Source organism: Lissotriton helveticus, chromosome 4_1, assembly GCF_964261635.1.
Source record: "Lissotriton helveticus chromosome 4_1, aLisHel1.1, whole genome shotgun sequence".
Taxonomy (NCBI): domain Eukaryota; kingdom Metazoa; phylum Chordata; class Amphibia; order Caudata; family Salamandridae; genus Lissotriton; species Lissotriton helveticus.
This window is the reverse complement of record NC_136063.1, coordinates 83180988-83469345: the sequence shown is the minus strand read 5'-3', so window position 1 is coordinate 83469345 and position 288358 is coordinate 83180988. Positions and strand designations below refer to the sequence as shown.

General features: G+C 47.5%; 1 pseudogene; it reads right to left on the bottom strand.

The window, feature by feature from the left end:
* Positions 1–112992: 112992 nt before the first annotated feature.
* On the bottom strand, positions 112993–249377 carry LOC144828372 (uncharacterized; annotated as a pseudogene).
* Between the last annotated feature and the right edge of the window lie 38981 nt (positions 249378–288358).

The following is a 288358-nucleotide window of genomic DNA, read 5'->3' as shown; positions in this document are numbered from 1 at the left end:
GGATGAAGTCACACCTTTTACCCAGGGTTATGGGGCTCAGCGCAGGGTAATAATATTTCAGCTTTTCACCCCTAGCTGGATGTGCTGAAGCAAAACACTTCACATGCCCAATAAAGTCTATTTCACCCCTCCACGGTATCAGGAAAGGCCGGCAAGGCCTTGGGCCTACTTCCAGCCCCTAGGCACCTGTTCTTGTGATACTTGTGACATTTGGAGGTGTTCAGCTTCAAGGGGATAAAGCCACACCTTCTACCCAGGGTTATGGAGCTCAGCGCAGGGTAAGATTTCAGCTTTTCTCCCCTAGCTGGATGTGTTTAAGCAAAACACCTCACATGCCCAGTACAGTGTATTTCACCCATTCCCAGTATCAGGAAAGGCCTGCAAGGCCTTGTGCCTACTTCCAGCCTCCAGGCACCAATGTTACTGATACCTGTGACATGTGGTGGTGTTAAGCTTCAAGGGGAAGAAGTCACACCTTCTACCCAGGGTTATGGAGCTCAGTGCAGGGTAAGAATTCAGGTTATCCCCCTGGCTGGAGGTGTTAAATCAAAACACTTCACATGCCCAATAAAGTCTATTTCACCCCTTCACAGTATCAGGAAAGGCCTGCAAGGCCTTGGGCCTACTTCCAGCCTCCAGGCACCAATGTTACTGATACCTGTGACATTTGGTGGTGTTAAGCTTCAAGGGGAAGAAGTCACATCTTCTACCCAGGGTTATGGAGCTCTGTGCAGGGTAAGAATTCAGGTTATCCCCCTGGCTGGAGGTGTTTCAGCAAAACACCTCACATGCCCAGTACAGTGTATTTCACCCTTTCCCAGTATCAGGAAAGGCCTGCAAGGCCTTGTTCCTACTTCCAGCCTCCAGGCACCAATGTTAATGATACCTGTGACATTTGGTGGTGTTAAGCTTAAAGGGGAAGAAGTCACACCTTTTACCCAGGGTTATGGAGCTCAGCGCAGGGTAAGATTTCAGGTTATACCCCTGGCTGGAGGTGTTAAAGCAAAACACTCCACATGCCCAATAAAGTCTATTTCACCCCTTCACAGTATCAGGAAAGGCCTGCAAGGCCTAGGGCCTACATCCATTCTCCAGGCACCAATTGTACTGATACCTGTGACATTTGGTGTTGTTCAACTTCAAGGGGATGAAGTCACACCTTCTACCCAGGGTTATGGAGCTCAGCGCAGGGTAAGATTTCAGCTTTTCACCCCTAGCTGGATGTGTTGAAGCAAAACACTTCTCATGCACAATAAAGTCTATTTCACCCCTCCACGGTATCAGGAAAGGCCGGCAAGGCCTTGGGCCTACTTCCAGCCCCTAGGCACCTGTTCTTGTGATACTTGTGACATTTGGAGGTGTTCAGCTTCAAGGGGATAAAGCCACACCTTCTACCCAGGGTTATGGAGCTCAGCGCAGGGTAAGATTTCAGCTTTTCTCCCCTAGCTGGATGTGTTGAAGCAAAACACTGCTCATGCCCAATAAAGTCTATTTCACCCCTCCACAGTATCAGGAAAGGCCTGCAAGGCCTTGGGCCTACTTCCAGCCCCCAGGCACCAATGTTACTGACACCTGTGACATTTGGTGGTGTTAAGCTTCAAGGGGATGAAGTCACACCTTTTACCCAGGGTTATGGGGTTCAGGGCAGGGTAATATTTCAGCTTTTCACCCCTAGCTGGGTGTGCTGAAGCAAAACACTTCACATGCCCAATAAAGTCTATTTCACCCCTCCACAGTATCAGGAAAGGCCGGCAAGGCCTTGGGCCTACTTCCAGCCCCTAGGCACCTGTTCTTGTGATACTTGTGACATTTGGAGGTGTTCAGCTTCAAGGGGATGAAGTCACACCTTCTACCCAGGGTTATGGAGCTCAGCGCAGGGCAAGATTTCAGCTTTTCACCCCTAGCTGGATGTGTTGAAGCAAAACACTTCTCATGCCCAATAAAGTCTATTTCACCCCTCCACAGTATCAGGAAAGGCATGCAAGGCCTTGGGCCTACTTCCAGCCCCCAGGCACCAATGTTACTGACACCTGTGACATTTGGTGGTGTTAAGCTTCAAGGGGATGAAGTCACACCTTTTACCCAGGGTTATGGGGCTCAGCGCAGGGTAATAATATTTCAGCTTTTCACCCCTAGCTGGATGTGCTGAAGCAAAACACTTCACATGCCCAATAAAGTCTATTTCACCCCTCCACGGTATCAGGAAAGGCCGGCAAGGCCTTGGGCCTACTTCCAGCCCCTAGGCACCTGTTCTTGTGATACTTGTGACATTTGGAGGTGTTCAGCTTCAAGGGGATAAAGCCACACCTTTTACCCAGGGTTATGGGGCTCAGCGCAGGGTAATATTTCAGGTTATCCCCCTGGCTGGAGGTGTTAAAGCAAAACACCACACATGCCAAGTAAAGTCTATTTCACCCCTTCACAGTATCAGGAAAGGCCTGCAAGGCCTTGGGCCTACATCCATTCTCCAGGCACCAATTGTACTGATACCTGTGACATTTGGTGTTGTACAACTTCAAGGGGATGAAGTCACACCTTCTACCCAGGGTTATGGAGCTCAGCGCAGGGTAAGATTTCAGCTTTTCACCCCTAGCTGGATGTGTTGAAGCAAAACACTTCACATGCCCAATAAAGTCTATTTCACCCCTCCACAGTATCAGGAAAGGCCTGCAAGGCCTTGTGCCTACTTCCAGCCTCCAGGCACCAATGTTACTGATACCTGTGACATTTGGTGGTGTTAAGCTTCAAGGGGAAGAAGTCACACCTTCTACCCAGGGTTATGGCGCTCAGCGCAGGGTAAGAATTCAGGTTATCCCCCTGGCTGGAGGTGTTAAAGAAAAACACCTCACATGCCCAATAAAGTCTATTTCACTCCTCCACAGTATCAGGAAAGGTCTGCAAGTCCTTGGGCCTACTTCCAGCCCCTAGGCACCTGTTATTGTGATACTTGTGACATTTGGAGGTGTTCAGCTTCAAGGGGATAAAGCCACACCTTCTACCCAGGGTTATGGAGCTCAGCGCAGGGTAAGATTTCAGCTTTTCACCCCTAGCTGGATGTGTTAAAGCAAAACACTTTACATGGCCAATGAAGTCTATTTCACCCCTCCACAGTATCAGGAAAGGCCTGCAAGGCCTTGGGCCTACATCCATTCTCCAGGCACCAATTGTACTGATACCTGTGACATTTGGTGGTGTTAAGCTTCAAGGGGAAGAAGTCACACCTTTTACCCAGGGTTATGGAGCTCAGCGCAGGGTAAGATTTCAGGTTATCCCCCTGGCTTGAGGTGTTAAAGCAAAACACTACACATGCCAAGTAAAGTCTATTTCACCCCTTCACAGTATCAGGAAAGGCCTGCAAGGCCTTGGGCTTACTTCCAGCCCCTAGGCACCTGTTCTTGTGATACTTCTGACATTTGGAGGTGTTCAGCTTCAAGGGGATGAAGTCACACCTTCTACCCAGGGTTATGGAGCTCAGCGCAGGGTAAGATTTCAGCTTTTCACCCCTAGCTGGATGTGTTGAAGCAAAACACTTCACATGGCCAATAAAGTCTATTTCACCCCTCCACAGTATCAGGAAAGGCCTGCAAGGTCTTGGGCCTACTTCCAGCCTCCAGGCACCAATGTTACTGACACCTGTGACATTTGGTGGTGTTAAGCTTCAAGGGGATGAAGTCACACCTTTTACCCAGGGTTATGGAGTTCAGCGCAGGGTAAGATTTCAGGTTATCCCCCTGGCTTGAGGTGTTAAAGCAAAACACTACACATGCCAAGGAAAGCCTATTTTACCCCTTCACAGTATCAGGAAAGGCCTGCAAGGCCTTGGGCCTACATCCATTATCCAGGCACCAATTGTACTGATACCTGTGACATTTGGTGTTGTACAACTTCAAGGGGATGAAGTCACACCTTCTACCCAGGGTTATGGAGCTCAGCGCAGGGTAAGATTTCAGCTTTTCACCCCTAGCTGGATGTGCTGAAGCAAAACACTTCACATGCCCAATAAAGTCTATTTCACCCCTCCACAGTATCAGGAAAGGCCTGCAAGGCCTTGTGCCTACTTCCAGCCCCCAGGCACCAATGTTACTGATACCTGTGACTTTTGGTGGTGTTAAGCTTCAAGGGGAAGAAGTCACACCTTCTACCCAGGGTTATGGAGCTCAGCGCAGGGTAAGAATTCAGGTTATCCCCTTGGCTGGAGGTGTTAAAGCAAAACACCTCACATGTCCAATAAAGTCTATTTCACCCCTCCACAGTATCAGGAAAGGCCTGCACGTCCTTGGGCCTACTTCCAGCCCCTAGGCACCTGTTCTTGTGATACTTGTGACATTTGGAGGTGTTCAGCTTCAAGGGGATAAAGCCACACCTTCTACCCAGGGTTATGGAGCTCAGCGCAGGGTAAGATTTCAGCTTTTCACCCCTAGCTGGATGTGTTAAAGCAAAACACTTCACATGGCCAATAAAGTCTATTTCACCCCTCCACAGTATCAGAAAAGGCCTGCAAGGCCTTGGGCCTACATCCATTCTCCAGGCACCAATTGTACTGATACCTGTGACATTTGGTGTTGTTCAACTTCAAGGGGATGAAGTCACACCTTCTACCCAGGGTTATGGAGCTAAGCGCAGGGTAAGATTTCAGCTTTTCTCCCCTAGCTGGATGTGTTGAAGCAAAACACTGCTCATGCCCAATAAAGTCTATTTCACCCCTCCACAGTATCAGGAAAGGCCTGCAAGGCCTTGGGCCTACTTCCAGCCCCCAGGCACCAATGTTACTGACACCTGTGACATTTGGTGGTGTTAAGCTTCAAGGGGAAGAAGTCACACCTTTTACCCAGGGTTATGGAGCTCAGCGCAGGGTAAGATTTCAGGTTATCCCCCTGGCTGGAGGTGTTAAAGCAAAACACTACACATGCCAAGTAAAGTCTATTTCACCCCTTCACAGTATCAGGAAAGGCCTGCAAGGCCTTGGGCCTACATCCATTCTCCAGGCACCAATTGTACTGATACCTGTGACATTTGGTGTTGTTCAACTTCAAGGGGATGAAGTCACACCTTCTACCCAGGGTTATGGAGCTCAGCTCAGGGTAAGATTTCAGGTTATCCCCTGGCTGGAGGTGTTAAAGCAAAACACTTCACATACCCAATAAAGTCTATTTCACCCCTACACAGTATCAGGAAAGGCCTTGTGCCTACTTCCAGCCTCCAGGCACCAATGTTACTGATACCTGTGACATTTGGTGGTGTTAAGCTTCAAGGGGAAGAAGTCACACCTTTTACCCAGGGTTATGGAGCTCAGCGCAGGGTAAGATTTCAGGTTATCCCCCTGGCTGGAGGTGTTAAAGCAAAACACTCCACATGCCCAATAAAGTCTATTTCACCCCTTCACAGTATCAGGAAAGGCCTGCAAGGCCTTGTGCCTGTTTCCAGCCTCCAGGCACCTGTTTTTGTGATACTTGAGACCTTTGGAGGTGTTCAGCTTCAAGGGGATGAAGTTGCACCTTCTACCCAGGGTTATGGAGCTCCGCGCAGGGTAAGATTTCAGTTTATCCCCCTGGCTGGCGGTGTTAAAGCCAAACACTTCACATGCCCATTAAAGTCTATTTCACCCCTCCACAGTATCAGGAAAGGTCTGCAAGTCCTTGGGCCTACTTCCAGCCCCTAGGCACCTGTTCTTGTGATACTTGTGACATTTGGAGGTGTTCAGCTTCAAGGGGATAAAGCCACACCTTCTACCCAGGGTTATGGAGCTCAGCGCAGGGTAAGATTTCAGCTTTTCACCCCTAGCTGGATGTGTTAAAGCAAAACACTTTACATGGCCAATGAAGTCTATTTCACCCCTCCACAGTATCAGGAAAGGCCTGCAAGGCCTTGGGCCTACATCCATTCTCCAGGCACCAATTGTACTGATACCTGTGACATTTGGTGGTGTTAAGCTTCAAGGGGAAGAAGTCACACCTTTTACCCAGGGTTATGGAGCTCAGCGCAGGGTAAGATTTCAGGTTATCCCCCTGGCTTGAGGTGTTAAAGCAAAACACTACACATGCCAAGTAAAGTCTATTTCACCCCTTCACAGTATCAGGAAAGGCCTGCAAGGCCTTGGGCTTACTTCCAGCCCCTAGGCACCTGTTCTTGTGATACTTGTGACATTTGGAGGTGTTCAGCTTCAAGGGGATGAAGTCACACCTTCTACCCAGGGTTATGGAGCTCAGCGCAGGGTAAGATTTCAGCTTTTCACCCCTAGCTGGATGTGTTGAAGCAAAACACTTCACATGGCCAATAAAGTCTATTTCACCCCTCCACAGTATCAGGAAAGGCCTGCAGGTCTTGGGCCTACTTCCAGCCTCCAGGCACCAATGTTACTGACACCTGTGACATTTGGTGGTGTTAAGCTTCAAGGGGATGAAGTCACACCTTTTACCCAGGGTTATGGAGCTCAGCGCAGGGTAAGATTTCAGGTTATCCCCCTCGCTTGAGGTGTTAAAGCAAAACACTACACATGCCAAGAAAAGCCTATTTTACCCCTTCACAGTATCAGGAAAGGCCTGCAAGGCCTTGGGCCTACATCCATTATCCAGGCACCAATTGTACTGATACCTGTGACATTTGGTGTTGTACAACTTCAAGGGGATGAAGTCACACCTTCTACCCAGGGTTATGGAGCTCAGCGCAGGGTAAGATTTCAGCTTTTCACCCCTAGCTGGATGTGCTGAAGCAAAACACTTCACATGCCCAATAAAGTCTATTTCACCCCTCCACAGTATCAGGAAAGGCCTGCAAGGCCTTGTGCCTACTTCCAGCCCCCAGGCACCAATGTTACTGATACCTGTGACTTTTGGTGGTGTTAAGCTTCAAGGGAAGAAGTCACACCTTCTACCCAGGGTTATGGAGCTCAGCGCAGGGTAAGAATTCAGGTTATCCCCTTGGCTTGAGGTGTTAAAGCAAAACACCTCACATGTCCAATAAAGTCTATTTCACCCCTCCACAGTATCAGGAAAGGCCTGCACGTCCTTGGGCCTACTTCCAGCCCCCAGGCACCAATGTTACTGACACCTGTGACATTTGGTGGTGTTAAGCTTCAAGGGGAAGAAGTCACACCTTCTACCCAGGATTATGGAGCTCAGTGCAGGGTAAGAATTCAGGGTATACCCCTGGCTGGAGGTGTTAAAGCAAAACACTTCACATGCCTAATAAATTGTATGTCACCCCTTCTCAGTATCAGGAAAGGCCTGCAAGGCCTTGGGCCTACTTCCAGCCTCCAGGCAACAATTTTACTGATACCTGTGACATTTGGAGGTGTTAAGCTTCAAGGGGAAGAAGTCACACCTTCTACCCAGGGTTATGGAGCTCAGTGCAGGGTAATAATTCAGGTTATCCCCCTGGCTGGAGGTGTTAAAGCAACACACTTCACATGCCCAATAAAGTCTATTTCACCCCTTCACAGTATCAGGAAAGGCCTGCAAGGCCTTGTGCCTGTTTCCAGCCTCCAGGCACCTGTTTTTGTGATACTTGAGACCTTTGGAGGTGTTCAGCTTCAAGGGGATGAAGTCACACCTTTTACCCAGGGTTATGGAGCTCAGCGCAGGGTAAGATTTCAGGTTATCCCCCTGGCTTGAGGTGTTAAAGCAAAACACTACACATGCCAAGTAAAGTCTATTTCACCCCTTCACAGTATCAGGAAAGGCCTGCAAGGCCTTGGGCCTACATCCATTTTCCAGGCACCAATTGTACTGATACCTGTGACATTTGGTGTTGTTCAACTTCAAGGGGATGAAGTCACACCTTCTACCCAGGGTTATGGAGCTCAGCGCAGGGTAAGATTTCAGCTTTTCACCCCTAGCTGGATGTGTTGAAGCAAAACACTTCTCATACCCAATAAAGTCTATTTCACCCCTCCACAGTATCAGGAAAGGCCTGCAAGGCCTTGGGCCTACTTCCAGCCCCCAGGCACTAATGTTACTGACACCTGTGACATTTGGTGGTGTTAAGCTTCAAGGGGATGAAGTCACACCTTTTACCCAGGGTTATGGGGCTCAGCGCAGGGTAATATTTCAGCTTTTCACCCCAAGCTGGATGTGCTGAAGCAAAACACTTCACATGCCCAATAAAGTCTATTTCACCCCTCCACGGTATCAGGAAAGGCCGGCAAGGCCTTGGGCCTACTTCCAGCCCCTAGGCACCTGTTCTTGTGATACTTGTGATATTTGGAGGTGTTCAGCTTCAAGGGGATAAAGCCACACCTTCTACCCAGGGTTATGGAGCTCAGTGCAGGGTAAGATTTCAGCTTTTCTCCCCTAGCTGGATGTGTTGAAGCAAAACACTGCTCATGCCCAATAAAGTCTATTTCACCCCTCCACAGTATCAGGAAAGGCCTGCAAGGCCTTGGGCCTACTTCCAGCCCCCAGGCACCAATGTTACTGACACCTGTGACATTTGGTGGTGTTAAGCTTCAAGGGGATAAAGTCACACCTTTTACCCAGGGTTATGGGGTTCAGGGCAGGGTAATATTTCAGCTTTTCACCCCTAGCTGGGTGTGCTGAAGCAAAACACTTCACATGCCCAATAAAGTCTACTTCACCCCTCCACGGTATCAGGAAAGGCCGGCAAGGCCTTGGGCCTACTTCCAGCCCCTAGGCACCTGTTCTTGTGATACTTGTGACATTTGGAGGTGTTCAGCTTCAAGGGGATAAAGCCACACCTTCTACCCAGGGTTATGGAGCTCAGCGCAGGGTAAGATTTCAGCTTTTCTCCCCTAGCTGGATGTGTTGAAGCAAAACACTGCTCATGCCCAATAAAGTCTATTTCACCCCTCCACAGTATCAGGAAAGGCCTGCAAGGCCTTGGGCCTACTTCCAGCCCCCAGGCACCAATGTTACTGACACCTGTGACATTTGGTGGTGTTAAGCTTCAAGGGGATGAAGTCACACCTTTTACCCAGGGTTATGGGGTTTAGGGCAGGGTGATATTTCAGCTTTTCACCCCTAGCTGGGTGTGCTGAAGCAAAACACTTCACATGCCCAATAAAGTCTATTTCACCCCTCCACAGTATCAGGAAAGGCCGGCAAGGCCTTGGGCCTACTTCCAGCCCCTAGGCACCTGTTCTTGTGATACTTGTGACATTTGGAGGTGTTCAGCTTCAAGGGGATGAAGTCACACCTTCTACCCAGGGTTATGGAGCTCAGCGCAGGGTAAGATTTCAGCTTTTCACCCCTAGCTGGATGTGTTGAAGCAAAACACTTCACATGCCCAATAAAGTCTATTTCACCCCTCCACAGTATCAGGAAAGGCCTGCAAGGCCTTGTGCCTACTTCCAGCCTCCAGGCACCAATGTTACTGATACCTGTGACATTTGGTGGTGTTAAGCTTCAAGGGGAAGAAGTCACACCTTCTACCCAGGGTTATGGAGCTCAGCGCAGGGTAAGAATTCAGGTTATCCCCTTGGCTGGAGGTGTTACAGCAAAACACCTCACATGCCCAATAAAGTCTATTTCACCCCTCCACAGTATCAGGAAAGGCCTGCAAGTCCTTGGGCCTACTTCCAGCCCCTAGGCACCTGTTCTTGTGATACTTATGACATTTGGAGGTGTTCAGCTTCAAGGGGATAAAGCCACACCTTCTACCCAGGGTTATGGAGCTCAGCGCAGGGTAAGATTTCAGCTTTTCACCCCTAGCTGGATGTGTTAAAGCAAAACACTTCACATGGCCAATAAAGTCTATTTCACCCCTCCACAGTATCAGGAAAGGCCTGCAAGGCCTTGGGCCTACATCCATTCTCCAGGCACCAATTGTACTGATACCTGTGACATTTGGTGTTGTACAACTTCAAGGGGATGAAGTCACACCTTCTACCCAGGGTTATGGAGCTCAGCGCAGGGTAAGATTTCAGCTTTTCACCCCTAGCTGGATGTGTTGAAGCAAAACACTTCACATGCTCAATAAAGTCTATTTCACCCCTCCACAGTATCAGGAAAGGCCTGCAAGGCCTTGTGCCTACTTCCAGCCCCCAGGCACCAATGTTACTGATACCTGTGACATTTGGTGGTGTTAAGCTTCAAGGGGAAGAAGTCACACCTTCTACCCAGGGTTATGGAGCTCAGCGCAGGGTAAGAATTCAGGTTATCCCCTTGGCTGGAGGTGTTAAAGCAAAACACCTCACATGTCCAATCAAGTCTATTTCACCCCTCCACAGTATCAGGAAAGGCCTGCACGTCCTTGGGCCTACTTCCAGCCCCTAGGCACCTGTTCTTGTGATACTTGTGACATTTGGAGGTGTTCAGCTTCAAGGGGATAAAGCCACACCTTCTACCCAGGGTTATGGAGCTCAGCGCAGGGTAAGATTTCAGCTTTTCACCCCTAGCTGGATGTGTTGAGGCAAAACACTTCTCATGCCCAATAAAGTCTATTTCACCCCTCCACGGTATCAGGAAAGGCCTGCAAGGCCTTGGGCCTACTTCCAGCCCCCAGGCACCAATGTTACTGACACCTGTGACATTTGGTGGTGTTAAGCTTCAAGGGGAAGAAGTCACACCTTCTACCCAGGGTTATGGAGCTCAGTGCAGGGTAAGAATTCAGGGTATACCCTTGGCTGGAGGTGTTAAAGCAAAACACTTCACATGCCCAATAAATTGTATTTCACCCCTTCACAGTATCAGGAAAGGCCTGCAAGGCCTTGGGCCTACTTCCAGCCTCCAGGCAACAATTTTACTGATACCTGTGACATTTAGAGTTGTTAAGCTTCAAGGGGAAGAAGTCACACCTTCTACCCAGGGTTATGGAGCTCAGTGCAGGGTAATAATTCAGGTTATCCCCATGGCTGGAGGTGTTAAAGCAAAACACTTCACATGCCCAATAAAGTCTATTTCACCCCTTCACAGTATCAGGAAAGGCCTGCAAGGCCTTGGGCCTACTTCCAGCCTCCAGGCACCAATTATACTGATACCTCTGACATTTGGAGGTGTTAAGCTTCAAGGGTAAGAAGTCACACCTTCTACCCAGGGTTATGGAGCTCAGCGCAGGGTAAGATTTCAAGTTTCAACCCAGGCTGGAGGTGTTGAAGCAAAACACCTCACATGCCCAATAAATTGTATTTCACCCATTCACAGTATCAGGAAAGGCCTGCAAGGCCTTGTGCCTGTTTCCAGCCTCCAGGCACCTGTTTTTGTGATACTTGAGACCTTTGGAGGTGTTCAGCTTCAAGGGGATGAAGTTGCACCTTCTACCCAGGGTTATGGAGCTCCGCGCAGGGTAAGATTTCAGTTTATCCCCCTGGCTGGCGGTGTTAAAGCCAAACACTTCACATGCCCATTAAAGTCTATTTCACCCCTTCACAGTATCAGGAAAGGCCAGCAAGGCCTTGGGCCTACTTCCAGCCTCCAGGCACCAATTATACTGATAACTGTGACATTTGGAGGTGTTAAGCTTCAAGGGGAAGAAGTCACACCTTCTACCCAGGGTTATGGAGCTCAGCGCAGGGTAAGATTTCAGCTTTTCACCCCTAGCTGGATGTGTTAAAGCAAAACACTTCACATGGCCAATAAAGTCTATTTCACCCCTCCACAGTATCAGGAAAGACCTGCAAGGCCTTGGGCCTACTTCCTGCCTCCAGGCACCAATTTTACTGATACCCATGACATTTGGTGGTGTTAAGCTTCAAGGGTATGAAGTCACACCTTTTACCCAGGGTTATGGAGCTCAGCACAGGGTAAGATTTCAGGTTATCCCCCTGGCTTGAGGTGTTAAAGCAAAACACTACACATGCCAAGTAAAGTCTATTTCACCCCTTCACAGTATCAGGAAAGGCCTGCAAGGCCTTGGGCCTACATCCATTTTCCAGGCACCAATTGTACTGATACCTGTGACATTTGGTGTTGTTCAACTTCAAGGGGATGAAGTCACACCTTCTACCCAGGGTTATGGAGCTCAGCGCAGGGTAAGATTTCAGCTTTTCACCCCTAGCTGGATGTGTTGAAGCAAAACACTTCACATGCCCAATAAAGTCTATTTCACCCCTCCACAGTATCAGGAAAGGCCTGCAAGGCCTTGTGCCTACTTCCAGCCTCCAGGCACCAATGTTACTGATACCTGTGACATTTGGTGGTGTTAAGCTTCAAGGGGAAGAAGTCACACCTTCTACCCAGGGTTATGGAGCTCAGCGCAGGGTAAGAATTCAGGTTATCCCCTTGGCTGGAGGTGTTACAGCAAAACACCTCACATGCCCAATAAAGTCTATTTCACCCCTCCACAGTATCAGGAAAGGCCTGCAAGTCCTTGGGCCTACTTCCAGCCCCTAGGCACCTGTTCTTGTGATACTTATGACATTTGGAGGTGTTCAGCTTCAAGGGGATAAAGCCACACCTTCTACCCAGGGTTATGGAGCTCAGCGCAGGGTAAGATTTCAGCTTTTCACCCCTAGCTGGATGTGTTAAAGCAAAACACTTCACATGGCCAATAAAGTCTATTTCACCCCTCCACAGTATCAGGAAAGGCCTGCAAGGCCTTGGGCCTACATCCATTCTCCAGGCACCAATTGTACTGATACCTGTGACATTTGGTGTTGTACAACTTCAAGGGGATGAAGTCACACCTTCTACCCAGGGTTATGGAGCTCAGCGCAGGGTAAGATTTCAGCTTTTCACCCCTAGCTGGATGTGTTGAAGCAAAACACTTCACATGCTCAATAAAGTCTATTTCACCCCTCCACAGTATCAGGAAAGGCCTGCAAGGCCTTGTGCCTACTTCCAGCCCCCAGGCACCAATGTTACTGATACCTGTGACATTTGGTGGTGTTAAGCTTCAAGGGGAAGAAGTCACACCTTCTACCCAGGGTTATGGAGCTCAGCGCAGGGTAAGAATTCAGGTTATCCCCTTGGCTGGAGGTGTTAAAGCAAAACACCTCACATGTCCAATCAAGTCTATTTCACCCCTCCACAGTATCAGGAAAGGCCTGCACGTCCTTGGGCCTACTTCCAGCCCCTAGGCACCTGTTCTTGTGATACTTGTGACATTTGGAGGTGTTCAGCTTCAAGGGGATAAAGCCACACCTTCTACCCAGGGTTATGGAGCTCAGCGCAGGGTAAGATTTCAGCTTTTCACCCCTAGCTGGATGTGTTGAGGCAAAACACTTCTCATGCCCAATAAAGTCTATTTCACCCCTCCACGGTATCAGGAAAGGCCTGCAAGGCCTTGGGCCTACTTCCAGCCCCCAGGCACCAATGTTACTGACACCTGTGACATTTGGTGGTGTTAAGCTTCAAGGGGAAGAAGTCACACCTTCTACCCAGGGTTATGGAGCTCAGTGCAGGGTAAGAATTCAGGGTATACCCTTGGCTGGAGGTGTTAAAGCAAAACACTTCACATGCCCAATAAATTGTATTTCACCCCTTCACAGTATCAGGAAAGGCCTGCAAGGCCTTGGGCCTACTTCCAGCCTCCAGGCAACAATTTTACTGATACCTGTGACATTTAGAGTTGTTAAGCTTCAAGGGGAAGAAGTCACACCTTCTACCCAGGGTTATGGAGCTCAGTGCAGGGTAATAATTCAGGTTATCCCCATGGCTGGAGGTGTTAAAGCAAAACACTTCACATGCCCAATAAAGTCTATTTCACCCCTTCACAGTATCAGGAAAGGCCTGCAAGGCCTTGGGCCTACTTCCAGCCTCCAGGCACCAATTATACTGATACCTCTGACATTTGGAGGTGTTAAGCTTCAAGGGTAAGAAGTCACACCTTCTACCCAGGGTTATGGAGCTCAGCGCAGGGTAAGATTTCAAGTTTCAACCCAGGCTGGAGGTGTTGAAGCAAAACACCTCACATGCCCAATAAATTGTATTTCACCCATTCACAGTATCAGGAAAGGCCAGCAAGGCCTTGGGCCTACTTCCAGCCTCCAGGCACCAATTATACTGATAACTGTGACATTTGGAGGTGTTAAGCTTCAAGGGGATGAACTCACACCTTCTACCCAGGGTTATGGAGCTCAGCACAGGGTAAGATTTCAGGTTCCCCCCCTTGGCTGGAGGTTTTAAAGCAAAACACTTCACATGCCCAGTAAAGTGTATTTCACACATTCACAGTATCAGGAAAGGCTTGTAATGCCTTGGGCCTACTTCCAGCCCCCAGGCACCAATGTTACTGACACCTGTGACATTTGGTGGTGTTAAGCTTCAAGGGGATGAAGTCACACCTTTTACCCAGGGTTATGGGGCTCAGCACAGGGTAATATTTCAGCTTTTCACCCCTAGCTGGGTGTGCTGAAGCAAAACACTTCACATGCCCAATAAAGTCTATTTCACCCCTCCACAGTATCAGGAAAGGCCGGCAAGGCCTTGGGCCTACTTCCAGCCCCTAGGCACCAGTTCTTGTGATACTTGTGACATTTGGAGGTGTTCAGCTTCAAGGGGATAAAGCCACACCTTCTACCAAGGGTTATGGAGCTCAGCGCAGGGTAAGATTTCAGCTTTTCACCCCTAGCTGGATGTGTAGAAGCAAAACACTTCTCATGCCCAATAAAGTCTATTTCACCCCTCCACAGTATCAGGAAAGGCCTGCAAGGCCTTGGGCCTACTTCCAGCCCCCAGGCACCAATGTTACTGACACCTGTGACATTTGGTGGTGTTAAGCTTCAAGGGGATGAAGTCACACCTTTTACCCAGGGTTATGGGGCTCAGCACAGGGTAATATTTCAGCTTTTCACCCCTAGCTGGGTGTGCTGAAGCAAAACACTTCACATGCCCAATAAAGTCTATTTCACCCCTCCACAGTATCAGGAAAGGCCGGCAAGGCCTTGGGCCTACTTCCAGCCCCTAGGCACCTGTTCTTGTGATACTTGTGACATTTGGTGGTGTTAAGCTTCAACGGGAAGAAGTCACACCTTCTACCCAGGGTTATGGAGCTCAGCGCAGGGTAAGAATTCAGGTTATCCCCCTGGCTGGAGGTGTTAAAGCAAAACACCTCACATGCCCAATAAAGTCTATTTCACCCCTCCACAGTATCAGGAAAGGTCTGCAAGTCCTTGGGCCTACTTCCAGCCCCTAGGCACCTGTTCTTGTGATACTTGTGACATTTGGAGGTGTTCAGCTTCAAGGGGATAAAGCCACACCTTCTACCCAGGGTTATGGAGCTCAGCGCAGGGTAAGATTTCAGCTTTTCACCCCTAGCTGGATGTGTTAAAGCAAAACACTTCACATGGCCAATAAAGTCTATTTCACCCCTCCACAGTATCAGGAAAGGCCTGCAAGGCCTTGGGCCTACATCCATTCTCCAGGCACCAATTGTACTGATACCTGTGACATTTGGTGGTGTTAAGCTTCAAGGGGAAGAAGTCACACCTTTTACCCAGGGTTATGGAGCTCAGCGCAGGGTAAGATTTCAGGTTATCCCCCTGGCTTGAGGTGTTAAAGCAAAACACTACACATGCCAAGTAAAGTCTATTTCACCCCTTCACAGTATCAGGAAAGGCCTGCAAGGCCTTGGGCTTACTTCCAGCCCCTAGGCACCTGTTCTTGTGATACTTGTGACATTTGGAGGTGTTCAGCTTCAAGGGGATAAAGCCACACCTTCTACCCAGGGTTATGGAGCTCAGCGCAGGGTAAGATTTCAGCTTTTCACCCCTAGCTGGATGTGTTAAAGCAAAACACTTTACATGGCCAATAAAGTCTATTTCACCCCTCCACAGTATCAGGAAAGGCCTGCAAGGCCTTGGGCCTACATCCATTCTCCAGGCACCAATTGTACTGATACCTGTGACATTTGGTGGTGTTAAGCTTCAAGGGGAAGAAGTCACACCTTTTACCCAGGGTTATGGAGCTCAGTGCAGGGTAAGATTTCAGGTTATCCCCTGGCTTGAGGTGTTAAAGCAAAACACCTCACATGCCCAGTACAGTGTTTTTCACCCTTTCCCAGTATCAGGAAAGGCCTGCAAGGCCTTGTGCCTACTTCTAGCCTCCAGGCACCAATGTTACTGATACCTGTGACATTTGGTGGTGTTAAGCTTCAAGGGTATGAAGTCACACTTTCTACCCAGGGTTATGGAGCTCAGCACAGGGTAAGATTTTAGGTTATCCCCCTGGCTGGAGGTGTTTAAGCAAAAAACCTCCCATGCCCAGTACAGTGTATTTCACCCTTTCCCGGTATCAGGAAAGGCCTGCAAGGCCTTGGGCCTACTTCCAGCCTCCAGGCACCAGTTATACTGATACCTGTGACATTTGGAGGTGTTAAGCTTCAAGGGGATGAAGTCACACTTTCTACCCAGGGTTATGGAGCTCAGCGCAGGGTAAGATTTTAGGTTATCCCCCTGGCTGGAGGTGTTAAAGCAAAACACTTCACATGCCCAATAAATTGTATTTCACCCATTCACAGTATCAGGAAAGACCTGCAAGGCCTTGTGCCTGTTTTCTGCCTCCAGGCACCTGTTTTTGTGATACTTGAGACATTTGGAGGTGTTCAGCTTCAAGGGGATGAAGTTGCACCTTCTACCCAGGGTTATGGAGCTCCACGCAGGGTAAGATTTCAGGTTATCCCCCTGGCTGGAGGTGTTAAAGCAAAACTCGTCACATGCCCAATAAAGTGTATTTCACTCCTTCACAGTATCAGGAAAGGCCTGCAAGGCCTTGTGCCTGTTTCAATGCTCCAGGCACCAGTTTCACTGACACTTGTGACATTTGTAGGTGTTCAACTTCAAGGGGATGAAGTCGGATCTTCTACCCAGGGTTATGGAGCTCAGCGCAGGGTAAGATTTCAGCTTTTCACCCCTAGCTGGATGTGTTGAGGCAAAACACTTCTCATGCCCAATAAAGTCTATTTCACCCCTCCACGGTATCAGGAAAGGCCTGCAAGGCCTTGGGCCTACTTCCAGCCCACAGGCACCAATTTTACTGATACCCGTGACAATTGGTGGTGTTAAGCTTCAAGGGGAAGAAGTCACACCTTTTACCCAGGGTTATGGAGCTCAGCGCAGGGTAAGATTTCAGCTTTTCACCCCTAGCTTGATGTGTTAAAGCAAAACACTTCACCTGGCCAATAAAGTCTATTACACCCCTCCACAGTATCAGGAAAGGCCTGCAAGGCCTTGGGCCTACTTCCAGCCCCTAGGCACCTGTTCTTATGATATTTGTGACATTTGGAGGTGTTCAGCTTCAAGGGGATAAAGCCACGCCTTCTACTCAGGGTTATGGAGCTCAGCGTAGGGTAAGAATTCAGGTTATCCCCCTGGCTGGAGGTGTTTAAGCAAAACACTTCACATGCCCAATAAATTGTATTTCACCCTTTCCCAGTATCAGGAAAGGCCTGCAAGGCCTTGTGCCTACTTCCAGCCTCCAGGCACCAATGTTACTCATACCTGTGACATTTGGTGGTGTTAAGCTTCAAGGGGATGAAGTCACACCTTTTACCCAGGGTTATGGAGCTCAGCGCAGGGTAAGATTCCAGGTTATCCCCCTGGCTTGAGGTGTTAAAGCAAAACACTTCACATGCCCATTAAAGTCTATTTCACCCCTTCACAGTATCAGGAAAGGCCTGCAAGGCCTTGGGCCTACTTCCAGCCTCCAGGCACCAATTTTACTGATACCTGTGACATTTGGAGGTGCTAAGCGTCAAGGGGATGAAGTCAAACCTTCTACCCAGGGTTATGGAGCTCAGTGCAGGGTAAGAATTCGGGTTATCCCCCTGGCTGGAGGTGTTAAAGCAAAACACTTCACATGCCCAATACAGTCTATTTCACCCCTTCACAGTATCAGGAAAGGCCTGCAAGGCCTTGGGCCTACTTCCAGCCCCCAGGCACCAATGTTACTGACACCTGTGACATTTGGAGGTGCTAAGAGTCAAGGGGATGAAGTCACACCTTCTACCCAGGGTTATGGAGCTCAGTGCAGGGTAAGAATTCGAGTTATCCCCCTGGCAGCAGGTGTTAAAGCAAAACACTTCACATGCCCAATACAGTCTATTTCACCCCTTCACAGTATCAGGAAAGGCCTGCAAGGCCTTGGGCCTACTTCCAGCCCACCAGGCACCAATGTTACTGACACCTGTGACATTTGGTGGTGTTAAGCTTAAAGGGGAAGAAGTCACACCTTCTACCCAGGGTTATGGAACTCAGTGCAGGGTAACATTTCAGGTTATCCCCCTGGCTGGAGGCGTTAAAGCAAAACACACCACATGCCCAATAAAGTCTATTTCACCCCTTTCATAGTATCAGGAAAGGCCTGCAAGGCCTAGTGCCAGTTTCCAGCCTCCAGGCACCTGATTTTGTGATACTTGAGACATTTGGAGGTGTTCAGCTTCAAGGGGATGAAGTTGCACCTTCTACCCAGGGTTATGGAGCTCCGTGCAGGGTAAGATTTCAGTTTATCCCCATGGCTGGAGGTGTTAAAGCCAAACACTTTACATGCCCATTAAAGTCTATTTCACCCCTCCACAGTATCAGGGAAGGCCTGCAAGGCCTTGGGCCCACTTCCAGCCTCCAGGCACCAATTACACTGATACCTGTGACATTTGGAGGTGTTAAGCTTCAAGGGGAAGAAGTCACACTTTCTACCCAGGGTTATGGAGCTCAGCGCAGGGTACGATTTCAAGTTTCAACCCTGGCTGGAGGTGTTAAAGCAAAACACCTCACATGCCCAATAAATTGTATTTCACCCCTTCACAGTATCAGAAAAGGCCTGCAAGGCCTTGGGCCTACTTCCAGCCCCCAGGCACCAATGTTACTGACACCTGTGACATTTGCTGGTGTTAAGCTGCAAGGGGATGAAGTCACACCTTTTACCCAGGGTTATGGAGCTCAGCGCAGGGTAAGATTCCAGGTTATCCCCCTGGCTGGAGGTGTTAAAGCAAAACACTTCACATGCCCAATAAAGTCTATTTCACCCCTTGACAGTATCAGGAAAGTCCTTGGGCCTACTTCCAGCCCCCAGGCACCTGTTTTTGTGATACTTGTGACATTTGGAGGTGTTTAGCTTCAAGGGGATAAAGTCACACCTTCTACCCAGGGTTATGGAGCTCAGTGCAGGGTAAGATTTCAGGTTATCCCCCTGGCTGGAGGTGGTAAAGCAAAACACTTCACATGCCCAATAAAGTCTATTTCACCCCTCCACAGTATCAGGGAAGGCCTGCAAGGCCTTGTGCCTACTTCCAGCCTCCAGGCACCAATGTTACTGATACCCGTGACATTTGGTGGTGTTCAGCTTCAAGGGGAAGAAGTCACATCTTCTACCCAGGGTTATGGAACTCAGCGCAGGGTAAGAATTCAGGTTATCCCCCTGGCTGGAGGTGTTAAAGCAAAACACTTCACATGCCCAATAAAGTCTATTTCACCCCTTCACTGTATCAGGAAAGGCCTTGTGCCTACTTCCAGCCTCCAGGCACCAATGCTACTGATACCTGTGACATTTGGTGGTGTTAAGCTTCAAGGGGAAGAAGTCACATCTTCTACCAAGGGTTATGGAGCTCAGCGGAGGGTAAGAATTCAGGTTATCCACCTGGCTGGAGGTGTTTAAGCAAAACATCTCACATGCCCAGTACAGTGTATTTCACCCTTTCCCAGTATCAGGAAAGGCCTGCAAGGCCTTGTGCCTACTTCCAGCCTCCAAGTACCAATGTTACTGATACCTTTGACATTTGGTGGTGTTAAGCTTCGAGGGGATGAAGTCACACCTTTTACCCAGGGTTATGGAGCTCAGCGCAGGGTAAGATTTCAGGTTATCCCCCTGGCTTGAGGTGTTAAAGCAAAACACTTCTCATGCCCAATAAAGTCTATTTCACCCCTCCACAGTATCAGGAAAGGCCTGCAATGCCTTGGGCCTACTTCCAGCCCCCAGGCACCAATTTTATTGATACCTGTGACATTTGGTGGTGTTAAGCTGCAAGGGGAAGAAGTCACACCTTTTACCCAGGGTTATGGAGCTCAGTGCAGGGTAAGAATTCAGGTTATCCCCTTGGCTGGAGGTGTTAAAGCAAAACACCTCCCATGCCCAATAAAGTGTATTTCACTCCTTCACAGTATCAGGAAAGGCCTGCAAGGCCTTGGGCCTACTTCCAGCCTTCAGGCTCCAATTTGACTGATACCTGTGACATTTGGTGGTGTTAAGCTTCCTTCACACCTTCTACCCAGGGTTATGGAGCTCAGCGCAGGGTAAGATTTCAGGTTATCGATCTGGCTGGAGGTGTTAAAACAAAACACTCCACATGCCCAATAAAGTCTATTTCACCCCTTCCCATTATCAGGAAAGGCCTGCAAGGCCTTGTGCCTACTTCCAGCCTCCAGGCACCAATGTTACTGATACCTGTGACATGTGGTGGTGTTAAGCTTCAAGGGGATGAAGTCACACCTTTTACCCAGGGTTATGGAGCTCAGCGCAGGGTAAAATTTCAGGTTATCCCCCTGGCTGGAGGTGTTTAAGCAAAACACCTCACATGCCCAGTACAGTGTATTTCACCCTTTCGACGTATCAGGAAAGGCCTGCAAGGCCTTGTGCCTACTTCCAGCCTCCAGGTACCAATGTTACTGATACCTGTGACATTTGGTGGTGTTAAGCTTCAAGGGGAAGAAGTCACACCTTCTACCCAGGGTTATGGAGCTCACTGCTGGGTAAGAATTCAGGTTATCCCCCTGGCTGGAGGTGTTAAAGCAAAACACTTCACATGCCCAATAAAGTCTATTTCACCCCTTCACAGTATCAGGAAAGGCCTTGTGCCTACTTCCAGCCTCCAGGCACCGATGTTACTGATACCTGTGACATTTGGTGGTGTTAAGCTTCAAGGGGAAGAAGTCGCATCTTCTACCAAGGGTTATGGAGCTCAGCGGAGTGTAAGAATTCAGGTTATCCACCTGGCCGGAGGTGTTTAAGCAAAACACCTCACATGCCTAGTACAGTGTATTTCACCCTTTCCCAGTATCAGGAAAGGCCTGCAAGGCCTTGTGCCTACTTCCAGCCTCCAGGCACCAATGGTACTGATACCTGTGACATTTGGTGGTGTTAAGCTTCAAGGGGAAGAAGTCACACCTTCTACCCAGGGTTATGGAGCTCAGCGCAGGGTAAGATTTCAGGTTATCGCCCTGGCTTGAGGTGTTAAAGCAAAACACTTCACATGCCCAATACAGTCTATTTCACCCCTTCACAGTATCAGGAAAGGCCTTGTGCCTACTTCCAGCTTCCAGGCACCAATTTTACTGATACCTGTGACATTTGGTGGTGTTAAGCTTCCTTCACACCTTCTACCCGGGTTATGGAGCTCAGTGCAGGGTAAGAATTCAGGTTATCCCCCTGGCTGGAGGTGTTAAAGCAAAACACCTCACATGCCCAATAAATTGTATTTCACCCCTTCACAGTATCAGGAAAGGCCTGCAAGGCCTTGGGCCTACTTCCAGCCCCAAGTCACCAATGTTACCGACACCTGTGACATTTGGTGGTGTTAAGCTTCAAGGGGATGAAGTCACACCTTTTACCCAGGGTTATGGAGCTCAGCGCAGGGTAAGATTTCAGGTTATCCCCCTGGCTTGAGGTGTTAAAGCAAAACACTTCACATGCCCAATAAAGTCTATTTCACCCCTTCACAGTATCAGGAAAGGCCTGCAAGGCCTTGGGCCTACTTCCAGCCTCCAGGCACCAATTTTACTGATACCTGTGACATTTGGTGGTTTTAAACTTCAAGGGGATGAAGTCACACTTTCTATCCAGGGTTATGGAGCTCAGCGCAGGGTAAGATTTTAGGTTATCACACTGGCTGGAGGTGTTTATGCAAAACACCTCACATGCCCAGTACAGTGTATTTCACCCATTCACAGTATCAGGAAAGGCCTGCAAAGCCATGTGCCCGATTCCAGCCTCCAGGCACCTGTTTTTGTGATACTTGAGACATTTGGAGGTATTCAGCTTCAAGGGGATGAAGTTGCACCTTCTACCCAGGGTTATGGAGCTCCGCGCTGGGTAAGATTTCAGTTTATCCCCCTAGCTTGAGGTGTTAAAGCCAGACACTTCACATGCCCATTAAAGTCTATTTCACCCATTCACAGTATCAGGAAAAGGCCTGCAAGGCCTTGGGCCTACTTCCAGCCCCCAGGCACCAATGTTACTGATACCTGTGACATTTGGAGGTGTTAAGCTTCAAGGGGATGAAGTCACACCTTCTACCCAGGGTTATGGAGTTCAGTGCAGGGTAAGAATTCAGGTTATCCCCCTGGTTGGCGGTGTTAAAGGAAAACATTTCACATGCCCAATAAAAGGTATTTCACCAATGCACAGTATCAGGAAAGGCCTGCAAGGCCTTGGGCCTACTTCCAGCCTCCAGGCTCCAGTTTTAGTGATACCTGTGACATTTGGTGCTGTTAAGCTTCAACGGGATGAAGTCACACCTTCTACCCAGGGTTATGAAGCTCAGCGCAGGGTAAGATTTCAGGCTTCATCCCTGACTAGGGGTGTTAAAGCAAAACACTTCACATGCCCAGTAAAGTGTATTTCACCCATGCACAGTATCAGGAAAGGCCTGCAAGCCCTTGGGCCTACTTCAAGCCTCCAGACACCAATTTTACTGATACCTGTGACGTTTGGTGGTGTTAAGCTTCAAGGGGATGAAGTTACACCTTCTACCCAGGGTTATGGAGCTCAGTGCAGGGTAAGAATTCAGGTTATCCCCCTGGCTGGAGGTGTTAAAGCAAAACACGTCACATGCCCAATAAATTGTATTTCACCCCTTCACAGTATCAGGAAAGGACTGCAAGGCCTTGTGCCTGTTTCCAGCCTCCGGGCACCTGTTTTTGTGATACTTGAGACATTTGGAGGTGTTCAGCTTCAAGGGGAAGAAGTCACACCTTCTACCCAGGGTTATGGAGCTCAGTGCAGGGTAAGAATTCAGGTTATCCCCCTGGCTGGAGGTGTTAAATCAAAACAATTCACATGCCCATTAAAGTATATTTCACCCCTTCACAGTATCAGGAAAGGCATGCAAGGCCTTGTGCCTACTTCCAGCCCCCAGGCACCAATGTTACTGATACCTGTGACATGTGGTGGTGTTAAGCTTCAAGGGGAAGAAGTCACATCTTCTACCCAGGGTTATGGAGCTCAGTGCAGGGTAAGAATTCAGGTTATCCCCCTGGCTGGAGGTGTTAAAGCAAAACACTTCACATGCCCAATAAATTGTATTTCACCCCTTCACAGTATCAGGAAAGGCCTGCAAGGCCTTGGGCCTACTTCCAGCCCCCAGGCACCAATGTTACTGATACCTGTGACATTTGGAGGTGTTAAGCTTCAAGGGGATGAAGTCACACCTTCTACCCAGGGTTATGGAGCTCAGTGCAGGGTAAGAATTCAGGTTATCCCCCTGGCTGGAGGTGTTGAAGCAAAACACTTCACATGCCCAATAAATTGTATTTCACCCCTTCACAGTATCAGGAAAAGGCCTGCAAGGCCTTGGGCCTACTTCCAGCCTCGAGGCACCAATTAGACTGATACCTGTGACATTTGGTGGTGTTAAGCTTCAAGGGAAAGAAGTCACACCTTCTACCCAGGGTTTTGGAGCTCAGTGCAGGGTAAGATTTCAGGTTATCGCCCTGGCTTGAGGTGTTAAAGCAAAACACCTCACATGCCCAATACAGTCTATTTCACCCCTTCACAGTATCAGGAAAGGCCTGCAAGGCCTTGGGCCTACTTCCAGCCTCCAGGCACCAATGTTACAGATACCTGTGACATGTGGTGGTGTTAATCTTCAAGGGAAAGAAGTCACACCTTTTACCCAGGGTTATGGAGCTCAGCGCAGGGTAAGATTTCAGGTTATCTCCTTGGCTTGAGGTGTTAAAGCAAAACACTTCACATGCCCAATAAAGTCTACTTCACCCATTTCACAGTATCAGGAAAGGCCTGCAAGGCCTTGTGCCGGTTTCCAGCCTCCAGGCACCTGTTTTTGTGATACTTGAGACATTTGGAGGTATTCAGCTTCAAGGGGATGAAGTAGCACCTTCTACCCAGGGTTATGGAGCTCCGCGCAGGGTAAGATTTCAGTTTATCCCCCTGGCTGGAGGTGTTAAAGCCAAACACTTCACATGCCCATTAAAGTCTATTTCACCCCTTCACAGTATCAGGAAAGGCCTGCAAGGCCTTGGGCCTACTTCCAGCCTCCAGGCACCAATTATACTGATACTTGTGACATTTGGTGGTGTTAAGCTTCAAGGGGAAGAAGTCACACCTTCTTCCCAGGGTTATGGAGCTCAGTGCAGGGTAAGAATTCAGGTTATCCCCCTGGCTGGAGGTGTTAAAGCAAAACACTTCACATTCCCATTAAAGTCTATTTCACCCCTTCACAGAATCAGTAAAAGGCCTGCAAGGCCTTGGGCCTACTTCCAGCCTCCAGGCACCAATTACACTGATACCTGTGACATTTGGAGGTGTTAAGCTTCAAGGGGATGAACTCACACCTTCTACCCAGGGTTATGGAGCTCAGCACAGGGTAAGATTTCAGGTTCCCCCCCTTGGATGGAGGTTTTAAAGCAAAACACTTCACATACCCAGTAAAGGGTATTTCACACATTCACAGTATCAGGAAAGGCCGGTAATGCCTTGGGCCTACTTCCAGCCTCCAGGAACCAATTATACTGATACCTGTGACATTTGGAGGTGTTAAGCTTCATGGGGAAGAAGTCACACCTTCTACCCAGGGTTATGGAGCTCAGCCCAGGGTAAGATATAAAGTTTCAACCCTGGCTGGAGGTGTGAAAGCAAAACACCTCACATGCCCAAGAAATTGTATTTCACCCATTCACAGTATCAGGAAAGGCCTGCAAGGCCTTGGGCCTACTTCCAGCCTCCAGGCACCAATTATACTGATACCTGTGACATTTGGTGGTGTTAAGCTTCAAGGGGAAGAAGTCACACCTTCTTCCCAGGGTTATGGAGCTCAGTGCAGGGTAAGAATTCAGGTTATCCCCCTGGCTGGAGGTGTTAAAGCAAAACACTTCACATGCCCAATAAAGTCTACTTCACCCCTTTCACAGTATCAGGAAAGGCCTGCAAGGCCTTTTTGCCTGTTTCCAGCCTCCAGGCACCTGTTTTTGTGATACTTGAGACATTTGGAGGTGTTCAGCTTCAAGGGGATGAAGTCACACCTTCTACCCAGGGTTATGGAGCTCAGTGCAGGGTAAGAATTCAGGTTATCCCCCTGGCTGGAGGTGTTGAAGCAAAACACTTCACATGCCCAATAAATTGTATTTCACCCCTTCACAGTATCAGGAAAAGGCCTGCAAGGCCTTGGGCCTACTTCCAGCCTCGAGGCACCAATTAGACTGATACCTGTGACATTTGGTGGTGTTAAGCTTCAAGGGAAAGAAGTCACACCTTCTACCCAGGGTTTTGGAGCTCAGTGCAGGGTAAGATTTCAGGTTATCGCCCTGGCTTGAGGTGTTAAAGCAAAACACTTCACATGCCCAATAAAGTCAAATTCACCCCTTCACAGTATCAGGAAAGGCCAGCAAGGCCTTGGGCCTACTTCCAGCCTCCAGGCACCAATTGTACAGATACCTGTGACATTTGGAGGTGTTAAGCTTCAAGGGGAAGAAGTCACACCTTCTACCCAGGGTTATGGAGCTCAGCGCAGGGTAAGATTTCAAGTTTCACCCCTGGCTGGAGGTGTTAAAGCAAAACACCTCACATGCCCAATAAATTGTATTTCACCCATTCACAGTATCAGGAAAGGCCTGCAAGGCCTTGTGCCTGTTTCCAGCCTCCAGGCACCTGTTTTTGTGATACTTGAGACATTTGGAGGTGTTCAGCTTCAAGGGGATGAAGTTGCACCTTCTACCCAGGGTTATGGAGCTCCGCGCAGGGTAAGATTTCAGTTTATCTCCCTGGCTGGAGGTGTTAAAGACAAACACTTCACATGCCCATTAAAGTCTATTTCACCCCTTCACAGTATCAGTAAAAGGGCTGCAAGCCCTTGGGCCTACTTCCAGCCTCCAGGCACCAATTACACTGATACCTGTGACATTGGAGGTGTTAAGCTTCAAGGGGAAGAAGTCACACCTTCTACCCAGGGTTATGGAGCTCAGCGCAGGGTAAGATTTCAAGTTTCACCCCTGGCTGGAGGTGTTAAAGCAAAACACCTCACATGCCCAATACAGTCTATTTCACCCCTTCACAGTATCAGGAAAGGCCTGCAAGGCCTTGTGCCTACTTCCAGCCTCCAGGCACCAATGTTACAGATACCTGTGACATGTGGTGGTGTTAATCTTCAAGGGGAAGAAGTCACACCTTTTACCCAGGGTTATGGAGCTCAGCGCAGGGTAAGATTTCAGGTTATCTCCTTGGCTTGAGGTGTTAAAGCAAAACACTTCACATGCCCAATAAAGTCTACTTCACCCATTTCACAGTATCAGGAAAGGCCTGCAAGGCCTTGTGCCGGTTTCCAGCCTCCAGGCACCTCTTTTTGTGATACTTGAGACATTTGGAGGTATTCAGCTTCAAGGGGATGAAGTAGCACCTTCTACCCAGGGTTATGGAGCTCCGCGCAGGGTAAGATTTCAGTTTATCCCCCTGGCTGGAGGTGTTAAAGCCAAACACTTCACATGCCCATTAAAGTCTATTTCACCCCTTCACAGTATCAGGAAAGGCCTGCAAGGCCTTGGGCCTACTTCCAGCCTCCAGGCACCAATTATACTGATACTTGTGACATTTGGTGGTGTTAAGCTTCAAGGGGAAGAAGTCACACCTTCTTCCCAGGGTTATGGAGCTCAGTGCAGGGTAAGAATTCAGGTTATCCCCCTGGCTGGAGGTGTTAAAGCAAAACACTTCACATTCCCATTAAAGTCTATTTCACCCCTTCACAGAATCAGTAAAAGGCCTGCAAGGCCTTGGGCCTACTTCCAGCCTCCAGGCACCAATTACACTGATACCTGTGACATTTGGAGGTGTTAAGCTTCAAGGGGATGAACTCACACCTTCTACCCAGGGTTATGGAGCTCAGCACAGGGTAAGATTTCAGGTTCCCCCCTTGGATGGAGGTTTTAAAGCAAAACACTTCACATACCCAGTAAAGGGTATTTCACACATTCACAGTATCAGGAAAGGCCGGTAATGCCTTGGGCCTACTTCCAGCCTCCAGGAACCAATTATACTGATACCTGTGACATTTGGAGGTGTTAAGCTTCATGGGGAAGAAGTCACACCTTCTACCCAGGGTTATGGAGCTCAGCCCAGGGTAAGATATAAAGTTTCAACCCTGGCTGGAGGTGTGAAAGCAAAACACCTCACATGCCCAAGAAATTGTATTTCACCCATTCACAGTATCAGGAAAGGCCTGCAAGGCCTTGGGCCTACTTCCAGCCTCCAGGCACCAATTATACTGATACCTGTGACATTTGGTGGTGTTAAGCTTCAAGGGGAAGAAGTCACACCTTCTTCCCAGGGTTATGGAGCTCAGTGCAGGGTAAGAATTCAGGTTATCCCCCTGGCTGGAGGTGTTAAAGCAAAACACTTCACATGCCCAATAAAGTCTACTTCACCCCTTTCACAGTATCAGGAAAGGCCTGCAAGGCCTTTTTGCCTGTTTCCAGCCTCCAGGCACCTGTTTTTGTGATACTTGAGACATTTGGAGGTGTTCAGCTTCAAGGGGATGAAGTCACACCTTCTACCCAGGGTTATGGAGCTCAGTGCAGGGTAAGAATTCAGGTTATCCCCCTGGCTGGAGGTGTTGAAGCAAAACACTTCACATGCCCAATAAATTGTATTTCACCCCTTCACAGTATCAGGAAAAGGCCTGCAAGGCCTTGGGCCTACTTTTAGCCTCGAGGCACCAATTAGACTGATACCTGTGACATTTGGTGATGTTAAGCTTCAAGGGGAAGAAGTCACACCTTCTACCCAGGGTTTTGGAGCTCAGTGCAGGGTAAGAATTCAGGTTATCCCCCTGGCTGGAGGTGTTAAAGCAAAACACTTCACATGCCCAATAAAGTGTATTTCACCCCTTCACAGTATCAGGAAAGGCCTGCAAGGCCTTGGGCCTCCTTCCAGCCTCCAGCCACCAATTTTACTGATACCTCTGACATTTGGTGGTGTTAAACTTCAAGCGGATGAAGTCACACATTCTACCCAGGGTTATGGAGCTCAGTGCAGGGTAAGAATTCAGGTTATCCCCCTGGCTGGAGGTGTTAAAGCAAAACACTTCACATGCCCATTAAAGTCTATTTCACCCCTTCACAGTATCAGGAAAGGTCTGTAATGCCTTGGGCCTACTTCCAGCCTCTAGGAACCAATTATACTGATACCTGTGACATTTGGAGGTGTTAAGCTTCAAGGGGAAGAAGTCACAACTTCTACCCAGGGTTATGGAGCTCAGCGCAGGGTAAGATTTCAAGTTTCAACCCTGGCTGGAGGTGTAAAAGCAAAACACCTCACATGCCCAATAAATTGTATTTCACCCATTCACAGAATCAGGAAAGGCCTGCAAGGCCGTGTGCCTGTTTCCAGCCTCCAGGCACCTGTTTTTGTGATCCTTGAGACATTAGGAGGTGTTCAGCTTCAAGGGGAAGAAGTCACACCTTCTACCCAGGGTTATGGAGCTCAGTGCAGGGTAAGAATTCAGGTTATCCCCCTGGCTGGAGGTGTTAAATCAAAACACTTCACATGCCCATTAAAGTCTATTTCACCCCTTCACATTATCAGGAAAGGCCTGCAAGACCTTGTGCCTACTTCCAGCCCCCAGGCACCAATGTTACTGATACCTGTGACATGTGGTGGTGTTAAGCTTCAAGGGGAAGAAGTCACATCTTCTACCCAGGGTTATGGAGCTCAATGCAGGGTAAGAATTCAGGTTATCCCCCTGGCTGGAGGTGTTGAAGCAAAACACTTCACATGCCCAATAAATTGTATTTCACCCCTTCACAGTATCAGGAAAGGCCTGCAAGGCCTTGGGCCTACATCCAGCCCCCAGGCACCAATGTTACTGATACCTGTGACATTTGGTGGTGTTAAGCTTCAAGGGGAAGAAGTCACACCTTCTACGCAGGGTTTTGGAGATCAGTGCAGGGTAAGAATTCAGGTTATCCCCCTGGCTGGAGGTGTTAATGCAAAACACTTCACATGCCCAATATAGTGTATTTCACCCCTTCACAGTATCAGGAAAGGCCTGCAAGGCCTTGGGCCTACTTCCAGCCTCCAGGCACCAATTGTACTGATACCTGTGACATTTGGTGGTGTTAAACTTCAAGCGGATGAAGTCACACATTCTACCCAGGGTTATGCAGCTCAGTGCAGGGTAAGAATTCAGGTTATCCCCCTGGCTGGAGGTGTTAAAGCAAAACACTTCACATGCCCATTAAAGTCTATTTCACCCCTTCACAGTATCAGGAAAGGTCTGCAAGGCCTTGGGCCTACTTCCAGCCTCCAGGCACCAATGTTAATGATACCTGTGACATTTGGTGGTGTTAAGCTTCAAGGGGAAGAAGTCACACCTTCTACCCAGGGTTATGGAGCTCAGCGCAGGGTAAGATTTCAGGTTATCCCCCTGGCTGGAGGTGTTAAAGCAAAACACTCCACATGCCCAAGAAAGTCTATTTCTCCCCTTCACAGTATCAGGAAAGGCCTGCAAGGCCTTGGGCCTATTTCCAACCTCCAGGCACCAATTCTACTGATACCTGTGACATTTGGTGGTGTTAAACTTCAAGCGGATGAAGTCACACTTTCTACCCAGGGTTATGGAGCTCAGCGCAGGGTAAGATTTTAGGTTATCCCACTGGCTGGAGGTGTTTAACCCCTTCGACGCTCATGACGAGCTGGGCTCGTCATGAGGTAGCCTCCTCGCACGCTCATGACGAGCCCAGCTCGTCATGTAAAGTGCAAATCCGCAAAACCCAGCGTACGGGCGGAAATCATGCCGCACGCATGCGGTTAAGCAAAACACCTCACATGCTCAGTACAGTGTATTTCACCCATTCCCAGTATCAGGAAAGGCCTGCAAGGCCTTGTGCCTACTTCCAGCCTCCAGGCACCAATGTTACTGATACCTGTGACATGTGGTGGTGTTAAGCTTCAAGGGGAAGAAGTCACACCTTCTACCCAGGGTTATGGAGCTCAGCACAGGGTAAGAATTCAGGTTATCCCCCTGGCTGGAGGTGTTAAATCAAAACACTTCACATGCCCACTAAAGTCTATTTCACCCCTTCACAGTATCAGGAAATGTGGAAAATTAGTACGGTTTGGTAAACATTATCTGCGCCATCTTGCCTTTTCCCCTGATGCCACACTTTTGTCGTGCGCGCCCGCCATTTTAGGTGCCTCGATCAGGACCATCCCTTTTGCATGCCACTGGCCCCCGACATAGCCCTTCGCCCTCACCAAGCCTGCACGCTGACCAACCCCCCCCCTCGCTCGCACATGCTTTGAGTCATAAACTCCTCTTCAGTGCAGCTCTGCCTCAAAGCCCCATCCTGTTCCCAGCACGACCCCTCCTTTCATTCTTTTTATAATCCCCGGCCCTTTGATGCAAAAACCCCCTTTTCCTGTGCCCGTTTGTCTTCCTTGCTCCCAGGCCAACACCTAGCTCTGCCGATACTATTCCTCGCCCCTCTCCGTACAGTAGGAAGCTTCCCTCACCAAAGGACCCCCGAGTTGATCAAAGCCCCCACCCCTCGGGATCCAATCGAACCTCCCACATTCCACGAATCGGCGGAATATCCAGCTGCGCGATAACCATCACCTGTTGTGACCGGGGTGGGGACTTCTACTGTAAATGTGTGTGGGAACGGGCCCGAGGGGGAGATCCCGGGGATGTCTTTCCGTACATCAAAGTATTGACGAGAACGTGTTACATGCAATAAAGTGACAAACTTGTGTATAAGAGGCCAGGCCTCAGAGATGCGGTTAGAGCACCTCAGAACGATACCTGCTGTCTGTTTTGCTGTGTTTTCCTCCGGAGAGAATAAACCTTGTTTCCTGCTTTCCAGTCTCCAGCGCCTGCCTCTTCATTGATTAATAATTTGTGGGTTACAGAGGCGATACCGCCGGGCAAATATCGATTGTCCCCGACCCATTAGGTTTTACAATTGGCGTCCCAAGCGTGGGGCCCATCAGCGACTCGTGGATCCAGTGGGAGAGGTCCCGACGACAGAGTGAACGACTGCAACGATCGGGAGAGCTCTTGCCCAATAGACCCTCGTCTGGCAGCCGATCATCCGAACTTCACTAGTTCCGAACAGACCTCTCTCGAGTGATCTACGGTCCTGACTGGGAACCATTAGGAGTGCCGTGAGAAATACGAGAAAAAGAGGACGAACGGGCGCTGGATTCGGAAGACAAGAAACTGTCCATGCGGTCCGGGTAAGGTCGTGTAAACACGACGAGTTGCGAAATAATTGCTTGATTGTTTATGAAATACTAGTATTACTCTTTATTTGACTTATTCGGAGATTCACTGTCTGCACACGGAGAAACAGTAGGCTCTTTCCCTTTTGCAAACAGTGAAGGATAGGTAACGCAGCCGTCGTGCCTATTTTTCTCCCCCACTGAATCCTATTATTTATTAACGGTTTTCGGGAGATTCCCTCTCCCACACTGATTAACTGGGTTCTTTGACCCCGAACTACTGTTCACGGATTGTCTTCTGGAGATTCTCTGTCTGCAAACAGGAAATAACAGATTCCTCTTTACGGATAGTGAAAGGGTAGAGGACGCAGACTTTTGCGCCCTACTTACTCTCCCCACTGATTTTATTTTATTTTATTTATTATTGATTGTTCCTTGTTATTGATTATTCCTTGTTATTGGTTCATGAGGTATTCACTGCCTGCAAACAACGTAGAATAGAAATATTCTGTCTAGTCTTTGCGCACAGTGATAAGATGGGCAGTGCTGACTTTTTGTCCCTCGTTGCGAGCCGTCATGTCTGTCTTCTCCCCACTGATTGATAATTGGTTCAGCCCGGACCGTTTATTAGAGGTGGATCATCTAGCTCCGCTGGAAGGCACCTCTAATAAGGACATGTTCATAAACTATGGATTAGTTACCATAGCCTATAATAAATTGTGGCACAGGTATACCAAAGAAAGTCAAGACAAACAGTGGCCACTGGTAGGATCCTTTGACCTTGATAAAATAGAAACGTTAGAAATAGCTCTTCGCAATAATAAGACAACGCCTATTATGCTCGACAGTCTCGGTATGTGGCGCAAAGAGGCAATGCAACGACAGAAAAAAGACGAGGACAGAGCAGGTAGAGAAATATATCGGCAGGACAACCCCTGGGCACCACGACCCGAAAGTTATCCCCCGACACTACGCGCAGGACGGCCAGACTTAGGGCAAGACCAATGCGCTTTTTGTAGATGTGTCGGACACTGGAAAGCACAATGCCCGACTCTGCTGAGCAAGAGTGGGAATAGAGGGCCGACAGGAATGACAGGCCGACAGAAAGGGAAAAGGCGCGAGACAAAGAAGAATCAGACTCACATGGACAGACCAGATAGAACCACCACGTTTGATTATGCCCGATGGCACAGATTTCGCCAGAACAATTTCAGCGACATGTTCGAGTTTTCCTAGGTCGGACAATGTAAAGACGGGAACCCAGCCTAGCTCTAAATTAACAGACGGAAAAAGATAATTATGGCCAATAACTGTTTTTATGTTTGTCTTTGGATCTTGTGTGTCATACTTTTACTGTCTCCCCGTCTGAGTTTGTGTGTACGTAATGTATGAATCTGCGTCATCCCTCTGCACGTGCTTCCGTGTTACATAAACTCTGTTAACAGAAATTTTAGCTTGAAACAACCTGGAAAGAAAGGAATGGGAAACGAAATCAGTGAGCCACTGATGAACACGAACTTTTATTTAACATAACAAACAAGAAACAATAACGCTAGAAACAAGAACGGTAAACTGTAGAAAATGAAAGTCAACAGAACACTCGCCCCCCCCCCCCCATTCTGGAACCTTCCAAAGTAGGGCAGGGTTACGGCTACGCCCAACCGGCGGCAACCCATATAAGGCGGGCCCCGCTGCCAACACTCGGTCAGGAAATCTTAACATATGGGGGAGCCGGAGGAGAGGCAGGGGCCAGCGGAGTCCGGCCGCAGCGGCCCTGGGTAGCTGCAGGTAGTCCCGCCACATGCCTCCTCGGCCCAGCCACAGCGGCCCTGGATAGCTGCAGGCAGTCCCGCCACATGTCCCCCACCCCCCGGTCCGACCACCCATGGCCAGGGACCGGGGCCAACTGAGTCCGGCTGCAGCCGATAACCTAAGGAAGCCCGGTCCAGAGAAGAACGAGACACCTCTTTCTTTTCCCCTCCGTGACAGCCGCAGCAGCTCTGGACGGCGGGATGTCCTGTTCGTACCTCCATGGAATTTAGTCCAAGTTGGGCTGGGAGGGAGAGGCGACGCGGACGAGCCTCTCCCACCTCCATAGATAGGAGGTCTCCCAGCCCCCGGCTCAACGCCGAACTCCCCCAGCCAGGAGGTGGTGCCAATACCTGCGTAGCACCGAACATACCATGGTGGCACCCCAGTACTTGCGCAGCACCGAACGTGCAACGGTGCCCATATTTTCGGAGCACCGAATATGCAATGACTGCACCGATACTTGCGCAGCACCGAATGTGCGCCGCAGGTGGCCATACCTCCGTAGCACTGGGCATGGGCCTTGTGGAGCACAGGGTGTGGAGAGACCATCGTGCATGCCCATTAAAGAGAGCGGCCTGGAGTGCACCGGGAGAAGGAGACGGCGCGAACGAGTCTCCCTCGCCCCCCAGGTGGGGGCATCACAGCTGCACCCCAGCCGGACGTCCCGCTTCCACAACACAAAGTTCCATTCCCTATTTTTTCCTCAGAAAGGTCTCTTCCACTCTTGCAGACTCGACGAGAGGGGACTGCTGCAGGGCCTCAAAATGGCGTCTGGGTCCGCTAGAGAGCGGGCCTCGGCCGCTAGAGTAACTTTGACCAGCAATGTAACTCGGGCGCTTGCCCGCCGGGGCGCGAGCCCCCACCTCCGACAACATCTCCACAGCCTTGAAGAGTCTGAAAAGGTACCCGGCGGAGCCCTCGGCCCCTGCAGGCTTCCGGTAAGGGACAACTGCCTTGATCGCCAGCGAAATAAACATGACATTGCCACTCCTTCTGTTAGCATGAATTCTAGAACTGCCGAAAAGGACACTGGTCCAACCACCGGTTGTAGGAAACTTTTTCCTGATGCTACTTCCGGACTGACCCGGCCCCGCCCAAAATGGCGCCGGTATCAATAGGAACTTACGAACACCTCGTGGTGTTTCTTTTTGCTAAATAAAAAAAACTTGATGTCCTGAGACATATATATGATCCTTTGTACACTTGACGAGAAAGAAGGAGAGTTCACTCGACGAACATGTAAAAGGATCCCGTTAAAAATGTTGATTACAAATGTACGATGTATTATATTTTTTTATATAGCTGATGTATAACCTCGCTTATGACGCAAGCACACGGTATGCATATAGGAAATCTGATTGCAACTAGTCTGACTATGCTTCTAAATTATGAAATAAATGCCCCCGATTCCCCCAGTCAATTGATAAACGTTTTAATTTCCTACAAATGAATTGATAAAACTTTCTAATGTTTTTATTGCTGCAAAACAACACCCCCACTGTACGCACTTTAGCCATTGCCGTGTCCTGCCAAATACGATTGCACCCTCATAAATCCACGTACTGAAATGATTTTGCAAAATAAAGGTTTTCGAAATTATGAACGGGTACTGCATGCTTTATTTAAAAATATGGGATCGGCGGGAGAGTTCTTTTCTGTGCACCCTACTCTGCTCTCTCTTTAAGGTTATTAGAAGATGGTTGCCCAGCCCCGGAGGAAGGATCGGATCTACGACACGACACGATACTCTGCCTTCAAGGTACGCGACTGACTCATGAACTCTCGCGTGGAGAAAGACCTCGACTTCTGAGGATGGGTAAAACGAAACGGTATAAATGATGGAATGTAAAAGAAGGGTAAAATAACATGATGTAAATGTTATAAAGTACGACACTCAAAGGTATTAGGGAACAGAGCTGACCAAAGAACCTTAGAACGTCACAGCGTTGAAGGAGATCTAAGGACCCCGATAGTGAGATACATCTACTAACTAGATACCTTGCACTAGGTACCTCTGGTTTCCTTTTTTCCACGTTTCCCTGCACACGACCTATAAGGACGCACTGCCCCCCCCCCCCCCGACTCCAGAAACCATACCCCAGGGATTCTACCCCAAGGAGGAAAGACGAGTATGAGGTAAGTAAAGGACTCTTGAATACATGTATTTGATATGCGCGAATGTTGTCCCCCTCCCTTCCCCTCTTTTCCCTCCCTCTACAGGTTACATCAGGGGCCGCAACCGAGGTTTGGCAAGGATCTGAAGCCTCGCCCCGTCCGATACACGAAGCGGACCAACGCTGCAAGGTGGCGCCTAAGCACGCCCACAAACTACTCACGTAGCTAACGAGCCCATAAATTTAGTATGATCTGATGAAAAATGATCACCCTTAACCCATGCTGACCCTTTTTTTCCTTTTCTCAAAGCATGTCCCCTCTACCCTGTCTAATGCTCGTCCGCCTCAAACTGCATGCTTTCACGATTCTAACGCAGACCCGTAAATGCCCTTCGCTGTGTAATGCACTAAATAGCCTTTCTTAAATACACTGCCACTCTCCATGTCGCACGTGTACTATTTAGCCTGCTGTTGCTCTCTCTCTCTCTCTCTCTCTCTCTCTCTCTCTCTCTCTCTCTCTCTCTCTCTCTCTCTCTCTCTCTCTCTCTCTCTCTCTCTCTCTCTCTCTCTCTCTCTCTCTCTCTCTCTCTCTCTCTCTCTCTCTCTCTCTCTCTCTCTCTCTCTCTCTCTCTCTCTCTCTCTCTCTCTCTCTCTCTCTCTCTCTCTCTCTCTCTTTCACACTCCCACTCTTCCGAGCGATTAGCTCCGAAATTGGCGGACTGCCACCCCTAGCGCACCACCCAATTGGCTCCAAATACCGCCAGTATTTGCACAAAACTTGTCTGTAATAAAATCACCATGAGACCGTGTCACTACCTCTCCTTTCTGCTAAATTGACGAAACCGAGAATTGACCATAAGGGAAAGGACAGGTAAGATGACTGAGGTTCCCTAATCTGACCCATAATAAGGGAACTACATGTCAGCGGCTCCCCTGATGGAATAGAGTGCCCCAGATAACGCGACCTTCCCCGTTCCGAATTGTCGCAATCCCCAAACCGTAAAGGTAATCGAAACCCTCCCATCTTCCCAGGACGCACCCAGTATTGCGTTCAGTTGCCCCCGATAAGAGTTTTTTTACTATCCTTCACCCCCCGATCGTAAGAGATGGATCGACTTGCGACTAACGCAGGCCAGCTGTGGGTCCGAGAAATGATTTTTTGATAGGCAAATTTCAGAGTTTGGAATTCGAGAAATGTCACTGAACACTCACCAACTGAACTGTGGCCTTCTGCCGATAATGCCCTTATAACCCAAAGTAAGACGATGCCCCCCCCCACCACCGTTTTCTATGTCCCTAGTCATTTTCCCATGAGACCCCTGTCTTTTCTAATTTAGTAATCAGGCCGTGAGAGGCTGCATAGGAACCAGAATGATGTTTTACAAAGTTAAAGATTAGACCGAAGCGAAGAAAACCATTACAATGAACCTTGTCGAAAGCGAAAATGTTTAGTTAAAAGGCAGGATGCATTGATAAAATGAAAGATGTTTAGCCTATGTTCGTCCCTCAGCGAGATACCTGTTAGTACCATATTGATAGCTCACAACACCCTTTTGTAAATTTAAATCCCTAGAGAACGGTATAGCTTTGTCAGGCTTGTATTACGAAGGTGGGTCTCCATCAGATGAACTGTCGTGACTGTAATAAATAGTTGTGAAGGAAAGTCATAGTAAATCCAGCAGGCCCATCATTGATCATTTATATGTCAGTTGTGAACCCTAATATAACGGACGTTTCTATTCTCATTCACCTGGAGCTGGGAGAGAAATAGACTTGTGTGATTACCTTCCTCTGCCAATTCTCTAAAGACTGTCTTTTCAAACTCCTTCAAGGGTACGGCTGTCGGAGGAAAGAAGGACCGGATGTGGGAGCACGTGGCCTGACTACAGACTATGGAACGTTTGCGACATGGGCCGAGGCGAGACCACGACAGAAAGGAGCTGCAGGACGAGGCACTATTTTCGACAAAGTGAGAGGAAAGAGCTAACCTGATGCCCCTGCTCAATGTTCAAATGTGTGCCGAAAAGTCCCCGCTCTCTGAACTCAGTCATGAGCCCGCCTACCCGGAATTCTCCGCCCCCTGGTCTGTTCCCGATCTGGCCTTCGCTCCATCCCCCTTTTTCTCCGACCTACCCTATGGACTATTTGTACCCTCATCTTCCATCTGAACTTTCTTGACTATCGACTCCGAAAGGCACAGGGCGAAAAAGACCTTTTCAACCAGAAACGCGAGGAGAAGGCCGTGCCCTGCAACACGGGACCTAGAATAGAGCTGGACCCTTAGCTCCACCGCCGGTGCTCCACAGCGCCAACAAAGGACGACAAACAGTACTGAGAACCCATTAACTTCGAACATTTACACCCTCAATCATCGTTTCTGCTACGTCTCATTTTTCTCCCAGCCACCATTGTATTGATTATGCTCCAACCAAATATGTACGGAGCCTGTATATGATAACCTGTATGCCATGTACTCACTGCTCGTTACAGAATCATTTTTTGTATTACCTTACTATGACTTTCCTGCTAACAAGTTTATCAAAGTTTATCAATAGGCCCGCCTCCTAAAACTAGAGATCTTAAATGAAATGTTTACGACTCCTTCATCTGGGCCCCTACTGCTTTCCTTATGCCCACCATAATAGACCTGAATAGAAAATGAACCAGCAAGATGTCTTGAATATGTTAAAGGGAGGACTGTGGAAAATTAGTACGGTTTGGTAAACATTATCTGCGCCATCTTGCCTTTTCCCCTGATGCCACACTTTTGTCGTGCGCGCCCGCCATTTTAGGTGCCTCGATCAGGACCATCCCTTTTGCATGCCACTGGCCCCCGACATAGCCCTTCGCCCTCACCAAGCCTGCACGCTGACCAACCCCCCCCCCCTCGCTCGCACATGCTTTGAGTCATAAACTCCTCTTCAGCGCAGCTCTGCCTCAAAGCCCCATCCTGTTCCCAGCACGACCCCTCCCTTCATTCTTTTTATAATCCCCGGCCCTTTGATGCAAAAACCCCCTTTTCCTGTGCCCGTTTGTCTTCCTTGCTCCCAGGCCAACACCTAGCTCTGCCGATACTATTCCTCGCCCCTCTCCGTACAGTAGGAAGCTTCCCTCACCAAAGGACCCCCGAGTTGATCAAAGCCCCCACCCCTCGGGATCCAATCGAACCTCCCACATTCCACGAATCGGCGGAATATCCAGCTGCGCGATAACCATCACCTGTTGTGACCGGGGTGGGGACTTCTACTGTAAATGTGTGTGGGAACGGGCCCGAGGGGGAGATCCCGGGGATGTCTTTCCGTACATCAAAGTATTGACGAGAACGTGTTACATGCAATAAAGTGACAAACTTGTGTATAAGAGGCCAGGCCTCAGAGATGCGGTTAGAGCACCTCAGAACGATACCTGCTGTCTGTTTTGCTGTGTTCTCCTCCGGAGAGAATAAACCTTGTTTCCTGCTTTCCAGTCTCCAGCGCCTGCCTCTTCATTGATTAATAATTCGTGGGTTACAGAGGCGATACCGCCGGGCAAATATCGATTGTCCCCGACCCATTAGGTTTTACAGAAAGGCCTGCAAGGCCTTGTGCCTACTTCCAGCCTCCAGGCACCAATGTTACTGATACCTGTGACATTTGGTGGTGTTAAGCTTCAAGGGGAAGAAGTCACACCTTCTACCCAGGGTTATCGAGCTCAGCGCAGGGTAAGATTTCAGGTTATAGCCCTGGCTTGAGGTGTTAAAGCAAAACACTTCACATGCCCAATAAAGTATATTTCACCCCTTCACAGTATCAGGAAAGGCCTGCAAGGCCTTGGGCCTACTTCCAGCCTCCAGGCACCAATTTTACTGATACCTGTGACATTTGGTGGTGTTAAGCTTCAAGGGGATGAAGTCACATCTTCTACCCAGGGTTATGGAGCTCAGCACAGGGTAAGATTTTAGGTTATCCCGCTGGCTGGAGGTGTTTAAGCAAAACACCTCACATGCCCAGTACAGTGTATTTCACCCTTTCCCAGTATCAGGAAAGGCCTGCAAGGCCTTGTGCCTCGTTCCAGCCTCCAGGCACCAATGTTACTGATACCTGTGACATTTGGTGGTGTTAAGCTACAAGGGGAAGAAGTCACATCTTTTACCCAGCGTTATGGAGCTCAGCGCAGGGTAAGAATTCAGGTTATCCCCCTGGCTGGAGGTGTTAAAGCAAAACACCTCACATGCCCAGTACAGTGTATTTCACCCTTTCCCAGTATCAGGAAAGGACTGCAAGGCCTTGTGCCTACTTCCAGCCTCCAGGCACCAATGTTACTGATACCTGTGACATTTGGTGGTGTTAAGCTTCAAGGGGAAGAAGTCACACCTTCTACCCAGGGTTATGGAGCTCAGCGCAGGGTAAGATTTCAGGTTATCGCCCTGGCTTGAGGTGTTAAAGCAAAACACTTCACATGCCCAATACAGTCTATTTCACCCCTTTCACAGTATCAGGAAAGGCCTGCAAGGCCTTGGGTCTTCTTCCAGCCTCCAGGCACCAATTGTACTGATACCTGTGACATTTGGTGGTGTTAAGCTTCAAGGGGATGAAGTCACACCTTCTACCCAGGGTTATGGAGCTCAGTGCAGGGTAAGATTTTAGGTTATCCCCCTGGCTGGAGGTGTTTAAGCAAAACACTTCACATGCCCAATAAAGTATATTTCACCCCTTCACAGTATCAGGAAAGGCCTGCAAGGCCTTGTGCCTACTTCCAGTCTCCAGGCACCAATTTTACTGATAGCTGTGACATTTGGTGGTGTTAAGCTTCAAGGGGAAGAAGTCACACCTTCTACCCAGGGTAATGGAGCTCAGCGCAGGGTAAGATTTCAGGTTATCCCCCTGGCTGGAGGTGTTAAAACAAAACACTCCACATGCCCAATAAAGTCTATTTCACCCCTTCCCAGTATCAGGAAAGGCCTGCAAGGCCTTGTACCTACTTCCAGCCTCCAGGCACCAATGTTACTGACACCTGTGACATGTGGTGGTGTTAAGCTTCAAGGGGATGAAGTCACACCTTTTACCCAGGGTTATGGAGCTCAGCGCAGGGTAAAATTTCAGGTTATCCCCCTGGCTTGAGGTGTTAAAGCAAAACACTTCACATGTCCAATAAAGTCTATTTCACCCCTTCACAGTATCAGGAAAGGCCTGCAAGGCCTTGGGCCTACTTCCAGCCCCCAGGCACCAATGTTACCGACACCTATGACATTTGGTGGTGTTAAGCTTAAAGGGGAAGAAGTCACACCTTCTACCCAGGGTTATGGAGCTCAACGCAGGGTAAGATTTCAGGTTATCCCCCTGGATGGAGGTGTTAAAGCAAAACACTCCACATGCCCAATAAAGTCTATTTCACCCCTTCACAGTATCAGGAAAGGCCTGCAAGGCCTTGGGCCTACTTCCAGCCTCCAGGCACCAATTTTACTGATACCTGTGACATTTGGTGGTGTTAAGCTTCAAGGGGATGAAGTCACACATTTTACCCTGGGTATTGGAGCTCAGCGCAGGGTAAGAATTCAGGTTATCCCCCTGGTTGGCGGTGTTAAAGGAAAACATTTCACATGCCCAATAAAAGGTATTTCACCAATGCACAGTATCAGGAAAGGCCTGCAAGGCCTTGGGCCTACTTCCAGCCTCCAGTTTTAGTGATACCTGTGACATTGGGTGCTGTTAAGCGTCAACGGGATGAAGTCACACCTTCTACCCAGGGTTATGAAGCTCAGCGCAGGGTAAGATTTCAGGCTTCATCCCTGACTGGGGGTGTTAAAGCAAAACACTTCACATGCCCAGTAAAGTGTATTTCACCCATGCACAGTATCAGGAAAGGCCTGCAAGCCCTTGGGCCTACTGCCAGCCTCCAGGCACCAATGTTACTGACACCTGTGACATTTGGTGGTGTTAAGCTTCAAGGGGAAGAAGTCACACCTTCTACCCAGGGTTATAGAGCTCAGTGCAGGGTAAGAATTCAGGTTATTCCCCTGGCTGGAGGTGTTAAGTCAAAACACTTCACATGCCCATTAAAGTCTATTTCACCCCTTCACAGTATCAGGAAAGGCCTGCAAGGCCTTGTGCCTACTTCCAGCCCCCAGGCACCAATGTTACTGATACCTGTGACATGTGGTGGTGTTAAGCTTCAAGGGGAAGAAGTCACATCTTCTACCCAGGGTTATGGAGCTCAGTGCAGGGTAAGAATTCAGGTTATCCCCCTGGCTGGAGGTGTTAAAGCAAAACACTTCACATGCCCAATAAATTGTATTTCACCCCTTCACAGTATCAGGAAAGGCCTGCAAGGCCTTGGGCCTACTTCCAGCCCCGAGGCACCAATTAGACTGATACCTGTGACATTTGGTGGTGTTAAGCTTCAAGGGGAAGAAGTCACACCTTCTACCCAGGGTTTTGGAGCTCAGTGCAGGGTAAGAATTCAGGTTATCCCCCTGGCTGGAGGTGTTAAAGCAAAACACTTCACATGCCCACTAAAGTCTATTTCACCCCTTCACAGTATCAGGAAAGGCCTGCAAGGCCTTGGGCCTACTTCCAGCCTCCAGGCACCAATGTTACTGATACCTGTGACATGTGGTGGTGTTAAGCTTCAAGGGGAAGAAGTCACACCTTCTACCCAGGGTTATGGAGCTCAGCGCAGGGTAAGATTTCAAGTTTCACCCCTGGCTGGAGATGTTAAAGCAAAACACCTCACATGCCCAATAAATTGTATTTCACCCATTCACAGTATCAGGAAAGGCCTGCAAGGCCTTGGGCCTACTTCCAGCCTCCAGGCACCAATTATACTGATACCTGTGACATTTGGTGGTGTTAAGCTTCAAGGGGAAGAAGTCACACCTTCTACGCAGGGTTATGGAGCTCCGCGCAGGGTAAGATTTCAGTTTATCTCCCTGGCTGGAGGTGTTAAAGACAAACACTTCACATGCCCATTAAAGTCTATTTCACCCCTTCACAGTATCAGTAAAAGGCCTACAAGGCCTTGGGCCTACTTCCAGCCTCCAGGCACCAATTACACTGATACCTGTGACATTTGGAGGTGTTAAGCTTCAAGGGGATGAACTCACACCTTCTACGCAGGGTTATGGAGCTCAGCACAGGGTAAGATTTCAGGTTCCCCCCCTTGGCTGGAGGTTTTAAAGCAAAACACTTCACATGCCCAGTAAAGTGTATTTCACACATTCACAGTATCAGGAAAGGACGGTAATGCCTTGGGCCTACTTCCAGCATCCAGGAACCAATTATACTGATACCTGTGACATTTGGAGGTGTTAAGCTTCAAGGGGAAGAAGTCACACCTTCTACCCAGGGTTATGGAGCTCAGCCCAGGGTAAGATTTCAAGTTTCAACCCTGGCTGGAGGTGTGAAAGCAAAACACTTCACATGCCCAATAAAGTCTATTTCACCCCTTCACAGTATCAGGAAAGGCCTGCAAGGCCTTGGGCCTACTGCCAGCCTCCAGGCACCAATGTTACTGACACCTGTGACATTTGGTGGTGTTAAGCTTCATGGGGAAGAAGTCACATCTTCTACCCAGGGTTATGGAGCTCAGTGCAGGGTAAGAATTCAGGTTATCCCCCTGGCTGGAGGTGTTAAATAAAAACACTTCACATGCCCATTAAAGTCTATTTCACCCCTTCACAGTATCAGGAAAGGCCTGCAAGGCCTTGTGCCTGTTTCCAGCCTCCGGGCACCTGTTCTTATGATACTTGAGACATTTGGAGATGTTCAGCTTCAAGGGGAAGAAGTCACACCTTCTACCCAGGGTTATGGAGCTCAGTGCAGGGTAAGAATTCAGGTTATCCCCCTGGCTGGAGGTGTTAAATCAAAACACTTCACATGCCCATTAAAGTCTATTTCACCCCTTCACAGTATCAGGAAAGGCCTGCAAGGCCTTGTGCCTACTTTCAGCCCCCAGGCACCAATGTTACTGACACCTGTGACATGTGGTGGTGTTAAGCTTCAAGGGGAAGAAGTCACATCTTCTACCCAGGGTTATGGAGCTCAGTGCAGGGTAAGAATTCAGGTTATCCCCCTGGCTGGAGGTGTTAAAGCAAAAAACTTCACATGCCCAATAAATTGTATTTCACCCCTTCACAGTATCAGGAAAGGCCTGCAAGGCCTTGTGCCTGTTTCCAGCCTCCGGGCACCTGTTTTTGTGATACTTAAGACATTTGGAGGTGTTCAGCTTCAAGGGGAAGAAGTCACACCTTCTACCCAGGGTTATGGAGCTCAGTGCAGGGTAAGAATTCAGGTTATCCCCCTGGCTGGAGGTGTTAAAGCAAAACACTTCACATGCCCAATAAATTGTATTTCACCCCTTCACAGTATCAGGAAAGGCCTGCAAGGCCTTGGGTCTACTTCCAGTCCCCAGGCACCAATGTTACTGATACCTGTGACATTTGGAGGTGTTAAGCTTCAAGGGGATGAAGTCACACCTTCTTCCCAGGGTTATGGAGCTCAGCACAGGGTAAGATTTTAGGTTATCCCGCTGGCTGGAGGTGTTTAAGCAAAACACCTCACATGCCCAGTACAGTGTATTTCACCCTTTCCCAGTATCAGGAAAGGCCTGCAAGGCCTTGTGCCTCGTTCCAGCCTCCAGGCACCAATGTTACTGATACCTGTGACATTTGGTGGTGTTAAGCTACAAGGGGAAGAAGTCACATCTTCTACCCAGCGTTATGGAGCTCAGCGCAGGGTAAGATTTCAGGTTATCGCACTGGCTTGAGTTGTTAAAGCAAAACACTTCACATGCCCAATAAAGTCTATTTCACCCCTTTCACAGTATCAGGAAAGGCCTGCAAGGCCTTGGGTCTTCTTCCAGCCTCCAGGCACCAATTTTACTGATACCTGTGACATTTGGTGGTGTTAAACTTCAAGGGGATGAAGTCACACCTTCTACCCAGGGTTATGGAGCTCAGTGCAGGGTAAGATTTTAGGTTATCCCCCTGGCTGGAGGTGTTTAAGCAAAACACTTCACATGCCCAATAAAGTATATTTCCCCCTTCACAGTATCAGGAAAGGCCTGCAAGGCCTTGTGCCTACTTCCAGCCTCCAGACACCAATTTTACTGATACCTGTGACATTTGGTGGTGTTAAGCTTCAAGGGGAAGAAGTCACACCTTCTACCCAGGGTAATGGAGCTCAGCGCAGGGTAAGATTTCAGGTTATCCCCCTGGCTGGAGGTGTTAAAACAAAACACTCCACATGCCCAATAAAGTCTAGTTCACCCCTTCCCAGTATCAGGAAATGCCTGCAAGGCCTTGTGCCTACTTCCAGCCTCCAGGCACCAATGTTACTGATACCTGTGACATGTGGTGGTGTTAAGCTTCAAGGGGATGAAGTCACACCTTTTACCCAGGGTTATGGAGCTCAGCGCAGGGTAAAATTTCAGGTAATCCCCCTGGCTTGAGGTGTTAAAGCAAAACACTTCACATGTCCAATAAAGTCTATTTCACCCCTTCACAGTATCAGGAAAGGCCTGCAAGGCCATGGGCCTACTTCCAGCCTCCAGGCACCAATTTTACTGATACCTGTGACATTTGGTGGTGTTAAGCTTCAAGGGGATGAAGTCACACATTTTACCCTGGGTGTTGGAGCTCAGCGCAGGGTAAGAATTCAGGTTATCCCCCTGGTTGGCGGTGTTAAAGGAAAACATTTCACATGCCCAATAAAAGGTATTTCACCAATGCACAGTATCAGGAAAGGCCTGCAAGGCCTTGGGCCTACTTCCAGCCTCCAGTTTTAGTGATACCTGTGACATTTGGTGCTGTTAAGCGTCAACGGGATGAAGTCACACCTTCTACCCAGGGTTATGAAGCTCAGCGCAGGGTGAGATTTCAGGCTTCATCCCTGACTGGGGGTGTTAAAGCAAAACACTTCACATGCCCAGTAAAGTGTGTTTCACCCATGCACAGTATCAGGAAAGGCCTGCAAGCCCTTGGGCCTACTGCCAGCCTCCAGGCACCAATGTTACTGACACCTGTGACATTTGGTGGTGTTAAGCTTCAAGGGGAAGAAGTCACACCTTCTACCCAGGGTTATGGAGCTCAGTGCAGGGTCAGAATTCAGGTTATCCCCCTGGCTGGAGGTGTTAAGTCAAAACACTTCACATGCCCATTAAAGTCTATTGCACCCCTTCACAGTATCAGGAAAGGCCTGCAAGGCCTTGGGCCTACTTCCAGCCTCCAGGCACCAATGTTACTGATACCTGTGACATGTGGTGGTGTTAAGCTTCAAGGGGATGAAGTCACACCTTTTACCCAGGGTTATGGAGCTCTGCGCAGGGTAAGATTTCAGATTATCGCCCTGGCTTGAGGTGTTAAAGCAAAACACTTCACATGCCCAATAAAGTAAATTTCACCCCTTCACAGTATCAGGAAAGGCCAGCGAGGCCTTGGGCCTACTTCCAGCCTCCAGGCACCAAATTTACTGATACCTGTGACATTTGGAGGTGTTAAGCTTCAAGGGGAAGAAGTCACACCTTCTACCCAGGGTTATGGAGCTCGGCGCAGGGTAAGATTTCAAGTTTCACCCCTGGCTGGAGGTGTTAAAACAAAACACCTCACACGCCCAATAAATTGTATTTCACCCATTCACAGTATCAGGAAAGGCCTGCAAGGCCTTGGGCCTACTTCCAGCCTCCAGGCACCAATTATACTGATACCTCTGACATTTGGTGGTGTTAAGCTTCAAGGGGAAGAAGTCACACCTTCTACCCAGGGTTATGGAGCTCAGCGCAGGGTAAGATTTCAAGTTTCAACCCTGGCTGGAGGTGTTAAAGCAAAACACCTCACATGCCCAATAAATTGTATGTCACCCATTCACAGTATCAGGAAAGGCCTGCAAGGCCTTGTGCCTGTTTCCAGCCTCCAGGCACCTGTTTTTGTGATACTTGAGACATTTGGAGGTGTTCAGCTTCAAGGGGATGAAGTTGCACCTTCTACCCAGGGTTATGGAGCTCCGCGCAGGGTAAGATTTCAGTTTATCTCCCTGGCTGGAGGTGTTAAAGACAAACACTTCACATGCCCATTAAAGTCTATTTCACCCCTTCACAGTATCAGTAAAAGGCCTTGGGCCTACTTCCAGCCTCCAGGCACCAATTACACTGATACCTGTGACATTTGGAGGTGTTAAGCTTCAAGGGGAAGAAGTCACACCTTCTACCCAGGGTTATGGAGCTCAGCGCAGGGTAAGAATTCAGGTTATCCCCCTGGCTGGAGGTGTTAAAGCAAAACACTTCACATGCCCAATAAATTGTATTTCACCCCTTCACAGTATCAGGAAAGGCCTGCAAGGCCTTGGGCCTACTTCCAGCCCCCAGGCACCAATGTTACTGATACCTGTGACATGTGGTGGTGTTAAGCTTCAAGGGGAAGAAGTCACATCTTCTACCCAGGGTTATGGAGCTCAGTGCAGGGTAAGAATTCAGGTTATCCCCCTGGCTGGAGGTGTTAAATCAAAACACTTCACATGCCCATTAAAGTCAATTTCACCCCTTCACAGTATCAGGAAAGGCCTGCAAGGCCTTGGGCCTACTTCCAGCCTCGAGGCACCAATTAGACTGATACCTGTGACATTTGGTGGTGTTAAGCTTCAAGGGGAAGAAGTCACACCTTCTACCCAGGGTTTTGGAGCTCAGTGCAGGGTAAGAATTCAGGTTATCCCCCTGGCTGGAGGTGTTAAATCAAAACACTTCACATGCCCATTAAAGTCTATTTCACCCCTTCACAGTATCAGGAAAGGCCTGCAAGGCCTTGGGCCTACTTCCAGCCTCCAGGCACCAATGTTACTGATACCTGTGACATGTGGTGGTGTTAAGCTTCAAGGGGATGAAGTCACACCTTCTACCCAGGGTTATGGAGCTCAGCGCAGGGTAAGATTTCAAGTTTCAACCCTGGCTGGAGGTGTTAAAGCAAAACACCTCACATGCCCAATAAATTGTATGTCACCCATTCACAGTATCAGGAAAGGCCTGCAAGGCCTTGTGCCTGTTTCCAGCCTCCAGGCACCTGTTTTTGTGATACTTGAGACATTTGGAGGTGTTCAGCTTCAAGGGGATGAAGTTGCACCTTCTACCCAGGGTTATGGAGCTCCGCGCAGGGTAAGATTTCAGTTTATCTCCCTGGCTGGAGGTGTTAAAGACAAACACTTCACATGCCCATTAAAGTCTATTTCACCCCTTCACAGTATCAGTAAAAGGCCTGCAAGGCCTTGGGCCTACTTCCAGCCTCCAGGCACCAATTACACTGATACCTGTGACATTTGGAGGTGTTAAGCTTCAAGGGGAAGAAGTCACACCTTCTACCCAGGGTTATGGAGCTCAGCGCAGGGTAAGATTTCAAGTTTCACCCCTGGCTGGAGGTGTTAAAGCAAAACACCTCACATGCCCAATAAATTGTATTTCACCCATTCACAGTATCAGGAAAGGCCTGCAAGGCCTTGGGCCTACTTCCAGTCTCCAGGCACCAATTTTACTAATACCTGTGACATTTGGAGGTGTTAAGCTTCAAGGGGATGAACTCACACCTTCTACCCAGGGTTATGGAGCTCAGCACAGGGTAAGATTTCAGGTTCCCCCCCTTGGCTGGAGGTTTTAAAGCAAAACACTTCACATGCCCAGTAAAGTGTATTTCACACATTCACAGTATCAGGAAAGGCCGGTAATGCCTTGGGCCTACTTCCAGCCTCCAGGAACCAATTATACTGATACCTGTGACATTTGGAGGTGTTAAGCTTCAAGGGGAAGAAGTCACACCTTCTACCCAGGGTTATGGAGCTCAGCCCAGGGTAAGATTTCAAGTTTCAACACTGGCTGGAGGTGTGAAAGCAAAACACTTCACATGCCCAATAAAGTCTATTTCACCCCTTCACAGTATCAGGAAAGGCCTGCAAGGCCTTGGGCCTACTGCCAGCCTCCAGGCACCAATGTTACTGACACCTGTGACATTTGGTGGTGTTAAGCTTCAAGGGGAAGAAGTCACATCTTCTACCCAGGGTTATGGAGCTCAGTGCAGGGTAAGAATTCAGGTTATCCCCCTGGCTGGAGGTGTTAAATCAAAACACTTCACATGCCCATTAAAGTCTATTTCACCCCTTCACAGTATCAGGAAAGGCCTGCAAGGCCTTGTGCCTGTTTCCAGCCTCCGGGCACCTGTTTTTGTGATACTTGAGACATTTGGAGGTGTTCAGCTTCAAGGGGAAGAAGTCACACCTTCTACCCAGGGTTATGGAGCTCAGTGCAGGGTAAGAATTCAGGATATACCCCTGGCTGGAGGTGTTAAATCAAAACACTTCACATGCCCATTAAAGTCTATTTCACCCCTTCACAGTATCAGGAAAGGCCTGCAAGGCCTTGTGCCTACTTCCAGCCCCCAGGCACCAATGTTACTGATACCTGTGACATGTGGTGGTGTTAAGCTTCAAGGGGAAGAAGTCACATCTTCTACCCAGGGTTATGGAGCTCAGTGCAGAGTAAGAATTCAGGTTATCCCCCTGGCTGGAGGTGTTAAAGCAAAACACTTCACATGCCCAATAAATTGTATTTCACCCCTTCACAGTATCAGGAAAGGCCTGCAAGGCCTTGTGCCTGTTTCCAGCCTCCAGGCACCTGTTTTTGTGATACTTGAGACATTTGGAGGTGTTCAGCTTCAAGGGGATGAAGTTGCACCTTCTACCCAGGGTTATGGAGCTCCGCGCAGGGTAAGATTTCAGTTTATCTCCCTGGCTGGAGGTGTTAAAGACAAACACTTCACATGCCCATTAAAGTCTATTTCACCCCTTCACAGTATCAGTAAAAGGCCTTGGGCCTACTTCCAGCCTCCAGGCACCAATTACACTGATACCTGTGACATTTGGAGGTGTTAAGCTTCAAGGGGAAGAAGTCACACCTTCTACCCAGGGTTATGGAGCTCAGCGCAGGGTAAGAATTCAGGTTATCCCCCTGGCTGGAGGTGTTAAAGCAAAACACTTCACATGCCCAATAAATTGTATTTCACCCCTTCACAGTATCAGGAAAGGCCTGCAAGGCCTTGGGCCTACTTCCAGCCCCCAGGCACCAATGTTACTGATACCTGTGACATGTGGTGGTGTTAAGCTTCAAGGGGAAGAAGTCACATCTTCTACCCAGGGTTATGGAGCTCAGTGCAGGGTAAGAATTCAGGTTATCCCCCTGGCTGGAGGTGTTAAATCAAAACACTTCACATGCCCATTAAAGTCAATTTCACCCCTTCACAGTATCAGGAAAGGCCTGCAAGGCCTTGGGCCTACTTCCAGCCTCGAGGCACCAATTAGACTGATACCTGTGACATTTGGTGGTGTTAAGCTTCAAGGGGAAGAAGTCACACCTTCTACCCAGGGTTTTGGAGCTCAGTGCAGGGTAAGAATTCAGGTTATCCCCCTGGCTGGAGGTGTTAAATCAAAACACTTCACATGCCCATTAAAGTCTATTTCACCCCTTCACAGTATCAGGAAAGGCCTGCAAGGCCTTGGGCCTACTTCCAGCCTCCAGGCACCAATGTTACTGATACCTGTGACATGTGGTGGTGTTAAGCTTCAAGGGGATGAAGTCACACCTTCTACCCAGGGTTATGGAGCTCAGCGCAGGGTAAGATTTCAAGTTTCAACCCTGGCTGGAGGTGTTAAAGCAAAACACCTCACATGCCCAATAAATTGTATGTCACCCATTCACAGTATCAGGAAAGGCCTGCAAGGCCTTGTGCCTGTTTCCAGCCTCCAGGCACCTGTTTTTGTGATACTTGAGACATTTGGAGGTGTTCAGCTTCAAGGGGATGAAGTTGCACCTTCTACCCAGGGTTATGGAGCTCCGCGCAGGGTAAGATTTCAGTTTATCTCCCTGGCTGGAGGTGTTAAAGACAAACACTTCACATGCCCATTAAAGTCTATTTCACCCCTTCACAGTATCAGTAAAAGGCCTGCAAGGCCTTGGGCCTACTTCCAGCCTCCAGGCACCAATTACACTGATACCTGTGACATTTGGAGGTGTTAAGCTTCAAGGGGAAGAAGTCACACCTTCTACCCAGGGTTATGGAGCTCAGCGCAGGGTAAGATTTCAAGTTTCACCCCTGGCTGGAGGTGTTAAAGCAAAACACCTCACATGCCCAATAAATTGTATTTCACCCATTCACAGTATCAGGAAAGGCCTGCAAGGCCTTGGGCCTACTTCCAGTCTCCAGGCACCAATTTTACTAATACCTGTGACATTTGGAGGTGTTAAGCTTCAAGGGGATGAACTCACACCTTCTACCCAGGGTTATGGAGCTCAGCACAGGGTAAGATTTCAGGTTCCCCCCCTTGGCTGGAGGTTTTAAAGCAAAACACTTCACATGCCCAGTAAAGTGTATTTCACACATTCACAGTATCAGGAAAGGCCGGTAATGCCTTGGGCCTACTTCCAGCCTCCAGGAACCAATTATACTGATACCTGTGACATTTGGAGGTGTTAAGCTTCAAGGGGAAGAAGTCACACCTTCTACCCAGGGTTATGGAGCTCAGCCCAGGGTAAGATTTCAAGTTTCAACACTGGCTGGAGGTGTGAAAGCAAAACACTTCACATGCCCAATAAAGTCTATTTCACCCCTTCACAGTATCAGGAAAGGCCTGCAAGGCCTTGGGCCTACTGCCAGCCTCCAGGCACCAATGTTACTGACACCTGTGACATTTGGTGGTGTTAAGCTTCAAGGGGAAGAAGTCACATCTTCTACCCAGGGTTATGGAGCTCAGTGCAGGGTAAGAATTCAGGTTATCCCCCTGGCTGGAGGTGTTAAATCAAAACACTTCACATGCCCATTAAAGTCTATTTCACCCCTTCACAGTATCAGGAAAGGCCTGCAAGGCCTTGTGCCTGTTTCCAGCCTCCGGGCACCTGTTTTTGTGATACTTGAGACATTTGGAGGTGTTCAGCTTCAAGGGGAAGAAGTCACACCTTCTACCCAGGGTTATGGAGCTCAGTGCAGGGTAAGAATTCAGGATATACCCCTGGCTGGAGGTGTTAAATCAAAACACTTCACATGCCCATTAAAGTCTATTTCACCCCTTCACAGTATCAGGAAAGGCCTGCAAGGCCTTGTGCCTACTTCCAGCCCCCAGGCACCAATGTTACTGATACCTGTGACATGTGGTGGTGTTAAGCTTCAAGGGGAAGAAGTCACATCTTCTACCCAGGGTTATGGAGCTCAGTGCAGAGTAAGAATTCAGGTTATCCCCCTGGCTGGAGGTGTTAAAGCAAAACACTTCACATGCCCAATAAATTGTATTTCACCCCTTCACAGTATCAGGAAAGGCCTGCAAGGCCTTGTGCCTGTTTCCAGCCTCCGGGCACCTGTTTTTGTGATACTTAAGACATTTGGAGGTGTTCAGCTTCAAGGGGAAGAAGTCACACCTTCTACCCAGGGTTATGGAGCTCAGTGCAGGGTAAGAATTCAGGTTATCCCCCTGGCTGGAGGTGTTAAATCAAAACACTTCACATGCCCATTAAAGTCTATTTCACCCCTTCACAGTATCAGGAAAGGCCTGCAAGGCCTTGTGCCTACTTCCAGCCCCCAGGCACCAATGTTACTGATACCTGTGACATGTGGTGGTGTTAAGCTTCAAGGGGAAGAAGTCACACCTTCTACCCAGGGTTATGGAGCTCAGTGCAGGGTAAGAATTCAGCTTATCCCCCTGGCTGGAGGTGTTAAATCAAAACACTTCACATGCCCATTAAAGTCTATTTCACCCCTTCACAGTATCAGGAAAGGCCTGCAAGGCCTTGTGCCTACTTCCAGCCCCCAGGCACCAATGTTACTGATACCTGTGACATGTGGTGGTGTTAAGCTTCAAGGGGAAGAAGTCACATCTTCTACCCAGGGTTATGGAGCTCAGTGCAGGGTAAGAATTCAGGTTATCCCCCTGGCTGGAGGTGTTAAAGCAAAACACTTCACATGCCCAATAAATTGTATTTCACCCCTTCACAGTATCAGGAAAGGCCAGCAAGGCCATGGGCCTACTTCCAGCCTCCAGGCACCAATTTTACTGATACCTGTGACATTTGGAGGTGTTAAGCTTCAAGGGGAAGAAGTCACACCTTCTACCCAGGGTTATGGAGCTCAGCGCAGGGTAAGATTTCAAGTTTCACCCCTGGCTGGAGGTGTTAAAGCAAAACACCTCACATGCCCAATAAATTGTATTTCACCCATTCACAGTATCAGGAAAGGCCTGCAAGGCCTTGGGCCTACTTCCAGCCTCCAGGCACCAATTATACTGATACCTGTGACGTTTGGTGGTGTTAAGCTTCAATGGGAAGAAGTCACACCTTCTACCCAGGGTTATGGAGCTCAGCGCAGGGTAAGATTTCAAGTTTCAACCCTGGCTGGAGGTGTTAAAGCAAAACACCTCACATGCCCAATAAATTGTATGTCACCCATTCACAGTATCAGGAAAGGCCTGCAAGGCCTTGTGCCTGTTTGCAGCCTCCAGGCACCTGTTTTTGTGATACTTGAGACATTTGGAGGTGTGCAGCTTCAAGGGGATGAAGTTGCACCTTCTACCCAGGGTTATGGAGCTCCGCGCAGGGTAAGATTTCAGTTTATCTCCCTGGCTGGAGGTGTTAAAGACCAACACTTCACATGCCCATTAAAGTCTATTTCACCCCTTCACAGTATCAGTAAAAGGCCTGCAAGGCCTTGGGCCTACTTCCAGCCTCCAGGCACCAATTACACTGATACCTGTGACATTTGGAGGTGTTAAGCTTCAAGGGGAAGAAGTCACACCTTCTACCCAGGGTTATGGAGCTCCGCGCAGGGTAAGATTTCAGGTTATCACCCTGGCTTGAGGTGTTAAAGCAAAACACTTCACATGCCCAATAAAGTCTACTTCACCCCTTTCACAGTGTCAGGAAAGGCCTGCAAGGCCTTGTGCCTGTTTCCAGCCTCCAGGCACCTGTTTTTGTGATACTTGAGACATTTGGAGGTGTTCAGCTTCAAGGGGATGAAGTTGCACCTTCTACCCAGGGTTATGGAGCTCCGCGCAGGGTAAGATTTCAGTTTATCCCCCTGGCTGGAGGTGTTAAAGCAAAACACTTCACATGCCCAATAAAGTGTATTTTACCCCTTCACAGTATCAGGAAAGGCCTTGGGCCTACTTCCAGCCTCCAGGCACCAATTTTACTGATACCTGTGACATTTGGAGGTGTTAAGCTTCAAGGGGATGAAGTCACACCTTCTACCCAGGGTTATGGAGCTCAGTGCAGGGTAAGAATTCAGGTTATCCCCCTGGCTGGAGGTGTTAAAGCAAAACACTTCACATGCCCATTAAAGTCTATTTCACCCCTTCACAGTATCAGGAAAGGCCTGCAAGGCCTTGTGCCTACTTCCAGCCTCCAGGCACCAATGTTACTGATACCTGTGACATGTGGTGTGTTAAGCTTCAAGGGGAAGAAGTCACACCTTTTACCCAGGGTCATGGATCTCAGCGCAGGGTAAGATTTCAGGTTATCACCCTGGCTTGAGGTGTTAAAGCAAAACACTTCACATGCCCAATAAAGTCTACATCACCCCTTTCACAGTATCGGGAAAGGCCTGCAAGGCCTTGTGCCTGTTTCCAGCCTCCAGGCACCTGTTTTTGTGATACTTGAGACAATTGGAGGTGCTCAGCTTCAAGGGGATGAAGTTGCACCTTCTACCCAGGGTTATGGAGCTCCGCGCAGGGTAAGATTTCAGTTTATCCCCCTGGCTGGAGGTGTTCAAGCCAAACACTTCACATGCCCATTAAAGTCTATTTCACCCCTTCACAGTATCAGTAAAAGGCCTGCAAGGCCTTGGGCCTATTTCCAGCCTCCAGGCACCAATTACACTGATACCTGTGACATTTGGAGGTGTTAAGCTTCAAGGGGAAGAAGTCACACCTTCTACCCAGGGTTATGGAGCTCAGCGCAGGGTAAGATTTCAAGTTTCACCCCTGGCTGGAGGTGTTAAAGCAAAACACCTCACATGCCCAATACATTGTATTCCACCCATTCACAGTATCAGGAAAGGCCTGCAAGGCCTTGGGCCTACTTCCAGTCTCCAGGCACCAATTTTACTAATACCTGTGACATTTGGAGGTGTTAAGCTTCAAGGGGATGAACTCACAACTTCTACCCAGGGTTATGGAGCTCAGCACAGGGTAAGATTTCAGGTTCCCTCCCTTGGCTGGAGGTTTTAAAGCAAAACACTTCACATGCCCAGTAAAGTGTATTTCACACATTCACAGTATCAGGAAAGGCCGGTAATGCCTTGGGCCTACCTCCAGCCTCCAGAAACCAATTATACTGACACCTGTGACATTTGGAGGTGTTAAGCTTCAAGGGGAAGAAGTCACACCTTCTACCCAGGGTTATGGAGCACAGCCCAGGGTAAGATTTCAAGTTTCAACCCTGGCTGGAGGTGTGAAAGCAAAACACCTCACATGCCCAAGAAATTGTATTTCACCCATTCACAGTATCAGGAAAGGCCTGCAAGGCCTTGGGCCTACTTCCAGCCTCCAGGCACCAATTATACTGATACCTGTGACATTTGGTGGTGTTAAGCTTCAAGGGGAAGAAGTCACAACTTCTTCCCAGGGTTATGGAGCTCAGTGCAGGGTACGAATTCAGGTTATCCCCCTGGCTGGAGGTGTTAAAGCAAAACACTTCACATGCCCAATAAAGTGTATTTCACCCCTTCACAGTATCAGGAAAGGCCTTGGGCCTACTTCCAGCCTCCAGGCACCAATTTTACTGATACCTGTGACATTTGGAGGTGTTAAGCTTCAAGGGGATGAAGTCACACCTTCTACCCAGGGTTATGGAGCTCAGTGCAGGGTAAGAATTCAGGTTATCCCCCTGGCTGGAGGTGTTAAAGCAAAACACTTAACATGCCCATTAAAGTCTATTTCACCCCTTCACAGTATCAGGAAAGGCCTGCAAGGCCTTGTGCCTACTTCCAGCCTCCAGGCACCAATGTTACTGATACCTGTGACATGTGGTGTGTTAAGATTCAAGGGGAAGAAGTCACACCTTTTACCCAGGGTCATGGATCTCAGCGCAGGGTAAGATTTCAGGTTATCACCCTGGCTTGAGGTGTTAAAGCAAAACACTTCACATGCCCAATAAAGTCTACATCACCCCTTTCACCGTATCGGGAAAGGCCTGCAAGGCCTTGTGCCTGTTTCCAGCCTCCAGGCACCTGTTTTTGTGATACTTGAGACATTTGGAGGTGTTCAGCTTCAAGGGGATGAAGTTGCACCTTCTACCCAGGGTTATGGAGCTCCGCGCAGGGTAAGATTTCAGTTTATCCCCCTGGCAGGAGGTGTTCAAGCCAAACACTTCACATGCCCATTAAAGTCTATTTCACCCCTTCACAGTATCAGTAAAAGGCCTGCAAGGCCTTGGGCCTACTTCCAGCCTCCAGGCACCAATTACACTGATACCTGTGACATTTGGAGGTGTTAAGCTTCAAGGGGAAGAAGTCACACCTTCTACCCAGGGTTATGGAGCTCAGCGCAGGGTAAGATTTCAAGTTTCACCCCTGGCTGGAGGTGTTAAAGCAAAACACCTCACATGCCCAATAAATTGTATTTCACCCATTCACAGTATCAGGAAAGGCCTGCAAGGCCTTGGGCCTACTTCCAGTCTCCAGGCACCAATTTTACTAATACCTGTGACATTTGGAGGTGTTAAGCTTCAAGGGGATGAACTCACACCTTCTACCTAGGGTTATGGAGCTCAGCACAGGGTAAGATTTCAGGTTCCCTCCCTTGGCTGGAGGTTTTAAAGCAAAACACTTTACATGCCCAGTAAAGTGTATTTCACACATTTACAGTATCAGGAAAGGCCGGTAATGCCTTGGGCCTACTTCCAGCCTCCAGGAACCAATTATACTGATACCTGTGACATTTGGAGGTGTTAAGCTTCAAGGGGAAGAAGTCACACCTTCTACCCAGTGTTATGGAGCTCAGCCCAGGGTAAGATTTCAAGTTTCAACCCTGGCTGGAGGTGTGAAAGCAAAACACCTCACATGCCCAAGAAATTGTATTTCACCCATTCACAGTATCAGGAAAGGCCTGCAAGGCCTTGGGCCTACTTCCAGCCTCCAGGCACCAATTATACTGATACCTGTGACATTTGGTGGTGTTAAGCTTCAAGGGGAAGAAGTCACACCTTCTTCCCAGGGTTATGGAGCTCAGTGCAGGGTAAGAATTCAGGTTATCCCCCTGGCTGGAGGTGTTAAAGCAAAACACTTCACATGCCCAATAAAGTGTATTTCACCCCTTCACAGTATCAGGAAAGGCCTTGGGCCTACTTCCAGCCTCCAGGCCCCAATTTTACTGATACCTGTGACATTTGGAGGTGTTAAGCTTCAAGAGGATGAAGTTGCACCTTCTACCCAGGGTTATGGAGCTCCGCGCAGGGTAAGATTTCAGTTTATCCCCCTGGCTGCAGGTGTTAAAGCCAAACACTTCACATGCCCATTAAAGTCTATTTCACCCCTTCACAGTATCAGTAAAAGGCCTGCAAGGCCTTGGGCCTACTTCCAGCCTCCAGGCACCAATTACACTGATACCTGTGACATTTGGAGGTGTTAAGCTTCAAGGGGAAGAAGTCACACCTTCTACCCAGGGTTATGGAGCTCAGCGCAGGGTAAGATTTCAATTTTCACCCCTGGCTGGAGGTGTTAAAGCAAAACACCTCACATGCCCAATAAATTGTATTTCACCCATTCACAGTATCAGGAAAGGCCTGCAAGGCCTTGGGCCTACTTCCAGTCTCCAGGCACCAATTTTACTAATACCTGTGACATTTGGAGGTGTTAAGCTTCAAGGGGATGAACTCACACCTTCTACCCAGGGTTATGGAGCTCAGCACAGGGTAAGATTTCAGGTTCCCCCCCTTGGCTGGAGGTTTTAAAGCAAAACACTTCACATGCCCAGTAAAGTGTATTTCACACATTCACAGTATCAGGAAAGGCCGGTAATGCCTTGGGCCTACTTCCAGCCTCCAGGAACCAATTATACTGATACCTGTGACATTTGGAGGTGTTAAGCTTCAAGGGGAAGAAGTCACACCTTCTACCCAGGGTTATGGAGCTCAGCCCAGGGTAAGATTTCAAGTTTCAACACTGGCTGGAGGTGTGAAAGCAAAACCCTTCACATGCCCAATAAAGTCTATTTCACCCCTTCACAGTATCAGGAAAGACTTGCAAGGCCTTGGGCCTACTGCCAGCCTCCAGGCACCAATGTTACTGACACCTGTGACATTTGGTGGTGTTAAGCTTCAAGGGGAAGAAGTCACATCTTCTACCCAGGGTTATGGAGCTCAGTGCAGGGTAAGAATTCAGGTTATCCCCCTGGCTGGAGGTGTTAAATCAAAACACTTCACATGCCCATTAAAGTCTATTTCACCCCTTCACAGTATCAGGAAAGGCCTGCAAGGCCTTGTGCCTGTTTCCAGCCTCCGGGCACCTGTTTTTGTGATACTTAAGACATTTGGAGGTGTTCAGCTTCAAGGGGAAGAAGTCACACCTTCTACCCAGGGTTATGGAGCTCAGTGCAGGGTAAGAATTCAGGTTATCCCCCTGGCTGGAGGTGTTAAATCAAAACACTTCACATGCCCATTAAAGTCTATTTCACCCCTTCACAGTATCAGGAAAGGCCTGCAAGGCCTTGTGCCTACTTCCAGCCCCCAGGCACCAATGTTACTGATACCTGTGACATGTGGTGGTGTTAAGCTTCAAGGGGAAGAAGTCACATCTTCTACCCAGGGTTATGGAGCTCAGTGCAGGGTAAGAATTCAGGTTATCCCCCTGGCTGGAGGTGTTAAAGCAAAACACTTCACATGCCCAATAAATTGTATTTCACCCCTTCACAGTATCAGGAAAGGCCAGCAAGGCCTTGGGCCTACTTCCAGCCTCCAGGCACCAATTTTACTGATACCTGTGACATTTGGAGGTGTTAAGCTTCAAGGGGAAGAAGTCACACCTTCTACCCAGGGTTATGGAGCTCAGCGCAGGGTAAGATTTCAAGTTTCACCCCTGGCTGGAGGTGTTAAAGCAAAACACCTCACATGCCCAATAAATTGTATTTCACCCATTCACAGTATCAGGAAAGGCCTGCAAGGCCTTGGGCCTACTTCCAGCCTCCAGGCACCAATTATACTGATACCTGTGACGTTTGGTGGTGTTAAGCTTCAATGGGAAGAAGTCACACCTTCTACCCAGGGTTATGGAGCTCAGCGCAGGGTAAGATTTCAAGTTTCAACCCTGGCTGGAGGTGTTAAAGCAAAACACCTCACATGCCCAATAAATTGTATGTCACCCATTCACAGTATCAGGAAAGGCCTGCAAGGCCTTGTGCCTGTTTGCAGCCTCCAGGCACCTGTTTTTGTGATACTTGAGACATTTGGAGGTGTGCAGCTTCAAGGGGATGAAGTTGCACCTTCTACCCAGGGTTATGGAGCTCCGCGCAGGGTAAGATTTCAGTTTATCTCCCTGGCTGGAGGTGTTAAAGACCAACACTTCACATGCCCATTAAAGTCTATTTCACCCCTTCACAGTATCAGTAAAAGGCCTGCAAGGCCTTGGGCCTACTTCCAGCCTCCAGGCACCAATTACACTGATACCTGTGACATTTGGAGGTGTTAAGCTTCAAGGGGAAGAAGTCACACCTTCTACCCAGGGTTATGGAGCTCCGCGCAGGGTAAGATTTCAGGTTATCACCCTGGCTTGAGGTGTTAAAGCAAAACACTTCACATGCCCAATAAAGTCTACTTCACCCCTTTCACAGTATCAGGAAAGGCCTGCAAGGCCTTGTGCCTGTTTCCAGCCTCCAGGCACCTGTTTTTGTGATACTTGAGACATTTGGAGGTGTTCAGCTTCAAGGGGATGAAGTTGCACCTTCTACCCAGGGTTATGGAGCTCCGCGCAGGGTAAGATTTCAGTTTATCCCCCTGGCTGGAGGTGTTAAAGCAAAACACTTCACATGCCCAGTAAAGTGTATTTCACACATTCACAGTATCAGGAAAGGCCGGTAATGCCTTGGGCCTACTTCCAGCCTCCAGGAACCAATTATACTGATACCTGTGACATTTGGAGGTGTTAAGCTTCAAGGGGAAGAAGTCACACCTTCTACCCAGGGTTATGGAGCTCAGCCCAGGGTAAGATTTCAAGTTTCAACCCTGGCTGGAGGTGTGAAAGCAAAACACTTCACATGCCCAATAAAGTCTATTTCACCCCTTCACAGTATCAGGAAAGGTCAGGAAAGGCCTGCAAGGCCTTGTGCCTACTTCCAGCCCCCAGGCACCAATGTTACTGATACCTGTGACAACTGGTGGTGTTAAGCTTCAAGGGGAAGAAGTCACATCTTCTACCCAGGGTTATGGAGCTCAGTGCAGGGTAAGAATTCAGGTTATCCCCCTGGCTGCAGGTGTTAAAGCAAAACACTTTGCATGCCCAATAAATTGTATTTCACCCCTTCACAGTATCAGGAAAGGCCTGCAAGGCCTTGGGCCTACTTCCAGCCTCCAGGCACCAATTTTACTAATACCTGTGACATTTGGAGGTGTTAAGCTTCAAGGGGATGAACTCACACCTTCTACCCAGGGTTATGGAGCTCAGTGCAGGGTAAGAATTCAGGTTATCCCCCTGGCTGGAGGTGTTAAAGCAAAACACTTCACAGGCCCATTAAAGTCTATTTCACCCCTTCACAGTATCAGGAAAGGCCTTGTGCCTACTTCCAGCCTCCAGGCACCAATGTTACAGATACCTGTGACATGTGGTGGTGTTAAGCTTCAAGGGGAAGAAGTCACACCTTTTACCCAGGGTTATGGAGCTCAGCGCAGGGTAAGATTTCAGGTTATCATCTTGGCTTGAGGTGTTAAAGCAAAACACTTCACATGCCCAATAAAGTCTACTTCACCCCTTTCACAGTATCAGGAAAGGCCTGCAAGGCCTTGTGCCGGTTTCCAGCCTCCAGGCACCTGTTTTTGTGATACTTGAGACATTTGGAGGTGTTCAGCTTCAAGGGGATGAAGTTGCACCTTCTACCCAGGGTTATGGAGCTCCGCGCAAGGTAAGATTTCAGTTTATCCACCTGGCTGGAGGTGTTAAAGCCAAACACTTCACATGCCCATTAAAGTCTATTTCACCCCTTCACAGTATCAGGAAAGGCCTGCAAGGCCTTGGGCCTACTTCCAGGATCCAGGCACCAATTATACTGATACCTGTGACATTTGGTGGTGTTAAGCTTCAAGGGGAAGAAGTCACACCTTCTTCCCAGGGTTATGGAGCTCAGTGCAGGGTAAGAATTCAGGTTATCCCCCTGGCTGGAGGTGTTAAAGCAAAACACTTCACATGCCCAATAAAGTGTATTTCACCCCTTCACAGTATCAGGAAAGGCCTTGGGCCTACTTCCAGCCTCCAGGCACCAATTTTACTGATACCTGTGACATTTGGAGGTGTTAAGCTTCAAGGGGATGAAGTCACACCTTCTACCCAGGGTTATGGAGCTCAGTGCAGGGTAAGATTTCAGTTTATCCCCCTGGCTGGAGGTGTTCAAGCCAAACACTTCACATGCCCATTAAAGTCTATTTCACCCCTTCACAGTATCAGTAAAAGGCCTGCAAGGCCTTGGGCCTACTTCCAGCCTCCAGGCACCAATTACACTGATACCTGTGACATTTGGAGGTGTTAAGCTTCAAGGGGAAGAAGTCACACCTTCTACCCAGGGTTATGGAGCTCAGCGCAGGGTAAGATTTCAAGTTTCACCCCTGGCTGGAGGTGTTTAAGCAAAACACCTCACATGCCCAATACATTGTATTCCACCCATTCACAGTATCAGGAAAGGCCTGCAAGGCCTTGGGCCTACTTCCAGTCTCCAGGCACCAATTTTACTAATACCTGTGACATTTGGAGGTGTTAAGCTTCAAGGGGATGAACTCACAACTTCTACCCAGGGTTATGGAGCTCAGCACAGGGTAAGATTTCAGGTTCCCTCCCTTGGCTGGAGGTTTTAAAGCAAAACACTTCACATGCCCAGTAAAGTGTATTTCACACATTCACAGTATCAGGAAAGGCCGGTAATGCCTTGGGCCTACCTCCAGCCTCCAGAAACCAATTATACTGACACCTGTGACATTTGGAGGTGTTAAGCTTCAAGGGGAAGAAGTCACACCTTCTACCCAGGGTTATGGAGCACAGCCCAGGGTAAGATTTCAAGTTTCAACCCTGGCTGGAGGTGTGAAAGCAAAACACCTCACATGCCCAAGAAATTGTATTTCACCCATTCACAGTATCAGGAAAGGCCTGCAAGGCCTTGGGCCTACTTCCAGCCTCCAGGCACCAATTATACTGATACCTGTGACATTTGGTGGTGTTAAGCTTCAAGGGGAAGAAGTCACAACTTCTTCCCAGGGTTATGGAGCTCAGTGCAGGGTAAGAATTCAGGTTATCCCCCTGGCTGGAGGTGTTAAAGCAAAACACTTCACATGCCCAATAAAGTGTATTTCACCCCTTCACAGTATCAGGAAAGGCCTTGGGCCTACTTCCAGCCTCCAGGCACCAATTTTACTGATACCTGTGACATTTGGAGGTGTTAAGCTTCAAGGGGATGAAGTCACACCTTCTACCCAGGGTTATGGAGCTCAGTGCAGGGTAAAAATTCAGGTTATCCCCCTGGCTGGAGGTGTTAAAGCAAAACACTTCACATGCCCATTAAAGTCTATTTCACCCCTTCACAGTATCAGGAAAGGCCTGCAAGGCCTTGTGCCTACTTCCAGCCTCCAGGCACCAATGTTACTGATACCTGTGACATGTGGTGTGTTAAGCTTCAAGGGGAAGAAGTCACACCTTTTACCCAGGGTCATGGATCTCAGCGCAGGGTAAGATTTCAGGTTATCACCCTGGCTTGAGGTGTTAAAGCAAAACACTTCACATGCCTAATAAAGTCTACATCACCCCTTTCACAGTATCGGGAAAGGCCTGCAAGGCCTTGTGCCTGTTTCCAGCCTCCAGGCACCTGTTTTTGTGATACTTGAGACATTTGGAGGTGCTCAGCTTCAAGGGGATGAAGTTGCACCTTCTACCCAGGGTTATGGAGCTCCGCGCAGGGTAAGATTTCAGTTTATCCCCCTGGCTGGAGGTGTTCAAGCCAAACACTTCACATGCCCATTAAAGTCTATTTCACCCCTTCACAGTATCAGTAAAAGGCCTGCAAGGCCTTGGGCCTACTTCCAGCCTCCAGGCACCAATTACACTGATACCTGTGACATTTGGAGGTGTTAAGCTTCAAGGGGAAGAAGTCACACCTTCTACCCAGGGTTATGGAGCTCAGCGCAGGGTAAGATTTCAAGTTTCACCCCTGGCTGGAGGTGTTAAAGCAAAACACCTCACATGCCCAATACATTGTATTCCACCCATTCACAGTATCAGGAAAGGCCTGCAAGGCCTTGGGCCTACTTCCAGTCTCCAGGCACCAATTTTACTAATACCTGTGACATTTGGAGGTGTTAAGCTTCAAGGGGATGAACTCACAACTTCTACCCAGGGTTATGGAGCTCAGCGCAGGGTAAGATTTCAAGTTTCAACCCTGGCTGGAGGTGTAAAAGCAAAACACCTCACATGCCCAATAAATTGTATTTCACCCATTCACAGTATCAGGAAAGGCCTGCAAGGCCTTGTGCCTGTTTCTAGCCTCCAGGCACCTGTTTTTGTGATACTTGAGACATTAGGAGGTGTTCAGCTTCAAGGTGAAGAAGTCACACCTTCTACCCAGGGTTATGGAGCTCAGTGCAGGGTAAGAATTCAGGTTATCCCCCTGGCTGGAGGTGTTAAATCAAAACACTTCACATGCCCATTAAAGTCTATTTCACCCCTTCACAGTATCAGGAAAGGCCTGCAAGGCCTTGTGCCTACTTCCAGCCCCCATAATTTACAACAAGGGGTGGTGATGGACAGAGTCTCTGAATTAAGCAGAATACTCTCACCCAGTCAAGAGATCAGGGCTAGATCCAACACCGTTTTTTAGCTCATTGCACCATCCCAGTTTCAGAACCTGGCTGTATGCAAATTAGTCTGTCCCTGGCCCAGTGCATCATGGGAACAGGGCAGACCAGACTACAAAAGCCAATTCTTACACTGGGAAGGAAACAAGCTTCCGGGGACCGGTTTCTGGCATTTCAGCCGTCTTCGGCCCGGCTTGCTTGAATCCTGATGGTGCAATGAGCAAGGGACTCACATCTGAGTATACCCTTCCACGCTTAGGGTGGACAAAATAATTTACAACAAGGGGTGGTGATGGACAGAGTCTCTGAATTAAGCAGAATACTCTCACCCAGTCAAGAGATCAGGGCTAGATCCAACACCGTTTTTTTAGCTCATTGCACCATCCCAGTTTCAGAACCTGGCTGTATGCAAATTAGTCTGTCCCTGGCCCAGTGCATCATGGGAACAGGGCAGACCAGACTACAAAAGCCAATTCTTACACTGGGAAGGAAACAAGCTTCTGGGGACCGGTTTCTGGCATTTCAGCCGTCTTCGGCCCGGCTTGCTTGAATCCTGATGGTGCAATGAGCAAGGGACTCACATCTGAGTATACCCTTCCACGCTTAGGGTGGACAAAATAATTTACAACAAGGGGTGGTGATGGACAGAGTCTCTGAATTAAGCAGAATACTCTCACCCAGTCAAGAGATCAGGGCTAGATCCAACACCGTTTTTTAGCTCATTGCACCATCCCAGTTTCAGAACCTGGCTGTATGCAAATTAGTCTGTCCCTGGCCCAGTGCATCATGGGAACAGGGGAGACCAGACTACAAAAGCCAATTCTTACACTGGGAAGGAAACTAGCTTCCGGGGACCGGTTTCTGGCATTTCAGCCGTCTTCGGCCCGGCTTGCTTGAATCCTGATGGTGCAATGAGCAAGGGACTCACATCTGAGTATACCCTTCCACGCTTAGGGTGGACAAAATAATTTACAACAAGGGGTGGTGATGGACAGAGTCTCTGAATTAAGCAGAATACTCTCACTTCCAGCCCGCAGGCACCAATGTTACTGATACCTGTGACATTTGGAGGTGTTAAGCTTCAAGGGGATGAAGTCACACCTTCTACCCAGGGTTATGGAGCTCAGTGCAGGGTAAGATTTCAGGTTATCACCCTGGCTGCAGGTGTTAAAGCAAAACACTTCACATGCCCAATAAAGTCTACTTCACCCCTTTCACAGTATCAGGAAAGGCCTGCAAGGCCTGCAAGGCCTGCAAGGCCTTTTTGCCTGTTTCCAGCCTCCAGGCACCTGTTTTTGTGATACTTGAGACATTTGGAGGTGTTCAGCTTCAAGGGGATGAAGTTGCACCTTCGTCCCAGGGTTATGGAGCTCCGCGCAGGGTTAGATTTCAGTTTATCCCCCTGGCTGCAGGTGTTAAAGCCAAACACTTCACATACCCATTAAAATCTATTTCACCCCTTCACATTATCAGTAAAAGGCCTGCAAGGCCTTGGGCCTACTTCCAGCCTCCAGGCACCAATTACACTGATACCTGTGACATTTGGAGGTGTTAAGCTTCAAGGGGAAGAAGTCACACCTTCTACCAAGGGTTATGGAGCTCAGCGCAGGGTAAGATTTCAAGTTTCACCCCTGGCTGGAGGTGTTAAAGCAAAACACATCACAGGCCCAATAAATTGTATTTCACCCATTCACAGTATCAGGAAAGGCCTGCAAGGCCTTGGGCCTACTTCCAGCCTCCAGGCACCAATTTTACTAATACCTGTGACATTTGGAGGTCTTAAGCTTCAAGGGGATGAAGTCACACCTTCTACCCAGGGTTATGGAGCTCAGCGCAGGGTAAGATTTCAGGTTCCCCCCCTTGGCTGGAGGTTTTAAAGCAAAACACTTCACATGCCCAGTAAAGTGTATTTCACACATTCACAGTATCAGGAAAGGCCTGCAAGGCCTTGGGCCTACTTCCAGCCTCTAGGAACCAATTATACTGATACCAGTGACATTTGGTGGTGTTAAACTTCAAGCGGATGAAGTCACACATTCTACCCAGGGTTATGGAGCTCAGTGCAGGGTAAGAATTTAGGTTATCCCCCTGGCTGGAGGTGTTAAAGCAAAACACTTCACATGCCCATTAAAGTCTATTTCACCCCTTCACAGTATCAGGAAAGGTCTGCAAGGCCTTGGGCCTACTTCCAGCCTCCAGGCACCAATGTTAATGATACCGGTGACATTTGGTGGTGTTAAGCTTCAAGGGGAAGAAGTCACACCTTCTACCCAGGGTTATGGAGCTCAGCGCAGGGTAAGATTTCAGGTTATCCCCCTGGCTGGAGGTGTTAAAGCAAAACACTTCACATGCCCAGTAAAGTGTATTTCACACATTCACAGTATCAGGAAAGGCCTGTAATGCATTGGGCCTACTTCCAGCCTCTAGGAACCAATTATACTGATACCTGTGACAATTGGAGGTGTTAAGCTTCAAGGGAAAGAAGTCACAACTTCTACCCAGGGTTATGGAGCTCAGTGCAGGGTAATAATTTAGGTTATCCCCCTGGCTGGAGGTGTTAAAGCAAAACACTTCTCATGCACAATAAATTGTATTTCACCCCTTCACAGTATCAGGAAAGGCCTGCAAGGCCTTGTGCCTGTTTCCAGCCTCCGGGACCTGTTTTTGTGATACTTGAGACATTTGAAGGTGTTCAGCTTCAAGGGGAAGAAGTCACACCTTCTACCCAGGGTTATGGAGCTCAGTGCAGGGTAAGAATTCAGGCTATCCCCCTGGCTGGAGGTGTTAAAGCAAAACACTTCACATGCCCAATAAAGTGTATTTCACCCCTTCACAGTATCAGGAAAGGCCTTGGGCCTACTTCCAGCCTCCAGGCACCAATTGTACTAATACCTGTGACATTTGTAGGTGTTAAGCTTCAAGGGGATGAACTCACACCTTCTACCCAGGGTTATGGAGCTCAGCACAGGGTAAGATTTCAGGTTCCCTCCCTTGGCTGGAGGTTTTAAAGCAAAACACTTCACATGCCCAGTAAAGGGTATTTCACACATTCACAGTATCAGGAAAGGCCGGTAATGCCTTGGGCCTACTTCCAGCCTCCAGGAACCAATTATACTGATACCTGTGACATTTGGAGGTGTTAAGCTTCAAGGGGAAGCAGTCACACCTTCTACCTAGGGTTATGGAGCTCAGCCCCGGGTAAGATTTAAGTTTCAACCCTGGCTGGAGGTGTGAAAGCAAAACACCTCACATGCCCAAGAAATTGTATTTCACCCATTCACAGTATCAGGAAAGGCCTGCAAGGCCTTGGGCCTACTTCCAGCCTCCAGGCACCAATTATACTGATACATGTGACATTTGGTGGTGTTAAGCTTCAAGGGGAAGAAGTCACACCTTCTTCCCAGGGTTATGGAGCTCAGTGCAGGGTAAGAATTCAGGTTATCCCCCTGGCTGGAGGTGTTAAAGCAAAACACTTCACATGCCCAATAAAGTGTATTTCACCCATTCACAGTATCAGGAAAGGCCTGCAAGGCCTTGGGCCTACTTCCAGCCTCCAGGCACCAATTATACTGATACATGTGACATTTGGTGGTGTTAAGCTTCAAGGGGAAGAAGTCACACCTTCTTCCCAGGGTTATGGAGCTCAGTGCAGGGTAAGAAGTCAGGTTATCCCCCTGGCTGGAGGTGTTAAAGCAAAACACTGCACATGCCCATTAAAGTCTATTTCACCCATTCACAGTATCAGGAAAGGCCTGCAAGGCCTTGTGCCTACTTCCAGCCTCCAGGCACCAATGTTACTGATACCTGTGACATGTGGTGGTGTTAAGCTTCAAGGGGAAGAAATCACACCTTCTACCAAGGGTTATGGAGCTCAGCGCAGGGTAAGATTTCAAGTTTCACCCCTGGCTGGAGGTGTTAAAGCAAAACACTTCACATGCCCAATAAAGTCTACTTCACCCCTTTCACAGTATCAGGAAAGGCCTGCAAGGCCTTGTGCCTGTTTCCAGCCTCCAGGCACCTGTTTTGTGATACTTGAGACATTTGGAGGTGTTCAGCTTCAAGAGGATGAAGTTGCACCTTCTACCCAGGGTTATGGAGCTCCGCGCAGGGTAAGATTTCAGTTTATCCCCCTGGCTGCAGGTGTTAAAGCCAAACACTTCACATGCCCATTAAAGTCTATTTCACCCCTTCACAGTATCAGTAAAAGGCCTGCAAGGCCTTGGGCCTACTTCCAGCCTCCAGGCACCAATTACACTGATACCTGTGACATTTGGAGGTGTTAAGCTTCAAGGGGAAGAAATCACACCTTCTACCAAGGGTTATGGAGCTCAGCGCAGGGTAAGATTTCAAGTTTCACCCCTGGCTGGAGGTGTTAAAGCAAAACACCTCACATGCCCAATAAATTGTATTTCACCCATTCACAGTATCAGGAAAGGCCTGCAAGGCCTTGTGCCTACTTCCAGCCCCCAGGCACCAATGTTACTGATACCTGTGACATTTGGAGGTGTTAAGCTTCAAGGGGATGAAGTCACACCTTCTACCCAGGGTTATGGAGCTCAGTGCAGGGTAGGATTTCAGGTTATCACCCTGGCTTGAGGTGTTAAAGCAAAACACTTCACATGCCCAATAAAGTCTACTTCACCCCTTTCACAGTATCAGGAAAGGCTGAGGTAACGGGTTTTTAGGAACCCGCCGGTGTCAGGGGATAACACCCGAAGACCTCTGAGTTCCCTTGTTCCGGACTACAGAAACACGTAGTCTTCTAGTCGCAGTCAAAGATCAAGTTTTATTGGTAGCTACCAAGTAACACGTGTCCCAGAAGTACACCACACAGAGAGTAGTTTCTTGGGAGACTGTTCGTTTTTACAGAATGTGTGATGTAAATGTGCTGGACTTGTAAAGCGCACAGCTGCTTAAGCGTCCCGGCGCTTGCTTAGGGAACCCGTCCTGGTATTCCCTTGTGAGAAACCCCGGCAGGGTGTCCACAAGGTGAAAGCCAGGCATCCCGCTGCGAGGGGCCGTAGTGGAGATTAAGCAAGCTATTGCCCAGAGTCGGACCCCGTGAGTTGAGTAGGCACCAGAGCGAGAATTGTCGAGTCTGTGGAATTTTGAGACCGAGACCCACCGAGGCAGGGAATCGAACTCTGGTCCACGGTCGATCTCAGCTTCCGGGTCTGCCGCCTCTAACCACTGAGCCACGCTTCTCCACCAGCCGTCTCCTTATATATCAAATATATGGCTTCAAGCAAGAATTCTTGAGTTTATGGTATGGCAACACACATATTTCTACAACAATACAAAGAGCGAAGTCATGTAAGCAAGCCCATATTTTAGATGTCCAGTTTGCTGATATATTACCCAGCTGGACCGGGAACTCCCATCAGATATAGATGAACCACCAATAAAGGGAGGTACAACCCAGCCATAAAAGGGCCATAAACAAGATACGGGGACAGGTGCGTGTTTGAAGGAAACATGGGCTGTATGTAGTGAATGGTTCGTGGAATGTTATGCGTAGATGCTATCGTATTCGGTCACTGGGCGAGGAGCTGCCTAAACAGGTTTGGCCGAAGACAGTGGAGTCAGTTGGGACAGGTCAGGGGAAAGTCACGAAAGGGGGACGTGTCTATTTGGATCAAGCTCGACCTTTAATTGACTTATCATGAGGGCAAGATGCAAGATGGATGCCGTTCACAAAATGGAGTTTAAGGGATGGGACGGAAACTGTGATTTAGGGGTGTTGGCAACCCTCGATTGTAACGCAAATACATAGGAATGATGTCCTAATCATTATCGGTTCGTAGACACCAAAATCGTCTTGGTACGTTGAGATTTTGTGACACGGGTATTGGACCTCGATATCGGGAAAACCACAGGGTCCGGATTTTGGGAACCACAGACCCTCCTTTTGCCCTCATATAAGGCAATAACTCATGCTAATCTGAGTCCAAATCGGTATGAAGAAATTCGTGGAGATGTTGCTGGAGCATCATTCTGTTACTCAGCTCGTCCTGTGACACAGGCTTCCGTACACACGAGGTAGCACAGAGGCCACATAGTGCAGGAGCACACTGTATACACAAGCAAAACATGAACAGAAGTGCCAAGATCATCCCAATGAAAATCAAAGTTTTCCATCCCCAGGCAGTGATCAGTTCCCAGAACCACCCCAGCAGGGACCAATCCCCTTTCTCAATGTGAAGGGAACCAGATATCTCGTGTAGTTTGGAGATGGCCTGGTATACTGTCGGTGCGTTATCAGGGATAAAAATGCAGCAACTGGATTGAATGACTCTACACACACCACCACGATCGGCGAGTATAATGTCTAAGGCAATTCGGTTCTGAAGGGTCATAAGTCGATCCGACTGAAGCTCTGTTGTCAAATTGCCAAGTGCTCCGGCCGTTGTAGTCACGGCGGATTCAACTACCCTCGCTAACTGGCGAATGTTCCTGCTGTTCACCATAGGCCCCCAAAATGGCAGAAAACCCTTTGCGAAGTCAGCGAATTCCTGACCTGCGGTGTCGTCTTTACTCACGACACCTCTAGCTATCCTTGCCCGATGGTAATCTGCTCGGGCCGTGTAGGTAGGAGGCAGCAGAAATGAAATAAAACATGAACCTGAGAAATCAGGGGGCAACCACGTGTAGGCTTGGTCGTGGCAAACGAAATACGTGCCTTTAGCTGCCAAGAGTATCGGGGAAGTTCGGGAAGCAAATACATACGTTTCCGTGCAAATGCTCTTTCCTAACTGTGCTGTGGGGTTCCTACCAATACCCTGTAAGCATAAGTGACCTCGGTGGGGAACTATCCAAACTGGGCGAGATTTCTGTGCTGCCTGGCTCTTGACCAGGTAAACCCCATGTTTGGTCACGTTCCAACGGGAGTAGGGACTCAGTTCATCTTTGGGCATTGTCAGATAGGTGTCGATATCCCTACTCATGTTCCTTATCCCTGCGATTAGCGCCTTGTTACTGGAATCGCTCGCAGCGGAACGGGTCGGGTATGGTTCTAGGGCGAATAAGAACAGGGTTTGGAAAGCCCACAGAGAACCATAGTAGCTAAATGGCAAAATGAAGTATGGGATCCCCTTATCGGTTGTGTGTGGCATAAGTCCGCATATCCAACAGTTTGACGTGTTCATTATGGACTGGTGTTGGTGTAGAAGCTGGATGAAAGAGTTGTTTGCAAATTCGAGTCTTCGGGCAGACTCGTGTTCAGGTAAAGGGTGAAAGTAGTGTGTAGAAATAGTGGGAGGAGGTGGTGTCTGGGTGACATTCGAAAAGGTAACTTTAAATACGAACAAAGCATAACCAATAAAAAACACAAGTATGCTACATAACATTAAAACACATAATATCAGGAATGTTCTTCTGGACAGTATCGTGCATAACTGTTTTTCAAAGTTCGTGAGTCTGACAGGTCTCTCTACCCTTGGAAACTCCATCCTCTAGTTGCTGCCCGCGGTGGTTGATCGATTCTCCCAGGGAGTGCGCTCTGCTCAGTCCGGGGTAACTCCCGTGGACCAATCAGAACCGTGGACCTAGAACTTCCCAGTTGCACTCCCCAGACTTCAACCGCGACCCTAGCAGCAGAACCGGATGGCGGTTCGAAAAATCAAAAATTAGCTAGTTCCCTTGGGACGAGAGAGCTGAAAATTCAAAAATAGTTCTTAGGGGGAAAAAGGAAATTACATTAGATCACACTTTTATTAGTTCTTTTGTTTAGACCGCAGGTCGTATCGTCGTTTCCCAGGTACGGTGTGATCTTCAAACAGCGTTTCAGGTTCAGTAGTGTCCAATTGCATAGATGGTGACACAAGTCCTTGCAAAATATGATCACTCTCCTTTTCGGTACTAGTTTCTTTCAAACGGGCATCGCTGAAAGGGATGAAGCGAGGTACGGATTCTGTCTCAGAGTCAGCAAGTCCTTTGTTGACCCACCGGTCGTATGGAAGGGGTAGAGGGACCCGTTTGCAGTGGGTCCCATGTACCCAGTTCTTCTTGCCTTCAACCCGAACAGCAGATCTTGTTGAAAGTAGTACCAGGTGCGGTCCGGTCCACCTCGGTTGTCCGTTGTTGGTGCGCTGAAAATTCCGCAACAAAACCCACGAACCGGGTTCGATGAGGTGACCTGGATCGTCAGAGGCTGGCGGAGAAGAACTGTGAACCTGTTGGTGTCAAACACGCAATTTAGTTGTCAATTCGCACAAATAGTCAAGCAGTACGGGGTGCTCTATCTCGCTCAGTTTCTTGGGTCTTGGCACGCCCCAGACGTTGGCTGGGCGGCCAAACACGATTTCATGGGGGCTAAGTCCTAACCTGGAGTGGACAGTCGTCCTGGTTGACAAAAGTGCTAGAGGCAAGGCATCAGGCCATTTAAGACCTGTACTGGCTTGGATTTTGGCTAGTTTGAGTTTTAGAGTGCCATTGTAGCATTCTACTAATCCAGCTGATTGGGGGTGATTTGCAGCGTGGAATTTTTGATGTATGCCTAGACACTCACACACTCTCTTCATCACGCATCCTACGAATTCACTTCCGTTATCACTCCAGACAATTCTAGGCATACCGAATCTAGGGAAGAACTCTTTGACAAGGGCTTTGGCAGTTGATAAGGCGGTGTTGTCCTTAAGGGGGTACGCTTCCACCCACCTTGAAAAGGCGCAAACAACAACGAGAACGTATTTCAGGTTGTTGCACCTCTCCATGTGGATGAAATCTAGCTGCAAAACCTCGAACGGATACGTTGGAGGTGCAAAATGACCAGCTGGAGTTGGCGTTCCCCTACCGGGATTGTACTTCAAACATACCATACACTTTCTGACCACGCTTTCTGCGTACTTTGGGATATTGCTATTCTGCCATACTGAGGCCAATAGTTTACATATTCCTCTCGAATTGATGTGTGCCATTCCGTGAGCCATCGTTACCACTGCAAGTACGTATGCATTAGGTAGTAACCATCGCTGGTGTTCCGATAGTTCGACCCAACAACCATTCGCATCCAATCTACCTGTGCTTTCTCTCCATTCATTCATCTCGTTCTCAGTGGCCTCGGCTTGTATTGATTTTACGCTTTCAATAGTGTCCTCACACATTCCTGCATCAGCAATCCATCTAGCGGGACCCATGACATACATCCGACTCATTGTGTTCCTTGCAGTTCCTTTCGCAACCTCATCTGCAAATGCATTTCCGCGGCCAACATCATCCTGAATCTTTCTGTGTGCACTACATTTTATAATGGCGACTTGTAGGGGCAAGGTGAGTGACTCAAGGAGCTCATTGACTAGCTGGCCATGTTGTATCTTTGCACCATGGGACATAAGGAACCCTCGTTCACTCCATAATCTCCTAAAACTCTGAGCCACACCAAAGGCGTGTTGGCTGTCAGTATACACATTCACTCGCTTTCCTTTCGCCAGCACACATGCTCTAGTAAGCGCTATCAACTCTGCAGCTTGTGAAGAACTGTGGGGAATGTGTGCAGTCTCTACAATGGTGTGTAACGTCGTTACGGCATATGCTGTAGTCGTATCACCATTTGGCAACTTGAAACATGAACCATCAACCCATAGAGTATCATTGCATTCGGGAAGGGGAGTGTCCTGTAAGTCTACTCTCCCTTTTGTCTCTTCCTCTGTCCTGAAACAGCAGTCATGCTTGTCAATCTTGTCTGTTTCTGTCGGGATGGGTAATAACGTAGCGGGATTGAGTGTATCACACCTCTTTATATGGATGTGACTTGCTAGCAGGGTAAGTTCGTAACTGGATAGTCGAGCGCTAGTAAGGTGTTGTGTCTTTGTCCTATTTAGTAAAATGTCTACTGCATGCGGAACCATAACGATCAAAGTGTTATTCATGACTAATCCAGCAGACTGTCGAATGCAGACAGCTGCTGCGGCTGTTGCTCTTAGACAACTTGGCAGTGCCTTAGCCACTGGATCCAGAGTTGCCGAAAAATACGCGCATGGGCGTTGTTTGTCCCCAAAGAGTTGCATTAAGGCTGATAATGCACAACCTTCTTTTTCGTGGACATACAATGTAAAAGGCTTACTGTAGTTGGGGTTTCCCAACACAGGAGCCGAACACAATGCATCGCGCAACTCGCGGAAACTCGTCTGACAATCTTCAGACCAAGGCATAGGTTTAGGCGTGTCTTTGCGGAGTAGTGACAGTAAAGGTTTGGCTAGTAGTGAGAAATTCGGTATCCATTGTCTACAGTATGATGTAATGCCCAAAAAAGCTCGGACACCTCTCTGTGTCCTTGGGGCACTCAGTTCTGCAATTGCCTGTATTCTTTCTGGTGTCAGTCTCCTTCCCTCCTTCCACAAGATGTGACCTAGGTAGGTTACTTCTCGTCGGCAAAATTGCAGTTTTGAAAGGGAGACTTTGTGCTTCATGTCACATAGGTGACGTAATAGCGACAACGTAGCTTCCTTGCAAATCTCTTCAGTGTCTGCAGCGATCAGTAGATCGTCTACGTACTGAATCAATGTTGACCCATCTGGCAGTACAATTGTGTCTAGTTGTGTTTTCAGAGCCTGACTGAATATTGATGGACTTTCGCAGTAGCCTTGAGGAGCGCATTTGAAGCGGAAGCTTCGTCCTCCTAAATTGAAGCCGAAAAGGTCTCTACTCTCTTCGGCGATCGGGATGCTGAAGAAAGCGTTCTTCATGTCAATCACCGAGAACCAAGCTGCTGAAGCTGGAACCATTGTCAATAAAGCAGTAATGTCGGGGACGACTGGAAACTGCGGTATAACTACCTTATTTACTTCTCGGAGGTCAATCACAAACCTATACACAGGGGGCTGTGAAGGATCAGTACGTTTCAAGACCGGTAAAACTGGACTGTTACAAATGTTTCCTGTTGTTTCCTCGATAACATCTTTATCGATCAAATCATAAACGATCGTTATCAATGCCTGTTCGCAGTCGTTAGAAATTTTGTATTGGGGAATACGTGGCAATCTGACGTTTGCTTTCAAAGTTATGACATACGGTGCTATCTCTAAACGACCTACATCGTTGGAACCATTAGCCCATAGTAAATCTGGAAGTGATGACAATTCGGTTGGGATACCGTCTTTTGACAAGTACATTGGAGAAATGACTTTTCTCCCTAAAGTAAGCTGTACTCCCGAGGGAGAACAGTACAAAGTCGCGTACAACCTCTTTAGCAAATCCAATCCTAACAAATTTTCACCACAACCTGTTGTAAGAATGAGGGGTGCTTCTAATTCACGGGGGCCAACAGAAAGGGAAATAGGACTAGAGATCGGGTTTCTAACAGGGGCGCCAGAGAAGCCTACTGAGACATTCATTTCGCCAGACAAAGGTGCGCCAGGAAGTTTTGAGTGCATAATAGAACTTTTTGTAGCACCAGTATCCAGCAGAAATGGCTCTGACACTCCTGAGGTAATTACCTCGACATAAGGTCCATCCTGATCTACTGGAACTGAAACAACTCCCTCTCTTTGTCCATGGCTGTCCTAGCGATCGTTACCCTCATTGTCGTGTTCGGTGTAATAGTCGTCAGCATAGTACTGAGCTGACTTGGACGATGAATTACCCTGCTGATCAAAGCTATTCATGGATTTCTGAGGTGGAAAAGAAGTTATATTCTGAGTGGAATTTCCACGGCCTCTACCTCTAGAGGTATGCTGAACACCTCTTCCCCTTACACCTTGTGCACCGTTTAAACGTCGTGCAAGAGCCGGACAATTATTCCTAAAATGACCCTCTTCTTTGCAATACGCACATTGATTCGGGCCATACGTAGGACGCTGATGGGAAAGCTCGTTTCCTTGCGCGTCTCTAGAGTACTGCTGATTCTGTTGATAATTAGACTGGCTAGCCATACGAGGCTGATAGGCCTGTTGGAGAAGAACTTTAGTTTTCAAATCTTTCGTCTTTTTGTCTGCCTTGTCTAACTCGTCTTTACGCCTATTTTCATAGTACTGGGCTGTTGCTAGAATCTGCGCTGACGTAAGACAGCCCAAGCACTTTCTGAGTCTTTTAGTTTAGCACACAATTCAGGAAGCAAATTGTGTACAAACTTGTCTACAAACAGTCTTTGGCCACCCTCGGTAGCCATATCCTGACCACTATGGTCAGTGAAGGTTTCCTCGAATCTCGTGAAGAAGTCAGACACATTCTCGTCTTTCTTCTGTTTGCACGCGGATAGCTTGTCCCAGTTTACACGTACTTCAGGCATAATTGTCTTCATGTACGCGATAATTCTACCAGGAAGTTCAGCTATTAACGGCTCAGGCTTGAAACCACCGATTTGTCTAGCACCTGTAGTCGCAATGTTTGCCCATGAGTCACCTAATTCTTGGGCATGATCCGTATGACGTATCTTACTCCATAAAGGATGTGGAACAATGTTCCCAAACAACATGTCTATATCCGCTAAATTCATTATACATGAGCTTGCAGTTTGGGACAACTCCTTATAATACCCAGTCGGGTTTTTACGGGGATCGGGTAGTGTCTGCTTGAGTGCTAGAACTTCTGATCTTTTCCAGGGGACATGTACCCATACACGCTGGAAATGAGGCAGAACCGGTGGAACTGCGGTTGCATCACCTTCCCTCCAAACCGGAGGAACCTCTCTCATAGGGTACTGTCTCGCTCTTTTCCTACTAGATGTACCACTGTCAGAGGATGACCCAGAATTACCACCTGTACTTCGATGTGACAATAATATCTCTACTGCTCTTTCAACGTCGGGACCAACTATCATACCCTCCCCAAATTTAAATCGTAACCTACACAACTCCTGCATGTTGCTCTTCTGACCATTATCTTCCAAATCCTCACACAGGAAAACACACATCTGCTCAAAGACGTATCTTTGCGTTGGTTCATCCCATTGACGGAAAACGTTCATGACAGACTCTACATCATATCTCGCTGTATCCATACCCCAATTTCGTGCTAACTTATTCAATGTTTCCCTTTCCTGATAATCAGGCATTTGGCTTCGTAATTGTCTTCCTTCCATGTTAGGGGTCGTTTTAGGCGACCGAAAAAGTGGTGAAGGAAAGTTAGTAACAATGCTGGCCATTTTATGCCAGACGGAAGGTGAAAGTGAAGGAATAGCTGGCAGTAGAACAGAGTCACGCAAAGCAGAAACAGAAATGTTCGTAGAACGAGTATCAGAGAGACTAGAAGGTGCGCTAGGCGAAATTTTAGAAGGAACGGTAGGAGAAATAGATGTGATCGGTGAGCCTTGAGGAGGCTGTGCCAAAGAAACAGGAGCCAGCTGAAGAGTAGCCAGTGAGTGCGGTAAAGGAGCCTGTATTACAGCTACCAAAGGTGCAACGAAAGGTTGCGGAGGTGCTGTGGCATTTTGTGCATAGGGTGGCGGAGAATTTAATAGGTGGGACATTAATGGATCTTTCTCGGATCCTTCCTTTTGACCTTGTCCCTTATTTGGCAACATCGGGTAACATTTATCTATCGCTAGTTTCTTGCTCCTAAGCATCTGTTCGCTCTCCTGCTCTTCCTCGTTATCTCTGTATGCAACGGCAGCTTGCACCATTGACATACCTCTTTTATTCTTTTTTGCTAATCTTATTTCTTTCTGTTTGGCTTCCTTGCGCCATAAGCGGAAAGAGTCAAACATCGCCGGCCGGGCTTTCTTCTTGAACAATTTGACCTCTAAGTTATCTAATATTTCTTGGTCGAAACTACCATATTGGGGCCATTTTAAAACACCATCCTTGCGGGTGTATTTTATCCATACTTCGTTATATGTGATAGGGCCTACGCCATGCTTCACATAGAGTTCATACGTTGGAGTTCCAATTGGAGGAACCGGACAAGAATCCTCCAATCGGGAGTCCTTACTACAACCAAGACAAAACAAGTTTCCAAGTTTGCTAAAACTAGGCATCTTCGCTCACTAGTCTAGCTTCAAACTTCAAAGGATTATCTGTTACGATATTTCTCGTGAATACACGAGTCCTTCGGCTTTGGGGCTTGCAAGTTCCAAATCAAGTCGTATCTCAAGGATACCAAAAACTAAGAACAAACTAAGGACTAGGAGACGCTCCACTTATACTTAACTGAAGTATTTGAAGATCGATGACGTCGCTAGAAGACTCGTCTATCGTTTCGCTCTACCAAGGATCACTGGGTCCAAAACAAGGTGATAGTCAGGGCAGCAGTCCCTCGTAGCTGTCGGGACGTGGGGAACCTCGCAGCAAAGACCTTCGGAACCACGTCGACATACAGGGGTCTCTGAAGTGGCTGGCCGTCCTCCGGAATTTTCACACGAAGCTCCTCACGAACATCTGGCTTGGACCGTCACCGCTTGATATCGCCCCGAGTTGGGCGCCAACTGAGGTAACGGGTTTTTAGGAACCCGCCGGTGTCAGGGGATAACACCCGAAGACCTCTGAGTTCCCTTGTTCCGGACCACAGAAATACGTAGTCTTCAAGTCGCAGTCAAAGATCAAGTTTTATTGGTAGCTACCAAGTAACACGTGTCCCAGAAGTACACCACACAGAGAGTAGGTTCTTGGGAGACTGTTCGTTTTTACAGAACCAGCCGTCTCCTTATATATCAAATATATGGCTTCAAGCAAGAATTCTTGAGTTTATGGTATGGCAACACACATATTTCTACAACAATACAAAGAGCGAAGTCATGTAAGCAAGCCCATATTTTAGATGTCCAGTTTGCTGATATATTACCCAGCTGGACCGGGAACTCCCATCAGATATAGATGAACCACCAATAAAGGGAGGTACAGCCCAGCCATAAAAGGGCCATAAACAAGATACGGGGACAGGTGCGTGTTTGAAGGAAACATGGGCTGTATGTAGTGAATGGTTCGTGGAATGTTATGCGTAGATGCTATCGTATTCGGTCACTGGGCGAGGAGCTGCCTAAACAGGTTTGGCCGAAGACAGTGGAGTCAGTTGGGACAGGTCAGGGGAAAGTCACGAAAGGTGGACGTGTCTATTTGGATCAAGCTCGACCTTTAATTGACTTATCATGAGGGCAAGATGCAAGATGGATGCCGTTCACAAAATGGAGTTTAAGGGATGGGACGGAAACTGTGATTTAGGGGTGTTGGCAACCCTCGATTGTAACGCAAATACATAGGAATGATGTCCTAATCATTATCGGTTCGTAGACACCAAAATCGTCTTGGTACGTTGAGATTTTGTGACACGGGTATTGGACCTCGATATCGGGAAAACCACAGGGTCCGGATTTTGGGAACCACAAGGCCTGCAAGGCCTTTTTGCCTGTTTCCAGCCTCCAGGCACCTGTTTTTGTGATACTTGAGACATTTGGAGGTGTTCAGCTTCAAGGGGATGAAGTTGCACCTTCTACCCAGGGTTATGGAGCTCCGCGCAGGGTAAGATTTCAGTTTATCCCCCTGGCTGCAGGTGTTAAAGCCAAACACTTCACATGCCCATTAAAGTCTATTTCACCCCTTCACAGTATCAGTAAAAGGCCTGCAAGGCCTTGGGCCTACTTCCAGCCTCCAGGCACCAATTACACTGATACCTGTGACATTTGGAGGTGTTAAGCTTCAAGGGGAAGAAGTCACACCTTCTACCAAGGGTTATGGAGCTCAGCGCAGGGTAAGGTTTCAAGTTTCACCCCTGACTGGAGGTGTTAAAGCAAAACACATCACAGGCCCAATAAATTGTATTTCACCCATTCACAGTATCAGGAAAGGCCTGCAAGGCCTTGGGCCTACTTCCAGCCTCCAGGCACCAATTTTACTAATACCTGTGACATTTGGAGGTGTTAAGCTTCAAGGGGATGAAGTCACACCTTCTACCCAGGGTTATGGAGCTCAGCGCAGGGTAAGATTTCAGGTTCCCCCCCTTGCCTGGAGGTTTTAAAGCAAAACTCTTCACATGCCCAGTAAAGTGTATTTCACACATTCACAGTATCAGGAAAGGCCTGTAATGCATTGGGCCTACTTCCAGCCTCTAGGAACCAATTATACTGATACCTGTGACAATTGGAGGTGTTAAGCTTCAAGGGAAAGAAGTCACAACTTCTACCCAGGGTTATGGAGCTCAGTGCAGGGTAAGAATTCAGGTTATCCCCCTGGCTGGAGGTGTTAAAGCAAAACACTTCACATGCCCAATAAATTGTATTTCACCCCTTCACAGTATCAGGAAAGGCCTGCAAGGCCTTGTGCCTGTTTCCAGCCTCCGGGCACCTGTTTTTGTGATACTTGAGACATTTGGAGGTGTTCAGCTTCAAGGGGAAGAAGTCACACCTTCTACCCAGGGTTATGGAGCTCAGTGCAGGGTAAGAATTCAGGTTATCCCCCTGGCTGGAGGTGTTAAAGCAAAACACTTCACATGCCCATTAAAGTCTATTTCGCCCCTTCACAGTATCAGGAAAGGCCTGCAAGGCCTTGTGCCTACTTCCAGCCCCCAGGCACCAATGTTACTGATACCTGTGACATGTGGTGGTGTTAAGCTTCAAGGGGAAGAAGTCACATCTTCTACCCAGGGTTATGGAGCTCAGTGCAGGGTAAGAATTCAGGTTATCCCCCTGGCTGGAGGTGTTAAAGCAAAACACTTCACATGCCCAATAAAGTGTATTTCACCCCTTCACAGTATCAGGAAAGGCCTTGGGCCTACTTCCAGCCTCCAGGCACCAATTTTACTACTACCTGTGACATTTGTAGGAGTTAAGCTTCAAGGGGATGAACTCACACCTTCCACCCAGGGTTATGGAGCTCAGCACAGGGTAAGATTTCAGGTTCCCTCCCTTGGCTGGAGGTTTTAAAGCAAAACACTTCACATGCCCAGTAAAGTGTATTTCACACATTCACAGTATCAGGAAAAGCCGGTAATGCCTTGGGCCTACTTCCAGCCTCCAGGAACCAATTATACTGATACCTGTGACATTTGGAGGTGTTAAGCTTCAAGGGGAAGAAGTCACACCTTCTACCTAGGGTTATGGAGCTCAGCCCCGGGTAAGATTTAAGTTTCAACCCTGGCTGGAGGTGTGAAAGCAAAACACCTCACATGCCCAAGAAATTGTATTTCACCCATTCACAGTATCAGGAAAGGCCTGCAAGGCCTTGGGCCTACTTCCAGCCTCCAGGCACCAATTTTACTGATACCTGTGACATTTGGAGGTGTTAAGCTTCAAGGGGATGAAGTCACACCTTCTACCCAGGGTTATGGAGCTCAGTGCAGGGTAAGAATTCAGGTTATCCCCCTGGCTGGAGGTGTTAAAGCAAAACACTTCACATGCCCATTAAAGTCTATTTCACCCATTCACAGTATCAGGAAAGGCCTGCAAGGCCTTGTGCCTACTTCCAGCCTCCAGGCACCAATGTTACTGATACCTGTGACATTTGGAGGTGTTAAGCTTCAAGGGGATGAAGTCACACCTTCTACCCAGGGTTATGGAGCTCAGTGCAGGGTAAGATTTCAGGTTATCACCCTGGCTTGAGGTGTTAAAGCAAAACACTTCACATGCCCAATAAAGTCTACTTCACCCCTTTCATAGTATCAGGAAAGGCCTGCAAGGCCTGCAAGGCCTTTTTGCCTGTTTCCAGCCTCCAGGCACCTGTTTTTGTGATACTTGAGACATTTGGAGGTGTTCAGCTTCAAGGTGATGAAGTCACACCTTCTACCCAGGGTTATGGAGCTCAGCGCAGGGTAAGATTTCAGGTTCCCCCCCTTGGCTGGAGGTTTTAAAGCAAAACACTTCACATGCCCAGTAAAGTGTATTTCACACATTCACAGTATCAGGAAAGGCCTGCAAGGCCTTGGGCCTACTTCCAGCCTCTAGGAACCAATTATACTGATACCAGTGACATTTGGTGGTGTTAAACTTCCAGCGGATGAAGTCACACCTTCTACCCAGGGTTATGGAGCTCAGCGCAGGGTAAGATTTCAGGTTATCCCCCTGGCTGGAGGTGTTAAAGCAAAACACTTCACATGCCCAGTAAAGTGTATTTCACACATTCACAGTATCAGGAAAGGCCTGTAATGCATTGGGCCTACTTCCAGCCTCTAGGAACCAATTATACTGATACCTGTGACAATTGGAGGTGTTAAGCTTCAAGGGAAAGAAATCACAACTTCTACCCAGGGTTATGGAGCTCAGTGCAGGGTTAGAATTCAGGTTATCCCCCTGGCTGGAGGTGTTAAAGCAAAACACTTCACATGCCCAATAAATTGTATTTCACCCCTTCACAGTATCAGGAAAGGCCTGCAAGGCCTTGTGCCTGTTTCCAGCCTCCGGGCACCTGTTTTTGTGATACTTGAGACATTTGGAGGTGTTCAGCTTCAAGGGGAAGAAGTCACACCTTCTACCCAGGGTTATGGAGCTCAGTGCAGGGTAATCATTCAGGTTATCCCCCTGGCTGGAGGTGTTAAAGCAAAACACTTCACATGCCCATTAAAGTCTATTTCACCCCTTCACAATATCAGGAAAGGCCTGCAAGGCCTTGTGCCTACTTCCAGCCCCCAGGCACCAATGTTACTGATACCTGTGACATGTGGTGGTGTTAAGCTTCAAGGGGAAGAAGTCACATCTTCTACCCAGGGTTATGGAGCTCAGTGCAGGGTAAGAATTCAGGTTATCCCCCTGGCTGGAGGTGTTAAAGCAAAATACTTCACATGCCCAATAAAGTCTACTTCACCCCTTTCACAGTATCAGGAAAGGCCTGCAAGGCCTTGTGCCTGTTTCCAGCCTCCAGGCACCTGTTTTGTGATACTTGAGACATTTGGAGGTGTTCAGCTTCAAGAGGATGAAGTTGCACCTTCTACCCAGGGTTATGGAGCTCCGCGCAGGGTAAGATTTCAGTTTATCCCCCTGGCTGCAGGTGTTAAAGCCAAACACTTCACATGCCCATTAAAGTCTATTTCACCCCTTCACAGTATCAGTAAAAGGCCTGCAAGGCCTTGGGCCTACTTCCAGCCTCCAGGCACCAATTACACTATACCTGTGACATTTGGAGGTGTTAAGCTTCAAGGGGAAGAAGTCACACCTTCTACCAAGGGTTATGGAGCTCAGCGCAGGGTAAGATTTCAAGTTTCACCCCTGGCTGGAGGTGTTAAAGCAAAACACCTCACATGCCCAATAAATTGTATTTCACCCATTCACAGTATCAAGAAAGGCCTGCAAGGCCTTGTGCCTACTTCCAGCCTCCAGGCACCCATTTTACTAATACCTGTGACATTTGGAGGTGTTAAGCTTCAAGGGGATGAACTCACACCTTCTACCCAGGGTTATGGAGCTCAGCACAGGGTAAGATTTCAGGTTCCTCCCCTTGGCTGGAGGTTTTAAAGCAAAACACTTCACATGCCCAGTAAAGTGTATTTCACACATTCACAGTATCAGGAAAGGCTTGTAATGCCTTGGGCCTACTTCCAGCCTCTAGGAACCAATTATACTGATACCTGTGACATTTGGAGGTGTTAAGATTCAAGGGGAAGAAGTCACACCTTCTACCCAGGGTTATGGAGCTCAGCGCAGGGTAAGATTTCAAGTTTCAACCCTGGCTGGAGGTGTAAAAGCAAAACACTTCACATGCCCATTAAAGTCTATTTCACCCCTTCACAATATCAGGAAAGGCCTGCAAGGCCTTGTGCCTACTTCCAGCCCCCAGGCACCAATGTTACTGATACCTGTGACATGTGTTGGTGTTAAGCTTCAAGGGGAAGAACTCACATCTTCTACCCAGGGTTATGGAGCTCAGTGCAGGGTAAGAATTCAGGTTATCCCCCTGGCTGGAGGTGTTAAAGCAAAACACTTCACATGCCCAATAAAGTCTACTTCACCCCTTTCACAGTATCAGGAAAGGCCTGCAAGGCCTTGTGCCTGTTTCCAGCCTCCAGGCACCTGTTTTGTGATACTTGAGACATTTGGAGGTGTTCAGCTTCAAGAGGATGAAGTTGCACCTTCTACCCAGGGTTATGGAGCTCCGCGCAGGGTAAGATTTCAGTTTATCCCCCTGGCTGCAGGTGTTAAAGCCAAACACTTCACATGCCCATTAAAGTCTATTTCACCCCTTCACAGTATCAGTAAAAGACCTGCAAGGCCTTGGGCCTACTTCCAGCCTCCAGGCACCAATTACACTATACCTGTGACATTTGGAGGTGTTAAGCTTCAAGGGGAAGAAGTCACACCTTCTACCAAGGGTTATGGAGCTCAGCGCAGGGTAAGATTTCAAGTTTCACCCCTGGCTGGAGGTGTTAAAGCAAAACACCTCACATGCCCAATAAATTGTATTTCACCCATTCACAGTATCAAGAAAGGCCTGCAAGGCCTTGTGCCTACTTCCAGCCTCCAGGCACCCATTTTACTAATACCTGTGACATTTGGAGGTGTTAAGCTTCAAGGGGATGAACTCACACCTTCTACCCAGGGTTATGGAGCTCAGCACAGGGTAAGATTTCAGGTTCCTCCCCTTGGCTGGAGGTTTTAAAGCAAAACACTTCACATGCCCAGTAAAGTGTATTTCACACATTCACAGTATCAGGAAAGGCTTGTAATGCCTTGGGCCTACTTCCAGCCTCTAGGAACCAATTATACTGATACCTGTGACATTTGGAGGTGTTAAGCTTCAAGGGGATGAAGTCACACCTTCTACCCAGGGTTATGGAGCTCAGCGCAGGGTAAGATTTCAAGTTTCAACCCTGGCTGGAGGTGTAAAAGCAAAACACCTCACATGCCCAATAAATTGTATTTCACCCATTCACAGTATCAGGAAAGGCCTGCAAGGCCTTGTGCCAGTTTCTAGCCTCCAGGCACCTGTTTTTGTGATACTTGAGACATTAGGAGGTGTTCAGCTTCAAGGGGAAGAAGTCACATCTTCTAACCAGGGTTATGGAGCTCAGTGCAGGGTAAGAATTCAGGTTATCCCCCTGGCTGGAGGTGTTAAAGCAAAACACTTCACATGCCCATTAAAGTCTATTTCACCCCTTCACAGTATCAGGAAAGGCCTGCAAGGCCTTGTGCCTACTTCCAGCCCCCAGGCACCAATGTTACTGATACCTGTGACATTTGGAGGTGTTAAGCTTCAAGGGGATGAAGTCACACCTTCTACCCAGGGTTATGGAGCTCAGTGCAGGGTAAGATTTCAGGTTATCACCCTGGCTTGAGGTGTTAAAGCAAAACACTTCACATGCCCAATAAAGTCTACTTCACCCCTTTCACAGTATCAGGAAAGGCCTGCAAGGCCTGCAAGGCCTGCAAGGCCTTTTTGCCTGTTTCCAGCCTCCAGGCACCTGTTTTTGTGATACTTGAGACATTTGGAGGTGTTCAGCTTCAAGGGGATGAAGTTGCACCTTCTACCCAGGGTTATGGAGCTCCGCGCAGGGTAAGATTTCAGTTTATCCCCCTGGCTGCAGGTGTTAAAGCCAAACACTTCACATGCCCATTAAAGTCTATTTCACCCCTTCACAGTATCAGTAAAAGGCCTTGGGCCTACTTCCAGCCTCCAGGCACCAATTACACTGATACCTGTGACATTTGGAGGTGTTAAGCTTCAAGGGGAAGAAGTCACACCTTCTACCAAGGGTTATGGAGCTCAGCGCAGGGTAAGATTTCAAGTTTCACCCCTGGCTGGAGGTGTTAAAGCAAAACACATCACAGGCCCAATAAATTGTATTTCACCCATTCACAGTATCAGGAAAGGCCTGCAAGGCCTTGTGCCTGTTTCCAGCCTCCGGGCACCTGTTTTTGTGATAATTGAGACATTTGGAGGTGTTCAGCTTCAAGGGGAAGAAGTCACACCTTCTACCCAGGGTTATGGAGCTCAGTGCAGGGTAAGAATTCAGGTTATCCCCCTGGCTGGAGGTGTTAACAGGGGTGGGGAATTCCTATCTCCCGACGCCCGAGACATCTAGATTTCTTAGAAGGGCAAGAGGTTTTAATTTGCATTTTGTCCAAAGGACAAGTAGACAGATTTATGGTAAAACGATACACAGCTGTTCAACCCTGTAGGTCACAGCCAGTAAATAAGTTGCTCTGAGCAGTTTATTGGCAGCGAAAGGGTCAATGTAAAAGCTGGGGCCTGCACTTTAATTTCCCCAGAGCAGAACAACAAAAGCTTGTTTGACTTCCAGGCCCTACCCTGGTCCTTTTATTTTCATCAAGCACGAGACGCACATCAAGCTTTTGCAGCTCCAGTACATCCAGCAATGGCATGTAAGAGGCTGCTTTTTTTCTGCCTCTTGGCCCCTTGCTCTGACTTGAACTGTATGACCCCTCCCTGTCTTGTATTCTCTGCTCCACTCCTGGGCCTCATAGGGCTCCAATATCCCTGCTCATCTTCAAATCACTTTGCTTTCCCTTCTCATGCACCCCTCCTTGGCACTTTGCATTTCCTGTACACCTTATGTTACACCTGGTGCCAAAACCTGCTAACCCCACCACCCTCCGCCGCCCTCTCCGACATCCCTGACCCACTCGCCTTGGCCTCTCATTTCTTACGTCATCGAGGGCTTACATTAAAGCTCATTAGTTTCCACATGGGCTTTCATGCAGGCCTAAGGCCACCCCTAATTCTGTCCTTGCACTAGGCCTCTCATCTCACTTTGTGCCTGCACCAGGGGCATTGTGAACACACTGCAGCAGCTGTAGAGTTTTTGATGGGCCTCTTCAATCTGCAGGTCCGCAGACAAATGCCCATAATGGACTTGAAAGGGTGGGTGGGAGAGTGAGTGAAATGGGTGGATGAATAGATGCATGGATGAATAGTGAAAGAGTGGATGGATAGATGCATGTATGAATAAGTGAAAGGGTGGAAGTACAGATGCATGGAGGAATACGTGCAAGAGTGGATGGTAGATGCATGCATACATTAATGAGTGAAAGGGTGAATGGATAGATGCATGTATGAATAAGTGAATGGGTGGATGTATAAATGCATGGGTGAATACGTGCAAGAGTGGATGGTAGATGCATACATTAATGAGTGAAAGGGTGAATGGATAGATGCATGGATGAATGAGTGAAAGGCTGGATGTATAAATGCATGGAGGAATACGTGCAAGAGTGGATGGTAGATGCATGCATACATTAATGAGTGAAAGGGTGAATGGATAGATGCATGCATGTATGAATAAGTGAATGGGTGGATGTATAAATGCATGGGTGAATACGTGCAAGAGTGGATGGTAGATGCATACATTAATGAGTGAAAGGGTGAATGGATAGATGCATAAATGAATGAGTGAAAGGGTGGATGGATAGGTGCATGTATGAATGAGTAGATGGATAGATGCATGTATGAATAAGTGAATGGGTGGATGTATAAATGCATGGATGAATACGTACAAGAATGGATGATAGATGCATAAATTAATGAGTGAAAGGCTGGATGTATAGTTGGATGAATGAGAGGAGTGAAAGGGTTGATGTTTAGATGCATGCATGAATGAATAAGTGAAAGGGTGGTTCGATAGGTGTATGGATAAATGAGTGGATGGATAGATGCATGTATGAATAAGTGAAAGGGTGGATGTATAGAATGCATGGATGAATACGTGCAAGAGTGGATGATAGATGCATACATTAATGAGTGAAAGGGTGAATGGATAGATGCATGGATGAAAGAGTGAAAGGCTGGATGGATAGATGGATGAATGAGTGGAGTGAAAGGGTAGATGCATGGAAGAATGAGTGGATGGATGTAAGGATGGATGTGTGAAAGAATGGTAGGATAAGGGTGAATGAAGGGATGGGTGAGTGGATGGATAGGTTGAAAGTGGATTGATGAGTGAAAGGATGGATGGCGTATTGAACGGGTGGATTCATGGGCGAGAGAGTAGATGAATAGATGGCTGAGTGGGTGGGGATGTATGGATGGGTTGGTGGCTGGGTGGAAGGGTTGATGGATGGATGGATGGGTGGACAGTTGAGTGTAAAGGTGGATGGAGGGATTATTGAAAGGGTGGATGGATATATGATGGAAACGGAAGCTGGACGGGTGAAAGGGTGGATGGACGAGCGAAAGCATAAATAGAGGAAGTGAAAGGGTAGGTGGATAGGTGAGTGAAAAGGAGGATGGATGGGGTGGGTGGATGGATGAGTGGAAGGATGAATGGAAGGATGAGTGAAAAGGGTGGATGAATAGGAGTGAAAAGGAGGATGTGTGGAGTGAAAGGATGGATGAGTAAAAGGAAGGCGGGATGGATCAGTTAGATCGATAGGTTTGGAGATGGCAGGATAGGTTTGAACAGGGGCTTCCTGAACGCCCCCTTTAGTAGCTACAGTAGAGGTGGAGCTCTTGATGGGCCTCTTCTGTCTGCAGCTCGGCAGACAAAGATTTGTAATTAATGTGAAAAGATGAATGGATGTTTGGGTGAAAGGATAAGTGAGTGGAAGTGTGGCTGGCTAAACGGATGGATGGATGATTGAGTGACCGGGATGGTTGAGTGACGGGGTTGGTGGATGGACAAAGGATGTTATAATGAAGGAAAGGGTGAATGAGTGGATGGGTTACAGGGTGTAAGGATTAGAGAGCAAAAGGATGGATGAGTGTAAAGGATAAATGGATGGATGAGTGGAAGGATGGATTGATGGATGGGTCGAAGGGAGGGTGGAAGGATGAGTGAAAGGGAGGGTGGATAGATGAGTGAAAGGGAGGGTTTATGGATGAGCAAAAGGATGGCAGGATGGTTGAAACGGATAGGTTTGGAGATGGATGGGTAGGTTTGGATATGGATAAGCAGATGGACTGACAGATTAACAGATGGACGAACAGATTGGTGAAAGGATAATGGATAAAAGAATGAATGGGTGCCAATGTAAAGGTGAAATGCTAGATATCAGTGGGTGAAAGGATGAATGGGATAGATGCTTAGATGGAAGAGACAAGAGAGCTATGTTGGCGAGGATTCCAATTACTTTTTTCGCTTGCTTGGTGTCATAAGAACTTTGGATCAACGTGGGGGGTATTTTAATTTTCTGGTTACTCACTTGGCCTACACTATTCTCCTTTCTCTACTGTGGGATTATCAGGTAGGCGTGGTGCTGTATGCCAGCGCGTTCATACTAGACTGCTAGTATTTGGTCTCATAAAGGCCACATTGCCATAGAAATTCCTGGCACTGAACAAAACTACTTTGTAAAAGAGCAGAATGCTGTTACACACAAGGAAGCCAGCTCACAGATAGGCAGAGATAGCATTTTAATAAAAACAAAAGGTCTTGGTTAACTCAGATTTAATTAGGGGCTCAATGTGAAAGTCACAAAAGTGCACCCATGATATATGTCCTTGTATTAATGCAGATTTACGTTTTTCATGTATTCACATGAATTTCCTCAAGTAGGCCAGGAACCCGTAGTCCTAGAAAATATTTGTGAATTGCATCTTAGCATGAGCAAATATGAATATGCCCCAGCGGAAATCTGTTGAGTGTTTATAAGTTCACTTTTTCTCCAACCACATTTTTCCCAGCCCTGGAAGAAACTTTACTTCTGCCATTGCAAGGGGTAAATTGCCAACCTTTCTCAGTATGGGAAAAGATTAGAGAATAGCTGGTGAAAAACTCAAAAATTCAAATCCTTCTATAGTATTTGCCTGACATAACCAGAGAGGCTTTTATCAGAGCTCTTCTATAAATAGATTGCAGCCATTATTTGACGGCGCACTACATGGCACCAAAGGGACAAGTGGATTTTGTTACAGGACATGTAGATTTATGAAGCTACTTGTCCCATGGACAAGTACATATTTTATTAAATTCCACACCCCTGTGTTAAAGCAAAACACTTCACATGCCCATTAAAGTCTATTTCTCCCCTTCACAATATCAGGAAAGGCCTGCAAGGCCTTGTGCCTACTTCCAGCCCCCAGGCACCAATGTTACTGATACCTGTGACATGTGGTGGTGTTAAGCTTCAAGGGGAAGAAGTCACATCTTCTACCCAGGGTTATGGAGCTCAGTGCAGGGTAAGAATTCAGGTTATCCCCCTGGCTGGAGGTGTGAAAGCAAAACACTTCACATGCCCAATAAATTGTATTTCACCCCTTCACAGTATCAGGAAAGGCCTGCAAGGCCTTGGGCCTACTTCCAGCCCCCAGGCACCAATGTTACTGATACCTGTGACATTTGGAGGTGTTAAGCTTCAAGGGGATGAAGTCACACCTTCTACCCAGGGTTATGGAGCTCAGTGCAGGGTAAGAATTCAGGTTATCCCCCTGGCTGGAGGTGTTGAAGCAAAACACTTCACATGCCCAATAAATTGTATTTCACCCCTTCACAGTCTCAGGAAAAGGCCTGCAAGGCCTTGGGCCTACTTCCAGCCCCGAAGCACCAATTAGACTGATACCTGTGACATTTGGTGGTGTTAAGCTTCAAGGGGAAGAAGTCACACCTTCTACCCAGGGTTTTGGAGCTCAGTGCAGGGTAAGAATTCAGGTTATCCCCCTGGCTGGAGGTGTTAAAGCAAAACACTTCACATGCCCATTAAAGTCTTTTTCACCCCTTCACAGTATCAGGAAAGGCCTGCAAGGCCTTGGGCCTACTTCCAGCCTCCAGGCACCAATGTTACTGATACCTGTGACATGTGGTGGTGTTAAGCTTCAAGGGGATGAAGTCACACCTTTTACCGAGGGTTATGGAGCTCAGCGCAGGGTAAGATTTCAGGTTATCGCCCTGGCTTGAGGTGTTAAAGCAAAACACTTCACATGCCCAATAAAGTCAATTTCACCCCTTCACAGTATCAGGAAAGGCCAGCAAGGCCTTGGGCCTACTTCCAGCCTCCAGGCACCAATTTTACTGATACCTGTGACATTTGGAGGTGTTAAGCTTCAAGGGGAAGTAGTCACACCTTCTACCCAGGGTTATGGAGCTCAGCACAGGGTAAGATTTCAAGTTTCACCCCTGGCTGCAGGTGTTAAAGCCAAACACTTCACATGCCCATTAAAGTCTATTTCACCCCTTCACAGTATCAGTAAAAGACCTGCAAGGCCTTGGGCCTACTTCCAGCCTCCAGGCACCAATTACACTATACCTGTGACATTTGGAGGTGTTAAGCTTCAAGGGGAAGAAGTCACACCTTCTACCAAGGGTTATGGAGCTCAGCGCAGGGTAAGATTTCAAGTTTCACCCCTGGCTGGAGGTGTTAAAGCAAAACACCTCACATGCCCAATAAATTGTATTTCACCCATTCACAGTATCAAGAAAGGCCTGCAAGGCCTTGTGCCTACTTCCAGCCTCCAGGCACCCATTTTACTAATACCTGTGACATTTGGAGGTGTTAAGCTTCAAGGGGATGAACTCACACCTTCTACCCAGGGTTATGGAGCTCAGCACAGGGTAAGATTTCAGGTTCCTCCCCTTGGCTGGAGGTTTTAAAGCAAAACACTTCACATGCCCAGTAAAGTGTATTTCACACATTCACAGTATCAGGAAAGGCTTGTAATGCCTTGGGCCTACTTCCAGCCTCTAGGAACCAATTATACTGATACCTGTGACATTTGGAGGTGTTAAGCTTCAAGGGGATGAAGTCACACCTTCTACCCAGGGTTATGGAGCTCAGCGCAGGGTAAGATTTCAAGTTTCAACCCTGGCTGGAGGTGTAAAAGCAAAACACCTCACATGCCCAATAAATTGTATTTCACCCATTCACAGTATCAGGAAAGGCCTGCAAGGCCTTGTGCCAGTTTCTAGCCTCCAGGCACCTGTTTTTGTGATACTTGAGACATTAGGAGGTGTTCAGCTTCAAGGGGAAGAAGTCACATCTTCTAACCAGGGTTATGGAGCTCAGTGCAGGGTAAGAATTCAGGTTATCCCCCTGGCTGGAGGTGTTAAAGCAAAACACTTCACATGCCCATTAAAGTCTATTTCACCCCTTCACAGTATCAGGAAAGGCCTGCAAGGCCTTGTGCCTACTTCCAGCCCCCAGGCACCAATGTTACTGATACCTGTGACATTTGGAGGTGTTAAGCTTCAAGGGGATGAAGTCACACCTTCTACCCAGGGTTATGGAGCTCAGTGCAGGGTAAGATTTCAGGTTATCACCCTGGCTTGAGGTGTTAAAGCAAAACACTTCACATGCCCAATAAAGTCTACTTCACCCCTTTCACAGTATCAGGAAAGGCCTGCAAGGCCTGCAAGGCCTTTTTGCCTGTTTCCAGCCTCCAGGCACCTGTTTTTGTGATACTTGAGACATTTGGAGGTGTTCAGCTTCAAGGGGATGAAGTTGCACCTTCTACCCAGGGTTATGGAGCTCCGCGCAGGGTAAGATTTCAGTTTATCCCCCTGGCTGCAGGTGTTAAAGCCAAACACTTCACATGCCCATTAAAGTCTATTTCACCCCTTCACAGTATCAGTAAAAGGCCTTGGGCCTACTTCCAGCCTCCAGGCACCAATTACACTGATACCTGTGACATTTGGAGGTGTTAAGCTTCAAGGGGAAGAAGTCACACCTTCTACCAAGGGTTATGGAGCTCAGCGCAGGGTAAGATTTCAAGTTTCACCCCTGGCTGGAGGTGTTAAAGCAAAACACATCACAGGCCCAATAAATTGTATTTCACCCATTCACAGTATCAGGAAAGGCCTGCAAGGCCTTGTGCCTGTTTCCAGCCTCCGGGCACCTGTTTTTGTGATACTTGAGACATTTGGAGGTGTTCAGCTTCAAGGGGAAGAAGTCACACCTTCTACCCAGGGTTATGGAGCTCAGTGCAGGGTAAGAATTCAGGTTATCCCCCTGGCTGGAGGTGTTAAAGCAAAACACTTCACATGCCCATTAAAGTCTATTTCTCCCCTTCACAATATCAGGAAAGGCCTGCAAGGCCTTGTGCCTACTTCCAGCCCCCAGGCACCAATGTTACTGATACCTGTGACATGTGGTGGTGTTAAGCTTCAAGGGGAAGAAGTCACATCTTCTACCCAGGGTTATGGAGCTCAGTGCAGGGTAAGAATTCAGGTTATCCCCCTGGCTGGAGGTGTGAAAGCAAAACACTTCACATGCCCAATAAATTGTATTTCACCCCTTCACAGTATCAGGAAAGGCCTGCAAGGCCTTGGGCCTACTTCCAGCCCCCAGGCACCAATGTTACTGATACCTGTGACATTTGGAGGTGTTAAGCTTCAAGGGGATGAAGTCACACCTTCTACCCAGGGTTATGGAGCTCAGTGCAGGGTAAGAATTCAGGTTATCCCCCTGGCTGGAGGTGTTGAAGCAAAACACTTCACATGCCCAATAAATTGTATTTCACCCCTTCACAGTCTCAGGAAAAGGCCTGCAAGGCCTTGGGCCTACTTCCAGCCCCGAAGCACCAATTAGACTGATACCTGTGACATGTGGTGGTGTTAAGCTTCAAGGGGATGAAGTCACACCTTTTACCGAGGGTTATGGAGCTCAGCGCAGGGTAAGATTTCAGGTTATCGCCCTGGCTTGAGGTGTTAAAGCAAAACACTTCACATGCCCAATAAAGTCAATTTCACCCCTTCACAGTATCAGGAAAGGCCAGCAAGGCCTTGGGCCTACTTCCAGCCTCCAGGCACCAATTTTACTGATACCTGTGACATTTGGAGGTGTTAAGCTTCAAGGGGAAGTAGTCACACCTTCTACCCAGGGTTATGGAGCTCAGCACAGGGTAAGATTTCAAGTTTCACCCCTGGCTGGAGGTGTTAAAGCAAAACACCTCACATGCCCAATAAATTGTATTTCACCCATTCACAGTATCAGGAAAGGCCTGCAAGGCCTTGTGCCTGTTTCCAGCCTCCAGGCACCTGTTGTTGTGATACTTGAGACATTTGGAGGTGTTCAGCTTCAAGGGGATGAAGTTGCACCTTCTACCCAGGGTTATGGAGCTCCGCGCAGGGTAAGATTTCAGTTTGTCTTTAACACCTCCAGCCAGGGAGATAAACACTTCACATGCCCATTAAAGTCTATTTCACCCCTTCACAGTATCAGTAAAAGGCCTGCAAGGCCTTGGGCCTACTTCCAGCCTCCAGGCACCAATTACACTGATACCTGTGACATTTGGAGGTGTTAAGCTTCAAGGGGAAGAAGTCACACCTTCTATCTAGGGTTATGGAGCTCAGCGCAGGGTAAGATTTCAAGTTTCACCCCTGGCTGGAGGTGTTAAAGCAGAACACCTCACATGCCCAATAAATTGTATTTCACCCATTCACAGTATCAGGAAAGGCCTGCAAGGCCTTGGGCCTACTTCCAGCCTCCAGGCACCAATTATACTGATACCTGTGACATTTGGTGGTGTTAAGCTTCAAGGGGAAGAAGTCACACCTTCTTCCCAGGGTTATGGAGCTCAGTGCAGGGTAAGAATTCAGGTTATCCCCCTGGCTGGAGGTGTTAAAGCAAAACACTTCACATGCCCAATAAAGTGTATTTCACCCCTTCACAGTATCAGGAAAGGCCTTGGGCCTACTTCCAGCCTCCAGGCACCAATTTTACTGATACCTGTGACATTTGGAGGTGTTAAGCTTCAAGGGGATGAAGTCACACCTTCTACCCAGGGTTATGGAGCTCAGTGCAGGGTAAGAATTCAGGTTATCCCCCTGGCTGGAGGTGTTAAAGCAAAACACTTCACATGCCCATTAAAGTCTATTTCACCCCTTCACAGTATCAGGAAAGGCCTGCAAGGCCTTGTGCCTACTTCCAGCCTCCAGGCACCAATGTTACTGATACCTGTGACATGTGGTGTGTTAAGCTTCAAGGGGAAGAAGTCACACCTTTTACCCAGGGTCATGGATCTCAGCGCAGGGTAAGATTTCAGGTTATCACCCTGGCTTGAGGTGTTAAAGCAAAACACTTCACATGCCCAATAAAGTCTACTTCATCCCTTTCACAGTATCAGGAAAGGCCTGCAAGGCCTTGGGCCTACTTCCAGTCTCCAGGCACCAATTTTACTAATACCTGTGACATTTGGAGGTGTTAAGCTTCAAGGGGATGAACTCACACCTTCTACCCAGGGTTATGGAGCTCAGAGCAGGGTAAGAATTCAGGTTATCCCCCTGGCTGGAGGTGTTAAAGCAAAATACTTCACATACCCAATAAAGTGTATTTCACCCATTCACAGTATCAGGAAAGGCCTGCAAGGCCTTGTGCCTGTTTCTAGCCTCCAGGCACCTGTTTTTGTGATACTTGAGACATTAGGAGGTGTTCAGCTTCAAGGGGAAGAAGTCACACCTTCTACCCAGGGTTATGGAGCTCAGCGCAGGGTAAGATTTCAAGTTTCAACCCTGGCTGGAGGTGTAAAAGCAATACACCTCACATGCCCAATAAATTGTATTTCACCCATTCACAGTATCAGTAAAGGCCTGCAAAGCCTTGTGCCTGTTTCTAGCCTCCAGGCACCTGTTTTTGTGATACTTGAGACATTAGGAGGTGTTCAGCTTCAAGGGGAAGAAGTCACACCTTCTACCCAGGGTTATGGAGATCAGTGCAGGGTAAGAATTCAGGTTATCCCCCTGGCTGGAGGTGTTAAAGCAAAACACTTCACATGCCCATTAAAGTTTATTTCGCCCATTCACAGTATCAGGAAAGGCCTGCAAGGCCTTGTGCCTACTTCCAGCCTCCAGGCACCAATGTTACTGATACCTGTGACATGTGTTGGTGTTAAGCTTCAAGGGGATGAAGTCACACCTTCTACCCAGGGTTATGGAGCTCAGCGCAGGGTAAGAATTCAGGTTATCCCCCTGGCTTGAGGTGTTAAAGCAACACACTTCACATGCCCATTAAAGTCTATTTCACCCCTTAACAGTATCAGGAAAGGTCTGCAAGGCCTTGGGCCTACTTCCAGCCTCCAGGCACCAATGTTAATGATACCGGTGACATTTGGTGGTGTTAAGCTTCAAGGGGAAGAAGTCACACCTTCTACCCAGGGTTATGGAGCTCAGCGCAGGGTAAGAATTCAGGTTATCCCCCTGGCTGGAGGTGTTAAAGCAAAACACTTCACATGCCCATTAAAGTCTATTTCACCTCTTAACAGTATCAGGAAAGGTCTGCAAGGCCTTGGGCCTACTTCCAGCCTCCAGGCACCAATGTTAATGATACCGGTGACATTTGGTGGTGTTAAGCTTCAAGGGGAAGAAGTCACACCTTCTACCCAGGGTTATGGAGCTCAGCGCAGGGTAAGATTTCAGGTTATCCCCCTGGCTGGAGGTGTTAAAGCAAAACACTTCACATGCCCAGTAAAGTGTATTCCACACATTCACAGTATCAGGAAAGGCCTGTAATGCCTTGGGCCTACTTCCAGCCTCTAGGAACCAATTATACTGATACCTGTGACAATTGGAGGTGTTAAGCTTCAAGGGGAAGAAGTCACAACTTCTACCCAGGGTTATGGAGCTCAGTGCAGGGTAAGAATTCAGGTTATCCCCCTGGCTGTAGGTGTTAAAGCAAAACACTTCACATGCCCAATAAATTGTATTTCACCCCTTCACAGTATCAGGAAAGGCCTGCAAGGCCTTGTGCCTGTTTCCAGCCTCCGGGCACCTATTTTTGTGATACTTGAGACATTTGGAGGTGTTCAGCTTCAAGGGGAAGAAGTCACACCTTCTACCCAGGGTTATGGAGCTCAGTGCACGGTAAGAATTCAGGTTATCCCCCTGGCTGGAGGTGTTAAAGCAAAACACTTCACATGCCCATTAAAGTCTATTTCACCCCTTCACAGTATCAGTAAAAGGCCTGCAAGGCCTTGGGCCTACTTCCAGCCTCCAGGCACCAATTACACTGATACCTGTGACATTTGGAGGTGTTAAGCTTCAAGGGGAAGAAGTCACACCTTCTTCCCAGGGTTATGGAGCTCAGTGCAGGGTAAGAATTCAGGTTATCCCCCTGGCTGGAGGTGTTAAAGCAAAACACTTCACATGCCCATTAAAGTCTATTTCACCCCTTCACAGTATCAGGAAAGGCCTGCAAGGCCTTGTGCCTACTTCCAGCCTCCAGGCACCAATGTTACTGATACCTGTGACATGTGGTGTGTTAAGCTTCAAGGGGAAGAAGTCACACCTTTTACCCAGGGTCATGGATCTCAGCGCAGGGTAAGATTTCAGGTTATCACCCTGGCTTGAGGTGTTAAAGCAAAACACTTCACATGCCCAATAAAGTCTACTTCATCCCTTTCACAGTATCAGGAAAGGCCTGCAAGGCCTTGGGCCTACTTCCAGTCTCCAGGCACCAATTTTACTAATACCTGTGACATTTGGAGGTGTTAAGCTTCAAGGGGATGAACTCACACCTTCTACCCAGGGTTATGGAGCTCAGCACAGGGTAAGATTTCAGGTTCCCCCCCTTGGCTGGAGGTTTTAAAGCAAAACACTTCACATACCCAGTAAAGTGTATTTCCCACATTCACAGTATCAGTAAAGGCCGGTAATGCCTTGGGCCTACTTCCAGCCTCCAGGAACCAATTATACTGATACCTGTGACATTTGGAGGTGTTAAGCTTCAAGGGGAAGAAGTCACACCTTCTTCCCAGGGTTATGGAGCTCAGTGCAGGGTAAGAATTCAGGTTATCCCCCTGGCTGGAGGTGTTAAAGCAAAACACTTCACATGCCCAATAAAGTGTATTTCACCCCTTCACAGTATCAGGAAAGGCCTTGGGCCTACTTCCAGCCTCCAGGAACCAATTATACTGATACCTGTGACATTTGGAGGTGTTAAGCTTCAAGGGGAAGAAGTCACACCTTCTTCCCAGGGTTATGGAGCTCAGAGCAGGGTAAGAATTCAGGTTATCCCCCTGGCTGGAGGTGTTAAAGCAAAGCACTTCACATACCCAATAAAGTGTATTTCACCCATTCACAGTATCAGGAAAGGCCTGCAAGGCCTTGTGCCTGTTTCTAGCCTCCAGGCACCTGTTTTTGTGATACTTGAGACATTAGGAGGTGTTCAGCTTCAAGGGGAAGAAGTCACACCTTCTACCCAGGGTTATGGAGCTCAGCGCAGGGTAAGATTTCAAGTTTCAACCCTGGCTGGAGGTGTAAAAGCAATACACCTCACATGCCCAATAAATTGTATTTCACCCATTCACAGTATCAGTAAAGGCCTGCAAGGCCTTGTGCCTGTTTCTAGCCTCCAGGCACCTGTTTTTGTGATACTTGAGACATTAGGAGGTGTTCAGCTTCAAGGGGAAGAAGTCACACCTTCTACCCAGGGTTATGGAGCTCAGTGCAGGGTAAGAATTCAGGTTCCCCCCCTTGGCTGGAGGTTTTAAAGCAAAACACTTCACATGCCCAGTAAAGTGTATTTCACACATTCACAGTATCAGGAAAGGCTTGTAATGCCTTGGGCCTACTTCCAGCCTCTAGGAACCAATTATACTGATACCTGTGATATTTGGAGGTGTTAAGATTCAAGGGGAAGAAGTCACACCTTCTACCCAGGGTTTTGGAGCTCAGCGCAGGGTAAGATTTCAAGTTTCAACCCTGGCTGGAGGTGTAAAAGCAAAACACTTCACATGCCCAATAAATTGTATTTCACCCCTTCACAGTATCAGGAAAGGCCTGCAAGGCCTTGGGCCTACATCCAGCCCCCAGGCACCAATGTTACTGATACCTGTGACATTTGGAGGTGTTAAGCTTCAAGGGGATGAAGTCACACCTTCTACCCAGGGTTATGGACCTCAGTGCAGGGTAAGAATTCAGGTTATCCCCCTGGCTGGAGGTGTTAAAGCAAAACACTTCACATGCCCATTAAAGTCTATTTCACCCCTTCACAGTATCAGGAAAGGCCTGCAAGGCCTTGTGCCTATTTCCAGCCCCCAGGCACCAATGTTACTGATACCTGTGACATTTGGAGGTGTTAAGCTTCAAGGGGATGAAGTCACACCTTCTACCCAGGGTTATGGAGCTCAGTGCAGGGTAAGATTTCAGTTTATCACCCTGGCTTGAGGTGTTAAAGCAAAACACTTCACATGCCCAATAAAGTCTACTTCACCCCTTTCACAGTATCAGGAAAGGCCTGCAAGGCCTTTTTGCCTGGTTCCAGCCTCCAGGCACCTGTTTTTGTGATACTTGAGACATTTGGAGGTGTTCAGCTTCAAGAGGATTAAGTTGCACCTTCTACCAAGGGTTATGGAGCTCAGCGCAGGGTAAGATTTCAAGTTTCACCCCTGGCTGGAGGTGTAAAAGCAAAACACCTCACATGCCCAATAAATTGTATTTCACCCATTCACAGTATCAGGAAAAGGCATGCAAGGCCTTGGGCCTACTTCCAGCCTCGAGGCACCAATTATACTGATACCTGTGACATTTGGTGGTGTTAAGCTTCAAGGGGAAGAAGTCACACCTTCTACCCAGGGTTTTGGAGCTCAGTGCAGGGTAAGAATTCAGGTTATCCCCCTGGCTGGAGGTGTTAAAGCAAAACACTTCACATGCCCAATAAAGTGTATTTCACCCCTTCACAGTATCAGGAAAGGCATGCAAGGCCTTGGGCCTCCTTCCAGCCTCCAGGCACCAATTTTACTGATACCTGTGACATTTGGAGGTGTTAAGCTTCAAGGGGAAGAAGTCACACCTTCTACCCAGGGTTATGGAGCTCAGCGCAGGGTAAGATTTCAGGTTATCCCCCTGGCTGGAGGTGTTAAAGCAAAACACTTCACATGCCCAGTAAAGTGTATTTCACACATTCACAGTATCAGGAAAGGCCTGTAATGCCTTGGGCCTACTTCCAGCCTCTAGGAACCAATTATACTGATACCTGTGACATTTGGAGGTGTTAAGCTTCAAGGGGAAGAAGTCAAAACTTCTACCCAGGGTTATGGAGCTCAGCGCAGGGTAAGATTTCAAGTTTCAACCCTGGCTGGAGGTGTAAAAGCAAAACACCTCACATGCCCAATAAATTGTATTTCACCCATTCACAGTATCAGGAAAGGCCTGCAAGGCCTTGTGCCTGTTTCCAGCCTCCAGGCACCTGTTTTTGTGATACTTGAGACATTGGGAGGTGTTCAGCTTCAAGGGGAAGAAGTCACACCTTCTACCCAGGGTTATGGAGCTCAGTGCAGGGTAAGAATTTAGGTTATCCCCCTGGCTGGAGGTGTTAAATCAAAACACTTCACATGCCCATTAAAGTCTATTTCACCCCTTCACAGTATCAGGAAAGGCCGGCAAGGCCTTGTGCCTACTTCCAGCCCCCAGGCACCAATGTTACTGATACCTGTGACATTTGGAGGTGTTAAGCTTCAAGGGGATGAAGTCACACCTTCTACCCAGGGTTATGGAGCTCAGTGCAGGGTAAGAATTCAGGTTATCCCCCTGGCTGGAGGTGTTGAAGCAAAACACTTCACATGCCCAATAAATTGTATTTCACCCCTTCACAGTATCAGGAAAAGGCCTGCAAGGCCTTGGGCCTACTTTCAGCCTCGAGGCACCAATTAGACTGATACCTGTGACATTTGGTGGTGTTAAGCTTCAAGGGGAAGAAGTCACACCTTCTACCCAGGGTTTTGGAGCTCAGTGCAGGGTAAGAATTCAGGTTATCCCCCTGGCTGGAGGTATTAAAGCAAAACACTTCACATGCCCAATAAAGTGTATTTCACCCCTTCACAGTATCAGGAAAGGCCTGCAAGGCCTTGGGCCTACTTCCAGCCTCCAGGCACCAATTTTACTGATACCTGTGACATTTGGTGGTGTTAAACTTAAAGCGGATGAAGTCACACATTCTACCCAGGGTTATGGAGCTCAGTGCAGGGTAAGAATTCAGGTTATCCCCCAGGCTGGAGGTGTTAAAGCAAAACACTTCACATGCCCATTAAAGTCTATTTCACCCCTTCACAGTATCAGGAAAGGTCTGCAAGGCCTTGGGCCTACTTCCAGCCTCCAGGCACCAATGTTAATGATACCTGTGACATTTGGTGGTGTTAAGCTTCAAGGGGAAAAAGTCACACTTTCTACCCAGGGTTATGGAGCTCAGCGCAGGGTAAGATTTTAGGTTATCCCCCTGGCTGGAGGTGTTTAAGCAAAACACCTCACATGCCCAGTACAGTGTATTTCACCCATTCCCAGTATCAGGAAAGGCCTGCAAGGCCTTGTGCCTACTTCCAGCCTACAGGCACCAATGTTACTAATACCTGTGACATGTGGTGGTGTTAAGCTTCAAGGGGAAGAAGTCACACCTTCTACCCAGGGTTATGGAGCTCAGTGCAGGGTAAGAATTCAGGTTATCCCCCGGCTGGAGGTGTTAAAGCAAAACACGTCACATGCCCAATAAAGTCTATTTCACCCCTTCACAGTATCAGGAAAGGCCTGCAAGGCCTTGGGCATACTTCCAGCCCCCAGGCACTAATGTTACTGACACCTGTGACATTTGGTGGTGTTAAGCTTCAAGGGGAAGATGTCACACCTTCTACCCAGGGTTATGGAGCTCAGCGCAGGGTAAGAATTCAGGTTATCCCCCTGGCTGGAGGTGTTAAATCAAAACACTTCACATGCCCAATAAAGTCTATTTCACCCCTTTCACAGTATGAGGAAAGGCCTGCAAGGCCTTGTGCCTACTTCCAGCTTCCAGGCACCAATGTTACTGATACCTGTGACATTTGGTGGTGTTAAGCTTCAAGGGGAAGAAGTCACACCTTCTACCCTGGGCTATGGAGCTCAGCGCAGGGTAAGATTTCAGGTTATCGCCCTGGCTTGAGGTGTTAAAGCAAAACACTTCACATGCCCAATAAAGTATATTTTACCCCTTCCCAGTATCAGGAAAGGCCGGCAAGGCCTTGGGCCTACTTCCAGCCTCCAGGCACCAATTTTACTGATACCTGTGACATTTGGTGGTGTTAAGCTTCAAGGGGATGAAGTCGCATCTTCTACCCAGGGTTATGGAGCTCAGCACAGGGTAAGATTTTAGGTTATCCCGCTGGCTGGAGGTGTTTAAGCAAAACACCTCACATGCCCAGTACAGTGTATTTCACCCTTTCCCAGTATCAGGAAAGGCCTGCAAGGCCTTGTGCCTCGTTCCAGCCTCCAGGCACCAATGTTACTGATACCTGTGACATTTGGTGGTGTTAAGCTACAAGGGGAAGAAGTCACATCTTCTACCCAGCGTTATGGAGCTCAGCGCAGGGTAAGAATTCAGGTTATCCCCCTGGCTGGAGGTGTTTAAGCAAAACACCTCACATGCCCAGTACAGTGTATTTCACCCTTTCCCAGTATCAGGAAAGGACTGCAAGGCCTTGTGCCTACTTCCAGCCTCCAGGCACCAATGTTACTGATACCTGTGACATTTGGTGGTGTTAAGCTTCAAGGGGAAGAAGTCACACCTTCTACCCAGGGTTATGGAGCTCAGCGCAGGGTAAGATTTCAGGTTATCGCCCTGGCTTGAGGTGTTAAAGCAAAACACTTCACATGCCCAATAAAGTCTATTTCACCCCTTTCACAGTATCAGGAAAGGCCTGCAAGGCCTTGGGTCTTCTTCCAGCCTCCAGGCACCAATTTTACTGATACCTGTGACATTTGGTGGTGTTAAGCTTCAAGGGGATGAAGTCACACCTTCTACCCAGGGTTATGGAGCTCAGTGCAGGGTAAGATTTTAGGTTATCCCCCTGGCTGGAGGTGTTTAAGCAAAACACTTCACATGCCCAATAAAGTATATTTCACCCCTTCACAGTATCAGGAAAGGCCTGCAATGCCTTGTGCCTACTTCCAGCCTCCAGGCACCAATTTTACTGATACCTGTGACATTTGGTGGTGTTAAGCTTCAAGGGGATGAAGTCACACCTTCTACCCAAGGTTATGGAGCTCAGCGCAGGGTAAGATTTCAGGTTATCCCCCTGGCTGGAGGTGTTAAAACAAAACACTCCACATGCCCAATAAAGTCTATTTCACCCCTTCCCAGTATCAGGAAAGGCCTGCAAGGCCTTGTGCCTACTTCCAGCCTCCAGGCACCAATGTTACTGATACCTGTGACATGTGGTGGTGTTAAGCTTCAAGGGGATGAAGTCACACCTTTTACCCAGGGTTATGGAGCTCAGCGCAGGGTAAGATTTCAGGTTATCCCCCTGGCTGGAGGTGTTTAAGCAAAACACCTCACATGCCCAGTACAGTGTATTTCACCCTTTCGACGTATCCGGAAAGGCCTGCAAGGCCTTGTGCCTACTTCCAGTCTCCAGGCACCAATGTTACTGATACCTGTGACATTTGGTTGTGTTAAGCTTCAAGGGGAAGAAGTCACACCTTCTACCCAGGGTAATGGAGCTCAGTGCAGGGTGAGAACTCAGGTTACCCCTCCCCCCCCCCCGGCTGGAGGTGTTAAAGCAAAACACCTCACATGCCCAATAAGTTGTATTTCACCCCTTCACAGTATCAGGAAAGGCCTGCAAGGCCTTGGGCCTACTTCCAGCCCCAAGTCACCAATGTTACTGACACCTGTGACATTTGGTGGTGTTAAGCTTCAAGGGGATGAAGTCACACCTTTTACCCAGGGTTATGGAGCTCAGCGCAGGGTAAGATTTTAGGTTATCACACTGGCTGGAGGTGTTAAAGCAAAACACTTCACATGCCCAATAAAGTCTATTTCACCCCTTCACAGTATCAGGAAAGGCCTGCAAGGCCTTGGGCCTACTTCCAGCCTCCAGGCACCAATTTTACTGATACCTGTGACATTTGGTGGTTTTAAACTTCAAGGGGATGAAGTCACACTTTCTACCCAGGGTTATGGAGCTCAGCGCAGGGTAAGATTTTAGGTTATCACACTGGCTGGAGGTGTTTATGCAAAACACCTCACATGCCCAGTACAGTGTATTTCACCCATTCACAGTATCAGGAAAGGCCTGCAAGGCCATGTGCCCGATTCCAGCCTCCAGGCACCTGTTTTTGTGATACTTGAGACATTTGGAGGTGTTCAGCTTCAAGGGGATGAAGTTGCACCTTCTACCCAGGGTTATGGAGCTCCGCCCTGGGTAAGATTTCAGTTTATCCCCCTGGCTTGAGCTGTTAAAGCCAAACACTTCACATGCCCATTAAAGTCTATTTCACCCATTCACAGTATCAAGAAAATCCTGCAAGGCCTTGGGCCTACTTCCAGCCCCCAGGCACCAATGTTACTGATACCTGTGACATTTGGAGGTGTTAAGCTTCAAGGGGATGAAGTCACACCTTCTACCCAGGGTTATGGAGTTCAGCGCAGGGTAAGATTTCAGGCTTCATCCCTGACTGGGGGTGTTAAAGCAAAACACTTCACATGCCCAGTAAAGTGTATTTCACCCATGTACAGTATCGGGAAAGGCCTGCAAGCCCTTGGGCCTACTTAAAGCCTCCAGACACCAATTTTACTGATACCTGTGACGTTTGGTGGTGTTAAGCTTCAAGGGGATGAAGTTACACCTTCTACCCAGGGTTATGGAGCTCAGCGCAGGGTAATATTTCAGGCTATCCCCCTGGCTGGAGGTGTTAAAGCAAAACACTTCACATGCCCAATAAAGTCTATTTCACCCCTTCACAGCATCAGGAAAGGCCTGCAAGGCCTTGGGCCTACTGCCAGCCTCCAGGCACCAATGTTACTGACACCTGTGACATTTGGTGGTGTTAAGCTTCAAGGGGAAGAAGTCACACCTTCTACCCAGGGTTATGGAGCTCAGTGCAGGGTAAGAATTCAGGTTATCCCCCTGGCTGGAGGTGTTAAAGCAAAACACTTCACATGCCCAATAAATTGTATTTCACCCCTTCACAGTATCAGGAAAGGCCTGCAAGGCCTTGGGCCTACTTCCAGCCTCCAGGCACCAATTATACTGATACCTGTGACATTTGGTGGTGTTAAGCTTCAAGGGGAAGAAGTCACACCTTCTACCCAGGGTTATGGAGCTCAGCGCAGGGTAAGGTTTCAAGTTTCAACCCTGGCTGGAGGTGTTAAAGCAAAACACCTCACATGCCCAATAAATTGTATGTCACCCATTCACAGTATCAGGAAAGGCCTGCAAGGCCTTGTGCCTGTTTCCAGCCTCCAGGCACCTGTTTTTGTGATACTTGAGACATTTGGAGGTGTTCAGCTACAAGGGGATGAAGTTGTTCCTTCTACCCAGGGTTATGGAGCTCTGCACAGGGTAAGATTTCAGTTTATCTCCCTGGCTGGAGGTGTTAAAGACAAACACTTCACATGCCCATTAAAGTCTATTTCACCCCTTCACAGTATCAGGAAAGGCCTGCAAGGCCTTGGGCCTACTTCCAGTCTCCAGGCACCAATTTTACTAATACCTGTGACATTTGGAGGTGTTAAGCTTCAAGGGGATGAAGTCACACCTTCTACCCAGGGTTATGGAGCTCAGCACAGGGTAAGATTTCAGGTTCCCCCCCTTGGCTGGAGGTTTTAAAGCAAAACACTTCACATGCCCAGTAAAGTGTATTTCACACATTCACAGTATCAGGAAAGGCGCCGGTAATGCCTTGGGCCTACTTCCAGCCTCCAGGAACCAATTATACTGATACCTGTGACATTTGGAGGTGTTAAGCTTCAAGGGGAAGAAGTCACACCTTCTACCCAGGGTTATGGAGCTCAGCCCAGGGTAAGATTTCAAGTTTCAACCCTGCCTGGAGATGTGAAAGCAAAACACCTCACATGCCCAATAATTTGTATTTCACCCATTTACAGTATCAGGAAAGGCCTGCAAGGCCTTGTGCCTGTTTCCAGCCTCCAGGCACCTGTTTTTGTGATACCTGTGACATTTGGTGTTGTTAAGCCTCAAGGGGATGAAGTCACACCTTCTACCGAAGGTTATGGAGCTCAGCGCAGGGTAAGATTTCAGGTTTTCGCCCTGGCTTGAGGTGTTAAAGCAAACCACTTCACATGCCCAATAAAGTCTATTTCACCCCTTTCACAGTATCAGGAAAGGCCTGCAAGGCCTTGGGCCTACTTCCAGCCCCCAGGCACCAATTTTACTGATACCTGTGACATTTGGAGGTGTTAAGCTTCAAGGGGATGAAGTCACACCTTCTACCCAGGGTTATGGAGCTCAGTGCAGGGTAAGAATTCAGGTTATCCCCCTGGCTGGAGGTGTTAAAGCAAAATACTTCACATGCCCATTAAAGTCTATTTCACCCCTTCACAGTATCAGGAAAGGCCTGCAAGGCCTTGGGCCTACATCCAGCCTTCAGGCACCAATTGTACTGATACCTGTGAAATTTGGTGTTTTTAAGCTTCAAGGGGATGACGTCACACCTTCTACACAGGGTTATGGAGCTCAGTGGAGGGTAAGAATTCAGGTTATCCCCCTGGCTGGAGGTGTTAAAGCAAAACACTTCACATGCCCAATAAATTGTGTTTCACCCCTTCACAGTATCGGGAAAGGCCTGCAAGGCCTTGGGCCTACTTCCAGCCCCCAGGCACCAATGTTACTGATACCTGTGACATTTGGTGGTGTTAAGCTTCAAGGGGAATAAGTCACACCTTCTACCGAGGGTTATGGAGCTCATCGCACGGTAAGATTTCAGGTATCACCCCGGCCTGGATGTGTGAAAACCCAACACATCTCAGACACCAAAAAGTGTATTTAACCCCTTTACAGTTACAGGGAAAGGTATGCAAGGCCTTGGGCCTACCTACAGCCTCCAGGCAGCAGTTTAACTGAAACGTGTGACATTTGGAGGTGTTAAGCTTCAAGGGGATGAAGTCACACCTTCTACCCAGGGTTATGGAGCTCAGCGCAGGGTAAGATTTCAGGTATCACCCCTGCCTGGATGTGTGGAAACCCAACACATCTCATGCACAACAAAGTGTATTTAACCCCTTTACAGTTGCAAGGATAGGTCTGCAGGGCCTTGGGCCTACCTCCAGCCTCCTGGCAGCAGTTTTACTGAAACGTGTGACATTTGGAGGTGTTAAGCTTCAAGGGGGTGAAGTCACACCTTCTACCCATTGTTATGGAGCTCAGCGCAGGGTAAGATTTCAGGTTTCACCCCTGGCTGGAGGTGTTTAAGCAAAACACCTCACATGCCCAGTACAGTGTATTTCACCCTTTCCCAGTATCAGTAAAGGCCTGCAAGGCCTTGTGCCTACTTCCAGCCTCCAGGCACCAATGTTACTGATACCTGTGACATTTGCTGGTGTTAAGCTTCAAGGGGAAGAAGTCACACCTTCTACCCAGAGTTATGGAGCTCAGCGCACGCATGGTATTTTGGCTGTTGATCAGTCATCTTCTGCTGAATCCGACTCATTTATGGAGTCCCTGGCCTTTCAATTGTCAAATGACACAATGGATTCCTCTCCAAATCACCTGGATTCGATTATTTTTTCCAAATAGACAATAATTTAAATAAAAATAAGAATATGACTTTTACAAGCTATGCTTTGTTTATTTATCCTTCCATTACATTCATACTATTTTGTGCTATTATCTTTCCCAAAAGAAGGGTGTTGTGTGTGTCTTTCATGGTTACTACATAACATGCTTGTCTTTGTGCCACATTGTATTTTCACCCAGAACCTGCATGTTTTTGTATTTTATTCTTTTGCTGGGATTTAGTCTGAATACACTAGACAAAGTCAAACAACAATTCCCCTTGTTATTTTCTCTGGACAGTCACTAGCACTTAGACATAACAAGAAAATTCAGCTTCTGTTTATGAGCACACATATCTTGTCATATAACTGAGGACCAGGGTTTTGAAAAACACACACTGAGCACAGGTCCTGAAGCAAGAGTGTTGCACCAGCCAAGATGTAGAACATCCACCTATGTATGCTAAGGTACGGGGTCCGCCACTAATCCTACAGATGTATAATATATCATCTTTTAGCTTCAGTAGAAAGGGAACGGGGTTAGGCTAAACTGTCTTATAACATGATAGACCTTTTGATGTTATATGGATTGTTAACCATGCTAATGATATTTTTGGTATGCTTTTGTTGTCTAATTGTGGCACACATACTACATCTTAGAGCATGATAGCTTAAATAAATATTATAAACTTCATTCATGTCTCTTGTTTATCTAATTGACAAGTACGAGTCAGGGAGCGAAAGGGTGTGTCTTGAGTGGGTTTTGTTCTGGAGTGCCACTCACTTGTTTTGCTGTTTTTTCCACCTTTGAAGGGCAATTGGTAGTCATGTTAGGAAGGGATTGCTCTTTTATTTAGACAGACAAACTGGTTTCTGTGGCACAAAGGTAAAAGTTGTTTTCAAGCTGTTTTTTAAAGGAGAGTGTAGCCCCCAGGTAGCTACACCATTGGGATGGGCTAGAGACCTCCACACATAGAGAGAAAGGTCCAGCCATGTTGGGAGAGGGCAGGCAGCAATTATGTACTCTGGGATACCTAAATGCCACATGTAAGAAATTGTTTTTTTTGGTTGAGTGGTGTGTTAACCCTTCCATCAATCAATCAATGAGTGTATATAAAGTGCGCTACTCGCCCCTCAAGGGTCTAAAGGCACTGGGGGGAGCAAGGGTGAAGCTCTGTTGGGGTCATTTGAAAAGCAATGTCTTGAGGTCTTTCCTGAATTGGTCCAGGGTCTGGCTTTTCCGGAGGTGGAGGGGGAGTTTGTTCCATGTCTTGGCTGCAAGATGGGAGAAGGACCTTCCACTCGCTCCGTCTCTGTAGAAGCTTGGGACGGTGGCTAGGGAGAAGTTGGCTGATCGTAGGTTTTTCTTGGGTGCTTGGAAGGAGAGGCGGTTATTGAGATATTGAGGTTTGATGGTGTGGAGGGCCTTGTAAGAATGGGTGAGCAGCTTGAAAGTTATCCTCCTTTTGACGGGGAGCCCATGGTGGTTGCAGAAGTGTAGGGTGATGTGGTTGTGCCTTGGGCTATCGAGGATTAGTCTGACTGCGGCGTTCTGGATGGACTGGAGTTTGCTCAGGAGTTTCTTGTTGATTCTGGCGTAGAGGGCACTGCCGTAGTCCAATCTTCTAGTGATGAGGGCATGAGTGACCATTTTCCTGGAGTCAGCAGCTATCTATTTGAATGTTTACATAGTATGCTGAGTGTATTGAAGCATGCAGAGGAGACGGTGTTGATCTGGCCATTCATTGTGAGCAACAAATCCAGTATGATGCTGAGGTTGTGTGCATGGTCTGTCTGGGTGGGTGTGTTTCCAAGGGCGGGGGGCCACCAGGTGTTGTCCCATGCTGAGGGAGTGGAGCTGAGAATGAGGAATTCTGTTTTCTCTGAGTTGAGTGTAAGGCAGCTGTTCTCTATCCAGGTTGCAACGGCTTTCATCTCTTCTTGGAAGTTGTGCCTGGTGATGTCGGGTTCCTTGGTGACAGAGAGGAATAGTTGGGTATCATCGACATAGTAGATTATTTTGAGGCCATGGTTTCTAGTGAAGGTTGCGAGGAGGACCCTGTAGACAGTGAAGAGGATGGGGCTGAGGTAGGATCATTGGGGTACTCCGCATCTGGTCTCTGTTGGTTCTGAGAGGAAGGGAGGGAGACGTATTCTCTGTGTTCTGCCGGTGAGAAATGAGAACCCTTCTCAAGCAACAACCACAATCCTTGTCAGGTAAACCCCAAAAGGTCATAGACTTGCTGTGCTTAACATTCTGGTTAACTTAGAGGCACTGGGTTTGGTATTTATGCAGCACACAAACAATAATCAAGTGGAAATAAAATGTAGGGAAAATCCCACACAATAGAAAGAATACAATTTAATGAATATAATGGCTCAAACACAAAGTAAATCCACAAAGAACCAGATTTTAGAATTTTTAAAGTTTAAGTTGGACAATAGCATCAAAAAGAATTAAGTGGCTAAGACTGGTGTCTAGACACACAAGACCAGGGCGATGGAGCACGGTACCGCTACATGGAGTGGATTGGACCTGGTCTCGGCTTACCTTCAGATCTAGAAGATATTTAAACAAAAAGTTGCTGAGACAGCAAAGTTCAGCAGGGCAAGGCAGCTGGTGTGGGCCTTGCCCCACATCTTTGCCAGGGAGCCGCTTGATGAAGTCACGGTGAAGATTTCTACGTTGACTTTGTCCATTTTTCAGAAGTGAAAAATCTCTAGATTTATATAGCTGCAGGCTCTAGCTGGTGAGGGCTTCACTCGGCCAGATACCCCTTCTGAGAGGGGCAGCAGAACAGGATTTGCTGATGTGGACAAGAACGTAGCTGGAGCTACCTCAAAATTAGGTAGACAGGCGATGCACTTTGGACAGTTCGGCAAGCAAGTAGGTCCAGGTCTCCAGTTACCTCTCAGACCACATTTTAGTGGAAAATATTGTAAGTCCCACATTTTAGTGTTAGGCTGGTACAGAACCTTTAACACCACTTCCAAGGATCCAGGACTGGTTGGAGACCACTTAGGGGTCAGGACTCACTTCAGGCAGGGTCCAGGTGCTGGTTCAAGTTTGTTGGAGGTTTTTGAGTCCCTTTAGCTCAGAACAGGAGGCTAAACAACTAGCCCTTGGAGTCTCTCTGGTAGTCCTATGTTCTAACAGCAAAGAAGTGAACTGAAAAGTGGGTCCGAGTGCTGCTGTGGTGGGTCTGAGTGCTGCTGTGGTGGCGCTGAGTGATGCTGTGGTGGTGTCTGGTGCAGAGACAATGCTAAGGTGATGATGAATGACACTCAGGTCTTGCTGAGTGATGATGATGTGGTGGTGTACTAGTGCAAAGCGATGCTGTGGTGGCGCCGAGATCTGCTGTGGTGGCCCAAATCATGCTGTGGTGGCCCAGTCATGCTGTGGTGGCCCAGAGTCATGCTGCGGTGGCCCCCGAGTCATGCTGCGGTGGCCCCCGAGTCATGCTGCGGTGGCCCCCGAGTCATGCTGCGGTGGCCCCCGAGTCATGCTGCGGTGGCCCCCCGAGTCATGCTGCGGTGGCCCCCCGAGTCATGCTGCGGTGGCCCCCGAGTCATGCTGCGGTGGCCCCCGAGTCATGCTGCGGTGGCCCCCGAGTCATGCTGCGGTGGCCCCCGAGTCATGCTGCGGTGGCCCCCGAGTCATGCTGCGGTGGCCCCCGAGTCATGCTGCGGTGGCCCCCGAGTCATGCTGCGGTGGCCCCCGAGTCATGCTGCGGTGGCCCCGAGTCATGCTGCGGTGGCCCCGAGTCATGCTGCGGTGGCCCCGAGTCATGCTGCGGTGGCCCCGAGTCATGCTGCGGTGGCCCCGAGTCATGCCGCGGTGGCCCCGAGTCATGCCGCCGTGGGGCTGAGTGATGCCGCCGTGGGGCTGAGTGATGCCGCCGTGGGGCTGAGTGATGCTGCCGTGACAGTGTCTTTGCTACTTACAGTGGTAAAGAACTCCCTCCAAATGTGCACGCGTGAATAACTAATGCTGATATTTTAAAGCAATGTGGATATTTTAAAGCACATTCACTAATGCTGATATCTTAAAGCAATGCAGATATTTTTAAGCACACACCACATGCGTGCTTGTTGAATTTCTGACTGATGGGATGGAGCCTGCAAAGGTTGCGGAGAGCAGCGCTTTCCCGCACCTCGGACACGCTGTCTGGGCTCTCCCAGGGCATTCCTGGGCTGCCAGAACTCGCCAAATGTTTGGACAGCTGTGAATAAATAACACACCTTGGCCGAGACAAACAGCAGAGAGATTTAGTCCCCTGCCCCCGTGCCCTCGCGTGTGTGGCTTCAGGGGTTGACTTTAATGCTTTGATAGCCCACCGCTGCGATGGAAAGGAAAAACAGAAAACTACAGGTGCTGGGGCCCAGAGAACTGGCCTCCTGCTGAGAAGTGCTGGCACTGGCCCAGTAAATGCAGCACCGACGAGAAGTACTGACACTGCCCTACTCACAACTGCAGGTGCTGTGGGCTGCTAGATGTAAGCCTGCCAGGAAGTGCGCTTCACTGCACTGTCCTATTAAATGCAACGTGGATTAGAGGAGAAGGGTTGGTGCTGTGCTGTATAAGCAGTCCAAATAAGGAATGCAAACACACAGCACTACTTGGCAGTGCAGTGCGTGTACTATTCTACTTAACATATGGCCGCACTAGTGAGAAGTGCAGGTATTTTTCCACCTGAAACATAGAAGCAGAAATGAGAAATGCACTTTTCCAATGAAAATATAGAATTACTAATGAGAAGTGTAGATATTCTACTCAAGAATATCAGCACCAACCAGAAGTGCAAGTACTGCTCAAGAGAAGGCAGCAGCACTATTGAGAAGTGCAGGTGTTGTTTCAGTGAAAATAGGAATACTATTGAGAAGTGCAGGTTCCGTTTTGTTGCAATCATAGCATGACTAATGAGAGGTGCAGGTACGGTTCCAGTGAAAACTGGGGCACTACTGAGAAGTGCAGGCACAGTTCTGTGGAAAATATAGCATCACTAACAAGAAGCGCAAGTGCTGTTCCAGTGAAAAAAAGCAGCACTATTGAGAACAGGTACTGTTTCAGTGAACACGTAGCAGCACTAATACAAAGTGTATGTAATGTTCTAGTGAAACATGGCATCACTAATGAAAATGCAGGCAGAGTTCCAGTGAAAACAGGAGCACTAGTGAGAATTGTAGGGACACTTCCAGTGAAAACAGAGGAGCACTGGCAAGCATAGCATCACTAACGAGAGCGCAGGTACTGTTCCAGTGAAAAACTTTATGAGGCAGTTGCTGTGTGTGTGTGTGTCTAAAATGTCCAGGAAGCATTCAAAACTAGGAGGCACGTCTGGCGAGTGGTGTGCGATGTGTGCGCGCGCTGTAAGGGTGCCGGCGAGCGATGCGCTGCATGAGCCACGACGAGAGAGGAAAGCCAGATGGCGCCTGTGCGCGTAACCGTGCAAATAACCACACGCTTTAGGCCTCACAAAAAGCGTGTGGTCAGCTTTCTGAATCACACTTACTAAAAGTCTCGCCAGTTCAGCGCATGTGCTGGCTCAGGCGAGACCTAAAAAATGTTTTTGACAACAGCTTTTACCCCTGTGCCCAAGAAACAAGCTTGTATGCCTAAACAAAAGAGCAACAACCCCTTCCATATGTAACTACCAGTTGGCCTTCAAAGGTGTCTTGCCCTTTCAATCTTGCCTTCTGGGATCACACTCCCTCTGGCCATTCTGCCAGAAGATCACACCTCTTCCTGTGAGCAGGTCCTTTGTTCCTCTTCCTGAGAGTTATTCTCACCTTTCCCCAGGAGGACAGCAGTTATCTGCAACTAGAGCGTTACTGGAATGTTTTGGACAAATAAGTGACCACTTTCTAAATTTTGCCATTTATAAAATAGTTACATTAAACTCAAATTGGGCATAAAGTTGGATTTAATGCAATGATTCTTTTGAAGCCTTAACATTTCAACTTTAGTAGTCCCATTTGGAAGCTAGCCATACTGAGTAGTCATTGTGTAACTCTTTACTAACCAATGGGGCTACTAGGCTTAATATAGTAAAAACTACCATGCAGGTTTTTTTACTGTCTGGGCAAGAAGACCATAACGGATATCCTTCTCTTTAATATAATGCACCCTGCCTTTGAAGCTCTTTAGACCTACCTTAGGTGTGACGTACAAATATTAAAAAGGAAGGATTTGGCTTCGCCACATGTTGGAATGGCACAGTCGAATTAGCAGTTTAAAACTGCTTTGCCAGTCTGCAATGGCAGTGTGGGAGGGATTTTACACCTTATCACATTCATGGTGGCATAGTAAAGTGTTGCAGTCCATGAGGGACACTTATCATATAGACCTTGGTACATTGGGTGTCCTACATTAAGGAATAATGTATTAATAATTGTATGCCAATTGGAGATAAGCCAATTAAACATACTTTTAAGGGTCAGAGTACATGCACCAATGCCTGGACTGAAGGGCCCACAGGCACTACAGTCAACACAGTGCTAAATCTAGCAATAGTAGGGCAAAAAGTGTGGGGGGAGCCTGCAAAAAAAGGATTCTATTCACATGTATCTACATAATTCAGAATTATTTTTGTCTTGTTACTATAAATAACCAAACAATATAGCATTTCACTTACTCTTAAAAATATAAATGTTTTTTAAAACAGCAAAAACAAATGAGAATAAACAGCATATTACATGTTACAGACCTTCATACATCATGATGTTTTCCCATGGGAAGTTTTTATAAATATTTTTTTCAAGTCAATTACATTGCATTGAAGCTTTAACATGGAATTTTGTCACAGTAAGAATTGTGGGACTCTTGCTTTGTTGTTCCAAATAACATGTTATTGGTGCACATTTCTTTTCAAAAGTGTGAGTCTGAATGTGTGCATATAAATTCATGATAAAAGTAGTATTTTATAAAAGCACAGACAGATGTCATGGTGGGGAATGTTAGATGGTGAGTGAATGGAGTAATAAAGAGTTAAAAAAGCTTTTGGTCTGACACCAAGGCAATGATGATCTTTACCTTTATACTTTCAACAATTACGCACACAATTATAATCACCAGTCAGGTACCCCTGTGCAGGGCAAGATGGCAATGCTTATAATATGAAGAAATTGTCAAACAATAGAATAAGTAAGGTGAAAGAGCGGACTATTATTGTATTTAGGATCTGACTTCTGGATTCGCTTTTGTATCCATTTTATCACTCAAATGTTTTTTATATTTTAAGTCCCCTTGCTTCACCAGAATTCCACATTCTAGGATATGAGTTTTCTACACTGAACGGATTCTTTGAGCATGTTACAATATTTGCATTCTTGTAAGGGTTTTCTGCGTTTGTCACAATGAATTGCCTTTAATGAGGGAATCTGAATGGAGCGTATCCTTCTCAGTAAAACTTCTCTTCTCTTACATATTCTCTACAGTGGTAGGGTTTCTCTCAAATGTGGATTTTCTGATGTTTCAGCAGTACGCTTTTCAGAGTAAAGCTTTTCCCACATTCTGTACAGTGATAGGGTTTCTCACCAGTGTGGATTCTCTGATGCTTCAACAAAGCACTTTTCACTGTAAAGCTTTTCCCGCATTCTGTACACTGATACGGTTTCTCGCCAGTGTGGATTCTCTGATGCTTCAACAATGAGCTTTTCACAGTAAAACTTTTCCCACATTCTGTACAGTGATAGGGTTTCTCACCAGTGTGGATTCTCCTATGCTTCAACAATGCACTTTTCACAGTAAAGCTTTTCCCACATTCTGTACAGTGATAGGGTTTCTCACCAGTGTGGATTCTCTGATGGCTCAATAATGTACCCTTCTCAGTGAAGCTTTTCTCGCATTCTGTACACTGATAGGGTTTCTCATCAGTATGGATTCTCTGATGCTCCACGAGGCTGCTCTTCAAACTGAAGCTTTTCCCACATTCTGTGCACTGATAAGGTTTCTCACCAGTATGGATTCTCAGATGTTTTACCAGGGTGCCTTTCTCACTGAATCTTTTCCCACATTCTGTGCATTGGAAGGGTTTCTCACCAGTATGCACTCTGTGATGTTTCAACAATGCATTCTTATCAGTGACATTTTTTCCACATTCTAGGCACTGATAGGGTTTCTCACCAGTGTGGACTCTCTGATGTTTCAGCAATGTGACCTTCTGAGTGAACCTTTTTCCACATTCTGTGCAGTGGAAGGGTTTCTCACCAGTATGGATTCTCTGATGTTTCAGCAGTGTGACCTTCTGAGTGAACCTTTTTTCACATTCTGTGCAGTGGAAGGGTTTTTCTTCACTAAGCACTCTCTGGGGTTTCAACAAACTGTATGTTTTAATGATGCTTTTCCCACTTTCTGTACACTGATAGGGGTTCTCACCATTATGGAGTCTCTGGTGTACTAACTGTTTGCCCTTTGCAGCAAAGCATTTCTCACATTTCACACACTGATAGGGTTTATCACCAGAACAGGTTGTGCGATGTATCACCAGTGTGCCATTCTCACTGAAGCCTTTCTTACATTCTGTACACGGACAGGATACCTCAGAAGTGTGATGAATGTACTGTATGCCACTCCAAGTGAAGCTTTTCTTACTTTCTGTACACTGACAGGGTTCCTCACCGGTATACATTATCTTATGCTTCACCAGTGTGCCCTTCTCAGGGAATCTTTTTGCACTTTCTGTACAGTTGTAAGGTTTCTAACCAGTATTGACTATATTAAAACATTGATTTGTTCTCAGTGAACGTTTTCCCACATTGATTACATTGAAAGGGTTTCTCACCAGCACAGATTATCTGTTGCTTCATCAGTGTGCTATCCTCAGTGAAGCTTTGCCCACATTCTGTAAAATGATAGCGCTCATCAGCTGTATGGACTCTGGTCTCTCAACAACTTCATGGGTTCAGTGGAGCTTTTCCCACATTCCGTACGCTGGTATGACCTATCCTCAGAAGGAACTATTTGATGCCTGTGCAGCGAAGAGCGGGTCAGTGCAGGTTTACCCACATTCCATATACAGTTAGATTTCTCCCCTGTAAGCCTTCTCTGATTTTTTCAACAGACCGTTCCTGGGAGAAACGCTTTTCTCACACTCCTTACACTGGTATGCTTTATCCTCAGGATTTTCAGATGAACTGCACTCATTTCACATTAGAATTAAAATTGTGGGAGCTGAGTGAAGCATTCCTCCCATTCTGCCTTAGTTTGGTTTCTCACTGGAACAGAACATCTGAGGTAACTATTTGAGTTACAAAGTCAGAGCTAATTTTCTTTCCACTCTGTATACTCATAAAGATGATCTCTGGTGTGCATCTTTTTAAACGATACAGTTGATCATCTGGTGATGCTGCCAAAGGCTTTTCGGATGCTGCAAGTCTCTTCTTCAGGTTCTTTGATTCTGTGAATGAGAAACAAATCTCTGTGAGAGTGGGAATTTAATCAGGTACCTGCTTTCATCAAAGAAACCATAAAAGACAGAGAAACAGGATGAGGAGGAGTGATTTTGAAGGAGAGAGGCACAGAAAGAAGGAGGAGAAACGCAATGGGGGCTGCACTTGAGATATTAAGGTTTAATGTCACAGATAAAGCATAACTCAAAAGTAAAGTTTTCTGATTGCAACTGGTGCCCCCGCCAATCTGAAGAACTGTTCAGTTAAAAAAAACGTGGTCCCCTTAACCATGACACGTTGCTAGTCCAACTACAGTACTACAACTCTTAAGATTGACCAGTAACTTCTAGGACTAGTAGAGTGTATAAACCGTCCCTCCACTGACTCAGACTCCAAATATCAGATCCCTGGAAGCGCCACTGGATCTGCCTTAAGATCTTCTTGAATTTGTGAAGTAAACTTCCATAAAGCAATATTAGATTACTTCTCTGAGCAAATCAGCAGCATATCAAATCCAAGGAGCTGTTTCATAACATTGCAGACATACAATGTCCTAAGGCAAGTTAGTTTCTTCCATAAAGCAGTGATGTGAGGATATGTCATGCCATTTCAAAAATCCATACAGAGATTCTGTAGTAGAATCTTCCCCTTTTGTGCTCATTGGCTAACTGGGTAAGAAAGCACAAATCAGCCAACAGAGAATAGACACAGATAATTGTTCTCTGAAGGAACATAATCTATATTTAGAAACTAAGTACTAGTGAGGAAGGGCAGATAACATCCTTCTCTTGCCAGAAAAGAATCCAGGACGAGGAGAGCCTCCCCAGCCTTGCAAAATAAGTTGTATCACATTGGAAGCCAACTCAAAATAATCTTTTCCTAAAGGTGTTCCCCTGCCATAACACCAAGCTGTTCCAAGGAAATAGGGGATGGGGTAAGAGGTGTGATAAAGGTTCAGGGGATCTAAAAGGGTGACACCCACCTCTGCCAGGAACCACTGAGCATGCTCATCATATAACTCACTACAGGGGACAATGTCACCTCACTAAGGCTGAGCATGACAGGAAGTGTCAGACCACCTCCCTCCTGTATTGCCTCCATTTTGTTACCTCAGTAGAGAGGGGGTTTTGAACAGACACAAAATCGAGACCTGCTCCTCCTGAACAATGAACAAGTCCCAGAATAACCACAAACATTCTTTCATTCATACATTTTATACACAACCATTTTGCCACTGAGTCTCTTCTCTCACTCTTTAAGCACACACTCCCAAAACACAAATAATACTTTCCTAGCTCCCTATGCATTCTATATAAACCTCATAGTCCATAGAGAAAAAACACATTTTGCAGAGTGAGCTCAGATCTACAACCATGTAGGGTCTGACATGACATGTGCCCTGAGGTGTAGAGCCGTCAGCAGAAACCATCATCCTCAGCACACCAACAAAAACAATGTGCCTTGGGAGAGGGGTAGCACATAGCTAGAATAATGCCTGCCACATTAACTGCAAATCAAGAGTGCTCGCCTATCCTTGCTCAGTCTCAAACCCCAAACGTGGAGAAATGTTTTTTTCAGGTTGCATTTCTTTAACCCCCACCAGGCCTATTTGGAATTCGAAGGACTTTAAAATTCGATACCATTTAAAATAAACACTAGATATGTGAGATGATTTGAAAAATACCACTGAATACATATAGAAATTACAAAGGTACAATACAGGATCAGTACAGTGTACGCACTAGTCTGTGAAAAATTAACATTTTTGTATAAGTTAGAAATTCACCAATAGCTAACTGCATTCGAAATCAGAGAACTTGCCCCATTCCCTGTGATGCCTCATCTTTCTCCTCCGTATTATCCAACGCCAATCCCACGTGGGGTCCCAACTATCAGTGATGCCCCAGCTCTATTATGAACCATGGAAACATGCCAAAGTTGCCCTCTTTTGCAATAACCCTTTGTTCACGTAGTTCGGCCAGGAAACTATTAACCAATCTCTCTCCTAGAGTTTCCTTTGTTCATAGTTCCTTTGAGGCTGCAGGGAGCTCAGAGGAGCACTGAGACTGGAGGAGATATGTGGTACACTGAGACTGCAGGGAGCCGAGGGGTGCATGGGGCTCAAAGGATCACTGAGACTGTAGGGAGGTCTGAGGCTGCTGCAATGCGTCCCAGTAAGCCCCAGAAGGAAACATTGCCATTTTATATTAACATGAGTTCTTTCTAAAATTACCCTTACTTTTTCACATGGCTTTTTGGCACACATTTGCATTTGTGATAGCTTGGATTTGTTTCTTGGAAACACCAACCTTGTTTACTCAAATCAACTTCGCAAGAATACTATTGTATTGCCCTGACATTGTGCACAAGGCCTATACAAACGTGCAAATGAACTTGTTATTTTCATACATATTGTGACACTGCGATCTATAGCACATAAACAATGGCAGCCTGATTATAACAAAAGTCTACCTTGCCTTTGGCTGAGATTATAAAGAAGCATCTGTTTCTGAGTGCTGGTAGAGGAGCCCCTCTGCTGTCATCGAGGTCTCTACATGGTGATGCTTTCGCTCAGTAGCTCACTGATATCTATGTGAGGGGTGTTTTATTTGGAAAACAAATTTACACAGGGCATTGTGCACAATAATAAACTGTGTCGCAGTTAGACCATAGATCTTTGATGAAATTATGCAACCAATACTGCTATGATACAAAAATATATCTTTTTTTATTTCACTTCTTTTTTCTTCTTATAAATTATTTCATAGATTATAAGAGACATACATACATATAATCAATGATCATTTCCATAAAATACACATCCTAAATCCTTCTCTGTATACATTTAAACCACAAGTTGTCATAAGGTATGATATACCAGTGAGGTACAAATGTCTTCAGCTAGTGAACAAAAGCAGTCACAGTTGATCTAATACAATATATCTAAATGATGTTCAAGTAGACACAAAAATTATGTCCATTTCAGATAAAGTGATCACAGTTGTTGATTGTCAGATACCACGTCTGTACGGATTTTGAGAAGACACTGGTTACAGATCTTTACTATCACCAATGCATTTCGGCTAAAAGCCTTTCTCAGGGTGTTCACAGCAGTGGTTTACATATCTAATAGGTTCCCTTTCCTCACTTCGCTACATGTATCTACTTGGTCAAGAACTTCAATGTGCACACATTCAGTCAATATCACGCTGTCACCAAACAAAGTCAATTGTATCCTTTAGTTCCTTTATTCCAGCATGGGATTCTACATATAATCAAATGAATTGATTCATAGGATGTGAAGAGTATATAATGTAGCTCTTCAATTATCACAATAAACTTGAAGATTAACGTAGTATCCTCCAAATGTTTTATTATATATATATATATATATATATATATATATATATATATATATCACTCGACAGCTAAAATCACTCCATGTCCGTTGAATGATGTTCTAAATTTCCATATCTTAAAATCTTTAAAGTGCGTGGGAGTAGGACATGATATATCCAGCAACTGTTGGGTAGATAGCTTCACCTCAACCTGGCAACAGCTCAGAGAAGGAGGCAACGCTCTCCGTCGGTACCTCGCGCTGGAAGAGCTTGTGAGGGGTGTTCAGCTTGTGACCAGGACGGAATCCTACACACTTTCCCTACAGGTAATGAGGTTGCATCATCCACCACGGGATTCTTGGCAGAACATACACATACACCCTAGACATATAGGTTTTGGGACGCATAGTAGGAGTATATCAGATTGATATACGGTTTCATATGCCTGCGTATATACGTTGTTTCAGCAAGATGGTGAAACTTTTTGTTTTATGCATTGTCATGATACTTCTAATAACTTTCATCTGCTTTTGTCTATTGATCATAGTTGTGCATATGTTCTATACAAGAATCACGTTGGTTCAATAAATATTGAAAAGTCCCTCTGTGCATTCTTTGTACATTTATCTGAGCAAAAGAGCACGAGTGTTGAGTAAAAGGGTTTTAGATCAGTTACCGCAATTCCTGAGGGAGCAGGGCTGTCATGATCAGTGGCTGCGGGAACTATTTGCTCCCTATCTGGTTTCGGGGGGCTTATGGTGGTACTGTGAACAAACTGGTCCAGTAGACACTATATCCTGAGTGGGTGCACGGAATCAGTCTGGTATCATATCAATGTTTATGCCGACCACAAACGTGCAGTTCCTACCGATTACTGGAACCTACACGACATGGAACCCAATGTTAGTTGGGTTCTTATTTTGCATGGATCACATGAATTGTTCAATTGTGCCTTCTCAGAGACCCCTACACACCTTTTAACTAGAGACGTCTAAGGTGGTAGGGAATATCCTCCTCAGCTGAGTGGATATACCCTATGTATTGGTAGTTCCAGCTTAATAGGCTGTAATTCCCACTGTGTCTACCCACTATGCACATTTCGCATATATGGCACAAACATTGCTGAGAAATGCAGGTATAAAAATACTCAGAAACCACTACAACAATCGGCGGTGGAGATGTCACCGTCGTGGTTGAGGTACACGAAGCATATAGGACAGAGGTGTTCTAATCGTGGGTTACATTCACAACTACAGACAATGCAACACGATTATTTCACACCTACATGGAGGACGAAATACCAGACAATTATGCTCCATATGAAAATACGGAGATATCATTAACTTACCAAGAACACATCAATTAGTTTGAAGGTGCTCTCCCACACACAATAGCAAAAGTGAGACTGGACCCACTTTGCAATGAGGGGGCGACATGGACAGTCCTTGCAGGATGCACATCGTATTCTGGTATCATCAATCAGTCTGCAGCTCAGATGCAGGGATTATACGATAATTTAGTAACAATATATAGATGTCTTACATGGTTGGTGGTGAGAACACAAACTCTTATTCCAGCACAGGCTGTTCAAGCTGCACCACCACAATTTGTTTCACTTGGCATGAGCCCATAAACACTGAACGCAGTTATGGGAAAGGTTACCGCCAAGAGGGAAGAAATTCAGTCTTGGGTTGCACAAAATACAAATCAGGTTAAAGCAATATTCACCGTACGGGCCCACAGAAAAAACAGAATGTTAACAATTTGATTGCCAATGGGGATAGCTCCACTCTGTGGAAGACTGCTCCAGTAGGGGCAGGTCTTTAATGCATTGTAAACCTGAACACATGGTACCCCTTTGCTGGCTGCTCTGCCTGAAGTGCTGAAATAGATCCAGAATGAGTACAGGGCAGCAGCTGTCCTGGACCTGCGGATGAAACAGATGGGCAACTTTGCAGCCGCATCTGCCATTATGTTGAGCAACATTAGAGGGGAAGCAGCAGCATTCGCTACAAGCCAATGCCAGAGGAATTGCACTCCTGCACAGCAGGAGCACGGATTACCTAAAATTATCGAAGAAACCTATGCTGCGCTTCGAAGAGATACTTTGAGAGCAAAGACTGGGAAACCACATTTATAGAGTAATTCTGAAAAGGATAACTCTAAGAAAGCACCTGAATCTTCCACAAAGAAGAAATGGGAGTACAAGAAAGATAATGAAAACAAAACAATGGGGTGGGTCTCCTAAAAAGGAATCCACTAAGAAACATTATAACTTGCGAAACCGTAATAATATTAGATCGCCCGACCGGTATCTGGATACTGATACACATTTGTCTCGTTCATTCCAGGAATCATCTGGCAAACATTCAGAGAGAGGAGGATGGTCAGAGCACAGATCAGAGGAGCATGAGAAACCGAAGGACTCGCAACAAAGTTTAACTACATTATTAAACAAGAACAACAACATAAAACATCAAAACCTCAAATCAAAAAGAAGGAAGCCGGACTTAAGATCAGGCATGCCCGGATATTAAGGAGTCTGCTTCCGGCTGGAGAATGGTCAGTGACAATGCTGGACAGCATGGCAAAAGTCACAATAGTTTGCCAGAACCTGATTGATTGTCCGCTGAGTGAGTACATCACAGTGGAAAAACCAGATACCAGGATGAGTGTTCCACATAGTCAATATCAGGGACTTCAACTGGTCGATCGCAAGCTATTGGTAGCTCGGCGAACCCCCATGAGTAGCTTGTGACTTATATCTCAATTTTGTAGCCTATTATTCTCATGTATTGTTTTAGGCTTTTTTCATAGCTGTTGCCTGCCCTCACCAAAACGAGCTGCTCAGATTGGCCTAACTGAGCCAAGCGTGGGCCAAAGATGATGACGCTGTGTCTGAACTGCCTCTAAACGTCACTTGTCTTTCACATTCTGGCACTGAGGTCTTGATCGCGTGCCGGAGCAAGCAGCAGGTGGGCCAGAGGAGGGTGGAGTGGAGCAGCAGGTCCCTGAAAGCCTGCTAGCATGGAGGTGGCACAAGTAGTATTGAACTGCTACGAAGTCGTGTTTCCTGCCTGACACATCTAAGCAGCAGATAATCGGTAAGCACTGGCCTGGCTAGTAAAATCTTAATCCTCTGTTCTCCAGACTGGAGTTGCAATGTGCGCCTTTCATACTCAGCCACTTGTATGCCATAGGCGCAAAAGACTGGGAATATCTTTTTCTCCCGCTTTACAGTAGAAGCAGAGTGAGTTTCAGTTTCCTTTACGTAAGGCACAATACAAACAAGGCTCTCCCCGTCTGCACTCCTAAAAGGAATGTAAAATGTTCCACTCTTCAGCACAGCTATGAATTTATGATTCAGTGTCAACTCTTTCATACCATCTGTAGCCAGGTCACTGACAGAGCCCGGTCACACTCGTCCAAACTATAAATGTGTTTATAATGTATTCAGGATAGTGATGTGTGTTTCCGATATTTAACAGAGCAGCAGCTCGCTAACATTACTGCAAATAATCTGTGACGCCGTCCCATTTCTAATGTGATATCCTGTTTCGTTCTAAAAGAAACTTTATGGATATTGCATGCAATAATAACATAGAATATCTCTGCAAAATGTCTAACACTCCCATGTATTACCCACATTCAAAATGAATGAAAGGAAAATTATATTTAAAGCAATCTGCATAAAAATTATTAAAGGTAATTCGGGCAATACTCTCTGCAGAACAGTTCTGGCTCTATCGGGGCCCCCTCAAAGGGGGGGCTCTGGGTCAGAGCCCACTTTGCCCATGCAGTCTCTGTTCCTTGCCCATGTGGTAATAACACCAACACTAAAGCAGTTTCTCTGGGTTCTAGATCATGGACAGATCTTGAGTATTCTGGTTAAATCCTCAGTTTAGAGGTTGAGTTTGACTGCTTCTTGGGAACAGAGCTTATCTGTTAAGACTGCTTCGACTCCAAAATAGTCAGCCTTCATCTGTATGCATTCATTGTGAGCCTCTGCCCTGGCCTAGTATCTGCATTGGCGAGGCAGCGTTGCAGATTTTATTTGCACATTAAATGCTGTCTAAACAAATGGTGTGAAACTCTGCTTTATTAATGACTACATTTAATCATTGAAATAAAGCAGTATTTCAAACTCTTTTTTTCTCCAAATAAATATCTTCTATCTCAGAAGTTATCCTGTTTACAAAGTAAGCTATGGGAGGGTACGTACCTGCGGAGACAGATATAGCCACATAAAGAACTGGAAACCTTCCCATTGCCCCCGAGACTAGAGCATCTGTGACTGTTGAACTTGATTGGGCCGTGTATTAAGTTGGAAAATACGTATTCTACATATAGAGAGAATAAATCCCCATAATGAATCAAATGAGTACAAAATTATTTAAATCTGAACCAGGATGGGACATTTTAAAACTGTAAAAAAAAAAGTGAATGTGTTGAGGGGGAAATAATTGAGGTTATTCATAATAAAATGAGTGTCTTTTTGGAAAACTAATGACTGCTCATCTAAGCTAGACTTAAAAAATAACATTTGGTAAGGAATATATGTTGAGGTTTAGCTTTTGCAGTGTGTGAATAAGTTGATAGAGGATCACAAAAGGAGGTCATATGCTTGTAGCCTGTGCAGCTCGTTAAACTTTCCAGGAAATCTGCAATGCAATACAAGCTTTCGCTTCAGGTGGCGCAACCTGTAGCTGTCTGTAGCTTCAAAAGAGGGGGTGTGGCCCCTTTTGTTCAAACCACATTATGGGCTTCGAAGAAATTAGGCTTTCAGTCAATGAAACTGGGCGCGGGTGGTCTCTAAAAAAAATGCGCGATGTGCTTGGCCTTAACTAGCTCACACCGATTTACGGCTCTCACTACAGAAGAGGTTGGAGACCCCTGGTCTATACGAAGACCAACTACCATTGGAGGTGAACATACCCAGGTTCATTAATGTCCTCTTTTGGGAGGACCTCACTCAGGTTACAATATTTGGCTACCCTATTTCATAATGGATTGCCCAAATGGGGAAACAGTAATCTTACCAGCTTTCTTTGACCTCGTCCCAGAATCAGTTAAACATTCATACCTCAAGGAGTGGGCATTAGCACTAGCTCCTGCGTTATACCGCACCAATGTTGGGTGGGATGAGGGTTCCCCTTATAGTCACCTTCCATTGAGGACAACCCCACAACCTCAAAAAAAGTATTCAATAAAAAATTAAGCTAAACAAGTTAGAGAAATCCTAGAACAACTTGAATACCAAGGTGTGATAGAAAGGTGCACCTCTTCCATGAATAATACTTTGTTTCACGTCATGAAACCAGATCATTCATATAGTCTAGTATTAGTTAACAGACATTTAAACACAGCTGCTTGGACATTTGCAGAACAAAATGCACACAGTGCTGCACTAATAAATAACAATGTGCAGAAGAAATAAAAAACAATAATGCACATTACTCCAACCTCCAGCGACTTTGAAGAGATTAGTAATCCATATCGGGATTTTTACATTTTGGAAGGACATAGAGTACAGATTATGCAGAACGGGTGAAATCGTTCTACTATTTGATGTGTTCCCAATTTTCAAGTACACACTAGACACGGAAACAAACAGAAAATCTATGTTTCGCACAAGATGACATGATAGCTTTCAAAGAATCTCCACAAACATTTAAACACAACAAACTTGGTGAGCTGTGTCATCCCGGGTACATCAGGGTACACTAATGTCACATTTAATGAAGGTAACAGTACTGATTGCATATAAATCGCATCTACATACCAATGCTGAAATGCGATTTGCACCTACTGAAAAAATACTGACAGCAGTACAGCCTGTTGTGGTTAAAGACCGAGCCATGGCTCAAGGGAAAACACAATATTGTTGTGACCCCGGTACCAATTTTAAAGACTGTCACCAGAGAAAGTATTCCGAACGTTAAAGCTCTACATCGACAATGGATACAATGGGCTAACTCCCATCCACAACAGAAGCAGATTACAGATTTGATTCTGCACTACAAATACAAGCCTTCCTGCAGTACGTACAAGAATATCATCTGCCTAATTAAATAATGCCTCTAGAACACTATGATTACATCATTTACACAGATGGTTCTGCTCAGCCTGCCGTAGGGACAAAGCGCCAATACTCAGCAGCATATGCAATGGTGAAAGGGCGTATGCATAGTGGAGAATTCCATCCTGAGAATACCTATATGCAGTCACTAGTTAACTGATTAGCGCAGCTGGCAGAATTAAAGGCTCTAGTACTGGCACTACAAAATACGGATGCTGCCTTCCCCACACCTATAGTTTGCAATTCGTATTATTGTGTGCAGTCACATAAGGAATATCTACATTTCTGAGTCCCAGATTCCATTCTGGCTCCAAAGGGTAGCAAAGTAAAGCTCAAGCTGCTTTGGGAACAAGTGGCAAAGCAGAAAGAATGCTTGCAGCGGGCTCTTGTCAGACATACACTGAGCCATCAAAGTGTTGCCGTTCACATTGCAGGGTTTTCCAAGGCTGATAAAGCCGCAAAAGCAACAGCTTGCACTGCTTTGGTTGCTGTAATCACTCATTATAGCATGAGGATAGACAAGGGATATCATGGTAGACGTCAATGCTGCTCGTAACGACACACACCTCCTGAAAGGCTTTCCACTCAAGTACTCCTACAAATTAGAGGCAAAGAACACACCATATGCTCAGATTCCAGGAGTGGGTGATAGCGTAATACAAACCACAGTGATCGGCTTATGCCAGAACTGTTAGGAAAAGGATCCGCGAGTCTTTTATCGCAACAGACGCAGTTGGCACATTACATTCTGACCAGGGTCTGGCATTATCTCTAGGGCTTACAGAGAGGTCATGGGGAGCATGGGTGTGACCCTTCGCTTCTCGTCTCCATACCATCCCAAGCAAAATGCAGTTCTGGAGAAGAAACACCATGACTTAAAGCAGTTTTTAACAGCAAGGGTCCTAGGCTCAGGTCGCTGTTGGGTCTATCACATATATGGGGTCCAGAGAGCTTTAAATAACATGCCAAGAAAATCGCTAGTTGTTTGGACTCCCTATGGAATCTTGTTTGGGGTTAAGATGTGGGTTCCAGATGTTTACAATGCCAGTACAGTGATGTTAGAAACCCCATTTGACAGCAATGAATGTTTGGCTGTTTTACTGGAAACTAATGATTTCTGGGCCGAACAAAGCAACGTCCAAGTAAAACGCACTGTCACTGGAGAAGGTAAAGTAATTCCAGCAAGGCCTTGCTGGATCCAGAAGGTTGGGGATCTGGTCAGAGAAAAGATTGGGGACAAGAAAGTGTTTGAGCCATCCTACAGAGAGCCTTTATCTGCCCTGGCTGTTGAAGGTATGAGAAATATACTCCCTCTGCCCCTTGCCTGTAATGAATACAAAATGTTTGTCTCCATTGATCTGATCAAACCACACAATGTGGCCGATTCTCAACAGTAAGCCATGTGGGCTCCTGGGTGCCTACCAGTCTCCTCTTGCTACCGTGCAGGAAGTTAAGATGGAGGCTTTAATTACGAATGAAGCATGCTCTATCCAACTAGAGACAACACTAAACAACAATAAAGTATGTCTTCTACCTGTTGCAACAACTATGACCACTGTACAGTCAACAAGTACAAAAACAAATTTTTATTCGAAATTCTGAAAAGAACATGTCTACGTCAACGTACCACAGATCGAGTTTTCATCAAGTACGAAACAACCTGAGCTACCAAAGATAGCCCGGATAGCCTCTGGCTAATTCATTCATTATGATGACTTCTCCTCTGAAGCATAAGAAGAACTACCACCTTCACCACCTCTACCTTTCTGACTAAAGGTGCGTGGTTTTTGTCTTTGGCTGAAAAGAAAATACTTTGTTTCTCAATGGTTACACCTTTGGATTACAATTCCATTACTTTTCCTGGCCCTTTGGATTGGTTTTGTGACAGTGTTCTTTCTGCTTCTGAATGGACATTTTATCCCAGAATGCTCAGCAGGACAAATGGTGAATTTGGTTCGGAAACCACACGCATCACCACACCGTGAACAAAGAGACCTTTCCCTGGTGAACATTTCAGCTGTTCCAGTTCTGGATGAGATTGTATGGGATATGCCGGGTATCATTTGATGTGTATGGTACCACTGTACTTTTACAAATTCCACATTTGTTTAAAATATCCATAAATTATGTTTCTGATAATTGGGACATTGATACAGTGCATGAAATGCTACAAGATCTAGAGCGGCGGTACTCATAGTGCGGCCCGCCAGATCTTCCCTTGCGGCCCCCATGGAAAACAGCAGTCAGGGACTCTGCGCCATTACTGCTATTGTAATTCCTCGGGCCGCATTTGCAGAGAAAAGGGGCATGCGCAGACAAATAGTGTCTTGCATGCTCCCCCCAGCGCCGGTAGAAGCAGTGTGTGCCCATCTGAAAAAGAGCAGAGATTCACTGCCCCCTGGCACCATTTGCCGCGTCATCCTCGCCTCTGAAAGCAGTAAGTGAATGCCAATGCCATCACTGTCATTGCTGGTCCCCCATATTTTGTAGTTTTTTGTTCCTAGACGTCTTTGTTCATGTATCGACACAAAAGGTAAAGATATCCTTTGGGGTTTTCGAAGGGTCTTAAAATCTTGGATAGAGATATATATATGTATGTATTTCTCTTTGATTTATTGCGAGTGGTTACGTTTTACATATTAATTTAAGTGAATGCGACAGTAGATGGCACTGTTGCCGCATTCTATGACCGATTGAGAGTTAATCATCAGCTGAAATTTACTTTTTATGCAAGTTAGTTCTCCCCAAGATAACAGGCAGGGCTTTTAGTGGGTCAGGTGCCTCAAAGTGGGTAGCTATCGGAGCTCCATTTTTGCCTTCAGGGTGAAAAAAATATATATATCAACTCAACAGCAGCACTACTGCTCAAAGCCTTTGTCAGTTCAAATCTGCTGTTTTCATTCTTTCAGTCTCATCATTTCAGACCTGAAGCATTTTCAATATTATACACAACAAAGCCATAGTTTTTGCTTATTTATCTTTTGCAACTAACAACCATGTGGGTCTCCAGTTTCGCCCTTAGATAAATCTCAACTCAACAGCAGCACAAAGCCTTTGATCTAATTCCAAATAGGCTAGTTTAAGTTCTTTCACAGATTCATCATGTCAGAACTGAAGCATTTTCAATGTTATATATTATATACAACAAAGCCATAGCTGTTGCTTATTTATCTTATGCAACTTACTATCGGGGTCTCCATTTTCGCCCCCAGGGTGAACAAAAAAAATCTCATCTCATTAGCAGCATCATTGCACAATTTTTTTTAGGTAATTTAAAATAGACGGGTTTTAGTTCTTTCACTGTTATCTTTTCAGAGCTGAAGCATTTTCAATATTATAATTTAAATACAACAAAGCCATAATTGTTGCTTATTTATCGTATGCAACTAACAACCATTGGCAAAGCCAATGGTCTTGACTTGTTGCAGGTATAATGTTACTGGTTGTAGCTGATATATCTGGATCCAATGACAAACAGCAAAATACCAGTAGGGTGGCACACTATGCTAAGCGAGATTATTAGGTCTCGCTGAGCCAGCGCGCATGCGCGGCTCTCGAGACTTTTAGTAAGGGGGCTTCAGAACATGGTGCCATGAGCCTAGAGCTTGAGTGCCAGGTGCGCGGGTGCGTGCCTTACAGCGCCATCTGGCTTTCAACCCTTACACGCGCAGCAGCTGCCGCCGCACGTGCGCGAGCACTACTCACACTTCTCCCCCACCATATATCGCGGCCAATGCTAGTTTTTAGAACGCGCTTCATGCTCTCAACCCTTACACGTACAGCGGCTTTCACTTTTGCCTCCGCGCGTGCACACCACTCGTGCTTCTCCCCCTCCCTCACCACATATCGCGGCCAATGCTTGTTTTTATTACTTCTCCGGTGCGCATCGTCCTCTCATTCCCGTGGCAGTTCAGTCACACTAAACCTGCAGTCATTTAGCCGCTGATGTGAGAGCGCCAGAGACACTCCCTCCCTGTTCATGTAAACCGCTGGAGAACTTCAGACAATTGTCAGAGGCACGCCACATTCGCTGCCGGCCAAGGCCCTGCTGCTGTCCCTGTGTGCGCTGGGGGCCGAGGGCTTCATTTTCCCACAGCAGCCCACGTGAGTACCTCCCCCCGCCTCAACCCCCTTTGCCAGTCTCACTTGATGTCAGTGCCTGTTGGAAATGGGATCCCCGGCTGGCCAGGGCTTTCGCCAAAGTCAGTCAGAGACCACCACTCCCAAGTCAGGGCAAGGGAGTTACACGCCAAGATAACCCCTGCTCACCCTCTAAGTAACGTGGCGCGAGCAGCAAGGCTAAACTTGGAGGCGATGTAGGCTAAGTATTTGCGCACGCACCCCAGCAACAACAACCCAAAGGCCCACCACAAAGGAAACTCCACACAAGGTTATATGAAAATAGCCTTTGTATTATAATAAATAAACATCAGATAAAACACACATCTTGTTACACTGTGCCAACAGGCACGGGCGGAATTTACAAGGGATATTGTACAGGACAGGGCCACTTGGACCACTGTCAGGGGTATCAGCACTTTTAGAACTTTGTAGAAATAAAAATCACTGTAGCACACAATATAAAAATAGAGCACACAACCAGTAATCACTGGTAACAGGACCTCACTAGCACCACCTGTACTAGGGAGAAAACAACCACCTACATATCACAATACTTGTAGGGGTGTAAGCACATAACACATGATGCAATGCATAACATTCATTCAGAGGTGTAAGAAGGGAAAACACATGATGCATCACAATACATTCAGAGGTGTAAAAGCACACAATTGCGCCAAACTCAGATAAGTCACCACCTGTGACTGTCCCTAGGCCAACTGGCCTCTCTAGGGCTAGGACGCCCTGTGTCCCAAAAGTCAGGGGGCCTAAACGTAGCAGCTGCCCACGAAGTGCTGGGCAACTGGTGCAGGGAAAGTTTAGAGCAACGTTGGAGCCTCTCTGGCTCAAGAACCACCACTGTGGCACTGCGGAGCCTCTCTGGGCTCCTGGACAAGAACTGGTGCCCTGAGCCTCTCTCAGGCTCTTCACAAGCATGGGCAATGAGCCTCTCTGGAATGAATGAATGAATGAAATTATTTATAGAGCGCACGGTGGCCAAACGGCTTCCTGGCGCTGAGAGCTCTAGGGAACAGAACAAACTGGGCCAAGGAGGTTTAACAGGGGTAGGCCAAGGCAAACAGGAATGTTTTAAGCGCTTTACGGAAGTGTGAAAAGATAGGAATAGAAAGCATAGAGAGAGGAAGGGAATTCCAAAACCGGGGTGCAAGAACAGAGAATCTAGTCCCACCAGTGCGAGTTTTACGGAAACGGGGAACAGTGAGGAGGGCAGAGGAAGATGAACGGAGAGTGCGGACAGGGGTGTCGGAGGAAATCAGAGAGTTGATGAACGCCGGTGCAGAGCGATCAAGGGCCCGATAGACAAGGCAACCTAGTTTAAACAAGGATCTCTGCAGGATGGGTAACCAGTGAAGGGATTTGAGGACAGGAGTGATATGGTGAGTTTTGGGCAAGTGAAAGATGAGATGGGCAGCCTGATTTTGGATTGCTTGAAGGCGGCGGGTTTCATAGGCAGGAATACCCACGAACAAGCTGTTTCCATAATCAAGGCGGGAAGTGATGAGGGCAGAAATGATAATTTTGAGAGATTCAAGGGAAAAGAAACGAGAAATTTTTCGGATCAACCGAAGGGAGAGGAAGCAGGAGGATACTACAGCACTGACCTGGCCATGCATGGACAGGTCCTGGCTGACCTTAATGCCCAGTGTTTTAACGGAGGCAACCGGGGTGGGAGGGGGGCCAAGGATAGGGGGCCAAAAAGCAGAGGACCAAGGGCTGGATTCGAAAAGCAAGGAAATGGCCCCCTCAGAGCCTCTCTGGGCTCACAAAGCAAGACTGCCGCCTACTGGGCAGTGGGGTCCCTCACGGGGGACCTAGGAACAACTGGAGGGCCACTCGGGGCTCAGAGAACAATGGGGCGTCGTTGGAGTCCCTCTCGGGGGGACTCGGAGCAAGGACAAATGCCCTGCAAGAGCCTCGCAGGCTCTCGAACGAAATGGCCCCTCAGAGCCTCTCTGGGCTCGTAGCAAATGCAGGCTGGAGCCTCTCTCAGGCTCGTAAATACAGATGGGCAGTGAGCCTCGCAGGAGCTCGAAAACGGGAAAGGTAGGGGCCTGGAGCCTCTCAGGCTCGACGAGCAAAGAACGCCCCCAGGAGCCGCTCTGGGCTCCTCAACACTGCTGTGGGCGGCGGGGCCCCTCATGGGGGACCCTTGAACACGTGGGTGCTTCTGTGGGAGTCCCCACCTCTGGGGGACTCGGGAAACAAAGGTGCGCCCTGGTGGAGCGGCCCGCTGTCAAGTGGGGCCGCTCGAGTAGAGGCAGGGGGGGGGGGAAGGTGCGCGACCTCGCACCTCTCCCCTAGCCGGCTTTCACTCACCGGCTGCTCGAAGGTCCAGGACTCTTCCTGGGCGGTGGGGCTCCTTTCCTCTCGTCCCGGGGCTCTCCTCTCCACTCGGGGAGCCTCGGGGACCCGGCCGGCAGCTTCTCCATTCCCGGCTCGGCTGCGGAGGCGGGACTTCCGGTCGGCCTCTCCTGGGCCGCGCCGCGATTGGCTGGCCGCCTCACCACTTCCGGGTCGCCGTGGGCAGCGCGGCGGTTTGCTTTAGATAGGCAGGCGGGGTCTCATCCGAGGAGTGGGCTCCCTCGTGGCAAACCACAAAAACGGGCAAAACAAAGCGGCAATGAGCGGGGTGGCACCCGCGCCGCCAAATCGCCACACGGGGCGATCAGATGCCGGGTGGGCACCGGCTGTGCACACCAAGCGCTAGCAGCGCTAGAAACGAAGGGTAGGCGCTCCCAAGCGCCTACAGGACAAAATACAGCGCTCACAGCGCTAGGGCCAAAATAAAGCGCTTCCAAGCACTAGGTAGGAGATTTCAGCGCTCCCCAGCGCTGAAGGGCAGAGAGCAGTGCTCTCAGTGCTGTAGGCACAGCACCAGCTCCAGCAGGGTCTGGAGGCAGGCAGGGGGGGCAAGGCTGGGCCAGAGCCAGCACACTGGGTCTCCAGGCAGGGAGACACCCCAAGTGGCGGTCCTCCTGGCCCCAGCAGCAGCAACAGCCACCTCTGGCAGGATCCAAAAGCAGAACACATTCATGGGGACACAGCCCCTTCTTTATACTGTAAAATCCCTTTGTCTAAGGGTGCAGGGTGGGGGAAAACCAGTTGCAGCTGGCTCTGGAGCACTCTTGATGGCCCAACCACCCAGAGACTGACTGGCTGAGGGAGAGAGAGACTGACTGGCTGAGGGAGAGAGAGACTGACTGGCTGAGGGAGAGAGAGACTGACTGGCTGAGGGAGAGGGAGACTGACTGGCTGAGGGAGAGGGAGACTGACTGGCTGAGGGAGAGGGAGACTGACTGGCTGAGGGAGAGGGAGACTGACTGGCTGAGGGAGAGGGAGACTGACTGGCTGAGGGAGAGGGAGACTGACTGGCTGAGGGAGAGGGAGACTGACTGGCTGAGGGAGAGGGAGACTGTCCGACTTAGAGAGGGAGACTGTCCGACTTAGAGAGGGAGACTGTCCGACTTAGAGAGGGAGACTGTCCGACTTAGAGAGGGAGACTGGAGACTGTCCGACTTAGAGAGGGAGACTGTCCGACAGAGAGGGAGACTGTCCGACAGAGAGGGGAGACTGTCCGACAGAGAGGGGAGACTGTCCGACAGAGAGGGGAGACTGTCCGACAGAGAGGGGAGACTGTCCGACAGAGAGGGGAGACTGTCCGACAGAGAGGGGAGACTGTCCGACAGAGAGGGGAGACTGTCCGACAGAGAGGGGAGACTGTCCGACAGAGAGGGGAGACTGTCCGACAGAGAGGGGAGACTGTCCGACAGAGAGGGGAGACTGTCCGACAGAGAGGGGAGACTGTCCGACAGAGAGGGGAGACTGTCCGACAGAGAGGGGAGACTGTCCGACAGAGAGGGGAGACTGTCCGACAGAGAGGGGAGACTGTTCGACAGAGAGGGGAGACTGTCCGACAATGTGAGAGAGAGAGAGAGAGAGAGAGAGAGAGAGAGAGAGAGAGACTGTCTGACAGAGAGAGAGAGAGACTTTCCGACAGAGAGAGAGAGACTGTCCGAAAGAGAGAGAGAGAGAGAGACTGTCCGACAGAGAGAGAGAGAGCGAGAGACTGTCCAACAGAGAGAGAGAGAGAGAGAGAGACTGTCCGACAGAGAGAGAGAGAGAGAGACTGTCCAACAGAGAGAGAGAGAGACTGTCCAACAGAGAGAGAGAGAGACTGTCCGACAGAGAGAGAGAGAGAGAGAGAGAGAGACTGTCCGACAGAGAGAGAGAGAGAGAGACTGTCCGACAGAGAGAGAGAGAGAGAGAGACTGTCCAACAGAGAGAGAGAGAGACTGTCCGACAGAGAGAGAGAGAGAGACTGTCCAACAGAGAGAGAGAGACTGTCCGACAGAGAGAGAGAGAGAGAGAGAGAGAGACTGTCCGACAGAGAGAGAGAGAGAGAGAGAGACTGTCCAACAGAGAGAGAGAGACTGTCCGACAGAGAGAGAGAGACTGTCCGACAGAGACAGAGAGAGACTGTCCGACAGAGAGAGAGACTGTATGACAGAGATAGAGAGAGACTGTCCGACAGAGAGAGAGAGAGAGACTGTCCGACAGAGAGAGAGAGAGACTGTCCGACAGAGAGAGAGACTGTCCAACTGAGAGAGAGACTGTCAGAAAGAGAGCGACAGAGAAACTGGCAGACAGATAGACTGATTGGCAGAGAGAGAGAGAGAGAGACTGACGGAGAGACTGACTGGCTGAAAGAGAGACTGACTGACCGAGACAAAGACTGACAGAGAGAGACTGTGATGGAATTGGGGTCAAAGTGTGTATGAAGCTATGCAATACCTCTTAAGATTGCTATTGTCTGCTAATAAAAATGTATTGTCAAAATGTGCTCTTTGTAGTTACATCTGATTATGAAATACAGCACTGTTGCATTGTCTAATGTTTTGAAACAGTTTTTTTTACTCTAGCCCAGCACCCCACTGACCCCGCCCCTACTGTTGCGGCCCTCGGCCACAAACCACACTGTCATTTTGGCCCCCGACAGAAAGTTTGTGAGTACCCATGATCTAGAGCATTCTACTGTGTTTGTGTGTGATGAGGTATATGATAGTACAGCTAACTATGATAAAATGTTTGGTTTCCAACATTACAGACAAAATTTTATTCACAAAGTTAGTATTCCACGTGCAGGTTTTACCTACACACAATGGGAACATTGCCCCACACCACCACAAGGCAGTTCAAAGACATTTGCCCAGAGGTTTGATTATTTTACTGGGTATGACACCTCTGGCCCGACCGCTTTCTATTACAGGCTTGCACCGACATCTACAAAGAAGAATATGCTAACAAACACCTAGTTGATTTACTCTTCTTTTTTCCTTCACCTGCTCTCTGTACATAATTTCGTCTTTTGGAGGGATACAAAAGACGTGAAGTCTATTTGGGGGACTAAAGATTAGCAGGTTCAGGGAACCGAGGCTTTAGTTAACCAGTTTGCCGCGGCCGCACTTCCGCAAAACGGGCGGGGCCGCATCAGCCGTTGGACGTGCGTAGCACTACGAAGGTAGTGCTTGCGACGTCCAACAACCGACTGCAGCACTTATGGGGTTAAACCTTGCCTAATACCACAACAAGTGATTGTTCTGAACACAACTGTGCAACTAATAACATGTCCTGGCCTTGCCAAGATAAAAGATTTGAACACACCATGAGTTCCTATGCCTGCACAATTCGAGAATTGCAAGCAGATGACATCATACAATGAGGATAGCATGTTGCGCAAGAGTATGCATATCTTGTCAGACCCCAGTTGGAAGAGATGGTTAGTTTGGCCATTAGACACGAACAAATGTCTTGCACGATTCCTAGGTAACAGTAAGGAATTTACAGCAAATAGGCCCTTTTTAGGTCTCGTCCTATTAATCCCGCAAAGGATAATTGGACGAGAGTATTGTAGGCAATTTAGAAAGCTAAACCATCGGCGGATTTCCACGAGTGCATGTGGCCCCGTGCACGCGCTTCCATCCGCCTGCCTCGCATCATTGCCGCCAGCAGCTTCACTTCAAAGGGATCCGCTCCGCCCCCTGCTCCACGCGCTTTCCATCCGCCTGCCTCGAGCGCGTCCACTTCAAAGCCCACTGTTGCTCGGCCTCACTTTTCCACTTCTCCTCCCCCTCCTCCTCCCTAATTACATCCCTGTTCACGGCCGCGAGGCCGTGCTTCAAAGGGATCCGCAGTCCCGCCCCTAAAAGCTTCTTTCGGCGACGACTTTTCTCTCCTTCGCTCTCCTTCTCATGTTTTCTCATCCTTCTTTGCTGCACTCTGAACCCCCACCTCTGTTTTTCTTTCTTTTTATCTAGACCTCTGTATCTTTCTTCTATTTTATCCCGGTCTGTTTCTGCTTCTCATTTCCTTTCTTTATCCTGGCTCCGCATCTGTCTCCTATGCTCATGTGTTTTGAGTGGCAGATCTCTTCAGCCAGGGGGCCAATCCCAGTGGATTGTGTGCCCAGCAACACCTCGGCGCCCTGCTACATGAAGGCATCCAGATTCCGCGCCAGCTGGGAGTCACTCCTGATTACAAATGTGTTGTTGAAGAGAGCAGCGGGCATAAAAATGTAGATTTTTCAAATTCGTTTACCTCTTTTCAAATTGGAATTTTATTACACGCATTGATAAAACATCAAAATGGCAACACAGGTCTGCCACACTGTCAAGATAACCGAAAATGGAAAATCTTGTAACGGACTTTTTTTTTTTTTAGTGCTTCTTAGCTACTGGCATAATGATAAGCGATGGTAATTTGCCCTAAAAACCTTAATGAGTAGATCATTACTGTATTGAAATGGAAGGAAAGCTTCAATCCCGCAGAGGCGGCGCTGCATGCTTGGCTGTGCAATAACCAGACAGAGCCTCTCGATGAGATTCCCAAGCTTCTTCCGAGATAAAAATTTCTCTCCCTCCACTTTTGCAAAGGTAATGAGGTAATGAGGCCTGATGTGAATTTTTTCAGTGCTTGATTCCCTTCATTCCGCAGAAGGTTCCCAAAGGATGGAGTAAGACGTTGCATGTCTATAAAATCTGTGCTGATGGACAGGTGGAGGAGGCGAGCCATGCTGTTTGGTTTTGGATTCGGCCTTCTGTGAGTGGGGCCGCGGACGCATTCCAGCTTCTTTCAGCACTGTCAATTCACTCAAGATAGTTTCCACAAAATAAAGGCACTTTGACGATGTACATGCCCTGTCAGGCCTGCTGACTGTTTATTTTGTCACCTCACGGATACTAAACGCTAACCTCTCCCTGGCACCTTGTCTTCCTCTTTTTTTTCTTCTTTTTTCCCTTTCCTCTTTTCTTTTTTTTTTTTTTTTAAAGCAATACGCTTGGTGTCTTTTTCCTTTTGTAAATAATAGTGCTTTCACGAGGCATAGGGAAAAGGTAGACAGAAGTGCGGCGTTTGGATCATTAGCTTAATTTGAGCTGAAATTCCTTTGTTGTAAGTTGGGGGCGGGAAGGTACCAGAGGAACCGCCGCGAAGCCTCTCCCTGGCAGGCTTGTTGAGGTTTGATGGTCTTTGTTGTGATAATCTGAAATTAATTTGCACTTGAGCCCATCTTTCTTCTGCGCTCAATTTAAACACTGTTCTAATTATTCGCCCTGCATGAAATTGAAAAGACACTGATATGACAAGCCTGAACATTTTAATTCCCCAGGTACCGAAGGCTTTTTTCCCCCACTTATCTCACTAGGTAATAAAACAAAATGTTCCAGGGCACGCGCTTAAGAGAGGTATTTGCCTGAGGGGAGACAGTATAAATCAGTGTATTGCTACACATTTACTCATGTACTTTCTCGGTAGGTCAATCGCTATCTTTTTAAAGTGATGTTAAACTTCTGCTAATATTGGGTGATTGGTGCAGTTGAGGAGGTTGGCGCCGTTTCTTTAATTCTGTTCTTAGCCCCTGTGCCCACGGAGAGGTTTTTTGTCTCAGACATGCATTTTAAAAGATAGTCTTTTGCAAAAGCTATTAAAGGTGACATCCCGCCCGGTGCCCACAATTGATCTTAACGGCGCACCTTTCTTCTCCCCGGTGTGAGGGCTGATATCCTCATCAGCATTCTTTTCGTTTTAGGCCAGATTAGTGTGTTTTAGGTGGCGAATCTCATTAACTACTGTAAGGCCGTCCTCTTTTGTGATTTCCTTTGGAATTGTAATGTAAAAAAGCAGGCCATCAAGGACTTTGCGCCCTGGGCATCTTTCATTGGGGCACGTTTAAAGATTTAAGCTGGCACTGCTGATTTTCCCCTTGAAAAATAAGTTCGGTCTGAAAGCAACAGACAAGAGGTTTTCCCACAGAGAGAAAAGTTTTGCACTCAGTGGACACTGGACAGTAAGTAATTCAATGGGTCCACCATGTTACTTTATATGCAGCACAGTTCCGTCTCCCCTGAAACAGCTCTGTACGGGCAGACAGTGACGTAGAAGGGTGCCATGGTCCTCAATATAAGCAATGGGCCTAGCCCTCTAGCGTTCTCTTGGGTAGTGTGCCATAAATAGGCCCTCAACCCTCAAAGGTCACGCCGCTGCTGCACTAACAATAGCTACGCCCCCTGCTGGCAGCATATGGTACTGCATAAGTATTCAGATACATTCGAACCGACAGCAAAAGGGGGAGAACAGGCCCACTCCTGTGTTTGTTTTGAAAGCCTTAAGGGCTGGGCAGGGTCACACGCATTGACGAGCTGCGTTTCTGCCCTTCAGGGTCCGTGTGTCTCTGCAGGGCCCCGATTTACTGTGACGTTATCTACACTCGCTCAATCACTCTCATGGCACCGCGGTCACTTACTGATAATATGCCCATGCTGCAGCATTCAGAGAAAAATCCTTCTCCAAACAGAGCCTGCCTGCAAGTCCCGTTTCTCTCACAGATAATATCGACTGATCTTGTTATTGATTGAATGCTTTCAGAGGTTTTGTTTCCTGAAGGGCTTGATAAGGGGCAAGAAAGGTGACAAAAGATTGGTACTTGGTCCGGGAGATCTAATGTCCGCCTCGTCCATCAGCGCAATCAAAGATGAGACCGAAGTTGTTTGGCAAAAACATAGATTCACCCACGACTTAATTCCTCCCCTATCTCGAATCTGTCTTTACACTCAGCGCAACCCCTGCATCACTCAGCGCAACCCCTGCATCACTCAGCGCAACCCCTGCATCACTCAGCGCCATCACAGCATCAATCTCTGCAACCATTCAACAACAACTGGTTCAAATATGTTCTCTCAATGTTTCAAACTGTATTACAAATGTCACAACAAGATGGTAATATTTCACTTCTGTTCTTGGATTTTCATCACAATAAAATACACTGAACATAATCTTCACAAAAGTTATTTACAAAAGTTTAAGCTATTGCCATTATAAATTAGAATCACTTTTATTTATGTATTAATTATTTAAAAAAATTAAAAGCCACCACAGCACCACTCTGAGGAAAATTGAATTTTGCCTTGTCATATGTGCCTACGTGTTCCCCATCCTATGTTATATGTGCATGATCGATATGCATATATCCCCCTATGACCGATTAAAGACGCAATTATAGTTGTGTCCAACGTTAGTATGTTAGTTTCCAGTTCTTGTGAAAGCAACGAGTATTAGGCCTATGTTGCCAACGTTTTACATTGTGCACGTTAATTCACCGCATTGTCCCCGTTTCTAGGCCTCAGAAGGGCCTGAACACCAGATTCAAGCTCCAGTCTCCTGAATTCACTCCGAGGAGCGATGCAGCCCCCACCTGCATCCCTGACCCTTCACTTACTTCCTGCCGCGCAGCGCGGTGCCCGGCCTGGCTCTGCCTGCCTGTCTGCCAAGAATATGTTATGCCTCTAGTTATCAGTTCAGCTCTCCGTCTTCACATTCCTAAGCTAACGAACCGCATAAACATCTTCAGCTATAGTCTAGTCTTCCTGTCTCCATGCAAGAGAATTACTGAATTAATATCCATAGAAGATTCATAGCACACGCAATACATGTAGAATATATGCATGCACCAGTCTTAGTGTCAAGTAGCCTTTACTCTGATGACTTTTAGATTCTATCAACATGTACTCCAAACACAAGATACCAGATATGCTATAGGTACATGTCGTCCTGACATCGCAGACTTTAGTCTCCTCTTCTAGTGCAGAAGTCAGAGCCCCCAGCTCTCCCCAGTTACACGTCATTGTCCGTTTGCGCGCACCACTAGGTTAAAGGTTCCAGCTGCCCAGGTAGCCCCCTCCATGTATCCACCCACTTTATGACACTTCTGTGACGTTCTCATCACATGTCTTAGTACACGCCTTCTTTTTACGCCCATGTATTCTTATCTTACGTTTGTCACTTGTTACGCCTACTGTATTCCATGCACTTGTAATGTTTTCCTATATATACTATGTACTGTTAATGAGACGTTGCAGCTGCCACTCGTGCCATTCTATTTCAGGCTGTTCCGATCCTATCCCTTCCCTTATGCCTGATTAAAGCCTGTTAAACTCAGATATCCCGGATCCTGCCTCTTATTTATTGAGCTGTCTGTTTTATTGAATGCATAGAAAAATAGTACCGGTAATTAATTATTTATTTACCACATAATGGCGCCCGAATAGGGACGAGCCCCTTCCCCACGCGCCGGCGATGTAACGCAGGCCCCCTGACCCTTCTACAGCCGTGACAGAACTCTACTGCGCACCGGCAGATATTTCTGCTTCAAGTCTCCCTCAGGCCCACGGAGGAGACGGAGACTGCGGTCCGGCATCCAGACGAGGCGGTGAGGAATGCGGTTCGTCCCGACCAGAGCCCAAGCCGAGAGAGCAAGGTCCGAGGTATCCGGAGGCCCACCTGTTTCTGAAGTCCGAAGCGCATGCGTAGTAACCAGACGTCGTAGCAGTCCAGTCCAGTCCGAGGCCTTCAATTCTGCTTCCCGGTGAGTACCGTTGCGGGGGAAGTATCTAGACAGGTTCATTAGTTTGTCCCTGGTCCGATGGGTTTGGGTACACAGATCCAGTCCGAAGTATTCACCTAGGTGGATACGGTATGACGTGTCTCTTTATGAGACCGGTATGTTCTGTACTGTTTTAGCAGTGCATCCAGTAATTCTAGTAAGTCCGTTCTCGAGAAATTCAAGTGTTATGTTTTCAGTGTATCAGGTAGTATTCTGTTCGAACTGTTATTAATGTACTTCTATGTCGTGGTATGAGTGATTTGGTTGCCATTTCATTACTGTGATTATTGTGTATTGTGTCTAGTTCAAGTACAACTCCGAAATGCCTCTGTTTTCGAAGTTACGTCAGATAAAAACCAGAAAAGGGTTACTCGAAGAAGCAGTTCCTGTCCCTCCTAGGGACAGTCCTGGACATTTTATGTATCACAAGCATGGCTTAGATGCCATATTATATCTAGATTTATGGGTGGATTATACAAAGAATCTTGAAGAGAAATATCGATGGCCTGTATCAGGTACATGGGATGCCGAGTGCATCATGCGAGTAGAAGAAGCATTATGGAAAAAGAAAGCCAGACAGTCCCAGAAAGATGCCATCGAGTTATGGCGCAAAGAATCTCATAGAAGAACCGAAAAAGAATTCAGAAAAGCAGAATTAAGTAGGGAATCCTCAGAAAAAGCCCAAGAAAGGGAACTTCTAGAAGAAGGTGAACGAGTTAGAGCAGAACAGTCAGACAGACAGAGAAATGCCCTTATTAAAGGTATGTATCCTCTTCTTGCCGAGGGCTTGCCGAAGGCAACCCCGGAAGTACCCTGTAATTTACCGCCACCATTGGTCCCGATTAAGCTACGTCATAAACCGACTGCAACTGAAATTTTCCTTTCGTCCTATTTGGACGATACAGTCCCAGAATATGCAAATCCTATTCCGCCTGCTCACCCTCAACACCCTGTTAATATTGTAATTCCTGTTCCGCCAGCCACTGGTCCCGGGGACCCCGTTAATGTGCCAGTACCCCCGGACCAGCCCACATTAAGTGTGCCAGTTTTGCCAGTTACTTTACCAGCCCGTTCAGTATTAACTGACGATTCTAGTTCAGGAGGAGCGGGGGGAGGTGCTCCTACCACCCCGCCTCAAGTAAAACGAATGACGCTGAGAGACGCAGCGTTACAGCGTACGCCAAAAGTGACTACATACGCAGACCTCAAGCGACACCTTACTGACTGCATATATGATTCAGTTCCAGGCGAAGATCACATGATGTTATATTCAGTACGTTTAAGACGGGTTGCCGACTTTTTGGCCTCCCTGCCTGACATGAAAGAACATCTAGGCAGAATATATCATTTTATCCGTACAGGGGAGAATCCAGGAAGTATTCACAAAGCTATGGCACACAGAAAAGCCGAGATTCAAAATATGATTTTACAGTTCTTGATTAACTGTTTAATAAGAGAACAGGACTATCCTGATAAAGACAAAGACGAGATGAAAGCCCTGACTAGGTGGAGTGACAATATAGCCGAGGGAAAACATAAGACACAAGGTAGTATAGAAAGCATGTACAGGAAAATTCGTAAGGAAATTATAAGTATACACCAGAAGGAGCAAGCAAAAAGAGCAACCGAGAAAGAGAATGACTCTTCAAGTGAAGAGGTAGACAGCGAGAATCCCGACAGAATAGCGTATGTAGGTAGAACTAGATTTTCCGACAGACATTCACGTCTAGATTACAAGAAAGTTTTTCCTCCTCCCGTACCAGAACAGTGTTCTCTAGAACAAGTATTCCAGGCCACCGATAAAATTCTGAAACTACGAATAGGTTATAGTGAACTTAGTACCATGCATGAACAAGAACTAGCCCGATCAGCAGTCCGATGGACTAGTGATTCTGCCACGTTTCCAGATGAAATAGTGGCCCAAACGTTTCTGAAGCTGCCCCCAGCCGAGCAGCGTCTGGTGGGTATGTATATGATCCAGCACCTCATTACACTGTATGAGGATCAGCATTCTGATCCAGGTCCTTTGTATGATGTACTGAACGAGTTACTCCTAAACAGATGGAAAGGTCTAGGTACCGATTTAATTAGTGTCATATTAGAACAGCGCCATAAATACAGAACGTTCCTGAATCCACATTTTGTTCCTGTTCCACCCCCAGAAAGAAAATCATTCTACATAGACAGACAGAATCCGTTGCGAGAAGTACATCCAGTTAAGGGGGAGGGGGTTGATCTAGAACGAGTATTTGTTTGCACCCCTATCACGAAAACAGAACTTCTAGAAACGAAAAAGTTAATACTCTGTCACGATAAAGATCCAGCAGGGTTCCATCGTGAATTAAAGGACATGCTCCGTATGGGAGAATACACGTATCCTGATATCATTAAGATGTTAAAGGTCCTGTTGCCTGTGGGCATATATGAAAAACTCAAAGAAAAAGAATGGGAGGTGGGAGAGAAAAAGATAGATTGGACCGCATTAGAGACTGAAGATAATACACGAGTTCCAGGTACCGGTCTTGGGGATAAAGCTAAAGCATTGCCCGAATTGTTAATACAAGTCTTGCCAAGATTACTAGCCACGAAAAAGGAAGACTGGGATGCTATCTCAGCCTGTAAACAGAAACAAGACGAAGACACTAGTGATTTTTATTCTAGATTTGAGAAATGTTTCATTATTAATAGTGGTCTGAAAACAAGTAGTGAATCGTATCCACATCTTTTTGTTACCAAACTAGTTGAGAATTCTTTACCACAAGTTAAAAATCGAGTACTGAAAGTCGAAAGTACCTGGCAAGCTAATACTCCGTCACAAATGCTCCAGATGCTACAATATCACCAGAACAGAATCAGGGAGGAGCAGGAACATGAAAGGAGACGTATGAAAGACACGAAAATGAAAGTACTAGTTGCACAGTCTGTTCCACAAGACAGTCAGAAGAGGGGTCCGAATCAAGCTAGTCATCCTGCAGCTCCCGTTAAAGGGACATGCAATTACTGTAAACAGCCAGGTCATTATGTAAACGAATGTGCAGTTCTGAAACACAACATAGGTACTGGTAAAACAAAAGAGAGACCACGTCCGCCTAGACAAGAACAAGTTTCACAGAATACTCAGCCACCGCAGAACGCACAACAGACAGTTACAGTACCGCAGCCTATAGCTGCCACACAACACGTTACACAGCAGATGTACCAGTATGCACAGTCAGAGTATCCAGATTATCAGCCGTATTCATGAAACAGCCTAGAGAGGGAGGTTGGCTTGCCTCTCATCGAGATTCCTGTAGATCAAGAGGGTCCCTATGTACACAGTCAAGTATTAGGGAAAGACAGAAAGTTTCTGATTGATACAGGGGCAAGTAGGACTACCATCAGTCATGACGAGGTTCCAGGGGCTCCACTCTCAGGCTCTAGAAATGTTTCCCTTGGATTTTCAGGAAAGCCTATTGTTAATGAAATATCGAAACCAGTTACCCTAGAAGTTGGTCCATTGTCCCGAACTACAGACTTGTTACTCACGAAATCATGTCCAGAAAATTTACTTGGTATAAAGACACTGAAAGAATTAGGAGCAGTCATATGCTGCTCCCCAGAAGGAGTGAGACTGTTCTTACGAGATTTTAAAGGTCATTATGTATTACGTGATTTTGATCCAAGATTATTGAATGTACCACAGCATTTATGGGCGCAAGGTCCAACTGATGTAGGTTGTATGCACATTACACCCTATCGTGTCACTCTGAAGCAAGGTGTTGTATTACCACGAATCAGACAGTACAAATTGCCACCTGAGGCTGTAGCAGCCTTATCGAAAATTATTGACGAGCTCATTGCTCAAGGAGTAGTTGTAGAAACTGACTCCAATGTATGTAATTCTCCTATCATTCCGATTCTGAAACGTACAGATCCCAATGCACCTCCAGTTTATCGATTAGTGATTGACCTTCGAGAACTTAATAAATGTATCATACCCCAGTACCCAGTGGTTCCAGATATTTCTTCCCTATTGACTGCCATTGATTCCGAAGCCACGTTCTTTACTGTTATTGATCTCAAGAATGCATTCTTTAGTGTCCCCATTCATCCAGACAGCCAATTCCTTTTCGGATTCTGTTTAAATGGAAGAAGCTATAAATTCACACGAGCTCCTCAAGGTTTCACAGAAAGTCCTAGTATTTACAGTCAAGCACTTAAAAGACAACTAGACAATATTCACATGCCAACTGACACTGCTCTGCTCCAGTATGTCGATGATCTATTGATCACAGCCCGTTCTGAACGTGACTGTGAACGTGCGTCACTTACAGTCTTGTATTTCCTGGCCGAGATGGGGCACAAGGTGTCCCCTTCGAAACTGCAATTCTGTGTCCAGCAAGTGGTCTACCTTGGACACTTACTGTCCAAGTGGGGTAGGCAGTTGACACCAGACCGTATCCAGTTAATAGCACATCTTCCACAGCCCAAGACACAGAAGGAGGTGCGAGCTTTTATCGGCCTCACTTCTTACTGCAGACAATGGATTCCTCAGTATGCATATCTAGCCAAGCCACTGATACAGTTAACGACACAGGAGGCAGCGACACCGACTGTCCTCCCTTGGACCCAAGAACATACACTTGTTTTCAACGAGTTAAAGAAAGCTTTATGCCAAGCACCTGTTCTAGCAACACCAAACTACAGTAAGCCTTTTACACTTTTTGTCACTGAACGTGATGGTACTGCATTATCTGTTCTCACACAAGATCAAGCAGGACAATACAAGCCCTGTGCTTATTTCTCTAGCACATTAGATCCGGTGGCCCAGGCTCTGCCTGCGTGCCTCAAGTCAGTTGCAGCCACAGCTCTAGCTATCAGACAAAGTGATTCCATAGTGTTAGGACACTCCCTGACAGTACAAGTTCCACACTCTGTGGAAGTTCTTTTAAACCGAACACAGACTCAGCACTTGACAATTGCACGTTTAACAGGATATGAACTGACATTGTTTCAGCCACACATAGAAATCAGACGCTGCAACATTTTAAATCCAGCTACACTGTTACCCTCAGTTACTTCAAATCCTACCACACATGACTGCGTGGAAGTTGTTTACACTATGACAAAGCCAAGACAAGACTTGACAGACATTGCATTACCTGATCCCGACCTGACACTTTATGTGGATGGTTCATGTATGAGAACAAGTACAGGAGAACTAGTAGCCGCGTATGCAGTGACTACTGACACTGAAGTTATAGAAACACATCGTATTGACACCCTGTCTGCTCAAGCAGCAGAGCTCGTCACTCTGACCCAAGCCTGCATACAAGCTAAAAACCTGAAAGTAAATATATACACAGATTCACGTTATGCATTCGGAGTCGTACACGACTTTGGAGTACTCTGGCAAGAGAGAGGTTTCATGACTTCTCATGGAACCAAGATTCAGCATGGCCCCCTCATTCAAGCTCTGTTAGATGCAATACATTTACCGACAGCTATCGCTATCATGAAGTGCAAGGCACATACGAAAGTCACTGACATCATTTCCCAGGGTAACGACCTGGCAGATCGAACAGCCAAGCTTACAGCTCAGACTTCAGACATTCCAGTTAACAAGACACAGACAGACGTCCCAGTTCAGACGACTTGTATGACAGTTAAGGACCCTACACAAGACGTACTAGATATACAGTCACATGCTACCCCAGACGAAATCAAGAAATGGTCTGAACAAGGAGGGGTCCAGACAGATCAGGGATGGTTGACGAAGGGAAAAGCCACATGGTTTCTCCCCGACTCTATGGTTCAAGTCATTATTAACACCGCACATAGTCCAGCACACTTAGGAGAAAAAGCCATGTTAGACAGTATTCAGAACCTCTGGTTTAACAAGCATTTACGAGTAGCAGCCAAGCAGAAAGTGCGTACCTGCATGATCTGTTGTCAGTTCAATCCAGGTAAAGGTGTCCCGGTGGAACAAGGTGGATTCCATCCTCCTGACCACCCTTTTGAAGTCCTCCAGATGGATTATATTCAGATGGATCGATGTCGAGGTTTCAAGTATGTCCTCGTAGTTGTATGCGCTTTGTCCAGGTGGACAGAAGCATATCCAGTCCCAGATTACACTGCCGCGACCACTGCCAGGCAGTTGGTTCGTGAGTATTTCCCTCGCTATGGTTTACCTAGGGTCGTGTATTCAGATAACGGCCAGCCATTCTCATCCGAACTCATGAAACAAGTATCTCTTCTGTTAGGGTACCAGTGGAAGTTCCACTGTGTACGACATCCTGAAGCAGCTGGTCTCGTAGAGAGACATAATCAGACCCTGAAAATCCGCATTGCCAAGGTATGCGCAGAGAAAGGCGTAGATTGGATGGTAGCACTGCCAGTCGCCCTTTTTTACATGAGAATGGTCGCTCACTCCCGTTCAGGTCTGTCCCCTTACGAGGTAGTTTTCGGTCGTCCCCCAAACATGTGGGGTACACCTAGGCCCCGTACAATTACAGATGTTGACAGTAATATGCTGACAGATTACCTGGCTTCCTTGATGTCTGCACTACTCTCTTGTCGTTCACAGGTTGCCGCTGCTTTTCCAGACAACACCCAAGTGAAACCGCACGAGGTCATACCAGGCGACCTCGTTCTGGTTAGAAATTTTGATCGTTCAAGTCCGCTGGAGCCCCGATGGAAAGAACCAAAACTCGTTCTGCTGACAACAAGGACTGCAATCAAGGTCGAGGGTCGTAAAGGGTGGTTGCACTCCAGTCATGTAAAGCGATTCCATGGACTCCGTCCAAAGACTTTTTTCAAGGACTGCCCCGTTCTCAAGGACTGCCCAGACACTGACTCTAAACTTCCCCTGTAAGAGAAAACTCCGCAGCAGGAGTATAAAGAAAAGTTAAGGTCTAGTAAGTCAGCCAGTTTAATTGTCTAAGTCCCTCTCGGGTGAAGCGGTTAGACAGGTTCCTGACATGTATGAGATAGACCCGCATAGTGAGAGAGTTAGTCGAAACTCTAAGAGAATACGTTATCAAAAGAATCTTCGAAGTCGATGCATTGTTACTCTATTACTTTTATTATTTCTGAGTTTTACGATTACAGGCATAAGTTATGTTTTACGTATATATTTTCCTCCTATTGATTCACATGTACATATGTTTTCTAATGTTACAGTAGAGCACACATTTAGTGAACTGCCTCCTCACGAGTTATCCTATCGTCTTGCCATGCGCAATAATACTTTTATCCGAATGTTACACTATTCACACCAGACCAGCAATGCCACTAATTGTTGGGTGTGTGGTCGACTCCCCCCTTTTCAGACAACGAAGGGAGTTCTGCCACTCTTTCCCTATCCATTTTCACATAATGGTTTGTGTGGAGCATGGTCCACGTTAACGTCATCCTCAAACGATATGTCCCTTCTGAATAGAACATGTTTCCCAGACAAGGAAGGTCTTTCCCATAGAACAGGGTTAGATCTAGAAAATGAAGTCTATGATTTAGGTAATTATTCCTCGAATTTCATGGTTTTGAATGTTCAGTCCGAGACTACTCCAGATTTGCCTGCTATTACCGTTCTACCAGTGAAAGGCGAATTATGTGTCAGAAAGAATGGTTCAGTACATCTAGGACATAGTGATTGTACTACTATGGTCGAGTATAGTGACAGTGGGAAATCTATTTTCAAAGCCTCACGTCATTCTTATTTTGTATGTGGTCAGACCGCATATGTTCGTCTGCCCCTAGATTGGGATGGAACATGTTACATTGCCTTCCTACTGCCACCAGTTTTCCTAGCCCCATCCGATTATCACAGAGACACACATCTAGTACACGTTAGACATAGAAGGGAGACTGAGTCCCCAATTGTCGATCAAACTGAAACTGCCCTAGAACAGTATCAAGACTTCAATAAAGGTTTCTTTTTCTTCATAGGTCCTGTCCAGAATAGTAAGCTAATACGTAGGTTAACCAGAACTCTTGAAGCAGTAGTGAATGAGACTACTTCCGCTCTAGGTAACTTAACTGAGGAGCAATCTGCTATGAGATTTGTCGTGCTCCAAAATCGTCTCGTCCTTGACGTCATACTGGCCGATAGGGGAGGAGCTTGTAGAGTCATCGGATCTAGTTGCTGCATTTTCATTCCTAATAACGCACCGTCTGTTTATTCAGCTATAACCAGACTTCATAAAATTGCCCATCAGTTACACCAGAATCCAGGCACCTGGACATGGTCCGGTTGGCTCTGGAGTATAATATCTGCCTGGGGATGGAAAGTATTGTCATTCCTGGGTATAGTAGTAATGATCATATTCAGTTGTTGCCTATGTTTACAATGTGGCCCTGCGATTTGCGGCTTGTGCGCTACCTCTTGTATTCCAAGTCCAAAGTCCCGTTCCAAGACAATTCGAGACGAGCAAATGATGCTCTATGAACAGATAGATGGTATCATGAATATTGATGTTTCCTGATGGAAACGTAGGGCACAAGGAGGGAATGAGGAAAATTGAATTTTGCCTTGTCATATGTGCCTACGTGTTCCCCATCCTATGTTATATGTGCATGATCGATATGCATATATCCCCCTATGACCGATTAAAGACGCAATTATAGTTGTGTCCAACGTTAGTATGTTAGTTTCCAGTTCTTGTGAAAGCAACGAGTATTAGGCCTATGTTGCCAACGTTTTACATTGTGCACGTTAATTCACCGCATTGTCCCCGTTTCTAGGCCTCAGAAGGGCCTGAACACCAGATTCAAGCTCCAGTCTCCTGAATTCACTCCGAGGAGCGATGCAGCCCCCACCTGCATCCCTGACCCTTCACTTACTTCCTGCCGCGCAGCGCGGTGCCCGGCCTGGCTCTGCCTGCCTGTCTGCCAAGAATATGTTATGCCTCTAGTTATCAGTTCAGCTCTCCGTCTTCACATTCCTAAGCTAACGAACCGCATAAACATCTTCAGCTATAGTCTAGTCTTCCTGTCTCCATGCAAGAGAATTACTGAATTAATATCCATAGAAGATTCATAGCACACGCAATACATGTAGAATATATGCATGCACCAGTCTTAGTGTCAAGTAGCCTTTACTCTGATGACTTTTAGATTCTATCAACATGTACTCCAAACACAAGATACCAGATATGCTATAGGTACATGTCGTCCTGACATCGCAGACTTTAGTCTCCTCTTCTAGTGCAGAAGTCAGAGCCCCCAGCTCTCCCCAGTTACACGTCATTGTCCATTTGCGCGCACCACTAGGTTAAAGGTTCCAGCTGCCCAGGTAGCCCCCTCCATGTATCCACCCACTTTATGACACTTCTGTGACGTTCTCATCACATGTCTTTGTACACGCCTTCTTTTTACGCCCATGTATTCTTATCTTACGTTTGTCACTTGTTACGCCTACTGTATTCCATGCACTTGTAATGTTTTCCTATATATACTATGTACTGTTAATGAGACGTTGCAGCTGCCACTCGTGCCATTCTATTTCAGGCTGTTCCGATCCTATCCCTTCCCTTATGCCTGATTAAAGCCTGTTAAACTCAGATATCCCGGATCCTGCCTCTTATTTATTGAGCTGTCTGTTTTATTGAATGCATAGAAAAATAGTACCGGTAATTGATTATTTATTTACCACAACTCACCACCACCACATTATCACTCAGAACCACCACAGTATCACTCAGCACCACCACAGCACCACTAAGCACCACACAGCATCAGTCAGCACCACCACAGCACAACTCAGAACCACCACAAAACTACTCAGCACCACCACAGCAACACTCAGCACTCCACCCTCCAACTGCACCCTACAAATCCACCCTCCAACACAAACTACATACTCCACCCTCCAAATCCAACATCAAACAACAAACTCAAAAAACAAAACCACAATCAAACTCTACCCTCCAAATACAAATCCACCAAGTTATTTACAAAAGTTTTAGCAATTACCATAATACATTACAATAACTTTTATTTAAAATGTAATTCATACATTTAATTAAAAGCCATTGTTATTTGTAATATCAATACATAAAAGTCACATACAAACAATACATATTGTATTACAATTGCTAAAGGTGTCACATTAAAAAAATTAAAAATATTGGAATTTTAAAATACAAAACTATTAAATTCCTATATTTTGACTATAAAAAAACAAATAAAAATACATATTCACAATACCAAAACATCACACTTTCCTAATGCGAGACCTATTGCATTGCAAATGCTTGTTGGTTAAAGACTTCAACACTGTCAACGGTACAACAACACTTGTCCCTTTTATCTGATGACCTGGAACTACGGGACTTTTTTCTAGGTCCTCTAAAACCACGCTGAGAACGCTTTCTGTATGCATGCCATCTACAATGATTACCGTACCACCTTACAGAACAACAGATATTTAAGGCATGAAAGGAAGCAAAATACATTATGTTAGATATAGCGAAGCTGGAGAAATTACCTTTTACCATTGCTGAAATAGCATCTTCAGATTGGACAATCCATGGGTATATTACACCACCAATTTCGACTTTCACTACTGTCTACAACACCATCAAGAGGGCAGATATGAAGCGTTAGGTGAAGGGTTTTTACATGAACATTGGGAGCTTCCTTTCAAATTCCGGTGTCGGAATAAGTATACTGAAGATTTACGCAGTGGTTCTGATTGTGAGAATACTTTGTGAGGCTCCCCTGTATGCAAAGATGTTTCGTTACACAAAGCATGTACGCCTCTGAGGCGAACTGTCTTTGTTCTTGAAAAGCTACCCGGCGGCGCGATACGTCCGTCTTTCAGATTGCTCTCGAATGGTAGTTACCGGATGTTGAACAGTCAAGGTTGCTGTGGGATGAACCAACCATGGGTTACCTATGTGATGACCGTGTCTTCCATTGTAACTTGTTGTGCACAAGTCTTGTTTCCACCTACCCATACAGTTAGGGAGGATTCGCTGTGGCCTTCGAATAATCTCACCAACGTGCACTTTGATGCCCTGAGCAAACTGGATGCCTTATTATTTTAAAAAGAAGTGGCTTTAACTTCTACTACTAAGGAGATATTTGATCTTCAGGTGGCAAGGTCCTTGGAAGAGCTACAGGCGCTACTTCGTACTAACTTCCCACAACATTTTGGAGAACTGGTGCATCATATTTTTAACATATCTGGTGCAACTGAAATAGCTGGCTTTTTCAAAGGCATAGGCTATGGGTTGGTTAGCACCTTCCAGACGGTGTTCGGAGTCATTCCATCTTTCATCCACTCCGTCCTCTGGAGCATCTTTGGAGGCTCTCCGCTGATCCTATTCCTAATTGCAGGGATAGTGGTTTTTATATTTTTGCAGGTCAATGGATGTCCTATATTAAGATCGAATGGGGTTGGCACTGCCTCATGTCCTATTGTGCAATCAGGGCAGGGAGCATTACTTTGGCGCAATCGTGTTCCGACAACTGGCCTGCGGGGCTTCACTACGTGCAGTCTGTGTTCCACTGTCTCTTGTGCATTTCAAAGTGTGCCCTGGATTTGTGCCTTGGGTCGCAATTGGTTGAAAGTTTTGACATACTCATACTGATAGACCCACTAAAGCTTCATTTGTGTGGCTATCCCTTGTGGATTCAATTGCTCCTGGCTGCAATCTATGAGCCTACCTGGGTTGCTTCTGCACCTGGGGGATTGGATCTCGGGTCTGGCTTGGCTGAACATCAACTGGCTATTTTTGCTCCCACAGCGGCTGCTGTGGTGGTGGATGGGAACATACTTGCTCTATTAACTTGCTCGGAGGTGGGCCTCTGGGATCATTTTCTGCGGACGTGGGGAACAGAAATATTTCATCTACTACTCAGAACACAAACATCTCAATATTTCGGTTGGTGGGAACTTTTTATTCGGCCCGATTTTAACATACCAAGTTTATTTTAAATGGAGCTCTTTTTATAGCTTTAATATTTTTTAATTAGCCTTTCTTCATAGTTTGGGTCTTTAAATCGCATACACGTGCCTTTTTATCATTATATTATACTATACTATGATTTGAAAGCTATTTCCTTTACATAAGCTATACTGTATAGGCAACGGGTAGATGGTGCTAGGGTTCACGCAAAAAAGAGTTAGGACCCAAATGTTGTGGTTGGCACATGCCTCACAAGTGGCTACACCCAAGAGCCACTGATTCAGAAAGTAAAGATTGGCTTTCGAAGCGTATTTCTGAATTAAGAATTAAAACAACACATGATGCTATGAAGAGTAGCTTGGATCTTGGGATTGATTTTCCGAAACACTATTATCAGGCACAGACCTCCTCCCACTCCTTTATATAAGCTGTTGCATGTTTAGTGATACGATTTTAGCATTTGATAGTCGACTTATGTCCTAGGAGTGGGTCATGGGACACCATTAGGCCTAGAAGGAAACATGGCCATTTCACATGAACACAGTCTTCTCCTAAAATTACCTTTACTTTTTCATATCGACTTTTGACACACATTTCCATGCATGACAGCTTTGATTAGTTTCTTGGAAACACCAACCTTGCTTACTCGAGTCATCTTCAGTAGAATACTATTGAATTGCCTTGACACTACGTACAAGGCCTACACATATGTTGTGCTTATGCACTTGTTTTTTTGCGTGTGTATATGGCGGAATAACTATCTGTAGCACACAAACAATGGCATCCTGATTACAATCTCAACCCAGGGTAAGGATGCCTTTTGTTATATATATTTGTCTCCTGGTGCTGGTAGAGGAGCATTTCTGCTGTCATCGAGAGGTCTCTGCACGCTGATGCTTTTGCAAAGCAGCTGACTGATATCTCGGTGAGGGGTGTTCAGCTTGTGACCAAGACGGGGTCCTACACCCTTTCCTTACAAGTAATTAGGTTGTATCTTCCTGCACAGGGATTCTTGGCAGAAAATACACATACACCCTAGACACTTAGGTCAGGGGATTCTATAAGGAAAACATTTTTATTTTATTCACTGTCATGATATTTCTAATAACTTACATCTGCTTCTGTCTATTGATCACTGCAGCGCACATATTCTGTACAAAAATCACATAGGTTAAATAAATAATGAAAACGTCCATTTGTGTATTCTGTGTATATTTCTCTGAGCAAAAGAGATCACAAGTGACTGAGCAAAAGGGTTCAAGAGCTGTCACCACAATTACGGAGGGATCAGGTTTGTCATACTCAGTGGTTGCCAGAACGATCTGCTCCCTGTCTGGTTTAGGGGGTTTCTGGTGGCAATGTGAGCTAGCGGGTCTACGGGACAACATATCCTCAGGGGGTGCACCGAACAGTCTGGTACAAGCTCTACATTTATTCCGTCCACAAAATGTGCAGTTTCTACTGAAAAGTGGAAATACATGAAACTGCAGGGGGATCAGAGCAGCACTGAAGTCACGGGGAGTTAACAGGAGCACTGAGGCGGCAGGAAGCTCAGAAGTGCATTTAGACTGTCGGGGGCTCAGGGAATCACTGAGGTTGCAGGGAGCTCGGAGGAGCACAGACTTCAGGGAGCTCGGAGGAGCACTGAGGCTGCAGGAAGCTCAAAGGGGCACTGAGGCTGATGGCGGCTCAGAGGAGCACTGATGCTGAGGTGGGTGCCGAGGAGCACTGAGGCTCTAGGAGCTCAGAGGAGCACCAAGGATACAGGGAGCATAGAGGAGCACTGTTGCAAAGTCATCCAGTGACCCGGGCTCCCCCATTTTCTGTTTGCAGACTGGTATTGGTGGTAACTGACTGACTGCCCCTGGGCTCTGCCTAACCAGGCTTAGGGCCAGTGCTGTGCTGAAAATACTCTTAGAATACAGTGAAAACACCTTCTTACACAAGATTACACTACGGGCTAGGGTGCCCCTATGATTGGCATGACCTCCCCTATAAGGTCCTAGTACATAATATGCCAGAGGGTTAGAACTACCTTGAAGTCCCTAGTATATAATAGGGCCTGGCAGTTTTGGGGCCAGCAGCCCTTTCTGCACTTGCACGTGTGCATGGCTGAAACCGGAGGTCAGTTTAAAAGCAACCCGGTATTGCAGGACTGTTTTTAAAATGTAAATTGTGCCCAAACTCGACTTTGGTGTTTGGGGCGCTTAAAATTTGGTAAACTACAAGATCTTGGCATATTAGGGGTGGGGGTTAGGAACTTATAAAGAGGACCCTTAAACAATACCTTTTATATGCCCTGGGGTAAATGACAATGTATATTTCACTTCCCATATTGTAGTAAAGTGCTTCCCAAAATCGACTATTGTGCTAGGAGCACTGTGGAGTGAGACTCTGCAATATTTTTACATATTCAGAACCCCTAACGTATCCCTAAGATGTTCCAGGAGTTAGGAGTCCAGTTGATATAGACAGGGTCCTTACAAAAGATGTTTTATTGGCCCTGGTGTTGGAAACACTTCCTAGATTGTTTTCCCCATTGCAGATCCCCAGCCACATAGGTTAACATGGCAAGAAGTTATGAATTAAATTCTAACGTTAGGGAGAACCGAAAAATATCATTCAGGGCTTTAGGAGAATGGTATTGATAAATCCAACATTATGTTATTGTTGGATTTATCCTAAAATGTACAAACAAGAGGACAATATTGAAGCTTCCAGACTCTTGGAGTACGTTTTGGACACTTTGGGACCCTCAGAGGAACTTCAGGAAGAAGTTCTAGAAGTGCATTGAGGCTGCAGGGAGCTCAGAGCTGAATCGAGGCTGCAGGGAGCTCAGTGCAGCACCGAGGCTGCAGGGAGCTCAGTGCAGCACCGAGGCTGCAGGGAACTCAGAGCAGCACCGAGGCTGCAGGGAGCTCAGAGCAGCACCGAGGCTGCAGGGAGCTCAGAGCAGCACCGAGGCTGCAGGGAGCTCAGAGCAGCACCGAGGCTGCAGGGAGCTCAGAGCAGCACCGAGGCTGCAGGGAGCTCAGAGCAGCACCGAGGCTGCAGGGAGCTCAGAGCAGCACTGAGGCTGCAGGGAGCTCAGAGCAGCACCGAGGCTGCAGGGAGCTCAGAGCAGCACCGAGGCTGCAGGGAGCTCAGAGCAGCACCGAGGCTGCAGGGAGCTCAGAGCAGCACCGAGGCTGCAGGGAGCTCAGAGGAGCACCGCGGGGGCAGCGAGCACAGAGGAGCACCGCCGGTGCAGGGAGCACAGAGGAGCACCGCCGGTGCAGGGAGCACAGAGGAGCACCGAGGGTGGAGGGAGCTCAGAGGAGCACCACAGGTGCAGGCAGCTCAGAGGAGCACCGCGGGTGCAGGGAGCTCAGAGGAGCACCGACGGTGCAAAAAGCACAGAGGAGCACCGCCGGTGCAGGGAGCACAGAGGAGCACCGCCGGTGCAGGGAGCACAGAGGAGCACCGCGGGTGCAGGGAGCTCAGAGGAGCACCGCGGGTGCAGGGAGCTCAGAGGAGCACCGCGGGTGCAGGGAGCTCAGAGGAGCACAGAGGAGCACCGCCGGTGCAGGGAGCACAGAGGAGCACCGCCGGTGCAGGGAGCTCAGAGGAGCACCGCGGGTGCAGGGAGCTCAGAGGAGCACCGCGGGTGCAGGGAGCACAGAGGAGCACCGCCGGTGCAGGGATCTCAGAGGAGCACCGCGGGTGCAGGGAGCACAGAGGAGCACCGCCGGTGCAGGGAGCACAGAGGAGCACCGCCGGTGCAGGGAGCACAGAGGAGCACCGCCGGTGCAGGGAGCTCGGAGGAGCACCGCGGGTGCAGGGAGCTCAGAGGAGCACCGCCGGTGCAGGGAGCTCAGAGGAGCACCGCGGGTGCAGGGAGCTCAGAGGAGCACCACGGGTGCAGGGAGCTCAGAGGAGCACCGCCGGTGCAGGGAGCTCAGAGGAGCACCGCGGGTGCAGGGAGCTCAGAGGAGCACCACGGGTGCAGGGAGCACAGAGGAGCACCGCCGGTGCAGGGAGCTCAGAGGAGCACCGTGGGTGCAGGGAGCTCAGAGGAGCACCGCGGGTGCAGGGAGCACAGAGGAGCACCGCGGGTGCAGGGAGCTCAGAGGAGCACCGCGGGGCACTGGGACTGCAGGGAGCTCGAAGGAGACCCAAGGCTGAAGATAGCTCAGGGAAACTCTGAGGCTGCAAGGGGCTCAGAGTAGCACTGAGGCTGCAAGGGGCTCAGAGTAGCACTGAGGCTGTAAGAAGCTCAGAGCAACACTGAGGTTGCAGGGGGTTCTAAGGAGCATCAAAGGTTCAACACCTCAGTGGAGCAATGAGGCTGCAGGGGCTCAGAGGAGCACCGGAGGACAGGGCGCTCAGTGGCAGCAGCACAGACTGGTCAGATGTGCACTAAGGTACATGGTGCTCAAAAGTAGCCCTGCCACGTTCCACGCATGAGGGGTAAGACATACACATTTTAGTGTGGTGGTCCACATCACCGCACTAAAATGCATTTTAGCGCCTGGTCTTCACTTGTGAGCTGCAATGCACAGACCCAGACAGTGACCGACGGACTAGAGGAGCTCCGACGGATGTAAACAGGGTGAGAGCTGATTGAGCATGAGTAGACCTGCTAGATGAGTACAGGGTTTACACACAATGGGTCTGCCCAGCTGTTTCTGACACTGCTGATGGAATTAGGATTTGACTGAGTTGGTTTAGGCTACTTTCAATGGATGTTAATGGGTTTAGAATGAACAATATAGTCAGGATAGTGATTCTCATTGCACAGAAGGTGGTAAAGCCTTATATTTTCATCTTCATTTTGACTTTGTTACTTGATGATACTAGGGAGAAAGTGTCACTCAAAACATAATACTTTAGGTAGTAGAATGTCACTCATAAGAACGCGGAAACCATGAATATCTCACAAATAGGCAATATGAAAACTTGGCAGGTTTGCATAAGTCGTGTATATTGGGCAGGTGAGTCTGCTTGTGGGATAATTGAGACATAGGCTACTACATGATCAGCAACAGACACTGATCAGAGGAGCTACAGGATCAGCAGCAGAGCATTGAGTGGAGGAGCTACAGGATCAGGAAAAGATCACTGATCGGAGGGGCTAAAGGATCAGAAGCAGAGCCCTGACCTTAGGAGCTACAGGGCCAGCATCAGAGCACTGACCTTAAAGTTCACATGATCAGCAGGAACGACCAGAAGATCTGACTCCAGACATGTCTGTTCTTATTCTGAACTTCCTGCTCTGCAACTCGAGCCGAGAACTGAAGAAATAGAGATCAAGAACGAACTGAACGAGATACAGACACTACACACATTGTCCAGTTTAAAGATGGCTGCCCTGAAGGCCTCCAGGAAGTAGATGCTACAAATTGAAAGCCTCTCCCGGCGCCATCTTGGAACTGGACATGTCACCCTTACAGTGAAAGATGCGGAGCCCTGCAGATAAACACAGCGTGGCGTCTATCTCTGCTGCCTGCTTAGTCTCAGCTTCCATGTCCAGCAGCACCGTCTCCCTCAGGCCTCTGTGTATTTCTCCCACGCGCCCTAGTGTCCCCTTCACCTCAGAGGCTGCTGCTGGGGGTGCTTGTTGCATCCCTCACTGCACAAGAACAATGGGCTGGGAGTTTTATGGAGACAGGAACAGATGCATCAGGGAGCTCCAAAGAATGAGCAGGCAGGGATAAATCATTTCAATATACACCTTTTGACATTATATTTTAAGGGTCGGCATTTTAACCTAATTTGGACACACGGATCGAAAGTTTGATAAGGAGCTTTAATTAACATTTTTTATTTGATGTTCATAAATTAATGCAATACATCATGTTACCTGGATAATTAATAGGTTCATTAAGGTGGAGAGAGAGGGAGAGAGAAAATGTTATTTTATTTAGTCATCCAAACGAGGAAAAAAAGTGTTATAATTTTCAGACTTAATTATGGATGAACTAGGGTTGCAACTTGGCTCGTTTATACCAGTCTGACCAATATTTTTATGTCATAGCGTTAAAGTTTTCAGGGTGCTTATGTGTGGCATTTCCATGGTTTCATTGTACTTATAAGTGACATTCATCCTCCAACACTTAAAGTGGCTCTTTCGACAAGTTACAGCAAGAAATGACACTGCCACAATTATCGTGCTCATGAGTTCAGTGCTCTACTACACTCACCCCAGACACTGTAAGCAGGGCCACTGAAAATATGCGATTCTGCAGCCCCAGGTTTTTTTTCCACATAATTAATTTGCCATATTTGCCTCATAATTCATCGTCTGCTGCAAAATCTGCAGATTTTGAACAAAATATAAAGTTTTGGGCTGAAACGATCAAAGTTACAAAAAACATGGCAATATGTGGCGATTGTATTCACGCATGTTGGAGGACCCTTTTCAAAGGTTGACTGGTCACCTTTCAGTTGATTATTTACGTATTTTATTTGGTTGTTAAAGTGTTACTACTGAAGTGAAATATTTGCTTAGACAGTGCTATCATCTTTAAAAATTACAAAATAGTGAAGTAATACTATCAAAACCTGTGCTGCATTATACTGCACAATTAGTTTTTTCTTGCTGTATAATGTAGGCAATAATGCTGCATAATTCCAGTGGCCCTGATTATAAGTGCCTTCTCAGTGATTCGGCGGAGGTCTAGGAGACACATAGATACTCACGTGGTGCATGTAGTTTCACAAAAGTATGAAAATAAGATGGCACCACTCTCCAGGACCTCATTACATTTGAAAACCCCAAATCTAGAGAAATTACCAAGAACAGAAGATCTAGACTGGTGAGAGTTTGGAGAATAAGTACTTCTAAGTAGGCTTCAGAAGTGACAGCGAAGGCAGTTTGCATGGAATCCATATTATCGGTCCGAGAAGTGATGAGACGTACAGAGTTCCTGCATCTATTAGCCTGGCCACATTCAGGAAGATGCCTCTGGTAACAAAAGGTTGTGTGTTTGTCGGGACAGACTCTAGTGGGTGGTGGCTGACAAGCCTGTGCCACTAGAGTGGGGGATTTGTGTGTAGAAGTCTGGAGAGCGTGCGTCTGAGGCAGAGTGTTTTTTTGGGAAGGCTCAGAGTCTACTGAAGACAGCAACAATACCTATGTAAGAGATTTTACTGACGAGGCTCTCTCCGCTAGCAGTTACAGAGACACAAAAGTCAAAATATGCCAAACTTAGATGACTGAAATCAAGACTGTATTTATCTTCTCACATTCATTGTGCTTCATAATCAGAGGAGTAAAATGTCAGACTACGTTATCTAACAAATTGCTGCTTATTTTTTTGAAACATCAGTACTGATGTTTACAGACTCCTCTCACTTTGCAATTAGACAAGGAGAAGTAAAGTGAATTATATGGCAAAGTAAAATTGAAGCAACATTTTTGGAAGTGTTGAAGTGTGAGGGGAAACCAAGATTTTACGGGGATCAATACAATACAAATCAAGACACTTTAATGGTGAGGCACAAATGAAATTTCCTGAAACGTGATGTCCACATATCATTTGTGTGCAATATATTTTTGAGGTAAAACTGAAGGTCTGTACGAATTTAGTGGTCATTTCAAAGTGCTGTTTGTAAATGACAGTGCCCTACCACAGGGAGCTTTAGTAACATTGATAAAATCACCCATCTCATTTCCATTCAAGCTCGGAGAATCGTTAACATTTGTCAATCTAAAAAGTGGGTTGTGGTTCTTAAAAGTCTGGGAAGCAGTGATCTATATGCAACTCAGTCTTTCTTTAATCCCAAAGGGCAGGCCAGCCCATAATCGCACATACCTACCCCTCTGAATGAGAACAAAACAACCTAAAACCTCTCTCTGGCCAGGTTGGTCCCCGTCAAGTGTGGTAAATCGGTACAAAAGTGTGTATATACCTCTGAGGTAAGAAGAAGAATTTAACACACCAATGCTAAATGGAGACATGTCACAATAGCACAAGGCTCATAAGAGCGGGCTCAGAGATATTAGTCTTGGGGCAAAGAAGATTGTGCGAGCTGACAGATAAAGACCATTCTGTCTAGCATGAGAAAAATCATCAATTAGAGATGCTTGAGTTAAGTGGCCTTGGAGCACTGAGGTGTTGTGCAGTTCCTACAAATGTCTATAGGATCTGCGCGTTTAGTCAACATAAACTAAGAGACTGGTGTCCAGACTGATTCCAGACAAGCCCAAAGGATATGTTAGTTTGTAGACCAGCTAACAGTTCACAGGAAGACTCCCTTACCAAGGAGCGAATAATTTCTAGCAACTACTGAACATGACAACTCTGACCCATCAAGGATCGTAGAAACAGTACATTATTTTTCGCTCAGCCACTCGTGCTTCCTTAGGCTCAGAGAGATACCCAGACTAAATGATGGGGACGCCTTGAATAAGTATTTATTGAACCAGCGTAATTCTAGTATAAAATACGTGTGCTGCAACAACCATGAGACAGAAACAGATATATAAGGTTATAAGCACCAGTAGAGTAAAGAAAAGGTAGAATTCTACCATAGTGCTAAAACAATGAATATATGCAGGCATATGAATACATGACATTAATAATGCGTACCGCTATAATGCAACCCTAACTAGAAGTACCCAAGTGTAGCTAGTGTACCTAGCATGTATGCAAGTGTAAAGCCAGGAATTCCCTTAGGATACAGCCAAACCCATTACCTGATGTGGGAGAGCGAAGGACCCCCTTCATGGTCTCGAGATGGACACCCCGTGGGGGGTGTCAGATGGTTGCGTGCAGGAGTGTCTAAGTGCAGGATCCTCAGCATCTTAAGTCAGAGTGTCAGCATGGAATTCTTTCTCCTCTGGTTTGCCCAGCGAAGATGTAGTGCTTTTATACCCGAAAGGTACCCTCAGGGGTTCTACCTGGAAATGTGTACAATGGGCATGTCGGGCAAGGATGACGAAAACAGCATGAGAGCGTGTGCAGGATTGGTTAGGGCCTCGTTAAAGAGACCAGGCAGCAGACTCCGAGAGCACAAGCTTTTGCAGCGGACCTCCCTTTGTGGGAAGTTCAACTATTTTTACCCGCACCCTGGAAATCTCTGGTTGTGGCGAGAGCCCCGTCCCTCACCTTCCACTGGGACAAGACTCCATATTCTCACCTCTCAAGAATTGAGTAGATGCAGTAACCGGATGACTGATAGGGGGGTTTCACTCTATTTCAAATGAATGACTACTGTCACCTCGCACAGTGACTCTCCATGCAATGCCGCTGGGTCACCAATCACCACAAAGACCATCGGAGCTGAGGTATGTTGTGATTTAGAGGACGTTATCACAAAAGGCCACTAGTGCAATTTCCAGTGGTCAGGGGGTTTGGAGAGGAAAATAACCGGAGTATGTCCTCCCTAGGGAATATACTTCACACAAAAATACTCCAATAACACTATCAGGACAGAGTGTCTGATAGTGTGTAAAATGAGGAAGACTACACTATAGATGGTAGTGAGGATTGGGCACTAACCCAGTAGAGGTGTGGGGGCCATGCTAGTCATGTCCGTATGTTTTTTTTGGGGGGAAAAAGACTAGTTCTTTTTAATTGCCCTCACACACCCTAGTGGTGTCATGCTTCATCATCGGGTCACCCCGACCCCTAAAAGTCGGGGTGGGCTCAACCACAGTGTTAGGTAGCTCTTCAGATAGATGAAAGAAGGGGGACTTAAAAGATAAAAAAACCTCAGTCATACCCATGGTTTCTCTTTATTCTTGGGTCTGGCTGGGTCAATAAAATTCTAAAAAACGGGTTTTGGATTTTAATGGTCCTAAGACCCTAGTGCCGACATGTTTCAGTCCAAAGGGGCCATAAAGTTCCAGGACTTTCTTCAGGGCTAGAGATGAACCCCCCTCTATGTGTAGGGAATTAAAGGATGGAAGGTCCCTATCCTATTCGTGTGGCGAGGGAAGAGTAGCTTCTCCTTGTGTATGTTAAAATGTCTCTGTGTTGCCAGGCTCCGTCCAATTTACGGGGGCTGCGTGCTTCTCAAAGGACCGAGATATGCGGTATTGTGGTCTCAGTTCGAGATCTCACCCGTCATTTACACCTGTTGCGGTCTCGGTCCCCGGTTCCTGATTCCCTACACATAGAGGGGGGTTCATCTCTAGCCCTGAAGAAAGTCCTGGACCTTTATGGCCCCTTTGGACTGAAACATGTCGGCACTAGGGTCTTAGGACCATTAAAATCCAAAAAAGACCAGTTTTTAGGAATCGCGACCTATCGATGTGCGCAAGCGCATCGAGCGGAGCGAGAATTCAAGTCGGCAAAATCCTCGTCAAACCAAAGGGCTTTCAGCCGCGTTTTTCTTTTTCTTGCAGTTCACGTGAATCACGTGAGCAAACATGCACGAGCATTCACGGCCAGGGCTTCTCCTCCCCTAGCAGCACTCCTCCCACACCAGCAACTCCCCCCTCCCACACCAGCACCGCCCCTCTCTCTCCCCGCAAACACAGCCTTGCCGTAGCAGCACTCCTCCCACACCAGCACCTCCCCCCTCCCACACCAGCACCTCCCCTCTCTCTCTTCGCAAACACAGCCTTGCCGTAGCAGCACTCCTCCCACACCAGCAGCTCCCCTCTCTCTCCCCGCAAACACAGCCTTTCCTTTCTCCTCCCCCTCCCCAGCCCGTAGCAGCACTCCTCCTTTTGCCTTTTCCCATCACCTCACCTATTTTATTAAAACGCTTCCGCCTCAGTCTCGTGCTTTCTATGACGTTGTATGTTTATCTGTCTCTTGCCATGTTCCTCCTCAGCGTCTGTCTGTCTTTCACTGTCTCTGTTGCTTTGTCTCTGTCTATATGTCCACCTCTCACTGTCTCTGTTCGCTTATCTGTATAGCCTGTCTCGCTGCCCTTGTCTCGCTCTGTCTCTGTCTATCCCTGTCTATGCTTGCATACCTATCTATGCCTGTCCCTGTCTTACTGTCCGTGTCTCGCTCTCTCTGTCACTATACATGACTTTCTATGTCAATCACCCTCCCACAGGCTTCCCCAGCGCTGCCCCGCCCCCTGCTTCACGGCCAGGCCATCTGTTCCCTGCCAGACACACGCATCGGCAGCATTTCTCCAGCACAAGGGGCTGAAAAATAAAATATCTTTCATGGCAGCAAAGGCTTCACGCCTCCCCAAAGACTGCAGTCTCCTGAAAGACCTAGAAATATCACAATGGCGCTAACTGAAAATAATTGAAGGTTTTGTGAGCATTTAATGCAACAACACGGGCAAAACGAAGCCTTACATAACTAAAAACGGACAGCAAACCAATGAACTAATAAAAACGAAGAAGTCCAAGTTTCGAATGCATCACTGAGAAAATTATTTTCTTTAGTGGCTCAGAAATGTATACTAGCATGAACACGAGTGAGGAACGTAACAATACCTTACTACCAACAACAATGTAACAATATCGCATTAGTGAAATTTTTAGAGATCATGAAACACATTAAAAACCATACCGAAAGGTTTTGTTGACGCCATAATAATTCTGACAACTACCTCATCTCATAGAGCCCTTTTTTATCAATTAAATGCTAGGACAGGAAAATAAACATAATATCTACTTAGAGTTTGATGAAGAAATCTATGCCCACTGTATTGCTAGTCAGATCTCATTTTTAAATTAAATAGTGCTGGATCTTTTGTCTTCTATTTTATACACAACAAAAAGATGTTTTTTTAAGAGTGGGACTTGATAAATCTTTAGTGCATTTAAAATGCTTTTTTAGACTCTACTTAACAAAAGGTGCACCAGGCAGCATTTCTCCAGCACAAGGCTCGCAAAAGGCTCTCCTCCCTCTCCACATCAAATGCATCAATCACCCTCCCACAGGCTTCCCCAGCGCTGCCCCGCCCCCTGCTTCACGGCCAGGCCATCTGTTCCCTGCCAGACCTCTCACACCTCCGTCACAGCATGTCGCCTTCTCTTCTCTCTGCTCTCCCCTCAGGCGCCGTGACATACTTCAAAGTCTTATCACTTCACACGGCCGCAGGCCGTGCAACCAGAGCACTTCAGTTGGTGCGCAGCCCCCCTCCCAGCACTGCCTTGTTACTCTCGGCAGCCGTGACTCCCTAAACACTTTTTATTTATATTTAATTAGCAGCAGTAGCATTTCATATAATGTGTTTCCAGCATGAGATATTCGTCGCTTTTTGATCCTCGCGCCTTTTCCCTTTCAGTTTGAAGGCTCGAGGTCTCCTTCACGCTTCACTACTCACAGCGTATTTATTTTACATTAGAGACTCGTGCTGCTCTTCGTGCTGCCCTTCGCGCTCCACTGCACGCAGAATATTTACGTTTGGTTGGCTTAGCTGATGCACACACACGCAACACCACACACACGCAACACCACACACACGCAACACCACTCACCCACGCAACGCCACTCACCCAAGCAACACCACTCACACACGCAACGCCACTCATCCACGCAACGCCACTCATCCACGCAACGCCACTCATCCACGCAACGCCACTCATCCACGCAACGCCACTCACACATGCAACGCCACTCACACATGCAACGCCACTCACCCACGCAACGCCACTCACTCACTCACTCACGCAAAGCCACTCACACCCACGCAGCACCACTTTCAGACACGCAACGCCACTCACACCCACGCAAGCCCACTATCACCCCCGCAATGCCACACTCACCCACGCGACGCCACACTCACCCACGCAACGCCACTCACTCAAAGCAACACCACTCACACACGCAACGCAACTCACTCACGCAACGCCACTCACCCACGCAACGCCACTCACACACGCATCCCCACTCATCCACGCAACGCCACTCACACATGCAACGCCACTCACACATGCAACGCCACTCACACATGCAACGCCACTCACACATGCAACGCCACTCACACACGCAACGCCACTCACCCACGCAACGCAACTCACCCACGCAACGCTACTCACCCACGCAACAACACTCACACATGCAACGCCACTCACCCACGCAACGCCACTCACCCACGCAACGCCACTCACTCAAAGCCACTCACACCCACGCAGTGCCACTTTCACCCACACTGTGCAGTGCACAATAGGTCTCGCAGTAGGAAAGTTGGAGCTATTGGTTTTGTAAATGACAAAGCCCTTTATGTTTTTAAAATGAAAACAAAAATAAAAGGCATTGTTATTTGCAATTGTAATAGCTCCAACTTTCCTACTGCGAGACCTATGGGCAACGCCAGTGCTTGTTTTTATTCAACCCAAATTCCAGTCGCACAAGGGCATTTTATGTATGCGCAGGAATCTGGAAAATTCGCTTACAAGCTCGGCAGTTGATATGTTCCAAGATATTAACAAAGCCACAGGAAATGCTAGCTGGCTATATGTAATTGAGTGAAGCAGCTTGGCCCTTATAACCTTTCTGATTGCTTTTGTTGTCGGGCTATTTAATTTCGAATTCAGCTTACACAAGGCAAACGTCACTGCCTTAGCCTTTGTTTCGACGGAAGCGAGGTGAGCTGTTGACTTCCCATTGCTCATCAGCCACACCCCCAGGTAGGGCTATTTGGTCACTGTTGTTATCTTCAAGTTGCCCAACCTCCAATGTTGACTGAGTTTGTTGGCGTACTTTCCGAATATGACTACCTTTGTCTTTCCTGCCTTTGCTCTTAGGTCGTTCTCGTTATTGTAAAGGTTTAGTGCATCCAATAATCTTTGTATGCCTACTTCTGTGTGATCTAATAGCACCATATCACCTGCATACTGCATTAAAATAGTCTATTTGAGCCAATTTTCGGGGGTAAAAGATTTGCATTAAGTATGGTTTAAAAAGGTCTGACGTATATATAATTTGAAAAGCAAAGGTGCCAATACGCAGCCTTGTTTTAAGCCACGGTGTGTTGGAATCTTTTTGGTAGCTGAATTTGTCGAAGCTTTCACCCATACCCAGGTTCCAGTGTAAAGGCTAATTATTTCCTTCAATAGAGTCTCTGGTATCCCCCAACATTGTAATTTCCGCCACAGCAGACTCCGATTAACTCCATCAAAGGCAGAGGAATAGTTCACGAACCATGCAAAGAGTGGTGGCGACTTTTTCTGCGTGGTCTGTTCTGTTTTCAGATTCACAACAGATGCGCCGGCAAAGAGTGCACCATCACTCCCTGGCACAGCGCCTCATGGCTACCACGCCGATCGGGCCGGCACCGCCGTGCCCAACAAGCTTGCACACCAGAACACGTCGCCGAAAACCAGGAAAATGAAATAAACTACTGTAGCACCGCACGAGACCTGCGAGTAGTACGCATGCATGACAGTAAGACTCAGAAAAAAACAGGAGGAAGGAGGGGGAGGGGGATTATTGATTGTTGATTGAAATCATGTGGTATGGGTTTCTGGTGAGGCAGGAATGCCTCATGTTTCTAAAGAAGGAAAGTGAGGGAGGGGACGATGAGGTAATACGTTCTCACGCTAATTTGTATTAATATGTGAATATGGTGGTATGTGCTTTTATTGCCTTTTGGTGTTTATCTGTCTTCCAATTGGACATACTCTTTGATGTGTTTTTCGTTCGTTTCAGCTAAAGTACCAGATAAACCGATCCAAGTGGTGTATGTTCCATCTCACCGGCTCCACATGCTGTTTGAGCTTTTTAAGGTAGGGGAAGAAAAGTATGCTTTATGAAGTCCGCTTTGCATAATCTGATTTTCAGTAGAATTCTTTCTATGCCTGAGGTTTTTATTGGACCACAACCAATATTTTGACTTATTTCAGTGACAAAATGAATATGTTTCACAACCTCATTATACCGAGTCTTGACTTTTTCTTCTCCTTGCATAGTTAAGTATTATGGTACACAAGACGCTGTAACAAGCATTGACAAAGGCAACACCTGGTTTGTAGAGTTGCGTTTTCCTTTTTGTAATGAACGTTTGGTTAGACACCTGGATGTTTGTATACAAGAATGAATATAGGGAGGGTGGTGAGTACGTGCAACAACGTGTGTGATGTTCTTGCTGATGGATGTAAGTGTGGACAGATAGAAGAATGAATGCTGGGTTGTGCAATGATGGTTGAATGCTTGGAAAGAGTAAAATAATATGTGTTTGGGAAAGGATGAATGAGGGCGGATGGTGTATGCGCTGGTGTGAGTAACGTGTAGAGGGATGGATGTGTGCGCAGAAGGACGAATAATTAGACGAGTACATGGGTGGTGGGGAAGAAGACAATGGCACTGCTTCTTTCAGCATGGCTTTTGCAGTGTAAGCTAGAGCAGGAGAACGGTGATAAGTGCGATAGATGGAAGATGCGGTTAAACTTGAAACAGAAAAGTGGCTTCACACGCTAGCAACATGCAAGGATGAGCAGAAGTTAAGGTCGGCACTAGTACAATTTTACCATGAGAAGCAGGGAAGAAAAGGGGGGTTGCAGTTCAATAGAAAAGCCCTTTACAAGAGGTGAGGCCGTGATCTATGGCATAGGATGAATGAATGAATGAATATACACATGTAAGGCGCATGGCTATTAAAGGCCTCCCAGCGCTAGAGACAGAGCCCAAATCGAGACAAGTCCGCAGATTCAGGGGAACAGCAGAGTCTTCAGATGTTTGCGGAACAATAGATGGTTGGGCTCCAGCTGGATATGGTCTGGTAGCTGATTCCAACATTTCGCCGTAATGGTGGAAAATAGCCGGCCATCACTCCGCACGCGGTTAACTCTGGGAACAATTGCGAGATGTTTCTTCTCAGAGCGCAGTGATCTTTTTGGAAGGTATGGGGGGATGATGGTGCGGAGAATCGGTGGGGCACTAGCCGAAAGAGACTCATGGGCATTGCATAAGGCCTTACATCCTTAAAGGATCGGGTAGGCATTACTGGAACTTGGTTAACATACCCATAACATACAGATTGATAGCCAAATAGGTAACGGATGTGTTGTTGCCATGCTAGTGTAAACATCATCATTATATGTGCACCAATCATAATCAGTCTAACGTGATCAGCGCTTGCACAGTGCGTGTTATAGTATTGCGTCTCATACAAAATCTCGCCGCAGGATGGCTGTTGACTGGCTGTGTAATGATCACATGTATAACGTTCAGAGTGAATAAGAATCTTTTCGTCTGTGTAATCGAGAGAGCTTCATGGAACATTGGCGCTGGGGCTCCCAATAACCATTACTGTTTCATTAAAATTCCTTCATATGAGAAGTCTCCTGAAATGTACTCAGCAGTACAATGGTGAATGGCCATAAGACTGTGGGTGTTTTGATGGGCGTACAGGTGAGGGTAGAAGCATGCATGGATGTGGTCACTTGAGAGAAGCAATTTCCATTTAGTCTGCTATGCTAGTAAACCATAAGTATTTGATGAGCAACTTTACCATATCTACTCAGATACTTGCTTTTTTAAAAAAAATAAAACAAAAAATGCCACATGGTCCACTGTGCCCTGTCTGTCAGTGTTTTAAGCTTTATTGCATTTGCACTGAGTGCCCTGATTGTAAGCATGCTCTCTGCGCCTGCTCCACTCCACAGTCTCCAGAGAGAAGTGCTGGAAGACTCTAACATATAAGTTTTCAAGGATTTGTCAATTAAATGCCATAAATACATTTAAAAAAAAAAAAACATTCTGTTGTTTATTTATACTTTGGTCGAACGTCTTTCCTCAGTACAAAATTGAGAACATTTGTATGAATTAAAATATCTGACATTAGCACGTACGAGATAAAAAAAAGTTGTTCAATTGCATTGTTTGTAGCATAAGTAGAATCCCGAGTGAGGTGGAGTGTCTGGATTCTATTACAGGACCGGAGGCTTCAGATTATGCTTCTTAATCTTTACTGCATAAACACAGCAGCCAATGAAAATGTATATTTTCAGTAAACATTAACACAAAAACTTCATTACCCATGAACACCCATGAATATAGGCACGCCCCCACAGTCCATAAGAACCCCTTGCGTGCTCCCATCATCCTCTTTCTTTGCTGCTCACAAGCCAGAGTTAAGTGCACCTTCCCTGTCCCCTCACTCTGCTTGTCGGTTTGGGGGGTGCTTTAAGGGACAATTGCATTTATTGTGTTTCTCATGCTCACTTGAGTGCTGCGGCTCAGTCCGCTCTATGATTGAGGACGTTGGTGTGTTTTCTGGTTCTGTGTTATTTCTGTAGTGTTCATACGTACTCGTGTACTGCGCGCGAGGGCTACACTCACCTCGCTGTACACTCGTTACTGGGCCGTCTTGACGCTGGGGCAGCTTCCGCTGGGGAGCGCGCGCATTTCAGCGCGATTGCGACGGTCTTTGACCGGCGAGGGGCCGCCGTGTCTTCCCACATGGGCCCGTTACCGGCAGCCTGAGGGCGCGCAGAGGCTCCCTGGTACGCCCTGCGTTCAGGCCGGGTGGCTCACGGCCGACGCGCGCGCCCAAAAACGCTGACTAATTGGGCTGCTTTTTAGTAGATTTTGGTAGCGTTTTGGGCGGCGCGCCTCGGCGCGTTTCCTTGGCAGACAGGAACGCGCGTTTTGCACGTTCCACACACCGGCTTGCCTCTTGTTGGATCGCCAATTATACTGGTTGTAATAATTACAGGGTCCAGAGTGGGCACACGCTCTGTATAATTTCAGGACCTAGGTCTCTGACCTTGCTGACTACAGCTTTGCTGAGGGGGTTTGGGTACAGTTGTGTATTGAGTGACTATTGTGTGCAGTGGGCTGACCCCCCCACCACCCCCAAGAGCTGCAGGGTTATTCCCTTGTATTACCTTGTTATTTCAACACCATGGAGAATTGGGCTAAGTACCCTGAGGAGGAAGAGGCAGATGGGGAGGAAACTAATGAAGGGCAGCAGGAGGCTGTCCTAGAAGATAACATTGTCGAAGCTTTGGATGCCTCGGTCCAAGCTTCCGTTGATAGAGCCATGGAGACGAAGGTCCCACAGACTGTGCAACAGGCACTCGCAGTGGCCCTGCGCCCCATTCGAAAGCAGTTGGAAGGCTTTGCTAAGCGCCATGGCTATGATAAGCGCAAGAAGCAGAAGCACGCTACTCCCTCTGCCTCTACTTCGGTTTCGGATGAGCGCCAAATGTGGCCGCATGCGCAGTCCATGGCTTCCCTACCGGTTAAAGACGTCCCTACTCAGCCACGTTCTGGCGGCAAGGCAAAAAGTAAGCGTCAGGTTGTAGTGGACACGGATACCACCACCACTGATACAGATACCAATACGGACACTGATTCCTCGGAGGAGCAGCCTCCGCCCCCTAAGAAGGCCAGACCGGCTCCCAAGACGGTGGAAGACAAGGCCCCTAAGGCCTTCCACTTCGATCCTTCAGACATCATTCACCCTCGGTCTTCGGACTGGGTTCCGCCGGCGGACGTTTCAGACTACATTCACGACCACCTCCGGAAGGGTTTCACACGGGAGGTACGCAACCGGCTGCGGTCGGAATGCCCGCGTCCAGATATTCCGGATAATGTCGCTGACACACCGGAAATTGACGCAAGTATGCTGACTTTCTTAAAGAAATTTTCGAAGGACCCTAAAAGAGGGCTGGACCGCACTTGGCGGGGCTGTCAGGACAAAATGCTTGATGTCATTGGGCCCCTGGTAAAGATATTGGAAATGGCCGTGGCGGCCAAGGAAGGGGCGACACCGGTGGACCCGGACATCTTGGCTGAATGGACTCAGCGCGCGATTTGTTTTCTGGGCAACGCAAATTGCGCCGTCTCTTCGGAGAGGCGCAAGTCCTTGCTTATGCGCATGGACGGGAACTTGACGGAACTGGCGGAAGCAGAACCGGGCCCCCTGGCTGGGGGATGTCTCTTTGGAGACCGTTTTGTGAAAGATGTCACCAAATATGTCGGTACTTTCACCGCATTGGATAAGGCCCAGAGCGGTATCAAGCGCGCACTCACGCAGGGTGTTTTCAACAGGGCCGGGCGAGGCGGGGGTCGCTCGTCAGGCCGAGGGTTCCAGAGAGGCTCCCAGAGAGGTGATTTTGGCCGCGGCGAGTGGGACTCTACCCGCGGTGGAACCTTCTATCCGTCTCGAAGAGGCTTCAACAAAGGACGTTTCCAGTCGGGAAACAACAGGGCGAATTTCAAGGCCCATCAAAGTTCCGGTGAGTGTCACAGATGTGTCTTTCCTTCCATTGGGGGGTCGCACGCAGCATTGTCTACTGCAATGGCAGGTGTTAACTCAAGATGCTTGGGTCTTACAGACCATTCAGGGGTTCCAGCTGGAATTCTATTCTCCTCCTGCGCAAGCGTCCTTCCCGCCACCTCTCCATTTTTCCCAACTAGATCACAGTTTTATAGAGGCAGAGGTGGCAGACTTGCTGAGGAAGGGCGCGATCGCTACTTGCCAGAGAAGCCCTCGCGGCTTCGCCAGCAATGTCTTTCTAGTCCAAAAGAAGAGAGGTGGCAACAGGCTTGTACTCAACCTCAGAGAATTCAACCAGTATCTGGTGTACAACCATTTCAAAATGGAAGGTATTCACATGTTAGCGGATTTGTTACAAGAAGGAGATTGGTTGGTGCGACTAGATCTGAAAGATGCATATCTTTCTATTCCAATTTTTCCTCCGCACCGCAGATTCCTGCAGTTTCATTGGAACGGCCGGTGGTACGAGTATTTAGCTCTTCCTTTCGGTCTCTCCTCGGCTCCCTGGTGTTTCACCAAGGTCATGAAACCAGTGGTGGCCTTCCTCAGAGAAAGGGGAGTGCGCATGATCATTTACCTAGACGACATCCTGATCATGGCACAGGACCGGTCGGTGTTGCTTCAACACTTGACCATGACTATTTCCTTGTTGCAAAGCCTGGGGTTTGTGATAAATCTAACGAAGTCAGTGGTGATCCCGGCTCAGGAGATAGATTTTCTGGGGTTCACGATCAACTCCCTCACGGCGCAACTGCATCTTCCGCAAGCGAAGTTGAGGGAGCTGAAGAAGGAGATCAGGAAGTTACTGGACAGTCAATTGGTCACGCTCAGAACCCTGGCCAGGATTGTCGGTGTCCTAGCGTCCTCGATCCAGGCGATATTCCCGGGTCCTTTACATTACAGAGCCCTCCAACGCCTGAAGATCAGACACCTTCAGAAGGGGCTCTCGTATACGGACTCGGTCCCGCTTACGGACGAAGTTCGGAACGAACTCCAATGGTGGCTAGGCCACGTGGATGCCTGGAACGGCAGGGCGATCTTTGGGTCGCGGCCGGACGTGGTAATCGAGTCAGACGCCAGCAGATGGGGCTGGGGTGCGCGTTGTGGAGAGGTTTCCACAGGCGGCAGGTGGTCATCACAGGACCTGGAACTTCACATAAATTGTTTGGAATTACTGGCGGGATCGTTCGCGGTCCGCACGCTATCCCCGAAGCAGACATCATGTTGTATCCTCCTGCGTCTGGACAATGTGTCCGCGGTGAGGTATATCAACAAGTTGGGCGGCACGAGGTCGTCTCTTCTTGTCCAAATAGCAAAGTATTTCTGGCATTACTGCCTTCAGAACCAGATATCAGTCATAGCGGAGTACATTCCGGGACAAGCCAACCAAGTGGCGGACTGGAACTCCAGACACTTGAGGGATTTCAGCGACTGGAAGCTGCTTCCCCAGGTCTTCCTTTGGTTACAAGCGATTTGGGGTCCATTTCAGACGGACCTTTTCGCCTCCAGGTTGACATACCAACTACCCGGTTCTTCAGTTGGAGGCCGGATCCGCTTGCGACAGCGACGGACGCATTCCTGCAGGAGTGGTCGCAAGGCATCCAGTATGCTTTTCCCCCCTTCCTGTTGATCCCCAGAGTGATGACTCGGGTGATACGACAAGGGGCGGAAGTTGTCATGGTGACTCCGTGGTGGACGTCACAAGCGTGGTTTCCCAAATTGTTGCAGTGGAGCTGCGACCGCCCCCGGCTATTGCCGGATTTGAAGTGGCTGTTGCAGGGCCCTCGTCAGGAACAGCACCCGTTGCTGCTGGAGGGCAGGCTAACCCTGATGGCATGGAGGCTTTCCGGGAACAGTGGCAGTTGCCAGGCATTTCGGGCCAGACTGCCGACTTTATCAAACAGGCTTGGGCACCTTCCACCAGGAAGCGATATTCCACTGCCTGGAAGAACTGGATGGGTTGGTGCGTGGGACGACATCTGGATCCCGTGGGGGCAGAGTTATCCCAAATTTTAAATTTTCTATCGGAAAAAGCGGCCGATGGTTTAGCATATCGTTCTGTCAACAACTTTCGCTCGGCCATCTCGGCGGGGCATGCCCAAGTGGACGGTAGGCCAGTGGGCATGCACCCGGTGGTTTGTAAACTGTTGAAGGGCATCAGGGTGGCCAACCCTCCCAAACCCAAGTATACGGGTTTGTGGGATGTCTCAGTTGTAATTTCTTTGCTTGACAAATGGCCGGTTAATTCCCTCCTGTCCAGGAAACAGTTGTCGGCTAAACTAGCCATGTTGCTTTGCTTATCGTCTTGCAGAAGATCTTCAGATGTCAGAGCGCTCGACGTAACAGGTAGAGTGTTTACCCCAGAAGGGGTTTCATTTCATATTACAGGTCGTACTAAAACATTGTCTAGGCATATATCTTATAATGCTTTTCCTGAAAATGAAAAACTGTGTGTGGTCCAATGTTTAAAGACCTACGAGGCATGTACAAAGGCCTTGCGGCCGCAGGGCTGTTCACAATTGTTGATTGCTATTCAAAAGCCCTTTAAACCAGTGGCGGCTGCCACTATTGCTAGATGGCTTCGGTTCATTATGAAGGAAGCTGGTGTTGATACAACCATCTTTGGTGCTCGTTCAGTTAGAGGCGCAATGGCGTCTAAATCATATGGTTTAGGATCCAGTATCCAAGATATCATGCGTTGTGCAGATTGGTCCTCTGATTCAACGTTTAAAACGTTTTATTATAAGCCGGTGGGAGATATTACTTCAGTGGTATTTAATCAGCGTTAAACTAGCATAATCTGAAGCCTCCGGTCCTGTAATAGAATCAAAAATTTGCTAGCATTCGCGACAAGAATTTTCAATTCTATTAAGGACACGGAGGCGAGGATTATCCCACCCGGCTTAATGTACTGTATGTATTAAGCTTGCCCACCCTTTTATGCAAGAATTACGGGGTGTTATTTCCTTTATTTCAGGATCTGATAAGAAGTCGGATTGATCGACTCCGGATGTCAGGATGTTACACCTGAAGCTGTTCTTCCACGTTGGAGGATTGTGACTGTTCAAGTTTTGTTGGACTTGTTTCGCCTCAAAGAAAGAGGATGATGGGAGCACGCAAGGGGTTCTTATGGACTGTGGGGGCGTGCCTATACTCATGGGTGTTCATGGGTAATGAAGTTTTTGTGTTAATGTTTACTGAAAATATACATTTTCATTGGCTGCTGTGTTTATGCAGTAAAGATTGAGAAGCATAATCCTCGCCTCCGTGTCCTTAATAGAATTGAAAATTCTTGTCGCGAATGCTAGCAAATTTTTGATTCACCAGTGTGTGCTGTCATGGCTTATCTGCAACTGTTCTTGTTGTCTTTTGTTCCCCTGAGAGTCAGCTCTATCTTCTCCTTATCTGCATTCACCCTTTCTGATTTATTTCACCACAGATCTTACAGTTAGCTCACATTTTTCTTCGATTCATCTTTTTTTTTTATATCGTTCTTTGTTTCCAGTATCTGACTCTTGCATTGATGTAGTTGCACTGATTGGGCATAAGAGCAGCAGCATGTTGTCTCTTCCCACAGTGCTGGACTCTTTCAATGGTTTAAGTAGTTTCCTTTCTCTAGTTTTGATTTACAGTGGGAAGAGTAGTTTAGTATAATCAAGGGATTCTCTCCTGTTAATATGTTAAGAGCAGATGTCCAGCATGTCAGTGCCCTATTTTTAGGTCGAGCCTATGACATTCCGAAGGAATGTAAATAGGGGAGAATTCAAGTGGCCAAAAAAGTTCTCAAACCATCGGAGAATTTCAGGCGGATATCCAACAGTTCACGCGAAGACAAGCACACAAGCACGCGCATTTCCCCACAGGCTTCCCCATTGCATCACCACATCAAAGCCAGCCATCTGTTGCTTCCCCAGCGTGGTGCAGCCAGCAGCTTCACTTCAGGCATCCACTCCCCCGCCCCCTACTTCACACTTCTCACGGCCGCCCGTTTTCCCCCTCCCTCCTGTTTATGCTTCCCCCATCCCTTTACTACTCTGCCATCTGCAGGCAGTTTTCGCCGTCTGATCAGCACTCTCTACTGAGTGCCGGGCCCTGGCATTGCCTTCACTCCGTCGAGGCCTGCGTACCTCACAGACAGCCCTGGCCAGTTTGACAATGTCCTTACACCCCGATCACTTTAATAAGTAGAACCTTATTATGTGCGATGCCCACATATCACCCGATACTGTTGAGCATTTTTGAACCTGGAGTTTTTCGCCACATTAAAACTCCTTGCGGCGCTTCATTCTCTGGTATGTTTTGCTTTCCCATCGAAAAGTTAGGGCTCACACAATAACAGACAGCACACCCTATCTGCGTACCTTTTTTAGATTATTTTCATACCGCTGGACACTGCTGAGCTTTTTGCGGTGCCGCATATTAGTTCACCGGACACTGCTGAACTATTCGCAGTGCTATGTTCTCCATGATCCCCGTGCTGTGCCCTGGGACTGTGCATCTACCCCTGCAGAGAGCAAAGCTTGAGCTGCCGGTCACAGCTCCACGGGGCCGGGGCTCAGTGGTGCATCCCGGCGTCCAGCACAGGACGTCCTCTGGGCCTCCCCTTCCAGCAGGCAGTGTGTCTAACAACCCCAATAACGCATACATGCACACACAGGCACGCTGCATGCTCGTGTTTTTTGTCTCTGTCAATATTTTAACAGCTGTGACTTTTACACACTTTCCCATGAGGGCCTGATCGCAGTAGGCACAACTGCGCATCATTCTTTGGGTTCGACAAAGAGGCCAAGGACTGGATGAGCCGGTAGTGTGAATGCCTTTATTACAGTGACTGGCAATGTAAGACACTTGACCACTTTTAAGTTCAACTCCAGAGCTCGCTCTCTATGTGCGTGCCCCCATGCACAGTGCGAACTGATGCAGGCACCCTGCGGCCTCCGCTGACTTGAATTACTTTCAGGATTCCTTGCCGTTTGTTTATTATTGCTTTCCCCCTCCTGCTTCGCGTTTAGAGCCACCCCCACCCTCTGAGCACAAACACAGCGTTTCCCTCCCCGCACCCCCTTCCTTTCTGTGTGCATCAAGTGAGGCAGCAAAAGGCCTGGGTACCTGGTCACCCACGGATAACTTTAACACTGCTCAGCCGCTCTCTGGGATGACCTTCGTTTGCACCAAGTCACTACACCATTCTGGTGCTCAGGAGGTTGTGTGCCTCTGTGCTGCTGCAGAGCACAGAACTGCTGTAGCAGGGTGGTCAACAGAGGAGTCTGGGAAGCCGGAGTCTGGCTGCATTTTTAGGTCTCGGCCTATTTCCATTCCGCAGGAATGGAATAGGACGAATCTATAGCAGTGAAACCAAGAGTTTCACCATGAGCCCAAAAAAATAGGTTTTTCACGAGTGCATGTGCTCTCGTGCACGAGCTTGCCCGAGCCTTCTGCCTGCCTCCTGCCTTGAAGGCAATCTGCTTCTCCGCCCCCTGCTGTTCCCTCCCACTCGCTCGCACATCAAAGGCTGCTCACTGAAACACCATATGCCTGCTCCCCACCCCCGCCCCCCACCAGACTTCATTGGAATGTGCTACGTGCATTCTCCCCTCTCTTTCAGCCCTTTTAGCCTCTTTAGCACCTCCCCTCTCTCTCCCCGCACACAGCCTTACTTGGATTTCTCCTCCCCCTCCCCAAAGAGATTCTAATCTGTGCTTTTCCGCCAAAGCCATTACAACTTCAACGGCTGTGTCTCCATAAGAAAATGAATAGTTCTACAGCCGTAATTGGGCTTGATTCTCTGGTGAAATCCCTCAATAAATAGATGCAGTTGTGCTACATTCACGTGAAGTAGCAAGATGTTATACCTACTTGCAAGTAAATAAATTTTTCTTTTGAAGACTGTGTTTTTTCTCACATATGCCTTTGTTGGCAGTCTTATGGAATTGTCCTTGTGTTGGTGCTCGTTATTAGTGTGTTAATGTTCACTCCCGTAAAAATAAGCACCCTGGATCATTGTGTTTCCCCTCAAAAGAGGCACCTCCGTGAGGCATTTCAGGTGGTCTGATGTTTTTCCGACAGCCCGTATCACCCATCTGCTGAGCTCGAGTCCCACCCAGCCCACGTCCTGCTTCCGTAGAGGCTAAAATGACCGCACTCATTGGTGATGCCAAATTCACTTTTCTGGGCTTTCATTGGGGGAGTCCGGCACCACAGCCTGCCTCTCCCCTGAACGCTAGGAGCAGGGAAGACTGATGCTAGTGTGAGAGATTCGGAACTTTCCCATATACTTCAGTTTCCTTTGGCCGCTCCCCCACTAAACTCCACATTGTTTTGGCAAAACCAAACCGATCAATGCAGTTTACTTTAATAACTTATTTTCAATCCCTTTGATGCATTTTGCTGACAATACTTTTGACTTTTAATTTCCCAGGTAGGGACAAAACCACATCACTCAGGGACACCACTACATCACTCAGGGACACCACCACATCATCACTCAGGGACACCACCACATCATCACTCAGGGACACCACCACATCATCACTCAGGGACACCACCACACCACTCAGGGACACCACCACATCACTCTGGGACTCCACCACACCACTCAGGGACACCACCACAGCCCTCACGGACACCAACACGGCACTCAGGGACAACACAACAGCCCTTAGGGACACCAACACAGCACTCAGGGACACCACCAAATCACTGATGTACACCACAAAATCAATCAGGGACACCACCACACCACTCAGGGACACCACCACACCACTCAGGGACACCACCACACCACTCAGGGACACCACCACATCACTCAGGGACACCACCACATCACTCAGGGACACCACCACATCACTCTGGGACACCACCACATCACTCTGGGACACCACCACACCACTCAGGGACACCACCACATCACTCACGGACACCACCACATCACTCTGGGACACCACCACATCACTCTGGGACACCACCACACCACTCTGGGACACCACCACACCACTCTGGGACACCACCACAGCCCTCAGGGACACCACCACAGCCCTCAGGGACACCAACACGGCACTCAGGGACAACACCACAGCCCTTAGGGACACCAACATAGCACTCAGGGACACCACCACATCACTGATGTACACCACAAAATCAATCAGGGACACCACCACACCACTCAGGGACACCACCACAGCACTGAGGGACACCACCACAGCACTGAGGGACACCACCACAGCCCTCAGGGACACCACCACAGCCCTCAGGGACACCACCACAGCCCTCAGGGACAACACCACAGCCCTTAGGGACACCAACACAGTACTCAGGGACACCACCACATCACTGATGTACACCACAAAATCAATCAGGGACACCACCACATCACTCAGGGACACCACCACACCACTCAGGGACACCACCACACCACTCAGGGACACCACCACACCACTCAGGGACACCACCACATCACTCTGGGACACCACCACATCACTCTGGGACACCACCACATCACTCTGGGACACCACCACATCACTCTGGGACTCCACCACATCACTCTGGGACTCCACCACATCACTCTAATACACCACCACATCACTCAGCACCATAACAGCATCACTCAGCACCACAACAGCACTGTCCTTGCTGGCTAACAACAAGCATTCCCATAGCCAATAGGACTCGCATTAGGAAAGTGTAAGCTATTGGCTTTGTAAATAACAATGCTATTAATTTATATATTTTCAATGCCAACACATATTAAAAAAATAATTGTCATTTACAATACCAATACCTCACACTTTCCTAATGCGAGACCTATTGGCAACGCCAGTGCTTGTTTAGAATTTTATTGACCCAGCCAGACCCAAGAATAAAGGGAAACCAGGGGTCTGACTGAGATTTTTTATCTTTTAAGTCCCCCTTCTTTCATCTATCTGAAGAGCTACCCAACACTGTGGTTGAGCCCACCCCGACTTTTAGGGGTCGGGGTGACCCGATGATGAAGCATGACACCACCAGGGTGTGTGAGGGCAATTAAAAAGAACGTCTTTTTCCCCCCCAAAAAAACATACGGACATGACTAGCATGGCCCCCACACCTCTACTGGGTTAGTGCCAATCCTCACTACCATCTATAGTGCAGTGATTTAGATGACATCAGTAACGCTAATTGCACGATGAGCTACATAACTTCAGATAAAAATCCCACCCTGTTCTCATGTTTACTCCAGTTCAAACAGCTCCTTATAAATGTCAGGGAAAGATTTTGCGCTTGAAAAAGGGCCTGCCCGCACATCCATTTTGGAAGGCCCACACACGCACGTATTCACATGGTTCACTTATGCTCGAACACAGACACAAGCATACACTAACATTTTAATTAATGAGAAAAAAATGATTTTCCCCTCATAACTGCTTTAATGTGTGTTCATTGTGGAGCCATGCTCTCTGTGCGGGGCCTGGCCTTAATGCAATTTCAGCTGGTCTCTCTGCGTTTCAATTAAGGAAGAAAACTGCGAGAATGTGAGCTTCAGAAAGAAAACAAGCATTTGCAATGCAATAGGTCTCGCATTTGCTAGGAGTTGAGCTACTGGCAACAATGCCAATGCCTTTTATATACATTTTCAGCTCAATTAAAAGAAAAATTAATTTACAATGTCAATCGCTTAAACTCTTGCAAATGCAAGACCTATTGCATTACAAAGGCATGCTTTTAAAATGCAAACACACTGATCGATTGCTGAACAATGAATGTAAAAACTTTAAGATAATCTATGTTGTTCTGTCTTATATTTCACAGGCTTTACTTAATCTTGCATTCCATGTAAGTGTTTGCTTTTTTCCAGGGTGTTATCTTTTTTTCTTCCCTCAGGCAGTTAATTTCTATTGTCCAGTACATAATTTAAATTGGGTCACAACCAGATGTTTATAAAGGGGCACAATTGAGTTGTGTCTCAAGGAAGTGGAGTTTCTCAGCGCCTATTAGGGGCATAAAGATATTCAGAATACGTGGTCATCCAATCCTTGGCCTCTCAGCAAAGCAACAGAGCATGCCCAATTTATGCGAGTTGCAAATGTGTGAGTAAGGTATCACTCTACACGATTTATAGTGTATATGTTTAAACCACGCCCTTAATTATATAGGCCTCACCCCTTTCAGGCACCCTCGCTTTTTCCATCGCAATTACAGCCCTGTGCATATGTCTCACTAGTGCCTAGAAACAACAGATTCTGAGAGGCGCAGTCAGTCACTCAGTTGCTATCAGTGGTTTGAAAGGCACCTTTGAAAGAAGAAACGCTTGCTGCAGACCGAGTACGAAGCCGCCCTGCGCTCCGCCATTTACTGGCAGCGTTGAAATGATATTTGTTTGACCGAATGTCCTGTTCCTGCGCGAGGAATCCAGAGTTCAGAAGGGCTCTTGCCAGCAGAGGGAGCGAGAGGACCTTGTCAAGAAGCAGAGAGGATGCGGTGCAAAGAGCAGGGTTAATTCTCTGCCTTTCATCTTACAGGCTCTCGCTGTGAAGAGGACCTGTGCACGGAGGCCTGTTTTCAGTTTTTATGAACTCTGAGCTCTATACCTAAGGTCACTCCATCAGCAGATAGATTGCAAGCAGCATTACTCGACGTTTAAATCTTAACACAATTAGGTAAACTCCGCGTGAAAATTAATGTTTTAATGCTCCTGAAAATTAGTTTGCCCGTTTTTAGTTTTTAACGTCCATAGTAGTAAAACAGAGAACAGAGGACCCACGCTTAACTCTTTATAATAGGGCCCCATTGAGCTCTGCAACTCAGAGTTGTCTATAAGCCAGTCCATGGTCTAAACTGTAGCAGAGCAAATAGCAACTCGGAGGAAGCCAGGCGCTTACCTGAAGCATCGGGGGCAGCCGGGTCTCTCCCTCTCCAGCTTGTCTCGCCCCGCGCCGGTTTCTTCCAGTGATCTGCTCTGCTTGCCATGCCAGGGAGAAATGCAAATATTACGGCGTCACACACACACACGAAACAAAAAGTAAAATTCTGCCATTGTGCCCCCGCCAGCTGCTTTAAAAGTGAAAGCGCCAACAGCGCGCTGAATGTAACCCCAGCACGTCGCTGTGCCTAATCTAGAAGAAACTCAATGACGAAAATAGTACACTGTGTAACATCCAAGTAAAGGGGCCAGTTGCCATGGGAAGATACAAATGACGACAGGGCTGTACTAAGGAGGGACTAACAAGCCTCAATGAATAAGAATACAGCATTACCTCCTCGTCCTGTCTTCCTCGCCACAGTAATTACCCATGAGCCTCTGGCTCCACACAGAACTCCAAGTAAAAAACAGCGCTCTAGTCTCCCTCTCCCTCCTCCAAGATGGCCCCCAGTGGCTCCAGCCAATCCCATAAAGGGACACAGAAGCACCAACACAACCTGTTCTTTTTTTTCTGCACTTCTCCGAGTGCTGTGTTCCCTGCTGGTCAGGTGAGTGAATGTTGTTGTTTCTTTGAAAGAAAAGGCTGGGGTCTTGCTTGAGCAGCCCCTTTTGGCCTTGGGTATTTCGGTGGGGGATGTGTTATCGTTTTTGTTGTTGTTTCTGGATTCGATATGTTTATTTATTTGTATTTTTCATGCTTTTATCCCCCATTCGTTTGCCTCCGCGCTCCGTGTCCTGCTGTAGCGGACCTTGGGGGCGTTGGTTTGTTTGTGCTCGGTCGCTTTGGACCTCACGCTATGTAGGGGCTCCTGTGGTCCTGCTGAGCGGGGCCGTTTTCGGGACTGCTCTTTCCGGGCCGCGCGTCGTGCTGAGCTGACTTGGCGCGGCCAGGTGCGATGGTGTTCGGGACCGGCGGGTTCCTCTTCCCCTCCGCTTCCCTTCTGACGTGTCTGAGCACCGTTCTTCGGTGACGTTGTTCCTGTAGTGATATGTGTGGACTCCACCGTGGGTTTTGGCTTTAGGTCGAAGCGCACCGGTATGCATGCGCTCTTATTCTTTTGCAGGGCGTGTATTATGGTGATTGGGACGGTTGCCTAGCGACCTCGGATCCTTTTCTTACCGAACGTGTGGATTTCACGTATGCCTGTGTTTGTTCGATTCTGTGGAATGGACATGGAGCGTGTTACTTCTGCCGTGCCTGCTCTTGGGCCCTTCTCTGTAACTTCTCCTTCTGGGATGGTGTTTCCCTCTATGGAGTTATTGCAGCGCACAATTGTTTCTGCTGTGACTGCTGCTTTTACGGAGTCGTGGGCCGGTGCCTGCTCTATGTTGGGCCGGTGTTGGTGACGTTCCTTCTGTCGGTTCGGCTACTGAGGAGGAGGTTGATGTTATGGACGCTTTGTGCTAGGGGCCGTTCTTACGTTGGTCCTTGGGCACATTCGCGAGCTCTTTGTACTTCCTGATTCTGTGTCTCCTCTTTATGATGTTTTGTTCTCTCACGCTGGGTCTGGTGGCTCAGTGGACTAGAGCAACCACTGCGGGGGTCTGTGTTTGACCTCATGGTCGCAGGTTCAGATCCCCGCAGGTCCTCTCAGGCTTTCATCCTTTTGAGGTTGATAATATGTGTACCATTGGTTGGGTTGCAATTAACATCTGTTATTCAGTGCCAGGACTCCGTCGAGTGATCATGCGCTTTACTGATGTTTCTGTCTTGTTATGTTATGGTTCAACGATGCGCACTTTTTGCAGCTGCGATTTTCTGTCAGGGCTTCTGCCTGTTCCTCTTGCTCGATCCTGTCTTTGCTTGGAGATTTCATTCTCTGGCTAATTTCTTGGATCGAGGGGGGGTGTTGTTTCTTCTACTATGGAGATGTTTGGCCGGCGTGTACGCCTGCTGTCTGGTGTTTCCTTTGATTCGTTGGGGGCGGCGGCTTCTGCAGCTGGGTCGTCTGTCGCTGACAGGCGTCAGTTGTGGCTTCATTCCGGTATGGCTGATGCTGCGCAGTGGCTTCTCCTGCTGAGGGTCCCTTGTTGGGTTGTTTTTTGTTTGTTCCTCCTTTGAATGACATGGTGAGGTGCACTGCGATGGGCCGTGGGCTCGTTGCTCCTGTGCATACTGGTCGCTTCCGTGCCTGTGATTCCCAACTTGCTTTTGGTCATTCTGGGTGGGGCCGTGCTGGTCAGCCTTTTTCGTGGGCGGGGGCGTAGCCTGGGTGCTCCTTCCTTTGGCGGATTCCAGTTCTCTGGTGCTTCTGCCTCCTCCACTCCCGCTTCCGATTCGTGACTGGAGTGTTGGTCCGGTTGGGGGTCGCCTCACTTGATTCATGGACTCTTGGCGGATGACTGTCAGCCCGATGGGTTCATCAAGTGATTTCGGCGGGTTTCCTTCTTGCCGTTACCCGGACTCCCCCGGACTGTTTCAGTTTCGCGCCTTGTCCCTGTGTCCCTCGTGGGAGGTTGGCACTTTTGAGGGCATCGATTCCCTGGTGACCACTCATGCGGTGATTCCTGTGCCCAGCGATCAGTTGAGGTTGTGCGTGTCTTTCGTCCCATTTTTGTGTCCACACGCACCGGGGTTCTTCGACCTGTGATGGTCCTGGAGTGGGTCGGTCCTTCGTCCCTCGCCCCTGTTTCGAACGGGTTTCCCTGTGGTTGATCCTTCCTCTGGTGTCTCTGGTCGGTTCCGGGCGTCCTTGGACTTGGGAGGTACTTGTCTGCTTGTGCCTGTTCATCCCGTCTCTCGGCGGTTTCTCCGGTTTTGCGTCCTGGGTCGTCATTACCGGTTCCGAGTTTTGCCTTTTGGACTCTGCTATTCTACCGGGTTCTTTACTGTGATTCTGGCCCCTGTTTTTGGACACCTGCATGGGGATGGCGTTTGTATTTCTTCCTTTTCTGGATGACATTTTGCTTTCTGCTTCTTCGCTTTCTGAGGCGGAGTTGCATGTCCGGGGTGTGTGCCATGTCCTGGGGCACCACGGTTTCCTCGTTACTGTGCCGATGTCCTCCCTGGTTCCTGCACGGGACTTGACTTTCATTGGGCACTGTTCGAGACTCCTTTGGGGATGGTGTTACTGCCCCTCCCCGGATTCTGTCCCTGATGTCTGCAGTTCGTTCTCTGTTGTTGTGGCATTTTCGTCCCGTGTACCTGTGGTTGGGGGTTCGAGGTCTGGTTCGGCGTCTTTTTTGATGGGGGCGTAGGCTCGCCTCCGCGTGTACCCGGTGGTGTCGCGCATTTGTCGCTTTGGGACCCCTATTCCCTCGTTATGGGTGTTTTTGGTTCCTATATCGGAGGTTGTTCGGGTGGTCCTGGGTTGGTGGTTGGCCAAGGGTCTTCTGTCCTGGGGCCGCTTTTTTTCTGATTGTTCCCACCCGCGTGGTCGCTGCCCGCCTGCTGGTATGGGGTGCTACTCTGGGGGATTCGACGACTCGGGGAGTTTGGCCTCTTTCTGGGTTATCGTGTTCCTCCACCTACGAGGTGCTGCTGACCGTCCTTTTGGGTCTGCTGGATTTCTCTGTTCTTCTTCGGGGTCGTGTGGCTCCGGTAGACGGTTCTGGTGGTGCTGTCTTCTGTGATCCTTCTTGGGGGGTGCAGGGTTCTCTCCCTCGGTTGCCTCTGCCTTCGGTTTTTGTGGTTAGGCGGGGGTGGCCCTAGCCTACCTGTCTGCCGTTTACCTGCCTGTGGCGGATTGTCGGCACCGGGTGTTTTCCTTCCGTGGGGTCTTTTGTCCCTCACGCGGTTGCTGTTCGGGTGCTTGCGGGAGATGTTTGGCTGTCCGTTTGTGGACCTGTTTGCCTCCCGGTGCTGTGCCAGGCCCCTCTGCTTCTGCTAGTTTTTGACTTGCCGGGTTGCCTGGAGGGTGTCCTTTTGGCCTGTTCTATGCTCCCTGTTCCCGTTGGTCTTGCAGGGGATCGAGAAGGGGGGTCGTTTCTCCTTCTGGTTGCTCCGGGGTGGTGCTGTCATTCTTGATATCCCCCGTTGCTGGATTTGGCTGAGTCTATGGGCTGGACGTTGCCGTTCGTGCCCTTTCTTCTGATGGTTCCTCTTCTTCCTCTGCCTCTGTTCCGGTCCCTGGGTCTGCGGGCCTGGCTCTTGTGTGGGGATCGCTGTTGGATGCGGGTTGTTCTTTTGCGATTGCTGGCGTCGTTACACTGTCTCAGAGGCCTTCTACTCTTGTGTCCTATGCTGAGCATTGGGTTGACTTTGCCTCTTGGTGTTTGTGTCACGGGTCTATCGTTGGTTTCTTTGGACCCTACTCGTCTTCTGGATTTTTGGATGATGGTTTCCTTTTGGGCTTCACCATTTCCACTCTCTGGGCTCGTTGGGCCGCCTTTCGGGCATTCCATGTCCTGCCTTTGGTTGGTTTGTCCTTTGATGTCTCGACTTTTTTAGGTCGCTTTCTTGGCATCGTCCCCGTCCTTTCTTCTGTTCTCCTCCTTGGGACCTTCCTCTGGTGTTGCATTCCTTGCAGTCGGCTCCTTTCGGGCCTTTGGTGTCGGTGGTCATGGAGTTCTTGACACTCACGGTGGTGTTTCTTGTGACTCTTGCCTCTGCCTGGCGTCTTGGTGTGCTGGATGCCTTCCTGCGGTCTGCTCCGATTTTGGTCCTTTGTCTGATCGTGGGTTCTTGCGCCCTCGTCCTACTATTGTTCCTGCGGTGGTTTAATTTTCACCGTTCTGCTGGAGTGGTTCTTCGGCTTCTTTGTCCTGGTCCTTCCTCGACAGGGGATTGCCTTCTCCTTCTGTTGGATGTGCGTGGTGCTTGTTGGTTTCTTCATCTCGCACTTCTTCCTTTGGTGTGGTTGCCACTTTCTTTGTCATTTTGGTTTGTCTCGCCAGGACCTGTGGCCCTCCTTGTCCACTGTCGGTCGTGGGATTCAGGGTGCCATGCTGTTGGCTTTTGGTTCTGGTTCTGCCCTTCCCCCTCTTCCTGTTCGGGGTCGGTCCAACGGTTCTGTTTCGGTATCGTGGGCCACTTTTTCGGGTGTGTCCATGGTGGGTGTTTGCCGGGCTGCCACTTGATCATCCCCGCTTAATTTCATGTCCCATTGTCGCATTCGGATTGGGGGTGGAGGTTCTGTTTTCCTTTGCCTCTTCTGTACTTCGTACTTCGGCTGGGATTCCTTGAGGTGTATGTTTCTGTGGGATTTTTATGCCTCTTGTGCTTGCAGGATGTTTCTCTGCATGTTTCTGTGGAGTGTTTTCCTTGCATGAAGCTGATTGCTTTGGTATCGGCTCATGGGTAATTACTGTGGCGAGGAAGACAGGACGAGGAGGTAATGCCCCGGTTACTTACCGGTAATCTTCATTACTCCGAGTCCATGTCTTCCTCGCCACAGTATAGTTTCCCTTCCCTCCCGGCCCTGGTGGTGGCTTCATGTCTGCGGCTTGGTTCTTCAGGTCGTGTTGGTGCTTCTGTGTCCCTTTATGGGATTGGCTGGAGCCACTGGGGGCCATCTTGGAGGAGGGAGAGGGAGACTAGAGCGCTGTTTTTTACTTGGAGTTCTGTGTGGAGCCGGAGGCTCATGGGTAATTACTGTGGCGAGGAAGACATGGACTCGGAGTAATGAAGATTACCGGTAAGTAACCGGGGCATTTACAAAGGACATACACACAAACCAATGAAAACAGCATTTACAAAGGACAAACACACAAACCAATAAAAAATAAGGGTGGGGGAGAGGGCGAAGCTTCTCTCCGTACTAAACTACCACAGCTCTTCGCAGCTCAACGCTTGTGCGCTGCCTCACGTTAGACCTAAAAAGAATAACAAACCAGCATGAGCAATGCAATGGGACTCACCTTTACGAGAGTTTGAGCTATTGGCATTGTAAATGACAATGCCTGTTATTTATGTATTTGTTTTAAAACAGATCAATAAAAGGCATTGCCATTTAACAATGCCAATAGCTCAAACTCCTGCAAATGCGAGAGCTATTGCATTGCAAATGTGTGCTATAAATTCCATTCAAAAGCCTTTCCTTCCTGCTGTTACTATTTGAGAAAATAGTGATCAGATGCTGTAATTAAAGCCTACTAAGTAACAACACACTTAACAGGGGGTGTCATCATGGAGGTTACAAAATTAGACAAGGCAGTACTATGGAGGGACTACTAAGCCTTTGGACCAATGAACAGCCACAGTTTACAGTGAACAATCAGACAGGCTAATGAAAAATATGGGTAGAGCTTCAATTCCCTACCTGAATACAGCATGCCTCGCAGAGCAGTGCATGCGCTACCCAGGCTCGACCTAATGAATGTCCTTGTGTAACGCAACTGGTGCTCTTGTAAAGTGCTCTGATATCGGAGGGTCAAGTTTGCGCTATATAAAACTCCGGGGGAAAAAAAGTATGCCACATACAGAGCTATAAACATACTCAACAGCATTTCTCACCATGATGCAAACAAAACACAGAAACAGCCAAAAGAACAATTTGGAACTTCTAACATGCACACATACAATTCAGAAGTGCTGTATATTTTTCTATCACCGTAACCCAAAAAAAAAATCCCACACACACAATCCCACCCACCACTACATTCTCTGGGCATGTCGGTCGACCAACTAAGAAGAGACATGAATGATTGGCAGTCTTCCATTTTTAACACTAATACACCAAACTCATACGCCAACAGGTCAATTAATAAGCCATTCACTTCCTTAATCAAACTATCACCTTAACAATACATGTACAACAATCACAAGCTGAATCAGTCGCCTGTGTATAATGGTAACCTGTGAAATATGCACAAAAATCACCAGACTACTATAATAGCTAGTAAGTAACACCAATGGCAGAATGTATGCTATACACATCCAAACAACAGAATGTAGTTCTGCCGATGGAAATAGCAAACTGAATATTTGGATTAAATAGTGCAGAGGTGCGATTTGTTCATGAAAAAGAAGCGTTCTGCGTGGGCACTAACAAGGATACCAATGCATGGGGAGAGAGTGTTGCTTAAATCCAGATCATGTAAGGTGAAGGACTCGGGTGATGGTAATTTACTGAAGCTTTATTTGGTGGTGCTAGAGTCGTTTCTAGGAACTTATTGGTGGCTGTCCTACAATGTGAATATCATCCCAAAATTGGCACCGTTGCAAGGAAACAGACTAAGGATTTAAGTAGAATTACAGTTTGTGCAGAGTGTTGCCACAGAACAGAAAGGCTGAGATTTTTGTTCATGCTAGTTGTAGAGGCGAATGGACTTCAAGAGATTGTGAGTGACCCTATACCTGGGGGCAGTGATCACTCTACTGTGCAATTCAGATGGTCTTCTGATGTTGAGATTTATTTGCAGGTCTTCTAATGGTGTAGAAGAACAAAATAGGAATGTTAACAATAGGGAAAATGTGTAGTACATGGGACACTAGTGCAGACTGAATACTGGGAGGAAGGCTTGCCATTTAGGAGGCTCCTAATGGGGAGTGGATGTGGAAGAGATTTTGGTGGATTAGCTAGCTCAGCGCATCAAGAATTGCCTGGGCCCATAAATAGCTGATAAGTTCACAGTGGAGTTGGCTCTTACTTTGCTTGGCAATATATGGGGATGTATGCTTGTGGGGTTTCAATAGCGTGGCCCTAGCTTAAAGGCACCAGAGCGCGTTACAGGTTCATGGGCAAAGATACAATCAGTTTTTCTGGTTTGTGTTTGGTGTGCTGGACGAGTGGTATCTTCTGCTGGAGTTACTGTGATTAATATGTTGTTGGAGAAGCATGACGTGGTACATTGACTTTCAAGGGGTGGGTGGATTTGGGCTATTTTGGGAAATATTTGAAAGCCTGGCTCCTCAGCGTTTTAAGATGGCATAAGGGTTCAGTAGGAAGCTGGCTCTCTTTATAGTGAACTAAAATGAAGTACACTGTGCAGAGAGTCCAGTGGGTCCCCAACTAGTTTGCAGACGCAAAAGATGATAATACTAATGCTCTCTTTTGTGGTAGTGCAGATGAGTGGTTTTAGGCTTAGAGGGCAGTGATAAGCATTTGTTGTACTCACATAGGCAATAAATGAGACATATACTCATAGAATAAATCAAAAACGAAATTCGGAAAATAACACTTTTTATACATATTTTAAACTCAAGAACGTCGTTTAAAAGGTAAGTAGATTTTTCAATACAAATATTCACAGGTAAGTAAAACGTTCAAACCTACGCGCTTTTACGCAAAATGCAAGATCCATTAAGGTAGATACAGTAGGTTTCAGGGGTTCACCTTCTGGGATCGGAATAATTAGTGGGTCAAGTACCAAAGTACTACCAGCAGTTCTTCCGAAACAGACCAGGTTCTACCAGGAGCAGGATGCTGGTGAGGCTGGTAGCTTCACTCAACAGAGAAGGGGAGCCACCTAAATAGAGGCTGCACGGGGGACTTGCGGGCAAGACCGAGGGCTCCAAAGAGGGGGCTGAAGTTGCAGGGGTCTTGGGAGTATGGGGACACAGCAGATTCTTGGGGACCTGGGTCGGGCGACTCAGGTGCAGTATCGTTAGGTCAGCTGCGCACACACAGATGCACCTCGTGGTCAAGGACAAACAGCTGACAAGGGCGAAATCAAGGAAGCTGGACCACTCTCGAAGTGGGTCTCAATGATGCCGATGTCCTTTAACGGCTGCTTGGTCCTCGTGCAGTGAGAATCCGTACTGGACTCTTACTGTCGTGTTTGGTGCATGACATTTGGTACCCCAGAGGTTGGTGCTGCATGGTTGGTCCTGTTGTCTTCTCACTCGGTGAGGTGACATATCTGATGTTTCAGAGTACGAGTACCTTCTCCTTCTTGTCTGTGGCATCGGTCAGGCCAGGGAGCTGCAAGGCGATGGACAGTAGTCTGCTTGTCAGTGCCTGCGAACCGCAGAGGAGTAGCTTCTCTACTCCAAGCGAGACTCTGGATTTTGAAGTGCTGGCAGGCTATCCAAGGCTTTGGTAGTTCTCCAGCTCGCAAGACGAGTTATTATGTTGTGAATGTCAATCGAGGGCTGAAGACGGCAGGGTTTTGCGACAAAACACAAAGTTCTGCTGTAGTTCTTGCCAGACACCGACTCTTAGTCCTTCTTCTGTTGATCTGTCAAATCAGAGTTCTTGAGTTCAGGGGTGCCACCTAAATGCTCAATTTAGGGGTATTTACAGGGAGAGACAGGTAGCACTCAATGGGCTGCCTACTTTTAGGGTGTCTACACCCTAAATATGACCACTTTGTGTGGGAAGTGGGCATAACCCTAACCCTAGAGTGCTAATTTCACCCAAAACGACATGGAGGAATCTGAAAAGTGGAGTCCACATCAGCTGGCCCGCCCTAGGGGGGTGGTGCTGGCTGAATATGGGAAAACATCCTAATCTTACTAATTTCCCCACCTGTCTTGCTGCCAAAAAGCAGGGTCAGGACAAGGGGGTGGGCAACTCAACTATCTAGAGAGGCCCTGAGTCGCATAACAAAGACAGTTGGGCCTTTGAAGCTCCCCTTTCTGAAATGCACATCCTGCTTGGAAGAGGTGTGAACACCTCCGCCCAGAGCAGGCTTTGACCCGGACCTCAAAAAGCGAAGGCTCTCACCTTCGGAGGTCAGAAACCTGTCTATGGTGGCTGGCTTGTCAAGACCAGTCATCCAACACACTAGTAGGCTGTAAGTTTTCAGGAGGCCCCTCTAAGGTGTCATCTGGGTGTATTTATTAATAAATCCAGCACTGGCACCAGTGTGAGTTTATGAAGATGAGGTGTTTATTATCAAACACCCTTGTTAAGATATCATGTAGCTGGGGAACGCGTAATGACGAGTGTCCAGCCCATGTACTCAATATGGCTTCCCTGTGCACTGGAAATATCTATGGGTGAACTTGGATATCATCGGGACATATCCACTCTCGCAGATAAGTCCTCACATGTTTACAGTGCACCCTGCCTTAAAGTTGTAAGCCCTGCCGTAGGGGTGACTTACATATGCCACATGTAATGTAGGCAGGCATGGCATCACGGATGTGTGCCATGTCGACTCATAGCTTTTCTCTGCACCAAGATACACAGGCTGCAATGGCAGTTTGCAAGAGCTTGTGAGGGGTCCCTTTGGTTGGCACAATTCATGCTGAGCCCCTTAGGGACCCTCTTTAGTAAAAAGGCCATAGATACCAGGGGTACCCCTTACTAGGGGTTAACATGGATCCTAAAGGGGTGCCAATTGTAGAACAATTGTACAGCATAGGGAAGAAACACTGGTACCGGGGACCTGGTTAGCAGGAACCCAGTACAGTCTCAGTGAAAGTTGCACCAGATACCAGGCACAAAGTAGGAGGTAACCATTTAAAAAGGGGCACTTTCCTACAGGTTGAAACATGGGCGACATTCTGGGGGTGGCTGAGATTTTGGCAGCTGTGGTGTTTCTGAGCTGAAGCTTGGGGACCTGGCTCTGGAGAGGTTTCTGTGCTTGTATAAGTGGTGCAGAGGGAGTTCTGTGAACCTGCCTTGGAAGTGGTTCTCAGAAAAGATTTTCTAGAGAGCTGAACTCTAGAGCTGCCTCAAAACAGGAAGAGTGGTCAGCTGTTCCCACTGAGGACAGGTAAAGATCCTGGGTCTGGAACTGGAAGGAGGTGGTGGCCCAGTTGTGAGGGCTGATGTTTTCAGAAGCTTGTGGTGAGAGGTCGGGAGATTTTCTGGTGGAACTGTCTCTGTGGGCTACTACAAGCAGCATTAAGGTGAGCTGTGTACTGGTTCGAGGGGTAATGATATGTGGTGGGTCTGGTAGTGGATAGGCACTTTAACTATGTTTACAGTCTAGAAACCAACCTCCCTCCCCTTCCCCCCAGTTTAAAGTTACTAGAGAACCTCATTATAAGGGAAATCATTGCACAGCCCTGAGTCTCTCTCTAACCTATTGCATTACTTGGTCATGTCAAGTAATGCCAATCGGGTTAACAACCCTCAATACAATTATTTCTATATCGAAAGCACTGCAGTACAAAGTGCAGTTTGCCATTCCATGGAATCATATGCAACCTAACTGGAGTGGCAATGAAAGGACACGATAGATCCTGGCGTGGCTACTGCGATGGATCTGGCAGCGGCTGAGTGAGGGGTGAGAATAACTATTCTGAGGTAAAGCACTGTAGAGTCCCTGCTTTATGATGTTTGGGCTGGGGGTGTAGCAAGGAATACCTCGTGCCTCTTGTGTTCAGTGGTTTAGCCCATGGCGTTGCCTAGTTGATAAATAGCAGTGGAGTCACATATGTGAGGATAACAAAGAAAATAACCCCGAATTTCCTGTGCGGTCCCAATATGCGGTGCCTGTGGGGTAGCGCGCGATGAAACAAGCATAGAAGTCAGCACTCCCGATTTAGGTCTGCGACCTGCAATTTAAAGCAAAACATTGATAAAGTACCCTTTTATCTCAGTTGCGTTTCTCAATCCAATTTAATAGATGGTCATGCGATCAGGAATTGAACCCCCATTTTTTTGCCTAAATCTCACTCTTTGGTTTTCCCAAATGTTCGTATGTACGGATTCGCGATGGGGGGATTCTAATGCAGGCACAGGTAGTTTTCTGGATCTGGAGTGGTGGTAGTGGCTGGGCTCAAGCCTTACCTTTACCAACGAGCAGAGCAGGCAGGTACATAGGTGCCGAGGAACCTTTGGAACCGTCTCTAACGACATCTCCAACAGCCAAAAACACACAAGTGTAAAATGAATCTTCAAACAGGAAGTTGCACTACGACATCTATGCGGAGATGCTATTACACGCCATCTTTGTTAAGTAACACGGGCAATGGACACAGACATAGGACTTAATGTATGCCACAAGCCGATCTTTGCCGACTTAGCCAGTGGATAGCAACGAGCAACGCCATTTTGTAGTGAAGCCTTCCTTGTGTTCGGCACCAGAGGCTCCACAGCGAGAGTGAACCACACTTTCACACACATCAAAATCGTATTTTGTATAAGTGTTTTAATGCACAGATTAACTGCCCACCTATTGTGCAATTTGTGCTGCGTCAAGTAGTGTTCACACAAACTTACATTTTGGTAATTCATGCCTTGTTTACGTCATGATTTATAGGAATTACTGTCCAAGATGACGGGCTCCACCAGATTGGTCTCAAGCAAAATAACAGTATTCAGGCTTTTTAGGTCTCACCTGCCAATGTGCTTGCGCATTGCTGGCGAGAGATATAGAGGGGCACCAGAAAATCCTACCAAGAGGGCTTTGGAATGCAGATTATGGCCAGTGCATGTGCGCCAGGCGCGCGCTCGCCATTTGCTACCCAGTCGTCCCCCCCCATCAGACTTGAATGGATGCCACTCGCACACCACCATTTGTCTGAGCCTCGGCATCAGACTTCAAAGGCTGCCGCTCCCCCACCCACCCCCCAGCCACAGCAATGCCGAGAGCTTGTTTCACCCGCCCCTTCTCACCTGCCCTCCGCATCATCTATCTTTTTACCTGCCTTTTCCCCCGTCCATTCCCCTCTTTCCTACCCCGTCCCAGTTAGCACCCTCTCTCCCCATCACAAGCCTCTGTCCCGCCTCTTTCCATTCAACCCCCTTATTGCTTCAGCTGGGAAGCGCTCTACAGATGTTTGCAATTTTCATTCCACACAGATGTGCTTGCAGCATCCTCCCCCGCCAAACGGGCTCCTGCCCCATTATTCGCCTCGTACAACTTCCTGTTTTTTTTTAGCTTTGTTGTCAGTTTGACTTTGTGTCAAATTTACTTTTCTCCACTAGTGACTTTTGTCGGTACTAATTAGTTAATTAATCAAAATAGCGCATTCACGTGTTTTTACATGTACTGTGTAGCTGTGCCCTCAGTCTGATTCTCATCAATACATTAATCCCTCCCTCCAGCCCACCTCCGTGAATTATCATAGACTGACTTAATAAGAGATTGTTAGTTGCATATGACATAAATATGAACATTTTCTGGGATTTCTATTAGTATCAATTTCTACAACTCCGTTTGTTTATAAAAAAAACACGTCCTTCTGAATTACCCAGCCTTTAAACACGCTATCTCTTGAGCTACCCGCCGCAAACAGAATACAGACACTTTTGTGCACAACACTCTGCATGATCGAGAGAGGAACCGATGACCAGGTCTTCTATTGTAAACAGCATCATTTAGAGATGACAAATAGTTGCAACTGTGACTCCAGCCCCCCATTTTCCTACCTCAAGCCTGCCTTTATCTGCTTCTTTGAGATTTCAAAATACATTTTGAGTTTCACACTCCATGTATGATTATTTTTTTTTATCTGAAAATCTTGTAATTTCATCAGGGTTAAAAGTTTTACGGCCATCTCGGAAAACTGAATTTAAGGGACTGTTGTGTTAGATCTGTACCACTATCTAATTTTTTGAGCATTTTCTAGCATGAGCCTTTGCACTCTAAAATTTAACATAGCTAAACACAAATATTAAAAACATACATAATTTTCATTATGAAAACAGTGGAAAGACTTGTGCTGTACTTAAAAAGTGTATATAATGCCAAGCATGCCCTCCATACGGGAAGGGTAAGGCATTGCATCCTCATGGAAGACTTGCTCTTTCTCAAGTTTCTAAGATCGTCTATAATTTCAACCATTGATCGAGATTCCCCAGAGGCAGCGTATAGTTCTCATTCTACCGCCATGGCATGGGATGTCCTACATAAAGTGTATGTACTTCCTGCATTACCAGCGGTAAAGGTCTAAACTTCAAACAAAGCTCCAAAATAAGCAACAGGTGTAAGAAAACATGGTTTGAGTAAAGGATGCCCTTTGCCATTTTTGTCTAATGAGGCACAGGAAACTTGTCTCTATCATTTGGTGACACAACGTCAGTGGATCTGATTATCTGCCATGAGGGTGTTTCCTCTGAAAGTGTCAAAAACTAAGGTGCGATTAATAAAAGGTGCAAGGCGACCTCTACATTCCATTGCCCCAAAAGCAAAAGTAGGCACTTTGATCTTAGAAATCCAGATGTTAACAGTAGAGTGATGACGAGATCTGGGTGGTCACCAGAAATTTGCCAAGGGTGTCCAACCTTTTCTTTTTATTAAGAGCTACTAGTCAATGACAATTATACTGAGCTACTAACAATTTACAGTGGCACGAGTGATCAGGTCAGAGAAGATTACGTTAGTGGCCTCCCCATGTGAGATTACCTGCAGTGGTCACTTCTGTGCATCAGTCAGGGTTATCAGCAGTAATGTGAATAAAGGCTCCATCTGTTTGGAATGCTTCTACGTGGTTAATACATGACAGCCATAGCAGCAATGCTCTTGTACCAAGCTAATGATATTCGCAATACGTCTTCACAACGCCTCGTGATTTATCACTCAAATTCCAGGTTTAAATGTAATAAAATACACGCTTTTTAGGTCTCACTGAGATAACGCGCATGCGTTCTCTGCGAGACTTATGTAAGGGCTCTAAAAAATGCACCCAAAAGCGGATTGCCTACAGTGCATGTGTGCGGGCGCATGCACATCATTTGGCAGCCTGTGAGCCTCGGCATCAGACTTTAAAGGAATTCGCTGCCCTGCCCCTGCCACGCAATGCCGAGAGCTTGTTAAAGGAGCCACTCCTCCTGCAAGCTCTTAAACACAAGGAATCCACTCCTTCAGCCCCCACCACGCAATGCCGAGAGCTTGTTATCTTCTACTGGTGTCTGGCTCACCCTCTCGCGCACTTTGTTCCTCTGTCTCTTCTTTTTCTGTCCTCTCTCCCCTTTTCACATCGTCTCCCTCCCGCCTTTCTTCTCCCTCCCCTTTCTTCCCCTCCTCCTATCTCTCTCCTCTTTCATGCTCGGTCCCCATTTTTATTTTTATGTCTTTTCATTCCCTTTTATGATTTCTCTCCAGCCCCCTCGTGCTCCATTGGTATTCCTCTTTCCTTCTTTCTGCCTTGCTGTCCCCTCCCTTCTTCTCCCACTAACATCTCATATTTCTCTATTTTCTCTCCTCTAAACATTCTGCCTTCCACTCACTTCTGTTGTTCTCTGTCTCTCTTACTAATGTCCCTTTAGACCTGTTTACATGCTCCCCTCTCTCCTTCGTTCGCCGTGTCATTGCATTTTCTTCTTTATCCCTTCGTCTCATTTTGTCACTTCTCTGCTCTTCTGTTCTTCCTCCTCTTCTTGCCCTAGATCTCTATTCTGTGGCACTGCTTCTCACGTCCCTTCTCTCCCACACTTTCGGTTCAGTTTAATAATGCTTTATTGTCGCCGCTGATGGGGTTTCAAGTGTAACCAAAACTTTACTGCTCACAGGCTAATTTACACTGTGCAAGGCCCACTTTTGCTGTGCTTTCTATGCTTCTCTGTCTGCCCCTTACAATCTCCAGTCAGTACTTTCTGATCTACCACTTAGTCATTAATCTGTGTTCAGATTTTTTTCTCACTGTTGACAGCTATTCTTTTAGGGTGTTGATCTTGATAACAGCCTGTTCTGGCCATAGTGTTATTCAGACTACTGACCTGAACGTTATACACAGATGTTATACTCAGGGCCATGTTTACACTGTCTCCCTCCCGCCTTTCTTCTCCCTCCCCTTTCTTCCCCTACTCCTATCTCTCTCCTCTTTCATGCTCTGTCCCCATTTTTATTTTTATGTCTATGTCTTTTCATTCCCTTTTACGATTTCTCTCCAGCCCCCTCGTGCTCCATTTTTATTCCTCTTTCCTTCTTTCTGCCTTGCTGTCCCCTCCCTTCTTCTCCCACTAACACCTCATATTTCTCTATTTTCTCTCCTCCTCTCAACATTCTGCCTTCCACTCACTTCTGTTCTCTGTCTCTCTTACTAACGTCCCTTTAGACCCATACATGCTCCCCTCTCTCCTTCGTTCGCTGTGTCATTGCATTTTCTTCTTTATCCCTTTGTCTCATTCTGTCACTTCTCTGCTCTTCTGTTCCTCCTCCTCTTCTCGCCCTAGATCTTTGTTCTGTGCCCCTGCTTCTCACATCCCTTCTCTCCCACACTTTCGGTTCAGTTTAATAATGCTTTACTGTCGCCGCTGATGGGGTTTCAAGTGTAACCAAAACTTTACTGCTCACGGTCTAATTTACACTGTGCTTTCTATGCTACCTGACACACACACACACACCCCCCACACACAACCCCACACACACACAACCCACCCACACACACACAACCCCACACACAACCCCCCCACACACACAACACCACACACACAACCCCCCCACACACACAACACCACACACACAACCCCAAACACACACACAACCACAACTCCCCACACACAACCCCACACCACACAACCCCCACACACAACCACAACTCCACACACATGCACAACCACAACCCCACACACACACAACCCCCCACACACAACCCCCCCCCCCCACACACACACAACCCCACACACAACCCCACACACACACAACTCCACACACACAACCCCACCACACACACACAACCCCACACACACAACCCCAAACACACACACAACCATAACCCCCCACACACAACCCCACACCACACAACCCCCCCAAACACAACCAAAAACTCCACACACGCACAACCACAACCCCACACACACACACAACCACACACCAGGATAGCACAATATAGCATAGCAAAACAAAACATAACATAGCATAACAAAACATAGTATAGCATAACAAGACACAACAAAACATAGCATAACAAAACACAACAAAACATAGCATAGCATCACAAAACAGCATAATAAAACAAAGCAAAGCATAACACAACATAGCATAGCATAACAAAACATAGCATAACAAAACATAGCATAGCATAACACAACACAACATAACAAAACACCCCCCCACACATGCACAACCCCCACACATAACCCCCCCACACACAACCCCGACACAACCCCACACACACAAATCCACACACATAACCACATACACAAACCCCCCACACACAACCCCCACGCACACCCCCCACACACACACCCATACACAAACAACCCCCCACACACACAACCCCCCACACACACAACCCCCCACGCCCCCCACACACACAACCCAACACACAACCCCACAGGCACACAACCCCACACACACAACCCCCCACACACCATCCCCCCACACAACCCCCTACACACACAACCCCACAAACACCCCCACACACAAACACCCCCACACACACAACCCCCCCCACACACAACCCCCTACACACACAACCCCACAACCCCACACACACAAACCCACACACACACAACGCCACACACACAGACAACCCCCCACACAGACAACCCCTCACACACAAACCCCGACACACACACACACACCCTTCCCCCCACACACACCCCACACACACACAATCCCACACACAACCCCACACAACCCCACACACACACCCAACCACACACCCACACACACCACCCCCACACACAGACCCCACACACACAACCCCACAAATACAACCCCACACACACAACACCCACACACACCCCCACACACACCCCACACACACACAACCCCCACACACCCACCCACACACACCCCACACAACCCCGCACACACAACTCCACACACCCCACACACAACCCCCCACACCCACCCCCACCCACCCACACACACCCCCCACACACAACACCCCTACACACACAACCCCCCCCACACACAACCCCCCCACACACACAACCCCCCCACACACACAACCCCCCCACACACACAACCCCCCCACACACACAACCCCCCACACAATGACACACAAACCCACACACAACCCCACACACACAACCCCACACACACACAACCCCACACAACCACACACACACACAACCCCACACACAACCCCCACACACACACCCCACACACACAACCCCACCCAACCCCCCACACACACCAAGACCCCCACACACCCCACACACAACCCCACACACAACCCCACGCAACCACACACCCAACCCCACACAACTCCCCCCACACATACCAAGACCCCCACACACACAACCTTACACACACCCACACACCCAACCCCACACACACACACCCAGACCCCCCACACACACACCCCTACACACACAACCCCACACACAACCCCCCACACAACCCCCCACACCCACACCCCCCACGCCCCCCACACAACCCACACCCCCCACACAACACCCCTACACACACAACACCCCCACACACACAACACCCCCACACACAACCCCCCACACACACAACCCCCCACACAATGACACACAAACCCACACACAACCCCACACACACAACCCCACACACACAACCACACACACAACCCCACACACAACCCCCACACACACAACCCCACCCAACCCCCCACACACACCAAGACCCCCACACACCCCACACACACCCCCACGCAACCACACACCCAACCCCACACAACTCCCCCCACACATACCAAGACCCCCACACACACAACCTTACACACACACACACACACCCACACACCCAACCCCACACACACACACCCAGACCCCCCCACACACCCCTACACACACACAACCCCACACACAACCCCACACACACAACCCCACACACACACAACCCCCACACACACAACCCCCCCACACACACAACCCCCCACACACACAACCCCCCACACACACAACCCCCCACACAACCCCACACACACAGCTCCACACGCACACAACCCCCCCCACACACACCCCACACACAACCCCTACACACAACCCCACACACACAGCTCCACACGCACACAACCCCCACACACACACACAACCCCACACACAACCCCACACAACCCCACACACACACCAAGACCCCCCACGCACACAACCCCACACCACCCCCCACACACACACCACACACACAACCCCACGCAACCACACACCCCCACACACACCCCTACACACACACAACCCCACACACACACAAACCCCTCCACACACACACCCCCCACACACACAACCCCCCACACACACAACCCCCCACGCCCCCCACACACACAACCCAACACACAACCCCACAGGCACACAACCCCACACACACAACCCCCCACACACCATCCCCCCACACAACCCCCTACACACACAACCCCACAAACACCCCCACACACAAACACCCCCACACACACAACCCCCCCCACACACAACCCCCTACACACACAACCCCACAACCCCACACACACAAACCCACACACACAGACAACCCCCCACACAGACAACCCCTCACACACAAACCCCGACACACACACACACACCCTTCCCCCCACACACACCCCACACACACACAATCCCACACACAACCCCACACAACCCCACACACACACCCAACCACACACCCACACACACCACCCCCACACACAGACCCCACACACACAACCCCACAAATACAACCCCACACACACAACACCCACACACCCACACACACACCCACACACACCCCACACACACACAACCCCCACACACCCACCCACACACACCCCACACAACCCCGCACACACAACTCCACACACCCCACACACACAACCCCCCACACCCACCCCCACCCACCCACACACACCCCCCACACACAACACCCCTACACACACAACCCCCCCCCACACACAACCCCCCCACACACACAACCCCCCCACACACACAACCCCCCCCACACACACAACCCCCCCACACACACAACCCCCCCACACACACAACCCCCCACACAATGACACACAAACCCACACACAACCCCACACACACAACCCCACACACACACAACCCCACACAACCACACACACACACAACCCCACACACAACCCCCACACACACACCCCACACACACAACCCCACCCAACCCCCCACACACACCAAGACCCCCACACACCCCACACACAACCCCACACACAACCCCACGCAACCACACACCCAACCCCACACAACTCCCCCCACACATACCAAGACCCCCACACACACAACCTTACACACACCCACACACCCAACCCCACACACACACACCCAGACCCCCCACACACACCCCTACACACACAACCCCACACACAACCCCACACACAACCCCCCACACCCACACCCCCCACGCCCCCCACACAACCCACACCCCCCACACAACACCCCTACACACACAACACCCCCACACACACAACACCCCCACACACAACCCCCCACACAATGACACACAAACCCACACACAACCCCACACACACAACCCCACACACACAACCACACACACAACCCCACACACAACCCCCACACACACAACCCCACCCAACCCCCCACACACACCAAGACCCCCACACACCCCACACACACCCCCACGCAACCACACACCCAACCCCACACAACTCCCCCCACACATACCAAGACCCCCACACACACAACCTTACACACACACACACACACCCACACACCCAACCCCACACACACACACCCAGACCCCCCCACACACCCCTACACACACACAACCCCACACACAACCCCACACACACAACCCCACACACACACAACCCCCACACACACAACCCCCCCACACACACAACCCCCCACACACACAACCCCCCACACACACAACCCCCCACACAACCCCACACACACAGCTCCACACGCACACAACCCCCCCCACACACACCCCACACACAACCCCTACACACAACCCCACACACACAGCTCCACACGCACACAACCCCCACACACACACACAACCCCACACACAACCCCACACAACCCCACACACACACCAAGACCCCCCACGCACACAACCCCACACCACCCCCCACACACACACCACACACACAACCCCACGCAACCACACACCCCCACACACACCCCTACACACACACAACCCCACACACACACAAACCCCTCCACACACACACCCCCCCACACACAACCCCACACACACACACCCACACACAATGCCCCCCACACACACAACCCCCCACACACACAACCCCCCCCCACACACACACCCCACACACACCCCACACACACAACTCCACATGCACACACCTCACACACACAACCCCCCACACACAACCCCACCCACACACAACCCTACACACACACACACCCACACAACCCTCCACACACAACCCCCCCACACACACCCCACACACACACAACCCCACACAAAACCCCCCACACACACACCCAGACCCACACCCCCACAACCCTACACACACACACACAACCCCCCACACACAACCAGACCCCCCACACACCCACCCCCACAACCCCCCAAACACAACCCCCCACACACACAACCACACAAACAACCACACACACACAGCCCCACACACAACTCCCCACACACACAACCCCACACACACAAACCGACAACCACACACCCACACACACATCCCACACACACCCACACCCACAAACCCCCAAGCACAACCCACACACACAACCTCCCCTCACACACGCACACAACCCCCCACACACACAACCCCTATCTATCGCCATCACTCTATCGCCCTCACTCTATTGCCCCTCACTCCATCAATCTATCTATCTATCGCCCTCACTCTATCGCCCTCACTCTATCTATCTCCCTCACTCTATCTATCTATCGCCCTCACACTCTCTATTGCCCTCACTCTTTCTATTGCCCTCACTCTTTCTATCTATCGCCCTCACTCACTCTATCTATCGCCCCTCACTCTATCAATCTATCGATCTATCACCCTCACTCTATCTATCGCCCACACTCTATCTCTCTATCTATCGCCCTCACTCTGTCTATTGCCCTCACTCTATCGCCCTCACTCTATCTATCGCCCTCTATCTAACTATCTATCTATCTACCTATCTATCTATCTATCTCCCTAACTCTATCTATCGCCCTCACTCAATCTATCTATCGCCCTCACTCTGTCTGCTATCTATCGCACTCACTCTATCTATCGCCCTCTATCTATCTATCTACCTATCGCCCTCACTCTATCTATCTATCGCCCTCACTCTGTCTGCTATCTATCGCCCTCACTCAATCTATCTATCGCCCTCACTCTGTCTGCTATCTATCGCACTCACTCTATCTATCGCCCTCTATCTATCTATCTACCTATCGCCCTCACTCTATCTATCTATCGCCCTCACTCTGTCTGCTATCTATCGCCCTCACTCAATCTATCTATCGCCCTCACTCTGTCTGCTATCTATCGCACTCACTCTATCTATCGCCCTCTATCTATCTATCTACCTATCGCCCTCACTCTATCTATCTATCGCCCTCACTCTGTCTGCTATCTATCGCACTCACTCTATCTATCGCCCTCTATCTATCGATCTATCTATCTACCTACCTATCGCCCTCACTCTATCTATCTAGCTATCTATCTACCTATTGCCCTCACTCTATCTATCGCCCTCCCTCTATCTATCTATTGCCCTCCCTCTATCTATAGTCCTCACTCCATCTATCTATCGAACTCACTCTATCTATCTATCGCATCACCACAGCATCACTCAGCACCACCACAGCATCACTCAGGGGCACCCCAACATCACTATGCGCTACCACAGCATCACTAAATACCACAGCATCACTAAACACCACAGCATCACTCGTCACCGCCACAACATCACTCAGCGCTACCACAACATCAATCTGTGCAACCATTCAACAACAACTGGTTCAAATATGTTCTCTCAATGTTTCAAGCTTTATTACAGATGGCAAAAAAAGATGTTAATATTTCACTTCTGTTCTTGGATTTTCGTCACAATAAAATACACTGAACATAATCTTCACAAAAGTTTAAGCTATTGCCATTATAAATTACAAGAACTTTTATTTAAGTATTAATTATTTAAAAAAATTAAAAGCCATTGTTATTTGTAATATTAATACATCTAAGTCACGTAAATACATCACATATTGCATTACAAATGCAATAGGTGTCACATTTGCAAAAGTTATAACTATTAGCATTGTAAATGACAAAGCTATTAATTTAGCTATTTTCAAAACAAACACATAAATAAAATATTTGTCATTTACAATACCAATCGCTCAAACTTTCCTAATGCGAGACCTATTGCATTGCAAATGCTTGTTGTGTACCTAGAGATTCTCTCGCTGTTCCCCTGCGCCTTCTTGGGAGCAGAGTGATTATTACAGCATAGAACCTCTAAGTGAAACGTTCAGCACCAAAGTGAAAGAAGGGGCAGGTGCGTCACATTGGTAGTACAACCTAAGTGCAATTAGAGCCAACCAAAAATCTCCTTGGTTAGAAAAATATTTGAAACCCATTTTGGCACACCATGGTGCTCTAGAAGCGGAGGAGAGCCAGGAAAACAAGCATTTGCAATGTAATAGGACTGGCATTTACATAGCTGCCAAGGTTTCAGAATGCTATGTGTGACATTTCTATAATGTCAGTGTAATTATAAGTGACATTCAACAACTATGAGTGACACTTTCTCGCTAGCAGAATTAAGCAATGAAGGCAAGGGAAACATATAAATATCAGAGATTACACCCACGCGCCCCTCTAAAAGTAACTTAAATGAGTGACACAACTTTGCAGACAGACCTGTGACTGCTGAGTTTGGTGAGCCCTTGATCTCTGCCTGACTTGTAGCACTGCAGGCATCAGATCTCGGCCCCGTGTGCAGAAGGCCTTAAACAGTCCAGCAATTATTGTGCTGCCTTTTGGCGGCAGCCTTACTGTCTGTGCAGGTTTGTTCTGTATGTAGCATTGGGGGCATCACAGAGTATGCATCCGAGTGATGCTGTTTGCGTGCAGAAGGCTTGCATCTGTGTGCATGATGTAGCATTGCGCAATGTTTTGTGTGTGCAGGAGGCTTGCATCAGTGTGCATCAGTGTGCACAGTGTAGCTGTGCACGATGCTGGGCTTCCAACTGTGTGCATGGTATAGCCGTGTGCAGTAGACTTTCTTAGATAGCATGCTTCAGGCCTCATCTATCAGCCTCGGCCTTTATGCGGCTGGATGTCTGTATGTAGCAAGCTTCAGTCTGCATACAGTCCACCCAGGCCTCAAACTGTGTGCTGCAGGCCTCAGATTTGGCATCAAACACCATGGCTCAGACTCTGTATGCACAACACCCTGTCTGACTGTTAACTCCAATTGTAGGCTTTCACTGCTCTGTGGAAAAGTACATTTTGCCATGTTCTGTGTCCCTACGCGTCCTCCATCATATGTTATGTGTGCATGATTAATATGCATATGTATTTCCCATGTTCGATTAAAGACGCAATTATAGTTGTGTCCACCTCTAGTATGCCTGTTTCCAGTTCTCGTGAAAACTACGAATACCAGGCCTATGTAAAGCTACGTTGCCACGTTTCTCAGTGTGCACGTTATTTCATTGTAAAGTCCCCGTTTCTAGGCCTCAAAAGGGCCTGGACACCAGATTCAGCTCCTGTCTCCTGAGCCCTCGCTGAGGAGCGATACAGCCCCCACCTGTATCCCTGACCCTTCACTTACTTCCTGCCTCGCAGTGCCCGGTTCAGCCTGGCTCTGCCTCTGAGTCTGCCAAGAGTATGTTATGATTCTAGTTATCAGTCCAGCCCTCCTTCTCTGCATTCCTAAGTTACTGAACCGCATCAATAGTTTCCGTCATTGTCTAGCCTTTACGTCTCCATGTAAGAGAAATACTGTATTAATGGTCATTTAATATTCTTCATCACGCACTACATGTAGAATAATGTATGCTCCAGTCTTAGAATCAAGTTAGCCTTTCCCCTCCTGACTTCTAGTTTATATCAACATGTTCTCTAAACATCAGATACTAGATACCGTTTAGGTACATGTCGCCCTGACTCCCCAGACTTCAGTCTCTGCTCCTAGCACAGAGTTCGTAGCCCCCAGCTTCTCCTAGTAATACGTCATTGCCAGTTTGCGCGCACCATTAGGTTAGAGGTCCCGGCTCCTTAGGTAGCCCCCTCCATGTTTCCGCCCCATCCATGACATATTCTGTTACGTTTGCATCACATGTCTATGTATACGCCTCTGTTACACCTACTTTCACCCTTATCTTTCGCGACTGCTACGCGTCACACCCTTTGCTCCACCCACTGCTCCGCCTATCATATGTACTGTAATGCAACTGTTTTAATATATATATGCCTGTGTATTGTTATTAAATGTTACGCCAGTCCTTTCCCCAGAGCGCGCTCATCCCAGATCCAGCCCCGGCAGCTGCCGGGCCACGCTAGTCCAATCCGGCCCCCCTGCCGGGCCCTGCCATCCTATTCCTATGCAGGTTGTCCTGTCCCTGTCCTTTATGCTGTAATAAACCTGCAAAACTCCTACTACCTCGAATCTTGACTCTTATTTATTGAGCTATCTGTTATTACTATGCCTAGTCAAACCTAGATCCGGTATTATTTATTTATATACCACAGCTCAGCAGGCCTCCAACGTCATAGGGCAGCAAGCCTCGTGGTGTTTAAGTTTAGTATTCTGATGTTACACGATTATTTGTCTGTATTTCTGTGGTGCACACTGTCACAAGACCCTATGGGTATCAGAGCGCTTTATATAACACTAGGCAGATACCTAATTGAAATTAATATGCAGCTGTTTTTCTGTACATGTGATCCCGACAGCCTCAGTATTTTTCACAGCAAGACGAGCACCGAGCAGCCAATAAATATATGTCATTCTGGTCCATCTAGCTATTCAGTATTTCCTGAATTAAAATGTCTTTAAATGTCCACGGATCGCATTTCGGTCCAACTTAATTCAGGAAAGCACGCCTCTTAAGATCATATACTCAGCAGTGAGGGGAACAAACCTGAGACCTGCAGTGGAGCGCTGATCATGCTTTTTGTGTTTCTGTACTAATAACTTTTTATGTATGCAGCTCAATATGGACATTGAAGCTGCCCGTGTTTACGACATGCACAGCCCATGTTAGCACTTGTCGGGCTTTATTGACATTGAAATGATATGACACACCACGCTACCACATTGTCATGAAGCCTAACATAATTCCTCAGGAGAAAGATCATTGTCGTTAGCACTGGAACAGATATGGCATGAATCAGGAGTGCGCGTGCGACCAACTTGTGCAGGCCAGGGATTGAGTAATGAAGAAAGATCACCGGCCTGGCTCACCTCTCGGTGGTGAGGATGGTCTACCTCCGTAAACTAGTTTGCCGCTGTGTTGAGGGACAGGAGTGTAAAGTTCTTTATCTTCCCCAATGAAGCGCTGGAGACAGAGGAGGGTTTATCACAATTTTATTACTTTCATCAGCAGGAGAGCGCCGGGAATGCCCGGAGCTCTCCGAGTACTTTCTCCAACTCGGCCATCCAAGATGGCCGCCTCGCGCACGTCATCGCGTCGTGCGCGACAACTAGAGCGCAACGCTACATATATCCCTTCTTCACATAACAATAGAAAAGTTTAAAGTCTGTCTTCAGATCACAATTATCTCCCATCACCCAGTCCATAGTCACTGTATTTGGTAGGCTTCATGATTGCTCTGCCTGTTCTTGTACGTCTTACCAGAGTAGTGAAGGCATTCCCAGGGTAGTCCTCTGCATGGCTCCTCAGCCCCCCTTCGATTACCTGGGGACTCTCTCTCCTCGGAGTCTCACCAACTTCCTCCTGATGTTCCCCTGCAATGGGATTGTCTTCATTCTCTAACTCAGTACCGCTTACTCCACTTCGAGTCTTCTTCTTCTCCGTGCTGTACCTCTTTATCTGGGGGGGGGGGGGGGGGGGCTTGGTCTGGCGACGTCTTCGATCTTTCTTCATTGGCCCACTTCAATATCTTGTTGCATTTGGACATGCGGTCTTGGGACAAAACGTTTCCATCACTAAGCAAAGCTGCCCTGTCATACACCTCCTTTACCTGCATGGGCTGGCTGTACTTGCTGTCCCCCTTCCTTCTCAACTGAGCCAGTCTGACTCTGACCCACTCTCCTCTTTCCAGTGAGGCCTCCTTCACATTGCGTCTTTTGTTGTAGTGCTCGGTGTATATTCTTTGTGCTTTCTCCAAATTGCGCTGAACCACTGCTGGGGACCACTTACTCGTGATGGTCTTTTCCTTCCACGCTAGGTTGTCCTTGGTGAACGGGTCACGCCCTCTCAGGATCTGGAATGGACTATACCCTGTGCTGGTGGGCGTAATTCGGTAGGCCCACAACATACTCTGCACTTCTTTTTCCCAGTCCTTGCCTGTCGCAATGGCAGCCTGTATAGAACCTATTATGACACAGTTAAACCTTTCAACAAGACCGATGCTGGCTGGGTGGTATATGGAGGTGTGTTTCGCCTTGATCCCATTCCGCTCCATGTAATTGTGCCATTTTTCTGAGGTGAATTGGGGCCCATTGTCACTCAAGATGGAGCGGGGTATGCCTTCTCAGGAGAACGTGGCAGTTAGGAAACAGAGGACGGTTTCAGTGTCCCTCTCCTCTTGTATGTGTACTTCGGGCCACTTTGAATACCGGTCGATGAGGACACACACATACTTCGGGGTACCCTGGGTGTCCAGTACAGGCCCCAGAATGTCTATCGACACTTCCTCCCAAGGATTCATAGGGTTGCCGAATTTTCCTAGTGATGGTCTTAGTGGGGTCTGAGTTTTATCCGCTATCTGGCACTGGTCACATTCCCTTACATGTCTTTCAACTTGGATGTTCATTCCTGGCCACCAGTACATCTGTTTTGTTCTCGTCTTCGTTTTCACGATACCCAGGTGTCCTTCGTGCAGTACCGCTAACAGGTGAGGTATCAGGTTCGTTGGGGGAACCACTTTGTTCCCTCTAAACAGGAATGTCCCATGATCTCCTATGGACAACTCCTCACGCACCTCGAAGAATTTCCCGAGTGCCGCTCGGAGGTGTTTCTTTTCCAGCCATCCTTGTAGCAGGAAGTCTTTAACGTCTCTGATGACAGGATCGTCTTCATAGGCTTTTGTCCATTCTTGGCTACTTATCACTTTCTCCGGGTCCTCTGCGAAAGCCACAAGGACTTCCTTCTCGTCTGCACCGGTCGGAGCTTCCTCAATCGCTGAGGTTCTACTGAGGTAATCAGCTACCTTATTCCTTGTCCCTGGGATGTATTCCACATCATACCTGTAGTCTAACAGTTTCAGATTCATCTTGGCGATGCGGGGGGGTTGCACTGGCAGGGCCACATGACGTGAGTACTTTGACCAGGGGTTTATGGTCTGTTTTGAGCTTGAACCTCGTACCCCACAAGAATTGGCGGAATTTCCCAATGGCCCATACTACCGCCAGCATTTCCTTTTCTATTACACTGAACTTTTGTTCGGTAGGGGATAAGGACCTGGGCGCAAAGCTGAGGGTCGCCATTTCTCCATTCTTCCTTTCCTTATTAAGGACTGCTCTCAGTCCTTTTTCGCTGCATCTGTAGTATTTATGGATTGCCCTTGAGGATCATATCCTTGAAAAGGTTCCGGCCCTGCTGATGTCTTCCTTTATTGTATTGAAGTCACTATGCGTCTCTTCTGTCCATATAAATGTTGTTTTATCCCGTATGAGCTGCCTCAGGTGGTGTGTCTTGGTGGCGAAGTGCTGCACGAATTTGCTGTAATATTCGGCCATCCCCAAGAAGGACCTCACCTCCTCTTTGTTCCTTGGTGCTGGTGCTTCGCATATCGCCTTGACGTTGGCTTGTTTGGGTGTGATGCCTTGTTCACCAATCTCGTGACCAAGATAGGTAACAGATGTCATTCCGAACCGGCACTTTTCCCATTCAGCCGTGAGGCCATTTTCTTCCAGAACTTGGAGCACCTTGGCCAGCTTTTTGTTATGGTCGGTTTGATCCTTGCCCATCACCAAGATGTCATCTTGGAAGTACTGTACTCCCTCTATGCCTCTGAATAATTTGTGCATAAGTTTTTGAAACACTGCTGCTGCTGACGCTAAGCCGAAGGGCATGAGGCAAAACTGATAGCATCCGAAGGGTGTTATAAAAGACGTCGGTTTCCGGCTCGCGGGGTATAGGGCTATCTGGTGATAGGCTGATGTGAGTTCAATGGTGGAGAACCACTTTATCCCTTTAGTCTTCGCCAGCATTTCTTCTATCCGTGGCAACAGGAATTTCTCCACGATTATGCACTTGTTCAATTTGCGTAAGTCTACACATAGACAAACCTTACCGTTGGGTTTCATTGCCACCACCAACGGAGCTAGTCACTCTGAGCAGTTTATGGGTTAGATGATCCCATTGTCGTCCAGTCTCTGCAACTCTTGTTGTACGGTTTCCCTGACCGCAATGGGTATGTTCCTCACTTTGTGGGATACCGGCGTGGTGTTCTCCTTGAGGTCTATTCTATGCGTGAATTTCACTAGTTTGCCCACTGTTCCTCTGAACACGGTGGGGAATTCTCCTTTCATCGTCTCGAAGTTCGGTTGACGCTCTGTGCTGGTCATCAGTACCTGCATGTCTCCTCCTGGGTTCAATTGTATGCCCAAGTCGCCTTGATCTATCCACCCGAGGACCAACGGGCCTTTTTCCACTACATGTAGCTTGCACTCGGCGCTACGGCCTTTGAACTCAAATTTCAAGACTCGGTATCCTACCATTAGAATAGGTTCACCCGTGTACGTGACTGGCCTAATGTCCTGGGGTTCCAGGTGCGATCCTAGACTGGGTTTGAAGTTTTCGTTCCACACTGTCCTTTGGACGATGGTGTTCAGGGAGCTCGAGTCCGCTACCATCTTGATCGGCATCACTCCAATAACCATGTCGCATTGTGGTTTTCTGGAGCGTCTGCAGTCAATGCCTAGCACTTGTTCTAAAACACACAGCACATTGTCCTCTTCGTCCAGTTCTCCTTCTCCTTCCTCCTCCGGTTCTTGCGTCACGTATTTCATCGTTGGTCTCTTCATCTTGCGGCGACACACTTTTTGGAAGTGTCCTACTATCCCGCAGTACATGAATTTCAATCGGAACACTGGACAGCGTTTGTCGTACGCCACATGGGACTGGCTTCCGCACCTGTAGCATGTGTTTGTGCTTTCTTTGTTCTGTCTTTTTTGCTGTGCTGGTCTTGCAGTCCATCTATTTAGCGCTTTCCTTTCTGTTGCCATGGCTTTACCTCCCTCTGGTGCTTCTGCTTCATCGACTTTATTGACCATGGGTCTCAGTGTGGATTCTCTTTTCGCTGCGTCAGCGCATCTTTTGGATAGTTCCGCCTATTTTACCATGGCAATAACTTCCTTCAGGGTTGCGTCTCCGTTCACCCATAGTTTGTCTTGGACGGCTTTGTTTGTCGTGTGCATGACTATTTGGTCTTTTATAAACTCATTATGCAAGACACCAAATTTGCACGTAATTGCTAGTTTTCTCAGTGCAGCTACATAGTCATCTATAGATTCGCCCGTTTCCTTTGTTGGAAGTTATATCTATCTATGGACTTGCACACTGCTGGCTGATAGTGATTGTTCAGATCCTCTATCGCGTGCCGGAACACGTAGTCATCTGCAGCTTGTCTGGGAGTGGGTACTAGATTCTGGAAGACCCTGATCCCTTCCGGGCCGAAGTTGTGCAGTAATATTCTTTTCTTCCTTTCGCAGACAACGGGAGGGGGAGAAGGGGGCGAGACGGCACGGACAATGTGAGTGCGGGCGGGGGGAGGGGGTGAGAAGGCACGAATAACGGGAGTGCGGGAGGGGGGAGAAGGCACGGACAATGGGAGTGGCGGGCGTGGGGAGGCATGGACAATGGGAGTGAGGGGGAGAAGGCACAGACAACAGGATGGAGGGTGAGGGGAGGCATGGACAAAGGGAGAGGGTAGAAGGCACAGGCAACGGAGGGAGGGCAGGCGGGGGAGGGCTGAGGGGGAGAAGGCACGGACAACCGGAGGAGGGAGAATGGGGCGAGAAGGCACATACAATGGGAGTGCGGGCAGGGGTGAGAAGGTATGGACAACGGGAGTGCGGGAGGGGGGAAAAGGCACAGACAACTGGAGTGCGGGCGGGGGAGGGGGTGAGAAGGCACGGATAATGGGATGGAGGAGGAGTAGAGAAGCAGTAGGAGAACCTCAGAAAATAGTGCTCACAGTTTAAATAACACGTACCATATAACACTCTAAGTAAAGGGGCCAGGAGCCATGGGAGGATACAAATGACAACATGGCCGTATTAAGGATGGACTTACAAGCCTATAAACGAATCTGAAGGCAGCAGTTACGAAGGACAAAGACAAAAGACAATGAAAGATATGGGCAGGGCTTGCCTCATGTACTGAACTGAAGCAGATCTTCACCAGAGCAGCGCTTGCGCGCTGACTCTAGGCTCGACCCAAAAACTACCATGCAAGCTGCACTATTTGAGTCTGAACAGTCAAAGGCAATCCCTTAACTATAAGCAGCAGTCAAGGTGCTGCGTGTTTTAACCATAGCCTCGCCTCACAGCACACAGGATCACTTGTCAGGAGCCTTACACTGGCACACAGAGCCATTTCAGTGCACACCAAGTCTGCAACAAGTTCGGTGGATAGACAGGAGAGCGTACACAAATATGGGGGATGTCATTAGATAAACACACGTATGCATGATGATGTACATAAGTAGCTTCTAGGTGTATTAGTCTACAAAGAAACAAGCATAGGTATTTTGTATGCGAGTGTGACCATATATTTTCAGACCATAAAATTGCAGGGCTTGACCACAAGACAATGTTATTACATTATGATTCAGGTTTAATAACAGGTATGTTTTTTTTTATCACCAGCTCAGTCGAAAAAAATCATGTTGTCTCTTTTAGAGTTACAAAAATATTCCTATGTATAAATAAGTTGTTCTGATTGAGAAAGTAAAGAAACTTTGCATTCAAAATAGTCAGGTGATTCATGAAGCCATTTTTTGCACATGCAAGCATTGTCGAATAAATACATACTATAGCCTCGCATGGCATAATGTGTGGCATAATTTATGACATCACCTCAGACTATTTTTGGGCCCCTTGAAAATTGTGCAACATCAGCACGATTTTTCTGTATTTCTAAGTGCTACCCTGAGAAGAGTTTTTGATATACCATGGTAAGTGTGCTGAAGGAGTCAGAAAAATGAAATGATCCAAACAAGTGTCAGGTGATCCCTTCTGCAGCCATTGGTAAAAAAGCGAATTTAGTGACTTCCGTTTTATTGTATGTGTAGTGCTTTTAGTATTTGCGCACAGAAACCTAAACATATAGTGGGAAGATAGTGTTCTCACTCAGTAGATAAGGCTCATGATAGTTCATTACTATATTAAGAACTGGAACTCCTTAGCATCGGTGTTTGCTACAGACCAGAAGCTCTGCACCAGGTTCTATTAATCTCATTTTCAGGGCACTCTCAGATGCAAAAAGGGAGTGTTGGGGGTCACTTTCAAGGAACATAATAGGACTCCAAAAAGGTAGCGGATAACTGGAGTTTATAACCCATCACAATGTAATTGAATGCACTACGTGTGCTTTATGTCACACCAAGACAGCCTTTTGTAGATCCAGTGCTTAATTTGAGCCGGTGGTTTCCGGCGCTCAGCACCCGCACTTAATCATCAACAAGACACTATAGTTTCATGAGCACCAGTTAAGGATACATTCATTTTTGGTAGGCACGGTGAGATTAATTGATTTGCGCTGAATCACAGGATGTTGACCCGATGCGGAGACTCAAACCTCGTTTCCCAGCTCTGAAGGCAGCAGCACCATTATGCCACATCCTCACCCCACTTTCATGTTTTAGGCGGTGTTACAGGATAAATCGACAGGTGCAAGCTGCCTCCCGTTGAGAGCCCCGGCACTTATGTTTTTTAACAAATTAACCACTGTATAGATCTCGTTTTTTTTCTCGTGTAAAACCAACTTATCACATGAATACTTCTTTGCTTCCTCAGAATTGTAATATTTGTTTAGGTCTGGTCTCTAGGCTCCAGTTATAAAAAAAATACTTTTAGGGTAAATAACACATATGGAGGGGCTTTGAGCCAGGGTGGTGACTGAAATGATGGCTTTGTGAGCTGATGGTTGGATGCCAGGAAGAATGTTTCAACTGTTATAAAGTCATCTGTCCTGGTGTGTTTCTGTAATACATCCAGTTACATAGGTTTTGTATTCTGCCTTACGATAGTACAATGGATGCTCTCGGAATACAGAGGAAGATTTATTAAAGGACCACCAGTGGCTCCATAATATACAAAGTACTTTCAGCCTTTTGTCACGTGTTAGAGGCTTAAACTCCTTTGTGCCCTAATGATGTCCTAACTACAATTGCTTTATTAACATTCCTGTGTTCTCAAATTTGCTTGAAAATGCACCATGTGCCTACTCTTTTTTGTTTCAAATCTGTTTATTGAAAAAATAACATACAAGTGGAGACAATGCATGCCTACTCTTTTTAAAACATTTTCCCTGAGGGCGAACGTCCTTGAACCTCCCTTCAGGCAGTCGGACTCACTCACCACAGGACACTCATTCCAAAATGCTACGCCGCACCACTTTCAAATGTCACCAGCCACCACTGTTGTCACTAATCGAAGTTTTGGGTAACCCTTTCTGCCTAAAGACCCCATCCAAAAAAGTAGCGACTGCTTTCACATTAGCACTTTCCATAATCTCCAACTCAGCCTACTTAGAAAAATGACCCACCAGAATGATTACATACTTGTATCCACCTTGATCATACAAAAATGGTCCCAAGATGGCCACTCCAAGAATTTGCACACCAACTTAGGACACTATCGGACGTAAAGTAAGATGGAAGGTATTAAGTGTTTTGTCTGCATTGCAACATTCTACATACATCCTCACCTGTCTTTCTGTGATCTTATCTACTCTGGGCCACCAATACAATCCTTTAACTCCTCTGTTAGTTTTCACTATTCCTAGATGACTAACGTACTAACGTGACAACTGTAAAATCTTGTCTTTCATATTCACTGGAGGTATAATTTTCTCCCCTCTTCATACATAACTGATACTCTCACTCAAGTCAATAATACTTTTTTCGACTCTAAAAGAGCCATAAAAGATTGTACACACATATTTTCATTTAAAAGACAGCAAGTCCGTAGCATTTACAGATTAAAAATATTATCAATATCTGCTGCGGAGCTCAAAACAGTAAAAAGATAATTTAAATACAATATATGCTCTCAACAGTTCCTAGGGAGAGTAAAAACTCCATTGCCAGTTTGTAGTTCGTAATCCCTGAAGAAAGTAATAAAGGGCTAATAAACCGCCTCCTCTGGGGGAGTGTAAATCTACAGAAAAGAATAAAGTGCGTAGTGCTTGGAGGTGAACAACTGCCACACGGGCAAACAAGGAGTGAAGCAAAACACGAACCTTGAATAGTGAAAGCAGCTAAGAAATGTACAGTTTTTAAATTCAGCCTTGTCAACAGAATGTTCCTTCTTTTGTTTAAGTCAATTTGCAAGTACAGGACAGGTTCTCTTTGTGGTTGTGAAAGGCTGACCAATCACACTACATATAGAACCAGCCCGGAAATAACTGATAAAAAGTGACTTTATAGTGACCGATGATACATTTTCTAATGTGTCGGGGTTTGTATAATATTCTGTGACACCCATTTTGGCAAATCTCGATTTGACATACCTAAGCCAGGGTATGTCTGAGCTATTATCCAGCTTCATGCAGTCTGTCAGTATTGTTCTGCAGAGGGCAGCCTCTGGGTTTGTCCAAGTTTTTAACCAGAGCAACAGCGGCTGGATCGCTATTTAGTCTTTCAAAAAACTCAGACCAATTTCCTCATGACAAAAAGAAACAGAGGAACTCTGGGGTACTGAGAGAAGTCTTCTTAGAAACGTATTTTCTACTATTTGGAGTGATTTACAATTTACATGCCCCACACCCTTGCCCCAAAGGTTACCACAGAAAGGCTTTTACTCTTATAGATGCATAAAATCTCCTTAGTTGGTTGATGTTCCAGTCTTTTAGAAAATCTAAAAATGTCATCAATAGATTTCTGAAGTTGCATAATTCTAATATTTAAAACATGTTTCCAATTAAAATCAGCATCCAGTTAGCCACAAATAAGTAAAAATGTGGAGCTTACTCAATTTCTTTGCCCCCCCTAACCCCCAATAAAAAATTCTAATTTGGGCTTTTTTGGGGACCACATTTCATAATAAATGAATTTTGCACTGTTTACTTTTAGCCCTAGATCGTTCATAAAAACATTAAATGAATCTAACAGAACTTGTAGACCATTTGCTGTCCTGGCTATCAGGACAGCGTCATGAGCATATAGGAGAATGGGGATTTGGCAATTATTACATTTTGGAATGTCCTTTCCCACCTTACATAGTTGGTCTCCCAGCCTGTTAATCTATAGGACGCAGCCCTGGCTCGCCCTTATTTCAGAGGGGAGTCCTTCAGTCTAATCTCCCTGACTACTATAGGGTACTAAGACTGAGGTGTGTTTGTGAAGCCTACTGGGCAAGGTGATAGTTGCTCCATTGTTCCCCATTTTTATCATTATTGACCATAGTTGATTCCGATTCACTGTGTCAAATGCACAGGTTAGGTCCCTAAAAGCTAAATAAACACAACCATTTTGTGCTTTGGTATGCTTTTGGAGAATTAATGCCAGATTTAGAGATTGTTCCACAGTTCCAAGTCCTGGACGGAATCCATATTGATAGATTAAAAGCGCTTGATTTTCCAGTGCCCAAAGTTCTAATTTAGCCAAAAATACCCTGCCCGATATTTTAACTGAACTATCGAGCAGGGAAATTGGGCGACAGCAATGGGGTTTGGTTTTATCCCCCTTTTTAAAAATCAGCACTATAATGGATTTTTGCCAGGTCTTGACTAGAGGGTCCACTATTACAGCTTTTAAACCATTTGTGATGAATAGGGCCCAGAAATCCAGTAAATACTTATATAGATCCACAGGGATTCTATCCGGTCCCGGGTCTTTCTCTGGGCGACTATTTTCTATAGCTAAGTGTACCTCACTCACCTGTAATGAGTTGCTTAGGGTCCGGACTGATCCTATATGTCAGGGAATTTCTATAGCCTGCGATAGATTAACTGTTCTTGGCGCTGGGGAAAATATTTCCCCAAAGATTGTTCACCTAGGCTTCAGCTGGGACTATGGTATCTATTTTAGGCTTTTCATCACCTGACATAGAAACTAAGTTAACCACCTTCCAGAAAACACAAGAATCTTTTAGGGGCGATCTAATTTTTAGATCTTCCCAAGCCTTATCTTTCAGGAACCGTTTCCTTTCCGTAATTGCCTTTCTATAATCCTTCCTTGCTTTTATTATTTCATCCTTATTCCTCTGGGTCTTTGTTAATGCCACCCAGCGCACCTTACGTGCTTCAGAGCAGATCCTATTGAACCACACTTTGGGTGTTCAGAGGCTTTTCTACTACATTTAATTTATCTGCCATACTGCCATTGAAGTTTGTAAAGGACACCATGAGGTTCTCTGGGGGTGGGGGCGGAGTCTGAGAGTACTGTCTCTATATCTGCTTTATTATTTGTTATAAGGTCTTTAAGAAAGGTCGCCTTATCCACCATTTCCTATTTGATAATAAAGTCCTTATTTCTATTATATACTGCCCCATGGTGTATTTTCTTGTCCTTTTTTTGTCGCAGGTAGGTTTAAAGTTAAAACAATAGGATTATGGTCCACTCAGTTTACTCCTGAGGCGGAAAGCCGGGAGTTAGGACCTTTGTACACTGCTGATTTTAAATTGTTTGTATTTTGGCATTCTTGTTTATTTTAAAAACCTACCTACACAACAGCAGAGATCTTTTTCCCTAGCTCCGCCGACTAGGCCCGGAGTCTCCACCCGCTTAGAGAGGCTGCCGGCATACTCCACGCCCACCTCATAGGCGGTACGTTGGGGGTGGCGGTCTAACCCTCTAACGCACTCTGCGTCAGCATAAAGGAAGTTGCTTTCGCGTAGGCGCCCCACTCAGTTTACTCCTGAGGCGGAACGCCGGGAGTCAGGACCATTGTGCGCTGCTGATTTTAAATTGTTTGTATTTTGGCAATCTGGTTTATTTTAAAACCCTACCTACCCGACAGCAGGAATCTTTTTCCCTCGCTCCTCCGACTAGGCGCGGAGTCTCCACCCGCTCAGAGAGGCTGTCGGCATACTCCACGCCCACCTCGCAGGCGGTACCGTTGGGGGTGGCGGTCTAGCCCTCTGACGCGCTCTGCGTCAGCATAAAGGAATACGGTAATTCCTCCGTGCTGCGGACCCGGGCAGCGGGCACGACTTTGGCGCGCCGAAGGTGCACCAAAGGTAAGCCAGTCTGTGCCCGTCCGAGCCATGACGAGCTCAGAGGCCACGACCCCTGCTTGGATCCAGTCAGAGTCGAATCCACCAGAAGGATTAGCCTATTCCTCAACAGAGCTTCACAACATCTTGAGGATTGCCTCAGATACTCACGGCGCCGTGTTAAACTGCCCCAAAAAGTTTCCCGAGCCATTGGAAGGTCCGGTAGCCTGTAGATGCTGCACCTTTCAGAGAAACCAACTTATTAGCCACGATCCGCTAATACGACCATTCAGGATATCTCCTTTGGAGGGTTTAACCTATATTCTTTGTAATGTACGCTCCCTAGCCAGACACCCATTCGAAATATGGGATTTGATTAACTCACACTCCCGAGATTTGGTTCCTTACTGAAACTTGGCTGAACCCCACAAACCACCTAATTATTAATATAGCTATTCCAGATAATTATAAATTCATTCATCTGGATAGGGTGGATAAAACCGGTGGGGGTATAGCCATTGTTTTTCAAAATCATATTAACATCTCTTGGATCAATTCGCTAATAGACGAAAATATGGAATTTGGCATTTTTAAAGTAATATTCTCACCATCAGAAAGCTGGACAGGAGCTTTAGTATACCAGCCTCCTGGCCCGAAAGCTGATTTTGCAGATAGACTAGTGGATCAGATAGCTATCCACGCCCATGCAACCAGCAAGTTTTTGCTGTTAGGCGATTTTAATTTCCACGGGGAACTGCATTCATCACCTGAGGTGAACAAGCTCCTTACGGACATGGACCAGTTGGGGCTCTCTCAAAGAGTTCGAGGATCCACTCATAATGGGGGTCATACACTTGACTTAATATTCACGAATATTGACTCGTTTATGTATGATTCTCCCTTGCCCCTTACTTGGACTGACCACTCTATGATCAAGTTCACGTTGCCACCCTACTTGCAGACACCTATGGGTCAGCCTGCCAGTAGATGTCAAACGGTGCAGCGGCCGTGGCACAAACTAACCCCTCAGGCATTTGAGGAAGTGTTTCAGACATTCCCACCGATAGAGGATCAGGATGTATCTAACTCACTGATAGTGTTTATGGAAGGGCTGGTGAAAGTTCTGGATGGAATTATTCCATCAAAAAAAAATCCAGACTCACCCTAAATCGACGTTCAGCCCAATGGTATTCCGCCGAACTAAGGCAGGAAAAGTCTTCCTGCAAAAGATTGGAGAGACACTGGCGACGGAGTAAATCCCCGCAGTCGAAACTGCTTTTTAAATCTGCACTGACAGCCTATCATCGCAATTTAAAGTCAGCAAGATGTTTGTATATTGTGAACCAAATTAAGAGCTCTAACAACTCATCAAAGGCACTATTCGACATTGTTAAAGATTTCGTGGCCCCTGTTGCATGCAAGCAATCACCTATCGAGTCCCAAGATCTATGTGATTCACTGGCCAGGTTTTTCCAGGAGAAAATTGCAAAAATCTATTCCAACTTTCTATCATCCGACCTGGAAAAACTACTTACTATCTCCAATCCAGGTGGCTCTATTATACGGACCGACTGTTCTCTTGAATGCTTTGTGCCGGTCTCATTATTAGAGACCCAAAAAGTCTTAGAGACCGCTAAATCGGGCTCCCCTGCGGATCCCTTTTCCCCAAAGGTCATATCACTCTTGTCCCATATTTTGGCTCCCACTACTCAAAAAATCTTCAACCTCTCGATCTTGGAAGGCGTAATTCCGGCCCCCTGGAAGGAAGCATTTGTTTGTCCCATTCTAAAAAAGCCTTCGGCCAATCCACAAGACCTGGGCAACTATCGCCCCATTTCTTTGCTTCCTCTTTTAGGCAAAATACTTGAAAGTATTATTAACCAGCAATTGAATAGTTATCTTGAATCGAATTGCATCCTGGACCCTTCGCAATCCGGATTCCGTAGGGGCTTCAGTACGGAAACGGCTCTCTTAGAGGTAACTTACTCCCTGAGGATGACTGTGGATGCCGGAGGATCAGCAATTCTGATTCTTCTTGACCTCTCCGCGGCCTTTGATACCATCTCTCATGCTAGGCTCGCGGAGAGGTTAAGATCTTTCGGTGTTCATGGCTTGGCCCTCAAATGGCTACAAAACTTTCTGATGGACAGATTCCAAACTGTCGTCATGGGTCCCTATCAGTCTGAGAAAATACCACTGGACAAGGGCATCCCCCAGGGCTCCTGCCTTAGCCCTACTCTTTTTAACATCTATATGGCACCTTTGGCTAAGGTGGTGGAAGCCCTGGGGTTCGAAACTATTTCGTATGCGGATGACACCCAGCTGCTGTTTAACATCGGCCCGAAACTGGATGACTAACAACTGTCTACAGTTGAATCCTGGTAAGACTGAAGTCATGCTTCTAGGGAAGGCTGCAGCAGCTTGGTCCAAAGACTGGTGGCCTATGCAGTTGGGCCCCTCTCCTATGCCAAAACAGTGTGTCAACAATCTCGGCATTAAGATAAATCATTCTCTTTCAATGCAGGACCACGTAACCGCGGTCTCAGGGGCCTGCTATTATAGGTTAAGACTACTGCGGAAAATCTTCCCTTTCATTCCTATGGAGCACCGCAGAACGTTGACCCAAGCTATGGTTATTAGCCGCCTGGATTACAGGAATGCCCTACTAGCAGAAGTTGGTGTAACATCTTTAAATAAACTGCAGGTAATCCAAAACACGGCGGCCAGGTTGGTCCTGAACATGCCGGTGGGCTCCTCCTCGCTGCCATTGTTAGGAAACCTACATTGGCTACCTATAAAACAAAGATCCTTTTTTAAAGTTTGTTGTCTGACATTTAACGCACTTCAGGGTCAGGGTCCAATGTATTTGCAAAATAAACTGAAAAAATATATCCCGATCCGTCCATTGAGGTCTAGCTCACGTCAGTTACTGCATTTACCCCGCATCAGAGTTCATAGGCCAGGGGGCATGGCTTTTTCTTACCTGGCCCCCAAATACTGGAATAGCCTCCCAAAATCTCTGCGAGAGATTCCATCTTACCAAGTATTCCGGAAACATCTAAAGGCATTCCTGTATTAAGGTTCCCTCCATCCTAGCTGTATCTTCCCTGGTGTTATTCTGAGTAAAGCGCTGAGATGCCCCACAGTGATTCGAGTGCTATACAAGAATGCCTAACATAACATAACATAACATAACACATGGTCAATCATACAGCTTGCCTTAACTACACATCCCTTAAAAAATTACACTGGATCTTTGCTAATTAAAATATAGTCAATAGTTGAAGATGATAAGGGACCTACATATGTTAGAATCGGAGAGGAGATAGCCACATCCAAGTCATGTGCAAATTTCAGATCCTTAGCAATGGTAACTCTATTCAATGTATCCCCATACGGTGTATGTTTAAAATGGTTCAGGGGCTGATCCCTCTCATCACAAATGCCACAAGATTCCTGGATCCTTGGATCACAAGTTCCTAGATTAAAATCCCCCACCCAGATTATTTGCAGATCCTTTCTATGCTTTTTCTGGGCATTTGGTTATAGCATCCCCTAGGTCATCTACAATATTTGTCACAGATGGATCAAAAATATTATAATAACATTTTATTAAAAGAAGATCAAATGACTTTGGCGTAATAATTAAAAGCAGCTGATAATATTGAGATTTACACAATTCTCTTATTGGAAGGTCTGTCAATGCCACTGATATGAGAGTGACTAAGCCCCCTTTAGTGCTGCCTGCTCTGGAGGGGACAACTAGTATGTAATAAGAGGCAAAACCGTCAACATACAACGGGTCCACTGACCAAGTCTCTATGCAACAAAGAACACAATGTTGGTCAAGGAATGTTCTCCTGTCCGGATTATCGATCTTGACTGAAGACTTGCAATGTTCCATGGGACAATATTAAGACCCTCTTGTCGCGTGGTAGGGGGATTTAATGCAGATTATACAATAGAATCCTCTTGTAAAGTTTCTTTTCCCTCTGAGTCCAGTAACTTTGTCTTGTGCATCCAATTCTGACAATTCTTCAAATCGGTTTGAAAGTGGAAGCCAATTTGAAGGTCTCAGAAAGGCGGATTCATCTATTTTAGGATCCGATTGTGGTAAGCTATTTACATGATCTATCAGTATGCAGGCTTTCGGTTGGTAAAAGAAGCCTAGGGGTTGTGCTCTAACACCTTAATCAGATAGCGAGGCTTTGAGGAGATTTTTGACCAAGCACGGGTTCCAAAAGTTGACAATTATACAGTCCCCAGAAGATGACTTCAGTGCTGGGCCCACCCAGTTAACTCTTCCTGTGGAGATTATTTCCCTGGATTATTTCCCTTGCATTTCTTTTCAACCAAAAAGACACATTATTTACCAAGGATCCAGGAGATTCATATTGTGCCTGCTGTAGTGGGGGACCATTTTCCAAAACTATTATATAAGGGTTACACTCTGGTGGAATAAGAAGACAAATATTATTTGTGTTACTTTGATTGGTGCCACTGGGACCTTTGGGCGCCCTATGATATATGTCCCTTATGTCTCGCGCCACTTGCTTATCCAGTGGTAGCCCAGATGGTGGTAATGTATCAGGCCTCCAAGTTAATTTGTCTTTTAACTCTTGTCTCTGTGGGTTAGTATGCACTGTGTTTGCAGGTCCAATATTTGCCCCTTGGGCCCCCTTAAAACTCCCCTATTCTTCCAGTGTCTACTCTTCTTATGAGGGCTTCTTGTGCAGTGATTACTTTCTCAATCTTTTCCTCTAAATGGATTCCTTTTTCAAATGTCCCAGAGCACAAATTAAGTATAGAATTTACTTTCTCACGCAGTTTATCAAAACTGGCAATATTGTTTGCATCCAATGTTCTCCTAGCAGGGTCCCCCTTGGGTGTCTTTCTTGGAGGATTTTTCCCTGTGCCTTTGTTTTTCTTTTCAGCTTGTTTAACTAGAGAACAGGGAGTTAATTCTGGGGAAGTTGATTTTGGCAAGTCTTGCCTGTTTTTTTTGCAGGGAGAACTATCCGGTCGTGATATCACTTCTAATGTAGTAAGTGTTTGCTTGTCTTTAATCACACAGGGGTTAGGCAACTGATCCTGAGAACCCTCCAAGGGGTTTCTAGACAGTGATGAATCTCCTCTCTAAAAACTTTGATGTTAACAGCATCGGGCTAAATCAAAAACGGGGGACACTGTTCCGGAGGAGGGGTGCAGCGTGTCACCCACTCACTGAAGGGGTAAAACAGAGTGATAGAGATGTCCTAGGCCTAGAACCCACCGATAAGTGGGAAGAACAAGCCTGGTCTCTTGTTGCCCTCACACACCCCGAAGGATGTCATGCTTCATCATCGGGCGTTTGCTCCTCGTTGGGTCCCTTGTGTGAGAAGTTGGCCTGGCATATGCTGTCCACTATTCTAGTGGGCACCTTGCACCAGTCCAAACGACCCTTATTGATGGTAGGTTTAAAGACAACCTATATAGAAAGCTATCCTAGTGTTAACTGTGGAGAGCAGCCTTCAGGCTAAGTCTTGAAGGAATGTAAAGCAGCTTGTTTTACCAGTCTATATTCTCATGAATGACCAAATGAAAGGAGAACCACACCAGGTAAATATATAAAATATATGTATTTATTCTAAACACATCCCTCACGTCTCTTTAGGAGGCTATAGGCAAAAGTACATACAGTAAACGTATTTAGCACAGTAAATTAGCACAATATACGTTGAGCCCTAGTGGTGTACCAAACCATATATGAAGAAAGTGGTATAAGAACCACGACTCACATCGATATAAGGCCTAGAGCCTTTAGACCACTGGGGCCATGAGGGACCACCCAAGGTAGTGACACAGGGGACCCACGGGGAACGCATGCAGTGTCTAAACACAGCCGCAAATCACCATTAACTTCTATTGGGACAGTCGCGGTTGGAATTTGAAAGATTAAAGACACTTGGAAGAGGACTTGGAGCAAACCCCTTTAGAACTAGGCAGTTCTAGAGTCAATACCCACGGAAGCACCGGAGTACTCGAGTTACCTCACCCAGGGAAGCCGGGTGCATAGGTGTCTTTTGATGTTGGGTTTCGTCGTCGTTTTCAATGGCGATCTGCTGCAAAGTGCTGCTGGCGACCAAGTCGAAAGTGTCTGGGTGGATTCAAGGGTGGATTGGAGATCTGAAGAACCTGAAATCAGAGGGGACAGAGTCTGGGTCACTTGCCAGTGGCCAGTAAGGTGATGAGCTGATGCCCACTGATGTGGGGTGCTTTCAGATGAAGAAGGTGAAACTTGACTCTTCAGCCACGAGGATCAGGAGGCGTCGACGACAACCAGGATCTGGATTTGAGCTGTCCCACGAAGGATGTCGAGTGCTGTGGTGTCATTATCCGGATTGGACCCAACAAGCCTTGGCAACAGCAACCCACCCAGAAAGCAAAGATTGGCTTCGGTGCAGACTAGCAAGGTCTGAGTGACTCACCACTCGGTGGGGAGTCAGGGCACGTCTGGAGCAACCAGGAAAGTCCAAGAAACAGAAGTGTTACCTTATTGGGGACCCACCAGTTGACGGACCAGGGATCGCGAAGGAGCCTCGAGCAGAAATGCTAGAAGCAGGCCCACAGAACACTTGTGGTGTGAAGGCCCACAATCTTTGGTGCAAATGGTGCAATCAGCATACTTGTAAAGCGCTCTACTTACCTGTGAGGGTCTCAAGGTGCTGAGGGGAGGGGGAGGAGGGCCGCTACTGCTCGAAGAGCCAGGTCTTGAGGAGTCTTCTGAAGGCAAGTAGGTCTTGGGTCTGCCGTAGGTGGGTGGGGAGGGTATTCCAGGTCTTGGCGGCAAGGTAGGAGAAGGATCTGCTGCTGGAGATCGTTCGTTGAATGCGGGGGATGGCGGCGAGGGCGAGGCTGGCGGAGCGGAGCTGGCGAGTGGGGGTGTGGAAGCTGAGTCTGCTGTTCAGGTTGGCTGGTCCGGCATTGTGTAGTGCTTTGTGTGTGTGGGTGAGGAGCTTGAAGGAGATCCTTTTGTCATAGGGGAGCCAGTGTAGGTCTATCAGGAGGGGGGTAATGTGGCTGCGGCGGGGGACATTGACGATCAGTCGGGCGGAGACGTTTTGGATGTGTTGTAGTCGTCGCAGGTGTTTGGCTGGGATTCACGAGTAGAGTGTGTTGCCTTAGTCCAGTCTGCTGCTGACGAGGGCCTGTGTCACCGTTGTTCTTGTTTCGGTCAAGATCGACTTGTAGATCCTGCGTAGCATGCAAAGGGTGTTGTAGCAGGAGGAGGAGACGGCGTTGACCTGTTTAGACATGGAGAGGGAGGAGTCGAGGATGAATCCTAGGTTGCGTGCATGGTCGGTGGGTGTCGGTGCTGTTCCCAGTGTGGTAGGCCATCAGGAGTTGGCTCAGGCTGAAGGGGTGGGTCCGAGGATGAGGACCTCCATTTTGTCCGAGTTTAGCTTCAGACGGCTGTTCCCCTTCCAGTCGGCGAAGGCCTTCATTCCCTCGTGAGGGTTGGTTTTGGCGGTGTGTGGGTCCTTGGTGAGGGAGAGGATGAGCTGGGTGTCGTCGGCGTAGGAGATGATGTTGAGGTTGTGATGGCGGGCTACTTGTGCAAGGGGGACCATGTAGACGTTGAACAGCGTCGGACTGAGAGATCAGCCTTGGGGGACGCCGCAGATGATGGTGGCGGCTACGGATCGGAAGGGTGGGAGGCGGAGACTCTGGGTCCTGCCGGAGAGGAAGGACATGGTCCAGTCAAGGGCCTTCTCTTAGATTCCAGCTTCTAGGAGGTGTGTTTTTAGAGTGCGATGGCAGACCGTGTCGAAGGCAGCTGACAGGTCCAGGAGGATGAGGGCTGATGTTTCGCCGTTGTCTAGTTGGCGCCTGATGTCATCTGTGGCGGCGATGAGGGCTGTCTCGGTGCTGTGGTTTCATCTGAATCCGGACTGGGACGGGTCCAAAATGTTGTTGTCTACCAGGTGGCGGGCCAATTGTATGTTGATGATTTTCTCGATGATTTCGGTGTGCTTCCAGCTTTCCAGGAATGTTGCTGTTTCGAAGGAGATGTTGATGACCTTCCGTAGTTGGGGTGCGATGGCTGCGCCTGCTTTGTTGAATACGTGGTGTGGGCACGGGTCTGACGGAGATCCTGAGTGGATGGAGTTCATGACCTTGCGTGTCTCGTCGTCGTTGAAGCTGGACCAGGCGGGTCAGGCGGTCAGGCGGTTGGCGCTGGTGGTGTTCATAGGGGGGGTGGAGTCGGGCGTAGTCGGGGCAGTCGTGGTGTTGAAGCTGTCGTGGATGTCAGCGATCTTGCGGTGGAAGAAAGTGGCTAGTGAGTCGCACAGTTCTTGTGAGGGGGGATGTCGTTGGCGCTGGGGCTGGTGAGTTCCTTTACGATGCTGAAGAGCTCTTTGCTGTCATGTGCGTTGTTATCCAGATTCCACTGAAGGAGATCTTGGCCTTTTAGGCACACCCCCAACTCTTCCTGGGGAGACAAAGACAGGGCCACCTTGGCCTTCTTCATCTCCAGCTGGAGCTGGATTGTCCAGGTCTAAGTCATTGTCACCTCCCTGGTCAACATCAATGTCAGAAGCCCTGTGGGTAAGTACCACTGGCCACTTCCCCTTCTGTTGCTTCCACCCCACTGCCTACCCTTTCAGGCTCTTAAGCCTTTCTAAGGTCATCCTGCAATAACACCTCTCTGAGATGTTGGGTGGTGCCATTCTTGGCTTACTTTAGTTTCCTCATAGTGCACAGAGCCCTTAATTCTAAGAAAGGGATTGTGTCATACTTGGATGTCTGTAACATACTGACATCTGGCGGGGACACACTGGTTCCTGGCCCTAAAGACATAACTAGTTAGGTGTGGTGTATGCACTACCTACTCTAGTGGTTTACCTACTAAACTCTCTTGAGTTGTAGAAAGGGTGTGCTTAAGCCCTTGATACACAACTCTAAGTTCAATAGAACTTACTGTATTTAAGCTTGTATTATATGTACCTCTGGAACCTTTAGTGGTTTTCAAATGACCGATCACTTGAGATTATCTGGTAAAACAATGGCAAGCTTGAATCCCGCTGCTGCGACCAATGTGAGGAGTTGGCCTGGCATATTCTGTCCACTATTCTAGTGGGGAACTTGCACCAGTCCAAACGACCCTTATTGATGGTAGGTTTAAAGACAACCTATGTAGAAAGCTATCCTAGTGGTAGCTGTGGAGAGCATCCTTCAGGCTAAGTTTTGAAGGAATGTAAAGCAGCTTGTTTTACCAGTTTATAATCTCATGAATGACCAAATAAAAGGAGAACCACACCAGGTATATATAAAATATATGTACTTATTCTAAACACATCCCCCTAATTTCTTTATGAGGCTATGGGCAAAAGTAAATACAGTAAACTTATTTAGCACACAGTAAATTAGTACAATATACTTTGAGCCCTAGGGGCGTACCAAACCAATATTAAGAAAGGGGTATAAGAACCACGACTGACAGATTCAAGGCCTAGAGCCTTTAGAACCACTGGGGCCACCAGGAACCACCCAAGGTAGTGACACAGGGGACCCACGGGGGACGTGTGCAGTGTCTAAACACAGCCGCTAATCACCATTAACTTCTATGGGGAAAATCGCAGTTGGAATTTTAAAGATTAAGGACACTTGGAGCAAACCCCTTTAGAACTAGGTAGTTCTAGAGTCAATACCCACGGAAGCACCGGAGTACTCAAGTTACCTCACCCAGGGAAGCCGGGTGCATAGGTGTCTTTTGATGTCGGGTTTTGTCGTCGTTTTCAATGGCGATCTGCTGCAAAGTGCTGCTGGCGACCAAGTCGAAAGTGTCTGGGTGGATCCAAGGGTGGATCAGAGATCTGAAGAACCTGAAAGCAGAGGGGACAGAGTCTGGGTCACTTGCCAGTGACCAGGAAGGAGATGAGCAGATGCCCACAATGGTCAGTTGCTTTCAGATGAAGAAGGTGAAGCTTGACTCTTCAGCCAAGAGAACCAGGAGGCGTCAAAGATGACCAGGAGCTGGATTCGAGCTGTCCAATGAAGGATGTCGAGTGCTGCGGTGTCGGTATCCAGATTGGATTCAACAAGCCTTGGCAACAGCAACCCACGCAGAAAGCAAAGATTGGCTTTGGTGCAGGCAGACCAGCAAGGTCTGAGGGACTCAACACTTGGTGGGGAGTCAGGGCACATCTAGAGCAACCAGGAAAGCCCAAGAAACAGAAGAGTTACCTTCGTGGGATCCACCAGTCGACGGACCAGGGATCGCGAAGAAAACTCGCGCGGAAATGTCGAAGGGCCCATGGAACACTCGTGGAGTGAAGGCCCACAATCTTCGGTGCGAATGGTGCTCGGGCTTGGACTACAAGTAGCCCAATGCACAACTTCGGGAAATCTCGGGAACTCGATGCACTTGCAAATGTGCACGGTGTCAAGGAGTTCCGGTTCTACATCACTTGTGAGGGCTTCGGGTCTCAGCTTTGCTGGGATCTCGTGTCGGCCTCTGAGAAGTCTGGAAGTCCGTGTCCTGAGTCACAAATCCATCGGGATCTGGTGGGAGCCGTGGAAATGCAGACCGGCAAGATGCTTCGTTGGTGCCTGTTTGAACAGGGGAGTGCCTCCTTGACCCCAAGGGAGATTCTTCCATCTTCTTGTCGAAATAGAATGTCGAAGTTCCAGGATATATGTTGCAGAGTTTAGTCCAGGTGTAATCTGAAGTCCTAAGGACTGGGTTCCCATACTTATACTAAGTTAGGGGGTTGGACATACTCTGGGGACTCACCTATGGGAGGGTCTGGGAAGAGTGGTGGTTACACCCATTCCCTTTGTCCAGTTTCGCGCCAGAGCAGGGGCTGGGTGCCCCTGCAACCGGTTTGAACTGGGGTATGCACAGGGACACCAAGTGTTCCCCAGCACTGTCTGAAAAGCATTCTTTGAATGCACCCACCCAGCCCCAATACACTAAAGCCTGTCTGGGAGGTGGTTACACCGCCCAGTAATAGGAAACCTATTGAAAAAAGCCTCCCCTGCCGGAGTTTTGTCCAGCAGCAGGAGGTCAGACTCATGTCTGAGGCTGCAGCATTCATTTTGTGATGCTGGCGCTCTTTTAAACTATTACCGGTTAGGTTAGTGTGTACATGTCTTCTCCCTTTAGAAGGGTGTCATTCTACCCCCGCCACCAAGACTGGTGTGCAGTAGGATTCCAAAGTGTTTGACACCAAACACAACATGTTTTCATGCAGCCATTCCAAAGTGAGCATTTAACGCAAGATTATAATGCACTTAAGAGTATATGTCTAGCTGCATCACAGAACAGCATCAGAGAATAGATTCTGAAAGCTACAGAGATGGGGGGAGGGGACCTGCTCATGCATGGGCACCCTCTCACACAAAACCAAGCACTCTGCCTTCAGGATTGATAAGGCCTGCCATAGGAGTGACTTATTGGTTTATATGCGTCATTAATTAAAGGTAGATATAGGTAACCTATATTTTAGTAAGGGGTGAATGCACCACCTTACCCAGGCTGCAGTAGAAAACCTGTGGTGCCAATTTGGAAGGCTTCCCAGGGGTGGCATAATACATGCTTCAGCCCCTGGTGGGCTTCTGGGGTACCTATGCCCTTAGTACCTAAGGTACCATATACTAGGGACTCACAAGGGTAACCCGGTAACCAATCTGGAGTGTACCTAAAGTACATGCAATCAATTTAGAGAGGAAGCAGGTAGGCTGAGGTCCTGGTTAGCAGGGCCCCAGCCAGACTAAAGGAGAAAAACAGTGAAACACCAGCAAAAAGTGGGGTAGCCATAGTAAGCAGATCCTACTCTCCTACACCCCGAAGGGTCCCATTTGTGGACTGCCGTTTGATGCGTGCGCGTATGTGGGGTGAGTCCTATATAGAGGGTGAGTCAGTGCGTGCAAGGTTAAAACTGGCTAAGGGTTACCAAAGCGATGTGTTTATTGTGACGGTACCCTTTCAAAGTAAAAAGCCCGACGGTTAATTGTTAACCCAATAGGCGCAATGTGCCTCGGTAACTAAAAGGTCAACATGTTTCGTCCCTAGGTGGCCACGAAGATCTGTGGCGCTTCAACAGGACCAGAGAAAGGGTGATGTGAAAGAGAACATGAGTAGTGGGTAAAAGGGACAAAACCCCCTCTGTGGAATCAGGGTGGGCCAAAACTGTGAACCCTAGTTAGGGTACAACAAAATAGTTTAAATACTTCTGATGTAACCTAGGAAACAAAGAAAACAATAAAAAGACATACATCAGACATATTAACGAGGCGTCAAGATATGCCTCAGTAATGTACATCAAGAAACCCCACAGGGTGTATTAAAACAAGAGACTGACTGAGTGATTATACCATGGGACAAGTACCCAACGTGGTGGCTCCCCAGGTGGCAAGAGTCCAAGTATAAGGGCAGTAATTAAAAAATAAAACCAAGAGACAGGGCCCAGCCCAGCCTCTTCCAGCCACTGACTGGCACAGATGAGCCCACCCTTAGCCTGGGCGCGCCCCTCACCGGAGGAGCCTGGAGCGACTTTATGCACCTCTTGGCACAGAGACAGGTTGTCTGCACCTCCTGGCACTAGGGATGTTGGGGACTGGAGTCCCCTGTGCAAAATGGTGAGGTGTTGTGCAAACTGTGGGCTCCCGCACTGCGGGAGCCCGGAGCGACTTTATGCGCCTCTTGGCGCAGAGACAGGGCGTTGGAGCCTCCTTGCGCTAGGATGTTGGGTGCTAGATTCCCCTGTGCAAAGTGTTGAGGTGCTGTGCAATCTGCGGGCTTTCGCGCTGCGGGAGCCCGGAGTGACTTTTTGCGCCTCCTTGCACAGAGACAGGGTGTCGGCGCCTTCTCGCGCTAGGGATGTTTGGGGCTGGAGTCCCCTGTGCAAAGTGGTGAGGTGCTGTGCAAACTGTGGGCTCCTGCACTGCGGGAGCTCGGAGCGACTTTATGCGCCTCTTGGCGCAGAGACAGGGCGTTGGAGCCTCCTTGCGCTAGGGATGTTGGGTGCTAGATTCCCCTGTGCAAAGTGGCGAAGTGCTGTGCCACCTGTGGGACCTCTCACTCACTTTATTTTATACCTCCCAGTATTTTCTGAGATTGATACTCAAAGTTCTCTTGTGTGACCTACCTCCCTTCAGACAATGCTTGACATCCACAAGTTCACCATCTTTTTCATATGCAGTTGTCTGCCAACTCTTATTAATGCCGTATTCCTCAACATTTTCTACACTGACTACTGCTAAATCCTCACAATTATCCAATGGCACTTCATTTAATGGTAAAGGTAATCTGCTAATACCTTCTAAACAAAATCATGTAATCTTGCGGACATTTTTGCTATATGTGTAGACACTTTTTGTACCCTGCTAGTAGTAAGTATTTTCTAAAGTGGCTTTTGATCTGTTCTTAAATCAAACTCCTCCCCCCTACTCAAATCGACTAAAATGCTCCATGCCCCACATGCATGCCATGGTCTCACGTTCAATCACCGAGTATCTTTCTTCAGTGGGTGACAAATTTAAGGAAGCAAAGGCTACCACTACTTCCCTACCATCTGTCTCTATCTGTGTGAGAACAGCCGGTAGACCCTTACCACTAGCATCCATTATAATCACACAGTAGATTTGGATCGAACCCCTTCAAAGGTGGTGCACTACTTATGTTGTTTTTGATAATCTCAAAGGCATTTATACACTAATTAGACCAAAAAAATTCTAATGTATCCTTTAACAGTTGTCTGAAAACAGGCGTCTACACTGAAAAATAATGTATAAAATTCGAATAATACTCAGAAAGTCTTAAGAAGGAGCCCAATTCCTCCTTAGTTCCAGGATAAGGAGCATTTTTCACAGCTTCAATCAATTCAAGCTTGGGTTTAATTCATTGGTTACATATCTCATGACAAGAGTAATTGAATGCATGTGTTGCAAACTTGCATTTATGGAATTCCACTGTAAGACCCTTCTTTTTTTTTAACGATATTAGTTGGCATTTTTTAAACAAACATAACACATCATACAATTCTCCTAGGTATAATAATTCTTGCTCAAAATTAACGGGAAAAGCAGATCACTTACACCTTGGTGTAATGAGGAAATAAATTCAACTTAATTCCCTGCCCTGGTAATTCACATGAAAATTAGATTTCAACAGATCCTTTCTCAGGGTTGGAAGAAGACATACTGTGGATATTATATGTGCGTAGTGTTTTAGATATTATCATTGGAATCCATTCTGCCTGTAAGAATAGTAAGGGGCGCCAAATAGGATCGATTTTGGCCACCCAGTCTCAGATGATAGCAGTCAATTTATCCATAGCATAGATGGCCCAAGCCTTTCCCCACCACATATCTATAGACAGAGGAAGTGGCTGCTTCCAAATCTGTGTCACACATAGTCACACCACAAGTAGATGGGAGAGTAGGCGGCCGTGACAGTTCGTCGTGGGGAAAATTCTGTCAACTGCTGGATTGCCAGAGAGAATCATTATTGGTTCAAGTGGAAGTTGGTAATGGTCTGCACTGTGCTCTAGTTCCCAACCAAGAATGTATGGATCACTGGGCATGACTACTATGTATTCCAGCACAAATCTAATTCCCCAAACATCTTGGTGAAAGATACCAGCAAGTCAATATTTTATATGCATTCTCCTTATAGCAGAGAAAATCAAAGATTTAACTGCTTTTTGCAAAATGCCCCTACCCAAGTGTCGTTGGATATCCATTTCCCTTCCCCATTGCAATACATAAGGATGTTTTTTGGAAGGAGTCAACCATAAGAGGTATAGGTAGAGCCGCGATAGGACTTGACAACGCACTTTAAAGACCCTTCTTTTGTAGAGTAAACAACACCTTCCTTGGTCGCTCATCATTTCCACCTTTATCTTTGCCCATAATCAGAATGTCATCTTGGAAAAATAACTCTCCTTTAATTCCTTTTAATATTTGATGCATTAGCCTCTAGAAGACTGAAGCTGCTGATGCCAAACCAAATGGCATTCTTACAAATTTGAAACACCCCACCAGTGGGATGAAAACAAAAAGTCTTTTAATTTTCTAATGGAGAGGTACCTGATGACAGGTCTATAGTTGAAAACCAATTAATACTCTTTTTTTATGGCAGCACTTTTTTTTGCAAAGGGAACTCGTCCACCAATATATTCCTGTTGAGATCATGCAAATCAATACACAGTCGTATTTTCCCATTAGCTTTGCACCCCACCACAACAGTAAAGATCCAATCTGGAGACTCAACTAATTTGATTATACCCAGCTCACATAGCTTCTCTAATTTCTGTTGAACTTCCTCTCTAATCAACATAGAAATATTCCATTCTTAGTGGATCACAGGTCAACACCATCCTTCAAAACAATCCTGTGTTGGATACCCTCCAACTTGCCAACCATTCCAGAATACACCTTAGGAAATTCACACCACCGCTTATTTCCTGCATCAACATTTTCATTAACCTCAAGGACTTGTCCCAGGCTATTTGGATCCAGGATAATATCCAGATCTCTCTGATCAATGAAACTCGAAACAGAAGGACCATTTTCTCCTACATATAACGTTCCTTCCCTTAAATTCAACGGTAACCCAATGAAAACCCATCATAGACTAGGATCCCTTATAAAACTGCCAGCGTTAACATTAATTGGCTCCAACATTTCTCCTGCCCCTTAAAAAACTTCTCTTTCCTCACATCCTGGTTCACAATATAGTATGGGGACCCTGAATGAGCCACAATATTTATGTCCATACCTGCAATGCACATCTCACAGATTGGCTTATTGTGACTCACCACTCAAACCCAACACTCACACGTAGAGCACAACTGCCTTTGACAGTCTCCTCAATCTCGAAGGTATTTAATTCCTGTTCCTTATTCATACACTTAATCCTTGTGTTGAATTCCTTCTGTTTATTGGTATTGCTGCACACCCTTAAAAAAAGCCAAATCACACCACAACACTTTAGATTTTTTGCTGTTAGCTAAGTGTTCTTTACTTCCACACCTATAACATGTCACGCCAGCATCTTTCTTTTTCTCCTTATCACCCTGTTCCCTTGAATCACTATTACCATCATTCAACATCAGTGGTTCGTTCCCTCTTCGGTTTAACTCTGCCCACAACATCCACATTCCTTTTCGACTAGCTCACAGCTTTTGATCATCTCTCCGAGATGTCATCCTTCCTGACTATCACATCTTTCAACGCAGCTTCACCATCCACCCATAACCTTTCTTGGATGAATTTTTACTTAGAATGCATAATGACATGATCTATTACTAGTTCATCTTGCAAATCTCTAAAACGACAGAATTTTGCTAACTTCCATAAACCAAATCAATAGTCATCTATTGACCTCTTTCTGTTCTTGTTTCCTCTTAAAAACATATACCTATTGATGGCCACACAAACAGTAGGAAAATAATAGGAATCCAAATCGTCTAAAGCATTTGCATTCACATCCACCTCATCCGCCGTCCTTACTTTCTTCACCATTTGATTATATTGCCTGACCCCTTCGGGTCCCAATGATTGCAATAAAAAGCCTTTCTTTCTGTCAGACGTTAAAGTATAATTTCGTATTGTTTCCTTATAGTTACCAAAATGCTCCTTCTACTCATACCACTTAATGGCTGGTCTCCCTGGATGTGGCAAAAATGGAATAGGTGGCATCAACATGTAACCTGTGATGCGCACATTTTAGTAGTTAATAACCTCCACCAACAGTACAGAAGGATTTGCTAGGAGCACTTTCCCAAAATCAATCTTCAATATGTAGTTCCTAGACTTCACAATCACCAGGGATAACAACTTTCAGTCCGTCACCAGGAATAAACAACTTCCCATTGGTTGAATATTACTCCAAGAAATTGATCCCAAAATTGTAGTACCTTCATTCCAAAGACTGACTGCTCTGTGCTACCTCATACAAAGACAAACTCATCACTTGTCCTTTGGCATTGTTGTGTATTTCCTGATTATATGTGGGATCTGCGCATTGTTTGGACTACATAAACTAGGGGCTCGGTGTCAAGACTGATTACGAACACCCTTGCAGGATATGTTGGTCTATAGACCAACTAGCTCACAGTGCTACCGTAAGCTCCCCTAACCTACAAGGGAGCGAATGGTTTCTGGCAACCACTGAACATGACAACCCTTTCCCCTCAGCGATCGTGGAAACAGTACAGAACCTTTCACTCAGTGACTCGTACTCACTTATTCTCAAAGAAGTATACAGAGAATACAAAGTTGAATATTTTCAGTATAGATATTGAACCAACGTTATTCTTGTATAGAATACATGTGCTGCAATGATTAACAGACAGAAGCAGAAAAAAGTGATTACAAGCACCAAAAAGCGTGAATAGTAGATATAGTTCCACCATGGCGCTAAAACAATCTATATATGCAGGCATATAAAACAAGGCAGCAATCGAGCATTCTCCTACTATGCGAACCCTACTCTTAAGTGTACCTACAGTGTGTAGAGGTTTAGAGCAAAGAATCCCCCCAAGGAGCTATCCAACCCCATTACCTGATAGGAGAGAATGAAGGATCACATCTTGGTCACAAACTGGACACCTCTCACTAGATGTAAGACCGCTGCGTGGTGATTTCTCATTATGCACTGGCCCTCGGTATCAGCGGAAGTGCTTCCTCTGCTAATCTATTGGGATGCTCATCTTTTATAATAGAAAGCAGCATTGTGATGTGCGTATAGATTAGTAATGTTATGGATATGTAGGTAGCCCTGCTGTCCCATGGATGAAGATAGTGATGACATTTGTACATAGTGGAAATGGGGTCCCTGTACAGGATATTCAGGGCGTTTTGATAATGTTTTGAGAAGCTAGATGTGTAAACAAGTGTAGTTTCAGGGAAACTAATCCAACATTGCCGTGCACACAAATATATGCAAAAAGTCACAGCTGAAAATGTTATTTTGTTAGGACAATGTAAGAAATAAGCTGCTTCGCTACATGGGCCTAAATTGGGAATATAACAGTGAACCAGCCTGAAGAAAGATAAACCACCACATGTTATACTGGTAGTTTGACCTCTGTCACATTCCGCCATGCAATTTGCCCAAGATTAGGCCATCACCGCAACCAAAATGACGGCACATATTGTACCCAACGTGACCCTTGCATGCTCTGCAGTATTCCCCACTATGCACAGTCAGCAGTATAGATGTTTACTGCAGGTGGTACACTTAACCACTTGGGAGCTAGTAAACAAACCTCCCCAGTGCTGCGCTGTCCATTATCCGGTGCTGAACTGGACGTCCAGCGGTCGCACGCAGCACTGGGGAGGTAGTGCCCGTGACGACCGTTGGCCGACGGCAGCACTTAAGGGGTTAACCTGCACGTCGTGATACCCAAGTAACTGTCACAAAGACGTGCAGGGACGTGCAGGGACTCGTGCGTCAGCCTCACATCACTGACATGGAGGCACTGGTAACTACCGCCGTGGAATGCAGCCCAAAAAACCTCACTTGGAGATGCTAGAAAACAAAAATTACATTCTTCAGAATGGCCATATCCACCTGTTCCAATATTATGTCTTCCTTCTTCCAAACATGCTTCCATTGATTGTCCCAAGAAACGTAGGAGTGTCTCCCCTTTAATTATTCAAACATACATATGTCCGTATGTATGTTGTTCCAAAAGAATGCCGACAAATGTGACGTGGGATTTAACCAGAGCTTTCAGACATACATTGAACTGTGAGTCATTTTTGCCAAATAACATGAAGAATCTAATATTTGTAATCTGTAAGCCTTGAGAAAGCCCTTTGCCTATTAGCCCTATTGGGTGGAACACGTGTTGGCTGTTCTTCAACTACACTGATCATCTGATTATCATTTTGAAAAGAGAAATACAATAATAAAATAGAATTGGAGCTACATACATACGGGCATGAACATGTTTGATTCATAAAAGGGAAGACGCTCCTAAGCTTCTTTGAACATGACATAAAATGAGGAATTAAGGGTATATACCTCGGAGTGTATACCATAGGAGGTCTATTGAGGGCTTTGGCACCACTGTTGCCCCTTAACTGAGCTTACTTCTAAGAAGAAGCCCAACAAGAAGACCTGGACTGAGGCCTGCCACAAAGCCTTTGATACCATCAAGGAGACAATGTACAACACCTGTACTCAAGGCCCCTGACTTATCCAAAGAATTCACTGTGCCGACAGATGCTTCAGAACAAGGCACGGAGTCTGTGATCACACAGGTAAATGAGAAGGGAATAGACCAACCTGTACCCTTCATAAGCAGCAGGCTATGCAACAGGAGGCAAAGTCTCTCCTGTGGTCTGGGCACTCTAGAAGCTGAGAGTATACCTGTTTGGGACTAACGTCAAAGGTCGGACAGACCACAGGTCCTTTAGATGGCTCATGCAGATGAGGAGTGAGAATCCCAAACTATTGAAGTTGTCCATTTCCCTAAAGAGAATGGACTTTAAAGTGGGTCACTGCCCTGGTTCTGACCACTCTAATGCTGATGGTTTATTTTGGTTTTTCTGCCTTAATAATGAGAACTCCCAGGAGGGTGGGTAGCAATTGCAGCTTCCAGCAGCGGAAAAGAAGTTAGAACAGACAGCCTTTAGTGTGCTCTTCCACCAAATGTTTTCCCTGCTGCCCTCGAGTTTCCTGAAATTAGTTTTTGTTGGACGTAGGACACTGTGCACTTTTTTGCTGCAAACCAGTGCTAAAAAGTGCTGAAGTGCTTGCACCATAAAACATGTTAAAACTGGCGTATACCAATTGGCACTGTTATTTTACTCATAAGTCTCTAGTAAAGTGGTACCACATGCACAGATGGCCTAAAAATTAAATGCTACTAATGGGCCTGCAGCACTTATTGTGGCACTCATGTGTGCAGTTTTAAACTGCCATTTCGGCTTGCCAATATCAAGCTTTTCTCTAAGCCTAAACCTTCTATTTGAAAACATATCTCATGCCTAAGGCAAGCCCTAAGAGACCATAGAGCAGGGTGCATTGTATTTAAAACATGGGGCATGTACTTTACATGTCCTGGTAGCAAAAAACTCAAAATATTTTTTTTCACTATTGCGATACTTATGTCTTCCATAGGATAACCGGCTACCTTATCACATCAATCAATCAATCATAGCTTTTGTAAAGCGCACTAAATACCTGTTAGGGTCTCAAGGCGCTGGGGGGGGGGGGGGGGGAACGTTGCTACTGTTCGAAGAGCCTGGTCTTGAGGAGTCTCCTGACGGTTAGGAGGTCTTCGGTCTGCCGTAGGCGGATGGGGAGGGTGTTCTACGTCTTGGCAGCAAGGTGGGAGAATGATCTGCCACTGGCGGTCACTCTTCGGATGCGGGGGGCAGTGGCGAGGGCGCGGTCTGCAGAGCGGAGCTAGCAGGATGGGGTGTAGAGGCTGAGTCGGCTGTTGAGGTACCCTGGTCCGGTGTCGTGAAGTGCCTTGTGTGTGTGGGTGAGGAGCTTGAAGGTTATCCTCTTGTTGATGGGGAGCCAGTGCAGGTCTCTCAGGTGGGGTGTGATGTGGCTGCGGTGCGGGATGTCGAGGATCAGGCGGCGAAGGCGTTCTGGATGCGTTGGAGCCGTTTCAATAGTTTGGCCGGGGCTCCTGCGTGGAGTGTATTGCCATAGTCCAGTCTACTGCTGATGAGGGCCTGGGTGACCGTCCTAGTTGTGGTGGGGATCCACTTGAAGATCCTGCGAAGCATGTGGAGGGTGTTGAAGCAGGAGGAGGAGACGGCGTTGACCTGCTTTGTCATGGAGAGTGTGGAGTCGGGGATGATCCCCAGATTTCGTGCGTGGTCGGTGGGTTTAGGGGGTGCTCCTAGTGCCGGCTGCCACCAGGAGTTGTCCCAGGCTGAGGGGGTGGAGCCGAGGATGAGGACCTCCGTCTTGTCAGAGTTCAGCTTCAGACGGCTGTTCCTCATCCAGTCAGCGACGGCCTTCATTCCTTAGTGGAGGTTGTTTTTGGTAGTGTGGGTGTCCTTGGTGAGCAAGAGGATCAGCTGGGTGTCGTCAGCGTAGGAGATGATGTTTAGGTCGTGCCGTCGGACGACATGAGCGAGCGGTTCCATGTATACGTTGAACAACATTGGGCTGAGGGATGATCCTTGGGGTACGCCGCACATGATCTCAGTGGCTATGGAGCGGAAGGAGGGGCGAACGCTCTAGGTTCTCCCGGTGACGAAGGAGGTGGTCCAGTCCAGGGTCTTCTCTTGGATCCCGGCGTCGTGGAGGTGTGCTTTTAGTGTGCGGTGGCAGACTGTGTAGAAAGCGGCTCACAGGTCCAGGAGGATGAGGGCCGCGTTTTCTCCGTTATTGAGCAGGATCCTGATGTCATCGGTGACGGCGATGAGGGCAGTTTCGGTGCTGTGGTTCCTACGGAATCCGGATTGGGAAAGGGTCCAGGATGTTGTTCTCTTTGAGGAAGCTGGTCAGTTGTTTGTTGACGGCCTTTTTGATGACCTTCGCCGGGAACGGGAGCAGGGAGATGTGTCGGAAGTTCTTTAGGTTCTTGGGATACGCCTTGGGTTTCTTGAGTAAGGCGTTGATCTCTGCGTGTTTCCAGCTCTCCGGGAAGGTCGCTGTCTCAAAGGAGTTTTCCGGAGATGGGTTGCGATGGTGCTGCTGGCTTTGTTGAAGATGTGGTGTGGGCAGGGGTCTTTTGGGGATCCAGAGTGGACGGTGTTCATGATCTTGATGGTGTTTTCGTCGTTGATGTTGGTCCAGGCGAGCAGGCGGTTGGTGCGGGTGGTGGCCGTGGGGGCCGGAGTGCCGGCGGTTGCCGGGGTGATGACGGCGTCGAAGCGGTCGCGGATGTCTGCGATCATGCGATAGAAGAAGGTGGCTAGTGACTCGCACAGGTCTTTTGATGGTGGGATGTCGTTGGTGTTAGAACTGGGGTTGGAGAGTTCCTTCACGATGCTGAAGAGCTCTTTGCTGTTGTGTGCGTTGTTGTCTATGCGGTCTCTGAAGGTGGTCCTTTTGGCGGATCTGATGAGTTGGTGGTGTCGGCGGGTGGCGTTCCTGTGGGCTCTGTAGCTTTCAGGTGTTCTTTCGCGGGTCCAGTTTTTCTCTAGTTTTCGGCAGTTTTGCTTGGAGGCCTGGAGGTGTCTTTGGTGGACCAGCTGGCTCTCTTGCTGGTCTGGGTGTTGGGGGGTTTCTTGAGCGGGGCGAGGGTGTTGGCGCAGTTGTCGATCCATTGTCTGAGGTTGTGGGTGCGGCGTCGGTCGGGTCTGTGGGTGGGCTCTCGGGGAGGGTGGTTAGCTTGTCCTCGGTGATCTTGCCCCAGCTGCGGCGAGGCATCGGCTGGGTGCGGTGGTGGGTTTCCGGAAGGTGAAGTGGATGCAGTGGTGGTCGGTCCAGTAGAGTTCGGTGGTGCGGTCGAAGGAGACGTTGGTACTTGCTAAGAGGATGGGGTCAAGCTTGTGGCCGGTGGAGTGAATGGGTGTTGTGTCGATTTGTCTGAGGCCGAGGTTGTTGATCAGGGTGGAGGTGTTGGAGTCGTCGTTTTTCTTGTTGTGGAAGGTCAGGTCCCCGAGGAGGATGAAGTCCGTGGAGGCGAGGGCATCTGTGCTGATGAAGTCGGCGATGGAGTCGCTGAACTGAGGTCGGGGTCCGGGGGGGTCTGTAGACGAGGGTGCCTCTGAGGGTGGTGTTGGGGTCAGTGTGGATCTTGAAGTGCAGGTGTTCGGTGGTGCCGAGGGTGTCGTCGGCGTCTGTCGACATTTTGAGGGTGTTTCTGTGGACGATGGCAATTCCTCCACCTACTCCGTTGGTGCAGTCCTTGCGGGTGATCTTGTAGCCTTCTGGGATGGCTATGGCGATGTCAGGCACCGAGGTGGGGGTCAGCCAGGTCTCCGTCAGGGGCGTTGGTGTCGAGTAGGTCCTAGATTTCGACGCAGTGTTTGTGGGTGTTGAGAAGGATGAATCTGAGAATCGGGTTCTACGGTGGGTGGGTTGGCGGGCCGGATGCTGGTGAAGCTGCAGCTCCGGCAGGAGAAGCGTCCTTGAGTACGCTTCGGGGTGGCCAGGCAGCAGGTGCGTGACAGTGTGGCATTGAGTGCGTGGAGGGTGCTGGAGTCGTAGCAGTGGTGTGTATCGTGGTGAGTGCGGGGGCCAGGGGTTTTGGCGCTCGGCACGGCCCAGGCGCGGACGGGCGCAGACGGGCTTGCCTTAGGCGCGCCAGCAGCGCGGCCGCTTTGCGGCCTCCATATGAGGGGGAGTGGGAGGGAGGAGCAGCTGGGAGGCGGAAGGGGCGAATGGGAGTACAGGGGGGCCGGACCGCAGGGGACGCAGCGGCAGGAAAAGAGGGTGATCGGGGACGAGCGGGCACCAGCGGTATACAGAAGGCAAAAGTGGGCACAGAGGGGCACAAGAGTACAGCAACAACAACAATACTAATTAAACAGGTGGGACACAGAGCGTGGGATACACAAGGCAAAGTGAGGCACAGAGGGGCACAAGTACAGGGAGCACAGAAAATGTAAATCACGCAGGCACAAACCAGTGGCAGCAATGGCTCAGGGCACACAGGAGGGCTGTGTGGTGGCGTGGGGGAGTGACCTGCCTGGTGACAGGGTCAAAGGTCGCTTTGACCCTAAGTGATAACCTTTGTTAGGTAGATATGTCATGTTTGGTCTCTAAAGAATTGTATTTTTAAATCCTTTTTAATAGTAAAGTCAGATTTAATGTATGTATGTATGTATTTAATGCTTATTAAGCGCAACTGTCACCCAAAGGGTATCCTGGCGCTGAGACCATATCTAACCATCAGGTGGGGTGCACTACATTGCTCTTGGAAACAGGTAGGTCTTGAGATCCCTTTTGAAAGAGGACAGATCTTGTCTACTCCTCAACGTCAGAGGTAAGGTATTCCATAACGTGGCGGCTGTGAAACTAAAAGCACGGCCGCCCATCCTCACTCTGTTAATCCTGGGAATCCTCACCAGGAACGCCGAGGAGGATCTCAGAAGTCTGGCAGCTTGATACCAAGAAAAGAGATTTTGAAGTGGTATCAGTCCTAGTCCATGCAGAGCCCTAAAGACAAGGCATAAAGCCTTAAAGGCAATCCTCTGCTGGACCGGTAACCAGTGAAGATCAGTCAATGCAGTCTGGCGTTTCGTGCTACCCATAGTCTCGGCCCCCAGTATCTGAGAAAAAGATTTATTAGCTATGCCCCTGCGCGTACCCTGAGATCCTCCACTCTGTTTAAACTGACCCTTCCCCGCTTCAAACGTGCCAGACTTGGCGGTCAGTCGATCTCGGTGGTGGTGGCTCGCGCCTGGAACGCTCTTCCTTTTCATTTGCGCTCCACACCTACAGTTGCTGCCTTTAAAAAACATTTGAAAACGCATCTGTTTAATAGTGTAAACTAAGATTCTTTCCCATGTTCTGTTATCTGCTTTTATTTTCCCCGCGCCAGGATACTCTCCAGTAACGGAGCGCGTTATAAAATGGTTTATACTTATACTTATACTTATACTGTAGATGAAGAAGCAGAGCGAGGACGAGATAGAGCCAATTTAGCCGCCATGTTTTGAATCCTCTGCAACTTTAGGATCAAGATCTTCGGGTCTCCCAGAAGTAGTGCGTTACAGTAGTCTAACCTACTGAGAATAGAGCTACGCACTACCTCTGCTCTGGCTTCCCGGGGAAGTAGTGGCAGGATCTTACGTAGGGCACGAATCAAGCCCATACAGGTCGCTGCAGTCTTATTTACAGAGGCGTCAAGCTGTAAGTTAGGTTCAAACAGAACTCCCAAGTTACGAGCCGATTCTGCGGCCTCCACCGAGCCCAGAATGGAAGTTGGCCAAAAGTCATCCGGTAGTGCGCGGGGAAGTCGGTCTAGGGAGCAGTGGAGTACCTCAGTTTTTGACCCATTGAATTGAAGTGAGTTAGCTCGCAGCCACTCTGCTGTAGCCGACATACAGCGGTGAAAGGTGTCCCTCGAAACTATCTCAGTGCCCTCAAATGAAAAAATCAATTGAGTGTCATCGGCATAATTGATGACTGATATGCCAAATGACTTTATCAGATCTACCAGGGGTCGGAGATATAGGTTAAAAAGGATTGGACTAACCGCCGATCCTTGGGGGACACCTTGGTTCACCTGTCGTGTGACTGATCGAAAAGGTGGTAACGCCACATTAAAAGTGACAATTCTGAAAATACCACTTTTAGAAAGTTGGCATTTTCATGTCCTAGCCATTAGGTGCCTGGAGCCTGTGTTCTGTGGCACATGAATATCACTAGAGAGGCATTTTTATATTTCTCCCAGGCAGTGAGACAAAGGGATGACTAGGTGTTGGCAGGATAAGAAGAGTGGAGCTGTTCCCTGGCCCACTTACATTTCAAAGGGACACACAAAGAATTTGACACCAGCTTTTTGTCAGCTTAGACCTCTTGGAGAGAGAGCAGGTGCATTTGAGAAATTTCCAGAACCAGATGTAGAAAGGCCTACAAGCCTCTCCCACTTTAAATGCTACAACCATGTATAAATATTGGACCCTCAGAACCACTCTTCAGTTTACTACCTTGCTGTTTTAACATAGGACAAACAGAGAGACTCCAAGGACTAGTTGGTTGGCTTGCTGATTTTTGCTACAAGGACGCAACAACCTCCAACAAACTTAGACCAGCACTTGGACCCTGCCTAAAGTGAGCCCTGTTCCCCAAGTGTTCTCCAACCAGTCCTGGATCAGTGGAAGTAGTGCTAAAGGTGCTGTACCAGCAGAACCCTACAACGGGGCACTTACAAACTTTTCCACCAAAACGTGGCCTGAGAAATAACTGGAGACCATGACTTACCTGCTTGCCGATCTGTCCGAGGTGCATCACTGGTAGGTCTGATTTTGCAGTAACTCGAGCTATGTTCTTTTCCGTAGCAGCAAATCTTGTTCAGCTGCCCCTCTCAGAAGGGATAAACGGCCTTGTGAAGCCCTCGTGAGTTACAGCCTGCAGCTTCATCAATCTAGAGATTTTCGACTTCTGAAAAATAGACAAAGTCAGAACGTAAAAATATTCACATCGACTTTGTAAATTTACTCCCTGGCAACGATGTGGGGCAAGGCACCTCGGAGTACACCAGCTGCCCTGTCCCACTGAACTTTGAGTCTCAGCAACTTTTTCTTTAAATTTCTTCTAAATCTGAAGGTAAGCCAGAACCTGGCCCAATCCACTCTATGTAGCCAAACCGCGCTCCATCGCCCTGGTCTTAGCGCTTATTCTTTTTGGGGCTATTTTCCACCTTAAACTTTAAAAATTCATAACTCCGGTTCTACTGCTTGAATTTAATTTGTGTTTGAGTCATTTTATTTATTAAATGTTATTCTATTTATTGTGTGGCATTTTTATTTATTGCGTTGTTTCCATCGGATTACTGTGTGTGCTGCATAAATACCCAGCACAGTGCATCTAAGTTATGCCTGACATTTTTTGTGCAATGTTACCAGAGGATTAAGCACAGGTAAATCTGGTGACCTTTTGTGGTTCACCGGACAAGGATTATGGTTGTTGCTTGAGAGGAGTTAACAATCCACTCAACCCCCAAAAAATATTTCTTACATGTGGCATTTAGATATACCATAGTACACAATTCTGACCAGTGCCGCCATGGCTGGACATTTCTCTCTGTATGTGGAGCTCTCTAGCCCATCCCACAGGTATGGCTACCTGGGGGCTACACTTCCATGAAAAACCAGTTTGAGAACCCCTTTTCTCTGTGCCCAAGAAACCTGCCTGTCTGTCTAAATAAAAGATCAACCCCTTCTTAATGTGACTACAAATTGCCCTTCAACTGTGGAAGAAACAGAGAAACAAGTACGTTGGCATTCCAGAACATGACACTCTCGACCCACACAAGGATCGTGGTAACAGGACACACCCTTTCACTCTCTCACTCGTACTTGTCAACAATAAGATAAACAAGAGACACAAAGGAAGTTTATAATATTTATTTAAGTTATCGTGCTCCAAGATGAAGTATTTGCTTCACAATGAGACAACAAAGGCATACCAAAAATATGATTAGCATATTTAACATACTGTATACTATAAAAAGCCCTGTCATGTTATAAGACAGTTTAGCCTACCCCCACCTTCTTTCTGCTGAAGCTGAATGATTATAGATTATAGATCTATGGGATTAGTGGCGAACCCCGTACTTAAGTATACATAGGTGGATGTTTGACATCTCAGCTGGCGCAGCACTCATGCTTAAGTACGTTACTCTGTGTGTTTTGTTCAGAACCCCTGCCCTCAGATATATTACAAGATAGGTGTTGTCACAAACAGCAGCTGCATTCTCTTGTTATATCTAAGTGCTAGTGACTGGCCATAGTGAACAAGGGGCATTGTTGTTTGACCCTGTCTAGTGTGTTCAGATTAAAGCCCAGGAAATAAATTAAATACAAAAACATGTGCAGGTTCTGTGTAAAAATTCAATGTGGAAAAAAGGTAAGCGTGCTCTGTAGTAATGTGTGCAAAATAAAAGCGCCCTACACGTGCACAGTTAGGCTAACATAGGGAAAACGACAATGGGCCATGATAGAAACACACAACAGTGGCTTCCCCTTTCAAGCTCGCCTTCTGGGCTCACACCCCCTCTGACCGTCCTGCCAGAAGATCACACTTCTTCCCCTGGGCAGGTCCTTTGTTCCTCTTCCTGAGAGCTGTCCTTGTCTCTCTCCAGGAGAGCAGCAGGCTGTCTCAAGGACAGCAGTTGCCTGCATCCAAAGATCGTTAATGGAAAGTTTTGGGCAACAAAGTGACAACTTTCAAAAAATTTCATTTGTAAAATATTTACATTAAACTCGACTTACACATCAAGTTGGATATAATGCAATGATTCTTTTGTAACCCTAAAGTTCCAACTTTAGTAGTCCCATTTAGAAATTAGCAATACTGAGTTGTCAGTAATTAACTCCATACTAACCAATAGGGCTACTCCTATTAATACAGTGAAAACCACAATACAAGGTTTTTGCTGTCAGGACATGTAGAACATAAGTTATATTGGTCTCTTTAATATAATGCACCCTGCCTTTGAGGCTCGTTAGAGCTACCTTAGGTGCGACTTACAAATATTAAGAATGAAGGTTTGGCTTCAACCCAGGTTGAAATGGCACAGTCGAGTTAGCAGTTTTAAAGCTGCTCTGCTGGCCTGCAATGACAGTGTGGGAGTGATGTTACACCCTGTCACACTTGTGGTGGAACAATAAGTGTTGTAGTCCATGAGGAACACTTAACGTATAGACCCCGGATACACTGGGTGTTATACAATAGGGGCCAATGAATTCATAAACTTATGCCTGTTGGAGATAAGCCACTTAAACATACACTTTTAAGGGTCATAGTACATGCACTAAGGCCCGGAATGCAGGTTTAACAGGCACTACAGAATCATTACACAGCACTTAATTCATCAATAGTAGGGCAAAAAGTGTATAGGGGAGCCTGCAAAAAGAAGTCTCCCCTCACACTTATCTAGGCAACTAAGCACTGCTTTTGTTTTTTTGCTAAAAATAACGAAAAATGTATATTCCATATTACAGATATTCATATGTCATGATGTTTTCTCATGAGAATTAGTTATAAATATTTTCTCAAGTTACTTACTATTGAGGATATTACATAAAATTTTCTTTTTTAGTTCTAACTGATGTTTTATTGCACATTTATTTTTACAAATGTGTCTACATGTGCACATATAAATTCATGATACAAGTAGTATTTTATAAACGCACAGACAGTTGTCATGAAGAGGAAATGTTAGAAAGCGAGTAAATGGAGTATTCCGGTCTTAAGAAAAGCTCTTGGTCTGAAACCCATGCAATGATGATCTTTACCTTTATACTTTCAACATTTATTCACACAATTATATTTACGAGTCACGTACCCCTGTGCAGGGCAAGACAGCAATGTTTATAATATGAAGAAATTGTCAAATAATAAAATAAGTAACGTGAAAGAGAGGACTCTTTGGATTTGTCTTCTGGATTCACTTTTGCATCCAATCTATCTCCCAAATACTGATATATTTCAAGTCCCCTTCAATCACTAGTATTCCACATTCTAGGCTTTAAGTTTTCTGCAATTAATGGGTTCTGATTATTTTACAATATCTGCATTCTTGTGACGCTTTTTTCATGTTAGTCACAGTGAATTGCCTTTAATGAAGGTATCGGATTGAAGCTTTTCCTAGATTCAGAACAATAAAAAGGTTTCTCATCAGTATGGATTTTGGGACAGTGATTTCCTATCAGTGAAGCATTCCCCACATTTTGTGCATGGATACGGTTTCTCACCAGTGTGGATTATTTGATGTCTTAAGATAGTTTTCTTCTTAGTGAAGCCTGTAGCACATTAAGTACACCAATGCGGTTTTTCACCTGTATGGATTCTCTGATGCTTCAACAGTGTGCTCTTCTGAGTAAACCTTTTTCCACATTCTGTGCACTGATAGGGTTTCTCACCAGTGTGGATTCTCTGATGTGTCAGCAAGATTTTTTTCAAAGCAAAGCTTTTCTCGCACTCTGTACACTGATAGGGTTTCTCACCAGTGTGGATTCTCTGATGGGTGAACAGCGTACCTTTCTCAATAAAGCTTTTCCCACATTCTGTACACTGATAGGGTTTATCACCAGTATGTATTCTCTGATGATTCAACAGTGTGCCCTTCCAAGTAAAGCTTTTCCCGCATTCTATACAGTGATAGGGTTTCTCACCATTGTGGATTCTCTGATGATTCAACAATGTGCATTTCACAGTAAACCTTTTACCACATTCTTTACACTGAAATGGTTTCTCACCACTATGAATTCTCTGATGCTCCACTAGGCTGCCCTTCAAACTGAAGCGTTTCCCACATTCAGTGCAGTGATAGGGTTTCTCACCAGTATGGATTCTCTGATGCTTCAACAGTGAGCTCTTTTGAGTGAATCTTTTTCCACATTCTATACAATGATGGGGTTTCTCACCAGTGTGGATTCTCTGATGCAACAACAAATGGCTTTTCACAGTAAAGCTTTTTGCACATTCTGAGCAATGATAGGGTTTCTCACCAGTGTGGATTCTCTGATGGGTGAACAGCGTACCTTTCTCAATAAAGCTTTTCCCACATTCTGTACACTGATAGGGTTTCTCACCAGTATGGATTCTCTGATGATTTAACAGTGTACGCTTCCCAGTAAAGCTTTTTCCACATTCTGTACACTGATAGGGTTTCTCACCAGTGTGGATTCTCTGATGGCTCAACAGCGTACCCTTCTCAGTAAAGCTTTTCTCGCATTCTGTACACTGATAGGGTTTCTCACCAGTATGGATTCTCTGATGATCCGATAGTGTGATCTTCTGGGTGAACCTTTTGCCACATTCTAAGCAATGATAGGGTTTCTCACCAGTATGGATTCTCTGATGCTTCAACAGTGTACCCTTCACAGTAAAGCTTTTCCCGCATTCTGTACACTGATAGGGTTTCTCACCAGTGTGGATTCTCTGATGCTTTAACAAACTGCCTTTCACAGTAAAGCTTTTCCCACATTCTGTGCAGTTGAAGGGTTTCTCTCCAGTATTGGCTCTCTGGTGTTTTAACAAACTGTATGTCTTAATGAAGCTTTTCCCACATTCTGTATACTGATAGGGTTTCTGCCCATTATGAAGTCTCTGATGTACTAAGAGTCTGCTCTTTGTAGTAAAGCATTTCTCACATTCAGTACACCAATAGAGTTTATCGGTGGAATGGGTTGTCTGCTGCATCATCAGTGTGCTGTTCTCACTGAAGCATTTCCTACATTCTGTACAGTGATACAGCTTCTAACCAGTATGGGTACAGTGATGAATGTATTGTATGCTATTCCAAGTGAAGAGTTTCTAACATTCGGTATACTGATGGGGTTCCTCACCAGTATACATTATCTTAGACTACACCAGTGTACCCTTATCAGTCGCATGGTTTCTAACCAGTATGGGCTATATGACAAAGGTGATTTCTTCTCAGCAAAGTTTTTCTCACATTCATTACACTGAAAAGGTTTCTTGTGAGCATGGAATATGTGTTGTTTTACACGTGTCTCATTCTCAGTGAAGCTTTTCACACATTATGTACAATTGTAGCGTTCATCACCTGTATGGACTCTCTGGTCTCTCAACAGCTTCTTTGGTTCAATGGAGCTTTTCCCACATTCCGTACACTGGTGCAACCTATCCTCCGAGTGAACTATTTGATGCCTGTGCAGCGAAGAGCCCTCAGTACAGGATTATCCACCTTCCATACACAGCTAGATTTTCTCCCCTGAAAGCATTCTCTGATATTTCAACGGAAATGTTCTGGGGTTACGCTTTTCTCACACTCCTTACACTGGTATGGCTTATCAGGATATTCAGATTTACTGCTCTAATTTCGCATTAGAATTACAATTATGGAAGTGCGGAGTGGAGCTTTTCTCCCATTCTGCACTAGTTTTTCGCTCTCACTAGAACAGAACATCTGAGGTACTTATCAGAGGCACAAATTCAGAACAAACGTTTTCAGACTCCGCATACTCAACGAGATGCTCTCTGGTGTGGATCTTTTAAACTGCCTATAAAGATGAGCTCTGCCTGAGCTTTTTCTCACACGAGGCCTGTGTTTCTCCCCTGAATGTGTACCGTAGGGTCTGTATCCAGGTCAAACCTCCTGCTGACGGTTTTCTCAGACTCTGCACACTGATACAGTTGATTATCTGGAGATGCTGCCAAGTGCTCTTCTAGTGCTGGGATGCTACAGGTCTCTTCTTCAGGTTCTTTGAATCTGTGAACGAGAAACACATCTTCGTGAGGTTGGGAATGAAATCAGGTAGCAGTTTTTATCAAAGGGACAATAAAAGACAACGGAACAGGATGAGGAAGGAGTGATTTTGAAGCGGAGAGGCACAGTAGGAAGGAAGAGAAAAGCAAAGGGGTCTGTACTCAAGATATTAAGGTTTAATGTCACAGTTAGACCATAAATATAAAGTACACTTTTCTGATTGCAACTGGTGAACGAGTCAATCCAGTTGGTGCCTCCACCAATCAGATAAAAACTGATAAGACCGTTCAGTTTTGAAAACAATTGTGCCCCTTAATCATGACACTTTACTGGTTGTTAGCCCAGCTACAGTACCAGTACTCCCAAGATTGACTAGTAACTTCTAGGCTTAGTAAAGTGTGGGAACGGTCCCTTTACTGACTCAGACTCCAAATACCAGATACCAGGAAGCTCCACTGGAACCGCCCAAGGATCTTATTGGGTTTCTTAAGTAAACTTCCATAATGCATTTAATATTGGATTATGTCTCTGTGCAAATTAGTATTTCAAATCTAAGGCGAGATTTCATAGCATGGCAGACCTACACTGACCTAAGACGAGTTAATTATCTCCCATAAAGCAGCGATTTGAGGACGTGCCATGCCATTTGAAAAATCCAAACAAAGCTTTTGCAGTAGAATCTTTCTCTTCTTGTCCTCATTGACTCTACCTGGGCAAGGAAGCACAAATCAACTAACAGAGAATAGACACAGACAACTGGTCTCTGGAGGAACATATTTTATATTCAGAAACCCACTACTAGTAAAAGACACTCAACAGTGAATCATAAATCACGCAAGCATACACAGGAGTACAAATCAAAGAATTATTTATGATCCCAACGCAGGCAGCCATACCTCGCAGAGCACATGTGGGATCCAAGACAGCAACGTCTTGGTACTGTGATGCAGGGTAGAACATCCTTCTCTAGCCAGAAAAGAATCCAGGACCATGAAAGCCTCCCAATCCTTGCAAAGTAAGTGATACCCTTTAGGAAGTCAACTCACACCCATCTGCAATCTTTTCCTGAAGGAGTTCCCCCACCGTAACACCATGCTGTTCAAAGGGAATAGGTATTGAGGTAAGAGGTGTGATAAAGGGTCAGGGGGATCTGGGAGGGTGCACTCACCTATGCCAGGAACAACTGAGCATGCTCACTATAGTATTTACTGCTGGGCAAAGAGTGACCTCACTAAGACTGAGCATAACGGGGAGTGTCTGACCACCTCCCTCCTGCATGGTCTAAAATTTGTTATCTTAGTAAAGAGAGGATTTTCTGGATGCAAAATAAAGACCTTGTTCTTAAAAGACAAAAACTAGCAGTAGACTAACCCCAGACAACCTTTCATTCACCCATTTTCTACACAACCATTTTGCCACAGAGCCTCTCACTGTTTATACACACACTCCCAACATACCAACAATTCTTTCTCTGCTCTCTATGATTTCACACATACGAAGGGGTGAACATGAACATTCCAAAGTTGATAGTCCACAGTGAAAAAAACACTTTCCAGAGAGATCTGACCTACAATTATGCAAGGTCTGACATGACATGTGGCCTAAGGTGCAGGGGCGTTGGCAGAAATCATCCTCCTCCTCTGCACACCACGAAACACAATGTGCCCAGTAATCAGCCCTGGGAGAGGGGTAGCGCACAGCCAGGATGACGTCTGCCACTTTAACTGCAAATCAGGAATGCTCACATCTCCTTGCTCAGACTCAAACCACAAATGTGGAGAAATGTTTTTCCAGATTGTTTTTCTTAACCCACATAATGCCTATTCTTACATCGAGGCACTTTACGAGTCAATACAATGTAAGGGGAACACTAGATGTGCAAGTGATTTCAGAGGTACCTTCCAGTGTGAGACGATCAGAAAAAGAACACTGAATGCATATAGTGATTACAGAGGTACAATACAGAAGTATGCACTAGTCTGTGACCAATTAACACTGAGGCTGCAGTGAGCTCAGTGGAGCACGGAGGCTGCAGGGGGCTCGGAGGCTGCAGGGGGCTCAGAGGAGCACGGAGGCTGCAGGGGGCTCAGAGGAGCACGGAGGCTGCAGGGGGATCAGAGGAGAACTAAAGTTGCAAAGAACTCAGAGGAGCACTGAGGCTGTAGGTGCTCAGAAGCTGCAGGGGCTGACAGAATTAATGAGGTCACAGGGGTTTGGCGGCTCACTGAGGCTTAATGAAGCTCCGAGCAGCACGGAGGGTGCATTGGATCTCAGAGAAATACTGAGGCTGCGGGGCGCTCAGAGGAGCACTGAGCAGAGCCCCTAGGGTATTTTGGTATAAATCAGCTAATTCGTGGCACAAAAACAAATATGCAGAACTATTGTGGCACTTTATTTTATTGGTAATCATTCTTTTTACACCTTAAATTAATGGAAACTGTTTAAGCAGAGTATTTCACTTTAAAATCGGCATGTCTAAAGTGTCAGAGAGTGTGTTCTATTGAGCCTTTTATGCTAAAGTTAGGACCTTCTCATAAGAATGCGCGTATGAAAACTATAATAATCTGGTACTTTTGTGAAAAGAAAGTGACCGAACACTACTGTCACAGAACATAGTGCTTTGTTAAATGAGGATGAAGGACCCAATTTCTCCGGGATAGCTGTCAATACATAATCAAAAGCAATTTTGTCTTAACCTCAGACAGATGACAGGTAGAGTAGGCCCAGCAAGGTTCTAATTGGTGACTTCTAGGTTATGGATAACTCTTCACAGCAAATGCTCCAAGTACTGACCTACCTTCTCAAAAAGTAATGAATATTGTCATCAAATCTCTCAATAACAATATCACCCCAAATCGGACTTGCAGTCAGCAATTCCACCAGCTGTCTTCAGACATGCAATCCTAGTGTCAGGAAGGAGCACTTACAGAAAACATATGATGGAGGTTATGAAACAATTCTGCACTCCATCGAACAAGCTTTAAAACCTGGTCTATCTGTTCACATATCTAATGCACAATCCAGATTGATAATTTGGACTGAAGTGAAAGAATCAATAACAAGTGACCCCCATATTATGAAATTTTTGGCAACAACACTTTGTATTCTGGTGTACGCAGATTTGCTTTTCCCTTTTAAGGCACAGGCTTCCAAGGTCCACTGCGCACATGGCAACGCTTAAAATTCAGATTTGCACGTTTGAGCCCCACATCCAAACTTTGAAAACAAAAAAAAATCTCTCTCAAGTAAAAAAAGATTTCTTGTGCACACGTCACACGCAATATTGAGCATTTTAGACTGCTAGAGTCTGCAGAGGGTACACAATACTTGTTCAATAGGCAGACATTCCACATGTAAACAACAAAAGCAGGACCTTTAACCGCGGCGCGAATTCAGCCGCACCGCGGCGGTTTAAAAGAGTGGGCTGGGTCGCATCGTCCAACGGACGTAGTGCTCGCAACGGCCATTGGCCGATGTCTGCAGCGCAGGGGTTAATTTTGATGAAAAGTTTACAATGTCATCACCGGCAAGCCTACACAAGCATTAGCATAGCCAATAGGTCTCGCCTTTGGGAACTCATAAGTGCTTAGCCAGAGCTATTAGTTTTGCCAATGTCTTTAAACTATGTGGTAGAGGAGCGTGACTGCTGTGCAGCTTGTTGAAAAGGTAGGATAAAAAATGTTAACAAGTATTTTTGTTCCCTTATATATAACCAATCAGACATTATGTTCAACTGAACCGCCCTATTAAAAAAATAATTAACATAAAAAAATGTCCTAGTTTTTTTGTTCTTGCAATGCTGGCAACTTCTACCTGTCTGTTCTAATGCTTGATTGTTATAGTTTTTTTCCGTTATGGGCTGTGGGGGGGTTAGACAAACAACAGGAAGGTGGAGGTTAAGATATAGTACCTGAATTACAACACAAGCAGTGGACGGGCACTATGGGAGAGTCAACAGATGCCAGATTCTGTGTTCAGACTGAGGAGGTGCGGAGTGATGCTGAGGTGGTGGTGTGCTGGTACAGAGGTGATGATGAGGTAGTGGAGTGCTGGGTGCAGATGCCATGCTCAGGTGATTCTGAGGTGGAGCTGAGTGATGTGCGGTGTCATGCGGAGGTGGACGTGCCGAGCTGGGGGTCAGGTTGTGCCGATTTCGTGTAGTGCTGAGGTAATGCTGCGCTGATGCGGAGGTGGTGCTAAGGCGTTTTTGTAATCAAAAGGATGAGAAAGGGCGCACTACCACATCGAGAATGAGGTTTTAAAGTTGTGTCGTGCTCCATGAGATCACTTTCTGAGCTAAAGTATGATTGAACGTGAATTAAGATGCATTTCTATGGAAATAGGATATGTCCCCCGGGCAACAGACAATAGTCCTTATTATAAAGGTTTCTTTGATAAATCATAAATGTCAATATAAAGACACTACTTTTCATAGGTTGTGAATAGGTTTTTTATTGGAACTGTTACATCACAGTGCTGTTGAAAAGATATCCAATCTTCATCACAAAGGTTACTTCAACTCCCAGAATGCATTAGTATTCTCCATATTATTTTAATCCTCCCAATGCATTTCGGCAACAAGTGCCTTCATCTGGGGATATTCTGTGAAAAACAATATCATACAGTGAGGGAAGTTCTATGTACACAAAGTAAAGTCACGAGTAATTATTAACAAGGTGATCCACTGTGGTACGATGCCGGAAGTGAACGGTTTAAAGGTGAATTTTTTTTTAAAAATGTGCACACGATGGGGAGAGGTTAACATATTGGTAAAACGTTGTTGACTGGGAGGAAAACATTGGTAAGCGTTAATTTGTTTTAGTGATTAAAAAAACATGTGACCGACCGCGTTTGTTTTAGTGCCCATTTTGTGATTGTTAGTACCAGCGCGTAATGTAGCTTAAAGCGAGAGATTGCGATGCAGGCTTTAAAACGGAGTTAAGTCCTGCTTGAGGCGCGTATGCATATACGGTACTGTGGATGTTAATACGAAAGAGTGAAAGTGAAAATACTCTATCGGCTGTATGATTAAAAAAATTGACATGCAGAGGTTTATAAAAAAAAACATAACGAAGTCTCTACCATGCATTATTACATTGCATTAAACGCTTACCGAGTTACCGAGTGAATCCGAGTACGCGTGAGGTTTCTCTCAAACCCTGGTGTCGATTTCAAATTTCATTCTCCGCGAATGCCGATACACTTTGGTGTAGGCGTTTATTGGGGGCGTTTGGTAGGGGCGTATCTGTGTATGAACATAAAAAGAAGACTGGCGCATGCACGACATCTTAGCAGCCCTTCCTGCCGTATACTACATCTTATCGGCCAACCGGCCGCCTGGTAAGGCAGGAGGTGGTGTGGCGGCCATAATTTAAAAAAATCTGAAATTCAGTACCATGTCCTCTCTCACGCTCCCGGAGGTAGAGAGCATAGTTATAAAACTGGACACGGATACAGGCACCTTGTTGTTGGTTCTTATTTACCCCCCTCCCACAGGCAATGCCCACTTTCCCTATGTCCCTAAGTGAACAATTGGCCACCCTCGTGATTAATTACTCCAAGGTGCTCCTGGTCGGGGACTTGAACTACTGGTTCAATGACGCCTCCGGGGGACCCCATGCAGTCGAACTATCTGAACTCTTATCTAATCTGAACCTAACCCAGCACTTACACAATCCCACCCATGAAAAAGGGACATATCCTGGACCAGGTCTGGACTCACATCGTCTCACTCTCCACTCCGTCAATCTCCCCCTTCATCTGGTCAGATCATCATCTGATACACTTTACTATTATCTCCATTAGCCATAAAAAATCCACCTTTTTGGCAGGAGGTGAAACTAGGAAGTGGAAATCTCTAAACATACCAGACTTTATCACAACTCTGGAGAACTCTGTCCCCACCCTCAGCCAGGACATTAATTCTATGGAGAACAAAATCACAGAATGGCTTCTCTCCGCAAGTAATATCCACGCCCCTAATGTCAATTTCTCTCGCACATGCCATGCCAAAGCGCACAAATGATTCTCCGCCGACCTTAAAATACAAAGACTCGAGCAGCGCCAACTCGAGAGGAAATGGAGATTACGATACTTAACCGAAGCTAGACAAAAATATGCCACCGCCCGTAGAGAATACAAAAAAACTATCTCGACCACTAAAATGGCCTACTTTTCCTATAAACTACTCAATGCTCACAACAACTCTAAAGAAATTTTTAGCATCGTGAACGATCTTTGCAATGATGCTAGAACCTCTCCGGCTCAGGCCCCTACCCAAGATCTCTAACTCCCTGAATGCGTTCTTCTGTGACAAAATCTCCTCTATTAAAGCTAGTCTTTCCAATACCTCGAACTGGGAACCTCTGGATGATATCTCGAATAACCGCTGCACTTTAGATACCCTCCTACCCATCTGTCCAAAAATGCTATTAGAACTTATGACCCGTGTCAAATCGAGATCACCTGACGATTGCTGCCCCCCCCGCACGTCTCCAAAGAGATATTCCCCACTCTGCCCCAGAGCATGCTCCCTCTCTTCAATGAATCCCTGGCCCAAGGCAAGGTCCCTAAGGCTTTCAAGCATGCCACGGTAGTCCCCCTTATTAAAAAAAAAACTGGAGCGGACCCTAGCAACCCTGTTAATTACCGCCCTATTTCCCTTCTCCCTTTTCTGGCTAAAATACTAGAGGCCCGCGTTGCCAGGTGTGTGTCTAGCTTCAATGAGGGCTAGGACTACCTAGAGCTGAATCAAGCTGGTTTCCGCCCAGCACATTCTACCGAGGCTGTGATCCTCGCAGTCCTAGATACCCTAAGAGCTAATGCTGACAAAGGAGACCACCAAGCTTTGGTGCTCCTCGACCTGTTGGCAGCGTTCAACACGGTCGACCACACCATCCTGTTGCACCGTGTCGAGCAAGCAGGCCTGCGTGGACCAGCCCTGGGGTGGATCAAATCCTTCCTTGCCGACCGCACCCAAGCTGTAAGGCTTGGACATTTCAATGCCCCCAAGCTCCTATCTGACTGTGGGGTCCCACAGGGCTCCTCTCTGTCCCCGCTGCTCTTCAATCTCTATCTGAGACCGCTGATCTACTCACTCAAAAACAGAAACATCACTGTTTTTAACTACGCCGATGATCTTCTGATCATATTTCCTCTTGGCTCCCCCAATGCAACACTTCCAATCGACCATGCTTCACATCCAGCGTTGGATGGATGTGAACCACCTAAAGCTCAACCTGGGCAAGACGGAGTTGGTCTTGCCCGAGAACAGCAAGGAAAGTTGGGGCACGCATTTCTGGCCTGCAGAACTCGGACCTCCCTCCTCCCCCTCTCCTTCTGTGAAAAGCTTAGGGGTCATAATCAACGCTGACCTCTCGTTTCGCGGTCAGGTGGGTGTAGTGATATCCTCCGCTGTTCACCAACTGCGGAAAATCAGGAAAATCAGACACCTGCTGACTCACTCAGCTTTAATACAGGTGATGTTAGCATTCATACTTTCACGTCTGGACTTCTCTAACTCCATCTATCTTGGTCTCCCTCTTGGCCTACAAAAAAAACTCTAAATGGTCCGGAACCAAGCAGTCAGATTGGTCTATAATCTACCTAAGTGGCAGTCAGCTAGACCTGGCTTGACACAACTTCACTGGCTCCCAATATCCCAACGGGTAACCTTTAAATCATGCTGCTTAGCCTTTAAGGCCTTGCACGGCAAAAGTCCCAGATTCATCAGCAGCATGATCACTAAGTATACTCCTCGGTGCAGCCTTCGCTCAGCCCACCTTTTCCTGCTCACCACGTCATCATTTAAACGGAAACGCCAGATAGGCTGTCATTTCTCCCACTTGGCCCCAAACCTCTGGAACTCCCTCCCTCTGACGCTCCGAAGCTGCAATAACCTTCTTAGTTTCAGAAAGGGCTTAAAAACATGGTTATCTGAGCAAGCCTACGTTTAGTACCTCGGCTGCAAGAGTCTTCAGCATCAGCGCCATGAAACCCTAGGGTGAAGGTGCGCTTTATAAGTGCTTGGTAACATAACATGCTCATTATTGTAGAGAAGTGTGGCTCACTGGTTAGAGGAGGCAGACCCTGATGCAGAGGTCAGACCCGGGACCAGGGTTCAATTCCCGACGCGGCAGGGTCTTGAGCCCAAATGTCCACGGACTCGATAATTCTCGCCTCGGTGCCTACTCGAATCATGGGTTCACACTCTGCAGCTCTGGGCAATAGCTTGCGTAATCTCCACTACGGCCCCCCCGCGGCGGGATGCCTGGTCTTCACCTTGGGGATGCCCAGTAGGGGTAATCTCGCAGGGAAAGCCAGGACGGGTTCCCAAAGCAAGCGCTAAGAGACCGGTCGGTGATTTGGCGCTATATAAATCGAAATTAACATAACATAACATTATGGTGATTGTCGGCGGATATTACGTGAGGCTAATAAAGTAGTGTGAAAAAATAGAGGCAACACAGTGCTGAGTATTTCAATCAAGGATCAGAGAAAATCAAATTTCGAATATGGTAACATACAAAGGAAGCAAAATAAACAATTTGTACGTGTAGAACCAGTCTACAGGAGGTTAGTGTCTATGGGTAACCAAATGTTTATATTTTTCAGAAATTGTTGAAAAGAGACGACTAGATAAATAAGAATAATTGTTACATATAAATCAACTGTGTAGAATCAGTCCGGAAATAAAGTATCTATAAGTAACAAGTAAACTCCATATTATCGTTCATGCCATGAGGCTTCATGGAACATAAAAGATGAATCCAATGATTTTCGCGCTGCAGAAGGGAGGTATGATTGTCCCTTCCTTCACGTTTTTCAACACTTTCCAGCACACAGAATTTCAATTGGCTGATGAGCACAAATCAAACATAAGAACAAACAAAATGAAATCTACAGTGGCCCAACATTTTTTGGAACCTGGCCACAACATCAGCCAATTGAAATTCTACATGCTGGAAAGTGTTGAAAAACGTGAAGGAAGGGACAATCATAACTTCCTTCTGCAGCGCGAAAATCATTAGATTAATCTTTTTTTTTAATAACTTTATTTTTGAGTTTATCAAGGCAGGCAGACATCTAGGCATATCGCCCACTTCCCCCACCATAAACCAACAAGCATATTCAAGAGTCAAAAAGAAAACCTAAAGCCCCAGCTTACATATTCGATATTCCACCGACAATTACCCAGGACAGAAGTAGAGTACCTGCCCCCGGTCTATGCATGCCTGTGGTGCTGTGGCCATCAAGAAATGTGTCTACCCCCACCCGCTCCTATCTAACCACTCCTCCCCCCTGCCCACCCTAACCCAACACCCCCTTGACCCACCCCAAAACCCCGGGAACCGGTATGCCGCACGCAACAACAAAAAAACCAAAAGAAAAAGACAAGCACCATGGATCATCCATTCTGCAACCCCCCTTCAGGAATCGGAGCCTCTGTGAGTCTGAGCAGTCGCAGGTATTTGGGGCAGGTCACTTCATTAAATTCTTGCGACAGCAAGACGAGCAGCGGGCGCCATACCTCCTGGAAGGAGGCTGTCGAGGCCATGAGGGTGGCTTGTATACGCTCCATGCCAACCACATACCACAACTTATGCATCCACCCTGTATATGAGGGCCTATTCTTGGAGCCCCAGAGAGATAAGATGTAATGTACAGCTGCCCCCAAGGCTATCCCCATGCGTTTCCCCCGTATAGATTTAATTGGGAAGGTGAGTGCATTAGGTAAACCTAGGAGAGTGTCGGTCAGGAATCGAGGAATCTGTTTCAAAATAATTATCTACATCTGTGAGGACTCCATCCCAGAACCCCCTCACCTCCCTGCACTCCCAAAGCAAATGAGTCAAAGTGCCGGTTTCCCCGCACCCCCTACAAGACGGGCCGGCGTCAGATGCCAGTAGGTGGCCACCTTGACAGCGGCTTCCCTGCTACCAACATTCCGAGCTGTGCGGTGAGCCCTGTGATAGATCTGTTGCCGCTACGTTGGCAAAAGACTTCGGCCCAGTTCCTCTTCCCACCGGCGTTGGCCCGCTGACTTCTGCCCCACCGGACGGAGCAGCATGGGGTACAATTCAGAGATCATTTTACGCTCTGAGTGCTTGGACAGGAGCCATTTCTCAAAGGCCATAAGTTTACAGCTAACCCTGGTGCGCAGGTGGGGATGGAGTAGCCAGTGGCGGAGCTGAAAGTATTGAAATCGTTTGGGGTCTTTAGTATCGTACCAGTCAGGCAAAGCCGAAAAGGGGATGAAGCCCTGAAGATAAAAAAGGCGACCTGCTGATCTGCAGGCTGAATCACGCCACTGAGGGAATGCTCGCGCATCAGCACCGGGAGGGAAATCCGGGTGATCAAAAAGGGGAGTGAGAGGCGAGGGGAAAGACGTGAGATGTCTCTGCAAGGCGACCGAGTCCCACATCTTCAACACTGATCGGGTGATTGGGGATTTCAGCATTTACAAGAGCCGGTCAGTTGGTTTTAAAAAAGGAATCTTCCATAGGGAAAGGCGCGCAATAGCCCTATCTTGAAAGAGCCACCGTTTTTCGTATTCTGGTCTGCTTCATTCTACGAAGTAACAGAGCTGTGCAGCTTTGTAATACGTCACCAAATGGGGGATCCCAAGACCACCTTCCCCCGTGGGACGGAAAGCTAAGTCGCGGCGGAGCCTCAGTCTTTTCCCGCCTCAAATAAAAAACTGAAACTCACGAATGTAGCGTATGGGAGGCATCACCGGTATCGTTTGAAAGACATACAGTATTTTGGGCAATATAGAAATTTTTACAACTGCAACCCTGCCCAGCAGCGATAAAGGGTATGCCCTCCAGCGACGCAAAGCGCCCGTCACCTGAAGGGTGAGTGCCGTGTAGTTGCGGGTGATCGTAGAGTTAGTGGACGGCGTTAAAGTAATGACAAAGTAGGGGATTTCACCATGAACACTCAAGCCCCCCCAGCCCCTGAAAGGCATCTGCGGTGGCGCCTTCATGAAGGCCCAGGGGCAACAGCATAGATTTTCCCACATTAACTTTGAATCCTGATACCCTACCGAATTCTTCGAGCTCCCCCAGAAAAGCAGGAACAGACCGCTGGGGGTCGGTAAGCATCGCCAAGATATCTCCGGCGTATAAGCTGACCGTATGCTGTTCCCCCCCAACGGGATGTCGGAGATTTGAGGGTTGTCCCGAATGCGCTGTGCTAAGGGTTCGACGTACAACGCAAAGAGCAGGGGGGAAAGGGAACACCCCTGTCTTGTGCCCCTTCGAATCTCAAAAGGTTTGGAGCACAGTCCGTTAACCCGGATCAATGCCCTAGTTCTATCATAGCAACCCACCACCCAGGCCCGGAAGCGCTCTTCCACCCCAAAATGAGCTAATACGGTATCTAGGAACCCCCAGTCCACACGATCAAATGCTTTCTCGGCATCGATCGAAAGCAGGGAAGCGTCAAGTCCTACATACTGGGCCTTGTCAATTAGATACAGGAGTCTTTTAGTGTTGTCACTGCTTTATCTGTTAGGAACAAAGCCCGGTAAGGCTCGATTATGCCTTAAAGGAGCGGGCCCAATCTCGCTGCCAAGACCCCTGTGAATAATTTCAAATCTAGGTTCAAGAGGGAGATCGGCCTATATGCCGCGCATTGGGTGGGATCCTTCCCGGACTTAGGAAGGACAATGACGTCGGGCGTCCAGCATGTCTGCCGGAATCAAACCGGGCCCCCTAAAGGGATTGAAAAACGGGTCAACACAGGCGCCAGTATTTGGCAAAAGGTCTTATAAAAGCCCGCCGAGAAACCGTCGGGCCCGGAGATTTCAATGGTTTAAGGCGCGCTATCGCACTAATCACCTCCTCCACCCTGATGGGAGCATCCAGCGCCGCGGCCCCAGAAGCATTAAGCGCCGTAATTTCTGCCCGGCCAAGGTATTTTTCCGTTGCCCCGTCCACCGTGGGGTCCCTACTGTATAGAGGCGTAAAACGCCCGAAAGGCCTCCGCGATCTGTTCCTCTCCCTCGACCCTAGTCCCGTCGGCGGTATGGACCGCCGCTACCCTAGAGCGCTCTGCCCGCGCCCGTAACTTGCTGGCAAGGAGTTTCACGGTCTTATCACCGCCTATATAATAGGAGTGCTTGAGCCAGAGGGCGACATATTCCGCCTGGTCGAGGTCCAGACTTGCCAACTGAGCTCTGGCGACTTTGAATTGTCGCCACATACGCGGGCCCCCATCCTGCTGTGGACACGCTCAAGTTCCAGCACCTTGGCCGTCAGCTCCTTTCGTTTTTCTTTACGCTCGCTATTGTCAGCTGCGGAGAGCCCGATGAGCTCTCCTCGCGCCACTGCTTTCAGGGCCCCCCACAGTGCAGACAATGGAGTGTCCCCAGTGTCGTTAGACTCTAAGTAATTCGTAATTCCGCACCTGTCGTCAAGCATCCGGCCGCTGCAGCAAAGAATCCCGAAGCCTCCATTTCCCTTTTCTTTGAATCGCCGAGCCCCAGTCGATAGTAAGCATAATCGCATCATGATCCCACAGGGCCGCGGGGATGATGTCCACCGAACTGGGGAATTGAGTTCAGATGTCCCTATAAAGTGGTCAAGGCGAGCATAGGTACGATGCACATGGGAGTAAAAGGAGTATTGAGTGCTATGAGGATGGGCAACCCTCCAGATATCCACCAGCCCCCTATCTCGGAGCCAATCCACCCCCTCCCTTGAAAGAGCCCCGGTAGCTCCCTGCCTATACCCCGACCTGTCTTTGTCCGAATCCATGACGATGTTGAGGTCCCCCCTCCCAATAAGACCCGCCTGTCTTGATGCCGGTGAGTATCCGAGAGGGAGTCGACGAGAAATGGCTCCTGTCCAGAGTTAGGGGCGTAGATGAAACCAATAACCACGGAGGCGTCCCTCAACCAAAATCTGTGGACCAACAGCCTGACCTTCCCCTCCGCCACCCTATCTCCCACACGCCCCTGAAAGTGTCGGGCCAGGAGTATAGCTACCCCCCCTCGCTTGTCCAGTCCAGATGAATAGAGTTGCTAAGGAAAAGCTCGGGAGCGCATTCTATGCCAATTCTTAGGCAGTATGTGCGTCTCCTGTAATAGACATATAGAAGCCCCCGAGTGTTCTAAGTAGCTCAAGATCGCCCGCCTCTTAATTGGGTTGTTCAACCCCTTTACGTTAAGTGATAAGACCTGTGTCATCAGACAGGATCAGGGACTAATTCTAGTGAGGAGGGTTGGCAGGCAGGGAAAGAAACCGCTAAGTACACCCTGGATGGACCCTACAATGCAAACACTCCATGGTACTCCGACACCCCCTCACCTCAGACGCACACCGGTTCCACTCTCCCCCCACCCTCCCCATCCCCTTCCCGGACCCCCCCGGCCCCAGCCCCCAGCCCGCTCCCCCTGCCCTAACCACAACCTGACTGCCCCAACCCGTCTCCCTGGTCTACCTTCCTGAGTCCACCCACCCTCTGCCCCCTCCCCCCCCCCAGCCCTAACAAAACTACCCAAACCCAACACCATTGTCCAATGCCTAGAGTCCACAAGAACCGGCATTCAGAATGTAGAAAAAAAAGAGGGTCAACATGGATTCACGGCATCCCCGGTCCCCCATCCCCCCTCCCCTGCCAGCTTGATCGCCATGCTAAAGACACCCCGGTTCCTGTGGTAGAGTCACTTGATAGGGAAGGTATCATGTTTCACCGCCTCTAAAGCTGCCTCTGTTTCTTGAGTCGACGTCAGATTGTCCGGTTTCATGGCGGTTCTAGGAGGGCGCCGGCGTCCCACTGTCTGCCAGCCGTCCCTCGACGGTCGTTGTTTTGGAGTGGGGGAGGACTCGCAGCTACGTGGTTCGAGTCTCAGCAGATCGCAGGTTTCTTGGAGAGATCGCAGATGCTGTAGCTTGCCATTCCACTTGAAAATGATGCAAAAGGGGTGTCCCCATGAGTATGGCACCCCCTTATCCCTCAGGAAGGCTGTCACGTCCTTAAAGGCTTTCTGCTTTTGCAAAGTTATGGAAGCAAGGTCCTGATAGAGGGCTACAGGATGGTCCCGATACTGGAGAGGCTGCTTCTTCCTGGCTTCCCTCAGAATGCGTTCCTTCAGTACAAAGTCCCGGAGGAAAGCAAGAATGTCCGGAGGCGGGGCCGGCGCTCGCCTGTCCAGGCCCATCCGGTGAGCTCGATCAATACGTATTTCAAAGTTGGCCCCTTCCCCCAAGATGTTCCGGAAGAGGCCTTGGAGATAGCCCACCATGTCCGACCCCTCCTCTCTGGACTGAATGCCGCGGACGCAAAGATTATTGCACCGGGATCGGTTTTCCAGGTCCTCGGCATGCGCTTGAAGGTCCAGATGTTGATCTTTTAGGCGGATGATTTCTTGTTGCAAGACCTCTATGTCCTCGCTGGTGGAATGTGCGCTCTCTACGACTGCGACGACGCGCTCCCCAAGACCAACCACATTCCGGCGGATTTCTTTGATCTCCCCCGCGACATCTTGCTTTAGTGACCTAAAGTCCTCCCGGAGGGTGTTAAACAATGGCTCAAGGAACTCTCTCGTGACCGGGCCCTCAGTGAGTGCTTGGGCCTGCGGCGGCCGCGATGTCATCGGAGATGCCCCTCCATCTTCACCTGTGGAGGGTGATTTGATGAACATGTCCTTGAGGGATCGCTCCCCCTTCCTGGTATTAGTCATGAGCCGCCCTTGTCACGGAGGGTAGAAAGCGCGTAGGCCTCTCTGCCAGGTATTTTCCTGAGGGTAACAGACACTCAAATGCAATGGAGAACGGGCCCCAGGGCCCCTGGTGAATTCTACAGTCGCGCCAAAAATGGGAGGGGGGGGTGGGTCAGTCGCGGCGTCAATGGGACACACCGGGGGCGCCCCTTCTCAAATCGTGGGCCTCGAGCGGCGCGGTACAGCAAAAGCAGATAGTCCCTCCACTTCACCCCCACCGCAGGGCCCCCGATCTCCGGCTCCCCAACTCCTTGGCCGTGAAAAACGCGGCGCATGCCTCTCAGGGCTCCAACTGCTGACTCAGGCTGACACGCGTCGAGGCCCAGAAGCCCAGGCGCGGGGGACCAACCAACCTCACAGGGACGCGGGGCCCACGCAGCACCAAATCGCAGGGGGGCTCCGGTTCAACCAAGGATCCGGGCTGCCTGAGGCTGTTATGGCGTCTCAGCTGGTCCGTGAACTTGCGGTGCTCACAGCGCTGTATCGGGAGCCGGACCCAGGCCCCGGGCTGCCCCCGCCGATCTCTCCTCACCTCATGAGCCCGAATCACAGGGTGGGCAGGTCCAGGTGTCCCAGTGTCAGCTCCCTCTCCGTCACCATCAGGGCCCTCCGGCAGCCCCGCTCGCCCACACCAGGCTCCTCTCACCTCCGCGAGGGCCTCTACGCCCGCTGCCGCCTCCAAAATGAAGAGCCGGGCCTAGCGCCTATTTGCTGCCAGGGGGCGTCAGGACCTCCAACCAGGCCCGGGTCCGCAGGTCCAAACCCCGGTCCTTGATTTTCGCGACCCCGGCAGTGGGCCGCCTCTCTGCCTACAGCAGCGCTCCGGGGCCACCGCCACACCTCGCTGCCACCGCTCCAAGTGGCCAATGCCTCCACGAGGGCGGGCGCACTCTGCCCTCTGCTCCCTGCCTGCTGCCAACGTCGGGGTAAAGAGCTGGGCCCGGCGTCGATAGACATCCAGCGGAAGCGTCTGGGCCTTAGTGCCGTAGGGGCCTCTGTGCCCCACTGATCATCCGCTCTCTCTGGGGGTAGGAGGGCTGTGGACTTTGCCCCTCTCCTCTGCTACTGCACGCCGATGCCAGGCTGGGCCGCTGCTGGGCCCTTCACACAGGCCGCCAAGCCGCGTTCTAGAGTTTCGCGGCCGCTGGGGTCAGCAGCCTCGGCCTCCAGCCTGTCGCTCGCAGCCTCCCACGTTCCCACTGCGGGGGGGTAGCTCCTCACCTGCGCTCGTCGGGGGTGTGCAACGGGCAAAGGTATTTCGCGCTGTCCGGGCGCCAGCGGTGGATTTCGCGGCCTGCCCCTGGTCAGCAGGCCCGGGCGCCCGGGTCTCGATTTTCACAATGTCCCCGGGAGGACCCGCGGCTGTCACTGGGTGTCTTGGGTGCCCGCCGCCTCTCCCGCCAGTGCTCCGGACTTGCGTCCGCTTCTCCTTCAGGGTGGGGATCGGCGGCCACAGCGAAGCGCCACCGGGTCCGGGTACTCTCTTCGGTCAGGATGCCCGCCTCTCTGTTCCTGCCTCACGCTGCCGCCATGTTGCGAGCACCGACCGTTGATTCAATCCTGGCAGTACGGCGTGGTCCAGAGCTTCAGACTGCTCCCAATACGGACACCTCTTGTCCTTCTTACTCTCGGCAACAGACCTCGCCAACGTGGGGTGTAGTAGTGTTATTAAGGCCGGAAAGGGGGACCCGGAGCGGGAAGCCTCGATGTCTTGCTGCCGCTCAGGTCGCCATCTTGGTCACGCCCCCTCTGGATTAACCTTTTATGTTCCATGAAGCCTTATGGCATGAACAATCGTATGGAGTTTACTTGTTACTTATAGACACTTTATTTCCGGACTGATTCCACACAGTATCCACTGTTGATTTATATGTAACAATTTTTCTTATTTATCAAGTCGTCTCTTTTCAACAATTTCTGACAAATATGAACATTTGGTTACCCATAGACACTAACCTCCTGTAGACTGGTTCTACACGTACAAAGTGTTTATTTTGCTTCCTTTGTATATTCCCATATTCGAAATATGATTTTTTATGATGCTTAAGATTGAAATACTGAGCACAATGCTGCATCTTTTTTTTCACACTACTTTATTAACCTCACGTAATATTGGCCGACAATCACCATAAAGAGCATGCGCCAGTCTTCTTTTTATGTTCATACACAGATACGCCCCTAACGCGCGTCACTAATAAACGCCTACACCAAAGTGTATCGGCATACGCGGAGAACGAAATTTGAAATCGACACCAGCTTTTGAGAGAAACATCACGTGTACTCGGATTCACTCGGTAAGCGGTTAATGCAATGTAATAATGCGTGGTAGAGACTTCGTTGTTTTTTTAAACCTCGGCATGTCAATTTTTGTAATCATACAGCCGATAGAGTCTTTTCTCTTTCACTCTTTCGTATTAACATCCACAGTACCGTATATATATATATATATATACACACACAACAAACAATGAGAGTAGGGTCTGAGGGCGAGTTTACCGACCGACCAGGTACATGCCCCAAAATACAGTATTATCACAACAAAATACACCTGGGGGTCACAAAAAAGAGTCAAAACAGAGTGGATCACAACACCAATGCTACACAAAAGACACCAGTGAGGACATCATCCGTGTTAATGAAATGCAGGCCAAGTTGAGGCTCAAGAGCATATGGAGAAATAATTCCCATCAGAAGCCACACTGTACCGCCCTCTTTCTCATCATTTGGATTCTCCTCACCCAGGAGACAGAACGGCCGGTCAGATGTTACCGTAACCGATATGTGTGAGATAAGGGGTGGTGTATATAGTACAAAAAATTTAACGTGGCTACTATAAAGGCAGTGTTAAAGTGGTAAGAGTGTTAAGTGAGGGAAAAATATAAAATTAGGTGATCAGGTGGACAAACAACATTTATTAGTGTCTCCCAATCCCTAAGGTTTAAAAAGCAAGTGTAAGTGCGGGTTTTAAATAATCACCGTACTCAATAGTGGTCAACATGTTTCTGCATTGTATTGAACATAGTTTCGAAATGCATTCTTCAGGACCGGAAATATAAAAACACTGCTACTTAGATTAAAGAAATTAAGAACAATATCACCTGACCTTCAGGTACATACTCAACCGTATACTGTTGCATCACACGGTATTAGATCCACACGGCAAGACAAACAAAATAGAAAAAGAACATGAATGTGTCATATTCCTATGAATTATATACTGTGATGAGTGCACATTCACATGTATAAAGACAAACATTGCCAATTAGCAGACTCACCCAAATATGATGGTTGAGAGGCTTCACCCCACCTGGCTACAGCGCAGGTATGAGGAGCACCGCTCTACAAAGAATTCACAAGTAACATCTTTAGAGCAAAATATCAAAAGATAAAATGAGTTCACAATGTGGCATATTGCTCGATATGTCCTTCACAGTCCACATTAGTGAAAATGTGGACCATCCCACTAGTACTCGACTCCATCCGTCCGACAATGACAGACCAAGTCTGGGACCAAGTTAAGAATGGCATTGTTATAGAAAGCTAAGCGTTTTGAGAACTGAGCTTGTCAGCGTATTAGTTCACTAGTCGAGTAAAAAAAACCCTTAAGTGTCAACCTGATCGCTTCTAGGCATCGCGCTTGTGGTGTAAATGGTCAGCGTGATAAAAATCAGGCAGCCAGAGCGCGAAGGGCGTTCCAGCGCGTTAGTGCGCTGATCCTGGTGGTGGCGCACTTACACTTGCTTTTTAAACCTTAGGGATTGGGAGACACTAATAAATGTTGTTTGTCCACCTGATCACCTAATTTTATATTTTTCCCTCACTTAACACTCTTACCACTTTAACACTGCCTTTATAGTAGCCACGTTAAATTTTTTGTACTATATACACCACCCCTTATCTCACACATATCGGTTACGGTAACATCTGACCGGCCGTTCTGTCTCCTGGGTGAGGAGAATCCAAATGATGAGAAAGAGGGCGGTACAGTGTGGCTTCTGATGGGAATTATTTCTCCATATGCTCTTGAGCCTCAACTTGGCCTGCATTTCATTAACACGGATGATGTCCTCACTGGTGTCTTTTGTGTAGCATTGGTGTTGTGATCCACTCTGTTTTGACTCTTTTTTGTGACCCCCAGGTGTATTTTATATATATATATACACATGCCTCAAGCAGGACTTTACTCAGTTTTATAACCTGCATCGCAATCTCTCGCTTTAAGCTACATTACGCGCTGGTATTAATCACGAAATGGGCACTAAAACAAACGCGGTCAGTCACATGTTTTTTAATCACTAAAACGAATTGACGCTTACCAATGTTTTCCTCACAGTCAACAACGTTTTACCAATAGGTTAACCTCTTGTGTGCACATTTTTTCACCTTTAAACTGTTCACTTCCGGCATCATACCCCAGTGGATCACCTTGTTAATAATTACTTGTGACTTTACTTCGTGTACATAAAACTTCCCTCACTGTATGATTTTGTTTTTCACAGAATATCCCCAGATGAAGCCACTTGTTGCCGAAATGCATCGGGAGGATTACAATAATATGGAGAATACTAATGCATTCTGGGAGTTGAAATAACCTTTGTGATGAAGATTGGATATCTTCTCAACAGAACTGTGATGTAACAGTTCCAAAAAAAAAAAAACCTATTCACAACGTATGAAGAGGAGTTTCTTTATATTGACATTTGTGATTCATCAAAGAAACCTTTATAATAAGGACTATTGTCTGTTGCCCGGGGGACATATCTTATTTCCATAGGAATGCATCTTAATTCAAGGCCCTATTTTTACCATAAGGGGTGGAACACTAGATTGCCAAGAATGCTTATCTACGTCTTAGGCAGGGTCACTGGAACTATGCGGCAGGAGAGGACAAAATTATGCAGCAAGAATGACTAAAATATGTGGCATATTGCGGCACATGTTGGTATGGTACTACTACAATACTTTGTTATTTTTACCCATGTTAGCACTGCCTTATGAAAGGTTTCACGTTATTAGGACCATTTTACCATTTTACGACCAGCGGACGCGCGCTACTTGGAGCTAGCTGCTTGACTCTGTGCTGGATTCTTTTAAATCAAACAATCTAGGTTTGTTTTAAAAACGCTGTGTTTTGCACAATCTGTTTTTAATTGTTACGCTTCCCTACCTGTTGCTCCTCCTCCCCCTACCCCGGTCCATCGCAGGCTTCGCCTGATTGTTGTGGAGGGTAGCGGGGGCGTTTCCTGGTGCTCAGCCTCACTTCCGGGTTTATGGGTGGAGTTAGGGGTTGGCGGGCTAGGCTTCTTAAGCCCATGGACTTCACAATGGCAGCGGACGAGCGCAGCGGGCGCGCCAAAGGCAAGCCCGTCTGCGCCCGTCCGCGCCAGTTCCACGCCGAGTGCTAGTCATGCTGCCAATTTTCATCCCATCCCGAGGCGCCCATGGTCCATATCACAACTTATGAAATTGAACACTGGGGTTTGCACACCTCTGACACGCTGCGACCTTGCGCAGTCTTCTCTCCCCCTCCTTCAATGCACAGGTTGCGCTTTTTCTCTGTCCACCATAAAAAAACGCGAATGCTCACAAGCAAATTGCTCTAAGCTACCCACTCAGGTGAGATCTTATACGGCAGGTTTACTTAACTGTCGGTCCCTTCCTTGCCATTCAAGAGATATCTGGCTGTTGCTCTCTTCGAAGGCCTGGGATATGATATTTCTCACAGAGACTTGGATTAAAGATTTCTCTAATCCAGATATTAATCTGGCTATCCCCCCTGGCTATCAGTTAGTAGGCATAAATCGTGAAGGGACAAAGACGGGTGGAGGAATTGCGGTCATTCTACTCTCCCATTTAAAAATTACGATTAGGAAAATTGCTAATGTAGGTCCTATTGAAGATATGTATTTCTCTATTATGGATGCCTCTTCTGCCATATTTTCGGGCGTCCTTGTGTATAACCCCCCAGGATCCCTTCCATCCGCTATGACTACTTTGTTGGCCACGATTGCGGACCTATCACTAAAACATCCCCACTTTACAGTGTTAGGTGATTTTAACCTACATGTAGATGTGGATACATGTGTGCGTGCCAACAATCTCCTGGACACAATGCTGGGCCTTAATCTAACCCAGTGGGTTAGGGGACCAACGCATTTAGCGGGCCACACCCTTGATCTTGTGTTTTCTAACTGCGCTGGCCTTACGACGCTTCCCTCTCTTCCCCTCACATGGTCTGATCACTGTTTGATCCAGTTTGAGCTGTCCTTCCCACGGCCTCCTAATATCCCTTTCAAAATCAGGGAGTATGGGCGAAAATGGCATAAGGTTACAATTTTCTAACCCCCCTGCCTTGGCATGCTCTTATGTGCCTAGCCAATCTCTCTGCGATGGCTTGTCAGATTTTTTGCATGAGAAGATTGAAAAAAATCACGTCAATAATTAATCAGAATAGGACAGTGTCAGCACTAAATAATAAAAACACTCATGATTAACTGTTTACCTCTTTCAAGCCCCTAACTACTGAACATGCCCTTTCTCTGTTTCATAAATGCAAATCAAGATCCCCCCTTGACCCGGCCCCGGCACGGATATTGAGTGATCTGGCCCCGTTACTGATCAACTCGTTGCTGGAAATCTGGAATGTGTCTCTGCTCTCTGGCCTGTTCCCCTCTGTGTGGAAGCAGGCTATGCTGATACCAATTCTTAAGAAAGCAGATGCTGACCCGCTATGCTTTAGTAATTAATCGGCCCATCTCACTCCTCCCTAAGCCAGCAAAGATCCTGGAGAAAGTGGTGCAGGAGCAACTGTCGGAATTCCTGGAATCACAACAACTGCTACATGATTCCCAGTCGGGCTTTAGGCCGGGCTGAAGTACTGAATCTGCACTACTGGAAGTGACTGAGTCGATTCGGAGTGTGTGGATAGGGGAGAGGAGGCCATGTTGGTCCTCATCGACCTATCCGCAGCCTTCGATACAGTCTCACACGATATCCTTCTGGACCGACTGCATGATATTGGCATTGGGGGGGGATACCACTGGCATGGGTGAGATCCTTTTTGAAGGATAGATCGCAGCAGGTCTTTCTCAGGCCGCATGTTTCCACTGAGAAACCACTGGTCTGTGGGGTCCCGCAGGGCTCGGCACTTAGCCCTCTGTTCTTCAATGTTTATCTGGCCCCGCTAGCGGAAGTGGTGGAATCCTGGGGTGTCAGAGTGATCTCTTATGCTGATGACACTCAGCTTGTGTTTTCATTTAGAGATCACTCTGATGGCAACATGACTAATTTCCGGCGTTGCCTGGTCAACATTGCATCCTGGATGACCACCAATAATCTCAAATTAGACACAGATAAGACGGAGGTCTTATTTTTCAATCAAAAATCTCCCTTGCCAGCTAATATATGGTGGCCATCAGAACTTGACCCCCCCTGTTCCAGTACAAACTGCCCGTAATTTGGGTTTCCAATTTGACACTGCTTTGTCCTGCAAAACCCAAATTAATAAAGTTTCGGCAGCTTGCTTTGGCAGGCTCCGCAGGATTAAGAAGATTGTCCCCTTTCTTCCACTTGATTCACGTAGGACGGTAGTTCATGCCTTAATTACGTCCCATGTGGACTATGCAAACAACCTGTATGTGGGAGCCCCGGCTTACCTGATTAAACGACTACAGATAGTGCAGAATGCCGCGGCTAGGCGGATCTGTAACATCCAGTATCGCCATTCCATCACTCCGTATTTGGTTAAACTACACTGGTTACCGGTAAGCTTCCGCATACAATTTAAGGCCCCAGTCCTTGCCTTTAGGGCTGTTAACGGTCGAGGTCCTGCCTACCTGAGACATAGACTCAAACCTATCCAATCGGTTCATGACCTTAGATCTAACCATCTAACGCTGCTCGAAGAAACACCAGCGCCATCTTGGGTGAGTCAGAGGGCGAGCAGATTACTTGCTCGGCCCTCCCACCCTGACCACTATAAAATGTCACCTCCCTCCCTGAAGCGCAGCGGACGGGCGCAGCGGGCGCGCTGGTGGCGCGCTGAAGGCCAGCCCGTCTGCGACCGACCGGGACCAGAGGCCACTGACCCTGCGCCTTTCTTATTGTACACTTCTGCGCAGCTTTTTGCCCATCAGGGCAACTGGGCTATTAGCCCTCTAACGCTTGAATGTATAGTGGCCCATGCCATCTCAACCCCTTCTTCCACTCCCATTATTGTTTCACCGTTTAAACCCACGTTTGTCCCTCACCTGGTGTGTCCCCCTATTCCCCCCTCCCCCCTGCCCACTTTGGCCCCCGCCTACCTCCTTAATACTCGCTCGGCTGGTAAACACCAACTGGAACTGTTTAATCTCCTTGACACAGAGTCTCCTGATTTTCTGTTCCTCACGGAAACTTGGTTTTCTGCTGATTCCATGCCTGACGTCCTATCTGCACTACCCGCTCCCTACTATACCCTTCGGGCAGATCGTCCTGACGGGAAAATTGGTGGAGGCGTGGCCTTGATCGTCCGTTCTCACCTACAGTTCCAACCCTTGGCCCATCCTCCTATACCCAATGTGGACCTCCTAGTCGCCCGTTCAACGAATCTTCTGGCTCCTCTTACTATAGTTCTTCTACACCGCCCTCCCCAAACCATGCCCCACTTTGTGCCTGCTTTGCAAGATTTACTGGCCACTCTTGCGATTAATAATTTGTTTGTTCTCCTACTGGGTGACTTCGATTATTGGCCTGGTGACCCTAGGGAAGACCAGGTCTCTAAAGATTTTTCCGATACGCTCCGCTGCTTTAATTTGACCCCTCATATCCACGCCCCCACTCATGTCCACGGCCATATTCTTGACCAGATATGGTCAGCCGGTCGAACTATATCTTCCACTACTATCCTTCCCTGCACCTGGTCGGATCCCTCGATTATTTCTTTTTTTATTCATCTCTCAGTCACTGACAAGCCCCCTCTGCCCAAGAATGTTCTAGCACGAAACTGGAACCGGGTGGATTTTAACACTCTCCACTCTTCCCTGGCGACCTCCCTTCCCGATCTATCTGACCTCCCCCTTGATCCACAAGTCGACGCTATTAACTCCTGGCTATCCACGATGCTAATAAATGGTTCTCCAGCGACCTTAAAGCCCTTAAATTGGCCCTCCGACAGTCAGAGCGTCAGTGGAGGCGCAATTACTGCCCCCTCTTGAGAGACCGATACAGGTCTCGCCTGAAAAATTACAAGAGAGACATCCTCTCAGCCAAGCTGCAATATTTTTCGGGCAAAATTCTACTAGCAGCTAATAAATCTAAGGAGATCTTCTCCATCGTTCACAATTTGGCAGCATCTGACAGAGTTAACCTTAATCCCATTCCTTCCCAATCCCTCTGCCTTTTTCCTCGAGAAGATTGCCAATATCAAACGCAACATTCCCCCACCATCTTCTCCTCTCCCCGTTCCTCCCCTTCCCCCTCTGCTCTCTTCCCTCGATCATTATCCTCTTATCTCGAAGGAATCTTTCCTCGCCTTGCTCGGCAAGGTCAAGTCAGGTTCTCCTGCTGACTGTGGACCGGCTCGTATATTGAGGGAGCTGTTCTCTGGCTGTCCTGACCCCCCCTTATCCCTCCTTAACGCGTCCATCTCCCAGGGTATAGTTCCATCTTTGTTTAAATCAGCCACAGTCATCCCTATTTTAAAAAAAACGGGCTCCGACCCTACTCTCCTCGCTAATTTTAGGCCAATCTCCTTGCTCCCTTACCTTAGTAAGATCTTGGAGAGCCACATCACCTCATGCCTGTCGGCCTATACAGAGGATAATCATCTTTTAGCCTCTCATCAAGCTGGCTTTCGCCTGGTCCACTCGACCGAATCTGCGGTCATCTCGGTTCTTGATGAGCTGAAGAGCAAGGCGGATTCCAACTCTCCCCAGGCCTTGGTGCTCCTTGATCTGTCCGCTGCTTTTGACACGGTCGACCATTCCATCCTTCTCGACCGTGTCAGGTCAGCGGGCATCCAGGGCACTGCCTTCTCTTGGCTTTCCTCATTTCTCCAAGGCAGGACGCAGGCCGTTCGTCTCTCCGGTTTTTCTGCCCCCCCCACGCGGCCGGTGCCTTGCGGGGTCCCCCAGGGTTCCTCTCTATCCCCTCTTCTTTTTAATCTTTATATCTATCCCCTCATTATTTCTCTGCTCAGCATGGAGGTCTCTGTGTACAACTACGCAGATGACCTTCAACTTGTTTTTGATCTTTCCCCTGCTCCTGGTTCTCTTCTTAAATTCCAATCCGTACTTATTTTTATTTCTGACTGGATGAACCAAAATCACCTCAAGCTTAACCCGGACAAAACGGAGTTAGTCCTGACTGGCGGTACCATCAGCCCTTTGACTCCTGCCTTCTGGCCTTCCATCTTCGGCCCCCCTCCGGTTCCTTCGGTGACAGTTAGAACTCTTGGCATCAAAATCAGCCAGGACCTCTCCATGCGTCCGCAGGTTAGCTCTGTTGTATCATCCTGTTTTCTGTCCCTTAGGATTATCCGCAAGATCTCCCGCTTCTTTTCCTTTGATGCCCTTAAAATAATTGTTTTGGCTATGATTCTTTCACGGTTGAACTACTGGAATTGCCTGTACGCGGGCATTCCTGCCTATGAGCTCCGGCGCCTTCAGACCATCAAGTACCAGGCCGCCCGCCTTGTCCACCGGCTTCACAAGTCCCATCATACCACCCCCCTCCTTAAGTCCCTTCATTGGCTTCCCATCCTGCAGAGAACTCTCTTGAAGATGGGATGCCTAGTCTTTATGGCCCGCGACCGCACTGCCCCTGTTTTTATTAATTCCATGATCACCCACTACCACCCCAGTTGCAATCTTCGCTCTTCCAGTCAGGCACTCCTCAATGTCCCCCGTTTCCGTAAGTCCAGAACTGGTGGTACTAGATTTTCTACTCTCGCCCCCCGCTTCTGGAACAGTCTTCCACTCACCATCAGGTCCATCACTGTTTACTCACACTTTCGTAAGGCGCACAAAACTCATCTGTATGCCCAAGCCTTCACAACCCTGTAATTTCCTGGCTGCCTCCTCCATCTGACACTATCTATCTCTTTAGCGCCAGGAAGCTGCTTGGTCACAGTGCGCTCTACAAATATTTTCAACTTCGCTTGATGTATGCCCTACGTTTCCGTCTTGCACAAACCTGGGGCCGGGCCTTTGCTGTAGCTACTTCTAAACTTTGGAATCGCCTCCCCCTAGATCTTAGATTTATTACATCAGAGTCCCTGTTTCGGAGAAAACTTAAGACCTGGCTCTTTTCCATGATCTAGCCCTTACTGAATCTCTCTGGTGTCGGTTGTCTGCAGCGCCGGGACACCCCCGTTGGGGGTAGCCGCGTGCTTTTTATGCTTCAAATAATAATAATAATAATAATAATAATTTTAACACCCATATGCAGCAATAAGCAACTGAAAGATGAACAGCCAGTCTTTACAACTGCTTTCTACTGCAGGTCACACGTGTTGCTGCAATTCTTTTGTTATGTAACTTTTGAACAGTTTGAGCTATACATAAAACAAATGTTTTGTTTCTATGCATAATGTAGCAGATGACTCGTTATATAGCAAGTGTGGCAAATCCATAATTATGCAGAATAAGCTGCAGAATCGCATAATTTGAGTGTCCCTGGTTTTAGAGCTTAACTGGCCTGCCTCTTTGACCTACTAGAACCGAAGCAGTACACCCCGCATGCCAAAATTAACCTGGTGCATAGCACAACAGCAGCATGGTACACATTGACAAAACAAGCCAACAAATTAGAGTTATATACTCCTGCCTTGCCACTATGACCACATCCTCAAATAATGTAACATGGGCATGCGCACAATGGCCGATATAGTCCCCAATGGCCAATTTATATAACAAACAGTTCCCATGTCAGCAGCACATCGCACACCACTAATGTTATTTGCTTACCTCAGTTTATGTGCAGCATTGAGAGATATCTACCCTACCATGCCTAATTAACCACCAACACACAATGCTCTACAAATATTACTCACATTGCCTACACGTCAACGCCTCATAACAAAACTGTACAATGCTGCCCAACAGGAGCAATTCTGAGAACAAGAGCGGGCTCTACAAAGATGAGAAAACGCATTAGACTGCCCACTATCTAAAGAAGATAAGGGATACTGCTGTGCACTTACACAGGTGCTCACATCTAATTGTAACCTCAGGATTATTTATTTAAAAAAATGTCTGCAGATATATTATACAGCAACACAATTATATAAATATGGCCTCCGTGAGGATGATAGATGCTTACGCTGTAGCGCTACACACGCTGATTTTATACATCTTACCAGGGCATGCCCCCAAATCCAATCCTACTGGCAGAAAGTGGCAAACACCCTGGGAGTAATGCTGGCAGAACCAATACCCAATACACCACAAGTTTGCCTATTAGGGCTGCACAAAGTGAAACAGGTCCGGAGGCATACATTTCTAGCAGTAGCTTTACTACTGGCCAAAAGACAAGTTGCCATGAAGTGGGGTAGCAAACAGGTGCCACAATTAAACAAGCATTAGAAATGCAATCGGGCTCGGATTTATTTGAGTTTGAGCTAATGGCATTGTAAATGCCAATGTCTTTTTGCCATGTGTTATGGAGTGTGTGCATGTGGTGTGTAGTGGAAGTATCTTGGTTGAATTGTAATTTTACTAATGGTGGCATGCTGTGCTTTATATGAATATGTTTAAAAGTAAAGTGTACCATACTGCGATTGCTTGGTGGAAAAGTGCACTGCCGGCTGGAGGTGTGTGTGCCTGGTGGAAGGGTGCACTGACGGCTGGTGGGTGTGTGCTTGGTAAAAGCGTGCACAGATGGATGATGGTTGTTGGTGTTTGTGCATGGTGAAAGCATTCATTGACGGCTGGGGGTGTGTTGTTGTGTGTGTTGTTTTCTGTGTGCTGGTGAGTGTGTGGTGGTGAGTCTGTGGTGGTGAGTCTGTGGGGGTGAGTCTGTGGGGGTGAGTCTGTGGGGGTGAGTCTGTGGGGGTGAGTCTGTGGGGGTGAGCCTGGGGAGTGAGTGTGGTGGTGAGTGTGTTGTGTTGAGTGGTGACAAGTGTGTGGTGTTGAGAGACTGAGGTGTGTGGTTTGTGTGTGCGTTATGTGTGTGTGGTGTATGTGTGTGTGGTGTTTTCTGCACACTCACACACTGCCCCTACACATTCACACACTGCTCACCCGCACACTCCCAATGTCACCCTGCATAGTCACACACTGTTTACCCTGCACACTCATTCTGCACACTCACACAATGTGCACCCTGACACACTGTCTCTGCAGTCACTCTGCACTCACTGTCACTCTGCACTCACTGTCACTCTGCACTCACTGTCACTCTGCACTCACTGTCACTCTGCACTCACTGTCACTCTGCACTCACTGGCACTCTGCACTCACTGGCACTCTGCACTCACTGGCACTCTGCACTCACTGGCACTCTGCACTCACTGGCACTCTGCACTCACTGGCACTCTGCACTCACTGGCACTCTGCACTCACTGGCACTCTGCACTCACTGGCACTCTGCACTCACTCTGCACTCACTCTGCACTCACTCTGCACTCACTCTGCACTCACTCTGCACTCACTCTGCACTCACTCTGCACTCACTCTGCACTCACTCTGCACTCACTCTGCACTCACTCTGCACTCACTCTGCACTCACTCTGCACTCACTCTGCACTCACTCTGCACTCACTCTGCACTCACTCTGCACCCACTCTGCACCCACTCTGCACTCACTCTGCACTCACTCTGCACTCACTCTGCACTCACTCTGCACTCACTCTGCACTCACTCTGCACTCACTCTGCACTCACTCTGCACTCACTCTGCACTCACTCTGCACTCACTCTGCACCCACTCTGCACTCACTGTCAGTCTGCACCCACTCTGCACTCACTGTCAGTCTGCACCCACTCTGCACTCACTGTCAGTCTGCACTCACTCTGCACTCACTCTGCACTCACTCTGCACTCACTCTGCACTCACTCTGCACTCACTCTGCACTCACTCTGCACTCACTGCCACTCTGCACTCTCAATCTGCACTCTCAATCTGCACTCTCAATCTGCACTCTGCACTCTCAAACTGCACTCTCAATCTGCACTCTCAATCTGCACTCTGCACTCTCAAACTGCACTCTCAAACTGCACTCTCAAACTGCAATCTGCACTCTGATTCTGCACTCTCAATCTGCACTCTGATTCTGCACTCTCAATCTGCACTCTCAATCTGCACTCTCAATCTGCACTCTCAACTCTCATGCTGCACTCTGTAACTGCACTCTCAACTCTCATGCTGCACTCTGTAACTGCACTCTCAACTCTCATGCTGCACTCTGTAACTGCACTCTCAACTCTCATGCTGCACTCTGTAACTGCACTCTCAACTCTCATGCTGCACTCTGTAACTGCACTCTCAACTCTCATGCTGCACTCTGTAACTGCACTCTCAACTCTCATGCTGCACTCTGTAACTGCACTCTCAACTCTCATGCTGCACTCTGTAACTGCACTCTCAACTCTCAAACTGCACTCTCAACTCTCAAACTGCACTCTCAACTCTCAAACTGCACTCTCAACTCTCAAACTGCACTCTCAACTCTCACACTGCACTCTCACACTGCACTCTCACACTGCACTCTCACACTGCACTCTCACACTGCACTCTCACACTGCACTCTCACACTGCACTCCCACACTGCACTCCCACACTGCACTCACTGCCACTCTGCACTCACTGTCAGTCTGCACTCACTGTCAGTCTGCACTCACTCTGCACTCACTCTGCACTCACTCTGCACTCACTCTGCACTCACTCTGCAGTCTGCACTCTCAATCTGCACTCTCAATCTGCACTCTCAATCTGCACTCTCAATCTGCACTCTCAATCTGCACTCTGCACTCTCAAACTGCACTCTCAAACTGCAATCTGCACTCTGCACTCTGATACTGCACTCTCATACTGCACTCTCATACTGCACTCTCAATCTGCACTCTCAATCTGCACTCTCAATCTGCACTCTCAATCTGCACTCTCAATCTGCACTCTCAATCTGCACTCTCAATCTGCACTCTCAATCTGCACTCTCAATCTGCACTCTCAAACTGCACTCTCAACTCTCAAACTGCACTCTCAACTCTCAAACTGCACTCTCAACTCTCAAACTGCACTCTCAACTCTCAAACTGCACTCTCAACTCTCAAACTGCACTCTCAACTCTCAAACTGCACTCTCAACTCTCAAACTGCACTCTCAACTCTCAAACTGCACTCTCAACTCCCACACTGCACTCCCACACTGCACTCCCACACTGCACTCCCACACTGCACTCCCACACTGCACTCCCACACTGCACTCCCACACTGCACTCCCACACTGCACTCCCACACTGCACTCTCAACTCTCAATCTCCACTCTGCACTCTCAAACACCACTCTCAAACTGCACTCTCAAACTGCACTCTCAAACTGCACTCTGCACTCTCAAACTGCACTCTGCACTCTCAAACTGCACTCTGCACTCTCAAACTGCACTCTCAAACTGCACTCTCAAACTGCACTCTCAAACTGCACTCTCAAACTGCACTCTCAAACTGCACTCTGCACTCTCAAACTGCACTCTCAAACTGCACTCTGCACTCTCAAACACCACTCTCAAACTGCACTCTCAAACTGCACTCTCAAACTGCACTCTCAAACTGCACTCTCAAACTGCACTCTCAAACTGCACTCCCACACTGCACTCCCACACTGCACTCCCACACTGCACTCTCAAACTGCACTCTCAACTCTCAATCTCCACTCTGCACTCTCAAACTGCACTCTCAAACTGCACTCTGCACTCTCAAACTGCACTCTGCACTCTCAAACTGCACTCTGCACTCTCAAACTGCACTCTCAAACTGCACTCTCAAACTGCACTCTGCACTCTCAAACTGCACTCTGCACTCTCAAACACCACTCTGCACTCTCAAACTGCACTCTGCACTCTCAAACTGCACTCTGCACTCTCAAACTGCACTCTCAAACTGCACTCTCAAACTGCACTCTCAAACTGCACTCTCAAACTGCACTCTCAAACTGCACTCTCAAACTGCACTCTGCACTCTCAAACTGCACTCTGCACTCTCAAACTGCACTCTGCACTCTCAAACACCACTCTGCACTCTCAAACTGCACTCTGTAACTGCACTCTGTAACTGCACTCTGTAACTGCACTCTGTAACTGCACTCTGTAACTGCACTCTGTAACTGCACTCTGTAACTGCACTCTGTAACTGCACTCTGTAACTGCACTCTGTAACTGCACTCTGTAACTGCACTCTGTAACTGCACTCTGTAACTGCACTCTGTAACTGCACTCTGTAACTGCACTCTGTAACTGCACTCTGTAACTGCACTCTGTAACTGCACTCTGTAACTGCACTCTGTAACTGCACTCTGTAACTGCACTCTGTAACTGCACTCTGTAACTGCACTCTGTAACTGCACTCTGTAACTGCACTCTGTAACTGCACTCTGTAACTGCACTCTGTAACTGCACTCTGTAACTGCACTCTCAACTCTCAAACTGCACTCTGTAACTGCACTCTCAACTCTCAAACTGCACTCTGTAACTGCACTCTCAACTCTCATGCTGCACTCTGTAACTGCACTCTCAACTCTCATGCTGCACTCTGTAACTGCACTCTCAACTCTCATGCTGCACTCTGTAACTGCACTCTCAACTCTCAAACTGCACTCTCAACTCTCAAACTGCACTCTCACACTGCACTCTCACACTGCACTCCCACACTGCACTCTCAACTCTCACACTGCACTCCCACACTGCACTCTCAACTCTCAAACTGCACTCCCACACTGCACTCTCAACTCTCATGCTGCACTCTGTAACTGCACTCTCAACTCTCATGCTGCACTCTGTAACTGCACTCTCAACTCTCAAACTGCACTCTCAACTCTCAAACTGCACTCTCAACTCTCAAACTGCACTCTCAACTCTCACACTGCACTCCCACACTGCACTCCCACACTGCACTCCCACACTGCACTCCCACACTGCACTCCCACACTGCACTCCCACACTGCACTCCCACACTGCACTCCCACACTGCACTCCCACACTGCACTCTCAACTCTCAATCTCCACTCTGCACTCTCAAACACCACTCTCAAACTGCACTCTCAAACTGCACTCTGCACTCTCAAACTGCACTCTGCACTCTCAAACACCACTCTCAAACTGCACTCTCAAACTGCACTCTCAAACTGCACTCTCAAACTGCACTCTCAAACTGCACTCTGATTCTGCACTCTCAAACTGCACTCTGATTCTGCACTCTCAAACTGCACTCTGATTCTGCACTCTCAAACTGCACTCTCAAACTGCAGTCTCAACTCTCAAACTGCATTTACAAGTTGTGAAATGAATTCTTTGGCAGACTGTTCTAAAAACGACATAATCAAAGTATGTGTTCCGAGTTGCTAGACTTGGGGAGTTCTACAAACTTTCCTACCAATGTTCTTTACTTTATAAAAAATAAAAACAATAAAACTTAGCACACTTCCTCTTTTGCCATCGCGCAAACGCTGCAACTAGCAGGATACCTAGATTCCATTCGGGGTTTCTCCCAGAGCTCGGAAGAATAGAATTTAAGTCAAGAACGGAAATCTACTTCTGCTGCTCCGCCTTTCAGCACGACGGTCAATATACAGTCCCCAATGTTGATAGGGCGCGAGCATCTGTATCAGCCCCACGCAGCCCTCGTGACACGCTTTGCCAGGCGCGTCTTACAAGCGCAGCTGTGGGCAGTCAATTTTCTCGCAAACACCAATCCCATTAGGAAAAACAATACCAATAAAAACCCCAAACGAAGGTCCGTAACTGCAAGCAAACAGTTACCTCACCTTTCGTTGTGTCAACAACTGACGGGCTCCTTGAATCATTCCTTTAAAACTCTGCTTGCTGTCTGAAGGAAGTAACAAGGCGCATTATTCAGAGAGAACAAAACTGTTGGAAATTCGTGTGTGGAAAAAAGTTGACGCAGGCGGTATGGGAAAATACAAACAATACAGCAGCCTGTCAGACTATGCTGAAGTTCAACACCACTGCAGGACTCTGCCCAGAAAGCAAACAGTTCTAAAAGGCGCTGCCTGCCAGCTTGCTATTCATTACCTCAGCTCCGAAAACAAAAGCTGCTGCAAAGAAACACATTATAAACTTGAGAGAACAATTGCATTCACACCGGCCACGGACCATTCCAGAAAAAAAATGAAACTGAGATTAAAAGAACAGCCCATGACAGAACGTCAGACTCTTGTTCTTGAACTAATGAAGCCCTTTCCCGGCCTGGCATGGAGCAGCTGCGCGCTGAGCGCTGCTGAATGGTGAACGCGCCCGGCCATCTGGATTCACTTACGGAGGCACCCTGACAGCTCCTAATTATAATTAATGTACTTCTTTGCGCGCACACGAACGAAAAATGCCCAACATGGCGGACGAAAACTACATTTACCCTATCACTTCAAGGCTATTAAAACGACACCACAACGAAGACGAATCACTGGCCAGATGACATAACACACTAAGGAATGTGTGGAATTTGTCTCGCCAAAGCCCTAGGAGATACTTTTTTTTTTCTTTAACATTAGGATCTCGAAACTCCTCCCACTTACGTGGGCGGAGGCCGAGCCCTAAAAACTGGGTCACAGACATGACATATTGCAGGGAGCAAGTGGAAGTCTATGCAGAAGAGCTGCCAGAGCCCTCTCAAACTAAAGACTTCTGGAACCTGCTCATTGGAGCAAATAGGCAAATAGATACTTAGTGCACAATAAATACATTAGATGTTCTTCATTCCTAGACAATTAAATGAATCAAGAGTTCAAGCAAATGTAACTTTAAGTCTATGCTGAGACCGTCTTTGATGGATAATGAAAACAGAGTTCCACGCTGAGTTTACAAATGTATTGTTTGTGCTGAAACGGCCAAAATGTTATTTGTTAACAAGACTGCGTTACTTGTGCATCCTAGAAGTAAGATGTAATGACCCTAATACTCTGTAACTGCATTGTGATATGATTAGTGAACTCTGTTATGTGTCTGATCATCAATAAAAATAAAAAAAATTATTTAAAAACATGATGACCGCGTGGACCAGATTGAGCAACAAATATCGAACACGGAGGATGCGCAAGCTGATGCAAGGAAGCAATCGTTGAAAAGGGACAAAGTTTAGAAGGCTATTAGAGACAAGAATGAGGACCTCGAAGCGAGCCTCACATCAAAACAATTTTAGAATCATTGGCCTCCCAGAGTCAACCAACATCACAAAAGTGGCGGACTTCATAAAGTACATGCTACAGGACCTTTTTGGAGATGGACTGTCAGCCATGTTTGCAGTAGAGTGCACACATAGGCCCCTTTGGCCCAGGCCTCCTCCTGGGTCTCCTGCTAGGCCAGAAGTGGCCTGGCTGCTGAACTACCGGGACCGGGACGCAGTGCTGAGCATGGCCAGAGAGAGTGGCATTATTCAGTACCAGGAAAATGCCATTTCCTTTTATCCATACTTTACCATTTCTGTACAGGTGGCCCGACGTCAGTTCACCCTAGCAAAAAAGATATTGCAAAAGAGTGAGGTCCCCTATACAATGATTTATCCAGCATGCCTGAAGGTGACTTGGGAGGGTAAAAAGCACTTTTTTTAATAACGCTAAAGCTGCATTAAAATTTACAAAACGGTTTGCAGTGTGCAGGGGCTCCCCTAGACCTTCCCCTGTTAAATGGCCTGTTAAAACATTGAGTGATAGTGATTGATTCCCACACAACCCGCTGTAAGGAAAGTACTTAATTGTTTGCTTTGCTCTCATGTGATGCCAACTATGATTTAATTTAATTATTGACTGACCATATTGCTCTGCGGTCAACTGATTGCTCAGTCACTGTCACACGTGTTACACTTGCTAAATGGTTAGTGTGCCTACATCGCATGTTATTGTACTTAAGAGGCAGTTTGATACAGCCGATCTCAGCCATCATGCCACTCTAGTAGGGGTGTATGCCTGGATTCGCTCTGTCCCACAGAATGAGTCCCATTGTGTTCTATTTTCACTGTGGGGTATTGAGCATGGTGGGGGGGTTGGTGCACAACCAAGTTGAGTAGTTGTTTTGGGTGGGTGAGGGAGGGAGTTGTTGATTGTTTCAGCATTGGTTGATGTAGGCACTACACTATTTTGGTGTGCTTCTTGTGAGTGGGGCGCAACATACCACTTGCACCATTGCCCATCAACACGTCACGATGGCCAGTTTTAAATTCCTCACATGGAACATCCGGGGTCTTAATGACCACCAAAAGCCCCGTTAAGTCTTTGCTTATCTCCAGCGACACTCAATAGATATGTTTATTGCCAGAATTATAGCCCACAGAGGGCTCTGCATCCAGGCTTAGGGCAAATTGGTTGGCTGAGAATCATGCCTCGTGGTACTCTAACTATTGTATTGTAATTGCATTTATATAGCGCTTACTACCCCTGACAAGGCGTCAAAGCGCTTTTTCGGCAAGTAGCACGCTACACCGGGACCCATAGAGGATTAGTGTTGAATTAGTATAGTGAAACATGCAAGTACATTTTAAGTGGTGGATAGGTTAGTCAGTTATTTGGATTTGGATTGATAGCAGAAGGATAGAGGTGGAAAAAGGTTTGTATTTATATAGCGCTTGTTCAGGAAGCCCATAAAGGATTAGTGGTGAATTAATATGGTGAAATATGAAGTAATTTCAGTGGAAGATATTAGTCAGTTATTTGGAGTGAGAAGGATAGCGGAGAGATAAAAGGGAAGAAAGGTTTGCATTCATATAGCACTTGTTACCCCTGATGGGTGTTGAAGCGCTAAACTGGGGAGTAGCATGCCAATAAAGGTTTGGTGTTGAAAATGAGTATAGTAAAATATGAAGTAATTTGAGTAGTGGATATGTTATTCAGTTATTTGGGTAGAGAAGGTTAGGTGGCGGGAAAGAAGAGGGAAAGAGGTTGGTATTTATATAGCGCTTGCTACCCCTGATCTTGGGGTTGAGTCACATTGGGCAAGTATGTTACTATCACGGGCCACCCATGCGCAGCAGCATCGGTCTACGGACTGTACAAAGACAACCCCCAATTTTCTGCAGATGTATGGAGGCAGGCTGATTCACTAGGGCTCAGGGCAACCTTGTGTGGGGGTTGGGGGGAGATACTTTAATGTAATCCTAAACCGTGTGATGGACAGGGACAGTGTCTCCAGATGACCTCACCCAAGGGCCGCTGCTCAACGAAGCCTACTCATGAGAGACTTTGATTTATATGACGTTTGGAGGTCCCATTAACTCGACACTTAGAGAAGGTACATGCATAAATACTGCACACTCTACCTGGTCGCCTCTAGATTATTGGTAATGTCACATGGACAGCACTGTCATCTCACCTTCCCCGCAAACTTTCAGACCATGCTCCCATACTGTTAGAATTGGAGCTGCCGGGTGCTCTGTCCCGGGCATTCATGTGGTGACGGCCGCAGGGAGCGTTGCAAGATTAGATATTTCGGGAGGATATAAGGGTGGCAATCATGGCATACTTTGAATACAACGATAAGGCTGACGTAAGAAGGGCCACCCTCTGGTGGCCATCCGCAGTTAATGTATAGCCAAACAGGTAGGCGTGCTTTGCGCTCTTCGAGAGGACCTCTCGCAACTGGAATGGCAAATCTGTGAGCTGAAGACAGGTTTCTTATCAGCCAGGAATACGAACTTCCTAGCAGATATCAGGGGGAAACTAGCAGAATATGTGGAAGCGGCTCAGCTCGAGGGACACTACAAAGGGCGCGAGTCAAGTGCGCACCGCTGTGGGGAGGGTGAATGACAGGCAGGTGTTTAGCTCTGTTGCTGAGGAAACCATGGGCAAGTGGCTACATCACCGAATTGAGGGACGAGGAAGCACAAATTCATGCAGGCACTGAAAATGTCCAGGCATTGATGATAACTTTTTTCGCCTCGCTTTTTCGCTCACAACAGGATGGCACTCCGTTGGACCTTTGACTTTGACTCGATCATGCTCTTGTGGCTGGAGGAAAGACACAGGCGCAACCTGGATGAGCCATTCACGTTAGAGGAGATTATGAAGGTGATCGGCTCGCTGCCGGCAGACAATGAACCAGATATTGTTGGGCTTCCGGCAAGTCTTCTCTAAGGAATTTGCCACATTAATTGTGCCCAACTTGTTAGAAGTCTATGCCTCGCTTTAGCTAAGGGAGTGCACTCAGCTTCCTTGAGAGAGGCCCTCATTTTAACGGTATTCAAACCGGTCAAGAACCTCGATCGCAATGATTCGTGTAGGCCCCTCTCTCTAATATATATGGATTACAAAATACTTGCTAAGCTAATTGCACTGCGCCTGCTCCCGTTGCTTCTGTCAATAACGCTTACAGTTCGGCAGGAGCGATATGTGGAGGACCAGTTCCTAAGCCCCTCTACTCACTCACCGCACACAACAATGTCAAACTGCCAGCAGTAAACCAGGGGAAGAAGGGATGATAGCAGACGAAGAGTGTTTACCAATGTTCCCAGATCAAGCACTGGACCCAGTAGTAAGAGGATGCCCTAAAAAGAAAGGTATGAGTATCTAAAAGAGAGGATAGAGACAGAGTGCATGTACAACTGCACAAGTAAATGCAAAAAGAACAATTAGTGGACAGAATGCAGAACAATGTTATACATTCATCCTAGTATAGAAATCTGGGCCTAAATCCATCTTTTTTTGCTCCCCATTCCATTCCAGTTTGAACCCAGCCATATGAAGATCAGTCTTGACCCTGCGCCCAATGGTAATAGTCCAGCCCGAACTGCCAGGCCAGGTCCTCCCTGGACTGGGAACAAGCATCCTAGGACCGGTTTTGGGGTTTCGCCTATCATCAACCAGGATAGCCTGACTCCAGTGGCATGGAGAGCACGGGACCCATAGAGATATGTATGTTGGTTTCTTAGCAGCAAGTTCCATGTTAGTGTTAAATATGCAATGTGATAATCTGTGTAAAATGGGCCGCGAAGGACCAGAGAAGGCAGCAGTGCATAGGCTATCATAAGGGCTTGCCAGGATATAGCTAAGCTCCACAACAATTGGCTTTTTATATGACTCCAGACAGGCGCAATGCTATTTTGTAATTGTTGGGAGACATAATAGATATCCAGACACGTAATATAACTACTGTATCTGAGTTGATGGGAATTTATACTGATATGTGTAAAGCAAGAATTGCTGGCTGTAAGTTATCAAGGAACGCATACTAGGTGGTCATTGTACTAGTAAATACAAAAAATGCAAATAAAGAAATTTTAATAAAAAATGGAGAGCACTGGATCCACGTCTGGGTATACCCGTCCCACTCATGGTGACAAATGCAAAAAGAACATTTGATGGACAGACTGCAGAACAATGTCATACATTCATCCTAGTACAGAGATCTGTGCCTACATCAATTGTTGTTTT